At 39.0% G+C, this 242,167-nt stretch overlaps 4 long non-coding RNA genes across 5 annotated transcripts; 2 read left to right on the plus strand and 2 right to left on the minus strand.

The window, feature by feature from the left end:
* Nucleotides 1-5,494: 5,494 nt before the first annotated feature.
* LOC147581538 (uncharacterized) lies at nucleotides 5,495-234,537 on the minus strand. 2 transcript variants are annotated; one of them, XR_015250012.1, is made up of 7 exons: nucleotides 234,461-234,537; nucleotides 218,367-218,487; nucleotides 127,868-128,006; nucleotides 39,661-39,774; nucleotides 26,867-27,075; nucleotides 18,525-18,660; nucleotides 5,495-7,155 (listed from the first exon to the last, which is right to left on the minus strand). It is a non-coding gene; the product is annotated as an uncharacterized LOC147581538 (long non-coding RNA). The 2 variants fall into 2 exon arrangements; XR_015250011.1 differs by lacking the exon at nucleotides 39,661-39,774.
* LOC147581539 (uncharacterized) lies at nucleotides 60,679-93,415 on the minus strand. Its single transcript, XR_015250014.1, has 2 exons — nucleotides 92,532-93,415; nucleotides 60,679-61,342 (listed from the first exon to the last, which is right to left on the minus strand). It is a non-coding gene; the product is annotated as an uncharacterized LOC147581539 (long non-coding RNA).
* Nucleotides 96,952-105,360, plus strand: LOC147581540 (uncharacterized). The gene is made up of 4 exons (XR_015250010.1): nucleotides 96,952-97,001; nucleotides 101,273-101,395; nucleotides 101,834-102,043; nucleotides 105,123-105,360. It is a non-coding gene; the product is annotated as an uncharacterized LOC147581540 (long non-coding RNA).
* LOC147581541 (uncharacterized) lies at nucleotides 123,271-140,781 on the plus strand. The gene is made up of 3 exons (XR_015250013.1): nucleotides 123,271-123,455; nucleotides 136,210-136,344; nucleotides 139,964-140,781. It is a non-coding gene; the product is annotated as an uncharacterized LOC147581541 (long non-coding RNA).
* Nucleotides 234,538-242,167: the final 7,630 nt, after the last annotated feature.

Here is a 242,167-nt window from a genome sequence, read left to right on the forward strand (position 1 = left end):
TTTCTTTTTCCTCCATTTGATCACTGTTCCATTGGCCTCTGTTGCATTGCTTGCCAATCCATTAATTCTTTAATGTTTATCAGTCTTCTTCCCTGATACTGGGAAAGTCACATTCAACCGAAGAGCAGAGAATTCAGAAATGAAGAAGGAGTTTACACCTGCTTTATTCTGTTTGTACCGCTACTTGGTTGAGACATTCAATTCACAGAAATGTCATTCCAGTTGGATCACAACATAAATAATAGACATTTTTTCTTAAATGCTGGATAGACATTGAATTTTTTTTAAGTGGAACCTTTAAAATGTTACAATAGTGGAGCTGGATACATAAAATTCTTATTTAGAGACTCTCTTGAAAAGAAACCCTTTTAAATAATGAATAATAAATCCCAAACCAATCTATCTAACCAATCTACCAATGTACATTGAATTTTATTTAAATGGGATGGGAGTCTGGAAGACAGCCCTGTTTTTATTTCTAATATCTTTTTTTTTTAAAGTAACATTCAAACCATAGCGGAGTATGAATTAATGCCCATCCGTGGGATTTTTAAGAATGAAGGACAGAGCATGAAATAAATTGGCTACTTACCTTTCACGGGGCATCGCTGCTTTTGAAGAGAAAAAGTATCAATAGCATGGTAGACGTGGCTTACGTTTTCGCGCAGTCAGTGTGGTGCCCTGTCCTTTGTCCCTCACAACTAGCAGAGAAAGGCAGTCACTGAGAAAGATGGCTTTTATTATTTGGAACTGGCCCAGAGCTCAGAAATGGTGAGGAATTATGGGACGTATTTCATGATTGCTCAAACTGTGAAGGAACAACTTGTGTGTCATCATATCCATCTTTGGGGGAGTCTATAAAGTAGACTGAGTAACCTTTGAAACCTCTGAAAAAAATGTGGTGGCCCCTTCTATCCCACAATCTCTGAGAGAAGCCAGACCATCCACAGCAGTTTACAGCTAAAAGCTCAGCCCATGGGATGCGTCAGGCAGGAGCTGGCCCCACCTGACCTCTGGGATGGAGATGGGACACTGTGTCTCTAGTTCCTGTTTGGGACAATCAACATGTTGCAATGAGTCAGATCGTAGAACAAACACTGAGTCAAGGTTTTCTGTACTCCCGGCCAAGTGAGGCCACCACCAAGGCAGCAGGGCTGATCTGAAGCCTCACGTGCTGTGTGCAGCACCCTGGTGTTCAAAGCTGGAAGTCTTGCTGATGCGTGGTTGAGTCCACTATAATTTGTGCCCTGTTAATATTTTGGAAATCGCCCAGGGTAAGCACTCCTTGCCAAGGTCACAGGAGAATGCATGCTCAAAGTTAGAGTAACCTCTGAACTATCCAGTTCTGCTCATTCAAAAAGATACTTGAGGGGCACCTGGCTGGCTCGGTCAGAGAGCATGCAACTCTTATCTCGAGGCTGTACGTTTGAGCTGCACGTTGGGTGTAGAGATTACTTTAAAAAAAAAAAAGATATTTGGGGCGCCTGGGTGGCACAGTCGGTTGAGCGTCCGACTTCAGCCAGGTCACGATCTCGCGGTCCGTGAGTTCGAGCCCCGCGTCAGGCTCTGGGCTGATGGCTCAGAGCCTGGAGCCTGTTTCCAATTCTGTGTCTCCCTCTCTCTCTGCCCCTCCCCCGTTCATGCTCTGTCTCTCTCTATCCCAAAAATAAATAAACGTTGGAAAAAAAAAAAAAAAGATATTTGAGTGTTTTTAAATTAGACTTCAGAACTTCCACTTTATAATATATGTGTATATAGTTCTTAATTTACCTAAGCTCTCTAGAGTTGACTGACCCAGTTAATGAAGAGCAGTTATTTGGTTGGTGGGGAATTCATTTTTCTGCCTGGTATGTGTTAGCAAGTTGTGAACCTAACAAGGTGATCTTTCTGAAATGTGTGCTGGGTGGCTCATGTTTTTCTTGCTAAATCCAAAGTTGAACAGGGCCATATGTAAGATGAGAAGCTCCAAACAGGTCTTATAGAATGAAACGTCCCACCCCCTATCCATTGAAATCCAGTGAAATCTGGCTAAAATGCACCCCCCAGGAAGCCGATAAGGGGTGAAGAAATCTCTTGAGGAGTGTATATGGAAGAGTAGATAATATGTTGTGAACAAGTAGCAATGGGTGGTTTTAGCTCCATCTTGTTGCTGGAAATCAGGAAGGAGGGAGACAGTATGAGGTGGAGCCATTTTCGTCTCATCCATTCCCGTGCTTGTCACTTCAGATCTCCACCAGGTTGTCCCACAGAACCCAAGGCTATTTCCCTGATTTGCCACTAGAAACCCATACTAAAAGCATAGAAAAACTCCTGTTCCTTGAGTGAGAAACCTCCAACAGCCCAGCTATTCTCTCCCTTGAAATAAACTTTCCAACTCAATCACTGACCGATAATGATTGATTTTACTCTTATCCCACTTGCTTTTTCTGAGACGATAAGCCCTATGAGGCTGACTCTGAAACTCTCACAAAATCCTCTCATCCTTCAGTCTTAAAGGCCTAAATGAATTGAAGAAATGAGATGATCATGTGAGTAACCCAGATGATGGGATGGTGGTATGGGATGTATCATAGAACCCTAAAAGGGGGGGGGGGGGGAGGAAAAGATCAGATTAGTGGCCTGAGTGTTAATTTTGCTTTTCATAGTGTAGCTGGACAAAAAGCCCATGATAAGAAGGATGGCCTTCCAGGACTTTTCATGACCTGCTTAGCAAAATGGTCTGGAAATATAGTCTGGCCCCAGCAGGTACCTGTTAAAAAGATACCCCAGAGTCTGAAAATGCCAGAAATATGTTAAGTTCGTGACTCATCAGTAATGAACTGCAGAGACAATTAGCCAAATTCATCTAATTTGTTGAAATTCACAGCTCGGATTTTAATTTGCAAGTAGAGTATAGCTGCCGCTGTGCTGCCTTTCGGTGTCTGTGAAACCTTTAGCATAATCTCTTCTCTGTAATAATTTTGAAAGCACTGTGTTGAGACAAAAGGCCTGCCATTTCAGTGGGCGGTTGCATTCCATGCTCAATACCGTGCTCATAAAATAATGGAAGATCCAGGCAAACAAAAGGACCCTGCAGACCACTGGGAATAGCTTCACTCCATCTGAGAGTGACCACGTCAGGCCACATTGGGTTAAAATGCAGTGCAGACATTCAGTTAGGTTACTGGCAAGCGATGCTTGTGTGTTAGGACCTACACTGTCCACGCTACAAAATGACAAGTTCTCCAAGGCTCAGCCGTGACACCTCAGAAGAAGCATTCTTCTTTGAAAATGTACTCTCTTAGCATTGCTTTTGCCTTTCTCTGTAATTCTTTTGGAAGTTTCAGCACCACGCAAATAATCACTACGTAAGGGAAAAGGCAAGGCAAATTGTATTTTTTTCCTTACGTTAAATATAAAAAGGGAGATTCTTCATGTTCTAAGAAACCAAACTGTATTTTACTATCTTTGTTTCAGTCATTTTTTTATTTTTCACATTTAATTTTAAAGCCAGTATAGTTGACATGCAATGATATATTAGTTTCGGGTGTACATTACAGTGATTCTATAGAATCTATAGATTATTCTATACATTAGTAAGTGCTCATCATGTTAAGTGTAGTCTTGTACATGTACATCTGGGTGAAGGGGTTTTCAGTCATTTTGAACAATTCTCAAGATCTTGCTTGGTGTGACCCTTGAAGTTTCCCTCCATGTACAGACTTTTTATAATATAAATTTATAATATAAACTTTTTAGAATATAAAACTTTCTATAAATACAATATAATATAAAGAATTAAGGTTTTGATGGCTGCTAGCCACAAGATCATAAGATAATTTTTGCCTCTTTCTTACAGGGTACGTATATGTATGTTTTTGCATTTTGTTTGTTTGTGTTTGAGTGTGTAGGGTTTCATTTATATGACTTTATAGGTACACAAATATCCAGATCGGTATGACGTAAAATGTGTTCTCCACCCCTCTCAATCTGTTGCATATGCCCCTAGGTCAATTCGGCCACAAAACCACCAGGTTTTTAAAAAATATACTGGTTGCACCAACAGTGAGGAATAGGTGTTATAAATATAAGGTTTCCCTCGACGAGATTATCAGGTAATTTGTAAAATTAAAACGAGTGTCAGACCAAATTCTCACACACAGATCATCATTTACCAGCAAACAGGCAACCTAGCAATTCACAGAACCACAGAGTAAGGTACCAATGGTCCCAGCTTGCTCAGGATTGTCCTCGGTCCAGGAAGCATGGAACTCTTCAGTCCAAGAAACTCCTCAGTCCCAAGCAAGCCAGGACCTTCGGTCCTCCTAGATATCCTCTCTCCTTTTAGATGCCCTGACCACACCCTGAATGACCGATTTACTTGTGGCTGATGAAAGAATTCTGAAGCTAGATTCATCAAGCTTATAACTGACTCGTCTGGATGCAGGACAACTTGAGAATACAGGCTCAGGTGCCCTTTTCAAGGGTAAATTTAAAGAATCTGCAATATTCCTGTACCCTTTTTATGCAAATGTGGAGTGTCCCTAAACTATTTTAGCCTAACCATGAAGCTTGAAAACCATTCATTTCATCATGGAGAACTTATTTCTGGCACCTATTATGCTAGGTGATTAGTCATTACTTTAACCAAAGAAATCCATTTCTAATACTCAGTTGTTCTATTTCAAAAAACCTGTACTATTGATCACCAGAGCGGTTGTAGCTTCTGGTTTTCTGGTTACAAGTTTGCTGACTGCCGAGAGGGTGGATTAAAACTGACACTGTGCATTTATATGACACTGTATACGATCAAATATTTTAGGGTAAAGAACAGTTATCAAAATATCTCATGTGTCAAGAAAACTGAAGGAAACCTGTAGACTGAAAAACTTAGGAAAGCATGCTTTCTAAGAACAGGAAATCTGAAGAACACTTTGCTAATGACTTTTTCAGAACATCGAGGTTATCTCTGTAACAATATCAAACTTCAACAAAAAGAAAGTGAAGACCCTTTCCCTGGAAGTTATGTGATTAAAGTAAAATGCACACCATTCTAGTAAAAAGTCGACCTACTAGACAAAGTTTGGGGACCAGGACTTGAATTCGAGTCCTTTCCTTACCTCTTGGCAAGCTCTTTACCTTGGACAAGTTAACTTCAGTTTTTTTTGCGGGGCACGTATTTCTTTTGTCATAACAAGTAGTTGATCTATAAGTCTCTTCTAAAGTCGAGATTATAATTCTAAGCGTTTGGATTTTTCATTTGAACTTTGAAGGAGATCATGAGCTTCTCTCGTGTTTTGCCAGTGTTAAGTAGAAATTTGGCTGACCTTCCTGCTGTTAGCTCTTCAACCACCGTCTTTGATGTCATTGGAAATGGCAGATGATTTCTCTGAGACAGGAATATAGCTATGAACATAGGGGTGTTTTGCAGATGCCACACATCTTTAAGTTGTCTGAGTCCTTTTGACTCCTAGGAATAGTGAGCATATCTTGGCCATTGAAAGAACCTCATACAAACATTCTCAGTGTGTGTTTACTTCATATTCAAAGACAATGCCCTAAATAGTCATTCTCTAGGAATGCAGATCTTACAGCTTTGGCATTAAATTTCTCTAAATGGAATTTTCTGTACAGATAAAGCACAAAACACAGCAAGCTTTGACTCTGAGGACATTTCCTTTGATAAAACACCCTCAAAAAAGTCTATGGGAATAATATTATTTAGCCCCTTGTTTACACGAGAGCAATGATCTTTACAATGCAAGGTGAAGCTATCCAGACCAATTTTTTTTTTAAGAATGTTTCAGCTGATTTCTCAAACTGAGTGCTGCCTCATTCTGACATCTAAATCAAGTGTGGCTGCACACTTCAGGGCACAAATTAGAGAACTGGCACCAGACTACAGCAGTTAGACTGCCGGAGGATCGATACAGGCCATTTAAGCACCAGGGCCGACTATGTTTCATTTTTGACACTCAAGTTTATGCTTATTGAGTGGGGGAGCTTTAACTCCACAGCAGCAATAAACTCATTAGGAAGTGTCAGCTGGGATTATAGTGCACGTTAAATAAATACCACCGGTGCTAAGACACAGTCTTCATTAACTCTTTAGTCGAGTATCGGAATGTGAAAGCAGTCTAAACCGTTTTGGGTATGGCAGGCTTCGAGAACAATTTCTCTCTCTCATAGACTTGTCACGGTGCTTGAATTCCAATATTAGGAAAGAATGTCTCTGAATTTAGTAGACTTTTCTCTTCTCTAGAAACCTCTAACAAGATGATATGCCAACTAACACCTTTAAGAGGATTTGCTCGATGTGGTCTGAAAGCCAGCTCTTGGAATGAAAGTCTAATGAGGCATCTGGGAAACCTGCATTGGACAAACAGACCGACAGAAGGTTGTTTTAAAGAAGTATGATCTCTCCCTCAGAGCACATTCTTCAAAAGAGATGCTTTACCACAAGTTTTAAAGGCAATAGATTGATCTAACCCCTGGTAAGGCAATGATGAATGCAGTCAGAGGAAGCAAAAGGCTGGAGAGCAAATGCTGCAGAACTGCCCTGTGTGGATTGTACTTGTGTTCCTTCTGATCAACGGCTCAGCTCGGCCCCACCCCGGGTGCCCAGTCCCAGTCCTCACTTTTCCTGGCTACGTCTTTTTGACCCACAAGCGAAATGGGGTCCCTGCAGAGGAAAGAGGTTGTTGCCCGAGATGAGCCTTGCCTGACACATTACCTCCACGAGTACTGCTTATTTTCCCATCCACGATGTTCCAGAGGAGTCAACGGAGAGCCACCTATAGCCTTGACTTTAGCCTCTGGGCCAAAATAAGTACATCTCCCTCTTCTGAGTGGGAAATCTGTTAATCTTTGTTGGTTAACTTTTCATCAATAGCTCCAAAATGTGACCCAGATTATCTTTTGTGCTCTATCTTTGCCAGATGGAACTCTTCATCTGCCTCTTCCCAGCCAGTTGTCCTCTCCTGCGTGTTTCCTCAAACGTCCTGCCTGTCTTCTCAGAACTGTTGTTAATTATATCAAAATATATCTTACAACAGAGAACACTTATAAATATCGTTGGTCTTGTCGACTTCTTCATGTAGTTCGCGTAAAACGCCTTAGAATTCTGGCAGGATCTGCAGCTTGGGGGCCCTCTGTGTCTTTCTCTATCATGTTTTCCTAAGACAAATTAGAAAGCTGGGTCATTAGGACAAAAGCAAGTTGTTTCATTATCCAGATTTTATTTCTATAACCGAGTGATTACCAAGAATCTACTAGGGGCCTAGAGAATGTGCCTGCTGAGCTCTGGGCTTCAGCCTTACTACTGAAGAATAATTCAAAGCACCCTTCTGGTGATAGTGTGCATGAAAACTTTGAAATATTTAACTGTCTCCCATAATTAATTGACCTGGAACATATCCCTTGTTCAATAAAAAAGTACTGAATTCTAATGAAAAAAGAATGAAGCCACTTACTAAAATGTTAATACATGTGAAGCACTTGGAAGAGAGCTGGTCCCTAGTAAGCGCTTGGGGTGATTATTCTCCATCTGACCCCCGGCAACCCCCTGCCTCCCTTCTTCCTCCTGGTCCCTTTCCAGGAAAGAAAGGACGACATCACGCAGGTTCCCTTGCCTGCCAGCTTCAGTTTGGGGCCAGCCAATGGGAGGAAGTGTCCAGAAAGCAGAAGGTAGGAAGAGAGAGAGAGAATGGAGAATTTCTTTCCTGCCCTCCTCTGCTCACTTCTCTGGCAGTAACCCAGTCCCTCCATTATGAAACTCCACCTGGCGGCCCTTCCTTCGCTGCTGCAGTGACCCCGTTTGCTCCCCCTGTCTCTGCAGCCCAGAAAGGTTAATGTCTTCCCTCTGTTTCTGCTCCCTGAGTGCGTGAACATCCCATTTTTGTTTCCTTAACTCTGCCCAAATCTCTGTAAGTAGTCCCTTCATTAAAATCTACTCACTTAAAGCAGTGGTTCTCGGCTCTTACTGCACATTATCATCACCAAGGGAGCTTTTGAAAACTACAAATGCCTGGGCCCCTATCCCCAGAGATTGATGTAACAGGCCTGGGTTGGGGCCTGGGCGCTCGTGTTGTTTAAGACCTCTGCAGGTAATGAAGCCAGAGTTGAGAACCGCTTATTGAAACCATGTGAGTGAATTCTGTTTCCTGCCAAGACTTCAACAGATAAAGCACTCAGTGAATGTTACTGATTGTTATTACAACTACTAACACAACCCCCTTTACTTCTACTAGACTAATATTAATAGTTCTCCCCAATTTACAGACGAGGAAACCTATACACGGAGGTTAAGTAACATTCTGAAAATCACCTGATTTCTAAACGGCAGAGTTAGAATTCAGTTTATTTGGACCAAAAGCTCACGCTTGTTCCACTATGACTGTCAAGACCAGAGTTTCTCAAATTTTAAAGTGCATGTGAAACGCTTTGGGATCCTGTTAAGATGCCAAGACTATTGGCCCGAGGACCTCACTTTAAGCATCAAAGGTATAAACAACTATATGTCACCTTCTCCTTTCTTCAAACCTTCAAAAATTTCTCCCCTCTCCTTATAATGTTGACCTGATAACCTTGCTTCTTACTTCACTCAGAAAACAGAGGCATTCAAAAGACTCACATGACCACATCTACCCACTAATCCACATCTGCCCCCACCTACTCTGTCTGTCTACCTATAACCACAGATGGAAGACCTACGCTCCCATCCAAACTAATCCATCCTGTGCACCACATCTCAACGACTTTTGTTTACCCCAGGGACTCCTTTAGGAATCCTCTCTTCTTCATTGCATCATTTCCCCCCGCCTCTGTCCTGGATTTTTCCATCAGCATGGCATGTAAACATCATTATTTCTCTTAGGAAACAAGAAACTTATTTTGATTCCATTCCCCCCAATTTTTGTACGTATTTGCAAAGAAATTACACAGGCTCTCCACATCTGTGGTCACCAGCTATATTCTCATTCTTACACAGCCTATTCAAGGTCACCAATGAGACTCACATTGCTAAATCCAGTGGTCTGTTTCAGTCTCTACCTTACTAATTACACATTCCTGTACCTGTAGTAACTCTCGCCTTCTTGCTACAGGTTAGAACACCATGCTGTCTTGTTTTTTTCTTCTTTACTGGTTCCTCTTCTTATCTCTGACCTCTTTCGCATGCTCCAGGGCTCAGTCTTTTGTTCTCCGTCTACATTTATTCTTTTGGTGATGTCCTCCAGCAGTATGATTTTAATTACCATACATACCTAAAAATTATACCAAATCGGGGGGCCTGGGTGGCTCAGTAGATTAAGCGTTGGACTTTGGCTCAGGTCATGATCTCTCTGTGAATTCAAGCCCTGCATAGGGCTCTCTGTGGGCATCACAGAGTCCGTTTGGGATCCTCTCTGCCCCTCTCCGGCTTGCTCACATGCACTGTCTGTCTCTAAAATAAACATTAAAAGCAATTATACTGGGGTGCCTGAGTGGCTCGGTTGGTTAAGCGTCCGACTTTGGCTCAGGTCATGATCTCACGGTCCGTGGGTTCGAGCCCCGCGTCGGGCTCTGTCCTGACTGCTCAGAGCCTGGAGCCTGTTTCAGATTCTGTGTCTCCCTCTCTCTCTGCCCCTCCCCTGTTCATGCTCTGTCTCTCTGTGTCTCAAAAATAAGTAAACGTTAAAAAAAAAATAAAAAATAAATAAAACGATAAAAACAATTATACCAAAGTTATGCCTCCACTTGATCTTCCATCTGAAATCCACATGTATAAATATAGCTGCTATGTACCATCTCCATTAGGATATCTAATAGGCATTTCAAACATAACATGTCAAGACTGAAATTATGGTATTTCCCCCCCAAGTTTATTTCATCCACAATTTTCCCCATCTCAGTTGATATATCGCCGTCCTTCCAGTTGCTCAAGCCAAAAATCTTGATGTCATCCTTGACTCTTTCTTTCACATCTCACATCCAACATAACATGAAATCCTATTGATTCTTCAAAATGTATTCAGAGCTCTACATGTCTCACTACCACTATCACACTTTCCTGAGCCTCTTGCTTGGACTGTTGCAATAATCTCCTGAAACACCTCCTTGATTCCATACTTGCTTCCCGACATCCACAGTCTCTTTTAGCAAAGCAAATGGAGCGATTCTTTAAAAAAATTTTAATGTTATATATTGTTGAGAGAGAGAGAAAGAGTGAGCATGAGTGGGGGAGGCAGAGAGAGAGGGAGACACAGAATCTGAAGTAGACTCCAGGATCCGAGCTGTCAGCACAGAGCCTGACACGGGGCTTGAACCCACAAACCGTGAGATCGTGACCTGAGCTGAAGTCAGATGCTCAACTGACTGAGCCACCCAGGTTCCCCTAGAGTGATTCTTCTAAAATGCAAGTCAGTTCATATGGCTCCATTGCTTAATATCCTGTAAAAGACTTCATTTCATTCAGAGTATAAGCCAAAGTTCTTACTACAGTCAAAAAAGTCTGCTCCTTTCTGCCTCTCAGTCTTACTTCTCTGACATTAAATCCTGCCACTTCCTTGCTTGATCACTTCTCTCCAGATATATTGAGTTCCTTGATGCTGCTTGAACTTCCCACACATGCTCTTGCCTTCTTGCCCTTCTAGCCCTGCACTGGCTTTTTCTTCTCCCTAGAATGTTCTTCCTTGAAGACCCGTATGGATAACCCTCACACATCCGTCAAGCCTTTGCTCAAATGTCACCTTCTCAGTACGTTGCAATTCTGATCATTCTTTTAAAAATCCCAACTATCTTCTACTTACTACCTCTGTCTGGCTTTTCTGATTTCCATTATTCTGTTCATCCTGCCCCCCACCCCTGCCAATGTGCAGTCTCCTTATTTACTGTGCTGTTATTTATTGCCTAGAATCTAAGTTTCCAGGAGGAGAGGGGTTGTTGTCTTTTGTTTCTTAACCTTTTCTTAAGTACCTGAAAGAATGTCTGCCACATAGAGATACTCAAAAAGCTTTGTTGAATAAATGAATGAATAAAAGAATAGTTTGTTTTGTTACACATATAACATGGTAAATAATAGAATAAACTTTTGTTAGTCAAGAATCAAGTCTGCGTGTTCTAAAAGTGATAGTAAGACTCAGACACAATACACACACATACACATGCACACACACACACACACACAGGACAATGCCATCTCTTTCTAGACCTTTCTACTTATCTAAGTCCAAGGAAATGACTTCTGGCTATTCAGGAGTAAAACTTATTTATATGTGAGAGTCTCTTCCCTAAGCTTTGGCCTGCTCCAATATCTCAATCAAAGTGAACAGCTAGTATCTACTTTCCGTGCTCAACAGATTTGCCAACATTTTATAGTATGAAAAAAAATGTCTCACGGCATGGAATTTGGGCTATTGACAGACTGTGTAAGGGAATCTGGAGGACTTGGGGTAAAGTTCAGTGTTTTACTGCAAAGAGCCCCCGGGGCAATGTTCTCAAGAAGAATCAATAATTGGGAGGCCAACTATAACCTTGTTCTCCTCAAATATGAACCTGGTTACTTTATCAAGAAAACAGATGTTTATTGCTTTCAGGCAGAAAATAATAAGTCAGGCAGGTTTACAAGCCCTCTTTCCATCTTGAAAGCATTTCTGTCAGCTTCTTCATTCTAGAAGAAAATTACCTAATCAAGCCCTGAAAGGTAGATGATTAGTGGGTGTCACACTTGGCATCTCATTTCTTCTTCTCGGCCGAGGATATGAAGATGCTATTGACCTCCCACTTAGGGAAAAACATATTTTTGACAGCCGAGTTGTCTCAGGGCTTTTTCCTGGAACGAAGAAACCATGCAACTATATGCTAATGTAGAAGGCCAAGGGAACCTGGCATGAGGCTCTCAGGACAGCTCTAATCATGGTTTAGAAACAATGATCCAATAGCTGGCATTTATTATAAGGGAGAGAAGAACCTTATGTCCTCTCCTAAAAAGTAATTTGTAACAGGCTGAAGGAGTCACCCAGAAAATCTGTTTATCCTTTCTGATGATCTGAACGTTTTAAAACTAACTCCCATCTATACCTTTTGGGAAAATTCAGTAAGGAACAATGATGGTTATAAGAAATGGTCAGAGTCTCTGAGTCTAAATCCCAAGTTCAGAGAGCACTCAAACATGGGGGTGGGGGATTCCTTTGAATGCTCTAACTTTCAAGTTTTTTTTAATGTTTATTTATTTATTTGGAGAGAGAGAGAGAGAGAGAGAGAGAGAGAGAGACTGAGAAACGGGCAGAGAGGAGAATCTCAAGCAGGCTCCACACTGTCAATGCAGAGCCAAACATGAGTCTCGATCCCATTAGCCAAGAGATCATGACCTGAACCAAAATCAAGAGCTGGAGGCTTAACAGAATGAGCCACCCAGGTGCCCCACTTTCAAGCATTTCAATAACAATTTTCAAAATACATGAGGTGATGTGTGAGAAAGGGAAAGTTTGGAGATTTTGTTTACCTTTTGAGGTAGAGAACAGCCAGGACCAAAGGGGCCTGAAGAGTCTTTAGCCACACTGGGTTCATATGTTAGCCACAAGTGGAAGGCAAATCCAAGCATTGCTTGCAGATTGAGTCAATACATGTTTTACAGACATATGTAACAATATTTTTCATATGGGTGTCCCACTAAATGAGGTTAAGAAGAACCTTTCAAGCTAGTCTCAGGATTGCTTCAGAGTCGGCTGCTAATAGTCAAATATGCCATCTGGATCCACCAGCTGCAGTTTGTCAGCAAAGGGAGGACACTCACCCAGTGTCCCCCTTATGTGTTCTGCTTAATTCTCTGTTATTTCACGTGGGTGCATCGTACCTTCCCACAAGGTTGGTAACTACCAAAGGCAGGGAAAGTGTGGTGTTTGGAGGTCATCCACCAGGGTTTGGGTCCCAGTTCTTTGCTTAGTAGCTATAAAGCAAAGGACCAGTCATTGAATATCTATCTCCGAGCCTGGGTTGTTTACTCCATCTGAAAAGTGGAAAAGTAATCAAAACAATACCCCTAGCATAGGAAGAATGTAAGGATCCAGTGTTCAAGGTAATTTGTAAATAAATATTATTAGTTTCCCAAGTGTCATGTAACTCTGTGTGCCTCACAGCACAAGTCAATTATTTACAGTTGTTCACCCGATTTTTTTGGTCTTTGCTGAAACATCTCAGTCATTTTATCTTAAGAAATCAGGTTACCCAGTGGGGAGGGAGGAAGGTATGAGAAAATTAGATTTGCACCTCTACAGCACAGCCATTATTGTGCGTCTGTTGCCTCTGCTTATCTAAATGCTTTACATTCATGAGCGGGTCCTCCTTGTCATACACACACTCCCAAATAAGCTCATGAAATTCGTGGAGTTCATTTTTAATGTAATGTCCCCAGTTTGGGGCATCTGATATGCAGATTAGCCCACAGGTCTGCAGGACCCCTGGCACTTCCCCCTCCTCACTCTCTGCAGCTATGCAAATTGATGCCTACAGATAGCATGGAGCATGGACATTTCATTTGGTTAATTTCCTCTAGAGAAATTCACGTCTATGGATGTTTTAATGAGCTGTGGAATGATATTTCCATGGTCTTAACACCTTGGGCTTCAATTAAGTACACTTTTTTTCCCTTGGTTCTCAATTCTTGCTTTTAATGACCAAAATACTATTTGCCACCCACAGGAGTAGAGGCAAGAGAAAGTTAGAGACATTTGTGGAATGTCTAAATGACGGCTTTCAGGAAGTATAAATCCTCTTTATTGGGGAGATGTTGCCACTGTGAACAAAACAGTAGGCAAAATGTAAAACAAGAGGGAAATGATGTTAAAAATAGGAAAGAAATCAAATAACTTTCCCAGCAGCCATGACTAGAGAACCAACCAAAAATTGCCTAGGTCATGGAGGCAGGAGTTGGGCAGGTTAGATAGAAGGGTACATAGAAAGAGATGTTAATGAACAGAAGACCGGTAGTTGGGCTGCAGGCCAATATCTTTCTCTCTTATGAACACATTTCTTCTCAAGGTATCACATCTTTTAAATATATATTCCTTTTTTTTTTTTTTACACGTAGTACTGACTCAGGGAGGGCAGTAGTAGTTCTGAAGTTACAATTATTTGCTGAATTTTATTTAAAAATTGTTCCAGAAGACCAATATTGGTGATCACAACTCATTTTCAGTAATAATGAATATATTAACTGATCATGTAAGCACTTTTTTCTTTGGATAGTCCTATGGTCAGCCAGAACCTGTCATCAACTTGTACCATTCTGGGTCATCTGCCCCAGGGAAAAAAATGATCTTTTATAATTTAAAATCGGAAATTTGCTAGAGGAGAATGAATCAGGATTGGAACATATGAAATTTATAAAATAATACTACTAGTTTATATTTATATCGGGTTGTATTTCAGAGAAATGTAGACCTAATTTGACCTAATTCTCTTACAAAAAGTTGAATATAGTTAACATAAATACTTTTTTTATAGTTGAAGAAACTTGGTTGACAGTGGCCTGCCTAAACCTGTGACAGCACATCCTTTGCCTTGTAATAGTTGCCTTCACTTTTCTTATATAATAACTCGTCTTTTAATACGAGGTCTGTGGAAAGGAATAATAAAGCAGCTTTTTCTATTCCATTCTCCCACAGCAGGTCTCTTTCAGTGCACCTTTGATCTTACTACTGTCACTATCCTTCTCTTCTGTTTTTTTTTCCCTTCCCTATGTGAGGAAAAGGTTAGCGGGAAGGTAGTACAGCGTACTTTCTGTTTTTATTCATTATAGCCATGAGTAAAAGATATTTCTTGGACTTCCCAAATCTGGAAATAATGATACTTTTCAGGAAAATTAACACTACCAATATTGATTAGAGAGAATATAGAAAACCTAAATATATGAATAAATATGACTGAAATAGGAAAAAATTTAAGGTTATCCAAAATTACTGCAGTGTAGACTTAACATGGTGAAGTGTTTAAATCTTTGAAGGATAATTAACAAAATATGTAGACTGTCTCAAAATATAGTAAAAAAAAAAGTATGATCTCAAAATTTGACCAAGAAACAAGCAAAAGAATACTTTAAGCAAATCTCACCGAAGAACAGAGATGTAACTAAATAGAAGCAACCAGCACCAGCGAATTTTTAAACATTTATAAAACTAACTTTTATATGGACACGCAAGTTATGAAAGAGAAAAGGGATTTTTATTTATATAAATGTATTTCATGTTTGTCTGTATAAAGTTTATTATGTAGCCAATTCTTTATGGACAAGGTGGCTTTGATGAACAACACAATCTGAAATGGAGGGTCATGGGTTGCATAATGCAATCACCCAGCAAAGAATTGAAAACATCATGGTTCAAACGGGAAAACTACTTGCAAATGGATAAAAATTTTATACATTTTGGCTTAGGGTTCTTCGGCTAGACTAATCCGTAAGTCCGCAAAATGAAATAGAGGTATATTTTGTCTCAGTAGTCAACAAAATTTAGTGGTCAAGAGTCTTTAGTGCAATAATTGTTCATATTGTTTTTATGGGAATTGTCCACTTTGGCAAGAAACATTTTTTTAAGTAGGCTCCACATCCAATGTGGGGCTTGAACTCACTACCCAGAGATTAAGAGTCACATGCTCTACCAACTGAGCCAGCCAGGCATCCCATGGAAATTGTTCACTCTGGAAACCTTTCATTCATGACTTCATTTCAATGGTTGGAGGGCTTAGTGTCCATTCTATAGTGACCACTAGAGACATTGTAGCAGGGGTTTTCCTTAACACTGCTGCTCTCACACTGATTGGTGACATATCAGCCAACTTGCTTAAGAATGAAGTTAAAAACTGATACTGCTTTAAATACTTTTTTTTCCTTTAATGTGTTATCAAAGTTATTGGCTTGATAAGACATTAAAAAATTTCCCTGTTTTTTTTTTTTTTTTAAATTTCTGGAGGATTGTTTATCCCAGGATTAAATAAAATTAAACCTTAGAAGATTAAACTATAGAGCTTCTGAGCACATTTAATAAATGGGTGAATATACTCTTTGACTCTCTAACATGGGGACAGAGTATGGCATGTTTCTAAAGTTTAATTTATCATAGACTTCTTTCTTCAAGGAGGGCAATTGTTCTATAAAATACATTTCGGGAAACTCCATAAATATTTCAATTCAAGTTGAGAACAATAGAACATGTCAAGTATATCTATTTTTTAACATTATTTCTGAAGCGCTCATACAGCACAACAAAATAAGAAGTTTAATGGTTCAAATGTCGAAAAGTAGGCGGTAACCCCGTCATTTGGAAATTGTGTGATTTCCTCCTACAAAATGCAGAAGAATTAACTAAAACACTATTAAAATTGATCAAAGAAATGAGAAAGGACACTAACATAACGTATAACTTCTATAAAATGCTACAAAGTAAAATTGAAAACTTCTTTTCTGACGCCCAGATTAGCCATTTTTAAAAAAGAATAAAAATGCACAAATGAGTGAAATTTTGATTTGGTGAGGACGCTCGCTAAAATAATTTCATGAAGTGATTTTTCTGGTTTCCATATACCCATTTGGTGGACTCCATCATATCATGGACTTAAATCTGCCAAGTGCAACATTCCATTCCTTACGTTATTAAAAATCTCTCTTCTCTGGCTAAGAAGAAGCACTTCTTAGACTTCTTCAGTTTCATCACCAGCACTAGGAATGGTTTATTTCTCCCAGAAGAGCCATTTTTCACGAATATACTAAGGTTTTATCACTTAAGAACAGCTACTGCATCTGAGAGAAGAGAACAGGGCTAAGGTGAGCACAAGTGAAGAGAAGCTAGCTAGCTCCCCTCGGCACTATTGAGACTGGCTTCCACATATCAGGCTCTTTGTGTATACAATTCAAATTTATGCCACCATAGAACTGCAGATTACTCTGTGACATGAACCTCTGAGGTTGTTAATAAAGAATACAAACCATGATATTAAATCCCTGAATGCCAAAGTTTTATTGACCTACAGATAAATACAGTAATATTTATCATCCACTATGAAGATTAGGTTTATCATTTTCACAGAGCCCTAAAACATTTCAGTGTGGGTCAGCTAGGATTAACTCACTTTAGCTAAAAATATCTCACAGCATGGAGCTTATAGCCACCTAGTAAAAAGTGTGTATAATATCTGAAATTTGTGAGACTGTATACTCTAATAATGTAAGTGCATTCAGCAATCAATAATGCATGGGCATCTTCAAAATAATATTGTGTGGCAGATTATAGATCATCTAATATTAAATAATTCATCTGTTTAGTGCCTTTACATCATAAAGGTTATGAGTCCCATTTAACACATAAGGAAGCATAGGCACTAAGAGGTTAACTGGCCTTTCCAGGACCTCATGGGAAATTGTTGGTAGATAGAGAACGAAGGATCAAAAATCCATTGCCTCAAGACATTTCTTCTGCTCCTTGGATTTTGTTTTTCTACGATTAGAAAATTTCCTTATTTTAGCTCTTTGAATACTCTTGATATGCTATAAGATACTAAAGTGTAATCACACGCATAGGCATATAGCATAGGCAACATACATACATACACAAAAGAAGAATGCAGAAAATCATTTAGGGACAGTCTAAGTGACTTGAAATGATACATAATTATTATATGTAGAAAGAGAATTCTCCTTAGCCTTGGAAATTTTAACTGGGCTTCAAAATACTGAAATCATTTTCAAGCTCCAGTGTGTTTAACACCCATCTGCCTGGGAATATTGTTTTTGTTTTGTTTTATTTTATTTTATTTTATTTTATTTCATTTCATTTTATTTTATTTTAATCTTTCTACCTTCCTTTGTTTCTTTCTTTTCCTTCTACTACATCTTTATTTCTTTTTAATTTTTTTACCTGAATGTAGTTAACACACAATGTTACATTTGTTTTAGGTAGACAACATAGGGACTCATGTTCTCTCTATATTATGTTATGCTCACAAGTGTAACTACCATCTGTCACAGTACAATGCTATTACAATATCACTGACTATATGGGAATCTTCATTTTAAACAGTTGTCACCAGGTAATTCTAAGGCAATTATTCCATAGGCCACATTTTAAGGGACGTTGCAGGATAGCATAGGGTTTAAGAGTTCATGGGGGCTTCAGGTGAACCTAGGTTAAAAATCTCTTGCCGTGAATTGGATTCCTTCAGAACCAGACCATGAGTTGGATTTGATGTCCAGTTATTTGGGAGGCCATTCCAGAAGGAAAGAAATTAAGGCAATAGAACATGTTAATAACCAATCAGCCACTGTGAGCAATTAGTCCTCAGGCCCACTGATGACTGCTGGAGGACAACCATATCTCAAAGCTGCCCTACCCAAAAGCAAGAAAGCCTCGGTATGTGTCTACTAATTCCTGTCTGTCATTTGTTGAAGCTGCAGAAATAACTTTTACCCCCAGGTCCTCCCAGCCTGTCCTAAAGTGGGCTTAACATGTTCTGACGGCCATAAATATCTCTCAGTCAGAGTGATTTGCAAAAAAAGAAGCTATGTTTGAAGTACAAACCTGCAGGTGTGTCTGGGGACAATGAGACCTGAGAGGATAGCTGATGGGAAGCAAAGGCATCGGCTACAATCATTCTTGGTGCTTCTCGGATCTACTCATGTCCTTTGTTGAGTTCACTCGTGTTAGGAATGCATCACTGTTGTGGCCACACAAAGTTGATTAAGGAAAAAAAAGACATAGCAGGATGGTAAGTGGAGCCACCTGCAGTCCCTATGGCTTCAACGAGTCCCTATTTCATTAGTAATATTCATCCTTTTCCCCTATCATGTTTTCCAGGTCCTTTCAGCTGCTTTCGGTTGCCGGCAAGGTAACTCATTTCTGAGATTTCTAATCCCCCCATTTTTAAGATTTTTGCCAGGCTCAGTTGCTGCAACTACCCATTCATGGTTATGACTGGGCGTCGAGTACTAACAGGCACCCGCAGTGAATCTCCTGAGTGCCAGACTTTCTTTTCCTTGATGGCATTGTACAGCAGCAACAGTATGTCCTCATAGTAGTCAAATACTCCAGTTAAGATATCTACCGGCATGAGTAGCCCCAAATGACTAAGTAGTAGCAGTAGCCTTGGGGTTAGTGAACCCTACACTCTGTCCCCTGATATCAGCCTTCCATTCCAGGAATAGAACATATAATCCAACAGAGCCTGGTGTAGAGACAGAAAGCATAAATTTCCCAACGGGGTCTCTGAAAGTGATTGTAAGAATAGTTACTCCTACCCCAATTATTTTGTTCTTGATCCCATGGATTCTATCTACATAGACCATATAATGGCTATTTGTACATGGGTTTTACATATGTGGCTTTCATTTTGTTGAGGTAATTTCTTTCTTCCTAGTTTGTTGATAGAGTGTTTAATTTTGTCAAATACTTTTAATGCAGCAATTGAAATGATCATCTGATTTCCCCCCCTACATTCTGTTAATGTGATGTGTTACATTTATTGATTTTCACATATTGAACCATCCTTGCATTTCAGGAATCCCATTTGGTCATGGTACATAATCCTTTAAAAAAAATTTTTTTATGTTTATTTATTTTTGAGAGAGAGAGAGAGATGGACCACAAGCAAGGGAGACATAGAATCGAAGTAGGCTCCAGGCTCTGAGCTGTCAGTACAGAGCCCGACGTGAGGCTCGGGCTCACAAAGTGTGAGATCATGACTGAGCCGAAGTTGGACGCTTAACTGACTGAGCCATCCAGGTGCCCCAATCCTTTTAATGTGATGTTGAATTCACTTTGCCAGTATTTTGTTGTGGATTTTTGCATCAATATTCATCAGGGATATTGGTTTGTAGCCTTTTTATTGTAGTGTTTTAATTTTTGTATTAGAGTAATTTTGGCCTCATAAAATGAATTTGGAAGTGTTTTCTCCTCTTTACTTTTTTTTTTTTTATTTTTTTTCAACGTTTTTTATTTATTTTTGGGACAGAGAGAGACAGAGCATGAACGGTGGAGGGGCAGAGAGAGAGGGAGACACAGAATCGGAAACAGGCTCCAGGCTCTGAGCCATCAGCCCAGAGCCCGACGCGGGGCTCGAACTCACGGACCGCGAGATCGTGACCTGGCTGAAGTCGGACGCTCAACCGACTGCGCCACCCAGGCGCCCCATCCTCTTTAATTTTTTATACGAGTTTGAGAAGGATTGGTGTTATGTTTTAAAATTTTTGGTAGAATTCTCCACTGAAGCCATCTGGTCCTCATTTTTTCTTCATTGGGAAGTTTTTGAATACTGATTCAATCTTCTCACTAGTTGTGGCCCTGTTCATATTTTTTATTTCTTCATGAGCCAGTCTTTTCTCCTTAAGAGTATGCTGTTTAATTTCCACATGTACTTGAGTTTTGCAGTTTTCCATTTGCTATTGATTTCTAGTTACATTTCATTGTGATCAGAAAAGGAACTTTTTACGATTTCACTTTTACTAAATTTGTTATGATATGTTTTGTAGCCTAACATGTGACCTACCCTAGAGAATGTTCCATGTACATTTGAGAAGAGTATGTATTCTGTTGATGTTGAGTGAACTGTTCTATTTATATCTGTTATATCCCATTGGCCTATAGTGTTATTTACATCCTCTCTTTCCTTATTGATCTATCTAGTTACTCTGTCCATAATAGAAAATGGGGTATTGAAACCTCCACCATTATTGTTACTGTCTATTTCTTCCTTCAACTCTGGCGATGTTTGCTTCAGATGTTTGGATGTTCTGCTGTCAGATGCATATATATTTATAATTGTTAGATATTCCTAGTGAATTGACCTTTTTATGTTTTTATCCTTCTGTGGCTTTTATGAAGATTTTGACTTAAAGTCTATGTTTTCTCACATACATATACATATACATTCACATAGATGTATTTCTTATCCTTTTGCTTTCGGCCTATATGTGTCCTTAGGTCTAAAATGAGTCTCTTGCACGTAGTATTTAGTTGGGTCTTGTCCTTTTAAAATGTATTCAGTCACTTTCTATCTTTCAGTTGGGGAGTTTAATCTATTTACATTTAACCTATTTACATTTAAAGTAATTAATGATAGGGGCGCCTGGGTGGCGCAGTCGGTTAAGCGTCCGACTTCAGCCAGGTCACGATCTCGCGGTCCGTGAGTTCGAGCCCCGCGTCAGGCTCTGGGCTGATGGCTCGGAGCCTGGAGCCTGTTTCCGATGCTGTGTCTCCCTCTCTCTCTGCCCCTCCCCCGTTCATGCTCTGTCTCTCTCTGTCCCAAAAATAAATAAAAAACGTTGAAAAAAAATTAAAAAAAAAAAATAAAAAAATAAAGTAATTAATGATAGGGAAGGACTTACTATTACAATTTTGTTCATTGCTTTCTGTACGTCTTTTAGTTATTTTATCCCTCTTTTCCTTTCCTGCTGCTTTCATATTTTGTTGATTTTTTTTTTTAGGTTATATGCTTTGGTTCCTTTCTCATTTTCTTTTGTGTACCTTCTATGTGTATTGCCTATGTGGTTACTGTGAGGATTATACAAAACATCTTATAGTAATAATAATCCATTTTAAATTGAAAATGCCTTAATTGCAATCGTGTGCAAAATTTTACTCCTTTAATCTCCCCTGCTTTAAGTTATTGATGTCATAAATTATATTTTTTTATATTTTGTACTCACTTAGTTTTATAGTTATAGTCACCCTTAGGCTTTTATCTTTTAAAGTTTACTACCAGAATTAAAAGTGACTTATGCACCACCATTATAGTATTTCACAATTTTCTATTTATCTATGCATTTATTCTTACCAAACAGCTTTCTGTTTTTTCATGCTTTTGTGTTCTTGTTTAGCATCCTTTCATTTCAACCCAAAGGACTTTCTTTAGCAACTTGCAAGCCAGGTCAGTGGTATGAACTCCCTCAGCTTTTATCCAGAAGGCCTTTATTTCTTCATTTTTGAAAGACAGTTTGCTGTATATTGTATTCTTGGCTGGTAGTTAATTTTTTTTCAACACTTTAAATGTGTCATCCACTTCCCTTCTTGCCTATAATGTTTCTGCTAAGAAATCCATTGATAATCTTGTGGGAGCTTGTATGTGATGAGTTGCTTTTCTCTTGCTGCTTTCTAGATTCTCTCTTTGTCTTTGACTTTTAACAATTTGACCATAATATGTCTTGGTATGTGTCTCTTGAGATTTATCCTAGTTCAAGTTTTTTGAAGTCTCTTGAATTTGGATGTCTATTTCCTTCCTCAGATTGGGAAGTCTGTTGCCATTATTTCTTCAAATAAGAACTTACCCTTTTTTCTTCCTCCTCTTTATACAGAATTCTATAATACTTATATTGGTTCATTTGAAAGTCCCTTAGGTTTTCTTTACTTTGCATTCTTGTTTTCTTTTTGTTCCTCTGACTCCATAATTTCAAATGACCTATCTTAAAATTGTCTGTGGCACTGCAGGTCTCCTGGTGTTGCAGGAATCTGCTGAGCTCTCCTTAGTTGTCAGTGACCCCCAGGCTTCCAAACGAGGCCAGTTCTCCATTGGTGCTCTGAGTCAGATGAGACAGAAACCAGTCCCTCAGGCAGCCCCATGGAAAGCCAGAACTTCAGACATACAGTCCACACTTGCCTCACCTCCCATGGGAAAAGCTACAGGTTGAGCATTTTCTCCTCATTGCACAATGCTGCACTGACTGGGATTAGAGCTATTGTGGATAAAATGCAATGGCTTTTCTCATTTGTTTCAGTACAACTATTCTTGGTTTTGTGATTATTTTGGTAACTATTACTTTTTAATTGGTTTATCTGTTTTATAAAGGCTTGCTGTACTGTATATTACTAAGTCAGTATCTCTGTGGTAGAACAAAGTTTGGAGCTTCCTATTCCACCATCTCGCTTATTCAATTCTCTGAAGAGCTGTTTTTTAAACAGTGAATATTTCTCTTCCTCAAATGGCATGACCTCACTCTGGAACCTAAGGAGTCTGCATTGCAACCCAAGTTTTAATGCTTGGGATATATTCTACAATTCATCCTGGTCTGCTATGGAGACTTACAGCAACTTTGGATAGGCCAGGTCATATGATCCAAGTAGCAGGACCCGTGTGTCAGAACCAGAACATGATGCAGAGGCCTCCCTTGTTCTGGCCACCACCCCAAATTGGCAGATTTTCAAGTCAGTCTACAAATGTGTTGAGCAATATTCCCCACTATGTTCTCTCTGATATATGAAGAGTTTTATCAAGTATTGTGCTTATTTCTCAGTAGTAAGAAGTATAAAGCGAAATAACTTGTTTTCCTTTTTTTTTTTTTTTTTTTACCTTGGAGAGTGTATCCCAGAATGCCCTAGACTATTGGTTACCCAAAATTTTGAAGCTCCCTAAATATGTACAGAGTATTTCCCATTCTTTATCACTCTTGTATCCCACCAGATCTTATCCAGAATTCTTTTCACTTCCTATTCACCAGATTTAATTTTCATGATGTCATCACCATAAGATATCAGCATGATACTCTGCAGAATGTCAATATTATCAAGGATCCTTATGATTTTAATAAGACAGAGCGAGGAAAGTTAGCAAAATCCTAAAACAAGACTATGTATTTGTTTTGCAGTTTATTCTGGGTGAATGAAAAGACCTTTTTTTTTTTTATGGGCAATGAAAGAGTGCATATGCTATATCAGTAACTGTATGCCAAACTTCAGAGGTCTATTCTAGTAAAAATCCTACTCCTGACACATTGGCTGTGATTGAGGCTACCAATTGGTAAAGTTTATGTAGTCCATCATAATCTTCCATGTTTTGTCCTATTTTCACAAGGACCAAACTGGTCAATTAAATGAGGACGCGATGAGGACGACTGCCTCTGCATTCCTTAAGTCTTTGAGGGTGACACTAATTTCTACCATTTTATCCTCCTGAATTCAAAGCAAGTTTTTATTCTAATAGAAAGTGTTGCTTCTTAGGGCTGTCAGCATGCTTTTTTACTCATTCATAGACATTACAAGCTTGCCTTGAACCCATTTTGAGTATTAGTGAATTCCCATGCATTGGGAGTCCCCTGAAATTGTGTGCTCATGGCAAACACTATATACAATCAGTGAGAAAAACAATGGGGGTGTATGTCTCTTCTCTCTTCATTGTCCATCAAACTTTACTTACAAAACCCAAATTCAAAGAATTTCAAGAAGACTGACCATGCCAGGGCATTCAACCAAGCATGGAGCCCTTCTAAACATGGGGTTCTGGGAGACTGCAGAGGTTGTATGACCATGAGGTTGTCCCTGGCCACAACCTGACATAGTGGAGTTGTCAAGGGTGATTGCAGAACCTCATTTAATAGGAGGTCATACAAAATTTTCCCTAAGACCTAACCCGGTTTCCCTAAGAAGCATCACGTTACTAAAGAATATCTTTTTGCAAATTAGAAAATTCTTTAATACTTTTTTGTGCCTTTTTAAAAATAATTGCTCTGATTTAAATTCAAATGGCACGAAAATAATGTATTAGTTAATTTTGTTTGTTTATGGATATTTTGTATCTAGGAGTTTTACCAAACTTTTGGGCTGCAGCCAGATAAGAGCTATACTTGGGCTGACTCCCAGTTCCGAAGATTGTGGATCCAAGCCCAAAGTTTAAGGTCAAGGACTAGGGACTCTTTGGCTGCTTGGAACTATTAGAATAGAGAAAGAAAGGGCCCCAGTGACCTAAACATTGAAAAGCGAAATCTTAAAGCCCACTGATTTGTAGCACCTCATTTCCTACCACATTGAGCTCTCGCAAGGGGAATCCATTAGATTTTAGAATAGAAGGAAATCCATCACATGTATAAGTTCTTGCTTTTAAACTTCTGGTTAAATATGAAGGAGATAATGCTTGGTAGTCAAGGGTAAAGGGAAGATTAAATGATCTAGATCGGCCAAAGGGAATCTGGCCATAGAACTATGAACGCAGGGAGAATAGCAGATAATTATAAACTTGTGTGTTTTGTAAATGACTTTAGGTCTAATGCCAGGTCCATGAGTCTATGAGAGCCATACTGTCTTGTATTTTATTAGATTTTGCAACAGCAGTAATGGGTTGGATTATTTAGCCACCTTCCCTCATTTGACCTAAGACTATTAGGAAAATGACCATAACATTCCCAATATCTCTGGAAGACAAGAGAAAACTGTCACTCAACTATATGAAGGGTGAGACGACAGTTTAGGTAGATAAGAATGATTACACAGTAGGCAGAGATTTGGGCAATGAAAAAGCTAAAAGTAAATTCTAAGTTTCCTGCCCTCCAAACCATGCTCTCCATTCAAATACATTTTGGTCTGTATTTTAGGTGATTTTCTCTGTGGTCTTAAATGGGTTTTTACAAGGTCTGTGGAGTTTCTACATGCTGTTACATATGTTTTAGTAATGCTGATGTTAAGTTTTGCATGTGTTTTATTTTATTCCCCTAGTAGTCTTAAAAGTAGGACAAGAATTATTTAAAGGGGAAAAGAGATTATTATTTCAGTTTAAGAGTCTCAATGGAATGGGGAAAACTTGGAAAGTGTAAAGAGTTCTATATTCCTATTAAGTGTGATTCAAAGCCACCCTTGGTTTTACACTATCTCTATCTATAATTTTACTTCTCCCTAGCATTTTTTTCAGACGTGCACGGCAGCTAATCCTCATAAAGGAAAAGCCACACATGAAATTTAAACTCCAACACTTTCGCTAAAATTCCTGTAGGAAAACATCTTCTCCCTCTCCATGACTTTATGAAATTGACTGCATGGAATATAGTCAAATTTCTCCTTTCAATATTCACTTTTGGAGGGAATCCAAGCATTAACTAAGAAATGTATAGAAAATCAGGGGTGATTGGACATAGATTATCTGGAACATGCTTTTGTGGTCTTTAGAGTTAACACTTCATGGAGGGAAACATTATTAGGGCAAAAAAAAAAAAAAAACCCTAACAACATGCACATCAAATTTAGCTACTTATCTAGTCTAATAAATATCAGTGTATGAGAGCCATACGACATGTACATCTGTACTTGTAAAGAATTCCAAAGAAGCCCTGTGAACAGGGCCACATTTTAAGTTTTGTGCAAAAAGTCATCAGATATTAGAAGGCTTCCCGAGTTTTCTCCCCAAAATAGAAATTAAATAATAAGAATTTTATTTGTTTTATTTTTTCTTCAAATAGAAATAAAAAATAAGAATCTTACTTTCTTCCCAAATGAGAAATAGGAACAGGAATTTTCTCCCCAGATTATTTGTTAGTAGGAAGCAGAAGGGAAAGAGGAAGGCTTATGGACAAAACCCCTTTTTTGGTCTGAGTCATCAAACCCTGAAATGTTCACGTCAAAAAGCAAGACCAGTGGATTTCACACTGTCATACTTCAGCTCTCGGGTATCTCGGAGGCCATGGTGGAGAACAAAGGAAAGACCATGGTATGGAGCGACCAGCTCATGACTCCCATTTCAGATGCCTAGGTTTTCCTGTTCATCAGTCTTACCTGGGAATCTGCATAAACTAATGTGAGAAAAAAAGAATTCTGCTGCTGAGACAAAGTTTGAAAACTACTGATATAATAAATTCTTTCATTTTTTTAGGTAAATAACTTGAGACCAAGAGAGGGAATCATGACTTTATCATGTGGTTACTCATCATAGTACTATAGATAACTCTAGAAGTCTCAATGACCCACCAGCAATAGTATTTAGACCACATAAACTTGTGATGTATGAAAAGCTATAGTCCCATTTCATGTACTGCCTCCTCCTTCCTAATGTTCCATTTGCTTACATCCCCAGTAGGTTTCTAAAGCAGAGACTGCTAGTCACCTACCCAGGATCAAGTATCCCCCCTCTCCTTAATAACAGAACCCCGGTTTTATTGCCGAACATAACATACCCAGCTGAAGCACTGCATTTCCAAGCCTCTTTTGCAGTTAGAGGTGACTTTGACACTGAGTTTGGACTAGTGAGATGAAAGCAGAATTATGGTGTGGGACAGCTGAGAAGTCTCTTTAAAGGGAGTCAGCCCAGTGTAGACGTGGGCCTTTTTTTCCCTTCCTTCTTTCTTCTCTTGAGAGTCTGGGGTGTAAACTTGACAGCTGAAGCCTACAGTGGCAGAGCAGACACAAGAGGTACCTTGGTTTCAGATGATTTCTGGAGGCCTCCAGACCCGCCCTCTTTTATTTAGAAGAGTTAAATCTTTGTGTGTTTAAACCACTTAGTGACCTTCACACATACTTAACACCTTATCTATGCTGGTGCTTTCCAGAAAACAACTGGTCTTTCTTCTTATACCCATTATGAATAAAAAGTAATTACTTCTCTGTTTCATTCTCTCAGAGTCTGGGGCCTTTTAAGATTACTTAATAATATTTTCAATAATGACGGACAATTAAGATTTCTTCTTCCAGATAACATTTATCAGGGACATTCAGCACCTTTCTTTTTATTTTGTATTTATTATGTTCTTATTCAGTAAATATGGGCATGTCTTATCTAGTCACAACATTAATTGAAGTATGTAATTAGCAAGAATGCAACTTCCCTCCAAATAAGCAAAAGGGAATTTAAAAATAGAAAAGAAATTACATAAATGGAATTGTTCAGAGGAATCATTTGAATTACAAAAAAAATTTTTTTGAGTATAGTTGACTCACAATGTTACACTAGTTTCAGGTATACAACATAATGATTCAACTTCTGTATATATTATGTTATGCTCACCATGAGTGTAGCTACCATCTGTCACCATACAACGCTATTATGATACCACTGACTATATTTTCTATGCTATGCCTTTTATTCCTGTGACGTATTCATTCCATAACTGGAATATATTCATATTGGAATATATGGAATGTATTCCGTAACTGTATATCCCATTCCCCTTCACCCATTTTGCTTATCTCCCACCTGCCCTCTCTCTGGCAAAAATCAGTTTGTTGTCTATATTTATAGGTCTCTGCTTTTTATTTATTTACTCATTTGTTGTGGCTTTTTTTTTTATTCCACATATGAGTGAAATCATGGTATTTGTCTTCCTCAGTCTGACTTATTTCACTTAACATAATACCCTCTATGTCCATCCATGTTGTCACATATGGCAAGAGCCATCCTTTTTATGGCTACATAATATTCCTGTGTGTTTGTGTGTGTGTGTGTGTGTGTGTGTGTGTGTGTGTGTGTCTTCCTTATCCTTTCATCTACTGATGAACATTTAGGTTGCTTCCATTATCTTGGTTATTGTAAACAATGCTGCAATAAACATAGGGGTCCATCTATCTTTTTGAATTAGTGTTTTTGTTGCCTTTGAGCAAATACCAGTAGTAGAATTATTGGATCATATGGTATTTCTATTTTTAGTCTTTTGAGGAAACTCCATACTATTTTCTACAATGATTATACCAGTTTTCATTCCCACCAACAGTGGATGAAAGTTCCTTTTTCTCCACATCCTTGCCAACACTCTTGTTATTTCTTGTCTTTTCAATTTTAACCACATTTAGGATTTTGATTTATAGTTCAGAATTTTGAACAGAATGTAGGCTAAATAGAAAGATATTTTTATAGTAAGGGGATGTTTATTCTCCCCTTGGATTTTACCTCACAAACAGCCATTTGGTGAAAGTTCTTGGTTTTAAAATACAGGCTAGAGGAAAACCCAAGTGTTTTACTTTGAAATTATTAGAAACTTTGAAATTCTACCAAGTATTCAGGGTGGCTATTAAAAGTTATGTTTTCAGTGCTTTCAGCTACTATCTAAATTCTGAGAATAACTTGTACCTTCAAAACTTTAAATAAACATGTAGAAACTCTTAAAGACATAGGATCTGTCAATAAATACAACGCACACCAAAGACACTTCTGACTTTAGAATCAAGACACAGACGGTTAAAGCTAGATATACTTGTGAGAGTGTGCAGTGCAATTTCCTCATTTCTCCTTTGTGTTAGTGGGTAGAACAAAATGAGAACCTCAGTTTTCTGCTGACTACTTTATTTTTTCCCTTATCTTAGACTATCTGCTTTTAAGCGCAAGAAGGCTATGTTGGGCACATGCCAATAGAAAATAAAGGAAAAGGAAGAAACAGATTGGACTCTAGATCCTACACTGGCTTCAGACCTTTATGAATCTTCTGATATCCGTGGCCTTTCCTGCCTTACAAGTATTCTGAGGGTTTAGTCAGTCAATAAAAGAAGGAAGGGAAAGTATGTTCTCAGCTATTAGTAGTTAGTCCTTTCTGAGTCTTATTTCACAGGGAACTTATCATTTTCTGAAATAAAATAGATGACCCTTATAAGGTGAGAGAATGACTTCTAGGTACCATCTTGAAGATCATGTGTTCTTTTCTAGCCTAGGAAGGGTAAGTTTTCCCACAACTTTGCTAGTGGAGGCAGTGGTAGAGGTAGATATTACAATATTTAATATTTGTTTTCCCTTTTATACTCTAAGTCCCTTCAGGACAGAGAACTGACAAAATTTATCTTTGAGTACAAGGAAATATTAACCAGCACAGTGCCTGGCACCTACCTATTGTGTGTTTCCATCATGAAAATTGTGATGTTAATCCCTAGATAGGTTTTGACATTCATTTAATCAGTTTTGTGCTAGAGTTGAGTTCTTGGTTTATGTTGTGTGTTCTATTTACCTCAGGAGACCAAGAAAAAAAAATCCATTCACCTAAAACCCAACAGCTATTCCTACTGTGTCCCAGGTATGGAAGATAAAGACTAGGCCCTTCAAAGTTCCTACAGGCTAGTAAAAATGTACAGCATTTTCCACATGCACAAAATTCTGGAGGTAACCTTTATAAAGTTATTTGTATAAAGGATATCCTTATAAACACTAAGTTGTCTCATGAGAAGAAGCAAGGGGACCAACTTTCTTAGAACAGAGGGCTCAGATTGGAGCCATAATGAGAAATAAATTAGAACTGACAAAGGGCTCCATTTGAGGAAAGGCCTTAACTATCAGCATGAGAGTTTGACCCTGTTCTGCTTAGCAACACCGAGCCATGGAAGAATTTTTTATTTTTTTATTTTTTTATTTTTTTTATTTAAAAAAAAATTTTTTTAACGTTTATTTATTTTTGAGACAGAGAGAGACAGAGCATGAACGGGGGAGGGTCAGAGAGAGAGGGAGACACAGAATCTGAAACAGGGTCCAGGCTCTGAACAGTCAGCACAGAGCCCGACATGGGGCTCGAACTCACATACCGCGAGATCATGACCTGAGCCGAAGTCAGACGCTTAACCGACTGAGCCACCCAGGCGCCCCCATGGAAGACTTTTAAACATGGAAGTGACAAAATGAATGTTGTATTTCAGACACATCCTGGAGTGTATAATGGATAAGCAGCAGAAAGTCTCTATAGTCAGATAGACTAGGTAGTTGTTAATTTCTGTCATCAGGGCCTGCATTGAATTTAAAATTGAAAAACACAAATTCATTCATTCAGAAAATATTTATTAAGCACCTTATTTGGGCTGGACCTTAAGTTAAGAATTGAGGATACACCTATGTTTCTGCCTTGTAGAACATACATACCAGTAGAAAGTAGTGGTGTGTGAGTGTGTGTGTGTGTGTGTGTGTGTGTGTGTGTAAAAGAGAGAGCAGTATTTAATTGAAGAAATGGAGAATGACATAAGGAAAGCAAATTTGGTACAGAAGATGTAAACCTTATCAAAAACATGCTTAACCTCCCTCACCTGAAATCAGAGAAGCGGGTATTAAAACCATAATGAAATAACAGACTGGCAATATCTTTAATAGGTTGACAAATAGCAGATGTTAGTAAAGATATGAAATGATGGAAACTGGAATGCATATATGAGTATATGAGTATATATCAGTATGTATTGTATGAGTATAATATATGAGTATGAGTATATACGAGAATATATTAGTATAAACACCATCATGAACAATTTGACAATGTCTTATAAAGTTGAAAGTATACATTATTTAACAAAGATGAAATCCACCAACATATCTGTTGATAAAAGAATGGAAGAATAAATGAAATACTAATCACAAATGAAAACTAATGGACTGAAACTATATCTATCTATGTGCAGGAATCTTTATATATGATGTTGAGTGGAAAAAGCAAATTACAGAAAAATATGAGCAAAAAATCATTTATATGAAGTTTATAAACATACAAGTTAATAGTATATACTAATTTTACACAAAGAAATGCTTGAGGATAAAAAGCATGTAATTTAGGACAGAGATACTTTCAGAGGCCTGGGGAGATAAGATTGGGGGTAATACAGACAGACTTTAATTTTATGCATTATTTTTTATTTCTTATATTGGATAACAGACTAAGAATTCAGTGTATTTTTGTTCATTGTATTATATATTTTTCTTTATATCTTAAATGATTCCTAATAAACTTTAAAAAGCCTTACTCATAATATGATATGCACATCACAGACATCCTGCAGCAGCCTAATGGTAAGGGACTGGCTGGTAATATACTGGTTTTCAGGAAATTTCTGACAATGACAAATTTCTACAATGACAAATTTCCCTATTACTTAAGAATAATGACCATTGACTGGGCACTCTGAAATTTCCAGGGAATTAACTAGAGCTACCAAGCACTGTCCCTCTGGAAGATGATGCTTTCTTATGTAAGAATGTATTTGAGAAGTGTCTTAGAAATGGTCTATTTCTTTCTTTCTTTTTTCTAACATTTATTTATTTTTGACAGAGAGAGACAGAGCATGAATGGGACGGCCAGAGAGAGAAGGAGACACAGAATCCAAAACAGGCTCCAGGCTCTGAGCTGTCAGCACAAAGTCCGGCATAGGGCTTGAACCCGTGAACTGTAAGACCATGACCTGAGCTAAAGTTGGACACTTAACCGACTGAGCCACCCAAGAAACCCTGAAATGGTCTATTGCTTGACCACATCCATATAATTAAACATACCTAGGCAAAATATTGACTTTGATGATGCAAGCTAATGTTCTGCCTATAAACTGCCTATAAATTGCTAAGCCTATTTAAGGACTTAACATAGGTTCAATTTTCCTATTTCCTGACAAAATAACGATGATGGATGGGTCTGAGTCTTCCCTAGAGTGGCCCAGAGTCTCTGGAGATGGAGCTTTCACTATAAGGAATGTTCTTCCCTACCCCACTCCAAGGTCAATACAAAATCCAGCCTTGGATTTCGCATTAGGTGGCTCCTGGCTGCCTGTTTCAGGCTGTCAGTCTCCTCTTTGTATACAATATGGCTGAGTTGTCTTCTGGGTGGTGTCTCCCTCTAAAGACAGAGTCAGGTTTCTCATTAGTTTGCAAAATAGCTTACTGCACTAACTGTATTCTCAGCTGAAATTCCCAACACTGGATGAGTCACTCTGAAGATCCTGTTGAAGCCAGTTTGAGCAGCTTTCTCATGTTTACAGCACAGAAAAATCAAAAGCGTAACATTTGGAATATGACCTGCACTTTAGATGCATCCACTTGGACCGATGGGTACTTGACCAGCCGAGGGTTTATTGGACTGCTCTCTTCTTTTAATTATAAACTATTGAAATCCACCCAAGAGTTCTGACTGAAATCTGGTGACTGGAGTTATAATAAAATCAGAATTTCTGTGTTTTTCTGGGAGGGAGGCAAGGCGGGGATGTTAGAGCCACTCAATAAGCACTAAATAAATCATGTTCCCTTGCTCTGGTGCGAAGGGACCTAGCACTTCCTCTGCTAGGCCCAGCTGATCGACCTCTATAAAAATCTTAACAGGCACTTGCGTCCCAGCAGGAGCTGTACTGGGATGAAATCATGGAGTGCCTGAGGACAGCACCCCCCTCCCCATTCCCATGGCAACTGTCAATCTCATAGGAACAGAAAAGATGTCTTAGGTTTGGGATTTCTTTTGGAATGCTCTCTGGGATGGAAGTGCCTTATTAAATTTCAAAGATTCAAGACTCAGGGGAAAAGATCTGCTCTTCTATTGTAATGGTAGGGAAGTGTGCCATTTTCTTTTTATTGGGAAAAAAACCTTGGCCAGTTGATGGAAATTATAGGTTGGCATATTTGCTCAAAATAATACAGAGTTATTTACAGAAGTAGTACCGCTTGGTAATCGGGTGGCCTATCTCAGAAATTCAAGCATTCTCTGACATTGTAATAATGCAAGCAGAGGACGGATGTCTAATAATCAAAGATGATATAAGCAAACAAAACAAACAAACTACTGAACTAAATGAGGTCCTTGAGAACACTGAGATCATGTTAAACATAAAGCTTGAGTTGAATCTACTGGGATTCATGACTTATGAAAGTATCCCTTCATGCTTACAGATCTCTAAAAGGAATAAACTGAATATGTAGAAAATTTAGAGAACCAAAAGAAATAACATAGGGTAGGTAGAAATGCAGGGAACGTTGGACAGAGGTTCTGCGATATCTGGTTTTGTCTTTGTTACTAAGTGGCTGAGTAAACTTGGACTGGTCATTTGAACATTCTTTTTTCTTAATGTTTACTTACTTATTTTGAGCGAGAGAGAGAACGAGTGGCGAGGAGGGCAGAGAGCGCAAAAGAGAATCCAAAGCAGTCTCCATGCTCACCGTGAAGCCTGACCTGGGGCTCAATCTCACAAACCGTGAGATCATGACTGAGCCCAAGTCAAGGGTCACATGCTTAACCAACTGAACCACCCAGATGCCCTTGAACATTCTTAAGCCTAGGTTTCCTCATGTGGGTACAACGAGGAAACTGGACTAGAGGTTTTCAAATACCTGTCCTTACTCTCAGAACCTAGGACTTACATCCTTGACAGGACTGAGAGGAGAGAGCTACAGAGCCATGTCAGGAAGAGAAATTCAGCATTACTGATTTCTGAAGACAGGCCCCAACTAGAGAAGGTATCAGGTGGAAGGAAATGACAAAGTGATGAATTTCTCCTCTAAAAACAGAGAAACTTGATAACCACTCCAGAACTTTGACTCCTTGATGTACGCCTTTTCAAACAAAAAAAGAAACACTTAAATGCCAGTTAGTTCTATCTTCATGTATTTTCTCTTCTGTTGTATTCTTTAAATTTTTTTAACGTTTACTTACTTTTGAGAGACAGAGCGAGACAGCGCATGAACAGGGGAGGGGCAGACAGAGAGGGAGACACAGAATCCGAAGCAGGCTCCAGGCTCTGAGCTGTCAGCACAGAGCCCGACACTAGACCTGAACTCACAAACTGTGAGATCATGACCTGAGCTGAAGTCAGAAGCTTAATGGTATGAGCCACTCAGGTGCCCCTCTTCCACTTGAAGTTTCTTGAAAGAAACTTAATATTTTTCTAGAGAAGGATAAGGTATAGATCCATACATGAATAACCATCAGTGAAATCCTTTCCCATTTTTATTTTAGCCCATATAACACAGAACAGATCGGGACATGGCATTCTGAAAATAAGTCGTCCTCCGATTGATTCTGATAGTCTCTCCTTATGTCTTCATAGTCCAATATAACAACACAAGAGCAGAGAATTGCTGATACCAGTTAAGGAGGGGTTAGAAGGTCTGGTGTTGTGTGTAGGTGACTGAACCCTCCTTCAGAAGGGAGCTAAAAGTCACCTTTCATGCTTTACTCCAAAGAGCAGAGGACTGCGTCTGATCTCCTAGTCCATAGATCTAACAGAGGCATGCTCACTGAGTTTAATAACCTCTCCAGGAAGGAGCTGTAGTAAAAGAATAAAATGTTTCTGCCAATGCTACAATTTTCAATGTCACAAAATCCCAGAGGTCTTCGAGGTTCAGAAAGGGTCACATTCTAGTCAAATGGAATAAATATGAAATTGGCTTCATTTCATATCATGTAAACGTATGATAAGAAATTCAAAGATGAAATGTATGAAGCATATTGGATGAATGACAGTTTTATATTTCTAGTACATTTGATACATTTTGTCTTTATTGAACTTAGTACCACATGTGGTATCTGGACTGGAAAATTGAGCCAATTTGGTACTGTCATTTGTATTTTATAATTAGGAATGGCGTGTAATATATGGACATTTGTGCCTTTTGTTTAAGAGTCTATAATTTTGAGCCAAACAAAACCCTCAATTAGTACAGATTTAAGTCAGCAGCTTGTGAGCTAAGGAGGAAAAACTCAATGTCAAATGCCATTTCTTAATTTAACAAACATGAAATGTTTCTGCCCTGCAAGCTGTGGTCTCTGGGATTTCCTGGTGTTTATATTTCACCTCGGTAAATCCCCATACTCCACATGAAAATTAGCATTACCTTTAATATTTCCAATATGATAACCTTCTCTCTGCCAAATCCAATTAGCTTTAGAAATCTAAATTTCTTCTCACATAAAAATCTTTGAAGTAATAGGGAAAAACTTGTAAACGACTAAGCAACAAACACATACTGTTTGTCATTTATAATAAGTTTACTAGAGCAAATATTGTAGGAAAAATCTTTAAAATAATTTAACTCTTAAAAAACAAGTTTGTTGCCATACATTTTTTAGTTTAGGAAAGACTATATAGCTCAAAATCCTTTTCTTTTTCTTTATTTAGCGATGTGGCCTCACTGTATGTATTCATCTTTTTTTTTTTTTTCAACGTTTTTATTTATTTATGGGACAGACAGAGACAGAGCATGAACGGGGGAGGGGCAGAGAGAGAGGGAGACACAGAATCGGAAACAGGCTCCAGGCTCTGAGCCATCAGCCCAGAGCCCGACGCGGGGCTCGAACTCACGGACCGTGAGATCATGACCTGGCTGAAGTCGGACGCTTAACCGACTGCGCCACCCAGGCGCCCCTATGTATTCATCTTTAAGATGCTCTTCGTTCTTTTTCCTCTCTTCCACTTTTTAAACTTGCATTTTTCGCTTCCTACTGAGACTTTCGCTCTCCTCATCATTAGGAAATAGGAGAAATTTCATTCACTGAAGGTTGATCTCCAGCAAGGAGGAACAAAAAGAATGTTCTCCTCCATTCTCCTCCAGCAACGAGGAACAAAAAGAATGTTCCTCAAATTTCTGGAGAGATTAGAGAATGGGTTATTCTTCAATAATTGGAGATTCCTTTTATAGGTCATCAGAAAACAAGACAAAGCAAATAAACACTAACAATATTGCTAAGTGACCCAATCTAAGTTCCACAAACTTAGAAAGTTTCTTGTTTCTTTGTGTTTTAAGGAGCCCAGCCTCTCCAACATGCATATGCATACCTACCGTCCTTCAATCTCTCAATCTGTAAGCATCTAGTGCCTTATGCTCTCTTGTAAGCCTGAACAAAAACCTAAAATTGTATTTTGGATTCATGCAGGGTTGAAATGATAACACAAACCATTCACTATCTGGGAGTCAACTTGTATTTAATGTGGAGACAAGTTATATGTTAAAGGAATGACTTTTTCTAAGAAGATCTAATACACCCATGGGTAGGGTCATATGTCAAAGCATTGAGCCTTCTCGTTCCTTTCTCTGCCAATCTTAAAAGCCACCTATGCACGAGATCAACCACTTTTTTCTACCACAAAGACGTGGTAAACATTCAGAGAAGGTTCAAGGTCTGACCATTTACTCACAGTCATGCATTGATTCTACCAGGTAGGAAGGAGTGAGAAGTTGAAAAAAGTAGAATATTTGGAAGGGCAGGAAGAAGTCCCCTTGGCACAGTAGGATTCAACGACCCTTCCAATCAGTAGAGTAAAAACATCTAGTTTAGGTTGCAAACTACCATCCTCTGGAGTGTCTTCTGATGCTAGTAATGTGATTCTTTCATGGTTTGTAAAAAGGTACCCTAAAGTTAGTTTAGGAAAAAAGAGAATGGACTCTCCATCATCTACTTATCACATTCCGTTTCCACTTAGGGTTGGAAGCCCCTGGAGTGACCAGCCTGGAATGTGAGGACTCATATCAACAATTTCACAGGGTTAGTTAGCCACTACTACATTCTGTCTCCTTTGCCTTAACATTCCATCTCCTAATGGTTCCATTAATTGAGACTTAATGATTCTATTATAAATGACAAAGGATGGACACTTGTTGGGTTTTCTAAAAAGACTGAACAGGGAAGATCTGTTGATTCTTTGGCAATTCCTGGAGGAAACTACTTCCTGTACCTCAACCCACTGTCAAGGCCCAAGTAAATGGAGAGACATTTTAGGCCTGTCCTGATCTTAGTTAATCTGATGTGCTCTGTGGTCACTGCTGTGTAAATGGCCTGAGGTTTAGAGGCAGAGCTACCCCATAAACCCTGCTCTCAGAAGCAGATAACAAAGATACTGTCCTTTGTGGCTTCATATCAAGTGGGAAACCATGCCAGAGAGATCAGGCCAGGGGAGGCTGGCCACTGGGAAGAATAGAAAGAAGGAATGCTTGTCACTTGATCCCTCATGGAAAAGGGGCCAAGGACACAGGCTTTCCATCACTAAGAAGGCCAGTAAAAGACCACGTTGTTTTGGAGTGGTTAATCTCATGGAACAAGGAAATTTTCCAGCAGTCCAGGAGAAGAAGATGAAAGTATCACAGTGGAGTTTCCCAACATGACTGAGGTTTCTGTCAATGTAAACGGCATTCCTAGAATCCCCCCAGCACAGCTTCCGAATTTGACCTTTTGTGATTTGCAGCCTTAAAGCCACAAAACCAAACTACAGTCCTTATTATACTTTGGTGCAAGAGGTCAGGAGAATTTTTATCCTTAAGGCTAATTTGCTGGATTTTGCTGGCTTAGCATTATCCATAAACTATCTGGAAAACATTTTTGATCACTCTTAATTTATTGTAAAGGTCTGGGGCTAAACCAACAGAAACTGCTCTTTTGGGGATCATTTCATGCATTGGAGCCTGGAAAATTAAGAATCTGTTTAAATTAAAGTTAGTAAAACAAAGAGTCTAAAAGCAGTGGCTCTCAGGATCTTCCACGGTCTTATAATCTTCAGGCTGATGCAAAATTCAAATCATTATTGCATATTTAATGTGCAAGTGTGAATCTACACTTAAATCTTACCCAAACTTTTCAGAGAATTATCTGATGTTCACCAACCTACCCTTCAGGGTTCAGCCTCGTCCATCAAACCCTACTGTATAATCTTGCCACTCTAGCTCTTTTAAGTAGAAAAGGGTTTGGAAGCAGAGATTTGGTGCTCACAGAATTGTTCCAAGGATGAGCAGCATGGGCTTTAGGCTAAGCATCTAGGAGCACCTCTAACGACAACTCCTCACTGGCCCATCAGAGGAAAAATCGCTAACACATTCACAACACAGGCCCCCCCAGGGGAGTTACGAGGCACAATACCTATCTGCAGAGCTGGAATTCAGATCTTTGGCAGACATTGCTATCACCTCCTTAGCTGTCTTTCCATGCCCACAAAATTAGTGACTGGACACTGGAAGGTGGCTACAGAAAAACCCATCTCCACCAACTGGCTTCTAACCAAAAGAAATGTGGCAGCAATCTGAAGACTGCTATCGAACTTCTGCCTTCCAAATCTCAGGTAATTCCTCTCATTGAGGGAATCTAATGTGCATCCAGCACTCTGGTTTGAAAAGGGTCTTAAAAATGTAGTTTCTAACCTTGTACACTCTGTGGCACAGAAAAGCAACCTAGGAGTAATTTAGGACAGATGATGGTCATCAATTCAACACAGCAACCATAAGCATTACTATTTTTACTAATTACTAATTACTATTAATTAGTTTTGTTTCCTACTCTCACACTGTTTTAAAAAAACATTTGGGGGTGGGGTGGCGCCTGGGTAGCTCAGTGGGTTAAGCGTCTGACTTTAGCTCAGTCCATGATCCCACGGTTCATGGGTTTGAGCCCCGCATCAGGCTCTGTGCTAGTAGCTTGGAGCCTGGAACCTGCTTCAGTTTCTGTGTCTCCCTCTCCCTTTGCTACTACCCCTCTTGCGCTCTGTCTCTCTGTCTCTTTCTAAAAAATAAATAAACATGAAAAAAATTCTAAAAAGTATTTTGAGAATAAGGCCATATTTCCAACTTCTAAATGCCTTGACATACCTAGAAAAAAATTCATGTGCAGTAAATATTTATGGGTTTATTGCTTTGCCAAATAACCCTTTTTCCCCTTAAAAACATTCCTTTGAATGTGTTTGTTAAGATATTGAATGACTTTCCTTTCTTAATAAATGGAGTATTTTCCGCATACTTTATTTAATTTACTTTTTTGGTGTATGAGCCTCTTGCAGTAATGTGAGGTCATGAGTCTGAACATTTATGATCATTGTACAGAAAGGATGAGAGAAAGAGACAGTAGAAGGCAGACTATCTCCAGCGTGATGTGCACGGACTCCAAACCATGGTTATTTCAGGAAAGGCGCATTGATCTGAATTGTCTTGGCATGTTTCATCTTTCTACTAAAAGCTGAATGCATAAAAAAAATCTGAGTATTTCATTTGAATGAGTATAATGCTGGATAATCTAAACTTAAGTTCAACAGCCTGATATCCACATATTAAACTTCTATTTCAGTATTGATTATCTGTCTAGCAAGAATTTTCCCAAAATCTTTTCTTGCAGAGGTAAGTAGGTTGCCTACAGTGGCCATTGGAAGAAGTTCATGAACCAAAAAGTCCAAGTACTATAGAAAAATTATAGTGTTAAAAGTTTTAAATTGAGGAGTCTCAACGATCCTAATTGATGTTATCCTACCCTGAATCCTGGGGACATATAGTGACTTGCCTTGGGTTACATACCTGGTTAAGTGAAAAAAACCAGAACCATTAACCCGTGTCTTCTGATTAGCTCAGGGCTCTTTTCACCACACAGTGGATTATGTACCTATTTTTAACAGAATTGGATTTTTACTCCTAGTAAAAGAAGAAGGTTAAAGTCTACATTTATATACTAACCTTTGGGAGATTCAAGAATCTCCAAATCCATTGTCATATATGTGAAGAGGTTAGACTTTTTTTTCTTGGGATATTCCATACCCCACCCCATCCCCAAAACACACATTCCTATCTGGTTGAAGTGGTAATTTCAATATAGCAAAGGTGTGAGAGATAACAGAAAGGGGAACGCTCAAAGTCCCTTCAGCAGCAAAATTCTGTGAATTCTAGTGTGTTCACATAATGACACTCTCAACAAACAAGTACTTGTATCCACATAATGGATTTCTAGCATTCACTTTGACTTAAAAATCGGGATCCTTTTGGTGAATTCAGTTCAGTGCATGGTGACATGGACCCTCTAGAAGGGTTATCAGCACTGTCCACTCTGATGAGGGGACTGGGGAAATGAGTGTCTTAAATATCAAGCATTGGTAGTAAATATCAGGCTAGCATAACAAATCATTTTCTGGAATTGAAATATCATAGACTCAGCTCTTCTGGGAAGAAAGAATATACAGGAGATTTGGGGAGGGGCATGGGTGAAAGAGCCGACAAGTCAGTTAGTGGGAAACTTCCCAGGACCAGCCAAATGAGATCTTCTATTATCATCCTTCTAGTTCTTGGTGAGGCTTTTAATCTTATTTTCACTGAATTTAGTAATTATTCATATCTGCAAAGATAGTGTCCATACTGATCAATGAAACAAAGAACAATAATTAGATGATCCAATGACCTATAGAAAAGCAATTCCCCCCAAATGCCTTCTCTGCTCTCTCTCAGCATAATGTCTGAAATAATGAATGTTAGCAGCATAATAAGGTCCTTCCTTCTCTCTCAGGAGAAAATCTGATGGCAAATATACGTTGTAAACCACTGTGCTTACTAAACAGTATAAGTAAAAGTCATTAAGAAAATGCCAATTATTATGCCTTTATCAATTTAAGCTAATTTCCAGGGTTCAAAAGACTCGTAGTCCATAATGAAAAAAAATACTACCAATCTCTTTAAAAAAATTTTTTTTACAATGTTTTATTTTTGAGAGAGAGACAGAGCATGAGCAGAGGAGGGGCAGAGAGAGACACACACAAAGAAACCAAAGCAGGCTCCAGGCTCTGAGCTTTCAGCACAGAGCACCACATGAGGCTCGAAATCACAGACCACAAGATCATGACCTGAGCAGAAGATGGATGCTTAACCAACTGAGCCACCCAGGCACCCCTCTACCAATCTCTTTTTAAAAGACTTATTAAGCATGAGATCTTTACTGGTCGGTGTTAACTTCTACAGTTAAACACTCACAACCCCATCAGGAGAGAAATAAATGGTGGCTAGTTAGAAATATGATATTCATGGGATGGTACAAGAAGGAAAGTGGCCAACACCCATTAGCCAGGAAAGTTCCTGGGAAGGAGACCTTATCTACATCAATAAATAGTATGGAGGTGGGGAATATTGAGGATTTCCGCAAAGGAAAGGCTATTTTAAAAACACACTGTACCCTAAAAGTGGAATGCTATTTTCAACAACTTTCTGGGGAGGAGAAACAATTGTCCTGAAAAAACAGAAATTACATCATCGATTGAACTAATAGCAATTGAGCATTACTGTGTTAAGAACTTTACACAGAGTATTTCATCCAATCCTTACACCAAATCCAGGAGATCAGTACTGATAATAAAAAAATGCACTGCTTGCTTAATATTTATAATGTGCTGGGCATTACTCTAATTATTTTATATAAATTCACTCTTTGAACCCTCATAACAGCCCTGTGATGTAGGTAGTCATTTATCCCCATTTTATAGAGGAAAAAATGAACCACGGAGGCGTTAAACAACTTATCCAAAATATGCCACCAAGTAGAAGAGACAGGATTTGAGCCCTAATATATCTTTGGTGATTGGATTTTCCCCCTTTTTTCCCAAACATGGATATTTATCACATCTTCATGCATTCATCTATTTAACTGATATTTGTTGAAGGCCAGTTGGACAAGCACTGGAACTGGGAAAACCTCCGTGACCAAAACTGTCCCTGTACTTACGGAGTTGTCATTCTAGCTACATCTTACTGTGCCTCATCTGAGTAAAGACTGGAATGCAGGGGATGGGGCGGCGGGGAGGATGTTAATCATGTAGAAATATACGGAAACTGTCGTCAAGTGAAGAGACAGTTTTTACAGTCCTGGAGTAGAAGCCTGTGCTTCAGGAAGAAAATTCTGAGTGGAAGGGACAGCTTTAGCAAGTATGAGTGAAAAGGAGGACAGGGGTACCTGCATGGCTCAGTCGGTTAAGCATCCCACTTCCATTCAGGTCATGATCTCTCGGTTTGTGAATTCGAGCCCTGCATCAGGCTCTGAGCTGACAGCTCAGAGCCTAAAGCCTGCTTCGGATTCTGTGTCTCCCTCTCTCTCTGCCCCCACCCCCCCATTTGCACTCTGTCTCTCTCTCTAAAAAATAAAAAATAAACATTAAAGAAAAAAAGAAAAGGAGGACAGACAGCTGGAGTGGAGAAACAGGGCAGGGTGGTCACAGAGGCCAGATCATCTGAGCAAGCATGTCGGTTTCACTCTGAGTAAAACGGGAAGCCATTGCAGGGTTTTGAACAACAACAACAACAAAAAAATGACCTGATCATTTCCTAAAACAATCAGTCTGAGGGCAGCTGGGTGGCTCAGTTGGTTAAGCATCTGACTCTTGATCTTGGCTCAGGTCATGATCTCACAGTTTGTGGGGTCAAGCCCTACGTTGGGATCTATGCTGACAGTGGGGAGCCTGCTTGGGATTCTCTCTCTCCCCTCTCCCCTCCCCCCAAATTAATAAATAAATTTAAAAATAATTTTAAAAAATAGAGAAAAACAGTCAGTCTGCTGAATTGAGAACAGACTGTAGAGGGACAAGGGTAGAAGAAGCACGTTCTTGACAAACTGATATGGGAAAGGGTTGTGGCGGACTAGGGATGGGAGAGGAGGTCAGGAACTCAGCTTTGGATATCCTGACTCCAGGATGCTCCCTAGACTTCTTAGTGGAAGTGATGAGTAGGCAGTGGATAGGGCTTTGGGAGAGAGATCTCAGCTAAAGACATAGCATTTGGAGTTCGCAGCACATACCTGGAACTGAAAACCAAGTGGCTTGGGGAAATTAATAAGCTACTGGAGGGAAGGCCTGAGGACTAACTCTGGCCACTCCATCATCAGGAGGAAGAACCAGCAAGGGAAACTGAGAAGGAAAGAACAAAGCAGTGACGCAAGAAAAAATAAATGGGAGTTTGGTGCTCTGCAGGCCAGTAGAAAACATACGTCAAAGGGGATTTTTTTTCCTTTGTAACTAACCCCTTGGTAAACAGGTCTTACTCACTGTTCAGTTGCTTTTTATTCATAACTGATAGCTATCATTGCCATTATGGTTGCGCTCGCTCCTGAACCTGCAGCCAGCGTGGGGCTGGCTGGTGCAGGATGACTGAGGCTTGGCTGATTCAGCTCTGCTCCACACAGTCTCTCATGATCCATAGGGCTAGCACAGACTCGTTCCCATAGCAACAGGCAGGGATCCCAGAGAGAGCGAGCAAGTCACAGAGCAAGTCACAAGGTAAACCTCTATTCAAGGTATAGTAAGTAGAGTCTGTCTCTTGATGAGATAAACTACAAATCACATGGCAAAGGGCATGGATAGAGAGGACTGAACATTTGGGGGTAGTTTGCAATCCCTACTGCTTACCACTCTGAAGCCCCAGGCTCTGCAAGAAACTCCCTGCACAATCCCAGGAACCATACTGTGACGGTGATGCCCTCCCTGTCAAGACAGACTGCCTTCCGCATCTTCTGTGCCTTTCTAGATCCAAGCCTTTCTCTTAATTTTTTGTGAGACAGAGCATGTGCAGGGAAGGGGGAGGGAGAGGGAGACACAGAATCTGAAGCAGGTTCCAGGCTCTGAGCTGTCAGCACAGAGTCTAATGCAGCCCTCGAACTCACGAACTGCGAGATCATGACCTGAGCTGAAGTCAGACGCTCAACCAACTGAGCCACCCAGGCACCCCCTAAGCCTTTCTCTTAAGTCAGCTCAGCCTCCCTCACCTTCTTTTCAGACCATTCTTGTCGATACTCCCCTCTCCCTCCCTGAGCTCCTACAGCCCTTGAAACTAGAGGCCCAGAAAATATGTTAAAGAGACTAAGTGGGAGCCTGGCATACAGCAAGCACCCAGTGAGTGGTAGTGATTGCCATTATTCTTCTTTAACACATATAAATCATCTGAAAATGTCCTCTAATTATTTTCCAACAGTCATCTTATCAGTCTCCCTAAGTAGGCCATACTCTCCTCTAATTGAAGGGAAATGTCTTATACATCGTTGTGTCCTAACAGTGATCGGCACAGTGGGAGGCACATGGTAAGTACTCAGTAAAGCCTTGTTAATTGTTAAGGGTTGATTTAAAGTCTAAGGAGATTCTCATGATGTGGAGATTATCACGTAGTTAAAATGTCACGAAGCGACATTAATTCTGGACACGCTAAGAAAGACATGTATGGTAGAAGAGAATTCAATTATTAGCAAAAGGATTATTCTCTCTAAGGAAATTATCTATTTTCTCATCCTTTCACATCACTTTTACTGGCTCACTAGTTGGTATTAAAGGTGTGAAGTTAGGAGTTCAGGAAGCCTGATAAAAACAGGTATTAATCACTTTTAAGCATGCCTTATATTTTCAGCAAATACATTGTCACGTCCATTGGGTAGGGTACTCTTCTCTGGAACTTCAAAACGGATCCTCCCCTTGCTCGTAAGCTTGAAAGAAAAGGGTAAAATGCAGGCTCTCTCAAAATCGAGTGAGGGCCAGTGAAAGAAGAAAAAACCAACAGGCAACAGAAGGAAAATGTTAGCAAATAGGCTAAAAACTGCAGTAATCTTAGTGCCTGACTGATTTTTGTGTTCTATAGCTGTGTTTGAACCATAGACTACATTATCCTGGTATCCGCTGTCACAATTTAAGAGAAAAAAAATTAGTGGAGTATTACTTTGGGGTGGGTGGTAGGTTAGTAGAGGTCAAGTGAAGAATTTCCACAGACCCAGATTTTCTTAGTTCTTTGTGGTATTAAATTCTCCCTAAATAACATGACTGTCATGGATTTCAACATGCTCTTTTAAGAAATCAAATCAAATCAGTGTCAGATAGTCTCAACTGAATAAAGTCACAGTGAAACGTCTGCTATCTAGCAATCTAGTAACTTCTCCAAACATCACATTAAACTTGGTCTCAAAGTTACAAATATGTGGTTTATTAACTTTTTTGTGTGCAGTAGAATCTAAAATAAAATTAGAATGCCAAGTATAGAAGTTGAGACATTAGAGGCATCAAGGCATTTTTTATTTTTGCGCATTTCTACAGGTTTTGATTTTCTATATTTTTTAAAGTTCTGAACATCTAGTCATTCTGTAGACACACGATTGTGTTGACTGTTGCTGAACATGACAGTTGTGTTTTTGAGATTATAGAAGCGTTTAAATTGTACAGGAATACATCTGGAGACTGAAACTATGCAATGAAAAGAATGAATTCTAGTAGCTTACCATGAAATATGTATTTTGTGGCCAATTGATCAGTCCTCCTCATCCCCGTCCACTTTTCCCATGTTCTCCTGCCACACTTTGAACTCAGGAAGTATATCCTGATGCCAAGACAGGTTATATGTCCACATTCTGGGCTGCTTTTCCCATCTCCACCCTCTTCCTCTTCCAAATTATTCCTCTCACTACCAAATTAATCTCCGCCAAGTAACAGATGCATCATATTAGCCCCTTGCATAAAACCCTTCACTGGTTCAGTTAGACCTTGAGAATAAAATCCAAGAACCTTATCTTGGTACTCAAGATCTCCAAGTGCTATTTTCATAGCACAACTCAAATCCTCACAAAAACGACTTCCTCTGACCGATGGGACAGAAACCGGCATGCAGCTACCCAACAGCATTTTTCCTCCTCTTCCTTTTAATGGAAACCTAATTTTTCATAATGGCACTACATCCAGTGTAAACAAAAAAAAAAAGGAACCTTTCCCAATCTTGTAGTGATTTTGTTCTTGCCTATAAGAGGGTAAGTGCATGTTTCTTAATAGGTCACTGGGCAAAAATTTTTAAAAGGAGACAAACAGACATGTTTGCTTTTCCCCCAGTGTTCTTTTCCAAACAACCCTGTGCCAAGCCAGTTTGTACGTGAGCATTTGTGAACATTCTTAATTATTTTCTTAAGATATATCCATGAGGGGGAAATATTTCTTGAAGCATATCAAAATTCAAGTTAATTACCTTTCAAAAAAGTACCAATTTATACCTCCTCTTACATTGTATGACATCAATTCTACATAACTTTGCAAATGTTGGCTATTTTTATTTAATGTCTTTTCCAATTCTTGTCCTTTTTTAAAAGGTTTGACTGTGATCAAATTTATATTGTAAAAGTATCTCCAAACTTTAAAAATGTATTTTTTGCAATGTACTAGTCCTAATTACCAATCATGAAGTCCATCCCAAGTACCTAATTTGTCTTCACGAAGAAACCATAAAAATTCATTTATTTCCCTCATTTACCAGCAAATACTAAGTGACTACTAATTATTCTTCATTGTTGTGACAATACTTGTATTTTCCCTTCATTTGGGAAAAATATTTTTGCCATGCAGAATTATTCCACTCCTTTGTTGTCCCATTGTCTTCTGGCTTCTCCGTTTCTGTTAAGAAGTCAACTAAAATCTTACTGCTGCTTCCCTGATAATGTATCTTTATTTTCTGGCTGCTTTTACATTTTCCTTTTAGTCTTTGTTTCTCAGCTGTTTGACTATACTGTGTGGTTTTATCTGTATTAACTTGATATTCAGTGAGCTTCATAAATCTGTGATTTGATTTTTTAATCAGTGTTGGAAAAGCCGTGACTTATTTCTTCAAATTTTATTTCTGCACAACTTTCCCTCTTTTCTGTTAGAATTCCTAATACACATATATCTACACATAGAATTCCTACTACACAAGCTCTCTGATAGCATCCTATATGTCTCTTATGCTTTGTTCTCTTGTTGTAGTTAAAGTCTTTTTTCATTGTGTACTTCAATTTACATTTTTCTATTATCCTATCTTCCAGTTTACTGATCCTTGCTTCTGCTAAGTCTAGTCCATTATTATACCCATCCAGTGTGTTCTTAATTTTGGATATTATGTTCTCAGTTCTACAGTGTATATTTAGTTCTTTTTGGAGATCTTAAATGTCTTAACATATTTGTAATAGTATTTTTAAGATTTTGTCTACCAATTCTAAAATCTTGGTCATTTGTGGGTCTGCTTCTACTTGCTAATTATTCTTTTGAGCACGTGTCATATTTTCATGCTTCACATTTTCTTATTGTTGTTACTGTATGCCAAAAAATATGTATATAATAAAATTCTAAGTCCTAAAGATGATGTTCTTTTCCCTCAAAAAAATACATTTTTTCTTTTCAGAAGTTGATCAGTTATGCCAATCAGAATTTTAGCTGACTCAGAACCAGACTGCAAGTTTTCATTAATTTTAGTTTACTTTTGGTTTAAGAGAATGGCACCTATCTTGAAATTATTCCATACCCTTCCCTCAAGCAACACTTTGACTTCTAAACACTGTGAGAGCACAGGATTTTGCTCTGTCTTTCTAGCTCGGCCCCCACATTCTCTGATTCCCAATACTCAACAAAAATCCTCTAGGGGAAAACAGGCATGTGGTAAAAACTGGCTGTGTGTTTGAGACTTCTCTAGATTTCAATCTGTCATTTCCGTTTTTGCACAGCTGTTAAAAGCTGTGCTGGTTTCTCTTCTGTCTCCAAGAATCTATCTACTTTGGCAAGCGAAATTTTCTGTTCATACCCAGATATGGTTGCTTCAATTTGTCCCTGTGGGAAAGAGCACACTGGTGAATAGCTACCAATTTCTGCTCACCTAGAAAGAGCTTTTTCCTCTCTGGATTTAGTATTTTTGCCTAGTCTGCATGTGAAGCCCTCCAAATTATCCAGTTTTGTCTAGTTGTTTTCATGGGAGAAATGGTCCATCAGAAACTTTACATTCTAACTAGAAATGGAACTGCTTTCTTCCTTAATTTCGGGAGATTTCAGAAGGCATAGTTCACAAATGGCGGATAGTTCTAGAATAGATATTAAACTTCAGACATGACATGTTCTTGTCTACTAACATTGGAAAAAACACACTCGAGACTGATAAATATGGTTGTACTATCTCTGCCAATGTGCCCTTTTACACCTTGTGGCATGTAACTACAATGGCCGAAAATAAATTGGCCTAGTGTAATAGCTTCTAAAAAAGGGTGAATTTTGTTATAAATCAAAGGTAGGTGCAGCACAGATCATCATGACATGTTGTAATGGCCTCATATGTCCTCATTTAAGTCTGCATGAACTTGGCTGGGGCAAGGATATTATTAATAATCATTATTAGTTTTTAATGGTATCAATTCTTTTTTCCCTTAAATATTACATTTGAATAATGAAACTTGAAAGTTTTTGTTTACTAATATTTTGTAAAACTCCATGTAAAATAATCCCTATGTTTGTTCCACTAATTCAACTTGTACTTTTCCATTAGTATGGCATTTCCAAAGACCGTACCACAGGATGCCTATTTCCATTGATAATTCATAGGAAAGCATTCCTTAGATAAATGTGTCTGAGAAATACTACATACTGAATCTCCTTTTTTATATTTTCAGTGAACATTAGTATTTTAGGAGATCTGAAAAGTGTTTGCAGTAACGCTTTTTACTTGAACTTAGTACTTTACGCATTTTAAAGTAACATCTATTAATATACTTTGAATCTAGTGTTCTATGGAACATCCTTTGGAAAATGTTTTTCTAGGAGCACTTGGGTGGCTCAGTCAGTTAAGTGTCTGACTCTTGATTTCAGCTTAGGTCATGATCTCACATTTCGTGAGTTTGAGGCCCACATCTGGCTGACAGCTTGGGATTCTCTGTCTCCCTCTCTCTCTCTGCACCCCCCACACTTGCTCTCCATCTCTCTCTTGCAAAAACTAATAAATATTTTTTAAAAATTTTTAAAAAGGTAAATGTTTAAAAAAAAATGTAATGAAGTGGGGTGCCTGGGTGGCTCAGTCAGTTAAGTGTCTGACTTCAGCTCAGGTCATGATCTCACAGCTCATGTGTTTGAGTCCCCCGTCGGGCTCCATACTGACAGCTCGGAGTCTGGAGCTGCTTCGGATTCTGTCTCCGTCTCTCTTTGCCCCTCTCCCACTCACACACACTCTCTCTCTCTCTCAAATATAAACTTAAAAAATTGTTTTTAATAATAAAAGAAAATAATGTAATGAAGTTAATAAAGATAAGTCTACAAATTCTTCAACTTAATTGAGGGATAGATAGTTCTATTGTTATATATAATACAGCTTAGACATCTCTGTGTCTTTTGCAGAAATTTGAGATGTAACTCCACAGAATTTGGACTGTAACTGCATTCTTTATAAGACTTCTTGAGCATTTTTAAAGTTGATTTTGAATGGCAATGTAGTCCTCTTTTAAAGAACATATCAGTCTGCATGCCCTTTTATACATCTGAAATATCTATAGATATTAATTGGGTATTTCCTTAGGTTTTCTAATTCTATTGGCAAGACTTCTATGTCTGACAATATAATCTTAAATAGAAGCTGCTGCTTTAATTTCTGTGAAATTAGATGGACAAGTCTTGCTAGAGTTTATTTTTAGCTATTATAAATGTCAAAATTTATCCAGTCAAGAGAATCACTGGAGTGTTTCATTGTGGATTCCATACACAAGGATGATCCAATTCCCTGATGTCATCCGGGAAATTTCCAATTTTTAGAAACACAATACAACAATTATCACACCTGATGGTTGTTGATTCTGTTGGTGATACTTGAATCTCTGAGCACTACTGGTGGTGTTGACGTTTCTTCTGCCTGGATGTCTTCCCTTGAACATTCCTCTTGGTTAACTCCTATTCCTCCTTGAAGTTTTGATTTAAATGCTTCTTTTTCAGGAAGAATTTGTATGACTTCTCTCCCCAAAGCAACTCCAAATAGAAAACTAAACTTGTTCTTTTTCACAGCAGCCTGTTTTTTAATAATTGTATTTTTATTTGGGTTTGTAAATATCTAATATCTGTCTCTCCCGCTAGACCCTACAAGGGAGCATTATAAGGGCAGAGATTTTGTCTGTTTTTTTCCCCCACTGGAGTGTAATCAATAACAGTTTTGACACATAGCAGTTACTTGATAAATATCTGTTAAATGAACATTTAACATTCTTTCATGTGATCATACATTTTAGTCCCTAGCAGAAACATGTTTGAACTGAAAGGCCTTCCCTAGAGTATTGCCCAGTTCTGTGCAATCATCCTTTGTTTCAAGATAAAATGAAAGCTATTGATTGACTGTGAATCACAACAAGCAAATTTGTTGTCATAAAATTTTCCACAAAGTAGTAGTTTTAAATACAAAGATTGACTCTAATGTTAATGTGGTCACATTCAATTACACACAAAATATTTGAGAAACATTCGGACTTCTCTTATCCAATTTTCTTTCAACAGGATCATTTCGGTGTCATTGAAAAGTGTGTTGGTTAACAAGGAAACAGTCATGGTGATATAGATACAATTTGCATCGCCTTCTGTGCCCATAATTAGATTGATTGTCATGGGGTGGTCTTCGTACATTTAGATAAAACTACAAGAGCCTTTACCCGTAGAAAAGGATAGTACAGATTTTCAGTCAGGCTCATGTGTCCATTTGCCTTCTAAGAATTCATAATTATGCTGGTGGCTATTCAGTATAGCATGGCTTCAGTGATAGCAGGTGCTAAAACTTGCCTCGAGTGCTATAAAAAAAAATAGCACCAGTGAATCAGAAGAAATGCAACACTGCTAATTTGTTCTAGAAAGGTAATGGGGAAAAGGAGAAAAGAGAAGAGAAGAGAAGAGGAGAAGAGAGAAGGGAAGGGAAGGGGAAGGGGAAGGAAAGGAAAGGAAAGGAAAACAGAAAAGAAAAGAGAAGAAAAAAGAAAAGTAATGGCTGCTGGAGAAACACTTTCTCTAATGTTTTCCTCCTACGTCTTTCAGACATCCAAGGTTGAGAGTAGTTTTTTATTGGAGGCATTCTGGACAAAGCCACATCACATATGCCACTGAGGAAATGCCAAAAGTGGTGTTAGGATGTTGGAAGAGAGATTCTCTATCTGTTCTTCCTTCCTCCTTCTCTTAGTGGAACATACTGGATGGAAATGCTCAGTGCTGGAAAAATTCAGCCCAAAGATAAGGGATTTGTTCTTGTTTGACGAAAAAGGACTATCATGAGAGGGAAAAAAAAAAGTATTATATTTGTCATTGCCAGCAGAAAGAAGATGGTGCTAAGTAATGGTGGAAGAAGATTCTGAGCCGTCTCTTTTTTTTTTTTTTTTTTTTTTACTTCTTCCTGCTATCTGCATCTCATAAACACAGTTTATATAGGGGAAACTATTGAATACCCCATAAACCTCAAAATTACCTTTAGGATAAAATATCCTCATCAATTATTATTGTTATTATTATTATTAATACTTTTGTAGTGCACTATTTATAAAGCTAAGATAAAATGCAAGACAAACTTTTTTCTTAATGGCTTGGTTTCACCAGGCTTGAATTGACATAAATTGATTCATCTGAGATCAATTTAAAGAGCTAGACCTCTATAATGAATAATTAGTTAATCGTGCAATTTTTACAGCTGGAAGTTATATAATCAAATGTGTTCATTTTATGGATGAGGATTAAGTCCTTGGCTCTACTCTGAGAAGAGCAATAAAAGTTCTTGGCTGCTTTGACAGACAACTCAAATGACCTTTCATTACCTCCTGCATTAGATGCAAGCCTGGATAGAAATCTCATAAAGCCAAAAGTATTTCTGAAGTGACTTCTTGGACATTGGCATGCTTATTTCAGAAGCTGCAGTTCCTACTTCCTGAGTTGGCATTTTCTATGGATTATTTTATCTGATATTTGCATTTGAGTGATATTGCACCATCAAAGGCGGATAGTGTTTAAAATGCATTTAGAGCATCCTTATAAATAACATACGGATGTTATTTATAGTGCTTACTTTGTAGCCCCTTCAAATACTAAGATGATTCTTATTTGTATCCTTATTTTGGCTATTTTCTTTGGACGGTTCTCTTTAAAAACACAGAAGGTGAAATAGTAAAAAGAATATTCAGTAGAAAAGATGGAAGTTTATCAACATTTATTTAACACACATATTCTGTAAAACACTTCAGTGCATGCTTTTACATGCATTAAATTATCTTGTTTAGTTCTTTCAACAACTCTGTGATGTAGGTAATATTCCATTTTATAGATGAAATAAACAAAGACTACGTGATGAATAATGAACAAAACTAGATGATAAGGTAATGTGTAGTGACCACATTGTCAGTAAAATACAAAACAAACTTTTTCAGATCTGTCTGATTTCAGTGCTCCTTTTATTATATCATCTTTGAAGTCTGAACTATACTGAGTAAAAATAATGTGAAAATAGGACATGTAAAAAAAAGACATAAAAAGCAGCATCCTGAGTAGGGTCTGCGGGAGAATCAAGATGGAACTTAGAACCAAAGAGTAGGACCAAAAGTCTGGATGATATGTATGCTTTCCCTATTTATATGCTCAGAAAGTTCTCCATCCAGTTGGAGAAATAATTCTGTTTTTAACTGTGTGTGTGTGTGTGTGTGTGTGTGTGTGTGTGTGTGTATGAGTGTAGCTAGACTTTGAGAGTTAATGTCAACATCTAAGAACCAGCTCACTAATTAAACCTATTAACTACTGATGAGCCCAGTTACAGCTCTGGGAGAGAAGCTGATCCTTTGTTAACGAGTCCTCAAATAAAATCTGTTTCCTCAGTGGCTGAATATAACATAACCTTATACCATCACAAAAAATGTACAATGGGCTATTTTCTTCTACACAGGAAAACTACAATGCATCGAATGCATTGATTCCTGGATGGTTACTTAGAATAATAAACATATAATTAAAATCTAGTGGGCATATTTAGTTAGGATTACACTGGTTAACTATACTATTCGAATTACGCCTATTGTGCTCTATTTAGAAAGAACATAAAATCTTCTGCTTCTGGCTAACTGAAGTGAAAGGAACTAGGTTTATCGTCCTATCTGAAACAACTAAAAATTTGGACACATATTTGAAACAATAGTTTTCAGACATTGTCATCAGGCCACACAGGACAATAATCCATGAAAGAAGGGAAATGAAGAAGATACCTCAGTTTACTACCTGGATAGAGTTTCCAGGCTGTGGTGCAGGAGGAGAACCCAGGTGGAGCCAGTCTGGTGGGGTTAAGAGAGTTAGGGATCCAGAGAGGCTAAACCAGTGAGTAGTCACAGAACCAAGTATCACAGAGAGGTGCACAGAAGCCAAGTTCTGGAGATGTGCAGATGATCTCCCTCAGATCTTCTGCTGAACATCGCCCAGTGCATGTGTGTAAGGAAACTACCAAAGGGGAAGAAAGAAACACCTGAAAGGAGAAGAGGGAAAAATCTCTGGAACTTATTCAGGACCAGGAATAGTTTGTGTTCTCACTAGAAAAAAAAAGGAATAGCGGTGAAGCATTAAGTAAAACACTCAGAAGGGTAATATCTCAGTGGTGGAGCAGAGTTAGCCCTAGACTATAGGCTTCTCTGGTTCCACCTTCCAAACATTAAAAGCAAGCCTCAAAGAATCTACTACTTTCAAATAACGACATTCAAATAAAGCTCAAAAAATATTTGTAGAAACATAATCCAGCACAGTGTAAAATTCACAATGTCTGGCATCCAATCAAAAATTAGAGGCATACAAAAAGCAGAACAAAATGACCCATAATGAGGAAGAATATCAATAGAAACAGATTCTATTACATAAATGATAGAATTAGTTGAGAACATTAAAACAGTTCTATATCTTCAAGAAAGTAGTGGAATCCTGGAATAGGTTAAGTAGAGACCTGGAAAAATGTTTAAAAGACCTAAATAAAACTTCTATAAAGGAAAAATAGAATATCTAGGATAAAATAGGTTCTGTTGATAGAATTAATAGCAGACACTTCACTGCAGAAGAAAAGATTAATGGGTAAGAAGACATGGTAATAAAAACTATTGAGATGATAGAAAAAAGACTGAAAAAAATAAACAGAGCTTCAATGAGCTGTGTTACAATTTCTAGCAGCCTAATATGTGTGTTATTCTGACTGAGTTTTCATTGAATTAATTAAATTTTCCACTGCTGAGAAGAATGTTGATGCTAGATATAAATTAAGTTACACAAAAATAAATAATATGTTATCCCTTGGGGGAAAAATTATAGGCAGTTATCCAGGGCTGATATGCTTATTCCTTAGTGACAAGAACTCTGCCTCTTTTTATCTTGTATCTCTACCATACTGAGCTCCCATCCCCAAGATCTCCTCAAGGTCCCAGATGCCTGCTGGAACTTTAACAATTATACCCACATTCTGGCGATCAAGAAAGAGGGCACTTCTTGGAAATGGCACAAGCTTCTGTTTGTATCCAACTGGTAAGAACCTAACCAAATGTCTTTAGCTACAAGGGATGCTGGGAAACACAATATTTATTTTGGTTGGATATATATGTATTTTACTATATATATTGTATATATATTACTATATATATATAGTATATATATACACTATATATATATACACTATAATATATATATTACATATATACACTAAATATATATATATATAATATATATAATATATATAGTGTATATAGTGTGTTTGTATGTATATGTGTATATATATATATATATATATATATATATATATATATATATATATATTACTATGGTTCAAAGGGACAATAGACATTGGAGGAACAGTCCACTCTCTCTCCCAAACAGAGGAATGGAAATTTTTGTAGAAAGAAAAATATCAGACAAAAATTAGCATATATGAGTTCTGAGATGGGTAATGGACAATAAGGCTAAGAGGGGGACTTCTTTTCATACTTGAAAGAAAACCACCCTCTCTCCAAAGGATGCAACCCAAAGTCCCATTCATTGACTACTTTAAGGTCAAGGCCCAAGATCCTTGGTTTGTGCACAGTCCTTTCCTTCAGATTTGAATGTGACTTTGTGTTTTCATGATTTATGAACTAACTGGATAAATATATGTCTCATATGCATATGCCCAATATACAGCAAAGTATCAGGAACAGGGTGGGTGACCTCCAGAAAAACTCCCATTCTAAAAATGGAAGAATAGAAGCACAGCCATCACTGCTCAATGGCTGGACAAGTGTTGCTGGACAGGGCTGGGGAAAGCATCCTACTCTCTGTGGTACACAAAATTCCTTGATTAGATCCCGATTCTACTTCTTGCCAGGCATTTTCTCTTTGGTGTCTGCCTTCCCTCTATGGAAAGTTCTTCCTTGTCCTCTACACCCACATCTGAAGTGACCATAGGTGTATGTCTTTCTGGGGAGATTCCAACTCTCAACCTGATTTGTGTCGGTAAAATTTGAAATCTGTTATCCCAGACAGGACTGCCTATTTTCTGACACTTTTTTTCATTTTATGAGCATTAAAGTTATCCACTTTTATCAGTTTTAAGCTACTGTTATTTAAGACTTTTCAGTTCTAAACAGTCAAACTAAATACTTACTGAATTAATAGTATTTTTTGTTTAAGAGTGTGTTTTGGCTCATATTAATAGATATTCTGGGGCACGTGGCTGGCTCAGTCGAAGGGTCTGACTCCTGATTTTGGCTCAGGTCATGATCTCATGGTTCGTGGGACTGAGCCCTGCACTGGGCTCTGTAATGACAGCACAGAGACTGCTTGGGACTCACTCTCTCCCTCTCTCTCTGCCCCTCCCCAGCTCATGCTTTCTCTCTCAAAAGAAATAAATAAACAAGCATTAAAAAATAGATATTCTAACTTTTGATATTGCCTTGCAGTTTTTACTATTTTTCTGATATAACTTGTTCCATTTTTAAATTCTTTAAAAAAATTTTTTTTTAATGTTTAGTTTTGAGAGAGAGAGAAAGAGAGAGAGAGAGGGGAGAGAGAGAGAGAGAGAGAGAGAGAGAGAGAGAGAGAGTGTGTGTGTGTGTGTGTGTGTGTGTGTGTGTGTGTGTTAGCGGGGGAGGGGCAGAGAGAGGGAGACACAGAATCCAAAGCAGGCTCCAGGGTCTGAGCTATCAGCAAAGAACTCAACGCAGGGCTCAAACTCGTGAACCACAAGATCATGACCTGAGCTGAAGTTGGACGCTCAACCAACTGAGCCATCCAGGCGTCCCTCCATTTTTAAATTCTTAATGTGTAAGTATGACTTTTATAAATAGCACATAGCTGGATTTAAAAAAAAAATCCATTATGCTAATCTGTCTTTTAACTGATAAATTTAGATGTTCACATTTATTTCAGTAACTGTGGCATTTGGATTTTTTTTAACATCTTACCCAGTGTATTCTATTTACTCTGATTTTTCTGTATATTAACCCCCTCTTTTTCTATCTCCCATTGCCAATCTGGATAGGGCTAGTTGATCGAGGTAAAGTCTGTGTCTGTCACTTTAATCAAAGGTCCTAGCCCATGCCCCTAGGGTGCAAAGTGAAATGTCTTCTCCCTCTTGTACTTGAGACATCCATTGGCAATTCTCCTTATGGGACACCTGGGTGGCTCAGTCAGTTGAGCGACCTACTTTAGCTCAAGTCATGATCTCACGGTTCGTGAGTTCAAGTCCCACATTTGGCTCACTGCTGTCGGCGCAGAGCCTGCTTCATTCAGCTCCTCTGTCTCCCTCTCTCTCTGCCCCTTCCCTGCTTCTGCTCTCTCAAAAACAAAACAAAACAAAACAAAAAAAACATTTAAAGAAATTCTCCTTTGCATAGGGCCCTCCTCACATCCCGCTGGTCCACCATTTACTCCATCTCTTGCTGCTGTAGCCAGCTGCGCACAGGGGCAATGTGATAGCACCTTACCTCGTCTGCACTGCATGGCTCTCGTTCCCCACCCTGGCACTTCCATGACACCAGCCATGAGCCCACAGGCACAATCTGGGAGGAAGCGTGCCTGGGGCAGCATTTAGCCAACAGGGGATGCCAGCACATTACAAATGCTTACTTTTGTCCCTCAAGGGAAACTTATGGGCACATTCCACATGGCTCTCCATAAGGGTCCAGTGGAAGTGAGCTCCAGTTGCCCACAGCAAGAAAGCATCTCATAACTTTCTTTCCCTTATTCTCCTAAATCTCTTGTTTCTGTTTCATGGAATCACTTCTCAAAAAAAAAAAACAAAAACAAAAAAAAAACAAAAAAAAAAACCTACCTGCTCATAAGTCCTGGTTTGAGGCTCTGCTCTGTTTTCATGGGGATCCCACACTAAGACAACATTTCTTTTTTTTTTAATGTTTATTTATTTTTGAGACAGAGAGAGACAGAGCATGAACAGGAGAGGGTCAGAGAGAGAAGGAGACACAGAATCCAAAGCAGGCTCCAGGCTCTGAGCTGTCAGCACAGAGCCTGACGTGGGGCTCAAACTCAAAAACCGCAAGATCATGACCTGAGCCGAAGTCGGAAGCTCAACCGACTGAGCCACCCAGATGCCCCATTTCTTTTTTGAAATAATGTTTAAAACTTTATCTTTCCTACTGACTTTGTCTAGGCATACCATATTTTAACAGTAGAGTTCTGTAACTCTCAAAATCAAATATAATACTCCAGACTTTCATCTCACCAAGAACACACAAAAGGATGGGACTATTGTTTCTGGTAGTTTGGACAAAACTCTGCTACTTTGTCATCCATTAAAGTTTACCTTGGTCAACATTCCCAAATATTTCTCACATATTCTGCCACAAATTAAAATCTAATTGATCCTTCACCTTTTCCATTACTTTTTATGAAATAAACCTTTTATTTTAGAATAGTATAGACTTACAGAAAAATTGCAATGACAGTATAAGAGTTCTCATATTAGTACAGTACACTTGTCACAACTAATGAATTAATATTGGCACACTGTTATTAACTAAGCAGTTATTAACTAAAGTTTGTGCTTTATTCAAATTTCCTTCATTTTTCCCAAAGGTCCTTTTTCTGTTGCAGGATCCCATCCAAGATACTACATCACATTTAATTATCGTCTCTCCTTAGACTCCTCCTGGCTCTGACAGTTTCTCAGATCTTCCTTGTTTTTGATGCTCTTAAAAGTGTTGAAGAGTTCTGATTAGGTGTTCTGTAGAATGCCCATAAGGATTTGTCAGATGGTCTTGTGATTAGCCTGGGGTTATGTGTTCTGTGGACAAAGACCATCGAGGTAAACTGCCATCCGCATCACACATATTAAGAATACATACGTACTGGGGCGCCTGGGTGGCTCAGTGGGTAAGGCTCTTCTTGATATCGGCTCAGGTCATGATCTTGTGGTGGCGAGATAGAGCCCCACATCGGACTCCGTGGTGAGTGTAGAGTCTGCTTGGGATTCTCTCTCTCTCCCTCTGTCCCTCCTACTCTCTCTCTCTCTCTCAAAATAAATAAAGGAATGAATGACTAAATAAACAAACAAACAAGAATACATACTATCAACATGACATATCACTATTGACTTATCACTTGGTTACCTGGCTGATCAGATTTCTCCTACACAGTTACCTTTTATTTCTTCCTTTTCATACTATACTCTTGAATGAAGCACTGGGCACAGCCTATACTTAAGGAGTAAAGAGTTATACTTTACCCTGAAGGTAGAGTATCTAAATATTTGGAATTCTTCTATACAGGAGATTTCTCTTCCCTCAGAGTGATTTATTCAATCATTTATTTATATAAATGTGGACTTGTGTATATTTATTTTATAAATATTTTATATTTATATTATTTTATATTTGAGTTTATATAGTACTATTTTATATTTGGGTTATAATCCAATACTATTTATTTATCATGTTGCTCATATTGGTCCAGCTTTGCCATTGTGAGCTTTCTCTGTTAGCTCCAGTGTCCCTTTGACATATATCCATCATTGCAGGTTTTTTTAAAAAAAAACATTGTTTAATTTTCTCATACTATAACCAACTGCTTTTTAATATCAAATGCACGGTTTTGCAGTCATTTTCATTCCCATTAACTTCTGTTCCCTTGGCATTTGTCCACAACTCTAATATGCTGAAATAATTTTCCTTTTTCTTCTTTCAATTTTTACCTTAATTATCTCTCCACATTTTGGTTCATCACAAAACTTGATATCTTCTCTGTGTTCACTCAAATACTCTACATAAGACAAAATTAAGGCCAGAGTCCTGTAGCCTCCTACTAAAGATCTCTCTCTCTCTCTCTCTCTCCCTCTCCCTCTATCTCTGTGTATGTATACACACACACACACACACACACACACACACACACACACCCTCCTCCCCCGATCCCCAGCCTGACCCCAAAGTCTTAATTAGAACTCTTTTGGTGCCTTGTTCATTCAGATGAAAATGGACTTTATAATATTATCTTCCAGCTCACATTTCATCCTCTTATCCACAAGAACAAATAAAAGAACAGGAAGTCTAACAGGAGAGTTTCATGTGAAGAATAATAATTACGAGGCGGTTCACTGTTCAGAAGTGAAAGGAGAATGGAGTTCAACAGGAGGAGAGGCTCTGGAATTTTATCTTTCCTAGGAAGGAAACAGTTATCAAGTTTGCAGGACAAAAAGTGAGGAATGAAAGATGAATTAGTGTTACCTCTAATTCTCCACAGACACTGCATAACATCGAACCAGAAGAGAAATGGCACATAAACATTTCAAGGTCACATTAGTTTCCATGAAGGTAAGAGGGAGAGAAGACAAGAGTCACGCTGGGAAGCGGCACGTAGCAGGAAAACCAACCACAGCGGAGACAAGAGTGTACTGCAAGCCCTTAGCATCAAAGAAACCTCCAGCGACTTCAGTTTCAACTTCCACTTGTTGCCAGCTTCCTGATGCTTCTCAACCAACCATTTCATGAAGAGAAAACAGCACTTCTTGAAAGGGAACTCATACTCCTGGCTTAGACACTATCAAGAAAAAAGATTGCAGGGACTTCTGAGATTTTGGAAGTGCTTCTCACGGTGAAGCCAGCAAATTGAGTTCATGACGTGAGGCTTCCCCACAATAATTTCCCAGAATTCATGTTCAAGCCTGATCCCTCTTCAAGGGCATTCATTCAACATGCTCAGGGGATAATAGCTACCATCCATGGAACCCCTACTATGTAGCAGCTCTTACGTTTTCCTCAATTTTCATAACAACTCTACTGAAGACATGTGAGTCTTTCCGTTTCCAGATTTGGAACCGAGCATCAGAAATCTGAGTAGCCTATGCATGATGTTAAGTGAACAGCACTCAGATCCTTCTGGAAGCAAAGTCCCTGTTTGGATCCACTACTGCATGGCTTTGCCACAACCCAGCAACTCTCTGGTGCCCTCAAAGACATTGAACAACTGTTCACATAGGATAGGAGACTTTATGTCAGAAACTGAGGTGTTTACCTGTCTGAATCCAGGGGACTATACACATGAGACATTGAGCCTTATAACTCAGTGTTTGGCTTCAGATACAGTAGGTTTGGATAAAGTGGCTTTTTCCTCTTGCTGCTGTATGTGAGCTTGACTCCATCATCCTTGCTTACGCTGTCAGAACTTTTGGAGACATTGCTGTATAAATAGGCTATTGAGAATCATAATCTTTCACCTGACTCCTCAAAAGAATATTTAGAGCTAGGATTTTGATCAAAAGAAATGACTTAAGAGGAGACTGATACCAACTCATAGAAGTGGAGACCTAAAATTAACTTTTTTGCCAACAGCAAAGAACATTTATTTAATCTTGCAGTAGGCCAGAAAACCTCAAGTTCATTCTCAGGGCAGCATTATTCTTCCTTTTTGCCCCTGCCTCCTTCATAAGCTATACTTATATCCTCAAAGGTCTAGGTGATATTTCATTCTTTCATCGATAACCAGCTAATTTATAGTTATTGAAAAAAGTTAACAGCCAGCATATCACATCAGATTTTATTCCCCCTAAATTGGCTCAGGGGAGATTTTGTGTGTTCCTGTCCCCTGCACCTGCCAGAGAATACTCACTGACCAGGAATACTTTGAGGTCCTGGCTGATTAACATTCTGGAAGAAAACTTGAGAAGGCTGCTGTTCCTGAAAATTTTTCATTAGCACATTCTTCTTAGAAGATAGCATTCTTCAGTCTGCAGTCTGATTCTTCTCCGGTCTCAGCAGTCTCCTGGCATAAGGCCACTGTAAACTGGAACGTCTCTTGTTTTCTCAACCTCAGTTAAAGTTGACAGGTTTAATTGTTATTGCTTCACTAAGTGCATGACCATATTTATTGCCATTTGATGCAAGATGTGCATCTTGCCACTCAGGAAAATTCTTTTAATCTGGGCTAGATTGTTGGCTTAGTGATCTTCAGTCCTAAGGGATGACATCACAGCTCACCTTGGAAAGCAAGAATATCAAAGTTTGCAAAGGAGACACTAAGGAATCTTAGAAATCCCATGGAACAAACTAAACTGGACTCTCAAAGTGTGAGAACAGGTGGCATCAGTCTATGGAACTATTTCAGTTACACATATGTCCCAGAGTCTAGATGTCATTTAAAAATATTATAAGAGAGGCACACCTGGGTGGCTCAGCCAGTTAAGTGACCGACTCTTCATTTGGGCTCAGGCCATGATATCACAGTTCGTGCATTCAAGCCCTGCATCGGGCTCTGAGCTGACAGCACAAAGACTGCTTAAGGTTCTCTCTCTCCCCTTCTCTCTCTGCCCCTCCCCCACTCACTCCCTGTCTCTCTCTCTTTCTCTCTCTCTCTCTCTCTCTCTCAGAATACATAAATAAACTTAATACACACACACACACACACACACACACACACACACATATATATATATAATAAGAGAAAAAAAGGATATAGTCATTGAAGCCCCGAGACCAAATGATGCCTGATTTGTGACATCGACCCACTTGGGAATTCCTTACCTAGTCCCTAGGAAGATATAATCACTTCTCTCTCTGTGTGGGGGTTTGAGTAACTGGTTTTGTAAAGGCAATAACAGAGGAGGTCCCCTTGTGACCTCATATACCTCTATCTTCTGGAGAAAAGCCAACTGGAGGCAGGGCTAGCAATGCAAGTGATTACCAACACCTTTTCTGGATCAGTGTGCATCGTGTAGGTTTGGATCCTGCCCCTGTCATCATCACATTGCAAGGCAGAAGCTCAGCTATTGTCATTTTTGTGTCATGTCCTGGCAATTAGATTCAGTGACGCATTGTTCGAACTCAAAGAATTCAAACCCACTTCTAGAATCAGACAATTCCAATCTTGGTTTATTTCTCTTCTTCTATCTTTTGTGATTCATAGTAGTCCCCCTTTTAAACTTTGCTCCATTGTCCATAACTCTAGGAAGCAAATCTCCCCTCTTTGTTAAGGCCTCTTTCCAAACTATCTTCTGCTCATTGTTGCCCAAAATTACACTCTGTGATAACTAGCTATTGGGAAGAAATTTAGGATTTCTGCAGCCATTTGGAAAAGAACTGGGATTCTTGTCCTATGGTGAGGGGCATGGCCAGGGCCATGTGGGGCTTCTAAAGTGAGGGGCCCAGGGCAGGGGTTTCTTGTCCAGATCGTAGAAAGGAAGGTTGTATCTCATCCACAGCTTAGAGAAAACACTAGCCTGCTGCTGAATTCCTCATTAACTGTGATGTATTTAACCAAGATTTATATAAAACTATTCTGGTATCTCTTCCACAATCACTGGATATGTTTGCATTCTGAATTGGGTAATTACTAGGAACATATATATCTCTGTCTGTTTTGGTGAGCTTACAAGTAGGAAGGAAGGTTTGAGTTCTGTTAATCTGTGGGTCTGGGCTCCTGCAGTTGCACTGGGTATGAAATCATATGTTTGGTAAGGGCCATGTGGAAGTCTGACCCCCAGTGGCTATTATCAACTGATGCATGTCTTCAGAAAGTGGATGTGGCAAGGGTACAAAGCAAACAATAGAATCGCATCTTGAAGTTGTACAGCCATATATGTCATTGCTTGGTTTTCTGGAACACTTTTCATTAGGAAAAACAGACATTTCACAGATAGAAGAAGTGTCAATAAACACATTGAGTCAGTTTCCAGAAACACACAAATAGAGTGTTCATACAGAGAAATCCGTTTGGGAATAATTTCCAGTTTTATAGCTACAACATATCTACAAGTTGTCACTTTGGCTTTGTTATCTCCAAAAATACGGTCTCAAATTTTTCATATAATTTTTCAAATGGTAGCCTCATTTTGACGTTATTCTCCATTTTTTTTAAGTTTTTATTGTAAATGGACTATAGATTCACAGAAAGTTGCCAAAATATCAGAGGCACCATGTACTTTTTATCCAATTTCTCCCAATGGTGATGTCTTACATTAACTATAGTACAATATCAAAGCTAGGAAAATAACATTGTTGTAATTCACATACCTTATTCAGATCTCACCAGGTTTACCTGTACGTGTGTGTGTGTGTGTGTGTGTGTGTGTGTGTGTAGTTCTATGCATTTCAATCACATGTGTACATTCATGTAGCCACCACCACGATCATGATAGAGAACTGTTCCATCACTAAAAAAGATCTCCCTTGCATTACTCTTTTATAATCATATCCACCCTCCCCCACTCCGCTCCTGTCTAATGCCTGGCAATCACTGATCTATTCTCGATCTCTGTAATTTTATCATTTTGAGAATATTATATAAATGGAATCACACAGTAAGTGACCTTTTGAGATTGGCTTTTTTCCCTCAGCACAATTCCCTTGAGATCTATACATGCTGTGGTGTGTTAACAGTTCATTCCCTTTTATTGCTGAGTAGTATTCCATGCTATGAATATGCCACAGTTTGTTTAACTGTTGTTACATGGAGGGACATCTGGGTTGTTTGCAGTTTTTCACTGTTACCTATAAAGCTGCTATGAACATTTATGAATAAGCCATTGTGTGGATATCGTTTTCATTTCTCTGAGACAAATACCCAGGAGTGTGATTGTTCATGTCTGTTTCATTTTCGAGAAACTCAAACTACTTTCCAGAGTGGCTGTACAATTTCACATTCCCACCAGGAATGTATGAGAGACCCACTTTCTCTGCACCCTTGCCAGCATTGGGTATTGTCACTATTTTCCATTTTAGCTACTCCAATAGGGGTATAGTCGTCCCCACTTTTCAATGACATGAAGTATCATTTGGTTCTTGCCGTTAAAACAGCTGCACCAAGAGAAAAACATGGTTAACTCTATGAATAATCACACGGTTTTGTGGTTTATGTCCTTATTTCCATGTGATTCAACAACTTCGCTAAAACCTATGAAGATAAAAGTCCAAGGATGATGTGAACGCTCAAAATACAGCAAATTTTGACTGGGCTGGTTGGGTTCCTTATTAAAATCATTTTTGTCTGGCAAAGTAAGAAAATCTCCCAATTACTAGATTAATTGTGTCGAGTCAGAGAGTGATTATACTGAACAACGTTTCTGGCAGCTACCTAGAAATTAAACATACCACACCCTTACTTTTGTGTTTGCTTCTTGGGTACATTAACATTCAAATAATCCAATGTACCTTTTCTTGGTATGTTTGGCAAAAGAAGGGAGGGGTCTGTCCACTTCTCCCTGGGGACCTAGTCATGCAGCTTATACTCCCTGCCCTCCTATTATTACGTATCACCTCATCATTACTTCACTTCCTGGGTCAGAGGTGCTTGAGGTGCCTTAGTCCGGATCCCAGCCTCTGTCTTCCTCCCAAATGGAGCTCAATGGATCAGCTCCCTGCGTTGTTTCAGGTTAGAGGTGAAGAGCATTACTCTTCTTGAATCTGTTTTGCTGTCACATCAGACCCCTGAGAACAGGATAGGCTTTACATTCTGTGCTTAATAATTCCCTTCAAATATAGGGGGTTCAACTGAAACCCCTTGAGCCCTATTTTAGTTTTTATGTATTTCAGTTATGAAAGAAGAGTGATCTGGGTAACATGAATGCCACACAAGCCAGGTAGTTGTAATAGAGAGGCGCCATAAGTTTACTCAGACTCGGAGAGTAAATTGGGAAGAAAAAAGGAACACAGACCTCAACCATTTGAAACTATCCCCTTTATAAAAGTGTTCAAATCAAAGAGAACTCTGAATCATAAAGGCCTAGATTTATAGTCCATAATTTGCAAGAAGGAAGAAAAAAGTCATAGAGGGAATCTAGAGTGAAGAAAACAAAACCCCATCATCTTCTCCCTAATTTGGCATATGTTCACTTTTAGCCTACCCCAAAGCCCTATTGTTTGAGGACAAACCTGCAGAAAAACCGCTTTTTTTCCAGAAACCATATAGGTGAAATGTCCTGATGGAGACCAAGCCCAGGTGGCTGTGTCCTTCTGTCCTGCCAGCCTAATGGAGATGGGAAAAGGGAACTTTCTAAATATTCCTTGAATCTAGGAAGCTTGCAGTTCATTGATGCCTCTTAGTAAATATTAATGACTAACCATGGAAATATTTTCCCTCCTAGTCAGTTTGAACATTTGTCTTCCTTTTTCAGCATAGGGCAGGAAGCCGTCTCCAGAACTGTCACGAGTCTCACATCTCAGGTCCACAGTTGTGTGTGGCCTGTGTTTTTTGCCCAACTTTTATCAAAGAACAAAGTTCAAAGGACATCAGAATCTACATTTCAAACAGTCTCACAGGGAGACAAAACAGATCCAGTTTTAATGAGAGAGAACAATGGGGAAAAATTCCAATGAATAACGTTCAGTCTTTTCTCTAGGACTACTTGTGAATTAACAGGAGCATCCTTAGAACTCGCTTTTCTTTCTCTTCTCTCGGCCATCATCAAGCCCTCATTTGTATTGCTGTAGGATCTAAAGGCCTCTGGTTCCTTTCCCCATCTTACTGTCACTTCATCGGTTAAGAATAATTCATATTTTGGGGGTACCTGGGTGGTTCAGTTGGTTAAGCCTCTGACTCTTGATCTTGGCTCAGGTCTCGATCTCACATTTCATGAGTTTGAGTCTTATGTTGGGCTCTGTACTGACAGAGCTGGAGCCTGCTTGGAATTCTCTCTCCTCCCCCCTACCCCCGTCCCTTCCCCATTCACTCTCTCTCAAAATAAATAAATAAATAAATTTAAAAAAGAGAGAATAGTTCACATTTTTGTCCAAGATTCTCACAGAAATATACAGTAAATGGGTTTTGTTTCGAGGTCTGTTTATGCCTTGTTTATCATTCATCCCATTCTGGGGCCTCTATTGTTTAAAACCTTACACTATATGCAGATGACTTAAGATCATTCTAATAACTTAATAATAATACAGCAGGGTCACTAAATTATACTAATCACATCCTTTGTTTAGAGAAAAGCATTATTCATGTCTCTACTTCCAGAGGAGGGATTATCTCAAAATCATACTCCTCCCTAATACCCACTAAATTGAAGATTCTAATCACTTCCTTAGTTGCTAAATATTCTTAGTTACTAATAAACTTAGATTGATACATGAGGAATAAGAAACTGTATATAAATATATAGAGATATATTTTAATGGAGAATTCTTCTCCACTATCTATGCTTCCTGCTCCTCCATACTATAAGCATTGACCTCATTTCTACTTCTCAATAAACTCTATTTTCTGTTTGTTGTAGTCTTGCACTGAAATGTAGTAAAAAGTACTTTCTTTTTTTTTTTTTTTTTTTAATGTTTGTGTTTGAGAAAGAGAGAGAGCGCAAGCCAGGGAGGTGCAGAGAGAGGGAGACACAGAATCAGAAGCGGACTCCAGGCTCTGAGCTGTCAGCACAGAGCCCGACGCGGGGCTCGAACTCACAAACTGCGAGATCATGACCTGAGCTGAAGTCAGATGGTTAACTGACTGAACTACTCAGGTGCCCCTTAAAAAGTACTTTTAAGGGGCGCCTGGGTGGCGCAGTCGGTTAAGCGTCCGACTTCAGCCAGGTCACGATCTCGCGGTCCGGGAGTTCAAGCCCCGCGTCGGGCTCTGGGCTGATGGCTCAGAGCCTGGAACCTGTTTCCAATTCTGTGTCTCCCTCTCTTTCTGCCCCTCCCCCGTTCATGCTCTGTCTCTCTCTATCCCAAAAATAAATAAACGTTGAAAAAAAAAAAAAAGTACTTTTAAGGGCATGTTACCCAAGGAGTGGCTTCAGATCATCAGGAAGTTGAAAGGAGATGCTCTTTTCTTCATTGAGTCCAGATCAATCCCCGTCTTACTTTTTCCACATGTTCACCATTTCTTGGCTACTCTATTTTCTTGTAGTCTTTGTATTACCTCATGGCTCCATTTTCTTGTCTCAGCCTAGATTCTACAGACCACCTCTCCAGTGCCTTTCCTTAGTCCTTCCTCTGAACCTGCCCAGCAGATCTGCAACTCTGAACAGTTTGGCCACCTGCCTTCTCTGCCTTATACCCAGACTGTTGATCCTTGCTACGGCAAGCTCACAAAACCAAAGGGATCAGAGCAATACTCTCTCAACTGTGGCTGTACATTCGAAGCACCTAGGGAGCTTTCAAAAATGCTTCTGCCCAGAACAATCAGTATCTCTTGGGTGAAACACTGGGAATAAGCATTTTTTTTCAACGTTTTTATTTATTTTTGGGACAGAGAGAGACAGAGCATGAATAGGGGAGGGGCAGAGAGAGAGGGAGACACAGAATCGGAAACAGGCTCCAGGCTCTGAGCCATCAGCCCAGAGCCCGACGCGGGGCTCGAACTCCCGGACCGCGAGATCGTGACCTGGCTGAAGTCGGACGCTTAACCGACTGCGCCACCCAGGCGCCCCTAAGAGTTCTCTATTTTATCACATCATATGTACTTCTCAAACTATTCCAAGCATGGTTTCCACCTCAAATATGATTACATATTTTGGCTGAGTCAATAATGAACTCTTCTTTGTTAAATCCAAAAGACATTTTCTATTCTTATCTTTCTTGAGGTCTCTGTAGCATTTGTTTCTTCTCATTACTCAGTTTTGTGATTCCCTCTTTCCCCTTAGCTTCTTGACACATTTCCTTAATGGACTCTTCTGTTCTGATCCTTGGGTACCTCCTTTTCGTTCTCGACACATTTTCCTTTTATAGGTTAATTAAACCCCATGGCTCCAATTGCTGCTTACATACTGATGACTCCCATAGGTCACCTATGCATCCCAAAGCATCTCTCCTGAACTCTGCAAAAGCGCTATTTGGAGGCCTCACAAGGATTTCAAATTCTTAGCTACAGTGCAGTCTATCCTCTTTACCAAAGTCTACTCTTTCTCTATTACTATTCTTAGTGAACACAGCTGGCCACTATGAAGCTGAAAAAGTAAGAAAAAGAGTCTTCTAATTCCACCTTGTTAATGTCCCTAGAATGTGATCCTGGTGCTTAATGTTCCACTGCCATGGTTCAGACTCTTCTCATTTCTTGCCTAGATTACAAGTAGAGCATCAAGGTAGATTTCCAACTTCTAGTCTGGTCCCTATCTAATTGTTTTTCCATATTCCTTTCTCTCTCCTCCTGGATCTGAAGATGCTCATTTGGGTTTTACTGGGCAGAAACACAAAAGGGGCAAAATACTAAAGGATACACAGAAGAGTTTGAAGTGATGATCCATAGGTCTTACTAGATTGCAAAAAAAATAGAAACAAAAGGTCATACACAGATTGCAAGAACAGAGCATGGTCCATGTAATAGAGATCTTGAAGGCGAAGAATCAGTAAAGGAGTGAATGACACAGTCAGAAGGGGAATTAAATGAAACGCTTTCCTTTCACTTTTTAGAAAGATTTAATTCCTCCTTTCATTAAAGCATCCCTGGATAGAGTTTTTAAAACTTTCCAGCACAAACCTGCAAAGGAAGTAGATAATGAAGTCTGTAGAGAATGGTCTTGGTAGTAATTGGATCAGTTCTTATGGTATGAGAACGAGGACCAATGAGAGGAAACTGGATCCTTTCTTATGACTCTGTGTCGAGCACAGATTAAGCAGAAGAAATCCCACAATTGTTTTCCAAAATATAGTTTTATATTCCTCGTGTGAATATATTTATGGAGAGACAATCCTGAACTTCTGGCAAGTATTTGCCTTTCAAAACATCTTAGCTTTAAAAAAAGTGATTGGAGTCTCCAATCTTTACAAGTACACATGAAGTGGTAAAAACCCATGGCAACTTCTTTAGTAAAAATTGAAAATCCAAGCATATGTGCAAAATCCCTCACAATCTGGGGTTGGCCTACCTTTCTAGTTTCATCCTCACCCAGCTCCTTTACTGCCTAACGTCCAGTGAGACTGGATTGTATTTAATTCCCCCAGACAATACATTGTTTTCTCACCCATCTCAGTGTCTTTGCCTTTGTTGCCATCTTAACTTTGTGTTCAGCTGTTGTGCCAGGTAAGTGTTAGGAACATAGTAGATGTTGATTAAATGCTAGAAATAAAAGACAACAATTTGGGTAAAAACATTGCATGTAGAAGGATGCCATCGGTAATCAGTGTGGTGGGTTTTTGGTTTATCAGTGAACAAACTTAGATTTATTAAAATGAAATAGTGAGCCAGCCAAGAGGCATTTCCATAGCCTTGGATTGGCTGGTGTTAATAAGTTACTAGACAAGTCTGATGCAGTGACTATATGGATGCTAATGGAGCCACAGCGGTAGCTAGCGCAAGCATGCAAGGTCACAGAGTGCATGTTCACCAACCCCCCCTGATTCACAGCTGGGCTCAGAGGCCCAGGTTCCATCACAGGGCAGCGTCTATCAGTGTCACCATCTAAATAGAGATTTTACTTCTTCTTATATTCTGACCTTGGTATTAAATCTCCATATTCTCTGGGAACTGCAAATGCCAATGAAATATCCTCTGTTGCAAAATCCGTTACAAATGTATGGTCCTAGGTAAAGAGAGATATGGAATTGCTGGGTCATTGGTTTTATAGATAAGACCTAACGGTTTTGAAAAATTATATGAATGTACATTGCAGCTGCACTTATGAGCTTACATCCTCATCAACACCTGTTAATTCTGCCTGATAAATGGCCTTGGGTACTTCCATTAGTGTTCATCTAGTAATGAATTATTTCATTTTTGTTTGACTAAAAACATTTTTATTTCATCTTTCTTTTAAAAAAATTTTTATCAAGGTAAACTTATATATAGGTTGTAAATTGCACAGGCCTTTAATGATTCATGATCATCACTATAGCTCTCCATATATTTAAGACATTAATTTTTCTCATCATGGTTGATAATTTTCAGCAAACAAAGCTTGCAAGATTTTGTTAGACTTATACCTAAGTAGTCCTTGTTTTAATGTTACTCAAATTTCAATTTTTGATTTTGTATGGGTTCATTGTATCTTTTAAATTACTAAACTCGTTTATTACTTTTCACATCTTTTATGTGGATTCCTTGGTTTTTCCACATAGAAGATCATACTGTCTGTGATTCAAGACAGTTTTACTTTATCTTTTCCAATCAGGATGTCTCTTTTTTTTTCTTGCCTAATTGCACTGGTTAAGACTTGCAATATAGTGGTTGAGCAAAGAGTAAGAATGAACATCCATGCCTTGTACCCTACCCTCCAGATAAAGCATTTGGCTTTTCATCATCACATATGATGTTACCTGTAGCATTTTTTATATGTGTTTATCTGCTTGAGGATGTTCTATTCCTAGCTGGCTGAGAATTTTTATCAGCATGCTACACGACAATAGATAAGTGAAGTTCTTCAGGCTTATGAAAAATTGTATGAGTTAAAAATTTGGACCCATAAAAAGAAAAGATTCAGGAATTCAGTAAAAATTTAGATAATTATGTAAGACATTTTCTTTTTTACTCTTTCTGAATTATTGGAAGCACAATTGATTTTTAAAGAAAAAATATTATTATGGTGTGTATCAATATGCAGTAGGAAAGTATATGATAACAATAGTACAAAGGTTTGGAGGGATAGAATAGGAAGAATACTATTATAAATTCCCTGCCCCATAATGAGCTGATATAAGATCAATTTATACAACATCAATTTATGGCAGACTCCAATAAATTAATACACAATCCCCTCTGCTTAATTAATATTAACTAATACACAGTCTTAACTAATAAATAATTTTTTCTTTAATTTATTTCTGTACACCTTGGACATACTTCTTTCTTTGTCTTTCCAACACACAAAGCTGGTTGCTGCCCAAGGCCTTAGAACTCTCTGCCGTGAACATCATTCCTTCCCATTTTAGAGTGTCTAGCTTCTTCCTGTCATTCAGATATCAGTTATACGTCACTCCTCAGGGATGACTTTTTTCCATACTCAGTCTACACAGCTCTGTTTATGTTTATTTTACATCTAAAATTTTCTTAAACTTTATTTTGCTTATTGTCCCCCTAGCACCATATTTGTTTGTTCCTTCCCCACCACTATTCACTTCCCTTTGCACCCCTAACCCTACTTAGCACAATGCTTATACTTTATAATCCCTGAAAGTCTTCATTTCATGAAATCAGGTGTATGCATTGGGGCAGAACCAACTTGCAGCATAGTGTCTAAAGACATCACTAGAATCTAAAATCAAACTTTTCTGCTGTCAGAGTATATTTTCGGATGGAGAAGTTGCTGTGATTCTTTATTCTCTCCCCTGGTTACCAGTATGCTCACTTATCAAGTCAAGATTTGTTGGTTTTTAATCTCTTTTTCATTTAATTACTTTTGATGGAATGTTAACAGTTACTCAAATGATCAAAACCTGTGCATCAAGAAATGCAAAGAGAAGGAAAAGAGCCAAATAAATTTTTGAAGCTTTAAGTAACTTAGAATTGATAGTAACCCAAAAATAGAATCTGAGAAAAGATGTTAATTTCTCCTGGATTTCAGCGAAAGAACGTTCTCCTTTGCAAATATAACCTGTACTTTCACACAGTGCTGATCTTTCCTGAATTTCCTATGATGACCCCAATAGCGATAATCTCCCCTATTCTCAAGTCATGTGTACTAATTTGTTTTTTTTTTTTTTCAGGCAATGTGGCCATCATACCTTTCAGCATTTTCCCATACTATTTCTTATATCTAAATTACTTCCTGGGGCGCCTGGGTGGCGCAGTCGGTTGGGCGTCCGACTTCAGCCAGGTCACGATCTCGCGGTCCGGGAGTTCGAGCCCCGCGTCGGGCTCTGGGCTGATGGCTCAGAGCCTGGAGCCTGTTTCCGATTCTGTGTCTCCCTCTCTCTGCCCCTCCCCTGTTCATGCTCTGTCTCTCTCTGTCCCAAAAATAAATAAACGTTGAAAAAAAAATTTTTTTAAATAATAATAAATAAATAAATAAATTACTTCCTGCTACTATCCACCAAATAAATTGCCCCTTCTTTTCACTTTCCTTCAGATCCTGACTACTTTATTTCCAGATAACTTTCACCAATATTTATAGAGCACTTAATCTGTGCCAGGCTTCATACCTAGTTATGTACAAACATTAGTTCATTAAAAAGCTTTATGAACATCTGTGTGATTGGTTTCTTAGTCTCTTTAATAAATAAAAAAAACTTGAAGGAATTTTATGTTCCAAAGGCTACACATCTGATGAATGACGGAACTGGGATTCAGAGTCAGATCTGTCTGACTTCAGAATCTGAAGTTGTAACCACTAAGTGGTGCTGTCTCATTTGTATGTATGTATGTATGTATGTATGTATGTATGTACGTATGTATTCCCTACTCCAGGACCCATTTGAACTGCATTCTATGTGTCTTTATTCTAAATACTTCCATTGTGTTGAGATTTAAGTGTTTCATTTTCAAAATTTATTGTGGCTTCTCCTCCTTCACTTTATTTTTATGTTGCTTAGTCATATACATATACACATGTATGTATATATATATGTGATTGTATCTTTGCATCTACACTTTTCTCTTTGCCTTGCTCTACTTGAAAATAAGTCTCAGAACTCCAAGAGTTTCAGTTGGAAAGCAGAGTTTCTACACCACTGTGGATACTCTTTGCAAGTCCCAGAGTTCTCCAGAATGTTGGATTTTCTTAGGTATTGTTCCAGATAAGACTAATCAGTAAGAAACAGAGGCCTCAGATAAGGCTATTTGGAATGTGGTGGAAAGCCTGGGTATATCCATAGATTTCTCCAGAATCTCGAGAAACTTAATTCCTCTCCTATTCATCTCTTACTTTTTAGCAAAAGATATCCAGTTGATTCTTTCTTGAGAGTATACATGGCCTGGGGACAATCCGTTCAAAACTTTCTGGACTACATGCCAACTTGTGTGTAATCCAGCTCAAGCATGGTATCTACCAAAGGTGAATCATTAAGCCTGGAATAACCAGCAGAAGAACTGAATTCTTTTCTTGGCTACTCTTAAAAATAACTCACTGTATCACAGGCAATTCTCATCAGGACCCTTGATTCAGAACCCTATTTTGAAAAAGTAGATAAATTTTGGCAATTAAATGATTTTACATTATAATGTAATCCAAAATCTAGGAGAGATATGCATTCTGATGTGTCAGTAATGGTGACTCTAACCTATGTTCTCTTTTTTGTTTGTTTGTTTTGTTTTTTGTTTGTTTTTAATATGAAATTTATTGTCAAATTGGTTTCCATAAAACACCCAGTGCTCATCCCAACAGGTGCCCTCCTCAATGCCCATCACCCACTTTCCCTTCCCTCCCACCCCTCCATCAACCCTCAGTTTATTCTCAGTTTTTAAGAGTCTCTTATGGTTTCTTTAAAGGATACTTTCAAATAATTGCCCCAGTCATCCACTAATTGTGACATTTGTCAGTCATGGAAAAGTTGCTGTGTATGTGGACTTAGACCACCCACTGTCTGAGTCACAAGGCTGCTTGTATTTGTTTTGTTGCAAACAAATTTCTGTAGCCAGCCTGGACGTTGGCCAAGGAGGCACCGTCTGGTGGCTGCTGTATATAAAATTCTTGCCTTTTTGATGAGAAGAGGAGTTTTCTTTATCTTGTTCTTCCCATTGTAGTACTGACAGGGGTCAGAGGGGATGGACAGTTTGTGGGTTGAAAACTACAAAAGGCTGTCCTCCAACACAAGCGTCTTCCCTCTGCCAAGCAGACCTCCATGGGGATGTTGTTAGGCCATCCAAGGTTCAACTCTACTGACATGGGACTGGAAACTGGACAAGAAATGGAAATGCACTGTGACTTCCTCTGTCCTCTCCTGCTCCTTGAGCCAAATAGCAAATCAAGCTTTGGTTTCAGGGAAGAAAATGAGACTGAAGCAAATAGGAGGCATTAGTGTTTCTTCGTTCCCATCCCCCACCCCTGCTCACTTTCACACTCACTGTCTTAGCTACATGGAACATCTGTGTCCAGGTTACCCGACAGATCTTGGGAATAGCACCTTTGGATCCACCTTCTGGGGACCCTTCTGAAATGTTCTCACAGAGTCATGTCATTTGTTTTCAACAAAATGTTTCTCCTTCCTAATTCAATTCTCCCTTCTGTTTGCTATTGGAACCAGGGACAGTGATAATTTTGTTGGAAACTGAATCAATTGCAAAGCACTGGGAATGAGTATGGTTTAAAACTTCAGGTTTGGTTTCTTGGAATTCTAGACCAAGTCTCTCTCCCAGTTGCTCACAGGAAATTTTGACTGATGTCATTGGAAATTGTATGTGTGTGTGTACATGTGTGTGTAATTTAGGTCACAGTGAGGCCTTAAGAATCCAGTATAAAACTCTTGTTTCAGATTATATCTAGTGACTACATCACTCTTCATGCCCAGCTAATATTTGTAGCTATGTGATGCTGATGAGACAGGCAACCATTCCTAGCTTTCTCAGTTTGAGATCACCATTGAAAAACTGCCTCCTGAGGTGCCTGGGTGGCTCAGTCAAGTGTCTGACTTCAGCTCAGGTTATGATCTCACAGTTCATGAGTTCAAGCTCCACATCAGGCTCCATGACGATAGTGCAGAGCCTGCTAGGGATTCTCTCTCTGCCCCTCACCTACTCACGCTCGCTCTCTCAAAATAAATAAACTTTAAAAAAATCAAAAGAAAAGCTGTCTCTTTACGAAGGAAATCAGAGAGGTTTTTCTTCAGCTCAACGTTTTACAGCCGTAGACTTTTCCAAAATACTCCTTCACACGATGAAGGATGAATATTTAGATCATCACAACTGACAATTGATATAACTCAGAGAAATTATTTATTCATAACTTACAGTTTTTCACTTTAAATTTTAAGGGAAATTGATTGGCATTGCCTTCATCTAAAAAGGCAAAAAACCTTTAGCATATTAAAAAAACAAACAAACAAAAACAGCTCTTGAGGTGTTAAAATAGAAAGAATACAGGGAGAAAGCCAAACCATGTGAAGAGCACAATTCTACATAGATGCTTTGAGTATTCCAGTACAAGGGCATCTTTTTGGTACTGCATGTATGGAGGTTGTCTACAGGCAACCTTGCAAACAAACAGCGAGCCATTCTTTACTTCATTTCCTTTCATTTAACCAGACTTACAATTGATTTTTCTTTATTCCAACCAAACTCTAGTATTTAATGACATGAGTGTATATGAAGCTCCATGTCTTCTCAACTCTTCCCAAATCTCTTTTTACAACCTGTCATTTTCCTTGTCTTCTTTCAATACAACCGTGGTAAATTGTCCAAGGACTATCATCAAGGATGTGATGAGAGATTCATTTTCAAAGAGTGAAAATTAATATGTTCTATCTCTGTCCTATGCTCGAGTTCTTTTTCTTTTTTTCCCTTCTCTTATTTGTCTGTCTTCCTTGGACAAAATCAATCTATTTTCTTTTCTTTGAGGTCTTTACTGAACTCCTATATGGTATTTGGCCAGCTCCCTATGACTTTCCTATTCCCATCCAGACAAGATACAGAATATTTCCAAAGCTGTGGCTCTAGTCTTTTTCTAATCCTTGAAGCGCAATAGGAAGCATAGGACTGACACTCTAAGTAAACAACTGCTCTCATTGGATTAAGAGATCTAATTGGACAGTGTTGGATCCTTAGCTTTCCATAAACCTTCCTCAATCCCAGTGGCTCTTTTTGTAGTTTCTGAAATGTTGGTTACTAGAGCCCCCCCACCCAAGAGAAATAAAAATAAAAACAAAATTCAAGAAGCCTGAACAACCTTACAGTTTTCAACCAGCCGTAAACCCCAGGGTCTTGATTTCTGCTTTTATTCTGGCATTATTTGGCTCTTGTTCTAAAATAAAACTCTAGTAGTGTAACTAACTCAGTCTTAACTCTTTTGTTTAAAAAATAATAATAATTTCCTTTCTCTCTGTGGCCCATAACCTCCCCAGCTCCCAACATAAACAAAAGTTGGAACTTTCTCACTGGTCCCTGCCTCAGTGGACTCTGTCCCATATGTTCCCTCTCTCATTTTAGAAGATATTGATACCCCCCTGTGGTATCTCAGTGTCAGCTCACTGTAGGTAAGTAGAGATGAACCCAGAGGGGAAATGTAAGGAGTTTCCAGTGTCAAGTTACTTCTCTGATAGTTTTCTTCCTAACATTACCAACTTTATCTCAGAAGGTAGTAGTTCATCAATTCTGGGCTTTGAAAAAGGGACCCTTCATGACTGAAGTGATTTTTCTCTGCCTTGCTTATAGCACTTAGAAGAGCACCTGGCACTTAGTATGTTCTCAATAAATACCCTGTGAATGAATAAATATAATCCTTAGGTATCCATTTATGAACTGCAGAATTGTTTTTAGTTAAAAACAAAGTGCAGTGTTGCCTGGGTGGCTCAGTCGGTTGAGTGTCCGACTTCGGCTCAGGTCATGATCTCACAGCTCATGAGTTCGAGCCCCGCGTTGGGCTCTGTGCTGACAGCTCAGAGCCTGGAGCCTGTTTTGGATTCTGTGTCTCCCTCTCTCTCTGCCCCTAACCTACTCTCATTCTGTCTCTGTCTTTCTCAAAAATAAATAAACATTAAAAAAAATTTAAAAACAAAGTTCAGAATTGTTAAGTCAAAAGGCATTATAATTATAAAGTAGCAAACACAATGCATCCTGGTATCTAAGACCATTGCTTATAAAACTAGACTTCTAACTTCAGTATCATTCTCTCACAGGTTATCATTCTCACTGGAGGGCAGTTGTCTGAAAAACCTCTAGGCCACGCTCATATCGAACTTCTGAAACTGAGTCCACGACGATGTCTGGTAGGGCAAGAGCAGGCATGGTAACAAATCCCAAGTCAAGATAGCCAGCTGGTTTCCCAGTAAACCAATGGACGGTCTTTCCAAAGTTGTAGTAACTTCTGGCAGAAATCTCATATCACTAAAGATTCTTGTTTCATTGGAAGATAATAGATTTTTCCTTAATTAATTATAGGCAATGGTCTTCGATACCAGGATGCAGTGTGTCTGCTACTTTGTTATACAATGAACCAGACATGTGCTTCATCTTAAAAGAGATGGACGAGATTCAGAATGAGTGTGGCAGTTAAAAAAGTACCTTTACAGAATCAAGACCTATAAATATAGAGAGCAACCTGGTGGTTCTGGCGGGGAGGGAATGGGAAGATGAGCAAAGTGAGTGAAGGGGAGAGGTAGATACAGGCTTCCACTCATGGAATGAATAAATCGCCGGACTAAAAGGCACAGTATAGAGAATATAGTCAATGATATCATAAAGTGTGGTATGGTGACAGATGGCAGCTAATGGGGAGCACAGCATGATGTGTAGAGAAGTTGAATCACTACGTTGTACACCTGAAACTAATGTAACATTGTGTGTCAACTCTACTCAAATACAAAAAAATTTTAAGGTACCTTTATGTCTTAGACCTGCATATTTGACTGTTCCTGGGCTTCAAATATAAGAATGCTACAGTCATATCACATAAAGAGACACAAAGTATCAGTGAGTTAGGACTCTTCTTCCAGAATTGGCAATTTTAATCTGGGAGAATAAAATATCACTGGAGAAACCCTAAATATCCAATAGGTTAATAAATTAGTAAATCGTAAAATAACAACTTATTTAATAATTCACATTACTTAAAATAGTGATTAAAATTTTAAATAGCATAAGAAAGGGCTTACAGTAAACGGTCAAGTAGAACCCAAATTAGATATACATATAGTCACAATTATAGTTCAAAAATAAAAAACAGGAGTGCCTGGGTGGCTCTGTCGGTTAAGCTCCGGTTAAGTTGATTTTGGCTTAGGTCATGGTCTCATGGTTCCTGAGTTCAAGCCCTGCATCATGGAACTCTGCATTGACAGTTCCTTGGGATTCTCTCCCTCTCCCTCTCTCTCTCTGCCCTTCCCCAACTTGCACACCTGCATGTTCTCTCTCTCTCTCTCTCTCGCTTTCTGTCTCTCAAAATAAATAATTAAAAAAAAATTGAAGTAAGATTAACAGGAAATACATTTAAAAAGTTAACATAATAAGATTATGGGTAGCTTTTTTCTTTTTCTTTATATTTTGTAATTTTGGTAACAGATACATGTAATTATAAGGGAGGAAAAATAAGCTTTTATTTCAATTGTCAAAAATAAATGAGTAAACATGTAAAAATCCCTTAAAAAAATGCAAAACAGCACATCATCATCAGATTACTGGGAAATATTTGCAAATGTAAAAAGTTGATTATCACTTAACTGCATTATGAAAAGCAATTAACAATTCAATAACAAATGGGTTGCTTTATGATGATTCTATAGCAAAATGAATTTGAAATACACCTTCCAGTAATCAAATGAATACAACTGCAAAAAATTGCTCATATTCTCTTTGCTTGTTTCTCTCATATGAGCCAGTTATTTATGTGCTGTTTTTGGCCATAACTGTATAAACCAATTAATAATTTCAGTGCATCTATTTACTATGCTAACCACACACCTCCCCTACAAATACTTCCCTGGTCTGAATTAAGACAATATCTATTAGAAAAATAGTTCCAATAACATGGCTCACTGGCCCTGGACTAATTATTGTGATTATAAGCTATTAACTGAAATCAATGCTATTGGCCACATGCTAGCTAAGTTACAGAGTGTCTAAATTTTTTGCTTTCTTTTTGCATCTATTTTTTCAAAAGAAAAGAATATATTATTATAGTTTATATTTTCAGACTAACTAAATATATTCTTTTCCACAAATTTCCTTTTGTTAAACAATTTTTTTAAAATCTCTATCCTTGTTTCCTATTCTGTGTCATTCCTTCCATTCACTCATTTCCCACAGGCATTTTTTAAAGTAAACTTATTGTTTTGGAACAATTTTAGGTTACAGAAAAAATGCAAAGGTAATACAGAGAGTTTCCATATATGACACAGCCAGTTTATTATTGACATTTTACTTCAGTATGTTATATTAGTTACAGGTAATGAACTCATACTGATACATTATTATTATTAACTAAAGTCCATAATTACATTTTCTTAGTTCTTTCCTTAAGGAAAGGAGACAGTAATAATGTAAATGACTAACATTTACATGGCTTTTATGAGCAGACACTGCTACAAATGTGACATGCATACTAATGCACTTTATCCTAGTATAGACTTAAATCCATAAGGTCAAGAAGCTGGAAGAACTCCAAACAGGATAAACCAACGAAATCCATACCAGGACACATGATAATTAAACTTCTGAAAACTAAAAGCAGAGAAAATAATCTGAAAAGCAACCAAAGAAAACTGACATCTTACTTATTGGGAAAAATAACTTGAAAGGCAGCAGATTTCACTTCAGATAGTACTCATATATCTCCATTTCATAGGTGAATAAACTGAGGTACTTAAACATTCAGTAACTTTGTGAAGAAGCCAGGTTGTTTGATTCCAAGGTATGTGCTCTTACCTCACACTTAATGAAGCTATAATTAGGCAACCACTACTTTAAAGATTCACATACATTCAAGCCCAGTTCACCAGAACACCAAGTTGTATAGCTCTGTGGAACCACACCCCAGTTAATAATAAAATGTGATTCTATCTGGAATGTTTTCCATACATATATGTGCTTCTTGGGACTCTCCCTGAAGTTTCAGAGAAATTGAGAACTGTTGGAAGATTCAAATGTTCTAGATCCTACAGAGACTCAACTTAGAAATAGTAACTACATACATAACTATTTATAAACTTAAGAATGAACATAACAAGAACCATGCAGTACCTATAAAATGAAAATAAAATACCTACAGCTAAAAGAAATAAAAGATTTAAAGACGTCCGCTTCAAGGAATATGAGGTAGATGTACTTTTCCCTGTTCTTCCTTCTAATTACAACTAAAATTCCTGGGCACTATATACAAAACAAGCATAGGAAGACTCTGAAAGATAGAAATAAGGCAGATAGACTCGGGAATATCAGGGCCTGAGAAATGAGATGAGTTACATTAGTGGGATGTTTTTTTTGTTGTTGTTGGTTTTTATTTATTTGTTATCTCTTATATCCCACTTTTGGTGCTAAGGAAGCTGGCAACCTGGGAATGCAAACTGTACAGACAAAAAAATCCTTCTGCAAAAAGTCTGCTATCTACAGCCAAAGGAACAGGATAGGGGCAGCCTAGAAAGAGAAACTTTTTAGATAATCTATTCCATCCAAACACAAAAACAATAAAAAAAAAAAAAGTGGCCCCCACCCATGTCAGTAAAGAGTAAGTAGAAAGTCAAGACTTCCTCTCCAAGAGGTTTCAACAAGGTGTCCCAACACCTTTACAGTAGTGTCACAGAAGAAAGTATGACTTTTGTTGCTTTCATTCCCATAGACAAGTAAAGAAGCCTTACTTTCCGTGTTAGGGGAGATCACCTGGGAAGTCTGGACTTCAAAACCGACCCAGCATTAATGAGGCATTCCTTCCCTTCCTTAGTGAGTGGTGTTAGAAGAAGCTTAGTGAAGAGTCAAGACATTCACCATCTCCCTTTAGTTACGAGGCCACTGTCACCATGCTGCCAGTGGGACAATGGGAAGAGCTGGACTTGAAGCCTGCCCAGCAATACAAGGATCCCCCTACCTTACATGCAAACAAGACTGAGTAGGGAGCCTGGACTTCTATTTCCACCTCAGAGTAATAAGTTGGTGCCTCACTTTCCACTTTCAAAGAGATATTACATAAAGCCAGCTAAAATAGAGGCTTACATAAAACCAGCCTCATGATCCAAAAGGTCCAGGGTTAAATAAAAAATTACTAGTCATACGATGAATGAGAAAGAGCTCAAAACAAATGAAAAAAGGCAATCATTAGACACCAACACTAAGATAGCAAACATGTTAGGATCTGACAAAGATTTGAAAGAAGCCATGAGTAAAAATGCCGTAATGGCAATTATGATGACGCCTGAAACAAATGAAAAAATACAAAGTCTTGGAAAAGAAACAAGAGATATAAAGAAGAACCAAATAGAAAATTTAGAACTGAAAGCTATAGCTGAAATGCAGATTTCAGTAGAGGGGCTCACCAGCAGAACAGAAGCCACAGAGGAAAGAACTAATGGATAGGAAGATAGAGCAATAGAAATTATCCAACCTGAACAACAGAGTGAAAATAGACTGGACAAACTGAAAAGTACCTCATATTTGTGGAATTATGATAAAAGATCTAATTTGTGGCATTGGATTGCTGGAAAGCAAAGAGAAAGGGTGTGCATGGGGGGGGGGGGGTTGAAAACGTATTCAAAGAAATAATGACTGAAACTCCTCACATTTTGCAAGAGACCTAAAACCACATATTCAAGAAACTTGATGAATCCCAAGTAGGATAAACCAAAGAAATTCTCACATAGATGCCGCATAATTAAACTCCTGAACACTAAAGAAAAATGTACACTCTCTATAGTGGAAAAACAACTTGAATGGTAGCAGATTTCTCATCAGAAACCATTGGGATCACAAGGAAGCAGCATGATATGTTTTAAGTGCTGAAGGAAATCAACTGTCATTACAGAATCCTACACCCAGGGAAAATATCCTTCAGGAATAAAGGACATTCAAAGGTGAAATAAAATTAAGAATTTGCCACCAGTGTACCTACCCTGAAAGAAGGGTTAAATGAAGTTCTCTGAACACAAAGGAAATGACAATAGGAGGGATCTTGGAATTTCAGTAAAGAAGAAAGAACATGGTTAGAAAACTCTGAGTAAATACAATAAGTTTAATTTCTCTTGAGTTTTCTAAATCATAACTGATGTTTAAAGCAAAAATGATAACACTGTTGTGATTCTAAGTGTATCTAGAGGGAAGATTGAAGACACGTATATTAAAAATGAGAGAGGGTAAAGGAAAATGAGACAGTAGGTAAAATGACACACCAGTAGACTATGATTAATTATATACATATAATGTGATAATTAAAGCAAGCGGTGAAAGACAAAACAGGCAGGGTGAATTAAAAACATGACACGCTATATGCTGTTTACAAAGAATTCATTTCAAAAACAATGATATAGTCAGGTTCAAAGTAAAAAGAAGGAAAAAATAAACGATGAGAACAATTTTAAAAAAGCATGAAAGGCTATGCTAATATTAAAGTAAACCTCAGAACAAAGACAATTGCCAGAGACAGAGATCAGGGATAAACATTATATGATGAGAATATTGTTGATTCACCCAGAAGATGTAGCAATCATAAGTGAGTATGCAGACAACAACAGAGTTGGAAAATACGTGACGCAAAACCGATAGATCTGAAAAGAGAAATAGACAAATCCACTGATTATAGTTGGAGAATTCATTATCATCACTCAACAATCGATAGAGGACAGAAAACCCAGTAAAAATATGGAGGAACTCAACAATAACATGAGACAACAGGAGCTAATTAATATTTATTGAACATTGTACCCAACAACAGCAGAATATACATCCTTTTCAAGTACTCATAGAACATATAGCAAAATAGGCCTTGGACCATAAAAAACAAACCTCAACACACTTAGGAGAATTGCAATACTACAAACGTGTTCTCCAACTACCAAAGAACCAGACTAGAAATCAGTAACAAAATAATGGGAACATCTCCAAATGCTTGAAAAGTGAACAGCAGATGTTTATGCAATCCATGGGCCAAAGAGGAAGTCTCAAAATAAATATAAAGAGTACATGGAACTGAATGAAAATGAAAACACATCAAAATTTGTAAGACACATCTAAATCAGAACCAACAGGGAAATTTATAGCCCAAATGCATACATTAGAAAAGAGGAGATGTCTCATATCAATAATCTAAACTCCCACCTCAAGAACCAAAAAGAAGGGAAATTAAAACCAAAGAAAGATGGTAAGAGCAGATCTCAGTGAAATTGAAACCAGAAATAAAACACTGAATGAAACAAAGATCTGGTTCTTTGAAAAGATCAATAAATTGACAAACCTTGAAAAAGTCTGTCAAAGAAAAAACAAAGACTTACCAACACCAAAATTGAAATAAGGGTTGTCACTATTAATACTGCAGACATCAAGAGGATAATAAGGGAATTTGACAACTTGGACAAAAAAACAAACAAAACAAAAATTACTACAACTCTCCTGATCCAAAATATATCATTTGAACAGCCTTATAAGTATGTATTTTAAAAACTGAATTCACTGTTTAAAAATTCCTAAAAAGGATATCTCCAAGCTCAAATGGTTTCTTCGAGAATTCTACAAAATATATAAAGATTTAACAAGCAATTCTATACAAACTCTGAAAAAATAGAAAAGAACACTTCCAATTCATTTTGTGAAACTGGTATTAACATGATGCCAAAATTTATAAATTGATAAAATATAAATCTCTATATATTAGAAAATCAAGTTAAAAGATAAATAAAAATTACAGGGGCATCTGGGTGGCTCAGTCAGTTAAGCATCTGACTTCGGCTCGGGTCATGATCTCACGGTTCGTGCTGACAGCTCAGAGCCTGGATCCTGCTTCACATTCTGTGTCTCCCTCACTCTCTGCCCCTCCCCCACTTACACTCTGTCTCTCTCTCAAAAATAAAATTAAAAACAACATTAAAAAAATTTACAAAATGTAAATAAAAATTACAAAAATATTTGGGGCAAAAAACAGTGTATAGAGAAACAAAGCTACGGCCCAATATCACTTATGAATATAGACACACAAAAATCTTTAATAAAATACTAGCATCTACAATTCAGCAACAAATAAGAATTATATACCACATCCAAGTGAGATTTATTCCAGGGATGTAAGACTGATTCAATATAAAAAAATGAATCCAGGTAATCTGTAATATTAATAGCTAAAGAAGAAATATCACATGATCATCTTAATGAAGAAAAGGCATTTGACATGATTCAATACTCATTCCTGATGAAAATTCTCATAAAAATAGGAATAAAGGCAACCTTCCTCAACTTGATAAAGAGCACCTACAAAAAACTTTAGCTAAAATTATCCTTACTGGTAGAAGGACCGAATGGTTTCCTTTTGAGCTTGAGAAAAGGCAGATGACAGCACTCCCCATTCTGATTCAATACAGTGCTGGAAATTGTCCCCAGGGCAACAAGGCAAGAAAAGGAAATAAAAGACATACAGGCAGAGAAATAAACTGCATGATTGTATACCTAGAAATTTTTTTTTAAACCTTTATTTATTGGGGCGCCTGGGTGGCGCAGTCGGTTAAGCGTCCGACTTCAGCCAGGTCACGATCTCGCGGTCCGTGAGTTCGAGCCCCGCGTCAGGCTCTGGGCTGATGGCTCAGAGCCTGGAGCCTGTTTCCAATTCTGTGTCTCCCTCTCTCTCTGCCCCTCCCCCGTTCATGCTCTGTCTCTCTCTATCCCAAAAATAAATAAACGTTGAAAAAAAAAAAAAAAAATTTTAAACCTTTATTTATTATTGAAAGACAGAGAGAGACAGAGCGTGAGCAGGGGAGGGGCAGAAAGAGAAGGAGACACAGAATCCAAAGCAGGCTCCAGGCTGAGCTGCCAGCACAGAGCCCAATGAGGGGCTGAAACTCACGAACTGCGAGATCATGACCTGAGCCGAAGTCGGACGCTTAACCCACTGAGCCACCCAGGCGCCCCTAGAAAGTGTTTTTTTAAAGAACAAGCTATTAACACACAGACCTTGAATAAATCTTCAGCATATATGCTGCATGAAAAAAGCTCATCCCCAAAGGTTACCTACCAAATAATTCCATTAATAAAACATTCTTTTTTTGAGAGAGAGAGAGAGATCACACACACACACGCGTAAGCGAGCAGAGAAGGAGCAAAGGGAGAGAGGAGGAGAGAGAGAATCTCAACAGGCTACACACCCAACCCAGGGAGGAGTCCCCTGCAGGGCTTGATCTCATGACTGTGAGGTCAGGACCAAAATCAAGAGTCAGAGGTTCAACAGGTGCCCCTAATAAAACATTCTTAAAATGATGAAATTGTAGAAACGAACAACAGATTAGTGATTGTCAGGGGTGGGAAGGGTATGAGTGGGACAGAGGAGCTACGGATGTAAAAGGGCAACCTGAGGGAGGTCTCTGGTGATGAAAATGTTCTGCATTTTGACTGTGTCAATGTCAACATCCTGTTTGTCGTATTGTTTTGCAAGATGTTACCATTGGTAAAAACTGGGTAGATGGTGCATAGTATTTCTCTACATTATTTCTTACAACTGAATGTGTATCTATAATTACTGCAAGGTTAAAAAGTTTATTTTTTTTTTAAAAGATAAAAATGGGGGCGCCTGGGTGGCGCAGTCGGTTAAGCGTCCGACTTCAGCCAGGTCACGATCTCGCGGTCCGGGAGTTCGAGCCCCGCGTCAGGCCCTGGGCTGATGGCTCAGAGCCTGGAGCCTGTTTCCGATTCTGTGTCTCCCTCTCTCTCTGCCCCTCCCCCGTTCATGCTCTGTCTCTCTCTGTCCTAAAAATAAATAAACGTTGGAAAAAAAAAAAATTAAAAAAAAAAAAAGATAAAAATGTAGTTACACAGCACACTACTGGCTAGAAGACCAAATTTTGCTAAGGATTATTTTTGTCCTAATTAATGAGCAGACTTTGTACAAGATAAATCACAATCAGCTAAAATTTAAATTATAAATTTATAAAATATAAAACCTCTTACATTAAAAAAATAGAAAATTAAAAGATAAACAGGGGTGCCTGTCTAGCTCACATGTGACTTTTGATCTGTCATGAGCTCAAGACCCGCGGTTGTGTATAGAGCTTACTTAAATAAATAAGTAAGTAAATAAATACATAAATAAATACATACATAAATAAATAAATAAATAAATAAATAAATAAATAAAAATTATAGGGGCACCTGGGTGGCTTAGTCAGTTAAGCATCCAACTTCACCTCAGGTCACGATCTCACTGTTCATGGGTTTGAGCCTCGCATCAGGCTTGCTGCTGTCACTGTGGAGCCTGCTTCGGATCCTCTGTCCCCCTCTCTCTGCCCCTCCCCTGCTTACACTCTCTCCCTCAAAAATAAAGAAACTTTTTTTTTAATTACAAAAGCCTTATTCAAATAAATAAATACTCTAAACTAGCAATAGAGAGAGGCACCAAAAAAAATGGACAGTTTACAAAAGGGGAAATATGCATGATCAGTAAATAATATTATACAATGTTTACAATCCTTAGTTATCAAAGAAACATGAAATAAAACAATATTACACATGCCTCAAGTGTCTAGCAGAGCACTGACCAAACTGTGAACCTTCCTACCCCACCTGGAATTCAATTTGCTAGATCATTTTTCCTCAGTAATCTAAATGAATTCATAACAATTCTCTCTGAATACATCCATTAGAATAATTTACAAGATACTGTACTTCCCTTGACTTCTTGGCCTAGAATATCCTAATTTGTCTTCTTGGCCTTCCTTAGAATAACATTAGGATGTTAGCTGGATATTTTTTAATTCCCAAGTCTCTCCCCCAGAGGGAGAACGATGGAGTCTAGGAAAAGGGCCTATAATCCAGATCTCAGAGGTGCAGGTGTTTATAAGAAATGATACCTCCATTAGGCACATCCCACACACCTCTCCCAGAACTGGGTGTGACACCCTCAGAAGCCTTGTTACTGTCGGTATGCTTAGCCACAGGCCAGTATGCACAATGATACATACGTTTTAGGTTTCCAAATTTTGAATGTACTTTATGGTTTTGTTTTTCTCCTAAGATATATCTCTCCATTTGTCTTAGTCAGTTTATGCTGCTGTAACAGAACACCATAGGCTTGATGGCTTTAAAGAACAAACATTTATTTCTCACAGTTCTGGAGGCTGGGAAGTGTAAGATCAAGGTGCTAGCCAATTTGGTGTCTGGTGAGAGCCTTCTTCCTGATCTACAGATGACCACCTTCGTGCTATATCCTTACATAGAGGAGAGAGAAATCATCTCTCGTCTCTTCTTATAAGGGCAGTAATTTGTTCATGTGAGCTCCACCCTTGTGATCTAATTACTTCCCAAAAGTCCCTTATTCCATCACATTGGGAAATAGTAATTCAACATGTGAATTTGAGGGAGACACAAAGATACTGTACGTAGCACTTTTAGATCAAGTTATGACCTGATTGCACAAAGTTTCTCCTCTTAGTCTATGAAAGACTTGAAAAAAGAGAAGGAATTAGACTTTTGGTCTGAGGTTGGGAAGTAAACAGCCTGACCCTAACACTTACAGGGTAAGAGAATAGATGGAGACACTTAAATACTGTGAGCTTTGAGGCATTCAAATTCAAGCCAAGCAATCCTGGCCCACAAGGCATGACTGATCTCCCCATCAGTGGCCAGTCTTCGGTTACGGTTCTTTGGGTTTAGAGGTAGGCACATAAGCTTTGCAAACTGCTCTTTGGAAGTAGGACATGGTAAAGAGCCTACACAGGTCCAGAAAGTGTCTGGACAAAGAATTCCGAGGTTCCAGTAACCAAAGCATAATCTAGAAGGGAAAGGTATGGTCTCTACATGAACAAGTCTTTTTTGGCCCCAAGAATGCCCCATCAGGAGGAGCTCAGCTAGAGAGCATAAGGGAGTTTTCAGAAGCCCAGAGCCCAGGGAAAGGATGCTTCTTGCCAGATCTAGGAGTAATTTTCCACACAAGTGGAAAATTTTATAATTCAGTCTGTTGACTAATAATTCAAAAATGAACAAGCAATTTGATTGGTTTCATTCCCAGCCACTCACCCAAAATGATCTTAATGAGTCATTGTCCATACTTCATCTTTATCTTCTCACAACTTAGGCATTATTGGGAAAAGTGAGATAGACCTGGAAGATTTGGTGAGTGTTCTTTTTCTTTCTTTTATATTTGCATGGGGTGGGGGTGGGGAAGGTACACAGATCAGAGGTTCAGAGGTGGAATATGTCTCTGCTTATGTTCTCTGTTGCAATATGATGGAATGCAAACACATATCACTGCTAAGATGGTAACCAAGGTATTCCTCTTTTATTTATGCCCCATCTCTATCCTAAAAGTATGAGACAGAATTATTATTCATTACAATTCACTGTGAATTGTAAGCTTTTGTCATCATACAATGTGCTTTCACATATGGCATTTTATTTCATTCCAATATAATAGATTGCATTTGAGAATAACTCTTTTGGTTCAGTAATAATAAACAACTTCACATATTCATTGGATAAATATATGCTAAATGCTTTTTATGCATCAGGTACTATGTAACATGTTGGAACTATAATAGTGAATGTTTGTGTTCTCACTAAATTTATAATCTAGTGGGGAAAACAGACAAAAAGAAGGAAAAAATAATTATCAAATTTTAATAAGTAGCTTTTATGTGGATAAAACACAAGAGACTGAAATGCAGAATATACAGTGGCATGGGGGGAACTATTTCAGGTCTTTGTTTAAATAAAGATCCCTAAAATTTTTAGGGAAGCCTTTTCTGACCACTCTACCAAAAGTAGCAATCATTCTATTCATCTTCTCCCCTTTGTTTTCTCATACACACACACTCACACATACATTTGCTTACTTATTTTGTTTTTCTCTCTCTCTTCTCATATGTAAGTTCTGTGAGGACAGGAACTGTTAACCTTTTTACTGTGATCGTTGTTTTTCTTTCTCTTCTAGGACTAGAATAGTGCCTGATACAGAGTAGGTGCTCAGTAAATACTTATGGAATGGATGAGTGAATGAACGAATGAATGAATGAATGAATGAATGAATGAGCTAGTCAGGAAGACACTTTCCAAAAAGCAAATATATAAACTGAGACCTAACAATGGATCCAATCATGCAAGGGCTAGGTGGGGTGGGAGGAGACCTTTCCAGGTAGAGGAAACAGCAGCTGCAAAGACCCTGAGACAGGAAAGAGGTTAACATTTAAGGAACAGAAGGAAGGCCCATGTGCTGGAAGCATGTGTTAGGAAGTGGCTGGAACCGAGTTTACAGGCCAAGGTAAACATTGGGTTTCACTGTAAACACGTGGGGAAGAGATATAAGCAAGGAAGCTTAAACATAACCACTGTTGCTCCTGTTTAAAGTATCTATTGGAGGATGACAAAAGTGTGACCAGAGAGACCAGTAATGAGACTAATAGATATTAGCCTGTATCTATTGTGCACTTACTCTTATCAGGCACTGGTCCAAGTGCTTTATGTATCATTTTATTTAAGTAAAATTTTAGCTTGATTGATTGATAGATTCTCTCAATATTTTTCAAATTATTTTTCTCAAGCTTTATTTTTCCATATTATAATCTACTTCAGTATAATATCAGATACAGCAAGAAAAAAAAAGTCGTTATTTTAAGGTTACTATGTTAGCATTTAATGGAGCTCCAAAGAGAACACCACAATTTTCATGTATTTTCCTTCTGAAAATTTTGAGAAATGTTCTCATAGATATTTAAGAAATACAACTGATTCTTAAGCATTTGAAAATGGTGTTTGGAGGAGAATAGTAATCCAGCAATGTGTGGGATCATCTAGGTTAGGGGATATTCTAAAGTGGGAATTTAGCTGGGAAATGGATAGGTAATCCAGATATTAGGCAACAAAGCCTGTACTAAATTGACTCCAGTGAGAAATAGGCAAAGAAGATAAATACAAGAAAAACCACAAGAAAATAAAATGGAAACAATTTGATTGAATAGGGGGAAAGCAGGAAAGGGAAGAATTAAAGATGTCTTCAAGGTTCTGAGAAAGAGGGATGTGTGCACTGTACGTACGTAGCACTGTTGATACCCTGCCCAGATCCCCTTCATGGACCCACTGCATCTATCCCCCAACTGCTGTAGATATTGTGGATTAGGACTCACAGTTACGCTCTTGCCTGGACATGTGCCCTCAAGAATCGTCCTCAGCCGACTGGAGCTGCCCTTCCCCCAGCTGCCAGGGGGGTTATGTCCCCCCTCTCCAAGGACTGATGTGGGATATGCCCGCAAGGGGAGACAACTTAAGAAGCTATTCATTCCCCTTAAGCCATTCCCTCTAAGATCAGGCTGAGGCTGGTTTTCAGCTGAAACCACGTCTTTGCTTAGCTTCTGTCCTTGCCTCATCTGTTTCCCTCACTTCGTTACACGTTTCTCCCGAGAGCACTTCCTCAAGAAGTCACTTACTCCAGAATCCCTGTCTTAAGCTCTGCTTCTATGGATACTGACCCCAAGATAGAAGAGTACGGAAGAACTGGAGGAACGGACAGAAAAAGGGAACTTAAGAGAAGGGTGTTCATTTGGATTTGTTTGATAAATACTATCAATCCTTACCAACATAGTCTTAGTTCTCTTGGATGCACCTTTCACACATGCTCACAGCTAGTGGAGATAACTGTGAGATACTGAAGAAGTAAGGCATCTTACAAGTACATCTGATCAAAAATTGACTTTATGATATCACTTCTTTGACTAGAGATCCAAATGCCCATTGGATGAGTCCTAAGTGCCTTTTATTGAGTGACCCAAATTTTGAAATCTAAGTACTTTTCAGATAGAGAATGGAGAACCCATGAACACCTAGGGATCAGCAAAACATCCCCAACAATTTTTCAAGCATTTTATTTTTGGCAAAACTCAATTTAACTCATTTTGCAAGCACTCTTCCCTCCAGTTTTTAAACCCATGGGTATTTCAAAGGAAATTTAATCCATATGTTTCTGATTCATTTACATTTTAAGTCATAAAAATGTTATTTTTATAAGAGCTGTTTGATATCCAAGAAACTTTCTGAGCCTTTTAAAAAATCTCTTTAAAGTCTTGTTGGTCGGAGCCAGGGAGCAGACATGATGTGTGATGCACCACCCGAAAATGTGATCCAGACAGACTCAACCATAGACTGACCTCAGAACAATGCTTGCCACATCCAGCCAAAAAAATAATGGCAACGAGATGATCAAGAAAGTTGGTCTGGACACCAGAGAGTCCTTGAGAAACACAAGAGAAGCCGATGGAAAATGACAGCAAAGATTAAAGTAGGATTCATTAGCGTGTCACTGATGTGTTTGGGCATATAAGGACCAGACTTGCATGCATTACAACAAGCTATTGTTCCTGGCAGCTTTCAGGAAGATCTGCAGACTTCTAGAGGACAAAGTCTCCTATCACCACCCAAATATTTGATGTGAAGAAAAGCGTGCCTTTCTCAGTATCGTATATTATAGTAAAACATCAAAATAACATTCAAAGGACTTTTAATTAATTTATTGCATATGTGTACAGAGTACTAGGCAGTGATTAAAAGGATGATGTAAATATGTGTTTAATGATACAGAAAGATGTGACACATTGCTAATTGAGAATTATGGTGAGAAAACTGTCCATGATATTGGGACCACATTTTTGGTTAAGAAAAACCAAATATAAAAAACATGTTTTTATATATGCATATCAAAATACTAAAAAGTAATTGTGGTTAGGATAATTGACAGGGCTGGATGCCTTTCTTTGCTCAGCTACGTTCTTGCTTTTAACTTTTCCACAATATGCATTGTGTAAGTTAACAACAACAACAATAACAACCACCACCACAACAACAAACTACTTTTGTCTGCACTTTACAAATTGCGCAGAATAGTATTCCTATAATGTTGTGGGAGAGTGATGCTCTTCTCTTTCTCCTCATTTCTTCTGCTCAGGAACAATAGCGCATGGGGTCCAAGCCGGAGGGGGTGCTACATCAAGCACTAGATGATCAAATCGTCTGAGATTGCTGGAATGCAGTTGTTCATCTGGAATGGCTGAATCTATGGTGACCATGCTTTCTGAACCCCAAATTGGTCACACGATCTAATGTGCGGGGGGCATACGACAGGATAGATTATTTTAAATCAGAACCGCTCTCAAAATTGTAGGACATATGGTCGTTCTGGCTACAAGGCACGTTGCTTCAGAAAGGAAGAAAAATTCGAAGAGGCAATCTATGGAGCGCTCTGAAGGAAAAAATAATGGCTGGTAATTTATAAAACTGCGGTTGTTCATACCGAACATCCCCTGAACAAGGAGAACTCTTTTGATTCCCCCTCATGTAGACGTAGACAGCATTTGAAATCCAAAGGACTATTACTTTCACATCTGTTGGCATCTATCTAGTTGCTGTCTGAAGTACTCCCTGCACAAAATGTGCACAACTGCCGATATTAATTATCTCATAAATTCTCTCGAAACCTGTAAAATCAATGCTCTCCCCTGGAGAGCCACTCTCCCTAATGTCATTAGCACCCCATTTCCTCTCCCCTTGGCTACCATCCCCACCAACCTCAGGACTGGTTCTGAGTCACAGGCCATTTTACTTTCGGTTCAGCTGGGCTCCTAACACCCTCTTTGATCATCAAGACAGGGCAAAGGAAAGCAGAAACATCATTTTCTGAGGCCCTATTAGTAGAGAAAAGTTAGATAAATGATCCTTAATGCTTTCATTACAAAAAAAGAAAGTGATTCTAATTCTAATCAAATGGAATAGGGTAAGGGGAGAATTCAATTAATTATCATGTAAAATTAAGTTATTTCAAAACCCTGGAAAGACTTTCTGTTTTAACATTCTGTGATGATTTTATTTAAATATATCGTACTCTCACCTTCTGAAATGACTGAATTAATTTTAAGTAGGCATTAACTTTGAAGCCAAAAATGATGAAATGTTTAGCCAACTGTCCTGTCATGGTTAATCATGCCCTCCTACCAAACACTTTCTGTTCAACTCACAAGAATATAAACTCTCAGTTCCAGGTACTAGGGGACAATTCTCAGATGCTGGCAAATCTCTCTTCCAATAAACAGCTTTTTTTTTAAAAAAGTTTGCCAGGACCCTAACTGATGGATAAATGTCATGTAGGGGCAAGGTCCTCTCCAGATGAGACCCACATAAATGAACTTCAAAAGTCCTTCATCCCATAGCAAAGCAATGGGATGCTCTACTGATCCCTTGGTTTAAGAAAAGGTATATGTATGTATGTGTGTGTGTGTGTGAGAGAGAGAGAGAGAGAGAGAGAGAGAGAGAGACAGAGACAGAGACAGAGACAGAGAGAGGAGAGAGAGAAGAGAGAGAAATTGATTTGGTCTTTGATATGTTCATCCCCAGTGTTCTGGTGTCATTGTTCCATGGGTTTTGGATAAAAATATCACCAAAGAAGGGGAACCCAACATTAGACTTCATATGAAATATTACTAGAGAGCATAGGTACCTAATGAAAAATTATCTAATATTAACCACTCGTTCATTCACTCACTCGTTAATTCATTCAATAACTAACTTGAGGGGCGCCTGGGTGGCGCAGTCGGTTGAGCGTCCGACTTCAGCCAGGTCACGATCTCGCGGTCTGTGAGTTCGAGCCCCACGTCAGGCTCTGGGCTGATGGCTCAGAGCCTGGAGCCTGTTTCTGATTCTGTGTCTCCCTGTCTCTCTGCCCCTCCCCCGTTCATGCTCTGTCTCTCTCTGTCCCAAAAAAAAAAAAAACCAAATAAACGTTGAAAAAAAAAATAACTAACTTGAGAACCCACTAAATGGCAGCCATTAGGTATTGAGAATGCAGAGATAAGTGAGGCAGAATCCCTGCATTCGAAGAATTAATACTCCAGCTGCTGGACAAATCAACCAATTAAAAAATGCAGAGTGACATATGTGGAACTTGAGAAACGTAACAGAAGACCATGGGGGAAGGGAAGGGAGACAAACTAGTTACAAACAGAGAGGGAGGGAGGCAAACCATAAGAGACTCTTAAATACAGAGAACAAACTGAGGGTTGATGGGGGCGGGGCGAAGGACAGGGGAAAACAGGTGAGGGGCATTGAGGAGGGCACTTGCTGCGATGAGCACTCGGTGTTGTATGTAAACGATGAACCATGGGAATCTACCCCCAAAACCAAGAGCACACTATATACACTGTATGTTAGGCAACTTAACAATAAATTATATTAAATAAATAAATACATAAATAAATACATAAAAATAAATTAAAAAGTGCAGAGTGAGCTGTACAAGACAATGAAAATTGTATATGGTACTAAGAGAAGAAAGGTAATATTCTCAGAAAAGTTGGCATGTGAGATACATTTTAGAGAATAATTAGGAGTCACTCAAACCAAGAGTAGGGGGAAAATGGAAAATCTGTGTGAATGCAGGAAAAAAAAATGGAGGGATGAATTTTTGGTACATCTTGGTCAATGACTTATCACATCCCTACCAATTAAGGCTGGTAGGCTAGATCCCTCTTTCCCCAAAAAAACATAAGAGCTAAGCTATGGTAAAGACAACGTTTGAAAACAATCAATTGGAAAAATACATTTGGGGGTCACGTGGGTGGCTCAGTTGGATGAGCATCCAGCTCTCGATTTCAGCTCAGGTCATGATCCCAGTGTCATGAGATCCAGTCCCACATGGGGCTCTGCACTGAGCATGGAGTCTGCTTAAGATCCTCTCTCTATCTCCCTGCCCCTCTCCCTTGCTCATGTTCTCTCTCTCTAAAAAAGAAAGAAAGAAAAATACATTTTGGTTTACTTAAAGAATCAATGTTCCTCATTCTAAGAAAACAAATCTTGTTCTATCAAAAGTACAATGACATTTTATTCTATTGCTGCAACTGAATCTTTAAGCTCAGTCTTCTGGAAAGCAAACAAGAAATTGTACAATGTTTGAGGATACTGTATTATATTTTTAGACATAGAAGTTTACGCGTTTGAAAAGCATGGACTTAGTTTGGAATCCCAGCTTCCCCACATAACAGCTGTGTGACTGAGCAAATTAACTTTTCTGATACTCAGTTTCCTCATCTGCTTTATTAGTGGCAAATATTTCTTCCTTATTTAATTTCTCCCCTATTTAATACAGCTGTTGGGAGAATTAAACACTGTACGTAAAAGTCCTGATACAGTATCTGGCACTTGGTGCATGTTAATTCTGTTCCCTTCCCCTTTTCTCAGGAATGGGGGTTCTGAACAGGGGAAATAAGATAGTCATAACTGTCCATGTTCCGGCAACACTGATATTTGCCTAGTTGGCCTCATGTAAGTCAGCCAGGCTTGACTCAGTCTGACCATGTTCCCTTTCACTAGCTGGAAAAAAAAAATAATACTTAGTTATGAATCTTGGATGCCAAAAGAGAGCTAGCACTCACCATTTCATTTACACAATGGAGAGACACCTGCAGCATAGTTTGTAGAACAGAATAGAATTGTTATAAAAAATATCTCCCATGGCAGCAAAGACACTTATAGTTAATGAGCTAATAAATATTGTCAAGTGACCTTTCTCTTGCCAAGTCTTAAATCGTAAAGAGAGGGGGAAGGGAAGGATTAGAACTGCGTATTTGCTACAGAGTTCAAATTCTGGGCTTCTTCTAGCTAACTTTTATTACTATTGACCATATTTTAGGCTTGTCAGGCCACTAATTCTCCATATTGCTGGACACTGCAAGTTCCTTTTAGGCCAGTGTCTGGCAGAAAGCAAAATATTCTTTCTCATCTCAGTAATGGCCCTTGGCCTGTTTGCTTCTCCTTTTGCTGCCAGAGTAGAGGAGGGAGATTGGCCTTCTGTGCTGCAAAATTAGCCATTTTGGTCTCATTTCTCTCCAGAAATTCTTATGGACACTTGTTCTCAATATTCCCTTAAAAATACATAGACTTAGAGTTTCGAATCCTGATACGTCATTCTAAATACCTAGGCTATTTCAATTCCTTTTATTTTCGTTTTAGTACCACAGTTTTATTTATGTGTGTTAAATACATACACATAGCAAATAGCATCACATATCCTTTGGTAATATTAAAGAACATATATGAAGCAAGTTAGTGAGTGCTTCTGACAGAGCAGAGGAGAAAGATAGGTGAGTGGAGATAGAAAGGGGGAAAATGAATTTCTTTATGTAGGTTGGAAATGACCAAAGGCAATGAGCTGATAGGTATGATTAAGTCAACTCCCTGCACCTGAAGTCCAAAATAATAAGTAATGTTTTGAACGCTATTGAGAGAGAATGCTGAATAAGGCAACCATCACATGTTATATGACCAACTGACTGAATATAGGTATTCTACAGAGGAACCTTATTTCTTTGTGTAATACTATTTTATATCAGGCATGCATAGAGATTTCAGTGTTTTCATTTAGAACCAGTACTGACTGATTATGGAGATGGCCAATTCCTGGCATATGAAATTAGTAACAAGATGTAGTTAATCATTTCACACAAGACTAATGTGGACCAACCATCCTTTCTCACCAATTCTTTTTAATCTGATATCACAACTCACCCTTCTTCAATTTCTAAAGACAGCCAGTGTGGTAGTTTAAAAAGATATTCCCTTGGGGCGCCTGGGTGGCGCAGTCGGTTAAGCGTCCGACTTCAACCAGGTCACGATCTCGCGGTCCGTGAGTTCGAGCCCCGCATCAGGCTCTGGGCTGATGGCTCAGAGCCTGGAGCCTGTTTCCGATTCTGTGTCTCCCTCTCTCTCTGCCCCTCCCCCGTTCATGCTCTGTCTCTCTCTGTCCCAAAAATAAATAAACGTTGAAAAAAAAAAATTTTTTTAAAAAGATATTCCCAAAATTTTCCTTCAAGAAGTAGAACCTAATTCCCCTCACCTTGAATATGGGCTGATTTTAGTGATTTCCAATTAACAGAATGTGGTGAAATGATGGTGTTAGACTTCCAAGATTAAGTCACAAAAGGCATTGCGACCTCTTTTTGTTCTCTCTCTTGGACTACTTTCTACTTTGGGGAAAATCAGTGCCATGTTGTGAGTATTCTGAAGTAACCCTATGTAGAGACCCCCTGCCACACAGCTAGGAATGTAGACCTCCTGCCAACAGCCATTGAGGCAACCATCTTGGAAGTGGCTTCTTCAGCCCCAATCAAGCCTTCAGATGATCTCAGTCCTGACTGATTCTGTGTCTTTCCCCTCCTGATAGACCAAGATCCAAAGTTCCCTAGCTAAGCTCCTCCTGAATTTCTTACATACAGAAACTGTGAGATAATATACTCTTGTATTAAGCCATGAAGTTTTTGGCTAATATGTTATGTGGCAAACAATAACTAATGAAGATAGATTGATTATAAAACGTGGTCCTTTAGCTTTTGCGAGGCATACGAGTTCTTTGGCTGTCAGACATTATTTTGATTCCTTTCATGCTTGCTTATGGATTGCAGAATCAGTTTGCTTTGAACACTTTCATTTTTCCCAAAGAAATGGTGAGTTTTCCTTTATTCTTCTTAGAGTTATTTCAGTGCCTATCTTTGACACATAGCAGAAAGAGCATTGTATTTGTGGGTTCCAGCCTTCAGATAGATATCTGTGAAAAGGTGTTACCCCAAAGCAGAATGTGATCCCTGAATATGCCCACTCTTCTTCCCTTGTCTGTCTTCATTCTCCTCCCCACTTGGGACCTCCTTTGAGCTCTCCCTCTCAACTGTCAAGTCCTCCCCATGAAAGAAAGACTAGCTGGGTGCTTTACCTGTGGGATGGTTGGGTTGAGGGCCAGAAACAAGGCAAGAGTAGTCTTTCCTAAGCCTGGAGAAAATGAATTGTCACTTCTAGCATGGAAAAATGAAGACTAGTCAAGGAGGGCCTGGTCCACAAGCAAAACAGGAACAGAAACCTGCCTTCTATCTGAGATATAAGCTTAAGATTTAGCTAATGGGGAAACAGCAGTAAGAACTCTGGTGGCATCAGGATGTCCTGAGTTTCCAATGGCCTCTTTCTTGAAAAGATCCTGTTTCTTCTCTTGTCTTTGGTGAGATCACAGACCCCTTACTTTCCCCCTACCTCAGTCCCTCCTCCTCCACTGGTAGATCTCCACATTTTGGAATGCCTTGGGTTTCATCTTGGACCTTCTTTTTCTATGCAGCCATCTTGAAATAAATCTCTATGGCAACGATCCCAGACCGACGTCTTTGGACCCTCCTCTGGATTCTAGATACATCCTTCATATCTCTAGTTGCTTGTCTAAGAAGCAACACACCCCGCAACAATTCCCACCTCACAATAAATTACTGTTTGTTTCATCAACTACCCAAACCCCAGATCTGGAAGTTATCCTTCATCCTCTCTTTCTCCTAAACTCCCACATTAACTCAGTAGCAACTCCTCTTCGAACTTACTTCCAGATGTAACATTTTCTCTCACTTGGCCTGCTTCCTCTCTTCCTCTCAATGGTCCATTTCCTACATAACTAACCCTAAGCATAAACAATGATTCAAATGATACCTTGTGATTATTTTTGACCATCGTGAGAACAAAATACAAACCTCTCACCCTGCTTTAGGAAGCCCTCCATAATCCATAATCTTTATGAAGCCATACACTCCCTCCTTCCAAATGCACCACCTCCCTTCTGTTCCTCAGACACATCAGACACCTTCCTCCCTTCAGACTTTCACACTTGCTATGACCTGTGCTTGAATTCTCTGCTTCCTGATCATTGCATGTCTGGTTCCTTCTTGACATTCAGTCCTCAATTTTAATACAACCTCCTCAGCTCGGTCATTCCCAGCCAACTTTCTTTTTCTTTCTTTTTTTTTTTTTAATGTGTATTTACTTACATTGGGGGTGGAGGGGCAGAGAGAGAGGGAGACAGAGAGGATCCCAAGCAGGATCCCCACTGTCAGTGCAGAGCCCTGACACAGAGCTGAAACCCAAGAACTGTGTTTTCAACCTGCACCGAAATCAAGAGTCGGACACTTGACTGACTGAGCCACCCAGGCGCCCCTCACAGTCAGCGTTCTAAAATGGCCGGCCAGCCTCTCACCATGTCACCAAATTCCTGCTGTTTGTGTAGCTCCATCAAAAGCATCTTGATTCTTTTCCTGCTTGTTTTATTTTTTGTAATTTTTGTCTTCTTTCATTTGTATGTGGCCTTCACCTCGAACAGTTCTTGGCACAAAGTAAGGGCTCAGTTAATATTCACAAAATACATTAATGAGTGATGGACTGTTCCTAACATGAGCCTCGATAATATTCCCCAACTGTCCCCACTACTAATGCTTTGGTGAAATTCCTTGATGGTTGGCAATCAGCAGCTTGGTAATGAGCAAGGGTTTCTGTCTGATGTGGGGTTTTTTTCCCCTGAGAAAAACACAGTGCCTCATTTCCTGGAGGGCCTGGTGATAGGGCTGACACAGGAGGCTGCCACATGGTATACTGGTATGCACCTGCCTGGAGAACAGAGCTTATATCACCCATTGGAAGAAACAGGGAAGTTATGAAAAGTGACTGGCTGCAGAGGACTTGACATTTTGCCTCAAAGCTCTACGAGGAAACAAAGGCAGAACTGTTGAAAAAACGCACATATTAATCGGCACATCATATACCTCCCCTAAGTAACATTAATTTGAAAGGAAGGAAAAAAATCTCCCAAGATTTTTTTTAGAGCTGAACACCGGGTACTTTTGCTTTGTGAGGCGCAGCAGGTCAGATTCCCACTACGTGTGCCAGCCAAAACCCTTGCGTGTGGTGCATCCGTACCAATACCTCAAGGTTAAGTTAACAGCCACAGCAGAAGAGATAAACAAGCATGTTTCTTATTTACAGTTATGTTTACACTTTTAGCTTCCAGGCAACTTAATTATTTGATTTTAATGCACACGTCCCTGTTAGGAGTTATCAGCACCTGACAAAACGGACTCAGCCTAATGTCCTGGTTTTAAAGCACAGCATGTCAAGCAAAAAGAATGATACAAATATTTCAGTCTGTTTTCTTTAAACATATGAGAACAAGGTTCCAGAGAGCTTACATCACTTCTCCGAAGTTCTGTTAAGTCCACAGCTGAGACAAAGTAGAACACATGTTATAGAAATGTAAACACACTTTAACTTACCCCTTAACATATTAAAAGTGAAGCCCTAAATTCAAGCCAGTAATTTTGAAATTAGGAACATTCAATTCAATTAATGGAGGGGCTTTCTCCACCTCATGTATCAGCTCCTTTTGTGGCCGAGAGTTTGGTTTATATATATACACATATAGATATGTGTATATATATATATATGTATATATATATATATATGTATACACACACATATCTATATGTGTATATATCGCATATATATCGTCGCCTGCCTTTTTCTGTGAACTTGATTTTAAATTTAATAGTCACTAAATTACAATGTTAGCTAAGCTGTTTTTTTCTCCTATGCCTTAGTTTTCAATCTGAGAAAGAGTTGATGATGACTGTAAAACATTTAACAGACATAAGATCACACGCAGTGATATTTTAATGCAAAGCTTTTCCAGGGACTGGCAAAAGTTACAAACGGTAAACTATTCCAATGGCTTAAATAACTTCCACCCATGTTTTTTGTAGCCCAGCTCTCTAAGGAACACTGACATTACGTACCAAAACTATGAGCTATCAAGACGATATAAAAAATGCCAAGTTGCTTTACGCAGAGGTGTTTTAACTAGGGAGATGGCTGGAGAGATCAAAGGCTAAATATAAAGTCAATTTTTAAGTGCTATCCATACATTAAAGAACTTTAATTGCTTAGCCTACTTTTTAAAGGTTGTCAGTGTTTAACAGTAGTTTCTTTGCCCAGGAGAAAAGGAAAGGAGGGGAGAGGAAGGGATAGAAGGTGAAACAGAAGAAAACAGTAAAAAAACAAAAAACAAAAAACCACAAAGATTAGCTAGCCTTTTTTGCTCACCCAAGCAATTAAAGAGACATCTTAAGAGAATGCAAAATAAAGACATCGGCTCTTGAAGCTGAGGTGACCGTGATATCTGGCTTCCAGAAGCTGGACATTAATATCACCACTGTCGGTGGCAATACCAGAGTTTCTATAAGCGGGTTAGTAGCAATTGTCCTGCTGGAAGCAGCAGCCTGGAGCTTGTCTTGCAGCCCCATCTGCACAGCAAGCACAATACTTTTACCTTAGATTGTATCGTTCTTTGGGTGGCCTTGGGACATTGATAAAAATCAGAGGGATGAAAGTGTCTCTTGCACACAGGCACCTCACCTTTCACCCCTGCCAATGCCGTGTCAGTACACGTGTACCCCTTACATACTTTTCAGAATGGAGAGACAATGAGTGCAGAAGCCAACGAGATGAAGTCACGCTCCTCTCTTATTAGAACTGGAAAGGATTTAAGAAATCAAGACTGCAATCAGAAGGTCACACAAGGAGCTGAACAAAATGTTGATAATTACTGAATCTGGGTGACTGAGAGGCGGAGGTTTTACGACGGCATTCTCACTAACTTATGTAGATTTGAAAACGTTCGTAATGGGGGCGCCTGGGTGGCGCAGTCGGTTAAGCGTCCGACTTCAGCCAGGTCACCATCTCGCGGTCCGTGAGTTCGAGCCCCGCGTCAGGCTCTGGGCTGATGGCTCAGAGCCTGGAGCCTGTTTCCGATTCTGTGTCTCCCTCTCTCTGCCCCTCCCCTGTTCATGCTCTGTCTCTCTCTGTCCCAAAAATAAATGAACGTTGAAAAAAAAAATTAAAAAAACCATTCGTAATGAAAAATGAAGGAGAGAGAAGGAGGTGGAAAAGGTGACAGAAGGAGGGAAGGAAGGTGAGTAAGCCAAGACTCGCCTTCTGACCCTACCTTTCACCCACGTCTCTCTCTTCTGCAGAAATTGTCCCACCAATGACCTCAGCTCTTGGGAACCAAGGAGCTCCTTCAGACAGGGTTGGCAATGAGGGCCTGGATCTATCCAAAGGTAGACAATCAGCTGTGAAGTCAGAACGCCCCATGCTTCGGTCCTCCGTCGATCTTCCCTGTGCCACTAGAAAGAAAAACCCAGCACGTCTGCCTCCCACCTACACAGCTTCATCACAGACAAGTAGATGGGGGCTTATTTTATGGGTTCTATTTGCAATCATTGTATAGACACTTTTATATTTTGAAAATTCTTCACTACTCAGCAGGTCCAGAAGTGCATGTCAGCTCTTCATATGCCAAATGAACAACCTGCCTCTTCGGGTGCCAAGTTCAGAAAGAATTTAGAAGGAAAATTAAGGGAGCTTGACTTAATGAGTAGGGGAGTTAGCTCTTCATGACAAATGGAAATTAGTAGACCGACCTACTCATATTCCACCCCACGTGTTGTTTTTCTCTCTGCCACTAAGCACTTCTCTGGCCATACATAGGCTGGAAAACTACTGGGAATGTTGATGAGGTCCCTGGGAAGTAATTTTGTATAAGGTCCAATCAACTCACCAGAAGGGTCCTAAGGACCTGCTACATGCCACGAACTATGCTATGTGCTGGAAATAAGATATAAACGATGCCGAGAAGGTCAAAGTCAAGTGGATACGGTTAAGAAAGGAATCACCAATGAAAATACACTGATACATGTATCCCTAGGTGTTTACACAGAGAAATCACATGAAGACAGAAAAGGCTAAGAAAAGGACATGGCATTATGAATTGAGGGATGGGGGGGGGGGGTTGGGCACCTGCTGATAGTGTGAAAAGGGAGAGCACTGCAGGAAGAAGGAACAGAATGTACCAAGTCTCAGACCACCTGCAGTGTGGAGCATGCACACGCAACTCACTGGGGGAAACAGTCTTTGAGCAAAATTATTATGTACCTTCTGTATTCATAAGCTAGGTGCGAGGGGCAGATATCAATAGGAACTGAAAGTGGTCCCTGCAATGTCTGCTCGGGATGGCCGGTGAGGGTCTCTCCTGGACCCAGGCTGGGGGTCAGGAGGCAGAAAGGGCTCGTCTCAGGCTCTGGGCAAGAGTATCTCACACTCAGGGAAGTTAAAGCTCCTCAGGGTGGGGATTTAGGAGCAGAAGGAACAAGTAAAGGCAAGATAAGCCTTAGGAAAAAATTGCAGCAAAGTCTAGCTCTGGTGGCCCTTTCTTTGTTCATTTCTTTGGATCCTCCTAGATCCCTTCTTTCCTCAAATCCGCTTCTTGACCACCCTCCCCGCCCCCACAAACACACACACTCACCAAAGACCTCGTGGACAACTTTAGTCCTAGATTGCCTTTCCCAGAAATGACCCTTACTCCAGAACTCAGTCCCTTCTCCCCAAAGTGTGCCGTCCCTTCAACTCCAGGGACCTCAATCTCATGCTAAAAGGAAAATGAGCAAAGTGAATAGTAGGATTTGAATGATTAAGATCCTCTCAAATCTCTCTGGGGACTAGTCTTTTCCTGTTTAAATAGCACTGTTTAACTCAAATTATACATGGTATTTCAGGCAGTGTGGAAGGGGTGTTCTAGGGAGGGACTTGTTTCCGTGGTCCTTGGAGCCCACACCGCCCACTCCAAGCTCCAAGTGTAAACTTGGCGTCGGGGGAAAGAAAGAAAAAGAGGAAACAGCTCTCCCACCTGAGCGAGGAGTCAGCCTCTCTATTCTCTGTCCTGGATCTATTCCGCCAGTTTATGAGGAGCCCGGGGCTGCCCTGGGCTAAGCTGTGTCTCTCCGTGAAGGCCAAGAGCCTGTGCAAGACGGGAGAGAGCCGCCCGGCAGCAGGGGAAACACGGCTCTGGGACCCGGGTCTGCCCCGACCAGTTCTCGGCCCCTGCAGCCCAGGGGTGAGTGCCATTCAGCCAGGCACTCACATAAGCCCAGTGCCTTCCATAAGGGGCTTCGTAACCGCCCCCCTCCATTCCCCCGCTCCTAAACCTCACTTAATCACCTAGTTCCTTCCCCAGGTGACCATGTGTTCCACATGTTCAGGGGAACCTGATCCAAACTCTAGCATCCCCTCTGCTGCCCACCGGGCACAGCTCCTGCCCTCTTGTGATTTTTTTTTTAATGTTTATTTATTTTTAAGAGAGAGAGAGAGAGCACCAGCAGAGGAGGGACAGGGAGAGAGGGAGACTGAGGATCCGAAGCAGGCTGTGTGCTGTGAGCACAGCCCGAAGCGGGACTCGAACCCACAAACCGTGAGATCACCACCCGAGCTGAAATCAAGAGTCTGACACCTAACCGGCCGAGCCACCCAGGCACCCCGGTCTCTGTGATTCTTGTAGACATTTGATCAGGACTTCCTGGCACGCCTTGGATCCTCAGGCCCCTGTCGGTGCTGCAAGGAATCCTGTCTCTTCCGGGATGCAGCCCTAACAAAGCCATCTCTGGCTCAAATCCACCCCAGCTGGGCCTCCCCTGAGCAGAGAATTTTTCTTTTGGAAACTGCATTGCCAGGTTTTCCTCGGAGCCGGGGGTTCAACATCCACTGATGAGGCTGGCCTGGATCCTCGGTGGCTGTTCCGTGGCTCCTGCCGCCTGGGTGAGGCATCGCTGGGGTCGGGCTCCAGCAGCTGGGTGTGGAATAACCCCCAGCCTCACCACCACAAGAGGCAGCTGTGACCAAAAAGCCTGCCAAACTGGAGGGATCGGGAGTCTGGAATGTTTTCACCTCTTTGTTTCTCTAGTTTCAGGAAAAGAGACACAAGTAATCTCGAGGGGGGAAGGGAATCTTATCGGCTGGAGAGAACTCAAGGAAACCTCAGCTGTTTCGCAGGCTCACTCGTTTATTTGCTATGCAGTCACCCTGATAGCCCCCACTGGGCTCCCTTCCCTTCCCTGTAAACAACTGGCGCTAATTAAACTCGTTCTCTTGGATGAAGGTATATAACCTTGGAGAGTCCATAAAAAATGGCTTCACTCTTAAGACTTCAAAAAGCGCGTGGTCCCTTTGTCAGGCCCTAGACAAGGTTAATTTATGTCGTCGCTATCTTACTCTGAAGGACTCTAGTTACTTCACATCTGTTCTCTGTCTAATCTTTGTAGGAACATTGCGGTGGTCTTGGCAGCTCAATGCATCCAGTGGTCTCTTAACCGTTTCCTGCCCAAAATGTCCAGGCGTTCAGATTTGATTTTCTCTCCCCCCTTGCCCCCATAAAAGCTTTCAATTTCCTCTCAGCCGGTGTCCTGACTGCTTCATGTTCTCTGACTCCAGCACGGAGGGACTGTCCTGCTCCCCAGACTGGCTGACTTCAAGTACAGACTGGGAAGCCCCGCAGGAGGAGAAGGCAATCCATATTGCATTTTCAAAATGGAGAGAAAAGATGACATGAGACGGGAAATTATGCAAGAAAACATGGATGGTAGAGAAGACTGTTTTTCAATCTGTGGTTGCAATTAGAATTTTTTTTAGAATTGTTTTAAATTAATTAGAATAAAAATATCAGAGTATATTACATTAAGGCATTCTTTGGTAAAAACATTTGCTTTAGGGGTGGGTGTGTGTGTGTGTGTGTGTGTGTGTGTTCTGGGTCGGAATTCAAAATTCACTCCTTCCTGTGGGTGCCTGGGTGGCTCAGTCAGTTAAGCATCCGACTTCGGCTCACATCATGATCTCATGGTTCGTGAGTTCGAGCCCCATGTCAGCCTCTGTGCTGACAGCTCGGAGCCTGGAGCCTGCTTCAGATTCTGTGTCTCCCTCTGTCTGCCCCTCCCTCACTCACACTCTGTTTCTGTCTCTCTCTCCCTCAAATATAAATAAACATTAAAAAAAATTAAATTCACTCCTTCCTATAAGTTGTAGTCAAAATAGTTTGAAAGGCTGGTGTGGCACCTTTGGAGCTGTCTTAGCTCTACAACATTACTGTCCTCCACCAAGGTGACTATGAACCAATCCGTTATCTTCTCCAAGTCTTTTTTCTCCTCTTCAAATGGGGAATAATAGTAGGCACCCTACTGACCTCACAGGGTGGTTGAGAGGCCCTCATAAAATAAAATGTTATGAGCTCTAGACCAAAGTTCTATGCCACTCAAAATCTGCTCCACAGACTGGAAGGGGCTCCACAAAAGATTCTAGGTATGGTACTGGATGGAAACCTGGGGCTTGGGCTTGGCTTCAGTGCCTCACACATTGTTTAATTTATTCAAAGTATTTATGGGATGCTTGCAGTGCATTGAGGACTATTTTAAACTTTTCTTTTTTTTTTTTTTTTTTTTTTTTAGAGACAGTAAGAGAGCGTGCATGTGAGCAGGGGAGGGGCAGAAGCAGAGAGAGAGAAAGAGAGAGTCTCAAGCAGGCTCCATGCCCAGCACAGAGCCCACTGCAGGGCTCTCTCACGACTGTGAGATCATGACCTGAGCCAAAATCAAGAGTCAAAGGCTTAACCAGCTGAGCCAGCCAGGCACCCTGGGAACTATTTTAGTGTCAGGGGATAAACAGTCCAAGTCTTTGCCTTCACAGGCTTGTGTTCTAGTGTGGGTTGAGCCAAATAAAAATAACAATAATAATAAAGAAATAAAGAAGAAGAAATAAAAAGATAGTGTATGATTTGATGTTAAATTGTGTGGGGAAAAGTAAAATGGTCTACTAGTAGGCCAGTGCATTTGTTACTAAGATTATCTAAGACCCACTGCAAGTTTTTTTTAGCAAGTTTTGGTGGCCAAAAATGTTGGAAAATCTCTGTGCAGTGGTGTTACTTTGAAGTAATGTGCTATGTAAGACACCCAAAGACCCTTTTGTGAATGATACCTTCTCATGCTCTCCCCTGAGAGCTTTCTGGGGTGAACAACCTGGGACATCTCTCAGTTACATCACCATCAGTTTTAATAAAACTAGGCTCTAAAGTAACAGGAAGGTCTTCATGTCTAGAAGAGAAGTAAACACATGGAATTTGTTATCTGAACTAGTTGTAAAGCCAAAACACAGACAAGTTCAAGACAGGTTTAGATAAATACCTAGGCAGTAAATGCTTAATGGCATTCAACATTTTCCAAAGACCTTGTGCTAAGGAATCCTAAGAGCCTGTGGGTGCTCTTGGCTCCTTTGTGCCAAGCCATGTATTTACTAATCATTATCATCAATACCGGGTTAACTACTGCCTTATGACTTAAGTCCCAGGCCTCAAGCTTTTATGATAATTTTTAGCAGCAAGGGCCAAATCAGCAGACCACAGATGTTGAGCATTGACTGTGAAGCAGTAAAACAGCCAGGGGACTGGGGCTGAGAAACCTGGATGTTCATTCTAGCTTCCAGTTTTAACAAGTCAGTTCATATTTCTGAGACTCATGTTCTCCTTTGCACAAATATTTAGTCTTGATGAACTTTGAGGCCCCACTCAGTGTAGGAAAAACAAAACTAAAAAAAAAAAAAAAAAAAAAAATCCCAACGTGAGACTGTCATGAGATCCTATCCTTATCTGGGGAGAAACCAACATGCTGTGGCCATGATGCTTTTATGAGGTAATGATATGCTTGTGAATAAGCCATGCTCAAAGATCTGACCCTCACTCTTACACACTCAATGCCTTAAATTTGTCAGCACGATGGCAAGTGAAACTGCTTCTCAAAGGGAGTGCGTACACATTAACCCAACTAGCCAAAATTTATATGTAAGCGAGAAATTCAAATTTTTACTAAACAAACAAACAAAACAAAGCATTTCTTTTTCTGGTCCTATGGTCTAGAGCAAGGTCAATAAGCAATGACTTGTGGGCCAGCTCTGACACCTGTTTTTGTAAGTAAAGGCTGTATTGGGAGTACAGCCACGGCCATTGGTTTTCACATCATCTGTGGTTGCTTTTGCACCACAGCAGCAGAACTGTGTAGTTGCAACAGAGACACTATGGCCTGCAAAGCCTCAAGTATCTGCAATCTTGCCGCTTACAGAAAAAGTTTACCAAACCCTGGATGCGAATATTTTTGTCAATACAACTAATATATTCTCTCCTTAAAGAACTAAACTAAACCACAGTGAGAAGTTGGCTTAGTGAGCACAAGCACAGAATAAGTGGGCTTCCTTGCGTGATATTAAGGAGTAAATTGTCAGCTAAGAAAGAATAAGACACAGTTACCTACTAGAGGGGGCATCTGGCCAAGGGAACCATAATAATAAAAACCACTGGACAAGTTTGTCCTTTGGGCTATGTTTGAATGGACACTGCCCATATTTGCCTCTTTCTGTCTTTTGTTATTGTGCCTCCATTGCTGAAGCATCCCCATCAGACCAATATTTTATGTAGCATGAACAAAATGGGCTGTATTTTCTCCCTCAGTGAGCCCAACTCCACACAGTGACACATCTGAATGAAACCCAGACATGGCTCCAAAGCCATGGAGGGTAATATAGCTACGACCTCAAGGTGCTCTCGAATGGTGGTAAAGGGTGGCTACTCTTGGCAACATGGCAAACGTCTGAAAATCATCTTTAGCTCTCTCACCAATGGTACACTTCAAAATCATTCTCCTTCTTTAAAATTCTACTGTATGTATGTGGTTTCCATCTTAAAGGTCTCCTCATCACACTGACAGGCTGCCTTTCTCATTTTGCATTTTATTTCTCTGTATATTGTCATGCATTTTCTTATATACATTAACTTAATTTCCTCTAGCTATGTTATTCGTGGCTCACCAATATTCCATGGTGAAGCAAGAAGAGAAAAGAAAAGAAGAAAAGGGAGAGAAGGAGGGAGGTGTGGAAGGAAAAAAGAAACAGAAGAAATTTCCTAATTTCTAAGCCTTATCCCTGCCATATTTCAATATGTAAATTGTTATGTGTCAAATTGTACCTTCCTCAAAAAAAGGTATGTTGAAGTCCTAATTACCAGTGTCTGGGAATGTCACCTTATTTCAAAACAGAGTGGTTGTGGACATAATTAGTGAAGATGAGGTCATATTGGAGTTGGGTGGGCCCCTAATCCAATATGGCCAGCATCCTTATAAGAAGAGGAGAGACAGACAAGATGAGTGTTGTGTGATGACAGAGGCAGAGCCTGGGGGGTGCAGCTACAATCCAACCAATGCCAAAGATTGTTGGCAAACACCAGAAGCTAGAGAGAGCCAAGGAAGGACTCCCCTACAGGTTTCAGAGCCGGCGTGGCTCTACTGAAATCTTGATTTTACACTTCTGGCTTCCAAGGCTATAAGAGAACACATATCCATTGTTTTCAGCCATCTGGTTTGTGGTATTTTGTTACAGCAGCCCCAGCAAACTAATACATAGATATATTGAATCAAGTTTTGTAGTTCAGTGAAAGACTGAGCACCTCTAATAAATTTCAGGGCACTGATTTTATAGCTGAACCCATTTCTCTTTTTCCAGTTGTGTAGAGCTCCTCAGGTTTGGCCCCATTTATTACACGTGGGAGGGCAGACATTTTGCTGTAAGAATCATTTATCTCCTGTCTTCCTCAACAAATGTTTTTTAGAAAACTTTTGCACAAACACTGTGTCTTTTGCAAAAGTACGTTTACTAAAAAGATGAGGGCAAGTACCTTAGACATTTCTAACACACACAGAGTTCTCTCTTCCATGGGCGTGCAGTGGGTTGAGAGACCAAAACATTTGCCCTTCCCCCAAGGCTCTTCTTTTCTATGACTGTGATTTACTGCACTCCCCATTAATCTTAGTATCTGAAACCAGCCCAAATGCTCCTCCTCCAAATCAGACACAACCCACGTAGATCAACATCCTGTACAAACCATGGCAACTCATGCAGGTTCTGTCTCAGTCACTGGTAAACAGCAGTGCTGATGATGACAGGACTCTTTGGCTTTTCAAGCCATAAACTTAGCTCAAGAATTTTGATTCATAGCTGGATACAAAATACAGTGTGAACGTTGATTAGCAGGTGGTCCCATCAGGTAGATGAATTGCTTACACTTTCTCCATAGTTATTCACAGTTCATTTTCCCTTCAGAATTTTTTGGTAAAAGCTTGGAGCTCTAACGTGTTTGGGTTTTAGATTCTGGAAGGAATGCAGTGGAATTTTTTGGCACTCTCTCTTGAGTGATTTATGTACTGCTCCCATTGGATAATTTGTTTTACGCATGTGTGACAGGGCTGGTGCTGGACTTCTGCTTTGGAAACGTTTGTTTCAAATTTGCATGTGGCGGCCTTTCTGGACCTTGCAGCTTTACATGTGCATGAAGAAATCCTTCCCCGGGAGACATTTACACTGCGTCCTGAGGGAAAATATCCTGAGATCTTTCTGCTTTTTTCAGTGGGACGAATCGTTAAGAAGCAAGGAGTAGAAACATTGATTTTAAGATTGGCAGGGAAAATACCCAGCTAAAATAACTTGGAAATATGTTGGAATTTCTTTCGGGAACATGATGTATAGAGGAACGATAATTAAAACAAGAGTCCCTGAGGCCTCCAGTAAGCCTCAAAGCAGCAAGCTCTGCTAAGGCGTCTGGTTAGAGTCTCTCTTTGATGATGGTAGATGACTAGTGACTCTTCCACTTCTGAGAAGGAGCATTGCCCTCGTTAAGCACAACAGGGATGGCAAACAAATCATCTCCATCGCCCTGAAGGTAGTAGTGTTGAAGTCTCAGCCCTCTTGAAATAACTCCTGTCAGGCCATCCTCTAGGACAGTGGCAAACTAGCTAGATTCATAAAGATGAGCATCACTCACGATGTCCTAGAACTGAGAATAGGAAGATGGTAGAGATATTTTGCTGGGACGTAGACAAGCTATTGCCTCTATTCCATGTGCCAGCCCTGTCAGTGCATAAGATGATGTAGTCTCAATCTTTCATCATGAGTTGGGAACCAGGCAGGGTGAAGGGTCAAGGTTACCTTGCAATATTCAGAATACTGGTGCTTATAGGAGTCACGTCTGGCAACATGGTTTGTCAGCAGGAACCTTGGATTCACACAGAAGAATGAGCCTGACTCATTGATATCTTTCTTAATTAGGGTAACAAATGATTTTGTAGTGGTCAGTCACCATGCTTGGTGCCATGAAAGAGAAACAATACCCAGATCCACCTTAATAAAGGCAAAGATTAATCCGGGTGTTCTGCAAAAGGGCATGTGTCAATTAAGGTCCATGAAGCAGACAGATGACGCATTAAAAAGAGTTTGACCGAAGAGTTGAATGAAGAAACAAGGCTAAGGGAGGCATCAGCGGATGTTGAAACGCTAGGGGAAAGTGCCGGCATAAACCTGTCACCACTTGAGCCTGAAAAGACACAGGGAAGGAGCGGCATTGCTGGAGCCTAGAGAGTTAAAGCAATGGAGCAATGGAAAGGGCACAAGTCTTTTTCCCACAGACAGTGAAGGCACTGCCAGACTGCTGTAGATTGGGAGAAGTCTTCTGCAGGCGCCATTTGTTAGCCCAAACTCAGGGAAGCCCTGGGCCAGGGTGCCCCAGAGATGCCATCTGTAGCAGGCACGCTCCTTAGGCAGAGAGCAGAACAGAGAAGAGTAGGTTTGGATCTGGGCATGAGGAGGAGGCAAACAAAAAGTAATTTTTGGCACGGGCACCTAAAAATGAAATAAGCCTCTCCTTTGTATAAGGTTGTAACCAAAGCTTATCGAGGGGTGAATCACTTTCGTTCTGTATAGGGTCACTTATGTGATTCCCTCCCTTCACCACCCCTCCCCCATCACATATGCTACTCTATTATCTTTGTAAATGTAGGGCAAATAGGATTTTTTTTTTTTTTTTTGCTAGGAAGAGGGGAGAATGATATGGAAACTTACTGTTGCCAAAAATATCTTGGACACCAAGTAAACCTTGGTAGGAGAATGTTGGTTTCCAGAGAGGACATGGACAAAAGGACTGGATGCCTCCCAAAGGGGAGCTAACCAAGAGGACAGGAGGTAACTGGGCTGGTGACAAAGGCTGAAAACAGTACTTCCTGGAGGTTTCTCTACAAGAGCTGATTTCTGTACCATGAGTAGCTGATATAGAAGACTTTCCAGATCTAGCTGATTAGAGCCAGCAATATGCTTGATGAACAATGGCTGGGTGTGGGAATGTGAATCAGAAAGTCTTGCTCTTGGCACCTAATGCAAGGCCCTGCTGGGACCTAGACTAGCAAGGGTATCCCAGCGACAATGGACAAACACTCATCAAACTGGCATAACCTGTCTCCAGCTACAAGCACAAGTGGAATCAAGAAATAACAGCCATTGTGAGCTGACCAGACTCTGGTTCTCCCTCCACTACATGTGCACCCAAAGCTGGAGAAGAGGCCCATTGTCTCAGCTCTAAAAAGCCTACAAGATTTACACAGAGAAGAACACAAGAAGGTCAACAAATGTGTATTGGGTGCCAGAGGATTTGGAGGTGGGAGAGTGTTGTGGATGGTCACGGAAGACTCATGGAGGTTGGGACTGGAGCTGAGCCCAACAGGATGAAGGCTCTTCAGGGAGGCAGAGGGAAATGTTAGGAGAAAGTCACATTCCAAGCAAAGGTTCCCTCGGTGGGAATGCATAAGACATGCTGGGAAGATGGTGAGTAACTCATCTGTCTGGAGAAGAGTGCGCTGAGCACGCCTGAGCTGGAAGAGGTGATGAAAGCAGTATTTAAAGAAAATCATTCTGGCCGTAGGGTGCCAGATGGATTGCACTGGGGAGCAACTGGAGGTATGGACACAAGTTAGGAAAACTATTCTAGTTAGGAAATAGTTCAGGCATGAAGTGATGGGGGCTCAGGCTACAGTTAAGACAGTGGGAATGGCAGGACAGGGCAGACTCAAGAGGCATTAGTCAGGGATGATTAACAGGCCTTGGTGACTAACTGGAAGTAGAGGGGGGAGCTGAGGAGAGGAGGAACCAATGATGAACATGAGGTCTGCAGCCTTAGTGACTCAGAAAATGATGGTGTTATAAAGAGATAATGGCAAATTAGCCAGGAGTGGGGCACAAGGCTAATAATTCAATGAAATAACTATAATGAACTTAAGATTTTAGTAAATTATTTGGGATGATATTCATTGGAGATATTCTTCTGCAGAAAACACTTCACATAGGCTCAAAAGCTCATGAAATGTCACTATTGTCCACCATTTCCCCAAATCTAAAACCCAAGAATCATCTTCATCAATTCTTTTTCCATTATTCCCCAAATCAGTCTTCAAATTCTATTAATTTTACTTTTATTAAATCTGCCTACTTTCTCCAATCCCATACTCTTTACCTCAGTTTAGACCACAATCATTTTTCACCTAGATTTCGGCAATTATTTCCCAAACCGCGTCCTGTCCCTCCAGTCACTTTCCACAAAGAAGCCAGAATGTTCTTTCTAAATAAAAAAATCTGATCCTGCCACCTGCTGATGACACACCTCTGGTGGTTCCCTTGGGAGAGAGCCTTCAAAAAACAATAATCTTACAGCTGGCACCTATTTCATTCCTTGCCCTCATCTCTCATCATCTCATGTCTCACATTCTATGTCCCAACCATATTGAGTTACTTACATTTCTTGAATGTGCCATGCTCTCTCTCACTTCCAACCTTGCACATGATGGCCCCCTCTGTTTAAAATATCTTGCTTCTTTCACATTGCATCATTCTTGACATTACATGTCAAAATATCCCTGCTTCAGGTAGCCTTTGCTGACTTCATAAGGCCGATCTAGGTAACTCTTTTTTGTTTCCTCAATATTTTATTCATCTCTCTACAACAGCTTATATCACTGTGTAGAGTTCATTCCTTATTTACTTATCTGACTCCCATTCTAGATCTATGTGCCTATCTACAAGAAAACATTTGTTTAATGAATGAATGAATAAAGCAAAAGAAACATGGTTCTGTTGGTATTTAAATCAATTCAACAAACTGGCATGAAGTACCTACTATTTGCCATGTGCTATGCTGGAGGTTGAAAATACAATGGAGAATACACTTCTCTAAACAAGAAATGCACAATCTACTATTTTAGAGTCAGTGAGAAGTTAGAAAATACATTGCACAATGAGTGTTTACTAATACTGAAATCAAACACTGAAATGGAAAAAGCCCATACTTTAAACTCAGGCTGAGGTTCAAATTTGTTCTCCAGTTTTCATATGGCCTTGAACAAAATGCTGGCCTGTTAAGCCCCAGTCCTTTTATCTATAATGAGGCTATAAATCCTATTTTAGATCTTATTGTGATTAAATAGCAACTCCTGGGGCACCTGGATGGCTCAGTCAGTTGAGTGTGGGACTCTTGATTTTGGCTCAGGTCATGATCCCAAGGTGGCTGGATCGAGCCCTGTGTCAGGCTCTATGCTGAGCATGGAGCTTGCTTGGGATTCTCTCTCTCTCTCTCTCTCTCTCTCTCTCTCTCCCTCCTGCCCTCCCTCCCTCTGCCCCTCTCCCCCACTTGCCCTCTCTGTCTCTAAAATAAAAAATATTCAAAAATTTTTAAAAATGTTTAAATAACAACATCTGGGCATCATACAGTAGATGTTCAATAAATGTTACTCCCTGCCCATTCTATGTATTACTATTGTATTTGTGCTTTCATGTATTTGAAACTTAAGGCATCTTTGGATATATCTTATTAAAATATAATAATGAGCAAGGTGTGGGGATTTAGGCAGAATTTAATCCCTGAAAGGGGTTCAGATTTTTCCTGAGGACTTTTGTTAGGAAAGAAGGAAAAGGTCTCTGAGATAGGGGGTAACACTGTTGGAGAAGACAGAAGGGTCCAGAAATTGAGACAAGGATACTGAGACTGTTTCTCCAGCTTTGCAATGGACATGCAGAGGAAGGAGAACTGGGGTTTGACCAGCATGACATTGGCCTACCCACTTGAAAACCACTTATAGCTCAAAAGTCCAATACTGTTCCATTCACAGCTCCAACACGTTTTCTCCTTCCACCCAGTCCAAAAGGACATCAGTGTGACTCTCTCCATCAGTCACAGCAACAGCAGAACAAGGGCTGAAGTTGCAGCCTTGCCTCCAGCCAACTATCTACCTTCACAGTATCTTTTTTTTTTTCTTTTTCTCATCCATCAGCTAGTTTTCTGCCACTCAATGATTGGCAATTTGAGATCTGGGCTAAATTACACCGGGGCAGGGTTTTAACATAGTGTTGGATTGTATCCTATGAGTGACACTAGCAAAAGTTGGCTACAAAATAATAAAATGACAATGGGGGGAAAAAACAGATGAAACCAAAATTACAGCAAAAGTAAATGAAGACAGAAAGGAAGAATGTTGGACTGTATTTGTAGATTACATGAAAATCCCAAAGAATCTATATAACAACTAGTAGAATTAATATGTAAATTTAGCAAGTATACAAACTCGAAGTATACAAAATTAATACCCAAAACTTAATTGTCTTCTATATGCTAGAAGTAAATAATTGGCAAGTTAAATTTAAAAAATTCTACTTGCAAGAGTACCTAAAAACAATAACAAAAAAATACTTAAGAATATATTTAACAAAAGACATGAGAACTCTTCATTGAAAACTACAAAATATTGCTGAAAGAAATTAAGGAAGGATCACAAAAGTGGAGAAATAAACCATGTTTGTAAATTTTTATTTATTTATTTATTTTTTTTTTAATTTTTTTTTTCAACGTTTATTTATTTTTTTGGGACAGAGAGAGACAGAGCATGAATGGGGGAGGGGCAGAGAGAGAGGGAGACACAGAATCGGAAACAGGCTCCAGGCTCTGAGCCATCAGCCCAGAGCCTGACGCGGGGCTCGAACTCACGGACCGTGAGATTATGACCTGGCTGAAGTCGGACGCTTAACCGACTGTGCCACCCAGGCGCCCCCATGTTTGTAAATTTATTGGAAGATTCCAATTCATGGTTTGTTGGAATTCATAAGTTCATTGAAAGATTCCATTATTAAAATATCAATTCTACCCAAATCGATTTATAGATTCAAAGCAATCCCCATCAAAATTACATCAGGCATTTTCACTGAAAATGACAAGCTGGTTCTAAATTTTATTTGGAAATTTGATGGCTCTAGAACAGACGAAACAATTTTGAAGAAGATGGAACTCGATAGTGTAAGTAGAACTTATACCATCTACAAAAATCAAGATGGTATAATATTGAGATAAGGATAAACACAAGGAACAATGAAGTAGAATAGAGTCCACAAAAACCATGAGCTATATAAAAGAAAACATCAATAAATTAGACTTTATCGAGATAAAAATTTTGCTCTCTGAAAGACATAGCTGGGAAAATGAAAAGACAATCAAAAGAATGGGGAAAATGTTCCCAAGGAACCTGTATTCAGACTATGTAAATAACTCTTACAACTCAATAATTAGAAGAAAAGCAACCCAATGAAAAATGGGTAAAAGATTTGAATAGACACTTCACTAATGACAGTATACAAATAGCCCAAAAAGATTTAAAACGCGTTGGTCATCAGGGAAATGGAAATTAAAACTCCAGTGAGGTACCATCAGACATCCATCAGAGTGACTAATTAAAAAGATTGACAATACCAAATGCTAGTGAGGATGTTGAGCAACTAGAACTCTTATACATCCCTGGTGGGAATGGAATATCGTTCAATAACTTCGAAAAAAGTTTCGTAATTTCTTAAAAAGTTAAACATATGACCCAGACATTCCACTCCCAAGTATTTATACAAAAGAAGTGAAAACATATGTCCACACAAAGACTTGTATGCAAATATTTATAGCAGTTTTATGCACAATAACCAAAAATTGAAACAATCCAGATGTTCACCAACAGGTGATGGATAAACAAAAAGAGATGCATTTATACAATGGGATATTAGTCAACAATAAAAAGAAACAAACTACTAATATACATAACAAAATGAATGAATGTCAAAACCATTATGTTGAGTGTATGACACCAGACCTAAGAGTATGATTCTATTTATATAAAAGCCTAAAAAAAAAAAAAAAAAAAAAAAAGCTGTGACATAAAAAAATAGCTCAGTGTTGAATGGGTCCAAAGGTGGAAGGGGAAGGATGGACAGAAAAGGAACAAGAAGAAATTTTGGAGGGTGATAGAAATATTCTCTACCTTGACCAGGCAGTGGCTTCACAGGTATATGCACTGGGTTGTGTGCTTTAATGAATGCAGTATTGTACATAAATGATATTTCAGTAAAGTTGATTTTATTTTTTTATTATTATTATTTTTAATTTCCTTAATGTTTATTCCTTTTTGAGCGACAGAGTGCAAGCAGGGGTGGGGCAGAGAAAGAGGGAAACACAGAATCCGAAGCAGGCTCCAGGCTCTGAGCTGTCAGTACAGAGCCCGACGCGGCCTCGAACTCACAAACTATGAGATCGTGACCTGAGCCAAAGTCAGATGCTTAACTGACTGAGCCACCCAGGCGCCCCAGTAAAGTTGATTTTAAAACAAAGGAAGGCTAGCCCAATACTCTATCCCTTCATATAAATACATCTCCTCATGTAACTACTGAAAACTCGAATTTTCAAAATAACATCATTTCCCTCACCAGCCTCATATAACGAGGGACCTGTTCCATGTCAGTTTCCCTTCCCTTCCTCTCATAAGCCCACACTCCACTCCATATGCCATTCTATTCATAAAATAAAAGCATGAAGGTCCCTCTCAACAAATGCAATATCTTCAGGCTCTCCTGCAAGAACAAAACCAACACAAACAACATGTGCATGTGGTATCCTTTTCCCCAAACATCCATCTATACGGGGAGCTACATAGGGAGGCAAGTGATGTAGTTACAGGTGATAACTAATGCTTGGAAAGGCAGGAATAAAGAATGGTAGAAATGTAATCATTAATCTGTGGTCATACATAAATCAGGCCACTTCGGGGTGAACTATTGAGGAGGAAGATAACCATTTTCAATCAGCTGAATCAACGCTCGGTTATGTGGCTTCACAGGCATCCCTCACACCCTCACAGCTAGATCATCTGCTACATGGAAGGCCAGCTAAATGTTTGTTTCCTTCAGTCTAGTGAGTATTTTCTTCTGGTGGGGAATCCTCAAAGCTGCAATTATTTAGCCTGATCCATTAATTTGCTATGATCCCAAAGCTAGTCACAGTAATTCCTCCTGATCCCAAGAAGGTATGTCTAGCATCTAGAAAAGCTTTCTGGTATTGTTCACATACCCAGTCCTATTACTCTGACCAGCTGATGATTGGTATTTATGTAGGGTCTGAGCTATGCTACTTTTAGGTGTCAACAGTTTTTGCTGACTCAGAGAAGCATCCCTGCAGTTGAAGTGGGGGCCTTGTTAACCCCTGTCTCCCACTGAAGCCCAGCTGGTATTGCTTCTCAGCTAGGGCATTGGAATCCTGAAATTTTGTTGAATATGATCATAACATATTTAATTCCTACCAGTTGCCCTCTGGTCAGAAAACATAATTAAAGGGTCTGCAGATGGTCTGGCAAGGTTTCCAGAAGCAGTAGAAACCAACAGCTGACTGCACAGCTATATGAAACTAAAAACTGTTTCAAGATATGTACCATATGCACACATATGAATTCCTTAGGGAACATGGTGAGCTCTTTGCATTACACGGGTATTAGATGCTGTGGGAAATGACTAAGGGACAATTAGAGAAATACATTAAAAAGGAAAAGAGAGAAACACAAATCAAAATCTTAACCTAGGATAGTTAGTTCCCAGACTTAGTAGGATATACTTTGGATAAAACAAAACAAAAAACAACAAATGCAAGACATAAAACTCAAAGAGGACTATTCAGGGAGAATGAGTAAAAATGGCGAGAGCTCTTTTCCAGAATCCCTAGGACGTATTAGATATCTTCTTTTAAATTAGAAACAGATAAAATTAGCCTTTTTACGATAGTCAATAGCCTTTATTAAAATAGGAAGTCCAGCATTATCATTTTCATTTTATGAGTTTTATAGAATTTCATATTAGAGTAGGAGCAGGGAGAATGATCCTTATACCCGTTAAAGAAATTAGTGATAAGAGGTTAGACCAGAGGAGAAATGAAGGATCAAAGAGAATCTTTGAAAAGACAGCGAAATATTTGAATACATTCATGGACTGTGACAACAACAATTGAGATGCATTGGGGTAGATGATCTTTAATGTCCCTTCACAAAGGGTTGCTTCATATGTTTTCTTGAACAGATTTAAGGTGTTCTGTAAAGGATGCCAAGGAAACCTGTCTACTGGCTGTTTGGCCAAAACTTCATTTAAAAAAATTCAGAGATGAGTCCTGTACAATTTTAGACTCTGTTTGTCTTCAGTCTCTCCAACACAGATCAAAACTGAAGATCTTCCCACTGGTTTTCTGAATACTGGGGCAAAGTAGTGTTCGGTCTGAATGCACATGGTTAGGATTTTTTAGGCTCAGCTTTCTTCCTGGGTTTACGACCCGTTAGGGAACCTCTCCTTTTAGTTGCATAAGCCAAGGTGACCCTCTAATGAACCAGGGTTTGCACAAGCCTAGTTTTTACACACTTTCAATGATCTCTGTCCTAGGGTCAGAGAAGGATTGCTCTTGTTCTGAGTTAGCCTGACACTGATAGCAGATATGGAAAGGCCTTCCCTTGGCATCCCAGGCAACGCTGGGGTTTTAGAGTACTCATTGATCATGCTCTGACCTTCTCTGAGTTCAGAAACAAATCAGTAAGAGACATGAGAGGGGTCAAGATGGGACCACTGAGAGTGGCAAAGAATGGTTCCCTTAGCTAAGGAATTGTCAGTGCAAGTTCTCCTTTGGTTGAGGTTTGATTCCAAAAGACATTTCTCTAAGTGAAAGTTAATATTAAACTAGAGTTCTGAGAGTGAACTAAAACTTTTAAACACTGTAACCTGAAGCTGTCTCTCTAGGGCAACAGAGTTGAAATCCATACCCTAGCCCAAGATCTTTGACTTAAACCATTTTAAAGGACCAACATCACACTTTTTAATACTCCCTGTTATCATTAGTTCCACTCAAAATCACATTTCCTACAGGTTCTTTGCACATTGTTAAATATTCAAAAAAATATAGACACGTTTTTCTTTTTTCAAAGTTGCATTTTATTATTACTTTTTTATTTTAGAGAGAGAATGTGCACATGAGTGGAGGAGAGGAGCAGAGGGAGAAGGGGGGAGTGGAGAGAGAGAATTGTAAGCAGGCTCCAGACTCAACGCAGAGTCTGACACAGAACTCAATCCCACCACCCTGGGATCATGACCTGAGCCAAAATCAAGAGCCCAACGCTAAACTGACTAAGTTACTCAGGCTCCCCAATGTGATTTTCTTAAGTGAGCACATTTTTCAAGGGTCTTGGGTCTCACTTCAGGTTATATAATAAGTGGGTGTGGAGCAGTAGAAGAATGACATAGCATTCATAGGTCGCTTTAAAGAATGAATGCCTTAGAGTTTGTTCCCACCTTTTCTTCTTGAATTTTGGTATCTGGCTCTTTTTTGCAGTGACACTTCCAATCTTGTGTCTCAAGTTACAGTTCTATTTCTGCTCCTATGTCAGTATCTGACACATAAATGGCACTCAGTAAAGGATGGTTGAATAAATTATTATTGAACAAATGATTATTGAATAAATGAGTTTCCAACCCTAAAACAACAAATTAAATACTTTCTTTTTAAATTTATTTTATTTTATTTTATTTTACTTTTGTAATTTACATCCAAATTAGTTAGCATATAGTGCAACAACAATTTCAGGAGTAGATTCCTTAATGCCCCTTACCCATTTGGCCCACCCCCCTCCCACAACCCCTCCAGTAACCTTCTGTTTGTTCTCCATGTTTAAGAGTCTCTTCTGTTTTGTCCCCCTCCCTGTTTTTATATTATTTTTGTTTCCCTTCCCTTATGTTCATCTGTTTTGTCTCTTAAAGTCCTCATATGAGTGAAGTCATATGATATTTGTCTTTCTCTGACTAATTTCGCTTAGCATAATACCCTCTAGTTCCATCCACATAGTTGCAAATGGCAAGATTTCATTCTTTTTGATTGCCAAGTAACACTCCATTGTGTGTGTGTGTGTGTGTGTGTGTGTGTGTGTGTGTGTGTGTGTATATATACATACATACATATACACACATCATCTTCTTTATCCATTCATCCATCGGTGGACATTTGGGCTCTTTCCATACTTTGGCTATTGATAGTGCTGCTATAAACATTGGGGTGCATGTGTCCCTTTGAAACAGCACACCTGTATCCCTTGGATAAATGCCTAGTAGTGCAATTGCTGGGTCATAGGGTAGTTCTATTTTTAGTTTTTGAGGAACCTCCATACTGTTTTCCAGAGTGACTGCACCAGCTTGCATTCCCACAAATTAAATACTTTGTATGTCCAAGTTGCTGTGAAATAGAAAGATGAAAACCCTCACACCTGGTAGGAGAACCTTTGGGCAGTGTTTTTTTCATTGGACTAATTTTTCACGTTTAAATGCTTTCTTTTTTCCAGAAATACCTGGACTTCATTGTTGACTTTTCTTTAGAGTGTTCTCAGGCAGGTTTCTTCCAAAGTCCAAGCCTTTTCTCAAATAGTCACTACAAACTCTTATGCATACCTCAGAACCTTTTTAAGGAACTTGTGCACAGCTCAAGATTTGAAGACTGTTCAGTTTTACTTACTCCATTTTACTTAGTTGCTATTCAATTTTACTTAGTTACAACTCAAATTTATTTAGTTAGGTCGAGAAAGTTAAATAGCTACTTGTTCTCTCAGTAAAAATAAAACAAAAACAAAAACTCCATAGACTCCCCCCACCCCCATCTTTACTCTCGGGAAGTGATAAAGCAGTGTGAAATTAGAGAACCCATGACAAATGGGATATCGGATCAGGTAGTGCTTAACTACTAAGTACCCAGGATTTTTTTTTTTCACTGTTCTATCATATCACCCAAAGAAGGAAGAGAACTTTGAATGCTCTTCCTGTGAATAATTAATGATTGATTTGCTATGCTTGGAATGTGTAATGGAGTGAATTCCAGAGAATGTGCCTATCCTTGGTGGTGGGCAAGAGAAAATGCACGGATCTTTCTCAAGAAAATAGCTCTGATTGGATATTTTGCTAATGACGTGAGTACCGTCATAGGTTTAAATCCTGCTCTGAAATTCAACCCAAAGTAACAACTCTATTTTAATAGATAGGCAAAGATACAGACTAAGAAAATACTACCTTATCAAGTGTGTATTCATAAAAACAACATATCTGCCTCTGCAGGAGTAGTCTTTGGCAATAATTCTCATTCTCTCTCTGATGTTCATTAGATTATATGAACTTGGATGAATCAATAGACTGTAAAATAACTCAAAAAGCTGTTTTCAAGATTAAATAAATTCAAAGATGTCAGACATTTAGCATTGTGTCTGGAATAGCAAAGCTGTTCCTTAATTGATGGTTTTCTTTCTTTTCTCTCTTCTCCATATGTAGCATTTTAAACATATTTTGTACACCACTTGGAATTCTATATAAGCTTTGGGAAATAGACTTTAATATGGACGCTTTAGGAGCACTATGAAAGAATTTACCCCAGTTATAAACCCCATTTACATGGTTAACAAGAGCGTATCACGTTGTGTAAAAACCAGGGCCAATGTTCTTTTGTAGGTCTTGAGGCTAGTTAAGTATTCTCTGCACTGAAACACATTGCTCCGTTTCATGTGATCAGTGATCAGAGGTTACAACAAGTATGTAGAGCACTTTAAGAATCTTGAGAAGTCATGGGCACCAAAAGAAATTATTGTCTGTATTACCTTCCTTCAAATAGTGCACTTAGAATGAAAGTACATCTGGATGGATTCCAACAAGGGGGAAAAAAAACCTGTGAAATGAGGATTCTGTCAACTTGTCTAGGAATTTTGTGTGTATACTAAATGGAACTTTGTGCCATATACTTGGCACGAAAAACTGAAGTGTATAATGGAAAAAAGAAAAAGGATTCTTCAGACTTTTTTTTTTCCCTGGGAAGAAAGGGATGCAATTGTGTACTTTCAAAGTTCTAATCACGCTGGTTAAATGATAACATTTTTAAAGGGCTATGTTGGGACCAATGTGGATGTCTCTGGTTTTGGTCAAGACTTATGTACAAGATCATTTAAAAGAACTGCTTCCTAATATTGTGACGTATTCCCCAGTCCTTCAAACCGGTCCACAAGCCAAGAATCCATCCATGTGTTGATGACATTCAAAGGAAAGGAATACCCTAGATGTGATGGTTGGAGATGACACTCAGTAGCCTCCATATTTATTTCTAACCTTCATTACTTACATCCTGCCTCCCACCAAGAAGAGTAAAAAGGCCTGAAATTTGCATCCCAGCCTCCCTTTGGGCTAGTGCATGGGCCTGTGACCCAATTCTGGCCAGTGATTTTGAAGAAGTACTTTGGGGGTAGAAATCACCAGGAAAGATTTTTCCTCTGTTTAAAAAGATATGTACAACGCAAAACTGCTCTTTCTTTTTTACTCTGAAGTGAAGACATAATGGAGATATGTAATGTAATGTGAAGACATAATTACAAATGGAGATGCACCAGCCACTTTATAATCAGAGAAACAAACCTGAAAGGGAAGGCCAACACACCCAGGATGACATCCCAGCAGAAGAATGACAGGAACACTGGGTCCTTGATCACCTCATTTTCGTTCTGGACCTCTTGTTAAGTAAATCCATAAATATCTTTATCACTTGTACTATTTAATTGAGGTATGCTTTACTTGTGGCCTAAAGCACAATTGATATACTAGTTCTTGCCAGAGGATGAAAAAGTATTCCAATCAAGGCTGATAAAGCTTTAAAAAAGAATAAAAGACTCTCTGTGTGATACGACTAAAAATCTACTGAAACAGATACCCCTCCCACTTTACATTCTTCATCCAAAATTCCCACTAATAGAGACTTGATGATATACATTCACTACACAAATTTTGACTTCCTTTTATGCATAGCACTTGTCCGATAAATGTAAATACTAAAACGTATTCATCATTTATCTGAAATTCAAATTGAATCGAATGTCCTGTGTTTGTATTTGTGAATCTGGCAACATGTGCCATGCCCTATGGCAGGCTCTCCATAATTCAAAGAATGCATCTCCTTCAGAGCCTTTAGCTGATTCTAATGTGTGATCTGGGTAGAAGTCCACTGCCTTAGAAACTCTCTCTTTCGGGGCGCCTGGGTGGCTCAGTCGGTTGAGCGTCCGACTTCAGCTCAGGTCATGATCTCACGGTCCGTGAGTTCAAGCCCCGCGTCGGGCTCTGTGCTGACCGCTCAGAGCCTGGAGCCTGTTTCAGATTCTGTGTCTCCCTCTCTCTCTGACCCTCCCCTGTTCATGCTCTGTCTCTCTCTGTCTCAAAAATGAATAAAACTTTAAAAAAAAAAAAAAAAAGAAACTCTCTCTTTCAACTCTACATTCTACACACCAAGAATCTGAAGCCTGAAGAGATCCTGGGATTTCCCCAAAGGCACAAAGCTGCGCACAGGCAAAGGTGGAAATGGGACCTACATTTCAGGATTTTTGCTAGTACCCCTTTTTTTTCAGTTGCCTTTTCACTCCTGCTCCTAAAGTCTCTTGGTTTTAAAATGAACTGGGGAACTAACGAACTAACGCTGTTTGACTCAGTAGAGGGAAGGAAGCTTATCATATAAAAGGTTTAATTTCCTTTGATGAGGAAGAGGAATGCATCTTAGTCACTTTCTTACACAGAAGAGCATTTTGGATAAGAAAACAAAGAATTGTGGAGAAAGAAAATCCTGTTCAAATCCATAGAAATACTTTCTTAAAAAGAAAATTTGCCAAATATTCTTTCATATAGGTGATATACATGTTTGCATATATATAGATATATCTCATATGTATATATACATGTCATGCATACATTTATATGTCAGATATATATACAGCTTATTACATGGAGCTCATATAGGTGATATGTAATTCAAAGTTACACAATGGCTTGCTGTATTTTGCAGCTATCACTGCAGAAATCTTCCCTCTGTTTCTTCACAGGTATCCTTGCTAACATTTTGATCAAAACTGCTAAGTCCCTAGCTTCTGTAAACAATGAGCTTTACTTGGAATTTATTTAAAGATTATTATGGTGACTTGCCCATGGAAGAGCCATTATTTTTTTTTTCCAATGGGCAACACAGAATTTAAAGCTCTTTGGATAAACTGCTGTGTATCACATTTCCAATTCCTAGACCTTCAGAACAGAAGGCTCAAAGTTTTGTCTAGAAACTTTTCCTTTTTAGCTAATCCAATTCTTTCATTTTGCACTGTTAGTCCAAATGATGCGATTCTGTCACTAGAGAAGACAGAGGCCAAATTAAGTCAATTCTCTGTAGAAGATCTTAATCTAGCATACATTGCTTATCAATCTGCCTTTCTCGTGTTTCTTGGAAGTCAAATCCGATTATCCCAAATGCAAATAATAAGGCAAATTTCACTTTATTAAAAAATCATCCCAAACACATTCTTACAGTATCAGACTTAATTTAAAAAAAAAAAAATACATGAAATTTCAGAATAGGATAGGTTCAGATGATTTTTGGAATTCCTTATAAGGGAATGTGACCCCAAATCTCAGTTCTTTAGGTCAAAGCATCCTCAACCACTACATCCAATTATGATGCACTTAGACTTTGAGGTCTATCAAGTTAACCATCCAAGTGGTTCCATCTGTTTTCATGGAACGTCCAGATAGGAGAGAAGCACAGAGTACCATATCACAAATAACAACTTTCTATTTCAAGTGACTCTACCACAGCCAGGGAGTCATGAAAACCAAAAGAAGCTCCTATTGGAAATAAAGAAATAATTTTTTTTAAAAGATTGAGCACATCAGCTTCAACCTTTCCAATTATTTATTCAGCATTTTAAGTGATTCTTCTCTGCTCCACTTCCAAGCTACCTACATTTTGGTCTCTTTCTAAAATTCAAACCTATTCTCCACAGATAAAACTTGTCACCTCTGAGAAGAGTCAACATTTATTTTATTGCATACATTCTGTTATGCTTGTCGATTTTTCTATGAATCACATTACCTTTTAGTCTCACCTGTGAGAATATTATTCCATAAGAATTTCTGTAATTGAAATGTTAAACTTACACCCTCGAGACTTCTACCTGCAGGATGGTGGATCCTGTCTCACCTGTCTGGACATGTTGTACTGAGCTGAGGTCACACTTACGCAAATGACATTCCAAACATTCTTCTCCCACTAAATTAAAAGGGGCAGTTCAAGCTTCTCTCTCTCCCATTGGTTAGGGATTCTGACACAGGGACTCAGAAAGCTCGGCAGTCCTAAAATGGAGCTATTGTTAGCCACATGACCTGTGTGAGGGCATGAATCCTTCTCTCCTACCTCCTGCCCCACTGCCCCTTAGTCAGCACTAATCACGATTCAACACTTGAAAACTAGGCAACTGACTGAAAATGTTCTACTTGAACTTTGATTGATTTCAGAAGGGTGGCATGTCTTAAAATGTTGACCATTTACTGATTAACTGAGAAGACAGAATTCCCCCAAACTGTAGCTAGTCTGAAGCTAAAATCTTAACACAGAAAAACTGAATAAGGAAACATACTCTCGTAAGATCCCTGCCATCTATAAACTTTTCTATTAGATCTTGGCTGTAGATAAATGCAATTACTATACATTATGTCTTTCAGGAATTTCTTCTTCCCCAAGACTCCTTGCCATTGGTAATTGGTTCCTTCCTTATCAGACATGTCCCTATATCAAAATCATAAAATAATTGCAGATGAAAGGTCTATTGTTTCAGAGTTGTAAAGCCATCCCTTTCATACCTATTAGGCAATCTTCTCAAGCATGTGATAATAACAATAAAGTATGACTGAGGACAAGACATGAGCTGTGCTTACAGCCAATGGTATAAGTGTGTCTAATGGAGATAGTATTTCCATCCATGATTCCAAACGGCACCCATATACCACTCTCTTTTACTCTGAACAGTATGAGCTGCCAGCTTGGAGGTATTCTTTCTTTCTCAAAAGAGTAGGAAAATAAAAGTGTTTTGTTCTTTAATACACTATAGGAGTGAATAAAGGTATACTGGAGGTGGTGGGGATGTGTGGAGAGGATAAATCAAAGTATAGAGAAAACAGTAGAATAAAACAGAAAAGCCAGTGTTTGTTTAGAATGGGTAAATGCTACTCTCAGAGGCCCGAGGTAAAAGTCCCAGCTGCACATTCAGTTACTTTCTGTCACAAGAATTAATAAGAATGAACATAAGAATTAATAATCATCATAATATTTGTTATAATTACTATCTAAATTCCATCGATCTAAGTGTTCTATTGTCAAAAGCAAGCCCAAATTGATGACAGAATAAGTATCCTTCTCTGAGTTAAACCTAAAATTATTTTGGCATTGTCAAACTACTCAGCTTCCTTTCAAATCCATGTTTAATCCAAAAAAAAAAAAAAAAAGTAAAAGAAAAAAAAAAATCCATGTTTAATCCTGTCATTGATATACTTATCTAAGCTCTTTTGGAATCCACTTATCTCACAAAGAGTTCAGGTAATTCAATTGAGAACAAAGATATGTTTAGCTTTTTTGATAAAAATTTCTCACTGATATTTTGTTGTTCTCAGAGTGTATGTATACTGTCCATTTGCCATAGCTGAATTATTTTCCTTACAGAGATGATTAGTTTCAAGTGAGAGCTAAACATTGTCTCTAGATAGCTTTATGTTGCTGCTACCTTTAGTTTATATTCAAACAAAAGGAACAAATAACTTTCCTAAAGATAGTGCTACTATCACTAACTTCCATTTACTAATATCTTTCCTTAACTAATTAGTATTTAACTGGTGAATAAATACCTAGTTAAAACAATTACAATAGGCTCATAATGCCATCTAGTGGACAATCTTCAAAATATCGTCCCATGGGCCATTTTCTTTCTATCCTTCAAAATGTCATCATTATTCTTGAAGAAGTAATCCAAACTACTAGCTAAGAATTATTGGTTAGTATCGCTGAACCCTCAGACAGAGCCATGATAGCATTTCCAACACTGGTGAAGTCTTAGGGAAAATTAACTTACCATCTTGTGTGCCTCCGCTCCTTATCTGTCCAATGGATGGAGCCAATGCCACTGGGAAAAAGGAGAGTTGCCCCAGTAGTAATTCAATGTACTGAGTTCATCCTCAGTAACAGCATCTTAGGTAGCTCCTGCTTCCCATCTGGAAGATAAAAGCATAATCTCTGTTGGCTTGAATATAAATTATATATATAACTTTTTTATATAAAAATTTTACAATTTCATCTAATCTTAACAGCTACTTTGTGAATATGGGGGAATGTACTCATATTACACTTGAAGGAATTAAAGTTATTGAAAAGTGGGGCGCTTGGGTGGCTCAGTCAGTTAAGGTTCTGATTCTTGATTTGGCTCAGGTCATGATCTCATGGTTTGTGGGTTCAAGCCCCATCAGGCTCTGTGCTGGCAGTGCAGAGCCTGCTTGGGACTCTTTCTCTCTCTCCCTCTCTCTCTGCCCCTCCCCTGCTCATGATCTCTCTCTCTCTCTCTCTCTCTCTCTCAAAATAGATAAATAAACATTTAAAAAATTGTAAATAAAGTTAATGAAAAGTAAGTAACTTGACCAGAGTCAAATACCTACAGAAAGCTCAAATTCAATCACAGATTTTCAAAATCTCAATGACTCTTTCAATAAGCCAGCAGTATATTAGAAGAGTGGCTTTTTATGACAAAGGAGACCTTTTCTCAGAAATGAAGGTTAAATACATGCTTATCTATTAACATGATTGATTCACAACTTTAGCAGATACAAAAGGAAAAATATGTGGTTATCTCAACAGATGCTTAAAAAGCATTTGATCAAATCCAACTCACATTCTCAATGATAACAGAAGTCTTAAAAGGTAGGAAGAGAATGCTTCCATAGCTTGATAAAGATTACATATAAGAATCCTACCATTATCGTCATATTTAATGGTGAAACATCATAATTCTTTCCAATTACATTCAGTAGTAAGGCTAGTGTTTCTGCTATTATTGCTTTAATCCATCAATGTACTTGAAGCCTGAGGCTATGCCATAAGACAAGATAAAGATATAATATATTGGTTGTTTGCCATGAAAACCCAAAAGAATTTTAAAAAATCAGAATTTATAAAATAGTTATGAAACAGTGCCAAATGCAAGGTAAACATAAAGTAATAACCTTCCTATACAATTAGAAAATGTAATAGGAAAAAAAAAATGACACGTATAACAGGAAAATAAAAACACACAGAAAGCAAATAAAACAAAGTGAACAAACTGAAAATACTTAGAGTAAACCAAATGAGAAATGTGCAAGGTTTATATAAATAGGAGTTGATTTTATTGAACGCTTTTTTAGCATCTATTGATATGATTATATATTTTTTTTAATTTTGGATTTGCTTATGCAAATGTAGGGAAGTTTTATGACTATATACAATTTTGAAATGGAATACCATATAAATTTTACAAGAAACAGACTGAGAAAAGTATTTGCAACTATTTAGTTCAAATATAATTTCTTCAAAGAAGCCACCTTTTATATCCCTATCTTCATGATATTTCTTCATTATTCCCTATTAATTATTATTCTCATTATTCAGAATCTTACTTTGGAATAATACGTTAATTACTGTGATTATTCTGTTAATTTTTCAGTCAATCTCTCCTCCTTTAGGAAAATATGAGTTCCATGAAAACATGAATCCTGTTTTTCTCACCAAGCACATATTTTAGAAAATAACGGGCTCAATAAGTGTTCGTTAAGTGAATAAATGAAAATAAATCTATGTAGAACAATTACAATTAAGAAGAAAAAATAAAGAACTCCACAAGCATATGAAAAGACTATGAACATGTAATTCCTAGAAGAAGGATATCAACCAATAAACCCATGAAAAATTTTTGTCTCAATATAAGAGAAATAACATTTTTAGATCTCTTCATTTCTTTCCTGGCATCTCATGATCCCAGAAAAGGGACTGGTTAGGCAAATGACAATGTTGTAGAAAGGAAGTGAATTACCATGTAAAGAAAACAGTCAGATAAGAAGAGAAATGGAATGGAATGCCCATTTTTGCCATTCCCATGTGGTAAGGCAGGAGTAGACTAGACAGGAGGAAGCAAGCCCCAGAAAAGTATGTTATACTGAAATCCTATTGAAATCCCAGAAGTCATAATGCTAGTTTAGCTGAAAAGTAGAACTAAAGCAGAAGAGCTTTTGTGTCCCATACACAATTTGGAAATCTATATATGGTGGTAATAAGGGCAGGTCAAGTGTAATGAGGAATATTTTCTCACAAGGCAATATTGCTTGATCATATCAGAGTTCAAATAGTTACAGAGATAGAGACAGAGACAGAGACAGAGAAACAGAGCACCAGAGTTACAACACTGAATTACCCTCTGATCCCATGAGACTAGGAAATCTTACAGATGTGCTGACATAGTTGTAAAAGGTTGTTGATAAGGCATGTTGGAGATCTTGATGGTATGGGTTGGAGTTGTTGTGGCCAGAAGGGAGTTCTGGGTTACAAGGCAACAACCCAGGGCAGGGATCTCTTGGGGGATCTCAGAAAACCTCGGGAATATTGATTAAGTTCCAGGCAGAGCTGTGGTGGGGCTGAATTATCTGTGAAGAAGTACAGACCATGACAAAATCAAGAAAACAGACTACATGCATTCATGAGTTGCCAAATTCATCCTCAGTCCATGAGTCAGAGTAGTCAGTCCTAAGCAGAGATCAATGAGAATTTAGAAGATAATGCAAGGGTCCAAAGACCTTTCTCTCCACTACTGTGAGGTTGGGTAAGCCTATCTCTGTAGCTTTTATTTACGGAAAACTATCTTTCGTCAGAGAAGGGGAAAGAGGAAAAATAGCCCTGCTAGAGACTTAACATTTTAATTTCCCAGATAACTGTTACCTAAAATTAGAATGTCTTCAACCAGAAAATACATTAATTTGCAAATTTGAGTTAGGTTTCTCATAAGGAACATAAAATATGTTATAGAAAATAAAGGAGTATAAAGAGAAGTGACATTATTATATTATATTTCACCCAGCAGATTGGCAAAGATGAAAAAGATTGTTATTATTTGTTGTTGGTTAAAGTGCAAAGAAACAGGTAATCTAAAATACTCAGTTGGAAGTAATGTACATTGCAAAGTGTTTCTGAGGGCAGTTTGACACTATTGACCCCAATTTAAATAATATACCCCACATCTAGCAATTCCATTTCTGGATATCAAATTCAATTATTAGAAAATCTACATCAGAAAATCTACATTAGAAAATCTACAAATTAAGATTAGAAAATCTTAAATTGAATTAGATAATAAGAATAACTTATTGGCACAATCAAGGACAAGTCCACAGATAGTTCAGGCTTCAGGCAGGGTACAATCAAGACTCTAAAATTGTTTCCTTCCAAGTACCAGCTTTCTATTTGTTCTGGTGTTCCTAATCTTCAAAAAATGGCTACAAGCAGAAACCAGGATTACCAGCTTCTTCATTTACATCCAGGGGAGAGAAAGTGTTTCTCCATTCAAAAAGGAACAAAAAAAAAATTTTTTTTTAAGTTTATTTTGAGAGAGACAAAGATAGCACAAATGGGGGAGGGTCAGAAGGGGAGATAGAGAATCCCAAGAAGGCTCAACGCTGCCAGCATGGAGCCTGATGCAGGGTTCGAACTCATGAAACTATGAGATCATGATCTGAGCCGAAACCAAGAGTCAGATGCTTAACTGACTGACCCATTCAGGTGCCCCAAAAAGGAATAAAATTCTTGACCCTACTCCACTTGGACCATTTTAGGCTACATAGGTGTCTCAGTAGCAATCACTTAGCATAAGAAAAGGAGGATCCTGATAGGCTAAGCCAAATTAAAACTCACCCAAAGGGTTAGAAGTAGAGTCAACCCTACCAATAATACATGGCTGCTATAAAAAGTACATTTGAATATGTACCTACATGTGAATAGTGGGATGCTATTTTGAGATATTAAGCTATTTCCCCCCATTGTTTCTGTACCCCACTGACCTTCTCCCTGCCTAGGCTGCTAGGGCATCTCATCTTCACTGCCACAAGGGAGGAACGATGTGACAGAGCACAGGCTAAAAGAGTGAAATCTTCTTGGCTTTTGAGTTCAGAAGATTTGGTGGAACATGATTAGCTAGAGAAATATTCCTCCTGAAGTGGGAGAATAGAAGTATCAGAGAAACGAGGTAACCAGGTTACATATTCGTTGAGACAAGAACCTTTCGCCACATCAGAGCTGAAGGAGAGAGGAGAACAGAAATGATAGACACTCTAGCAATAACTGAGGAATTCAAGAGCAGAGTAATCCTGGTCTACTTTCTACAGACCTTCCCAAGTAGTTCCCAAGGCAAGTCCACTGAGCTCCCCCTGATTCAAGAGGGTGCTGGAAATGCTTGGGTGGTAAAGGGCCTTAAGGAACTCCACCTGAGTTCCTGCTGCATCCCAAGGGATGCTCAGGAATTGTGGAATGATTTTAAATCTGCTTTTGAGGAATGCAGGAGTACCTAAGACAGACCCAGATCTGGAGAGGCCTAGCTGTCAGTAACAGTAATCCTTATAAATAAGGATTAGATGGAGCATGGATATCTTTGGATGGAGGTCCTTATAGGTCCCCATAATGTAGTACCTGGGATCCTCTGTGGAACCTACATACACCTCAAGAAAAGGTGTCAAGAAAATGTGGAATTAAAAAAGAATGTTTCTGCCATCCTAAAAACCATGACCCATTAAGTTCAGTTATAGAAAAAAAAATGTATGGGGCACTTGGATGGCTCAGTCGGTTGAGCGTCCGACTTCGGCTCAGATAATAATCTCACAGTTCCTGAGTTCGAGCCCCGCAACGGGCTCTGTGCTGACAGCTCAGAGCCTGGAGCCCGCTTCAGATTCTGTGTCCCCCTCTTTCTCTGCCCCACCCCTGCTTGTGCTCTGTCTCTGTCTTTCAAAAATGAATAAACATCAAAAAAATTTTTAAAAAAATGGACACTTCATGGAGTAAGACTCACACCTGCTACTTATGCATGTGAATGAACATGCAAATGATCGGATAAAGTTCTGGACAGATAAATGAACAAAGGTTTACAGAGGCAGGGATGTCTCATATAATTGTACCATTCACATAGATATTTTGATTCTGTATTATTCTATATTAATGAGAAATAGTATAATATAGATGTTAAGAGTTCCAGCTCTGGGGACAGTTTGGGCAAGTTCCTTAACTTCTTTGTACCCTGGTTTCCTAAGCAAAATGCAAATAATAATATTATCTATCTCATGGAATTATTATAAGTATTAAATACATGTAAAGCTCTTTCTTAAATACTTAACATATAACAAGTACTCAACAATGTTTTTATTATTTTGCATTTTGATGAAAATGTATTTGTATGTTACTTGTATCAATTTTTAAATGATCTTATAATAAAACCAAAAAGAAAATTAACGACCCAAAGTAGAATATTGAAGATACCAATGCAAAGTAATACACAAATGGTATCAAATATATAGCTGGCCCTTATGTTAAGAGGACAAGAATGTGTCAATGAGGATACTTAGATTTGCTGTGATTAGAGAGAATTTCAGAAGGGTATAGAATTTGGATTGAGTCTTGAAGATTAGGTAGGATTTGGATTCGGGTGAAACATGTTTTATTGTTAAAATTATGTGGCTGGTGAAGAAAGAGGTCCAAATGTCAAAGTTGTGTTTGGGAGATGGATGTCAATTGTTTGTAGTGAATGTTTTTAGATACTAGCTTGAGTTTACTGTTGGAAGAGTAGATTCTGCTAGATCACTCACTGAAAGTATATATCCAGAAGATTAGATAGATGATAGATACATACATACATACATACATACATACATATATACATAGATACACAGGTATTCTGGAGGTGATGCGTGAGCCACTGATGGTCTTTGAGCAGGGTTTACCAAGAATAATCAGCAGTTGGGGCACCTGGGTGGCTCAGTCACTTAAGCATCTGACTTTAGCGCAGGTCATGATCTTGCAGTTCATGAGTTCAAGCCCCACGCTGGGTTCTGTGCTGACAGCTCAGAGCCTGGAACCTGCTACAGATTCTGTGTCTCCCTCTCTCTCTGACCCTCCCCCACTTACACTCTGTCTCTCGCTCAAGAATAAATAAACACTAAAAAAAAAATTTTTTTTTAAAGAATGATCAGCAGCGAAGCAGCAATGGCTCAGAAGTGAGCAGACATGGGTCTAGAAGGAACTTTATCAAGCTTGAAGACGAATCACATGGTTTCTATTAACATAAGAATAAAAGCAAAGGCAGAAGTCCATTTTCTTCAGAAAAAAACAACAAAAAAATTAAATCTCTACGGACTCTCCATGCCCAGGATCTCTGTGCCAATGTCTGTTTGTGGGTGGGCTCTTCTTGTAAGGGCTCCTGATGGCTTCCGTCTTTGTCTGTGTTCTCTCTCTCCCTCAAGACAGGGACTGTGTCTACTGTTGACAGGTCACCATTTCACTTAACGTCCTGCCCAAACTGGACACACAATAACTCTGAAGGCCTTACTGACTTAAAACCCAGTGAAATAATGTGGGGATTTGAAATGTAGTTTTACCTTAGTAGATCTTTTACCCTGGGTCTCACGCCTTTTGATTTTATCCAGGTTCCCAGGACCTTGTTTTCATTTGCTATCAGAGGTGATAACCTCACTGTTAGTTCTTCTGTATTTACTCCAAAGTATAACTGAAAAGCTGAACAATAACCTATAGGAAGAAGGGATGCAACAAATCTCACAGATGGCTGGGCTCACAAATTGAAATTGTATTCAGAAAGGGAATATTTGAGTATAATTGTCTGTTCCTTGGGAAGAACAGTAAGGACTCATATAAACTCACTTTGCATGGTTATTTTTGGAAAACATAAACCAAGCCAAGTGGATACTGTGCAATTGCTTTAGTATTTAATATTGTATTTAATATGATCTAAAAAAAATTTTTTTAGTGTCTTATTTATTCTTGAGAGAGACAGAGACAGAGCACAGGGGAGGGGCAGAGAGAGGGAGACACAGAATCTGAAGCAGGTTTCAGGCTCTGAGCTGTCAGCACAGAGCCCGACAGGCGGGACTCAAACTCATGAGCCTGTGAGACCATGAACTGAGCTGAAGCCAGACGCTTAACCAACTGAGCCACCCAGGCACCCCTATTTAATATGATTTTAGTACATTAATAATGCTCGTTTAGGGGCGCCTGGGTGGCGCAGTCGGTTAAGCGTCCGACTTCAGCCAGGTCACGATCTCGCGGTCCGTGAGTTCGAGCCCCGCGTCGGGCTCTGGGCTAATGGCTCGGAGCCTGGAGCCTGTTTCCGATTCTGTGTCTCCCTCTCTCTCTGCCCCTCCCCCGTTCATGCTCTGTCTCTCTCTGTCCCCAAAATAAATAAATGTTGAAAAAAAAAATTTAAAAAAAAAATAATGCTCGTTTATTAAAAAGTTTTGAAAAGACAACCAAGAAAAAGAAACCATAATATTAGTAACCATAATACAACCATTATTAACATATTGTTATATATCCTTTCAGAATTTTTATGCATAATTTTGCAAAAAGAAAAGTATACATAACTTATACTATTTATATTCTCCTCTTTAGACTACTTTTGCCACTTCAAATAGGTGAAGACCTTTCAAATATTATTATTCTTTAAAATTGCAGTGTATGGGCACCTGGGTGGCTCAGTTGGTTGAGCATCCAACTTCGGCTCAGGTCATGATCTCACGGTTCATGAGTTCAAGCCCCGCGTCGGGCTCTGTGCTGACAGCTCAGAGCCTGGAACCTGCTTTGGATTCTGTGTCTCCCTCTCTCTCTGCCCCCCCCCCCCCCCGGTTTACACCTTGTCTCTGTCTCTGTCTCTCTCTAAAAAATAAAATAAACATTAGAAAAAAACTTAAAAAAATAAATAATAACTGCAGTGTAATTTATTATCCCTCTAAATAAATCTTTCTGGCAAATACACAATTATTCCTAATTTTTCATTTGTAGGCAAAATATACATTGAACATTTTTTTGTGTGAAGGTGTTCACACTTGTTAAAATATATGCCTGAGGTAGATACTTCAAAATCAGAATTACTGAATCCATGGCATACATATTTTATAGCTTATACCTAGAAAGGTTATACCAATTAGCAGTGCCAACAACACTATGTGAGAGTCATTTTGTTGATGTCAGGGCTGCTCTATGCAGAATTTATGGATATTCCTACACGCTGCCTTCACAATGTCTAGTCAACTGGGACTCTGGAATAAGCCAGTGATTTTTTACTCTTGCAGATGAAACGCAACCACCTATGAATTTCCTCTCTTCTTCCTTCCATCCTTAATACAGACAACTTCAACAAACTCCCAGGCTACTTAGGATCCCTAACTGAAGTTTTGAGCCGTGGCAGAAGATGGCTTCCAAAGATGGCCGCCAGCAATTCCTCCCCTCATTCTGCGCATGTGCCACACCTACCATACAAAGGTAGAATCTACTTCCCCTGCTCTTGTATCTGGGGTAACTTTGTGACTTGCTTTGACCAGTAGAATGTGGTAGAAGTAGCACTGTGAGTTCTAGGTCTTGGCTTTAGAGGCCTGGCAGTTTGTACCCGCCCTCTTGGAACTGGGAGTCACCATACAGAGAGACTTGGCTATCCTGAAGGAGAAAGGGGAGATTGCAGCCTTCTAGACATCTCAGTGTTCCCTACCAAGACGTGTGTGCAAAGCTTTCTTGGATATTCCAGTGCCAACCAAGCTCTCATCTGAAATCAGCCTCATGGGTGATCCCAGCAGACACCATATAGATCAGAAAAACAATCTAACTGAGCATATAACCAAGCATGGAATTGTGGGAAATGAGAAAATATTGTTATTTCAAATCATTAAGTCTTGGGGTGGTTGTTACATGGCAATAGGTAATTGAAACACCGGTTATCAGTAGTTTTAAAAGCTATAGATTTGACTTGCATGCATAGCTGTGGAAAAGATTACTATACTCCTACTTTAATGTCTATTGCTAATTATCTTCTTAGTAATAGACCCCCTGCTTTTTAGCGGTTTATATGGCTATCCAGAATAAAAAGTATATTCCCCAGTCTTCCTTGTGTCCAGTGTGACAATGTGACTAAGTTCTAGCCAAGAAACATAAGCAGAATTATCATGTGGGACTTCTAAAGAAGTTTCTGAAGTATCTTTAAAGGGAGGGGTACATTCTTCTCTCTTCCCTGCTTCAATATTTTTTTTTCCTGCTTGCTGGAATACTAAAATAATGACTGAGGCTCAAGCACCATGTGAGACCCTAAGGCACATAAAAATGCTGTAAAGCAAAAAATAAAAAAATAATTTGGCCCTTGATGATACTGGAGCAGCCATGAAAGGCCTGGACTGACTGCATTCTGACTTTTATTGGAGAGCGAAACAAACTTCTACTTTTTTTCAATCTACTGGGTCTTGTCGTGTTTTTGTTGTTGTTGTTGCTGCTGCTGTTTAATCCATTCAGTCATTCTTTATCTTTTGGTGGGCATTTAATCTATTTACATTTAGAGTAATTACTGATAGGGAAGGATATACAATTGCCATTTTGTTTTCTCTTAGTCCTGTTCTTTTTTTTTCTGCTATTCCTTCTCCTAGTATCTTCTGTGTTTTGTTAAATTTTTGTATTGATTTGCTTTGATTCTCTTCTCTTTTTTTCTTTTATGTAGCTTCTATAGAGGGTGTGTATGTGTGTGTGTGTGGGGGGGGGGTGTATATGGTTACCCTGGGGTTTATTTTAAGCTAATTATCGCTTAAATTCAATCACAAAGACTATACATTTTAACACTCCCCCCCCCACACACACACACTTTGTTATCATTGTCATAATTTATATTTTCTGATTCTCACTAGGGAACTGTCCTTGAGCTATTGCTGAATTGCGTTTGTGGGAGGGTCTGGGGCTGCCTACTTAGCCATCTTGTTGATGTTACTTCAAGCCAGTTCTCATCTTTATTCAAATATTTATCATTTATTTTCTCTTAACCCTATTGTAATATGACTATAGTTTTCTTGGAGTGTTCTGATATTTAATATAGCACAATAGGATTTTTTTAGGCAGCACTTTAGCCATTAAATTTGCTGCAAATGCACCTAAATGTATACACTTAAAAGAACTGGAAGTCAAGAAAAGTACTAAAGGAGGGGCGCCTGGGTGGATCAGTCAGTTAAGCATCCCACTTCCCCTCAGGTCATGATCTCGCAGTTCATGAGTTTGAGCCCTGCGTCGGGCTCTGTGCTGACAGCTCAGAGCCTGGAGTCCGCTTCAGATTCTGTGTCTCCCTCTCTCTCCACCCCTCCCCTACTTGTGCGCACTCGCACTCTGTCTCTCTCTTTCTTTCTCCTCGCTCAAGAATAAATAAACATTAAAAAAAAAAAAAAGATAAGAAAAGTACTAAAGGAAGTCTATCTGTCCATAATATAAATTAAGGAGTCTTGACAACTGACCAAGGCTTGAAAAAGTCCTCCTTGGGTTCTTCAGGGTCTTAGCCCATGGTGTTCTGATTCATATTTAATGATCAGCTCTCCAAGCTTGGGGAAACAATTCCTAAGGGTGTTTGCTAATTCCTATTGCATAAATAGTCCCACCTAGGTTGACTCAAACTACTAACGTGTTGTCACTGAACAGGAGTTGGGAAGGTCTGTGAAGGTTTGTACACAACTTGTTCTCAAGGAATCCCCTCAGTACACTTCAATCCCACTACCCTCTTTTTTTTTTCCTTTTACTCTCTGATTCAGCCAGTTAGAAATGTATTTCTTTGTGCAAATGTTTGCTCTTAATAGTAAGTTATTACTTACGCTTTTATGTGTGTTTATACATGCATTTATCTTTCTGTTTATTGAAAACAATGGACAAAACCTTTTTTTTTTTTTTTAATTTTTTTTTTTCAACATTTATTTATTTTTGGGACAGAGAGAGACAGAGCATGAACGGGCGAGGGGCAGAGAGAGAGGGAGACACAGAATCGGAAACAGGCTCCAGGCTCTGAGCCATCAGCCCAGAGCCTGACGCGGGGCTCGAACTCACGGACCGCGAGATCGTGACCTGGCTGAAGTCGGACGCTTAACCGACTGCGCCACCCAGGTGCCCCTGGACAAAACCTTTTAAAGAACACATGATGTCTTGCAAAGCCAAACTTATATATTAATGTGCATCTAACCTATGTTTCTCTCAATGTTTATTTAGACAGGTATGGGCATGTTAGATAGGAAATAATAAAAGGTTTTGACGGGATATTGGGGTATAAAAGGATACATTCCTTAGAAAATATTTATCAATACCCATCAGCATATACTAATCCATTGGCTCAAAGGAGAACAAGAGGAGGAATTCACCTACATTCATTTTAGGTGAAATTAGTATAAACAGAAAGGTAAGGCACTGAGAAAATGTTTCTACTGTTCTCTGGTCTCCATGTATATAATTAATAGATATTTGAGAATGATCTGTGTCTTTATTTCTCCTTCTTCTCCTCCTCACAGTGCTGCTGTAAAACTCAGCAGGTATTTAAAAAAAAAAACAAAACACAACAACTCAGCAGGTATAGCTAAGTGGATAAACATTATTTTATATTAAAATTAATTTGTAATTTTAAATACAAGAGGAAAGGCAAAATAAAAAGTGAAATGCTAGAGATTATCCCATTTTATGTAAAATATGAGACTGCAATTAATTTTTGTGTTTGCCACTAGCCACATCAAATTATACACTAGGTTGGTGGTTAAGGGACGAGGGCTAATATATTCCCATTTCTCTCCTGTTAGAGGTACTTCCATGGAAAATTTTTAAAAGCACTGCCGTGGTAAAACATTGCCCTCCTGCAATTGCTCCGTTCTGCTTTTAAGGACTACTCCACTGCAGATGCCCAGAGGGACGGTGGGTCTCTCTTAGTGTTTGCTTTCTTTGAAGTTTCTCTCAGTCCCTTTGTTCTGTTTGATTTTCTGTAGCTGAATCCTTTGGTGATTTCTGGGGGATTTCCCCTGGAGTCATTTTGTAGAAATAAAAGTGTCCTGTAGAGGATTTGTTCTTCCTTTGCCTGTTTTAATATCTCCTAGCATCTTTCCTGTTTTAGGACAAGAAAGCATCAATTCAAAGAGGTCAACTGATGTGTTCAAGGTTACAGACCCAAATCAGTAGCTCAGTGTGACAAGAGAGCAGGACCCTGAATATCCAGAGAAAGAGTTTGCCGTCATCTTATCACTGAACTTGGGGTGGGGTCCCGGTCTCAGGTGGGGAAATGAGTGACTATGATGAGACCGTGTATTTTAACATGTTTGGGCCTCTGTCTCCTCATGTGTAAAATGGGAAGGATGTGGACCCATTGCTTTGCAACCTGCAGTGGTATTTCAGTGACCTCAGAGACGAGGGAAGAAGGGGTTCTAGGCTCTTTACTCCCAATTCAACCACAGTTGGGAAAATGTCTGTATTACTTTTAACTGTGATGTGCATTGAGGTCATGAAAATATGAAAAGAATAATTGCATATATATACATGCATACATGTGTATGTGTATATGTGTGTGTATACCTGTGTGCATGCACGTATATATATATATATACATATACGTACATATATAAATACACACACACACACACACACACACACACACATATGCAGTCAAATGCTCTACCCCCTGAGCTATACCCCCATCACACACATATATACTGTACTGTACCATTACATTTCTTAAATTTGATACATTTATCAATAAAATTATGAAACTTGCTTGCATTTGTTTTTAGGAGGACTTTAAATCCCCCCAATAATAGTTACTTTGATGACCATGGTAGTATAATTCAATACTAGATGTGAAAGACAACAAAATGCTGGCATGTCAGTTATATCGGAAAAATGTCATTATTAATCTATACGTGTGCATCATCACTAAAACCTGAAAAAGCAGTGATACGGAATTTTTAATAAATGACCCAAGGAAAGTCCTCACCAGAATTTTCCCCTTCATTTAAGTCAAAGTGTCCCAATCACGGCAATCAGTGAGTTCTAGACTCCTCCATTCCTTTTAAGCCCTTTTCAGACCTCGTGGCTGGAAGTACTTCATGCAACTGAAGAGAATCTAGTCCACGTTAGAGCTCAGCTCTAGTGAGAAGGAGCAAGGTCTATAGAGCTCCTCAAAAGCTTCTCCAAGAGCTAGGCAACACAAGGAACATTTTTTAAAACTTTATTACATAGATTGTTTTCTTTTCTTTCTCTTTGCAAATGTTTTTCTGGATTAAAAAAACAAATAAAAAAAACATTCACTTGTTTCTCTACTGGATTGTATTCAGTTTTAATCCTTGAGACCAACTGTCCCCATATACCAAAAAAAAAAAAAAAAAAAAGGTAAATCTTAACAAAAGCTTATATTGCTTTCTGCACTTAAGTTAGTTTATGACAAATTAAAATGAACGTTTCTTTCTCTACTTGGAATTTTTCATCTACTACGTAGATCATTTGTAGATCTGTCTCTGGAATCTTCTTCCCCTTCACTAATGACATTTTATATGCCAGACAATTCACATTACTGTAAACAACAGGGATGAATCTCTACTCCATCCATCTCTTAATTATTGTGTTTTGCCTATTTAAATTATTCCTGTTACGTATGATACGTGTCAAAAGAAATTTTTTAGGTCTGGGGAAAAAATTAATGGTTAATATTATTGCAAGTATGATCTGCAAATTTTCTACATTAGTTTCAAGAAAAGAGGTCATCAAAACACTATTTGCAAAGATTCAAAAGACAAGTACTGCACAGTGTGCTCATATTACTAAAAACATCATCACTCGTACAAACTATACCATAGGACAATGGCTAGGACATTATGGTGTGATTTCATCAATAATTAATACTACAGTACTCTTGCTGAGATACAAAGTTAATTTGGAGAAGCCTGGAATCACAGATCTCATATCTAGAAATGAGCTTCAAGCCACTGAAACAACGGCTTGTTATTACAACTAATTTTATAGTTGAGGACGCTGAAGCCCGCACAGGCAACTTTGGAGGTCATACAGAAATTTACTGGTAGATCTGGGGCAATGATCCAGGGATATGTTTTTGCTTAAAAGTATTCAATCGGAAGAAAGGACATAATTACATTACTTCCCAGCATTGTTGTGAGGATCATTGAAGTTAAGTTGACCCTTGAACAGCATGAGGGTTTGGGGCATTGACCCCTGTGCAGTTGAAAATCCGCATGTAGGGGCACTTGGGTGCCTTAGTCAGTTAAGCTTCTGACTCTTGGTTTTGGCTCAGGTCATGATCTCACAGGTTGTGAGTTCAAGCCTCACACTGGACTCCATAATGACAGCAGAGCCTGCTTGAGATTCTCTCTCTTTCCCTCTCTCTCTGCCCCAACCCTTCTGTCTCTCACTCTCTCTCAAAAATATATAAATAAACTTAAAAAAAAAAGAATATCCACATACAACTTTTGAACTCTCCCCCAAATTTAACTACTAATAGCCTACTGTGGACTGGAAGCCTTGTCATTAACATAAACAATTAACACATATTTATATGTTACATGTGTTATATACTGCATTCTTACAATTTAAAGTAAGCTACCCAAAAGAAAATGTTATTAAGAAAATCATTAGAAAGAGAAAATACATTTACAACACTGAGCCGTATTTATATATTAAAAAAAAAAATCTGCGTGTAAGTGCACCTGCGCAGATCAATTCTGTGTTGTTCAAGGGTCGATGTAATTGTGTGAAAGCACTCTACAAATATAGTGACTGCAGTGTAACTAGCAGAATACTAATATATGTTCTGGTATCTAAAACGGAGCTGCTGTTAATGAGCTCTGCAAGAAACCAGAATGTTGTGGTGCCCCTATTAGGGAGCACTTACTTTACTTCTTACCAAGATTAAAAATGACTGATACGGATATCCCCTTGGTTCCTCGGATTGCCTTAAAAACAGGAAATTGGTTCTTGCAAATCAATACTTACTCTAGCTCTAACTATAACTTTAACAGCTGTTTCATCTATCTTAAATAGAGCTAGCTATACCACTGAAATCTGAGCATACTCCATGTGACTGACAGTTTTTTCCTAAAGCTATAACTGAGCATGTTGGATAAAGGTTAATTGCTAACTGCGGAGTGCTAATGATACCATATTGATGAAATTACGGGATCACTGATAGAGAAACGGCTCCTAAAGCAGTGGAAGCTAGAGGGAAACTCTAAATAATAGTTATTGATTTGTTTCTCTGAAAGCTACTAAGTAGCACAAACTACTCAGAAGAATAAAAATTATCCACAGAGTTTCCATTCTTTTATAATGCATTTCTTTGCTTCCAATTTTCGACCTGCCAATAGCCAATTACAATTTTAATAATTATGTGGCTCAAAATAAATACTTTATACCTTGGAGAAAGAAATACTACAAATTACTTTATTCTCTTTTATTGAGTTTCATCTCTTCTGTTGAGTGTGTTGTAAAGCATAATAATCAGGCAGTAGCTCTTAAACCTATGGCTTTCGGACAAATGAAGCACCAAAAGAGCAGTGGATTGAAAGTACTCAAAAATAGTTAACTTCAGAAAATGCCTCATGACCCTTTATTCCCAGCCTAGGCTCTGCTCTTGCCTGAATACGGCCCTAGAATTTATTTCCATGGTTTGTCCTAAATTTCAGTAAATCAGCTGCCTCCCCAGAGGGTGCTCCCCTCCCACATCATTTTCACTGTTGTTAGCATATGTTGACAGAGTTCTCAAAATGGACTCTGTTGGATTTTATATGCATGTGGTATTTAATTGTCGACCTTAAGAACTTGGTATTACCTCCTTTTGAGAGTAGAAAAAACTGGAAATCAGGAGGTTAATAAGGTCCCTTAAGCTCATAGAGTTGTCAGTGTCAGAGCCGGAAGTGGACTTCTCCATCCATTCAGGATATACAGGGCTGCAGTATGGGAAATTCCTGCTTTCCATCTGTCCATCTCCTTCTCCAGGGATCCCAGACTTCTCAGAGCAAGACAGTCATTTTCCTATGAAACTTGTTTCATCCAACAGCGAGATTCCTACCAAGTTCTCTATGTGCTTTTATTTTTTGATAATTTTTTAAATGTTTATTTATTTTTGAGAGGGAGAGAGCATGCGCGCACGCGTGCGCACACACACACACACACACACACACACACACACACGTGGGGGAAGGGCAGAGAAAGAGGGAGACAGAGGACTCCAAGCAGGCTCCACACTGACAGCACAAAGCCCAACGTGGGGCTCGAACCCAGGAATTGTGAGATAATGACCTTAGCCGAAGTCAGACACCTAACTGACTGAGCCACCCGAGCACCCCTCTGTGTGCATTTAGTACATATTTTAATCTACCCAATAATTTCAGTGGTATAAATTTAGATCACATATTATCTAAGATTGCTCATTTACACCTAGAAATATGCTAAAGGATGATGGAGAAAAGAGCAATGATTTTTTAGGATCAAAAAAGAAGAAATAGTTGTGATTTAAGAGAATCAAAGCGTTCTTCACAAAGGAGGTGAGGTTTAAACCTCGGATATATGTATCCAAAGGATCCAAATCTTTTCTATCGTCTAACTCACTCCCGAGCTCCAGAATTGAAAGATTTTTAAAAAAAAAAAGTTTGTAGGGAAACAAAAAGGGTGCCTGGGTGGCTCAGTTGGTCAAATGTCCGACTTCAGCTCAGGTCATGATCTCACTGTTCGTGGGCTCGAACCCCACGTTGGGCTCTGTGCTGACAGCTCAGAGCCTGGAGCCTGCTTCGGATTCTGTGTTTCCCTCTCTCTCCGCCCTTCCCCTACTCACGTTCTGTCTCTCTCTTTCTCAAAAATAAATAAACATTAAAAAAAATTTTTTAAAAACCCACCAAAATGATCTGAACATTCCAAACAAACAAACCAAAAAAGTCTACGTCAAATTAATTAAAAGGTCACTGTAAAAAGGAGCCAAATTTCCTCAATTTATTTTTGATCTGAGACTTCAGTGGTCTAGAAGAACAGAGATGTGGTCTGTGGCAATGACTGGAGCAGAAAGAGTAGAAAACAAAAGTCAGAGTTCTCAAGGTGAAGGTATCTTATAACGTAGAGCTTCACCCAAATGAAATTAGACAATAGGTAACTAAGTCTACACACGCACAGTCACATACAAACACTTTAGCGAACTAACGGTTTCTCAGGGTCTCCCCTGTTCTCCTCAGTCATTGTGGCACCAGTGAGCAGAACACAAACACTGCAGGCATGGAAACACAGAATTCCCGCACTAGGTGGGGCTTTATGTTTAATCTAGTTTAACGCCATTCTCGTATGTGACAAAGGACACGAAGGCCCAGTGACTTCACCCACTCAGTGCTCCTTCACCTTGTTCTCCATCACCTTCTGTCCTCTTGTAGTTCAGGACAGGAAACTGAAACCATGTCTTCCCTTTCTCCTGCAAGACGTCATCTAAGCAAGGTGAGCAGGAGATCATTTTTGTACCATGGGTCAATTTTATTCACCTTCATATTGCCACTTTTATAGCCGATGCTTCACCGAAAAACACGCGTCTCGCAAAATGATCTCTGCCTGTAGACTGAGAAACCTGGCTGGTGAGTTTCCATAGAAACCATTTCTGAAAACGAAAAATATGACTTAAAGTATGGCTGTCAGACTGCATGTATCCTCCTACTTCTCACAGGGCTGCCGGGCCCTCCAGGCACTACTGTAAATGCCCTTTTCCTGGGGTCTCAGGTGCCAGTTATCATCATCCTCAGCTTGCTCCTCCTTCTACCACATCCCAGGTCCTTCAGAAGGAAATTACAAGGGGTGTGATCAGAAGAGATTTGAGACTCCTTCTCCCGCCCAGCAATGCAGAAGCCCCATGTGAGTGCCACCATTAGCTTTATCTTATTTTGCTGAATTTAGAGGCTGGACTTTCACTGACTTTTATATTCTTCTCCACTTAAAGAAACCTCTCACTAACTAAGACTTTATTGGTTCCAAAGGCGGCGTCCTGGCCCGGCTGAGCATACCTGGCTACTTTGGGTCACCACCGTGCTTCCCCTGAGTCATTTCTTAGAGAATGGCCTCTGGGAACAGCTGAGGTACTTATTAGAAGAGCAAATATCAGGCCTACCAAATCAAACTTTGCATTTTTTCCACGTTCCTTGGGTGATTCTAATGCGGCCCAAACTTTGAGACCCTCTGCTCCAAAGATAGCAAGTGCAGAAGTGGGCCAAGCTTTGTGGGTCAAGCCTCTCTTCTGAATCTGTGGTCAGCGTCAACTGGGAGCTCCTTAGAAATGCAGAATCTTCTGTCCCCACCCAAAACCTACTAAATTAGAATCTGCATTTTAACAGGACCCCCGGGCGATTCTCTGCATGATAAAAATTGAGAAGCACTGCTGTAAGAAATTTTTGCCTGAAAAGTTAGGTAATGAAGATCAAATTCATTTCTCTTGCTTGAATCACTTGGATAATTGCCACTATCTTCCTTGCCTTTGTAAGAGAGAGCTTTAGGCAAAAGCTATCTTTGATTAGAGGATTTCAAGAGATGCCAGGTTCCCTAGGGCTGCCCAAGGAGCTTCTGTTTTAAGGCAAATTCTCGAGTGAGCTGACAAAGAAGATGGCCTCTGGCCATTGCAGATAGCAGCTGCAGGAAAGAGAGTTTGCCTGCAGAAAGGCCAAGCACTAACTCCTTACTGAAAATCCTTGACTCTGGTTGAAGGTTGACGAGGTAAAACTCTATTCTGTGTTTATTTTCCTGTTTAATTCATTGAAAATCTTGGGTAGATTCTGAGTATTAATCCCAATTAAGAGTCATGAATGGATCTAAGGTAGATCTAGATCCTGTTGTGCAACACAGCATGCCCAGGCTTGGGTGTTCTCCTGTTAAGAAGCAATTTCACATCCTTCCGTGAAATCAGTCAGTAACCACCTTGGCCAACTTCATTTCCTTTGACTCTTCCTATTTTCTATCGTATGGTGGAGATAACTGGACTTTGGATCATATATCCTGTCTTATTTACTGGTTTCATTGAGAGGACCTGAGCAAATAATTTAACTTCTGTAGGTCTTTTGTTTTTTGTTGTGAGGGCGATAATAACTAACTATCAGGATTGATGATTGATTCATTGATCGATGGATTGATTTTAAGGAGAAAGGGAAAATCTTTCTGAAGTCACATTTTAAAGCTCCAAGGTGTTTCATAAATGTGATTTTTTTTAAATGCCCAATTGATGAGCTTCGAGTCATAGCTCACAGATTTCTATTTTTCAAATATTCCTGGACTTTCTGCTTTTCCCCTTCCTGTGATCCACTAATATCAAATTTGGACCTTAGGCTAGCTAGCACCTGTGGTGCCCCTCCAGACCCCACTCCTGCCGTCCTTTATCTTGCATCTTCCAAGCGGACTTCTGAAACACAACACCGCTTGTGCCAATGCAGTCACCGACAGGGCGTTTTGCACATGAGATCCTTTGGGATGCTAAATCAGATATCGCCCTGAAGTCTAGACACATTCCAGGGAGCCTGCACTTTCATTATTTATGCATGGGTCTGCCAGTTAGTCACCCAAGCTTCTGAAGATAAAAGCTTGCTTTTCCATCCCCTTTAGGTGGCATAGATGAACAAACAAACAGGCAGGATCTCATTTTGATTTTCATGAAAAACAAACAAACAAACAAACAAACAAACAAACAAAAAAACAATATGAGATCTACAGGGTAGGGATGTTTGAACCATTATGTAAACCTAGAAACAACTTGCCCCCAAATCACCAGCTAATAAATAATAAATGTGGAGTAAACCCAAATCAAGCTCTGACCATGATCCCTGAATATCTTACAGCCTGAATGAGAGCCAGGTGAGTTGTCGAGCAGAAAGTGGAGTAGAAAGAGGGACCCCTACCCCTCAGTATCAACTCTTTCCAAATGTTCTCTCTCTTTCTTCCTCCCTCCTTCTCTGCCTTCCCCCTCCCCCACTCCTTCTCCCAGTCTCCCCTCACCTGGCTCCCAGAATGCTATTTTTATATTTTCAGTTTTGTACTTAACACACTTTGTAATCTCTTCTGATGGATCTTTTCTGGTATCTTAGCTCCTGGAGGGAAGGTAACATAGCCTCTTTATAACTCGTAGCTCCAGAACCTTACAATATCTGGCACTTAGTTTCATGCAATCCATGTTTGCTGAACGAATTTCAAGAGTTCATGTGTAGGCACTGAAAATAGAACAAAGACACTATACGTGATGTTCTTCATTGTACTCTCGTACAGGAATCCACTGTCAAGGTGGACCTGCTGCATTAACATCAGATACCACCCCAAGTCCTTAGAAAGGGCATCCTGTCATCTAGACAAATCACGGAAGCTAAGACTGCAGATGAACCCAGACTACCTGGATTTGAACCCTGGCTCCACTAGCTAAGTGTCCGTGAACAAGTTACCTTGCCTCTCTGTGCCTGAGTTTCCTTAGGTATAAAATGAGAAGAAATGATATTACTTCTTGGGATGAGGAGGATTAAGTGATCTCATATTTATACAGCAATTAAGCATACTAATACATATTTATTAATATCACTAGAGTCACCATTTCTCATTTCATTTTGGCATTAGGGCCAACAACTTTCAAACTGGTCCATTTTTAATATTAATATTATATGTAAGATAATACCAAATTTTATCTCTGTTCTTTCCCCATTGTCATCAAATGATGCCAAATCAGCAAATAATTTTGTCTATGTACCCATACATCATACAAATTTTTTTTTTTATTTATTTTCAAGAGAGACAGAGACAGCATAGAGGAGGAGGGGCAGAGAGAGAGGGAGAGAAAGAGAATCCCAAGCAGGCTCCACACTGTCAGCACAGAGCCTGACATGTGACTCAAACCCACAAATGATGAGATCCTGACCTACGCTGAAACCAAGAGCTGTATGCTCAACCAACTGAGCCACCCAGGCACCCCCAACTGTTTATTTAGCACCTACTATTTGCCTGACACTATTCTGGACTCTAGTATTACACTTTCTAATACAGTGTGTGACTATATCAATTTACATTTTAAATTAATTAAAAGTAAATTGTTGGGAAAATGATAAAGTTTTACACCATAAGATGGCCCACGGGAGTAAACAAGCTCTGGTCTCTAACTTGGAGACCCCTCTTCTGGGTTCTTCTTGCCCTGTTTGCCACGCGCGTGAAAACCTGCCACAGATATGGAAGCTGACAACTATAAATTACCCTTCCCCCCTTCATTCGGGGCTCAGATCTTTGGAGAAACGGTCTCCTCTGAGCCCGCCAGTGTTAAATAAATCTCGGATCCACCAAGATCTCCGAGTGCCGCTTGGTTTTTCCGCCTGGTTCTGTAACAAAATAAATTTTAAAATTCAGTTCTTCAGTTGCACTGGCCACATTTTAAGTACTCAATCACTACCTGTGGCTAGTGGCTACAATATTGGACAGTACAAATACAAAAAACTTCCTTCAGGGCAGAACATTCTTTACATAGAATGTCACTACAGAAATAGAAGTAGAAGCTAACATTCTACTAGGGGAGATAGATAAGAGATAAATACACAATAATTACTAATTAGTGTTTTTCTATGAAGAAACACATTATGTTCAGTTACTGAAACGTAGTGTTAGAAAAATTAATCCTGATACAAAATTCCTGAATGAACTGCTATGTAATTCTATTAAAATTATAACTAGTTCAGGGGCGCCTGGATGGCTCAGTCTGTTAAATGTCTGACGCTTGATTTCCGCTCAAGTCACGATCTCGCCGTGCATGAATTTAAGCCTGGCACCGGGCTTTGTGCTGACAGCATGGAGCCTGCTTAGGATTCTCTCTTTCCCTCTCTCCTACTTGTGTATGCATGCTCTAAATAAGTAAATAAATAAATAAATAAATAATCATAACTGCTTTACCAATTATAAAAGTAAAATATATTTATTGTAGAAAATTTAAAAAACACAGAAAATTATAAAAAAGAGAATACACATAATAGCATTTCATGAAAGATCCAGACACATATGTACTCTGGCTTTTTAATGTCCTATTTCTAGATCAAGCATTTTATCATGTTAGTCTTCAAAATACTATTTTCGCTGTCTATGTAATAGTCCAAGGTGAGTGTACTGTTATTTATTTTATCACTGCCTCATTGGAATTCAAGTTGTTTTAAATTCTTTTATTCTAATATCTAAATGGGGGTGCCTAGGTGGCTCAGTTGGTTGGGCGGCCGACTTCAGCTCAGGCCATGATCTCCCAGTCTGTGAGTTCGAGCCCCACATCGGGCTCTGTGCTGGCAGCTCAGAGCCTGGAGCCTGCTTCCGATTCTGTGTCTCCCTCTCTCTCTCTGCCCCTCCCCTGCTTGCTCTCTGTCTCTTTCTCAAATAATAAACATTTAAAAAAATTTAATATCTAAATTAACATTCACATATATAACTTCTTGTCTGCCTTTTTATTATTTCCTCATCACAAATCCTTAAGATACCATTTCTAGAACCAAGTTATTAAACATTTTTAGACTTTTAACTCATACTGAGAAAAAACATTTCAATTCTAGTGTAAGCTCTGCATTTGGAAGAATGCCTGACATACAATGAATGCTCAACAAATATTTGATAAATAAAAGGGTGAATTAATGAAATATTTGACTAATACTGATAAGCAATAGCCTCATTCTTTTTCCTGCAGATGGAAGTTATTCCTCCCAATCATTTGAAGATAACCTGGAGCTAGAAGAAAAATTTGGCATTAGTATTGATTTTTCTGATGGTAGCATACTCTTTATCTGGGGAATTCCCACAGCATAGTGGCTTCCTGAATGAAGCCTCTAACAAAGCCCATGATTCTGTATTTTCCACATCCACATCCATCCCACAGATTCAATGCTTTTTGCTAGTTGGATTTTTTTTTTTAATGGTGACTTTACCCATTAGTTAGTAAGTGGTTAAAATCCATATCCCCCTCTTAGTATCTACCTGGTCTCTTCTGTCCTTTTTCTTCTATATTAATTTTGAGCACACATGATAAAAAGGATAGTTGAAGGTCTGTGGCATGAGGCATAAGAAATAAAAAAAAATGTTTCCTGCTTCTCAATATTTTATCATTAAATCATAATGATACAAATTATATTTGGGAGGAAAGGAATAAGTCTATGTATACATAGGCAAATAAACCTGTTTCCCTTAAATATCTGTAGAGGTGGCCACGTGCGTTCATTACACCTGCTGCTCCCCAACGGTATCCACATACCCTGTTCACAATGAACCACATGCCATTGCCCAGATGGGTTCTTCTCTCCTGTTTTCCTCTTTAGGGCGCATACAATTCCATAATCCTGGTATGTCCTGGCCAGCTTTGAGCTTTGCCTGGCAAACACTTGTCCTTCAAATTTCACTGGCAACGTTACCTCCTCTGTCAAGTTGTCCTGATTTATTTATGTTGAATTAGGCCCTTATGTCTCTTCCTTACCATAACACTGTGCAAATTTACTTGATAATGTTTAAAACATTGTTTTCAATAACTTCTTTTTCTGACCTTTTCATTTTTTTTAACAAAACCAATAAGCTTTATTTTATAGGGAGAGAACATTGTACCTCATAAACAATTATGTATAGTCTTTTTAAAATTTATTTATTTGAATTCAAGTTAGTTAACATACAGCTACTGGTTTCAGGAGGAGAACCCAGTGCTTCATCACTTACATATAACACCCGGTGCTCATCCCAACAGGTGCCCTCCTTAATGCCCGTCCCCACCATGCACCTCCCCTCCAGCAACCCGCAGTCTGTTCTCTGTATTTAGGAGTCTCTAATGGTTTGCCTCCCTCTCTGTTTTTATCTTATTTATCCTTCCCTTTCCCCATGTTCATCTGTTCTGTTTCTTAAATTCCACATACGAGTGAAATCATATGATATTTGTCTTCCTCTGACTTAATTTTGCTTAGCAGAACACACTCTAGTTCCAATAATGTTGTTGCAAATGGTAAGATTTCTTTTTTTTTTTTTTTTTGATTGCCGGGTAGTATTCCATTGTGTGTGTGTATGTGTGTGTGTGTGTGTGTGTATATATATATATACCACATTTTCTTTACCCATTCATCAGTGGATGGACATTTGGGCCTTTTCCATAATGTGTCTGTTGTTGATAATGCTGCTATAAACATTGCAGTGCATGTGCCTCTTCAAATCACCATTTTTGTATCCTTTGGATAAATACCTAGTAGTGCATTTGCTGGGTCATAGGGTAGTTCTATTTTTCATTTTTTTTTTTTTTTTTTTTTAATTTTTCAACGTTTATTTATTTTTGGGACAGAGAGAGACAGAGCATGAATGGGGGAGGGGCAGAGAGAGAGGGAGACACAGAATCGGAAACAGGCTCCAGGCTCTGAGCCATCAGCCCAGAGCCCGACGCGGGGCTCGAACTCACGGACCGTGAGATCGTGACCTGGCTGAAGTCGGACGCTTAACCGACTGCGCCACCCAGGCGCCCCTCTATTTTTCATTTTTTGAGGAACCTCCACCCTGTTTGCCAGAGTGGCTGCAGCAGTTTGCATTCCCACCAAAAGTGCAGAAGGGTTTCCCTTTCTCTGCATCCTCACCAACATCTGTTGTTTCCTGAATTGTTAATTTATGCCATTCTGACTGGTGTGAGGTGGTATCTCATTGTGGTTTTGATTTGTATTTCCCTGATGATGAGTGATGTTGAGCCTCTTTTCATGTTTGCTAGCCATCTGGATGCCTTCTTTGAAGAAATTTCTATTCATGTCTTCTGCCCATTTCTTCACTGGATTATTTGTTTTTTGGGTGTTGAGTTTAATTAGTTCTTTATAGACTTTGGATACTAACTCTTTATCTGATATGTCATCTGCAAATATCTTCTCCCATTCCATCAGTTGCCTTTTACTTTCGTTGATTGTTTCCTTCGCTGTGCAGAAACTTTTTATCTAGATGAGGGCCCAAAAGTTCATTTTTGCTTTTATTTTCCTTGCTTCCAGAAACACGTCAAGTAAGAAGTTGCTGTGGCTGTTCTCTCCTGTACGATTTTGATGGTTTCCTATCTCACTTTTAGGTCTTTCATCCATTTTGAATTTATTTCTGTGTATGGTGTAAGAAAGTAGTCCAATTTCATTCTTCTGCTTATTGCCGTCCAGCTTTCCCAGTGCCATTTGCTGAAGAGACTGTCTTTTTTCCATTTGATATATTTTCCACTTTGTCAAAGATTAGTTGGCCATACATTTGTGGGTCCATTTCTGGGTTCTCTATTCTGTTCCACTGACCTATGTGTCTATTTTTGTGCCGGTACCATATTGTCTTGACGATTACAGCTTTGTAATACAGCTTACGGTCCAGAATTGTGATGCCTTCAGCTTTGGTTTTCTTCTTCAACGTTACTTTGGCCTTGGGGGGGGGGGGTTGGGGGGGGTGGGAGGTGTCTTTTGTGGCTCCATACAAATTTTATATTTTTTTAATTTTTTGTAAAAAAATTTTTTTAATGGTTTTATTTATTTTACAGAGAGAGAGAGAGGGAGAGAGAGAGACCGAGCAAGTAGGAGAGGGCAGAGAGAGAGAGAGAGAGGGAGACACAGAATCTGAAGCAGGCTCCAGGCTCCAAGCTGTCAGCACAGAGCCCAGCACAGGGCTCAAACTTACAAGCTGTGAGATCATGACCTGTGCCGAAGTCAGACACTCAACCAACTGAGCCACCCAGGTATCCCTAAAAAAAAATTTTTAACGTTTACTTATTTTTGAGAGAGAGAAAGAGTGTGAGCAGGGGAGGGGCAGAGAGAGAGAGGGAGACACAGAATCCAAGGCAGGCTCCAGGCTCTGAGCTGTCAGTACAAATAAAGTAAGGAAACAGGCATCCAATTCCAAGAGGTACAGAGAACTCCCTTCAAAATCAATAAAAACAGGTCAATACCATGGCATATCATAGTGAAACTGGCAAAATATAAAGATAAAAAGAGAATTCTGAAAGCAGCTAGGGACAAAAGGTCCTTAACCTACAAGGGTAGACACGTAAGGTTAGTAGCAGACCTGTCCACTGAAACTTGGCAGGCCAGAAGCAAGTGGTAGGAAATATTCAATGTGCTGAATAGGAAGAATATGCAGCCAAGAATCATTTATCCAGCAAGGCTCTCATTCCCAGATTAGGGAAGTTCTTAGCTATAATTTGCTCAAATAAACCTGCCCCTTTCTTGTTCTTCTTCTTCCAGGACTCCTATGATACAGATACTGTTTCATTTCATAGAAGCACTTAATTCTCTAATTTTCCCCTCATGATCTAGTAATTTTTTCCCTCTTTTTTTCAGCTTCATTATTTTCCATAGGTTTATCTTCTATTTCACCTATTCTCTCCTCTGCTTCTTCAATCCTTACTGTAACTGTAGCCAGTTTATTTTGCATCTCAGTTATAGCATTTTTTAAATTCTTTGGAACTATTTCTTAGGTTTTTTATCTCTGCAGCAAGGCTTTCTCTGGTGTCTCCTATGCTTTTTCAAGCCCAGCTAGTAGTCTTATGACTGTTATTCTCAATTCTTGTTCAGATATATGGTTTTTATGTGTTTTGAGCAATCTTCTGGCTGTGATTTCTTCTTGACCTTTCTTTTGGGAAGAATTCCTCTATCTTGTCATTTTGGCTAAGTCTCTGTCTTTTGCATGTTTTAAAAGCTTGTTGTTTCCTGCACCTGACAGCACCAGGGTCCAGGGCCTGGCATTCCAAGAAGTGTTTCTGGTGTGTGCTGTGTGCCCTCTGCTGTTGTGTTTTGGCTGCTCTATCCCACTGGTCAGTCCTCTGCAGAGCTCTTCCCTGCTTGCAGTGGGGAGTGTTTGGACTTTTAACTGGTTGTGCTTTGATTTGTTTGTTGAAATAACCCTGGATAAAAAGGGGAGGGGAGCCTGATCCCATAAAAAAAAAAAAAGAAAAGGAAAGGGAACAAAAAAAGAGAGAATCAAAACACTATAAGGCTGATTCCACAGAGAAAGAAAGGGGGAAAAAAGAAAAAAGAAAGCAGAAGAAAAAAGAAGGAAAAAGAAGTTAAAAAAAGCCTGATCAATGGGGTGCCTGGGTGGCTCAGTCGGTTGAGCGTCTGGCTTCGGTTCAGGTCACGATCTCACCATTCGTGAGTTCAAGCCCCACATCGGGCTCTGTGCTGACAGCTCAGAGCCTGGAGCCGGCTTCGGCTTCTGTGTCCCCCTCTCTCTCCACCCCACCCCTGCTTGTGCTCTGTCTCTGTCTTTCAAAAATGAATAAACATAAAAAAAAATTTTTTTAAATAATAAAGAAATGCCTTATCAAAAAAGAGAGAGAGAGAAAAGGAAATGACAAGAAAGAAAGAAAGAAAGAAAGAAAGAAAGAAAGAAAGAGAAAGAAACTATGAGACTGATTCCAAAAGAATAAAAGAAGGAGTTAAAAAAGAAAAAAAGAGTTGTCTTTTGGTGTCTGGGAGTGCTGGCTGTGCTGGACTGGAGGAGAGGTTGGCTACATTGTCTCAGAGTCAGTCTTTCCGCAGTGAATAAGCAGTTGCCAGGCATGAGGGGCGGGGTATGGTGTAAGCTTGTCCTGCCTCCACTGGGGGCCATTGTATGCTCTCTGAAGTCCCACCATGTTGGTGCTGGGGGGAGAATGGTGCCACCTCACTCTCATTCCCAGACTGGGGATCTCAACCACTGCTGTTCATGTAGCCCTCACAAAATAGCGAAGGCCATCAGTTAACTCTCCACCACAACTCTCCTGTGTTTTTTCTTTGGTGCATGGCTGGAATTCCAAACCTGAAGTCTTAAGGACTCAGCACAGTATGGATCCTCTCCCCTCCTCCAGAGTAGAGCCTCTTCACCCCGCTTATGAAAGGCCTTTGGCTGCCACCTGCAGGGTCTTTTGTCCTTGGAGAGGCAATAAACCCCTTTACGAAAGTACTCCAGGAAGGAGAATGTTCTTTTTCAGTGTGCCCCAGAGATCTCTACACAATGCTATGCACTCTGGGGCCAGCTCCTTCCTCCCCAGGAGCATGGGCCACAGCTCCACTCTGGACAAAGTGATGCATTTCTGAAACCTCAGAGTTTGAGCTCCAAACGCTGTTTGCAAAAAAGAACTGGGACACTCAATACTTCTTACTTCCCAATCCATGGTCCAGAGAGGTTTTCCTCTTGTGCTAACTCAAGGCCAATGCTGCATTATCTCAACACCTCTCTCTTTCTTTCCCTTTCGTCTCTCCACAGAAAGGGTTCCCTCCCCTCCAGGGTGCCACCATTTTTCTCTCCCCCAATTCACATCCACATACCTTGCACCTACCAAGATGTCTCCCTCCAACTTTGGAGATCCTTCTGCTGCTCTGCAGTTCGATTCCCGGAGTGTTCCAAGTAATCTGACCTTAATACAGCTGTGTTTTAGGGACATGGAAAGCCCAGGGTGCCCCTATTCCTCTGCCTTCTTAACTCTTCCCCTACCTTTTAATTTTTAATTATACATTCATAGGAATGTTCAAAGGTAGTGTGGAGGAGCTCCTTGTAACCTTCATCCAGTTTCTCCCAATGGTTACATCTTATATAATTATGGTATAATATCAACAAAGGAAATTGACATTGATACAACGTCTATGCTATTTTATCACATCTTGTAGACTCATGAAACCATCACCTAGTCAGATTACATATCAATTCTAGTACCACAATGATCTCCTTCATGCTACCCATTTGCATAGTCACACCCACCCACCACCCCTACCATCCTGAAGCCATGGCAACCACTAATTTCCTGTTCATCACTGTAAATTTTCATTTTGAAAATGTTATATAAATGGAATTATACAGTATGTGACCTTTCAAGATAAGCTTTTTTCCCCACTCAGCATAATGGTTTTGAAATATCATTGGTATACCAGGGTTTGTGTCTGCCATTTTGCTTTTTAATTTCCTGTTTATCTGTGGTTTTGCTTGTTTGTTTCAGTTTTCATTTATTTTTTTCCTGAATTCATAAAGGTTACTTGTAAATTTTTTGAGTTCCATTTTGGTTTACCTAGAGTGTTTTTAGGTATATACCTTTGTATAGGTTTTTTGTAATTGCTTTAGGTACTATATTATATTTACATTAATCACAATCTACCACTGTCAACATTTTGCCATCAAATGATGTATAGAAATCTTACCCCTCTTTACATTGCTTACCCTCTCCCATTCATAATATAACTGTCTAAAACATTTCCTCTACATACATTGAGAACCACATCATATAGTGTTATAAATTTTGTTTTAGCCATGAAATACAATCCAGAAAACTAAAGAGCAGAAAAGCCTACTATATTTACCCTCAGTTTTACTCTTTCTATTGTGCTTTCTTCCTTCCAACTTTTCTTCTTTTTCATTTCCCTTCTGTTTCCAGAACTTCCTGAAGCCATTATTTCAGGGTAGATCTGCTGGCAACAAATTCTTTTAGTTTTCCTTCTGAGAATGTCTTGATTTCCCCTTTATTCCCCAAGGTTATTTCCACTGGTTGCAGAGCTCTGGGCTGACAGTTCTTCTCTTTCAGCCTTTGAAAAACATTGTGCCACTTTCTTCTGGCCTCCATGTTTCTAAGGTGTTATTTTTCTCTGCTTGTTTTCAAGAGTTTTCTTTGTCTTTAGCTTTCAGAAGTTTGATTATGCTGTGTCTTGGCATGAATTTCTTTGGGTTCATCCTGTATGGGTTTTTCCCAGCTTCTTGAATCTGTAGGTTTATATCTTTCACCAAATTTGGAAATTTTTCAGCCATTCTTTATTTTTTCAAGCCTGCACTCTTCCTCCTCTTTCTGGCAAATGAACATGAGATATTTTGTTAGATTCCCCTACATTTCTCAAGCTGTGTCTTTTTTTTTTTTTTTTTCCTTCCGCTCTATTTTCTCTCTGTCATTCAGACTGGGTAATTTCTATTTTTCTGTATTCAAATTTGCTGAAACATTCCTTTGTCCTTTTCATTTTGCTTTGGAGCTCATCAATTGAGTTTTTAAGTTGTAGCATTTCCATTTCTTATTTATTATATATTCAACTTCTTTGCCGAGATTATATTTTTTTCCAATTGCACTCATAAATGCTCATTAAAGCATTTTTATCATGGCCACTTTAGAATCCTTGTCAGATAATTATAGTGTCTGTGTCATCTTGGTGTTAGCATCCGTTAATTGTCTTTACTTATTCAAGTTGAGATTTCCAAGGGTTTTTTTTTTTTTTTTTTTTTTGGTAAGATGAGCTTTTTTATTTGAAACTTAGATATTTGGGGAATTGTGTTGTAATACAACATAATGCCAGACCTCCTACTAATCCCTCTGTAAGAATTCTTAATCTATCCTAAAAGATAAGAACTCTTTTTGTGTAAAAATCATAAACATAATACCATCATTACAGGTTAATGATATAAACTTTCCTTTATATTCCTTAAAATCCTGTTAATATTTACATTTATATAATTGTCTTAAACATTCTTTTTAAGTATTTGACTCAGGATTTAAGTAAGATCCATATGTTTCAAGTAATCAAAGTATCTATTTTAGTTTATTAATTGCCCCTCCATCTTTCTCCCCTTCCTTGTAATGTTTTGTTGAAAAAAAAAAACACAATCTGCTAGTTGCATCCATACTATACATCCATAGGATCCTTTAAAACAATCTTCTTTCTGTGTCTTATGTAAATTGATAGATCTAGAGATTTGACCAGATTCAAGTACAATGTTTTTATAAGCTGATAAAGCTATAAACTGATTTACTATCTGACATTCGTTCTGAATAGGTAAGGCAGCAAAAATGCTTGGCTCTATCTATTTATTACTAGTTTCAGAGTTATCATTTGGATATCATTTAGCAAAGGTGGTCAATGGGGCCAATGGGTTTTATTGATTGATTGATTGATTGATTGATATCACATGAACTCATTTAACGTAATGTGTTTTAATTCATCGTGATTGTTATCTTTATTGGTAACTAAACTGTCCCATCTTTGGGTGGTGGGAACCTATCCAAGTTGGCTTCTATGTCACTTTGACATGATACATGTAGTCATTGATAATTTTTTGGCTTTCTCTTATGGCAAGATATTCTAGGTTCATATTGTGCATTTCCAGCCTCAGACCTGAAATCTGAATTTTCCCACAGAGTTTGGATATTTTTTTAGCAGAAAATGATATTTAGAAACTACTGCTTAGGCACAAGGAGTTCACTGCTAGTAGTTTGTCATGATTTCCAGGCCTTTTCAAGATACCAGATAGAAAATATGTTATTTTTCTTAAAAGTACATCATGATTTCACACTTTCAGTCAAATTCAAGATTGCATCTGTATTTTTCTCCCATACTGAAAATCTTGGTTCACTAACTTAAACGTTTATTCAGTGTATCCCGCATCACATTCACAGAAATGTTAGAAAATACGACCACTACCACTAACAATATGTTTACCTAAAACAGTGTAAGATTTTGGGAGGGAGAGTTGGAGGGGCAGGTTTTTGTGTTTTATTTTTGTACCAAGCTACATATTGTTTTCCCTCTAGGGATGTACAAATGACTTGTTTTAAAGCTTCGTGAGTTATTCTATGTAGTTATGCCACCAATAGGCTGTACGTTTAAACTTAGCTCTTTTATTTCACTTTTGATTTTTTAGGACTTGGTTTTTTATTTAATTTTGACTTTTAATTATAAAATATTTAATGGATTGTCAATCAAAGGTATATTCATAGATATCTAACTTCAATATCTACCCCTTCCATACTTTTTCCTTTATAGGTAACAATTTTTTTAAAAAGCACAGGTTATAGGGGCGCCTGGGTGGCTCAGTCAGTTGGGTGTCCAACTTCAGCTTAGGTCATGATCTCATGGCTGGTGAGTTTGAGCCCCATGTCGGGCTCTGTGCTGACAGCTCAAAGCCTGGAGCCTGCTTCAGATTCTGTGTCTCCCTCTCTCTCTCTGCCCCTCTCCCACTCGTGTTCTGTCTCTCTCGCTCTCTCTCTCTCAAAAATAAATAAACATTAAAAAAAATTTAAAAAGCATAGGTTATGCATTTAAAAAAATATAAACAAATATTCATATAACCTCCTTCTTAGTCAATTGCTTGCCTCTTATATACATTTTCTCCACTCTGCCTTTTCACTTATTATGTTGGATATATTAAGATATAGAGATATTCCTCACTCCCTTTTCTAGCTGTGTAGTACTCTGTTGAGTATATGTATTATGGTTTATATTCAACAAGGCCAATCTATAGCCTTGTTTGTATAATCTTTTTTTGTACTTTTTGCCAGTATAGCTTTGGGCTAGAGTGTGCAAAGGAAAATTCATATGTAAATTTGCTAGACATCACCAACTACTCTCCATGAGTGGTGTAACAATTTGTAATCTCTACAGAAATGTATTAAAGTACTTGTTAACCCAGAATTTCATCAAATGCATTGTTGAATATGTAGATTTTAGTCAATCTAATGGTTGAGATATTGTATCTCAACATAGATTTAACTTGTGTATCCTTTAATCTGAGCAAGTTTACGCATTTTTAAAATTTTGGCTAAGAGCCATTTGCATTTATTTTTTAGTGAACTATCTATGCTCTGCTTGTTTTTCTGTCAGGTTGGCTTTTCTAAACTGTTTTCAATAGTGTTTTATATATTGGGGTTATTGAACTATTTTATGTAAAATAAGCTACAAAATTCTTCTTCATAACAAGTATTTATTGAACATTTACTGCATCAGGACTTTTTGTGTGACAAGTTACAACAGCAACAAAAAAGTACCATGTACTGATTCTTAAAAAGGTAGGAAATATATAACTGAAAAGTCCAGAAGTAGAACTGGCTTCAGATAAGACTCAGGCTGTGGGTCTTTCATATATGGCCTTTATGATGTTGAGGTATGTTCCTACCGTCCTTACCTTCTTGAGGGTTGCTGGAGGGGAAGTGGGTGGGGGGATGGGAAAATTGGGAGATGGGCATTAAAGAGGGCACTTGCTGGACGAGAACTGGGTGTTACATGTAAGAGATGCATCACTGGGTTCTACTCCTGAAACCAACGCTACACTGTATGTTAACTAACTTGAATTTAAATAAATAAAAACAAAAATAAACAAACAAGAAAGACAGGACTCAGGCCATGGGCTCACACAAAAACGAGTTGATGTCACAAAGACTAGTTCCCCTCTCTCCCTTCATGCTCTCCTAATAATAGCAAAGTGGCTGCAGCAGTTCCAGCCTTCACATCCTCACAGGGCCCCATGCAAGACAAGTGTAGTGCATCTCCTGGTAGTTCCAAGAGGAAATAAAATTTCCGCCTGCCAAATCCTAGCAAATTTCTCCCTGGTTTTCTTTAGCTTGGATTGACTTACATGCCCATTCATGGCCACTTGCCCTGACAAGGGAAATAGGATACTGAAAAGATAAATCATGAGCATCTACCCCTGGAGCAAAAGGGTGGTTGGGACTCCTTCTCACCCAAATAATATGGCTGAGAGGGGGTTAGGGGTGGTTTCCCAAAGACCGTTTGGAGCCCTCCTTTTAAATGGGGAATGAATAGTAAATGGCCAAAAAGGAATAATTCCATTTAGGCTAGGAGGTGTTGAGCACAGTACCAAGCTCTGAGGAACAAAGCTAAAACAGCCCTTCTAGCCTCTTTAGCTACACCCATTAACAAATTTACCTTACCTGAGGACTCTCCTCCCCGTGGATGTCTCAAGCTTGTTTTCACATTCTTTACATTTACTTCCATTCTTTACATTTACGATTCTAACATCTCACTATCTCCAAAAACAAATTTAAACAAAGGAATATGCAATGTGTTCTCAAAAAGCGTGGGGACTGGAGTAAGAATCCAGCTTTGAGTTTTCAACATGAGTAATTACATGAACTTGATCAAGCACATAACTTCTCAAAACCTCAGTGTCTTCACCAGAAAAGGAAACAATGACTATCATCATCATTATTATTACAGATAACATTAAAAGGCCCTTGCTATGTGCCAGGCTCTGTTTTAAGTACTTAAAATGTCCTAATTCATTTAGGCCTCACAGCAACCCTTTCAACAAGAACTATTAATAGATCCACTGTATATGTGAGGAAACTTGCCCAAGGCCTCCTAGCTTATAAGCAGCAGGGCCGAGATCTGAACCAGGCACTCTGGCTCCAATTAAATTGTATAAACAGGTAAAAGTTCTTAGCATAGAGAAATTGCTTTATATATGTTACTCTCCCTGAATCTAAATAATAATTTTACTTCACAGGATCGGTGTAAAGCTCAAATTTGATAAAGTCTGTAGAAGTGTTTCATAAAAGGTAATTTGCCGTACAAATATAATAGATTATAATTCTTCCTATCATGTTTCCTTTTTTCCTAAATCTTTCCAGACCTTTGGTTAATGTCTCATATAGATATTCTGTAGGGATATTCAGTCGGTCTCATATTTAACTAGAGCTTCTGTATCTCCAATTAACATAGCTTGTCTTTTGTAAACCTTTTTTCATGTTAAATCCTTTAGAATCCCCTTCTTAATTCTTCCTTAATGCTCATTTCTACTCTTGCTGTCGACCTTTTCTCTGAGGAGGCAGGCATTCCCAGATTTTATGATAAGTAGCACATCCTGGCCATATTTGCTGTATTCCATTACTTTATTAAGATGGTATATGTCAGTTTCAGACCTGGGTTAATAGTTTCAGGAAACTTCTTTCCTTTTTTTTTTTTCCTTCTAGAAATGGTATAATCTTCCAATGCTTCTGCAAGTCTCTAAGTTGTTGTATAGGGCTTTAGTTTCCTTTTGTAGGTATGATTTGGGGTGGTTTTACAATTTTCTTTAGCATGGTTATTAAGAATTAGTTCAACAAATATTTATTTAATTCATGCTACATGACAAATGCTATACAAGATGCTGAGTTTAACAGATTAGTTTCATAAACTTCTCAAAATTATCAGTAGTAACTTTTACGGTTACTACTGAGCTGTCAGTCCTTGCAAAAGAAACTTGAGTTGGTAAGTCTCCTGCATCTTTTTTCTTTTCTTCATTTTAGAGACCAGACTTTGAAGAGTTTGTGTGTCTGTGCGAATGCAGGCTGCAACTTAATATTATAAAACATTTCGGGGCACCTGAATGGCTCTGTCGGTTAAGCTTCCAACTTCTGGTTTAAGCTCAGGTCATAATCTCATGGTTCATGAGATTGAGCCCCACATCAGGCTCTGCACTGACAGTACAGAGCCTGGTTAGGATTCTCTCTCTCTCTCTCTCTCTCTCTGCACCTACCTCTCTCTCTTTCTCTCAAAATAAATAAATAAACATTAGAAAATATTATAAAACATTAGAAGAATTCCAGCTAAAAAAAAGGCATTGTAATCAATAATCAAAACAGGTATTTACTCATATGAGATTGATTTTATTGAAGAGCTTAGTAAAAAGTTTAAAATATGAAAAAAAGAGCTAAAAAAAAGTTTAAAATATGTACATTGAGTAGTTTAAGGAAATAAACAAAAGCATAACTGCCATCTTAAAAAAAATTTTTTTTAATGTTTATTTATTTTCAGAGAGATAGAGACAGAGAGTGAGCAGGGGAGAGGCAGAGAGAGGGAGACACAGAATCCAAAGCAGACTCCAGGCTCTGAGCTGTCAGCACAGAGCCTGAGGAGGGGCTTGAACCCATGAGCTATGAGATCATGACCTGAGCCGAAGTTGGACGCTTAACTGACTGAGCCACTCAGGCACCACCATAATTGCCATCTTGAAAAGAACATAACATTTTGAAACAGAGATAGAAATGAAGCAAAATCATGTGAATCAATTGATTTCAACAATAAGTTAAATAATTTAAACATCAAACTTATAGTAATCATTGAAAATTTAAAATTGCAGGGGCACCTGGGTGGCTCAGTCGGTTGAGCATCCGACTTTGGCTCAGGTCACGATCTCACAGTTTGTGGGTTCAAGCCCCGCATCAGGCTCTGTGCTGACTGCTTGCTCAGAGCCTGGAGACTGCTTCAGATTCTGCCTCCTTCTCTCTCTGCCCCTCCCCTGCTCACGCTTTGTCTCACTCTGTTTCTCAAAAATAGATAAAATGTAAAAAAAAAAAAATTTTTTTTTTAAAAAGAAAATTTAAAATTGCAAAAGATGGGATAAATGCTAGGTTGGATTCCATAAAAGAGATAATTGGTGAATTCGGAAAATACCTCTGAGATGCCGATCCAGAATGCAGTATAGAAAGTAAAGAGAAAAAAATACTGAGACGAGACACAAAGGAAAGACTGAACGCCCAATATCTAATGCTTAATAGAAACTGCAGAGGGAGAGAATGAAAGGAATGGAGATAGGCTACATTTGAAGAATTAATTGGCAAAAAACATTCCAGAATATTGATTAGAAGAATCAAGCAGGAAATAAAAATAAATTAAAATATAATAAAAAATAGATTCACACCTGATCACCTAGTAAAAATGCATAACATCAAGAATAAAGAGAAAGCATAAAAACCAGGGGCACTTGGGTGGCTCAGTCGGTTAAGCATTTGACTCTTGATTTAGGCTCAGGTTCGGCTCAGGTTGATATCATGGTTCATGGGTTCAAGCCCCAGGTCAAGCTCTGTGCTGACAGCTTGGAGCCTGCTTGGGATGCTCTCTCTCTCTCTCTCTCAAAGTAAACAAATAAAATATATATTTTATATAATATATATATATTTATATTATATATATGTTTATATATATATATATTTATATATATATAAAACAGCAAAGAAAAGCATGGCTACAATGATAGCAAACGTCTCATCAACAACAAAGGCCAGAAAACAACAGAGTGGAATCACCCAACTGCTGCATGAGAATAACTGCCAATCTAGAATTTTATATTCAGTCTCAATGTTCTTTAATATATAGAGCAAAATCTCATGCAAAAAAAAAAAAAAAAAAACCCAGAAAAACTATATACTGACATTTTGGCTTTTTCAGTAGATACCACATTCATATGATAACAAATTCCCAGTGTATACAGGGTTTACCACAAGTAGTCTTCTTGTCACCCCTGTTCATTTGGTTCCTTCCCAAGACACCAGTGTTTCCAGCTTCTTGTTTTCCAAGGACAGATTTATGATGAGTGCATATGTATGTTTAGAAAGAGATTTTCTACAGATGGTCAGAGCACACTATATGTCCTTTTCTACACTTTGTTTTTCCCAAGCATACATGACCTGAGCATGGATAGGAGGTGATATTTTACACTCAGTTTTTCTTTCAACGAGTCCTACATATAGGAGAGACTAAAAAATTGGAAAGTACCTAACCTAAATGACCCTGAAAGTTACTTCAACTTCTGCTCACCTCCCAACTAACTGGTCTCCCATGCACAGCTCCTTATGTTCAAGTAAACTACTCCAGAGGTTAAAAAATAACTATCAGGGTAGTCCCTAGGTGATGTTATAATAATAGATAATTATAACTTATCCATTTTATACGGTCATTTTTAAATCAACAAATCATCTTTTTTTGACACAGTTGTTAACCTAACAGAAAAATCTCTAGTGATTGGCAATATTCAGAGGCTAAATTTTCTAAAGAAGAGTTGAAAAACTACAGGGAGTGGGGGAATGTTAATTTTTTTCGTATGAGAGTTGGAAAACCATGTTATCTTCCACTATAAAAGGGAAAGGGTCTTGGTTTCAGAAATGGAGCTCATTCCTTTTTCCAAAAAATCTCAGAAGCTGGAGACACATGGCTGGCAATGTAGCCACAGCAAACTAGTGCACTGAGTATCTCAGGGTGTTGTTTTGTCATTTCGTTTTCTGAGGGCTTTTGCCCTTCTTTTCCCACCTGTACAGAACCTCAAAGGGCCAATTTACTATGGGATACACATTGCTTACCTTAGCTGAGGACTTCCAGTTAATTTGAGGGAGAATTTTTGTGGGAACCCAGAGGCCCTGCGAACTCAAATATCTGTGAGATTCCTTCTTTTTGACACAAACTCAACCATTTCTGTTGGCTATATGTGTCCGTCGGGCTTTCTGAATAAAAGGTTCTTAACATTGCTGATTCTTACTGATAAAACTCTGGAAAATAAGCCTACTGAGAGTTTTGTCTGCCAATAGTGTCCTATTCTTCCCTAGTTAGTCATATCTAGAAACTGAGTTGGCCAAGTTGGTTCTGGAAAATTTGGAGTATCTCTTAGTTAAAGAAATAGATTTCCCCCCACTGTTTGCAAAGGAATGTCTAAAATTCTAAAGAAGAAAAACAAAAAGGCATCTCTATGTATGGTGGGCTTTAAGTAAGCAACAACAAATCAGTAATGGTCTCTAAAACCTAGGTGGTCTCCAAGGACCTGGAGATGGCAAATTGTTTGAATCTCCCATGCCAGCCCCTATTAGTTAGCAGTGACTCCCTGGAGTGCTGTGCTAAAAATAACCGTGGAGCTTCACGCATGTTCCATGGAAAACAGTGTGAGTATTCATAAGCAATGTCTGCCATGAGCAGAGAAAGAGGAATCGTGGCTTGTATGTCATGAAGTTACCATTCCCATGCGTAGGGTTCAATTTTAGCAATAATTGCTGAAGAAACTCACTACGCTGGAAACTTCACATCTGAAACTATGACTATAGTAGCTCCAAATAAATATATACCAATAAAAATGAGGAGAAAATTTGCTCATTTTAATAGGTAGTATTTATAAGGTGACATTCCTGTAATGATTTTTTTAATGAATATTGTTGTTCTTAATTGATGACTGATTAATTAAAAAATGAGCTTTTTAAGCCCAAACCAACAATGTCAGGGCTGGTGTGGCTGACTGCTGATCATCCTTCAAAGCCTGTTTCTCCTTCCATAGTAGAAATTTAGCACAGCATGGCCCAGCTCAACTATACTTTTCATAGCCTCCCTTGTGACTAGTTGTGGTAATATGACTAATTCCATTTCTTTCCAGTGGAATGTGAATGAACATTATATGTGCAAATTCTGTATCACTTGCTTCAAAGGCAATTGTTTGCCCCCACTTCTGCTGTTTCTCCTTCACGTGGGCTGGAATGTCAACATGACAGTGATGTTGCTTCAACTCTACAGTCAAGAGCAATTGGGGCACCTGGGTGGCTCAGTCGGTTGAGCATCCGACTTCGGCTCGGGTCATGATCTCGCAGTCCCTGGGTTTGAGCCCAGCATCAGGCTATGTGCTGACAGCTCAGAGCCTGGAGCCTGCTTCAGATTCTAATTCTCTCTCTCTCTCTCTCTCTCTCTCTCTCTCTGGCCCTCTCCCACTCATGCTCTGTCTCTCTCTGTCAAAAATAAACATTAAAAAAAAAAAAGAGCAATACCCAGAAGGTGTTAGTTAATTAACATAATTAATTAATATAAATGGAACAGGCACAGATCCCTGAATGAGTGCATAGAGAAGAGCTGCCCTACCATTCTGGACCATTTCCTCCTGGGCTGTTATTTTAGAGTGAAATAAAATTCTATTTTGCTTAAGCCTCTATGTTTTGGGGTCTCTTTATTATAAGAGCTTTAGCCCAAAGTTAACTTGAGTGGCAATCAACAGCCAATAGGGTGTGTATGCAAATGGTCAAGCAGATGGTAACAGAGATGTCTAGTATACCTAGCAAGGTCCCCCTGTGGCCCCTGGGGCCCAGGAGCAAGATGCAAAGTCCTGTCTGGTCTTAAGGGATAAAAAGGACTTGCATCTGAAATAATGTTAAACACAAGTCAAGTAACTAACTCAGAACCTTGAGGAAAGAAGATGAGAAATGGAACCAATTACTTGCTCAGAGTAGGAGAAGCAGGGAGGCTGACTTGGGGCTGCCTAAATCATTTTTAAAATTCTTCCCTACTTAAAATATGCACTGGTCTCAGAGATTGGGCACGGATAAAGCTACACGTGGGAGTTAAGATATCTCAACTGCAAAGGTTGCAGGATCTTGTGTCAGGGAGTCAAGCATGGTACTATGTACATTCTTCTGGAATTTCCACTTTTGTCCATATCCTTAAATCCTCTGTCTTAACTTCTCAGCCCACCACTACTGGGACTGCCCTCTGACCTCTAGTTCAAATATCCTTTCCAGTCCCAGGACCTTTTGAGCCAACATGGACCCAAAGTTAATCAACCCAAAGTTTCTTCAGACGGTCCCGTAAGTTAACTTTCCCTTAGCTTCTACCTTAATTTCAGTTAGAAACTCTCTATAAAAGAATTTCCATTGAAAAAATATTTTTAGGGGCTCCTGGGTGGCCCAGTCGGTTAAGCGTCTGACTTCAGCCCAGGTCGTGATCTCACAGTTCGTGAGTCTGAGACCACATCAGGCTCGGTGCTGACAGTGCAGAGCTCACTTTGGATCCTCTGTCTCCCTTGCTCTCTGCCCCTCTCCTGCTCTCTCTCTGTCTCTCAAAAGTAAATAAACACTGTCGGGGCCCCTGGGTGGCTCAGTTGGTTGAATGTCTGACTTCAGCTCAGGTCATGATCTCATGGTTCATGAATTCATGCCCTGCATCAGGCTCTGTGCTGACAGCTCAGAGCCTGGAACCTGCTTCACATTCTGTGTCTCCCTCTCTTTTTGCCCCTCGCCCACTCACACTCTGTCTCTCTCTCTCTCAAAAATAAATAAAAAACATTTAAAAATTTTTAAATAAATCAACATTTTTTAAAAAAGAAAAATGTCTTTAAGCATTTATTTCATTGCAAACATGCTTCTTCTATCCCGTTTTATTTCTCTCAATGACATCATACATTCCAGAGTCTTCCTTCTTTTTTTCCCCTGACCCTATTATTCCACTTCAAAAATAACCTCTCAAGCAATTCTCTCTGACCCTATTTAGATCAGACTTTATAAGAACTCTTAACTTTTCTCCCTGGCTCAAGTCCCTCCGTAGTCTAGCTTATTTTATACCTACCAGATAATTCTTCATAAAATACAGATCTGGTCCTACTACTGCTAATCACCCCTCCCCCCCACCCTCCCACAAAACCTCACATAACTGCCCATTGATTTCAGAAGTATAGAGTCAAAAGTTTAAAACCTGGATTTCAAGGCCTCCAAAGACCTTTCTAGCTTTGGTTCCCATCATTTACTCACAAGATGGACACAAAGGGCAGTGTCAGGCAGTCTCCTGACTTCAGACTCCAAACAAGGGAGAAAAGAATTAGGTTGACTTCATTTTCTGGCCTTCCGGAGAGCTCACTGTAGCCTTAATATTTTACCAGGAAGTTCTTCTATTGTTAGATACGAAATTATAAGAAATAATGGCAGAGACTTCTGCCTTGTATTATATTAGTAAACGTGCCCAAAGCCTATGAAGAAATTTGATACTTGCAATAATATTCTCCATTACTGCACAGAGTTATTTTCCTAAGGCTTTATAGCAGGGAGTCTTTGATTGGATATTTTCAGTGTCACAGGGTGTTATGATATTACTCTGCCATGTTGGCTGTATCATATACTGTTTTCAGGCTCCTCTTTCTATCACTTCTCTTATCTTTATGGCTCCTAATCTTTGTAACCAGTCTCCATCAATGAAATCAAGCTGCAGAAAATAAACTACAGATAAAGCTCACTGATGTGATAATGGGGTTTTCACTGTTTCCCTTGAATTTTCTTTTTCAATAATTCTTGCTGCCAGAAATTTCCTTTTGATCCTTAAGTCGGAAAATCCTTTGATGTGAATGGCAACTTATGACATTAAAATATAAACAGTAGCAACTTATTAGCACCTAATTCTTCCTTTGGATTTTACTGCCTTTCACATATCAGTAATTTTTATCTTGCAATTACTCTTTGTACTTATGTAGTTAAGGTGTATTCTTTGTTCTATTATTTGTTCTTATGAATAACTTATTTCACCTGTTTGAAGGCTCATTACGTTTTTCTTCCCGCCATACTATCAAGAACACACTATAAATTGAATCCAAAATGTATGCAGGAGGACAATGCTTGTTCCTTTTTATTAAGTTTGATCTTAAATTTTCCATCTACTCTCACTTCCTATGTCACCTGTATTCCCTTAGATGGCTAAGGATTGAGATAAGCAATAGAATTGCTAAGGTTGTGTGTTTACAAAAGCCTTCCTCGGCTGAAGTGGGCCGTTGCTTGATGTCAGGCACAGCCGAGGGAACTACACCTGTCAGGTTATCTCACCTCCAATATCACCAATTCCGAGTCCTCTCTAGCAATCCCGTGTGAAGGCCCTCGATTCACTTCAAATCCACTAAATCCCTCATCAAACTTTCTGTTCTCTTCCATTATATATCTGTTCTACCTCTTAGCCTCTCTATTCTTATTAATATCACCCTAAACTCCGATCTCCAGAGAATAAAAGTGCTCCTTAGACTGGCATTCAAACCCATCTCCAATCTGGTCACACCTGCATTTGCAACCTCATTTCCCACTCTGCCCCTTATATACCATGCACTCCAGTCAAACCAAACCATTTATTTTTCTCCCTTCACATCTATTTCTTAGTTCTAGTCTCTTGCTACACCTTTAGAAAGTAATGATGTTGTCTTTCCCCCATTTTTATATGTCTAAATCTTATTCATTCTTAAAATGTGAGTTCAAATGCCTCATGAAAAATAATGTGTCCTGTAATCCTAAAAGTATTCTCTGTCCTCCAAACTCCCATGGCGTTTTATCTGTGTTTCCTACATGCATGCCTCTTTCTTCTTTAACTTTGGGTGATTTTATGAAAGTACCTTATATCTCTTACCTGACTGCAACTTCTTGTGGACCTGATCCACTTCCTTATAAAGTCATCTTTTTTTTTTTTTTTTTTTTTTTTTTTTTTTTTTTTATGATGCACGATTTCTGACAAGTGCCTTACACAGAGAAGGGAAGTGTTTTCATACATTTTCTTAATTACTTCATGTCATGACGCTATAAGGTCATATTATTTGGGGTAAGGAAATTATCATCAGAGAAGTAACTTGCCCTTAAATGCTTTAATAGATACTTAACTATACTGAATAATGACAGAGCAAATAGGTCACCTCACATGAGGTTTAGAGGGATTTTATACTGAAGGAAAGATGTGCCTCATCAGCCAAGTGTTCACAGACACAACTGAGAAAAGGGTCTGAGAAAAGGGAACTGCTTCCATGAAGTGGGGAAATGAAGTCACCATGCTTGCCTATCACTTGCTCCTGTGAGGAGACAAGTGTCACAAAAACACCTACTGTGTCAGTGGGGACTGGTAGAGGCGTAAGTTTACATTTGCAACCATGCTTCCAGGAATGGTTAGATACCATTCTTTTCAGCCATGGTCTTCTGGGGAAGCACGAACGGCCAGTACAAAAAAGAGGCAAACTCCGTTTTTCTGGAAAAATGGATGAATCTTCCTACAATGACTTAGGAACCTTCCTGATGATTGCAGGGGGTGAATTTACTGATGATGAGGATGGAATTCAACTTGACGAATGGGAAGCTGATGTTTACCATCACACGTGGCTTTCTGTGCACATATGCCAAACAGGGAAGTTTCCCCACTTTTACCTTCAAAAAAAAAAAAAAAAAAAAAGAGTTGCCTACCGTGACGGAAGAAGAGAAGGGGGCTGTTACCTAGCAAAGGAAAATACTGTCTTCCTAGCTACCCCAGTGAGGAGTGTGGCTGAGAGGATGGCCCAACTGGTCCTGGTCCTTGGGCTGGAGATTTGTCGCAGCTACAAGAGATCTGTGAATTTGTTTGGTTTGATCCTATCATTTTACCACCGGAGAAGCTAAGATAAATTGATGTACCCAAGATTATAAGGAACACAGGCTCCAATGTTGCCTCCAAGAATATAAAGTGGAGGAAAGCTGAAGAAGCTGCTATGTTAACTCTAAGAGGAACAGCAGGAAATCAGCCAAGCTCAAACCCAATGTCAGGGATCCTTAACATGTCTTCTAAGGAAAACAGCATGAATTTTGACCTGAGAAATATAATAAATTTTCTGGTTCTGCCATTTACTAGCTGTGTATACTTAAGCAAAGAAGCTTCCTCATTTGTGGAATGTGAGTTTTATAATTATTTCCTTTACAGGGTTGTAATGAGGATTGCAAGAGACAAAATATTTAGATAAAGTCTGGCACATAGTAAACAATCATTAAGTGTTGGTTCTATGTTCAGTAAGTTTAACACTGAAATTCAAAAAATAAAATTAGGGAATTAAAAGGGAAAAGTAAAGCCAAGAAATGTCTATTTCAATCAGTAGAGGCCTGTAAAGACAATCTGAATCATATTTAGTCTCTTGGACAAGTAACAGAGGATATAAGGAATTAATATAATGTAATTTTTCATTAAGTGTTTAAGACATATGGACAATCCAAGCCTGGACGTTTTCCCTTTGCCCAGAAAACATTCTAGCCACAATAAAACTTGGAGCATGATCAATCTAATATCTTCAATAGAGTTTCTGGTGTGTGCATACTTTCACATAACTTCGTCTGAAGGGCTCTCCGTGGAGTCTCTCACCACCTTCCCTAATGGGCAGCAGCTGCCTGGAAGCAATCCTTCCATATTACTCACCTTATCAGGCCACAGTAAAACATCTTTCTTCATTCTACCCTGGGAAGACTATCTGTTCTTCTTGCTATTTGTAATGTTGACAGTCCCTTGTAGGGTAGTTTTTCCTACACCAGGTGGTTCTGCCTTTTTAGCGTTTTTCACCGAATAGCTAATTCCTTTTTCAGTCTATTTGAACTTTGGTTTGTTTCTTTATGAACACCACATTAGGATTTTCTACTCTCTCCTGGACTCCTAGTTGGCAGCAATAATGAGAAACAGCTGTCCACCCTGGGAATTGGCATGAAGATACTGGTGTCATCATCATGGTTCAAAGCTTGTCATACCCACCCAGATCAACCCTCTCCTTATGTTGTTTTTTGCAGTTGGATTTCTGATTCAAAGTCCAATTTTGTACTGACAGGTACCATTGTTTTTTTTTTGTTTTTTTTGTTTTTTTTTTTTTTGCTGCTGCTCTCCCATTGTATATCCTTTATAAGATATAGAGGAAAAGAGGTAAATGATGTGGGCCTGACCTCCATAGTTTTATAATTTCTAGAAACTTCACCTTCCATCATATCTATTGACCAATTGATCTATCTATGGATATAGCTATGCCTCTTTCCAATTCCTCAAGTTCCAGAATGATTATAATAAATCTCTGAGCCAATCTGATACACAAATAATGCTAGAAGAAAAATTTGGAAGAAGTGGCAGAGGTGATTATAAAGAGATGTGAATATCTGATGTCTTTATGGCTCTAACTTAAGATTTTTTTTTGAGATATTCACTACCCACTATGGGAATTTATTTTTTTTTAATTTTTTTTTTAACGTTTATTTATTTTTGAGACAGAGAGAGACAGAGCATGAACAGGGGAGGGGCAGAGAGAGAGGGAGACACAGAATCTGAAACAGGCTCCAGGCTCTGAGCTGTCAGCCCAGAGCCCGATGCGGGGCTCGAACTCACGGACCATGAGATCATGACCTGAGCCGAAGTCAGACGCTTAACCGACCAAGCCACCCAGGCACCCCCCCAACTACTGGAATTTAAAGTAGAGATGATAATAGGGGCTTCTGGGTGGCTCAGTCATTTAAGCATTTGACTCTTGGTTTCCACTCAGATCATGAGCTCATGGTTTTGTGAGTTCAAGCCCCACATGGGGCTCTGTGCAGATGGCGTGGAACCTGCTTGGGATTTTCTCTCTCTCCCTCTCTCTCTGCCTCTCCCCCACTCATGCTGCCTCTGTCCCTCTCAAAAATAAACTTAAAAAAAATTTTAAAGTAGAGATGATAATGATCAACGTGTTGACTCATGGACCTTTTGTCTTCTCTGTAAATTGGAGGTTGAAGTACAGATCTTCCTCGACTTCAGTGGGTTTACATCTTAATACACCCATCATAAGGTAAAGATATCATAAGCCAAAAATGTATTTAATATACCTAATCCACCAGAGACCATAATTTAGTCTAGCCTATCTTAAATGTGTTCAGAACACTTACATTAGCCTACAGAGGGGTGAAACCATCTACCACAAAGCATATTTATAATAAAGTGTTAAATATCTCATGTAACGTATGACTACTGTACTGAAAGTGAAAAACAGAATTGTGAGTGCACAGTTGTTGTAGAACTATTGGCTGTTTGCCCACATGCTCTGGGACTGGAGGCAGCTGCTATCCAGCATCACCAGAGTCATCGTGCATATCACTATCCCAAGAAAAGATCCAAACTCAAAATTCTAAGCACAGTTTCTGCTGAATGCATATTGCTTTTGCACCGTTATAAAGCTAAAATGTTATAAGTTGAGAAACCATCATAAGTCAGGGACTGCCTGTATAATAAAATGAAATCATTTAGTGGACTCAAAGTTATAAATCCTGGTTTCAAGTTCTGGATATGCTTCTATGTGACCTTGAATTAACACACAAATATATACACACATGTTTTATTTGTGTGTGTGTGTGTGTGTGTGTGTGTGTGTGTGTATAATACACAAACAAATTTAAGAAAGATATTTTAGATATAAATTGGAATAATTTAAGAAATTCACATGTGAGAAATCACAAGTAATGCAATAAAGGCAAAAGTAATAAAAAAATTTAAATACTATTAAAAGAGTTGGATAGCGGCCCTTGGGTGGCTCAGTCAGTTGAGCATCTGACTCTTGATTTCAACTCAGGTTATGGTATCAGGGTCATGGAATTGAGCCCTGCGTCAGGCTCCATGCTAAAGATGGAGCCTGCTTAAGATTCTCTCTCTCTCTCTCTCTCTCTCTCTCTGCCCTTCTCTCCCACTCACACTCCCTCTCTTTCTCTCTCAAATATTAAAAAATAAATAAAAATTTAAAATTAAAATAAAATAAAATAGTTGAACCGTTGTATGTGTGGAGAGACTACCTAGCTAGTCACCAAGTCCAATTTCTCCTCTTCTTGCACTCAAAGACAGACTGTATCTCCCACCTTCCTGCAGTTAGATTCGCTGTGTGACTGAGTTGAGGTCAATAGACTGTGAATGGAGGGGAGGTGCTGCACTTCCAGGCTTGACCCATAAAAACATATTCACGAATCCTTTATTCTCATATCCCTCCCAGTGAGGACAGCCAACTTGGAAACCACATGTTGCAGATCCAGGAAGCCTGAGTCCTAGCAACAACGCCTATGAGATACTACCTGTCACAGCACTGTTCAGAGCGACATGGACAAGAAATATACTTCTTATTGGATTAAGCCTAAAATTTTGAGATGTATCTATTAAAGCAGTGAAAGTGACAGACGGTAGACTCAAGGGGCAGGTTGCTGAGCTGCTGGAAGTGAAATTAGTCTCTTTTTAATTGGGAAGAGCCCAATGCTGACAGTTAACTATGAAAACAGGGTCTGTATGAGGCCCAGTCAATAACTGGTCAAAACATAATCTGGTCAAATTAGCAGTGCCAGCAGGAACAAATTTTGAAGTCCTTAAAGGAGACTTCTGCCAATCCTGCCAATTAAAGTTTTCTGAACCACAGGCAAATATCTCAGAGAGTCCTGCTTATCCCTTTCCAAAATGTTTGCTCATCGATATGTCCACTGTGGAAATATATTCCTGTGAATTCCAAATTAGATGAAATTTGAATACCTGGAACTATCAAGAATAGCAGGTCTCACACAGTCTCCTTTGATTTGGACTCAATTTTTATTTATATTTCTGTGAAGCCTTAATTAATCATGGAACTGAAATCATATACAGCTACTGGTCATCCTTTTGATTTACATTCTAAAACCATTGATAATAAATTGAAAAAACTCCAAGACAAAAATTGTAAAAATAATGTCCAGTTTAAATGGTATTCACGTGGCAGCTAGTGGTCATAAGTCTAAACAGAAACCTGAGATGAGAAAATAGTCTCCTCCAAAATAAACTCTTCCAGATCTGGTTCCCTGTGTCGCAACACTGTAAAATGCTATTTCATATTTTCCACCTCATTATAGCCAAATGTGAGGCCCAAAGAACTTGTATTCAGTAAATTCTTAGGAAGTTATTTGTTTTATTACAAATTCAGCAGCTGGGGGTGGAGCTCTTTTCTTCCTCTGTCTAAACTCTTGTATGTTTTAATAACTCATACATCATTCCCCATGCCAGATTATTAAAGATTTGAGTCTCTGGCAGGGACAAGCCCATAAAGATTATAGCTAAGTTAAGGGAAAGACCAGAGACACAACCTAGTGCTTCTGGTACGGCTGTCTGGTTATTGCACAGACCCTACTACCTAATGTTGCTGAAATATCACACTACCCACAGGCATAAAGTAACAGCAATGAAACCCAATTAATAAGATCAGAGAAAACTGAGGCATACCAAATATGTAATTAGTAGCATAACTAATAACACCCAGGTCTCACTTGTTTACTCAAAAACTAGTCCAATTGGAGAATCTGAAATTATTCTAACCATACCTTATTATTACCGCCATACATATTCTGTCTGCTAAAGTCACAACTCCAGTAAGGACATTGGCAATGAGACCTGTCCCGACATTGGACATCTCTCTGCATCACACCCAGCCCCATACACACAGAGTCGATATGTATTTTAGAGTTCATTGGATTCCTAAGGTTAAATGTGAGGCATATATTATTTAGTGTTTTTATGTTTCCTAAATAAGTTACTGTGCATCTATATAAAAAAAATCATTTCATTTTACTCCCTAAGAATCATTTTCGTAACAAGTGCCCCAAACTGGGAAATGTTTTTTCCCCATCAAGGTAAAAAGGAGCATTCATTTTTGACTCAGATTACAACAGGCCCAAACTTTACACTGAACAAATTCTGGATAACAAGTAACTTTTACTTTTTGATCAAGGCAATGCTTATTTCAAATAGCACCCCTAAAAGAAAAAAAAAAAGACAGTATGTGCTGTAAGAAAGCATACAAAAAAGACCCTCCCTCATCTTTTTAAACTCAAAAAAAAAAAAAAAAACTGGCCACATAATCAGATCTCCAAACAATACATGATATATGCACAACGTTCATCTCTAAAACAATTTTTTTGGTAAATTTAACAAATCATCTCTTGCCAACGTCCCCATTTGTGATTCAAGTTTTCTAAAAAGAAGTTCAGGTTAGAATAAAGACATCTTACTGAATTACATGATTAAGTGATTAAAACGATCTTATATCTGAATCAAATAATGTTTTCCATTTGCAGAGCTGATCGAGACAGTCTGCTACTTCATGTCAGTTCTTCACAGATTTAAAATTTTTGTGGCCATAGTGGATATACATTTACATGATCACAGGATCTCTTTCCTGCAGAACTCCTCTAATTTGTAAGAGTTCTTCATTTTGCTAGATACAAATTGTTTTAAATGAATGTATGATAAAAAGAAAACTCTATTCTAAGTCTTATTATCCTTTCAAATATTTTCTATGTTAATACCACAGGTTAAATTCAATGTTCATACAACATCTATTATTCCACATGTAATCTACTTCTGATTAAGATAGAGAAAGTTGTGAAAGAGTATTGTTTCCATGGTAAATACTCCTTTGCAGCTCCCCATTTATCTGCAACCTAGAATTCAGGTTGAGGTCCACCCAAGAGAAACTTGGCTGGTCTGTGTTAAACAGAATCTCACTAGGATCTCTTGTCAACTCTGAATTCACAAATGACCAAGCTGAGGACCATGTTCTTGCAACTATGGCATGGTCTTCTACTCCCAGACATGGATCCTGACTATGGCATTACCATTGTCCTTTTATTCCTGACAATTCTCTGCCTACTCCCTCTTCCTCTGAGTCCCTTTTCTCAGTATGGTTCAACTTCCAGCATATAGGCCAAGAGAACCAATCAAGGCACAGAAATTGGTAGGTATTTGTGCCTTTAGGACCTGTATATACCCAGCTCAGGTACAATGCTTTCTGAGATTTCCTCACCAAATCCCACTTGTTTTTATGAGTAACATCAACAAGTCCACTGGAACATTTCCACTAACTGAGCACTGGAGACAGATCCATATCTTCCATGTAGTTCTTCCCAACTCAGTACCCTGAAGTCAATTCTCAAACCTGAGGGACATGATCAGCACTAGTCTTTTGATGGGAACATATTACATCTTTTACCAACTAGGCTAGCCTTGCTTTATCAAATGGAAATGGAAAATGAACATTATAAGAGTGGAGGTGCTTACAGTTGAGCATCCCTTAAAATGGTCCCCAAAAGAAATAGGATAATTCGTATCAGAACTAACTCATTCAAGTCTGCATTACATGAGGATATGCTCTGTGACACATACATGGATGAATAATTACAGCCAAAGGTATATGATCTTATGGAAAGTGCTTCCCTTGGGCCCTATGGAGATGGCACCATTGAGCGAAATGGATTTTTATAGAACTTTTAAAATTATGTTACAATATGCCTGCACTTGTTTTTACTACTGTGTAACAGATTATTGTACATTTAGTGGCTTAAAACAGGACCGATTTATTATGTCACAGTTCTGAAGGTCAAAATCTATACAGCATGACTAGGCTTTCTGCTCAGGATTTTACAAGGCATAATCAAGATGTTGGCTGCCTATGTTTTCATCTGGAACTATGGATTCTCGTCAAGGTTTTTTTTTTTTTTAATTTTTAAATTTTTATTTTTGAGAGAGAGAGAGACAGACAGAGTGTGAGTGGGGGAGGGGCAGAGAGAGAGGGAGACACAGAATCTGAAGCAGGCTCCAGGCTCTGAGCTGTCAACACAGAGCCTGACGTGGGGCTCAAACCTCATGACCTGAGCTGAAGTCAGACACTTAACTGACTGAGCCACCCAGGCACCCCTCTTCAAGCTTATTCATGTTGTTGGCAGAGTACATTTCCTGTGGTTGTAAGACTAAAGTCTCTATTTCCTCATTGGCTATTAGCTGGGATCAGTCTCAGCCCTTGGAGACTGCCCCCCATCTTACAACAAGCAATGGACCCCCTCTTCAAAGCCAGTAATGGACCCTCTCCCCAGTGTTACATTTCTCTCATTCTTTGAATTTCTTCTCCTCATCCCTTTTAAGAGCTCACCTGATTACAACAGGCCCATAGAGGATGATCTCCTATTTTACAGTCAATAGGTATGGGACCTTAATTACATCCACAAAATCCTTTTGCAGCGGTACCCAGAGTAACGTTTGAATAACTGGGAAAGTGTGTATACACCAGGAATCTTGGAGGCTATCTTAGAATTCTGCCCACCACAGTAGCCGAATGCATATTTTCAAATAATATTTTCCTAGAGGAAATTGCTCAACACAAATATTTCCTATACTACCTTCCTGTATACTTATAATATTAGTTTTTTATTGCTATATTACGAATTCCCCAAAACTGGTGACTTACACATTACAAATACATTATCTTATAGTTCTGTAGGTCAAAAGTCTGACACAGTTCTTGCTGGGATAAAACCGAGATAATGCAGGGCTATGTTCCTTTCTGGAGGCCTTTTCCAGCTTTTAGAGGCTGCCCACCTCCCTTCACTCATGGTCCTCTTCCCCCATCTTCTATGTTAATAACAGTAGGCTGAGTCCTTCTCATACCACCTTCTCTCTGGTCGTCTGACCCAAAGAAATGTTCTCTACTTTTCAGCACTCAAGTGATTAGGTTGGGGCTACGTGAATAATCCAAAATAATTTCCCCATCTCAAGATCCTTCACTTAATCACATTGGCAAAATCCCTTTGCCATGTAAAGCAACACTCACAAATTCCAAGAATTACAGCATGAATGCCTTTGGAGGTCACTAATCTGTCTACCTTATCTACCTTTTTAAAATAGAGGACTGTGGATTAGGTTTGTCACTCAAATCATATCTCAAGAGACTGTAGAACTATGGCTTAGAGAGCATGTGATATACATACCTAATGGACAGTATTTCCTGGAAGAGTGGATATTGAGTATTACATAATAACATGCGTCACATGTCACTATAGACCAACAGCCAAGAATACAAACTCCCAATTATAAGACAAATAGGTTCTGAGGATAATGTATAGCATGAGGATTATAATTAATACTACTACATTATATACTGGGAAGTTACTAAGAGAGTAGCTATTACATGTTCTCACCACAAAAAAATAAATAGTAATTATGTGACACAGTGGAGATGTTAGCTGATGCTATGGTGGTAGTCATTTCACAATATGTAAGTATATTAAATCAACCTGTTGTGCAAGGTCAACTTACACAATGTTATATGTCAGCTCATTCCTTCAAAAAAGCTGCAAAAAAGACAAAAGTTGTCCTTAAGAGGAAGAAAAAAAAAAAGTCAACAACATGTGCAAATAAAATTGGGACCTCCAGTTTTTCCCAAAACATGTGCTGTGAGAATCAAATTACTATAGTCATTTATAGTTGTTACACAAAGAATCACAAGCACATACATTTGGGAAATGTCAAGTTAAAATTAAACCGATTCCTTCTCAGAGTCCTGAATATGCTAATGTGCGTTGTAAATCTACAAGAGAGCAACATGTATTCTTATTATATATATAAAAAAATGTTTTTAATTTTTTTTTAGTGTTTATTTATTTTTGAGGGAGAGAGAGAGAGAGAGAGACAGAGCATGAGAGAAGGTGGGCAGAGAGACAGGGAGACACAGAATCTGAAGCAGGCTCCAGGCTCTGAGCTGTCAGCACAGAGCCCGACGTGGGGCTCGAACTCACAACCGTGAGATCATGACCTAAGCTGAAGTCAGACGCTTAACCAACTGAGCCACCCAGGCACCTCCCCCCGCCACCCAAAAAAAAAAAAATGTTTTTAAAGGGCTTATAAAACTTTAGGAACTGATAGTGTCCATTCACTGTGCTGCAGCCATAGTTTTCAACTGGCTCTTCCTTCGTTGCGTCTCTTCTTTTTTCTGTCCTTCCTTCCTTGTTTCTTATCCTACTGTCTTACTTCCTACCTTTATTCTTTCTCTTCTCTTTTAACCTACAGTCATCCCTTCATGTAAATGTGACTTCAAATGCCTGGAGTTGCAAAAAAGACTTGGTCTGGAAAATGGGTGGAGGGCATTGAGGAGGGCACATGTTGGGATGAGCACTGGATGCTGTATGTAAGCAGTGAATCACGGCAATCTACTCTCGAAGCCAACAGCACACTATAATGGACAGTATAAACTGTCCATTAGCTAACTTGACAATAAATTATATTTAAAAAGTTAGAAAAACAGCTGTTGTTAAAAAAAAGCAAATGGGGAAAGCAATATGAGTAAGTTACAGAGAGAATGGTGCTTTTATTGAATCTTGATATTTTGATTGTGCTTCCCTGATTTATTGAACACCATTAGACTAAAAAATTCCTGAACAAAGGATTAGGGATTTATTTCTTTTGTTTTACCTCCTGTTCTTTTTATGTTCATTATCTTTCCAAGTTTGTCATCCATTCACTCCCAGTTATTCTTTGGAGGGGACTCAAGAATCCAAATAAATATACCACTAAGCTATAATAAGGTTTCTTTACATACTATCACCAGGCAATAAGCAATTCTGATTTATTGAATATTCCAATATAGTATAATCCTAACCATGTACACTAACATTTGCTTTTCAGTTTAGTAGTTTGTAGTACACTATAAAATTTATCACACAATTCCTACATGACTAAAGACATGTTTGCTGTTTTTGAAACAAAATATCATGATATAATAAAATTCAAATGCATGTTTATGGGATGAGGACAGGCGTAAGGCTATTTGACACTATGCTGAATATATTCACCAAAATACTGTGTTTTCCCATTTGGCCCAAGTGTTCCTCTTCCCATCCTATTTTCTGTTCTGTCACACCATCTGCTTTTGAAGCTATCCACTCTGCTTTGATTACTCTTATTTCATCAGCCCTATTTTAAATATCATCAGAATCTATTTATTTACTAGACTTTTCCCCTTTCCCTACCCACAAATTTAACTCTCTTATGGTTTAATAAAAAACCCTCAATTAATATTCTTTTAATCTACCAGCGTATTGTCCTCTTTTCTTTACAGCTTGCTATCTGAGAAACCTTACTACATGCTTTACACATTTTATTTCATGTAACCCACATAATAATCCTATGGTGAAGAATCTATCATTAGACTCAGTGGAATACTGCAACTCACAGAACTTCATAATAGATGGTGGTGGAATTCAAACGCAGATATAGCGGACTCCAAAGCCAATATGTAGCTTCTCAATGGATACCAATGGCTTCCTAATTGTTAAATACAGCAGCTATTCCTTTACCCTCTTCTTTCAGGAGCAATTTGGATTGTTGATCACACTCTTTTTGAAGCAATGTTGTACTGTAAGATTTATTCTCTGCTGACTAGCCCTAAAGTGCTGGTCCTAACATACATTGTTTTTCTTTTAATCTTAGAGAAAGTATAATTTGGGGTAGTGTGAGAGATTTTATGAATGCTATAATATAACAGGGTTTAAGAATTTTTACAATATTTCATTGCCTGGTCTCCTTCTGTAATTCTTTGGGAAACTGACAGCAATTATTAGTCCTTTGCCAAAACTAGCAATGAATTCCAGCCACTTGTATTGAGCAGTCCAATGGTTCATCTTCCGGCTTTCCTTCTATTCTAAATCATGCCAAATCTTTATTTAATTAATAGGCCCAAAAGACACAAGTTTGTTAGATTAAGTTGTGCTGATATACATGGTAATTCCTAAAACAAATGATATTTTCTGCATTGAAATTTTCTGATTGAACTTCCTGAAAGTCACCTTTTCAAACCACACTTTATTGACAGATTACAACCAATTCTCTTTCCCTAACATACAGTTCTATCTAAAATGCTTCTACTACAAACTGAGGGTTGATGGGGGGTGGGAGGGAGGGGAGGGTGGGTGATGGGTATTGAGGAGGGTACCTTTTGGGATGAGCACTGGGTGTTGTATGGAAACCAATTTGACAATAAATTTCATATATTGAAAAAATAAATAAATAAAATCTAATTTGTCTGTTAAAAAAAAAAAATAAATAAATAAAATGCTTCTACTTAACTACCCTCCAACCCAGCAATAGCACTTCTAGGAATTTATCCAAAGGATACAGGAGGGCTGATTCATAGGGGCACATGTACCCCAATGTTTATAGCAGCACTTTCAACAATAGCCAAATTATGGAAAGAGCCTAAATGTCCATCAACTGATGAATGAAGAAGATGTGGTTTATATATACAATGGAACACTACTTGGCAATGAGAAAAAATGAAATCCTGCCGTTCGCAGCAACGTGGATGGAACTGAATGTATTATGCTAAGTGAAATAGGTCAGTCAGAGTTTTCACTCATATGTGGATCTTGAGAAACTTAACAGAAGACCATGGGGGAAAGGAAGGAGGAAAAATAGTTCAGAGAGGGAGGGAGGCAAACCATAAGAGACTCTTAAATACAGAGAACAAACTGAGGGGTGGGGGCATTGAGGAGGGCACTTGTTAGGATGAACACTGGGTGTTGTATGTAAGCGATGAATCATGGGAATCTACCCCAAAACCAAGAGCACACCATATACAATGTATGTTAGCCAACTTGACGATAAATTATATTAAAATAAAGAAATAAATTTTAAAAATGCTTTTACCTGGGGGCGCCTGGGTGGCGCAGTCGGTTAAGCGTCCGACTTCAGCCAGGTCACGATCTCGCGGTCCGTGGGTTCGAGCCCTGCGTCGGGCTCTGGGCTGATGGCTCAGAGCCTGGAGCCTGTTTCCGATTCTGTGTCTCCCTCTCTCTCTGCCCCTCCCCCGTTCATGCTCTGTCTCTCTCTGTCCCAAAAATAAATAAACATTGAAAAAAAAATTAAAAAAAAAATGCTTTTACCTGAAGGTAAGAATTTGTGTGTGTGTTTCTTTGATTATTAATCTTTCTGATAAGAATTCAGTTCTTGTACATAATGGTAAAATACCACTTACAATAAGTTTAATTTAAAACCTATTAGCTAAAAACATGTTTTCTGGCAGGTAACATTTTCTCAAAAAGAAGATAATCTCTTATTTAATTACTTGCAAAAATGGTTATTCACATACTTCCTAATGAGAATTTTAACAGCAGTTAACTGACAACTCACCGAAGGAAAACAGATCCAATTTTAGTAATAATTATCCAAGAAGAAGAAACATTAAAAACAGGTTTTGAGTCTAATATATGCCCAGAGTTTCATCTTTTTTTAGGTGTCCTAATTAAGTGGAAGAAATATTGATCAATGGCACATAAGCGGAAGAGGAAAAGGAGCATAAACTAATGGTCATATGAACTTGAACTTGGGTTTAAATCCCACCTCTGATACATAGTAACCACTTGACCTTGGGCTATAACCTATAAAACTAGTAGTAGTAGTAATATCCTACAAGACTATCAGGTTGATGCTATTATATGTGAGCTTAATTCACAGTACCTTTTTAACCACAGCTATTATTGGTAAAAAGAATAAAGCAGCTGCTTAGTTTGTAAGAAAAAATACAAAGGTATTCTCTTTGGTGATAGGAACTTATTGTGAGAGAAAGTAGAAATCATCTCAGCAACCTATGTAGTCACTCTGGACTCTGCTATATTTAAGATTGGGATGTGTATCAGGCCTCATGCAAAGCTAAAATTATAGCTCAGTCTTTTTTTTCAATTTTCTTAATGTTCATTTAATTATTTTTTTTTTAATTTTTTAATGTTTATCTATTTTGAGGGAGAGAGAGACAGAGTGCAAGCAGGGGAGGAGCAGAGAGAGAGGGAGACACAGAATCTGAAGCAGGCCGAGGCTCTGAGCTGTCAGCACAGAGCCTGACACAGGGCTCGAACCTACAAACTGTGAGATCATGACCTGAGCTGAAGTCGGACGCCCAACCGACTGAGCCATCCAGGTGACCCTCATTTAATTATTTTTGAGAGAGAGAGAGGCAGGGAGAGAGGGAGACAGAGAAACCCAAGCAGGCTCTGCACTGATAGTGCAGAGAGGCTATCAGTGCAGAGCCCAACGCAGGGCTCAAACCCACGAACCGTGAGATTATGACCTGAGAAGAAACCAAGAATCCGACGCTTAACAAACTGAGCCACTCAGGTGCTCCAATAGCTCGGTCTTTTAAGACACAACCTGAGTTCCAGGAGTCCTCCTGTTTTGTGAGCATCTATGCTTTCCAAGAGGAAAGATCTGAATTAGTTACTATCCGGTATGAAGCACAACCTGGGGTCAAAGTTCTTGACAAGCAACACCTTTATTTTCTACCTGAGCATGAAAACTCATCCTTGGCCTAGTCCGTCAAAACCAGAGAATGACATAGCTTCACTGATTAATCATCATACACACTGTACAATGGCAATTTTAGGCAGAAAGAAGGGGAGAATGCTATTTGCCCCAGCGAAAGGATGTTGGCATGGGCAGCATACAAATCTTCATGAAAATATCTCTAGTACAAAAGTCCCACTGGAAAATTTACAAATGTAACTACAAAGTCTAGGAATTGACTGTAATCAGTTCACATGGGTTCTGTCTTCCTGCACAGTGGCCTAAAAGTCTAAGACGTAAGCTGGGGCAATCACAGGGCTCAGATCATTTGTTTGCCTTCTCTTAGGGACCACTGCTTCCTGCGGCCTGATGTCCAATGTCTGAATACCATTGTTTCACATATTTTGTCTTTCTTTTTTAAAGGATAGTCAAGAAGATAAATGTGGTCCTTGTTACTCCATGCTATCTAAAAGCAGAGCTCAGCCCTGTATATTTGATCAATATGTTTTGAAAAATATAAAATCCCAAAAGTATGGGGGGGGGGGGTGGGGAAAGGAGGCCTGAGTGGATGTTGAAATTCCCAAAGGAGGTTAAATTTTAGATAAACTTGTCTTAGACAAATTGGTTCAAGGCAAAACAATCTGTTTCATTTAAGCTATTATTTTTCTATCTGAAAATGATGGTAGCATCCCAAGAAGTGGTCAAGGGCTAACTGGAACTTCAGTCACACCATGAAAAATAGCAGCCCACCTCCATGGTCAACCGAATGCTTCATTTTTCCAGGTCCTTCTCAGACAGGGCCCAAGAAAGATGGATTGTAGGTGTCAGTTTAATGGCAAGCCTCTTCGAATCTTTTTTTACCAAACATGTAGATTAGACCACAGGACAGAAAGGAGAGAGGAGAGGGTACTAATAACCCGAAGAAATTCACTGAAGTGACAGAATTCCATACAAGTAAAAGCTCTGTAAACTCTGTCATTGACCTCAGAGACACAAATCTAGACAAAGTCTACCTCGACAGAAGAGCCTACAGAAACTCTACTGACATTTAGTTTCTAGAGGCAAAATACTAGTAATCTTCAACCTGCTAGAGGGTAAAAAGAAGTGTCCACAGGTCACAGAGCCATCGTTTCATTTCTTCCCACGGGACAAACTGTTCTGCACAGGAGCCATAGCCTTCACTATGATCCCGTGCTCCCAGTCACTATCAGACCCTGTGCTACATGCTGGAGATACAATTACAACCGAGACATTCCTCACATATTTTTTGTTTCTCCTCAACCCCATGGGGAGAATGAGCCTGCCAAGCCTGCCTGATAAAACTAATTCCTAGAGCTTATTGAGAAGAAATTAAGTCCTATGAAATTCAGGTAATTTTTTTCTTTTTTTTTTTTTGAGTCTTGCTTGAAAGAATAAAAGGCTACTGAAAGTTTAAGTATTACCCTGCAACTGCCCACCCCAACCAGTTTCAACCAGTCAACTTGGAAATGTTCAGTACCTATTACTGGACAGCTGCCCATCCCCTGTACTTATTCCTGGTGACCAGTGGTGAGGGTACTTCCTCAAAGGCGGTTTGCTGAGCTTTCTCATCTAATGCCTTCCTTATCCACATCCTTTTTGCCCTACTCTTAAGGAAACTTCACATCTTTGTGTCACTGTATCTCTTGCCCTAAATAGAAAACTGTCATATTTGGGTCACCTGGGTGGCTCAGTTGGTTAAGCATCTGACTCTTGATTTTGGCTCAGGTCATAATCTCATGGTTCATAGATTCAAGCCCACGTCGGGCTCTGCACGGACAGCAGAGCCTGCTTGGGATTCTCTCTCTCCCTCTCTCTCTCCCCCTCCCCCACTGTGCTCACTCTCTCTCCCTCTCAAAATAAATAAGTAAACTTTAAAAAAAGAAAATCGTCACATTTATTTTAGCTTTAGTTTTTTATTTGTATTAGAATTACAACTTTATTGTTTTCAATTATTTTATATAGCAAATATCACTCCACTTACATTTTGGGTTAAATGAGCACAGTAGGTTACTCCTGTGCCCTGAGTCGATGGTAAAACCTATCCTAAGTTTCCAAACCATAATTCACAAATGAACAGAAGCCAAGTTGAGGATGTACTGTGATGTTATGTTCCTATATACAACCTTCCTTATATATTTCATATGTGCTTGCCCTGTGTGTCTCATGAATATGTGGAAGGATGCAATACGGTCAGGTCAAGAAGGGAACACACAGGCATGCCTGAAAGAATGAATGCTTTCTAAAGGAACCTTGTACACTTAAATTCTAAAACTTTGAGCAAAATAATTCAGAGAGCCTCCAAATGAATGGCCTCCTTCAATGAAACAAATTATAAACTGCCTAAGGTTATAGAAGTGAAATGCTCTAGAAAAAAGATCTTCAGGTGAGAGGAATTACAATTTAAATAAGCCCTGAGTTTCTCACCTCAGGTTATTTTCCCTTTTGAGCTGTGCTGTTTCACAGTGTAGTCACTAGACACCTGTGGCTGTTTAAGTTAAATAAAATACAAAATTTAGTTCCTCAGGCAAGCTAGTCGCATTTCAAATGCTTAATAGCCAGTGGTTAGCTGCTACCCATATCACACAGAACAGATAAGGCATGTTTCCATTGTCAGGGAAAGTTGTTGGACAGCACTGCTCTAGAATTCTTATTGGATTACCAACTTCCATGAGTTCACCAAGTGTCTAGAAGGGACAAAAATACTTTTACTTAGCAGAGACAAGAAAATGATATCAAGAGAATGTCATTCAATAATAAAGGAAAAGTGAAAAATTATTCTAGACAGTAACAAAGGACTGAAAATAGTCACATTCAGAGTAGAGGTTTCTGATATCCCAAGTAAAAAAAACAAAACAAAAACAAAAAAACTTCACAGATCTTGACTTCCATTCCTACTCTGAAGATTGAGTCCCATCTTCCTGGGCCCCTCAAAGCTAATTTATAGCAAAACTTTTCTTCTTACTCCTACATAACCACAGGTTAATTTCTTACAGCCTCTGCATTTTTCCTGAAATATCACAGACAACTGACAAAAAAGCCTTACAAGTCAGTTTTAAGTTTATCTACCTGTAGTGCATGACCTAATCCTCAGTTTTATTTGAATGTTATCCACTGAGGTTATTAAAGCTCTAACCTAGTGATCCTTAATCTTATTTCAGCCTTAACACAAACAAGGAAAAGCACGCCCTTCTAGTAAGAAAGAATCATCACAAAGATGACTCTCAACCCAGGGGGATGGGACCACCAAACCTTTATAAAGAAAGTTGTTGTATATTTCCAGAAATCCACCTGAGTAATTCTGATATGCTTGTCTGAGAGGGGAAGTACCCAACTTCATTAAGAATGACTATTACAGGGGCACCTGGGTGGCTCATTCGGTTAAGCGTCCGACTCTTGGTTGCAGCTGAGGTCATGATCTCACGGTTTGTACCCATGTTGGGCTCTGCACTGACAGCACGGAGCCTGCTTGGGATTCTCTCTCTCCCCCCACCCGCCCCTCCTTTGCTCATGCTCTCTCTCTCTCTCTCTCTCTCTCAAAATGAATAAATAAACTTTAAAAAAAAGAATGACTATTGCAAAGTTTCTCGTAACAGAACTCTGGCAAGTTCTGATCCTTCGCACCATTCCTAGATTATCAGTTTTTCCCTACAATACTGTGTAAGCATATTCATATAAAAGTCCTATACTTGCTTACAAGAAATTAGTCTTATACATTAATAGCTCCATGTATAATAACAAAATCACCATAGAATAAGTAATTTTCTTTTAAAGTAAAAATCATTTCAATACTCATATACGGATAAATAAGAAGATGTCTTTCACATATCTCTGGTCTTTCTGAATCCCTTCCTGCAATGATTTTGCAACGACCCGCAATTTTATACTACACTGAATGCCAAGCATAAGTCAATGGATGGCAAGGGGCCAAATGAGGTAAAGAAAAACCACAAAGACTAGAAGACACGCTAGTGGTAGATGAGTGTATCTTGGTAAGCCCGAGGAGAATCATGTGAAATTGTTCCTGCTACATCGAGCCAGCTGTAATGAGAACATTCCCTTATCAAACAGGACATGTGTTGGCACCAATATGAAGAAAGTGATGGTATACTCTACTGTAAATGAATAACATTAACAAAGTGTTAACTGACGGAATATCATTAACAGTGTTCACTGTGTTTTATACATGTCACTGAAGGAACACACATGACATATTCATGTCCTTTGAAGTTTACTACTGACAAGGTGGTAGTAAATCTTTATATCACCTTTTTTCCCGTATATTAATTAACAGGAATTAACGAGGACACCATGCCAAAGAATTGAATATGGGCCAAAGCTAAAAAAAAAAAAAGTCCTTTTCAAAGCTTCTGTCGAGACATTTATGTAGCTAAAGGTGACAATAGGAATTCCCAAATTTCTCTGTCTAGAAGATCAAGGAAACAGAGCTCTAGCCCCATGTCTAGCCACCACCTGCAGACAGAAGATGGGCACTGAGATTCTTCTGTGTGAGAATATGACGCACTGTCTCCAAAGTGGAGATAACGGGTAGGGGAATCTATACTGAGTATGCTGTGTTTAGAAAATGTGTCTCTTCATCTCTTCATTATTGTGGAGTTAGGCTGAATTGTTTCAAGAATTAGTGTTTGCCTTTAGGAGATGTGTATGATTGATTTCATTTACCTAACATTCCAGGAGTAACAAAATTGTGACGGAGAGTAGATCGAAGGTTGCCAAGGATTAGGTTCGGGGGAGAGTGCGACTGCAAAGTGGGAGCACAAGGGAGTTTCTCTGGGGCGATGGAAGTTTGGTATCCCAATTGTGTATACACACAAGATTTTGTAGAACCGTATATAAAAAACTGCATATAAGAACTAGTGAAATACAAATAAGGTTTGCAGTTTTGCAAATAGTTTATACCAATGTTCTAGTTTTGATAATTATGCTGTGGTTTTGTAAGTTATGGTCACTGAGAGAAGATGGGTGAAAGATATACGGGAACTCTATTTTTGCGACTTCTACGTGAGGCTGAAATTACTTCCAAAACAATTTTTCTTAGGAAGGTATAAAAAAAAAAAAAACCTAAACCAAGAGTATATAAATATGTATATAGGAATTTCTTGCAAATTTTCTGTCAGTTTTAAGTTATATGAAAATTTACAAGTTAACAAAAAGGGTGTTGGGTCGCTTATATAATCTCCAGAGAACCAGGCGCTGGGGCCACGCAGCCAGGCTTTCTGCCCAAATGAACGCCACAGCACTGGTCTAAGACATCGCTGCTCCTGTCACCAAACACAGCACTGCATCTCCCTGGAGCCACAGACAGCAGACACATACTCTTGCTGCAAGCACAGTGGCATGGTTGTCTCCAGCAGTTGCCTCCACAGATCCCAAAAGAGCTTCTGAAGGGCGCTGACTTCGTCGCAGAAGTAGTTTCGGACTCAGTCTGTCTATCCGATGGATGGCGCCCAGGCCATGTGATAAAGCCCTAGCTGCAAAGGGTCACGAGAATGTCTGATACACTTTCAGAGTAAAAAGCAAGCTCTGCCTCAAAAGGTGGGGTGGTTTCTCCAACACTGCAATGAGGGTCCAAGACTGGGTCATCAAAAAGAATGACAAAGACCTACTACAAATAGTAAATGGAAGCACGGCTTTTCCACATCATTCTCCTGCTAAGGCCGGGTGAGCCATAGTCTTAACGCTACTGAGAAGTTAATTCAGGGTAACTAATGATGCCAGAAGCATAGGGTACATACAGCAGCAGGCAAAGCTCTCTCAACAGGAATAACTCAGGGTTGAATGCGGGACTAATCTCTTTTCTTTACCAAAACAACTTGAGAAGACTGTTGATTCTTAAGGGGAAGGGAGCTAACACTTGGGTGTTTTTTGGCTTTATAAATGTGTGTCAGACAGGCTGAAGACGAAATTTATTTTCTCACCCTCAAGGTAACACAAACAAAATTTTCAGATCTCTAGCGCAGAGTCAGACTTACCTCAATATTTTTTTTTTCTTTTCTGCCGCTTGGATAATTGGTAGCAAGCATACTCATGAAATGATAAGAAATGAGATGGCCAGAAATGAAGATGTGAGGGAGAAAAGGAAAAAGAAAAGTTTAAGAGGCTAAGACGTAAAGGGGTAAGAAATAATACTGATAATGGTAGAACGGAGGCAAAATCATTGAAGGGATAGGGTCTGTTTTACAAGTACAAATGGCCCATATGAAAACTATTCAGACTTAATAACACAGAAATGAAAAAACAGGAGTCTAAGTCCCACTGAGTTTCATGAGAATCATGTACACTTTCAGTCACCATTGATCCCTAATACACGTATGACCTCACTTAGTGCAAACCGTCTAATACTGGCGTATTCAACAATGACTACGTTGTCATTGATCTTTCCAGGATAAATAACTTGAAGAGCCACTGTTCTTAATTATTTCATGCAAATAAGTGAACTTCACCAAAATGATGATTAGTCACCATTGGCATGCATTGTCAAATAATTAATATTGTGCCACAACTTGTCTCCTCTTTCTGAGACCAAAGGTAGTACCCCATTGTGAAACTGCGGGGACTTTTGACATTCAGAGAAAATATGTTTCCATCCTGAGAACATAATTAAATAATATACAAATCAACTTTCAAATTCATTTAATGTAATAGTGATATCTACATATATTTTGTCTTTTGTTTTGAAATCTCTCAAGAATATTTGCCATAGGCATTTGTTTCTTTGATTTAAAAAAAATAAGTTCTGTTATTGCTAGTGGATCATAAAGTGAAAAAAACCATTACTTAAATTATAGAACTATCAGGCAACACATAAATTTTAGGATATGCAAGATACTTTGATTACTATTTTTTAAATTTTTTTCAATTTTTATTTCTTTTTTTTTAAGTTCATTCATTTCGAGAGAGACAGAGATAGAGTCACATAACCTTGTGATTATTTAACTTTTGGAAAAAATTATGTTTTTCAATTGTCATAAATATCAAGTTTCTGTGCAGCCTGAGTACAAAATCGGGAGATTTTTAACAAGAAGCTTGACGTGTTACTGAGGGAAGGCTCATGGCTAAATAGAGGCCAGGTGGCCAGCCCACAAAAGCAGTTGGAATTAAATTTTGTGGTCCACCACACTCTGCAAGGCATTGTGGGGTCTCCCAACTGACCACTGGAAGCAAAGCCATGGTCCACGGTGTTGGATGATGGGATTAAGGAACTAATTCAGTGAGTGAGCTGCCTTCCCTGGAGGGGAGGCAGGTCCTTAAAATCCAAACTTCCAAGCCTAGAAGCAAGAACTAACTTGAGTCTAATGCAGAAGGTGAAAGGACATGGCAACGGAATGCTCTAAAAAACCTCTAGAGTTTCTCAGGTATTCTTAGAGATATGTCTAGAAATATTCAGCCACCAGTTTGGAGTCCTGGTGACCAAGCTCCCCAGCAAGGACTAGGACATTAGCCAATAGAGTTCAGGTTCAAGGTTAAACCCCTGTTCCAGTGATAAACTGGTACTGGGAACCAATAATGGTAATTAGGTCCGAATATCAGCAGCCCAGAGACATGAATGCAGTGCAAGAAAGCAGAACTGAGTAAGAAATGATTTGGATCTCAGATGGGCACACATAAGGCTTATCCAAAACATGCCAGGTATAAAATTCTAGATATTAATATGCCAACAGGCCTGGTTCTTATTGATTCGTGAACTGACTGATTGTCATGGCTAGTAAAAAAGGCAGGCATTTGTGACCTAGTATTCTAGTCATTCACATTACAAGAGCATTTAACAAATATTTTAAAATATGAAAAAAGAAAATAAATATCTCATAATTCTACAATACAAAGACGAGACAAGTACTATTAAACTTTATTTTTTAGTATGTTTAATGTTCTACATGCACACATACACATATACCATTATTTCAAAATAAGAGTCTCTATTATACACTCTGTGAAATGATCACATTATTGTAATTGCTTAGTTGTTTGTCTTCTCTGTCAAACAGGCAGAGGCAGTATCTTACTTGCCGTCATTGTCTTTCTATCCAGCGTAACACCTGGCACAGGAAGCCAGACATTATATGATAATGCATACTTCTGTGGTTTTTTAAATAAATATGCCAAACTGACCTTGTGACAGGTGTACCACACGCAATTATGAGGGTTCATTTCCCTTCATTCTTAACAAAACTGCATCTTTTCACTTTTCAAGAATCTTTGCCATTTTGATGGGATGAATTTGCCTCTCAATTTTCTATATTGGCATTTCTAAGCTATGGAGCTTGAATAATTTTCATATGGGTCATCAGTATTTGCTAAATAAACACTACCCTTTCAATGATTTTGCCTCAATTCTGCCACCACTAATATTCATTGCCTCTTGAAAACTGAGTTAACAGTTTTATTTGTCCCTTGTTCAGCCTCCCCTAAAACTAATGAGACTTTCCAGGAAGTACCATTGAAGAGGAATCCTTCCTGCCCCTGGATGTTAAAGCAACATCTTGGAGAGGAAAATCATAGGTACCGGTGACAAACAGATTTGAATTCGAATGCTGGCTTCTCTACTGATTCATTTGAGTGACCTTAAACAAGACAATCAACCCCTATGAACTTCAAGTTCCTCATTTAGGAGAAATAATGCCAATGTGTCTTGCATAGTTGCTACAAAGACCAAATGATATAAAAATATGTAAAAGCACTATATAAATATAGGTTATGTTACTCTGGCTACTACTTTCCTTGAGGATAAATATTACATCCATCGTCTGTTTTGAGACAAATTGGCAAAGACAGCTTTCTTGTCAAGGCTAAAAATAAAACACAACAGAGACTTGGTGTTGCCCAGGAGAGTGTATATGGCTATTGAAGTTTGCACTTTCTAAGGAAGCTAATAAAACTAAATAAGAACTTATTCCACTGACACCTTAATGTCATTCTCTGTAGTAACCCAATTTGCTCTACTTGTCTCTCTACAGAAGTGGAAATTTGTGCTCCAAAGAGAAGCACAAGCAGCTTCCTCTCAGGGGTTATTTGAATGGCGCGGGCGCGGGGGGGGGGCAGCACTGACTGACATGAAGGCGCCTAGAGCTGAGAGAACGACTGGGAAGGAATCCTAAATGAGCTAGGACAATTGCCAGCCTGGCTTTCCTGTTTAATAATTTTAGACAGCAAACAAAGAAACTTAAAAAAGGCTCTTGGATCCAGTCTTCCTCTATAGGCTTTACACAGTCTAGACCAGAGCTGCTAACAATCATTCTTACCCTTGGCTTCCTTACCATTTGGGGAAGTCTCAATTGTCTCAAACAGTGGTGCATAGTTCCTCCAAATGGCTAAATGCAGGTTATGTTTATTTCACATTCACTTTAAAATACTTAAATATATTCCTTACAATAATTTTGGAGGAAATAAGAGTATTCTGAAATCACGTTGTGGTACATATTCCTCCTTAAACGAGATGGGGGAAATCACTCCAAATAAAGTCTATAATAGAATGGGGAGGAACCACCTAGCTCCCTGTTTCCAAATTATGGTCCTCAGATTCTTAGAATCTTATCAACTATTTTAAATGTTTCAAAAAGGAGAGTGGAGATTTTATATTTACATGCCATTACACTTCTCCCAAAGATCTTAGCAGAACCTTTCTGTCCATATCATATCAGTTACTCCACTTTGACCAAAGACAATCAACCCCTCTGTTTGGCAGGCATAGTTAGTTATTGCAAAAATGAATAGTTATGATTTTATAAACAAAAAGGTTGGTAAACAAATGACTTAAAATGAGTTCTTGCTGGCTAACGTGTTGGGGAAACAATCTAGATCACTGACCTAATGTTACAGATGAGACTCAATATTACACATTGGGTTGGTGCAGCCCACGATTGGCACTTAGATATACTGGCTCCTAATCCAACGCTTGTCGCTCCAATCCAAAATCAGTATTTGCATGGAGTTGGAAAGGGCCTACCTAAATAATAGCAATAATTAAAGAAGACCCTGGGTCTTTATTTATACATTCAATAGCCAGTTCCTGGCCTTACTATGTGCATGCTGTGGCCATGCTTGCCTTCGTTGGGGGATACAAAGGTGAGTGAGACAAATTCCTTGCCCTTAAAGAATTTAAAGCCCAAAGGAAATAATGTATTTGCATAAATAAGGAGTGCAAAGAATAAAATGGTAGTGTCTGTCAAAAAGATAAAGATGCTGCACTATCAAGGTTAAAGAAAATATGCGAATTAGACCATCTGGGTTTCGGGTCAAAAAATGCGTTAACATATTAAAAGGCATGTTCCATTCAAAATGCCCAGCTATACCAAATATTGGTCCCTGTTCACCCTTGAATGCAAATCCTTCTCTTTCTATCCTTTTAATTCCTGACATAAAAATCTTGTATATCCTTAAAGTTCAGTTTCAAATATCAGCTGCTCTATGTGTTTTTCGTAATCATCTTGGTTATAAGCAACCTCTACAAACTCATGGAGCACTGAGCATTCCCACCTCATACACGGCACATTATTATCTAAAGTCTCCTATTGCAGTTATTCATTTATAGGTATTTTGGTCCTGCCCACCTTTCTGACTTCATATCTTAGAACTTTATCATATTCTCTCTACATTGAGCCCAAAATAACTAAACACTTTGAATTTCACAAGTATCTTATTTCCCATTTTCTTGCCTTTGTTCCTAATGTTCTTTCTTTCTAGAATGCCTTTCCTCCCCTTCACTTTCTCAGCATCGTTTCCTCCAGCAAACCCTTCCTAAGATCCTACACAATTCCCCAATTTCCCTACCATGTCAGATGGGGTCTGACAGGAGGCAGAGCTGGCTGGTTGGTTGCACAAGGGCCAGGAACCCAGAGACAGATTTCCTCTTACCATTGCCACCATGAGTGAAAGGGAGGACAGGAGGTCATGCACCACAGGTAAATTCTGGAGTCAAAACGGAAATAAGTAGATAATGGGATGATCATTATAGAGGAGCAGGCAGAAAGGAGAAACCAAGAAACAGAGCTGAAGTGGGTGGTATAGAAAACTAGTAAGCCCAAGAGGAGGAATAGCAAAGTAAGCAAATGGTAAGTACCATGAGGTAAGAGCTTAAAGAACCCCTAGAAATCGTTTTCCAGTTTTCAGAATGAACAGTGTGCTTAAGTAGGAGAACTAAATGGTATGTGCCCTTTTTATATCCTTCTTCCAGGTTCTAGATGAGGATAACATAATCCTATAGCAATCTTTGGAATTCTAGAGTTTCTCCCAGAGATTCTTGGATCACAACTCTTTTATCAGCATTGGCTAACTTTTGTGGCATGACACATACCAGCAGGGAAAATAGCTGGAAGAAAGTTGTTGCTGCTGTGACCAAGGAGGTATGGGGTTGCCCAGGGGTGTCCATGCAGTAAGTGGGAATAAGCAAAGTTTGTAGTTTTGAAGTAGGTGAGCAATGGAGTTTTGGTGACAAATGGAGGTTCTTCACAAAAATGACTTTAAGTCATCAAATTAGAAGGATTAGATTTCTATGATGCACAGTGGAAATGACATCAGCATTTCTTATTGAAAAATCTAGAAAATCAAGTAAAATCCTTCTTTTTAAGTAGCTCAGCTCAAGCAAGGTAAATATCTTTCCAGTATCAGAAAACCAAGACATTATATTCAGACTAAGTATCCTTCGATGCTATGCAAAACCAAAGGTTAAAGACAAGGCAGGAAGATATTTAAATTCCAATCTGTAATTCATAATTAATTTGTAGAGAAAAGTGGCATTATTAGAAATGCTTCTAAAAATTTATCTGCTTAAAGAAGGTGGCTACATGGTATAAATGAGAGTGAACAGGAAATTATTCCAGGTTCAAATGCTTCCCAAGGCTGCCTCAGCCATTTTCAAGTTGTATTGGTTTTCTGTCAAATAAAACTAATGTGTGTTCATAAAAAGAATGACCTGCTTACTTGGTTACTGTTGTTAAATTCAACAGCATTAATAAAAGAGCTTGTGTGTGTAGACTAAAACTCTGCTATTTCAATCAGCTAAGTTCAATCTACTCATTAATTCCCTCAACATCTGTTGAGAATTCACCATGAGCCATGTCCTTACAACCAGCATGCATAAATTCAGACGAATAGTTATTACATTTGTCTTAAGCTTTGTTGAGTGGGATTCAATGGAAGGCTGACAAACAGACTCAACTTAGGTGGGACACAATTCAAGAATTAATTCATTCAACAATACATTCACCAAATATGTACTGAGAACCTACCATGGGCCAGGCATTGTATTAACTAACAGGGATACATCAGTGGATACAATAGGCCTGATCCCTACTTCAGTGGCATTTACATCTGAATGTGGGGGTGTGAGGGTGGGGGGAGTGAGACAGAAATAAAGTAAAAAGAAAACCAAATGAATAAATGCAAACTGTGATAAGTGAGATAAAACCAAAAAAACCCACACAGGTGTCTGTGAAATCATAAGAGGGGCAACTAGCCTAGAGGGAGTGGTCAAGAAAATTTGCCCTGCAGAAGTACCCCTTCAACTGAGTCCTGAGAATGAAACAGAACCTGAGGGAGAGATCTGGATATGGCGAAAATGAATACTTCTGGCAGGTAGAAATATGGCCAGTCACTGGCAGAGAAAGCAGTCTTGAGATTTATCATGAACAGAGAGAGGGACAGAGATCAGAAGTTTAGGGCTTGGTTATCAGACAGGAATCCAGCTACCGAAACTCTAAGCCAGGACAGAAGGCCAATTCTGGTTACAGATTGTGAGCTTTTGCTTGATCAGAAACTTGAAATAATGAAAAAACTCTGGTCTTCCTCTAAAGACAGCTTCCCAGGATAGGCCTTCCTTGACATTAAAGAGACCAATTCTATTAACAGTTTGATGCCCTCTATCTGAAATCCTGTCCTCAACCACCCAGAGGTTTTGAGAGCCCAAGTTGGCCAGGAGCATTACATCCCCTCTGCAGACGTGAAGCACGCCTGGAGAATTCAAGTCCTTTGCAGGCTGGGAAAAGCTGGTCTTCCAGTAGCATGGTCCCTTTTCCACTGGTCTTTCCTTGGAGCCCACCATTAACTTTCTCCTTTTCCCTCTAGGATCTTGGGCAGAGGTTCTGACAATAGGGCACTCAGTACAGTCTTGTCAGACTAAAGAAAAAGAAAGCTCTGCAGGCTGACATTGCAAAACTCTAAAGCAGCACAAATACGACAAGCCCATAAAATGGCATATCAAGTACCTGAATATTTCAATAAGGGTTATTTTAAAGCATTCTGCACAAACAAATGGGTGACACTGGATGTGTTTATATGAGAAGAAGGAGAAATTTACTGTATTTAAATATGCAACTTTTGGCTTAACTAAGCACCGGAGCACATTCTCTCATGCTATATTTAGGCAGTGGGTTTCCATGTTTAAGGAATTATGAATTATTGAAAAGTACTTTGCAAAAATTTGGCAGCAATCCCTGAGCCACAGTCTGAATCAGATTTTGAAAGTTCTAATATTTCTTCAGTGTAAGTGAAAGAGTGCTCAAGAGATCAGGACACTAAATGAAGATTTTGTAATTAAATAATCAAGCCTCGTGAAATATGGAAGGAATATCAGATTAGAAGTGAAAAGACATGTATTCTTTTTCCAACTTTATCACATCGAAGACATAAAACCTTGGGTAGCAATTAATCCACTGAATCTCATTTTTCTCCTTTATAAAGTGGAGAAAACAATGTCTACTCTTCCCAGACTGTTGGCCAGGATAATTATAAGAAATGAATGTGAGAGAGGGAGAGAGAAAAAGATAGAGAGAATACATAGAAGCTGTAATGCATCAAAAATGTAGAGGATGATAACAGGGGTGCTATGAAGAGAGTATCAAAGACATAGTTCCTTTAATTTAATATTTTTAACTTCAGAGACAGTAACCCCGTCACACTGCTCTTCAGCTGATTTCAGGTGTACCCTCTGGGCATGGCAGTGCCTAAAGCAAATTACTTCTCTTGTAAACTCTTTCTTGAGTTCCACAAAAGTCTGCTTTTCTGGTAATCTCTCTGTTCCTTTCTTGACCCGTGTAAATCCATCTTTAATTCCAGAGTTTGACTTGAAATGTTTTCTGCTGGACCTGAGAATTCTACCTTCACTTCCAACTTCCTGGTGCAGGGACTTTCTGTCACTCTAGGTATCTGGACAAGTTCTGGGAAGCAGGTAGTTCCTTCCCAACATAACAACTTTCTCCCAGTTCTACCACCAAGGAAGTCTGCGCTTGTCTCTTGGCCTCGGTGTTTCCCAAGTTAGAGGTCAGACCTACTCCACTCTTCCTCTCAGCCATCTGGGGAGTGAAGTGGGGTGTCACACGTAAGGTCCATGGGTGGCTGCCTGCAAGTCTCCTTCACCAGTTGAGAGACATGCTGTATAGCCTTAATTTTCTTTAGAGAGACCTTCTCCTCCAAAAAATCTTCCCTCATCATTTTGTAGTCCCAAACTAAGTCAAAGGGATTCAGCTGTTGAAGAACTGGGACTTGAAATCTCCACTGTTAAACACAGCATGTATGTATTTGTTTTCCATTCCCTTTTGTATCTGATTTTATGTCACTGCTGTCTCATTCCAATATCCTATCTCAGATGAAAAAGACCATCCAAGATTTATCTCTGCATTAGATATACCATCATGGCACTATGACATTTAGATTTATATTCTTGTTCCATATTCATGATTGTTTTCCATATGAGCACTCAAATAGTGCTATCAATGGTCATTGTCAACCTGATTTTAAAGACAAGAAACTGTGATTGGCTGAAGATCACACGTCTCACATCGGTCACAGAGGTAACTGTGTCCTTGATTATGTCTCACTGTTCATGTCCTAAATATAAAAATATCTGATCAGTTTAAAAGACACTAGATAGGACCGAATTCCAAGACTATAATTTTGAAGAAAATGGTTGTTTTTTCATTAAATTCCCTTTTCCCTCTCTCCCCAACACTCCTCACATATGCATGCACTGATTTCATCAATTCCACTTTTAAAATCAGTCAAATCTGGTCCAGAAACAAAACAATGAATTGAACCTGAATCAAATCAAGCCTCTACATCTAACTTCCAAATTACAAGAAATACAGGGAACTGAAGACATGTTACAGGAACTTACTGAGATGCAATCAACAAAACCAGTGTGGGATTCACAGGACAAAAGACCTGGTTTTTTCAACAAGGATAACAAAAAGCAAGGATAAAAACAGACAGATTGAGATGAACCTACAGAGTGAAAGAGATTTGAAGAAGTATGTCAAACGATTGCAAGATACGATTGCAAGATAAAGTCAAACGATTGCAAGACTTTATTTACAGCCTGATTCAAGCAAATAGACTGTAAAAAAAAAAGTGAGACAATTAGAAAAATTTGAACACTGCTTGATATTTGGTAACATTAAGAAAATATTAATATCTGAAGGGTGATCATTTTTCTTGTGATTATATTTTTAAAAGCAGCCTTATCCTTTAAAGATTTCTACTGATATATTGATGGGTATAATTACACAATGTTTGCTATTTGCTTCCTAATTATACGGCAATAGGGTGGAAATGGTAGGGTTAGAGAAAAAATGGCCATGATCTGATCATTGTGGAAGCTGGATGCTTATACAAGAGTGTTTATTATACTATTGCTCATATTTTTAGACATTTGAAATTTTCCACATCAAAATGTTTTTGAAAGCCAGCGTAATAATTTACTAACCAGAGGACTAAATAAACATTCAGCATTTCAGCTGTCTGTGATGATGTAATGTAGACCTGGGTTGAACACAATATTTGATTTATTCTTTCCCTTATTTACCAAGAGCATAAAAACAGAAAGACCCACAGGTGTAATGCTAATGGAAGCCTTGCAGGATCTACACGCCACAGAAGGTATTTGCTTTGTGCTACACTACAAAGTGAGTGGAGAAGAGGCATACCACTGTCCTTTGATTTGAACAAGGGAGCTTACTTTCTTCTCTGTAAGAGGGACAAAGAAAAACGCAGCATAAAGATCCACCCTTGCTTTGAAGTATGATGGCTTTGCTCTTGCTCTTCTGATCCCTGTGAGGAAAGGTGAGGGATCCTCCACACTAAGGGAAGATAAACTATTCCTAGAATTTATTAGAATGCCGTCTAAACAATTGAAATAGGAAGGGATATGAAGGGAACCTCCACAGTTTCTGTAATACTTTGTGTCTTTTAAAAAGCCTGGTAGGTCATGAAGGGAAAGAAATGAAGAGTATCAACATTCCCTTCCTTCTCCTTCTCTCCAACCAGCTCTTAGCAGCTACCACTTGTCTAAGTCCAACCACACAACATTAAGCATTTGGGCTTTTTTTTTTTTTTTTTTTTTTTTTTTTTGTTACTCTGGGTCCAAGAATTACTGCATGCCTCTGGCTGAGGTAGAAGACTGAGATTTTAGAGGAGGGTTCCTCTGAAACTCTGTGCAATTTTTGGTTGGTATATGGTGTATTGTTGGTATATAATCTATTACTTCTTATGTTTGGGAATCTACTACTTTGACACACAGTAATCCAGTTTTTAAAAATTGTGGTGACATATACATCATTTACCAGTTCAACCATTTTTGAGTATACAATTTAGTGGCATTAAATGCATTAACATTTTTGTGTAACCATCACCCAGTCATCTGTTTTTATCCTAGGCACTAATGGGACGTTTCTAAGAGGAAACTGTAAAGAGGAAGGAATAAAAAGGAAGTTATAATATATTTGACACAATAAATCTTCCCCTTGTCAGTATATGTTTTTAAAAACATCTATCGCTAACATATTTCCATCTATAAAATGTTATATGTCCACTAAAATTGTCTGGAAACAAATGGTCTGGAATTTACAAAAATTATGACAGACCTGGTACCTGAAGCTTGTTTGCAAGTGAATGTCTTTCTATAAGGCTACCTTTCAAACATGGCCCATATGTGTTTTGTCTACTAATATAAAAGCATGAATCTATTTTTATACAATAATAAAAAATAGCTAAGAAGAAAAAAGTCTGATAGGATAAAACTTTAGTATTGGTATTGTTACATTTTTCTCCATTTTCCTTTTATGTTTTAATACTTTATTATAAAACAACATGTAGGGCTTCCTGAATTTGGCTTTACATGTAGCTTGAGAAGTAGAACCAATAAATAGCATTGGTATAATTTTGCACTTGGAAGCCAGGGACAGACTTTGACATGTATTGTGATTGACAATACCATGGAGAAGCTTCTTTCTCTCTCCTCTTACACTACCCATAGCACTGGATAGGCCCAAAAAAACACCAAAGATGTAATCAGATGAGTAAGTGTCATGTCTTAAAATGCAAACACTTGTGGAGAGTTAAGATATTTACTGCCACTCAGCTCTGTATAAGGAGATGTATTCTTTCTATGGCCAAGCTCATTCATTCCAAACATGAGGGCCATTGACTCTTTGGGGGCCACAAAAGTCAATTTTCCATAAATCTGTGTCTACACTAAGCCTTGAATGTACAGTGAATAAATAGTATGTCTCAAAAACATATGTGCTACCCTATTTCAAATATATATAGATAGATAACATTGAGATGGACAAAATGTGAATTTGTTTAAAACCCAATGGAATCCAAAATGTCTTTGGTCATCATATATTTTTTTCTCTTTTTTTTTAATGTTTATTTATTTTTTTGAGAGAGAGGGACAGAATGCAAGTGAGGGAGGAGCAGAGAGGGAGACACAGAATCCGAAGCAGGATCCAGGCCCCAATCTGTCAGCACAGAGCCCAATGTGGGGCTCAAACTCACGAACCACAAGATCATGACTTGAGCCAAAGTTGGACGCTCAACCAACTGAGCCACTAAGGCACCCCAGTCATCATATATTTTCTTAATTGATGAATTAAGAAAAGTATAAAGCCCTTCATGAAGGATGTCAAAATTTGGAAATTCCTTCTAATCATCTGGGAAGGTTGCACCTCACTCCTTTTACTGGTTGCATAATGTTCCATGATACGGATATACTGCATTTTAATCAGCCACTTCCATATCGGTAAGCTTTCTCTTTGGCCATTTGACCAAAGTTCCCTTGGCCAGTGCAAACAATGGTACAATAAACATCCCCCAGTACATGACCTTACAAATGGGCAATTTTTGTTTTCCTTGAGGTAGATTCTCAGGAGTGGAATTTCTGAGTTAAAGGGGAAGTGCATTTTAGGTTTTAATAGATGTTGCTCTGTTGCCTTTTAGAAAGATAGTGAAGCTCGAAAGTCCCACACACAGTGTGTATAAGAGAACCCTTTTCCCCACATCCCTACCAGCAGTGGGTTTTATAGCTCTTTTTAATGTTGTCAATCCAATAGATATAAAGTCATATTTCATCTTTATTTTCATTTGAATTTCTTTTACTGAACATGAATTCGAGCATCTTTTCATTATGTTTGTTGACCACTGGGATTTTGTTTTCTTGTGATTTTTTTTTTTTAATTCTAATCTTCTCTGCATTTTTCTATTGAACTGTTTGTCTTTTTCTTGTCACTCTATAAGAAGTCTCCACATTACACAATTGTCCCGTGTCTGACGTTGCTCACTCCTACCTCTCAACTCACTCTCTGTCATATTAATCTTTTCTTTTCTCCACAGTAATTACCACTGTTTGAAATTATTTTGTTAGCTGTTTGTTTCTTGTCTGTCTCTCTCAACATAAATCTCATGAAAACAGAAAATGTCTCCTTTGCTCTTCTGTATCCTTTGTCGATGACAGAGCATAACACAGGATAGGCCCTCAACAATATTTGTTGGCAAAACAAATAAATGAATGGTGGCCAAAGAGTTATTCATAGATTCATACAACATAATGCTTGATTCAAGGTACTATGGAATTGAGAGAAGAGTAAAATGAATTGTGAATTAGAAGATAGGTGGTGATTAGGTGGTAGAAATCTTACATGTTAGGTGAAGGAATTTTCACATTTTTTTACAGGAAATGTGGAGTCATCAAAAGCTTTTCAGCACGGGGGTGACACAATGAAATTTATGATATAGGAAGAACACTCTGGTGGCAATGCCATGAATTAATTATAAGGGGAAGAGAAGTTTTATTAGTAATGGTCCTTCTCACAGCTCTAAAATAACTTGTGCCAAACCAGTCCAAGTGTATTTTATGGACAGCATCTTTAATAGAACTAGCAGAGTCAGCACACATTTCCCAAATCAGATGACAGAACAGACACTCTAAATTTTATCCATTATCTTTTGCTGCCCCAATTCTTTATGCTAAAGGATAAAAATCATATGAGTTGCATTAATTTCCTCAATAAAGTGGATGCTTAAATTGATTGAGAGTTATGTTCATTTTCTGCCAAATTATATCAGCCTCCTCTCATAATCCAAAATTTCTGAAAATGTTTCTGAGGAATTTTGTGTGCCAAGTACTGTGCTTGACCTATACTTAAAGTGTGTTTAAGACTCAGTAGTTAGACTGGTATTAGGAAATACCATCACCTGGTCTTAGCCTGTCACCTTCCCTAGCAAGGGTCAATGTATATGCATGGTAAAGTTTTACCTGTATTAAGCCAAGACAAGGGGAGATATTTGTCTTCTTCTTTTGTTAGTTTAATAAATCTCAGAGAATACTCTTTGGCGTGAATTTTCCAATCTGAACTGGATATTGATCAACTAAAGTGGTTATTTGGCACATCTCCCTTTGGACAGGTGGTAGTTTTATCTTCAAGCATCATTTGATTCTCCTTGCATGATTAAAGAATGGCTCCTCTGATGAGGTGAACCACACTTTATTGACAGACTATAATATAGTTAAAAGGACATGGCTTTGGCATCAGATATAACTAAATTCAAATCTCCACTGTGCTACTTACTAGTTGAGCAATATTCATTCAGTAAATGTTTGGGAACTATTTTATACCGATTATTGGTCTAGACTCTAGAGCTTGAAAAACTCTGACTGTAAGGAGCCAGCAGTTTAGCAGGAGGGATAGACAAGGAAATCAACCTTGTATAATAGAGGAAGGAACTAGGAACAAAAAGATAATCAGAGAGGGCAGGTGAAAGAAAAGACACTCAGACCAAGGCAACATAAGGAACAAAAGTATAAATGCATGCCTAGGAATGATATGCTTGGTGACTCAAAACACTGAACTATGGCATATTAAATATAAAACTCTGTGAGAACAAACGACTTGTTTGTTTTCACCACTGTAATTCCTGGCACCCAGGGCAGAGCCTGATACATACTTGCAGCACAATAAATATTCAGTGAAAAAATAAATCCCCGTGGGGCACCTGCGTGGCTCAGTCGGTTGAGCATCTGACTTTGGCTTAGATCATGATCTCATGGCTCCTGCGTTTGAGCCCCGTGTCAAGCTCTGTGCTGACAGCTCTGAGCCTGCAGCCTGCTTCAGATTCTGTGTCTCCCTCTCTCTCTCTGCCCCTCTCCTGCTCATGCTCTGTCTCTCTCTCAAAATAAATAAACATTAAATTAAAAAAAATTTTTAACATATATATAATTTTTAAATATATATTTATATATACAAATTTTAAATATTATATATATATGGTATATGTATATACCATATATATGGTAAAAGATGTGTTGGAAAGTGGTGAGAGATAAAGGTAGAGAAACAGGCACCAGGCAGATTATGGTTGGGGTTGTATTCCAAGATGAGAAATGCTAATTTTTATTCTATACCCAAGTATTTTCCAAACTTGGTTAAGAATTAGAGTCATCTGGACTAACAGACACATGAAAAAAAAATGCTCAACATCACTCATCATCAGAGAAATACAAATTAAAACCACAATGAGATACCACCTTACACCTATCAGAATGGTTGATATTAACAACTCAGGCAACAACAGATGTTGGCGAGGATGCGGAGAAAGAGGATCTCTTTTGCACTGCTGTTGGGAATGCAAACTGGTGCAGCCACTCTGGAAAACAGTATGGAGGTTCCTCAAAAAATTAAAAATAGAATTACCCTATGACCCAGCAACTGCACTATTGGTATTTATCCAAGGGATACAGGTATGCTGTTTCAAAGGGGTACATGTACCCCAATGTTTATAGCAGCACTATCAACAATAGCCAAAGTATGGAAAGAGCCCAAATGTCCATCGATGGATGAATGGATAAAGAAGATGTGGTATATATATGCAATGGAGTATTACTCGGGAATCAAAAAGAATGAAATCTTGCCATTTGCCGCTACGTGGATGGAACTAGAGGGTATTATGCTAAACGAAATTAGTCAGAGAAAGACAAATATCATATGACTTCACTCATATGAGGACTTTAAGACACAGAACAGATGAACACAAGAGAAGGGAAGCAAAAATAATATAAAAACAGGGAGGGGGACAAAACATAAGAGAGACTCTTAAATATGGAGACCAAACTAAGGGTTGCTGGAGGGGCTGTGGGGGGGGGGGAAGGGCTAAATGGGTAAAGGGCAATAAGGAAGAAATTTGTTGGGATGAGCACTGGGTGTTATACACAGGAGATGAATCACTGGAATATACTCCGAAATAATTATTGTACTATATGCTAACTAACTTGGATGTAAATTAAAAAAAAAAAAAAAAAAGCATTAGTCATCTAAATTCTGGATCACCTGGTAAAAATACAGATTCCAGTCCTCTTCTCATAACCAAACCTAAGTCTCTAGAAAAGAGGTCAGGAAATCTGTATTGTAGCTAGTACTGATGTGATTCTACTGATTATGTGTTTGAGGACACTGAGTAAGGCAAAAGAGTATGAGGGTCTGATCCAAGACTACAGGATTAATAGAGGAAATGAGTAAACAAATATATCATATGCTGATTAGGTTGACTTGTCAAAACCCAGTGATCATTCGAGAACAGTAATGAGAGAGGCATCTAAGTTTCCAATTTGGGTCCCTGGATTAAGTTGTTGTCAAGAAATAGAGTAAAGAATGCCAGAAGAAAAACTGGTTTGGAAGAAAAGATAATAATTTTAGACAAGTTAAATTTGAAGTGCTTGTTGTAAAACTGGGGGTAAGGTCCATAAGGTATGAGATAAATGGAACTGGATCTTAGGAGAAAAATCTGAGCTTAAGTTATACAATGGGAGAGATCAGTTTTTAAAAGATGTAATGTCATCATCTGTTCAGATTGTCCCAATAATTCATGCTATGAAATCTTGCCATATGGCATGGCTCCAATGGTGTCCTGGCAAATGTATCAACTGGCTTTCAAGGGTGGGGGGTGGGGAAGCCCTAATTTGTAGCATTTGTCAATTTTTCATGTTGTGAAAACCCCCACCATGGAAGTTTTCAAGCTAGCAAACACATCACTGAATATGAGATTGGGAAGGCATGTGCACAATTGGTTCTCATCAGTGAGTAGAAATGGATTTCAGCACACAATTGCATAGTCCCCTTTGCCCCCTCCCCCAGAAATGCACCCTAATGAGTCCTTACTCTAGTAAAAAAAAAAAAAAATTCCATGCTAGCAATAAACAGAATACAATAAGAAGTCAAGCTCAGTACATTCAAGTAAAGTGATTTCTTCCCAAACATCCCATCTGTTCTTCACAACCTTTCCTAGGTTGCCACACTCTGCTCAGTGCCAGCTGGCACTCCCAAACAGCTGGGTAAAATCATTACTCATTGTCCAGATGTGTCATAATTCAGTCAGATCTGGCTCCTCTCTAACTCTATGGCACCTCCAACCTTCATCAGAGGAATTAGCTTAGGTGACCATTCTAGATCCACTGATTTAGGGCTCAAGTTCCAGGATTGTTGGATTCCAACGGCTAGCTACTGGTTAGGCTTACAACTCCTAGGTTCCCCTCACCTGCCTCACTCACTTTCCCATCACTATTTGGCTGAGAAAGTTCCACATCATTCATTTCCCTCCTACCAAGCCCTTTGGTAAAGAAGCCTTTGTAATCACTTCCTGAAGGTGGAGGGGGGTAGATTGAGATGAGACAAAAGTTCAATAACTGGCTCTGCTTGTAATTAGTTCATGCTTTATAAAGAGACTGCAATTCTCTCTGATGTTATCTGACAGGCAGGCAGAATATGTCTGATGTTTACCAAAATCTCATATCACAGTATCTCCAAACTGCTTGTCTTTAGGACACAGCTAACAGATTATCTTTGCTTGGGTGCTTGTTGTGTGATATACTGTAATTTTCTTTCAGCATTTTAGAGATAGAATTCCTTTTTTTTAAAATTTTTTTTTTTCAACGTTTTTTATTTATTTTTGGGACAGAGAGAGACAGAGCATGAACGGGGGAGGGGCAGAGAGAGAGGGAGACACAGAATCGGAAACAGGCTCCAGGCTCCGAGCCATCAGCCCAGAGCCCGACGCGGGGCTCGAACTCAACGGACCGCGAGATCGTGACCTGGCTGAAGTCAGACGCTTAACTGACTGCGCCACCCAGGCACCCCAGAATTCCTTTTTTTTAAATCTCAGGTGTATCATTTCTTTTAAGACATCAGCTGACAGACTATTGATTCTTTTAAAGCGTCATTTCTTTTGGTAGCTACTTTTAAGGCTTTCTCTTTGTGATTATTTCAGCAGCCTTATTGTGATGCGTCTCTGTGTGGTTTTCTTGGTATTTATCATATGGTGGTTCAAAGTACTTCTTGAATCTATGGCTTGACTTTTTGCATCAGTTTTGGGAAATTCTCAGCTATTATCTTTTCAAGTATTGCTTCTTTTTATCCCTTTCTTTTTCTCCTCCTGCACGTGACTCCAGTTATACTTGTGTCAGACTGTTTTACTGTCCCACATATTACTTATGCACTTTTTGTAATTTTCATGGTTTTTTCTCTATGTTTTAGTCTGGATACTTTCCTTCTGACCTTTCTTCCAGTTAATTAACTCACTCTTCAGCCCTCTCTAATCTGATATTAAACTCGTCTATTAAGTCCTTGGCTTCTATTATTGTATTTTGCAATTTTGTAACATCAGTTTATTTTATTTTTTATTAATTCCTGTTATCTGCTGAAATTCTCCACTTTGACATCTATATTCATGAACATCCATATCAGATAATTCTAATAATTATAAGTCTGTTCATATTGTATGCTTTGATTTTAGTCATATCTTGGTTTCCTAAGTAATTTTTTATTGAATGCACATTATTGGTCACATTTTATTGAATGGCATTATGTCTTAAAAAAAACTGTTATCTTCTTCCCAAGAGGATTTATGTTCACTTTGGGCAAAAAGTTAGAGTAGCACCAGCCCATCTTGATCTGATCAGGAATTAAACATACTCAAAGCTGGATTTCAGACGTTGAAAAGTCTTACCTAATTTGGGTTCTCTATTACTCCTAAGATGTAGCCATTTGGGAGCTTTGACTAAAAGCTTAATATGTTTACAAGAGCTCGGAATCCTATATATTGTCCTCCTAGCACTATGAGACTGCAAAAAGTAACTGCTTGGCTTCATAGCCTCTCAGCCTTCGACCTCTCATGAAAAGACAGATACTTTGGTGTGAAAAAGCAATATGGAATATCAGATTCACTATTCTGTGTTTCTCTTCACTCTGGGGTCTTGAGTCATCAAATCCTTATATTGAAACTCCAATATATGTATGTCTCTCTGCCCTATGAAACTGAGGAAAGTTCTAATCAACTTCCTTGCCTTTAGGTACAACTTCCTGAGCTTCATAGCTTTTTCTGCCATGCAGTTTATGAATCAACAAATAAGAGGGATAATGGCACGAAATTTTGGACTTGCCTCAGTATATTCTCTTCTCTCTGAGAAATTAGCCACTCAAGTCCTTGATTTATTAATAGCTCTTCGGTGCCTTCAAATTGATTTTCTGCTCTGCTTTATCCAGGTTTTTTTTTTTATGTTTATTTATTTAATTTGAGAGGGAGAGAACACAAGCAGGGGAGGGGAAGAAAGAGGGGGAGAGAGAGAATCCCATGCAGGCTCTGTGCTGTCAGCTCAGAGCCCAATGCAGGGCTTGAACTCACAAATCGTGAGATCGTGACCTGAGCTAAAATCAAGAGTCTGACACTTAACCGACTGAGCCACCTAGGTGCCCCTTATCCAGGTTTTCTAGTTGTTCTCTGAAGAAGGTTGTTTGGCTATAAGGTAGTTCATCATAAGCAGAAATCCAAGATAGTGAAAAGTAGCGTGAAAACAAAGGACTTGCTCTTTCACATGAAATGAGGTATGAGAGTTGAATTAACGATTTGGCCTGAGCTACAAGAAGGACTGTGTTACAGGTTATGGGTTTGGAAAGAGCACATGAGAAGAAGGGTTGGCAGGGGACTATCAGGAGTAAATTTTGAGATGGTAGCTAAAAAAAATTAAGAGTGGATATCCAAGAAGGATTTTGGAGTATGAGTCTGGAGTTCAGAGAAGAGGTATAGCCTGGAGATATAGATTTGGAAATCATGAGCATATGGATGGCATTTAAAACCAAGAAAGTAGGTGAGGTCACCAAATGTATGAGTGTTGATAGAAAAGAAAAAAGATCTAAAGAGTAAGTCTGGGGAATACTAACATTTATGTAGGTGTCAGGGAGATGAGAAGAAACCAGCAAAGGAAAATAAGAACTTAAAACAAGAGAGATTAAAGAAAACCCAGGTGAGCGAGATGTCCTGGAATCCAAATAGAGAAGCTATTCCAAGGAAAGGATAATAAATAGTATGTCAAATACTACTGAAAAACCAAATCAGATGACTGAAAAGTAACCTTTGGATCAACAACATGAAGTCATTGCTGACATTATGGGAGTCATTGGAAAGGTGGGAGTAAAAGTCTAATTACAATAAAATCAAGATAAAAACGGTGACAACGGGATATTAATTCTTGCTTTCTATTTTATTGGACTTTCCAAAATAATCTCATCTAAAATTCATCTTATTTCTTAGAACAGATTACATGATCGTGTATTCGCAAGGCACTGATTCTTTAAGCATACCTCCTTCAATGTCATCTTCAATACCTGTTCATGGCTGAAGACATGTTTTGCTCTAAAATAGTTAACAGTCACATGTATGATGTAAAGATTTTCTATGGTTTCCAAATTCCCCAAGCTATTATCTGGGCCCTTGGGCAATACTGAACAGTAATGAAAAGAAAGTTACTTCCAGAACACGTACTACAACAAATACTTGTCCCATGAGGCTCTTCAACAGTTGCCTCTGCTTTCTCAATTCTAGACTTGCCCACACACAAATAACTCTTTTGAACTTTGGGGAAAAGATGGAATGTCCTTGAACCTAACAATTCTGACACATGCATCATACTCTTCCCTTCTTCCTCTAGATAATATTTATTTTCTGAAATAAACAAAAATGAGGAGTGGTAAACTCACTGATTTCTTTTCACGTTCACCCTTCAAATATCCACCACTAAGATAAGCCCCTAGAAGACCATGAAAATTTATCCTCCTTCTAAACGTCTGACTCAATATTTTATATATTCAGGGTTCAAGGTTATTCTGGAGATCAGAATGAGAAACTGCCTTCATTCCATCTCTAACAACAAAGATGCCATTTTATGTGATTACTCCCTATCATACTTTCCATTAATTGTCTCCACAATAGATGATGTGGTATATTGCTCAGGATATGCTAACCACTGGAACAAACATACCCCAAGTCACTGAATGTTATCAAGTATTTTCTTGCTTAAATAAATTCCAAGGTGGACATTCCTGGTCAGGTGGTTCTCCTGGGCAGCTTTTCTCCAAGCAGCATCTCAGAAACCCAGGCTGCTTCCATCTTGTGGCTTTAAGGTACCCTCGACATCTTTAGTCAACAGATAAAGGGAAAAGAGAAAGGTTTGCACATAGAGTTTTGTGGCCAGTCCTGGAAATAACATGCATCACTTCCACAACATACCATTGCCCAAATGCTGGTCACGTGATTTTAAACTAAGTTCAAGGGAAATGGAGAAACACATTTTTTCTTGTGTACTCAAGAAAAGGAAATATGACTGCTGAGCATTTAGTCAGTCTCTACTATAGACTTCCTTCTGGCCATTAAATTCTTATCATACTCTTCCTTTTATCTGCAAAGTACACTCACCCCCTCGCTAATAGGAACAACCCAAAGTCACACTCCATCATTACGTCTAGTTTAGAGTTCAGGATCTCCAGACGATACACAGTCCTTCCAGCAGGACTAGTTATGGCTCCCCATGCTCTGGTAACCTGTGAATTAAAAGATAAGCTTTCTGTCCACCACCACCACACACACATACACACACACACAGCCAATATGCAATGTTGGAACTGAGGCACTGTAACAGTAATAAACACCCCCATTTACAAAAGGAACAAATGGAAAAGCCTAGAAGTCAAGTCCTTTGGGTAGAAAATGTGAAGGACCTGAAATGGTGGTAGGAAAAGATGTTTGGTAAGGTTTTTCTCATGTTTTCTAAGTGGAATGTCCCTTCCCTGTCCATCCTCTGTGGCTCTGGCTCCATCCTTTGTGAGCTTCACCTTGTCCGTTATTCTCTTCGGCCACATGTGAAGGGGGAGAGAGGGCATGCCATTTGGGAACACTGGAAGTCAGCCTAAAGTTTATGGAAATGTGGAGCTCCAATGGTTGTTCGAAGTCTGAAATGGCCAAAACTGATGCTTTTGTTTGTTTAGTTTGTGGTTTACTTGGAAATATAAATTTCTCAAAAGCTTAATAGTCTTCTGATCAATTTGCTTCCCAGCAGTTGTATGTGCCAGAAACCACCTTCAAAGATTTCCCCTAGACATAATTCTCAAATACGTTTTATCTCTCTGCTTTTTGCCACCATTCTGATCTCTCTCAATTTAATAATAGGCTATCTTGAGACTGTAACTTTTGAATGGAGAATATCCATCCTTAAACTGATCTTTTTTGTGAATCACTTGATTCACCTGAAAATATTTACTGAGCTGCAAGTGTTCAAAATTTGTTTTTTTCTTTTAAATTCCATTTCCCACAGTTCAGATTCTACAAACAGCGGACTTTTCAACTTTGCAGAACTGCATTTCCAGACTCTCTCTATTCCCTTTCATTTATGCTTACAAACTTAGACATTTCTTTCTCAAGCTTTTTCTTGGCCAAACACAGCCAATAAAAACCCCACACCACTAGAGTTATGTTTCTCATTCCTTCTCCTGGAGTTCAATTCCAATAGGCCATGTTCTACCTTCCAAGCATTCATAGGGAAAAGTTTTACAAAATGTCTTACCACTGCATAATAAGATTACCATTTTTCCAGCTGCCAATTTCAGTTTCCTTACTGACCATGGCCAATTGCTAAGCCAATAACATATATTTCAAATTTTTGTTATGAAAGAACACCACTTCAACATATAAACATTTGTATTTGAATAGGTTAACTGCTATAGCAAATGCCCCAAAATCTTACTGGCTTAATGTAATAAAAATATTTTTAAGTCCACTGTGAGTACTCTTGGTTGGGTGGTTCTCTTGAGTGGTTATCCTGCAAACTGATTTAGTAATCAAGTGCTTCTATCTCATGGCTTTGCCATTTTACAAGTTCAAGGTAATCCTGGAATAATCTGGCCAGTAGATTGGGGAGGTAAGAGTAATGTAACCAGAGGATTTATGACCATGCCTAAAAATTATATACATAAATTCTGTACACATTTATTTTTCCAGAACTCTGTCACGTAGCCCCAACACAGCATCCAAGAATTCTGGAAAATAACGTCTTACCATGTGCCCAGGAAGAGGTAACAGGATTGGTGAGCATGTAGCCAGCTTTGAAGCATACGTAGCTAAAACCACAGATTAGTCCAATATTGGCAAGCAAGGATTATCCAATTCTAAAATATACGGCAGAGACATACAGAAAACTCAGCCCAAACCCTGAAAATGTATTTAATTAATATATTAGCTAAATGCATTGAGAATAGAGGCACATGGGTGGCTCAGTAGGGTAAGCATCTGACTCTTGATTTCGTCTCAGGTCATGATCTTACGGTTGTGAGATGGAGCGTGGCACAGAACCTACTTAAGATTCTGTTTCTCTCTCTCCTTCTGCCCTTTCCCCACTCGCTCACATGTGCTCTCTCTCTCCCAAAAAAAGAAAGGAAGAAAGAAAGAAAGAAAGAAAGAAAGAAAGAAAGAGAAAAGAGGGGCGCCTGGGTGGCGCAGTCGGTTAGGCGTCCGACTTCAGCCAGGTCACGATCTCGCGGTCCGTGAGTTCGAGCCCCGCGTCGGGCTCTGGGCTGTTGGCTCAGAGCCTGGAGCCTGTTTCCGATTCTGTGTCTCCCTCTCTCTCTGACCCTCCCCCGTTCATGCTCTGTCTCTCTCTGTCCCAAAAATAAATAAACGTTGGAAAAAAAAAAAAATTAAAAAAAAATAATAAAAAAAAAAAAAAAGAAAGAGAAAAGAAAAGAAAAAGAAAAGGAAAGGAAAGGAAAGAGAAAGAAAAGAAAAGAAAAGAAAAGAAAAGAAAAGAAAAGAAAAGAAAAAGAAATGCATTGAGAATGTACTATTTTCCAGGAATTCTTCCAATTCTTTTATACTTAATCACTGGTTCTTAAAATAATCCTGTCAGATGGTTATATTATTATACACATTGCATAGATGAAGAAACTGAGGCACAAATGGATTAGGCCTCACAGCTAATAAGTGGCAGGAGCAGAATTTGACTCAAGCAGCCTGGTTCTAAAGCACAGAATCATCCATTATAATATTCAGCCCTTTCTGATTTATTCATGAACTTCTCAGTTAGTAAGTTTAATACACTATTGACTAATAGCATATTGTCTCTTCTCCTCTCTGACCTAGAGAGCTATTTTCAGCCTTGTCTGTCCATTTGTTTGCACTGATTCTCTAGGACCTAGTCTTTTTTTTTGAAGGTCTATTTATTTATTTTTTAAAGTGCAGGGGGCGGGGAGGAAGAGAGAGAGTGGAAGAGGTGCAGAGAGAGAGGGAGATAGAGAATCTGAAGCAGGCTCTGCGCTGTCAGCTCAGAGCCTGATGTGGGGCTCAAACTCATGAACTGTGAGATCATGACCTGAGCTGAAGTTGGACGCTTAACGAACTGAGCCACTCAGGTGCCTGTAGGACCTAGTCTTAATGCATTTCTGTACTGTCCTACAACTGTGTTGTGGAAATTTTGGGAATAGAGGTTATCATCAAGTCTATAGAGTGAAAAAGGAAGAGGATAAAGGGAAAATACAAGCAGCACATTCATTTACAGGGTAGTAAGGAGAAAAATCCAGCCCACACTTAACATTCATCAGGCCTAGGACAAGAATACAAACAAAGGCCCACATTCCATGTCTAATACTTAAAAGTTATGAATTAAGCCAACACAGTGGTAAATGAAACACACTTCATCCTTCTACCTTGAAAAATATATTATCATAACATTCTGGAATGCTAAATTGAATTTAGAATTTTTGGACTCAGAATTCCATGCTAGAATATGGTGCTTTGGAAAGGAGATGGAGCCTGTGCCCCACCTTCTTTCTTTTCTCATCCTTGGATCTATCCTATACTACAAGAAACTGCTTGAGCACACAGTTGGGTCCCCTAGCATGCACATTTGAGCTTTGTCCATATCACTGTAGCAAATACTCACCCCTGTGTCCATCAAAAGGATGATCCAGGAATAGAAGTCTGGATGGGAAGTCAGCCTGTGATAGTTAAATAGAAAACTCCTGGGTCCCGAGTATCCAGACTAGGTAGAGGTGGTAGAGGTGGAACATAGATTCCGAGTGAGCACATCCCTTTGGCCTGAGTGAACCTTCACACTATGGTGAAGGGTATACCATAGAAGGGCCAGAGCAAGACTCTGAAGAGTAGGACTGAAATCCCTGATTTTCCCTCTGACCACAAAAAAGTAATATGGATTTGATTTATTTTCCTGCTTCTGGCAGAGGCTTGAATTACAAATAATGTTAAAGAAGTTCTTTAGGCATAGGAAAATGATACCAGATGATAACTTAGAACTACACTAAGGAGTGTAGCACCTGGGTGGCTCAATCAGTTAAGCATCCAACTCTTGATTTTGGCTCAGCTCATGATCTGATGGTTTGTGAGTTCAAGCCTCACATCAGGCTCTATGCTGATGGTGCAGAGCCTGCTTGGGATTCTCTCTCTCTCCCTCTCTGTCCCTCCCTTGCCTGTGTGCTCTCTCTCTCTCTCTCTCTCTCAAAATAAATAAAATAAACATTAAAAAAAGAACTACACAAAGAAATGAATAATACCAGAAATAATAAATATGTGGGAAAATATAAAATATATTTTTCTCATATTTAGTTCCTTAAAATAGAATTGACTATTTAAAGATATACAATGAAAACATTAATCTACAAAAAGCTAGAGTGGTTATTTTAATATCAGACAAAGATTTCAAAACAAAAAAATATTTTCAGGAATAAAGAGAAATATTTCATAATACTAAAGGCACTAATTTACCCAGAGGACATAATAATCCTAAACTTAATGCACATACTAACAGAGCTTCAAAATACATAAAACAAAGTTGGCAGGACTGAAAAAGAAAAACAAACAAATTCACAATAATAGAATTGAAAAGGGAAATAAACAAAATCAGTATCACAGTAGCAGTTCGCAATGCTCTTCTATCAATACTGATAAACAAGTGGATGAAAAATTTAAAGGGACTAAAATTACACAAAGTATGTTCTCTGATTATAACAGAATTAAACTAAAAATGACAGGCAAACAGCATTTAGAAAGAATTTTAGCATTAAATGTTTATATTAGAAAAGAATGTGTGTCAAACAATCTAAGATTCCATTTTTTAAAAACTAGAAAAAGACAGTTCAGTGAAACAGAATAGTTGCCAGAAATAAACCCACAAATTTTTGGTCAATTGATTTTTGACAAAGGGCCAAAGTAGTTCAATTTGGAAAGGACAGAATTTTCACCAGATGGAGCTAGAACAATTGGATATATGTGCATCTATATCTATATCTATATCTATATCTGTATCTATGTCTATCTATATATTTCTATATCTATATCTATATCTATATCTATGTCTATCTATATCTTTCTATCTACCTATAACTATATCTATATCTATATCTATATCTATATCTATATCTATATCTGTATCTATATCTATATATCTCATGATCCTCAACTCCCATTGAAATAAACCATACACCTAAATGTTAGATCTAAGACTACAAAACTTCTAGAAGAAAATGTAAGAGAAAATCTTGTATCTGGAATATTTACAAACTCTTACAAATCAATAAAATAAAGAAAACAACCACTTTTTTAAACGGGCAAAAGATTTGAACAGAAACACTGTCAAAGAAGAATGACACGTGCACATAAGAGGGTGCTCAACTTCATTAATCATCAGGGAAATGCTAAGTAAAACCACAAAGAGTTTCCACAACACATTCACTAGATCAAAAAGGCTGAGTACTGGCAAGAAATGTGGGGAGATGGGAGCTCTCATAGATTGCTCACAAACACAAGACGATATCAACCACTTTGGGAAACTGTTTATCATTTTCTTACAAACATCCACTCACCATATGATTCAAGTATCTTTTTGAAGATATTTACTTACCTACTTTCAGATGTTTACTCCAGAAGAATAAAAAACATGTCCACACAAGGACAAGTGTTTACAGCATTTGTTCATAATAGCTCAAAACTGGAAACAACATAAATGTCCACTGCTTGGCATTTGAATAAAAATAACCTTATGCTACTCAGCTATAGAATATAACAAACAACTGATGGGAAACAATATAGACGAATCTCAAAACCACTATGCTAAGTGAAAGAAGCCAGATACAATCTTTTGCCTAAATACTGTATAGTTTCCATTTATATACAATTTAAAAAGATAAAACTATGACAGAAAGTTTAATTGTTGCCAAGGACCAAGAGAAGGGGGAAAAGATTGATTCCAAAGAGGCACAAGGACATTTTGGGCATGATGGAAATGTTCTATATCATGATCATGGTGGTGGTCACACGTCTCTATATATATTATCAAACCTTATCAAATTGTACTCTGATCATTAATGAATGTTATTGTACATATATTATATCTTAATATAACTGATATTTTTAAATGTGCAGATGAAGCCCAGGGAAAAGATCCCTCTTGCCTAAGGGCCAGCAATGAAAATAGTCTAAGGGCAAGTCTAGGGCAATTGCCTCAAGTCTAAGGGCAGCAGTGAAAATAAAAACTAGTAAAAGAAGCTAAAAATGTATAATTTGTAAGGTGAATAGAGACCCTGATCACTGTGTTCATAAAAGCCTAGGAATAACAACCGCCATTACATATCAATAACATCTAACATTGAATGAGGGTTTCTGTTTCGTATTTGTTTTTGAGATGGTCAGTCAAGCAGAGCCACAAGAAGAGACAGAGGAGAGGCTCAGGAAAACAGAGTTTGTAATACTCACAGGTCCTAGAGACAGGAGACAGAGCACACCACCCAGCACCATTATGGAGAAACTCCAGAGTAGTCAGGAGGCAGCAGACAAGAAGTGGAGAGCACTTAGGCCATGGCCTCCATTGGGGTTTCTGCAGGAAAGGTGAAGAATGGTAAATAGTTTAGGACTGGCCAATTTAAATCATTGTAATGGGCTTGGGGCAATAGGGGTGGTCTCTACTTATCTAGTACCTGGCTCTGGGATAATTAAGGGAGAGGAATATTGCCTCCTGTGTGCAGGGACCAGATGCAGGAGGTGTGGCTCTGGGTTGGTTTATATATCAAGGCCATGCTCTTTACTAGGCCCTCGGTGACCTGTAAGAATTGGTTAGCCCAAGGGAGAAGCAGTCTCTCCCCAACCAGGAAGGTTTTATTATTAAGATGTCAAAACAGGACACCATGCAGAAATAAAATACATACATATTTTCTATACCATGAACACTCTTCAACTTCTTGAATTAACTCTTTTAATCTTGATAACAACCATGATAGTGAGTCAAGTTCTTTAATGAGGGCACGGGCAGCAAGATGAAGACCACAGTGGCCTACGGTTTTGGGCTAATGCAGGTGTTTAGCTATTGGAAGGGTACAGATTGCTGTCCATTAAGAATGAACTAGGAGTAGTGAAGAAGCAAAAACAAAGACTTTCTAGCAGACAAAGGCTGCTCCTTCAGAGATGTTGGCTATGAAGAAACCCAGTGATACAGAATTGCAATCAAAGATTTGTTTCTTTAGGTTCTGAAGGTACTGAGATCTTTTTAAAAAGAAATTTTAATGTTTATTTTTGATAGAGAGAGAGAGAGAGAGAGAGAGAGAGAATGACAGAGCATGAGCAGGGGAGGGACAGAGAGAGAGGGAGACACAGAATCTGAAGCAGGCTCCAGGCTCTGGTTGTCAGCACAGAGCCCGACATGGGGCTCAAACCCAGGAACCGTGAGATCATGACCTAAGCCAAAGTCAGACACTTAACCAACAGAGCCACCCAGGTGCCCCTAGGTTCTGAGATTTTTAACATGTTTATACAATAAGAGAAGGAAGCTGGGAAGATACAGATATTGAAAATATAGGTGGGGGCGCCTGGGTGGCGCAGTCGGTTGAGCGTCCGACTTCAGCCAGGTCACGATCTCGCGGTCCGTGAGTTCGAGCCCCGCGTCGGGCTCTGGGCTGATGGCTCAGAGCCTGGAGCCTGTTTCCGATTCTGTGTCTCCCTCTCTCTCTGCCCCTCCCCCGTTCATGCTCTGTCTCTCTCTGTCCCAAAAATAAATAAACGTTGAAAAAAAAAATTAAAAAAAATTAAAAAAAATTAAAAAAGAAAATATAGGTGGTTTGGGGGATATTTGATGAAAAAGGATACCTTAACCTATTTCTTGATCTGCAAAAAATAGTAAGCATAATCCTAACTGCAAAAATTTTGAAGATGAAATGCAATAAACTATGGCACATTTCACATATATTTCATCATAAAGCATTGTTCAATAAATGACCATTTTATTTATTCCACCTCTTTTTCTTTTAATATCACACCACTACATGCTCCTTGAAGTTCAAACCAGCTGCAAAATGTAAACTGGCTATAACTTTGCCTCTTCAAGTTTTTCTATGAATCCTTTTAAAAACAGTAGGGGCTGGGGGAGCCAGAGAACTTTCAAGTAAGTTCTTGAGAACCTGATAGGTGTCAATGGCCACATCCAGATGCTGAATAGGAAATGAAGGATGGGAACAAATGCAATGCTTTTTGGGAATAAAGAGAAAGAGAGGAAAAGAAACTGAAATAAGAGAACACCACATTAAGCCCAAGGAAGAGAATTTATTGAGTTTGCTATTGGAAGAGAATAACCGATACTTTCATCTCAGATGATTATGACATTAAACTAAACAGGCAAAATGTTGTAAGCATCCCTGATTGCCTTCCATAAGTGGCATTAGCGATGTAAATCAACAAAGCAGATGAACTAGGTGGGATTAACTGAACTATAAAAATGAGGGTAAGAGTGAATATTGGATTTTTATTTTTAAATTTAAATTACAGTAATAGCCTCAGGGACATATAAAAGAAAAGCAGTCAGGAAATGTCAAAGATAAAAATGTTAATTAGAACAGGTGGTTTGTTCTTAAAGTAGGCTGCAGCGCTGTCTCTTTCTTGACATTTGGAAACCTGAAATTCTTCTCTACCATTCACCCTTGACTAATATACGCCTTTGTTTAAAGAACAAAATCAGTTAAGGTAATGTTTATTTTTTAGAGTTTAAAGATTATGTCCTCTCTGGGGGTAGGCATCATGGAATCCAGCTCTGTAATTCAACCAAAGGTAAAATCTGTAAAAATATTTGCTTAAAATCCCCTGGGGAATATTCCATATCCCTCAGAGTAATATGCTGGAAGTCACTTTATTGCTCCCTGTATTAGCTGTATTAGCATTGATGTGAGAAAGGGAGCTAGAGTTGCTAGTATGGGAACGTGTGTCATGCAGCACAGAGAGGGCACATCTCACAGAATGCAGGTCTGTGCATGGGTCCCACGCATAAGCAACATGGACTTACATGCCCCTCGCACATGGAAAGCATGCATACACAGGTGTGTGCATGTCTGTGTGCAGTGTGTGCATAAACATGTTTGGAAGATCTAGTGAAAATACAAATTCTAGCTGCACCCATCTCAGTCCCCCTCTCTGTTCAACTTTATTAAGGGGCACACGGGTGGCTGGGTTGGTTAAGTGTCTGACTTCGGCTCAGGTCATGATCTCACAGCCCATGAGTTCAAGTCCCATGTCGGGCTCTGCGCTGACAGCTCGGAGCCTGGAGCCTGCTTCTGATTCTGTGTCTCCCTCTCTCTCTGCCCCTCCCCCACTCACACTCTGTCTCTCTCTCTCTATCTCAAAAATAAATAAACATTAAAAGAATTTTTTTAAAAAAAGGTCTAGTGGTGATACCAGGAGTATGCATTTTTAACTATCACCTCCAAGTAATTTTTATGCAAGGGGTCTGAGGACCATACTTACAAAAACACTATCATAGAGCAATTTTCAAGTTACTCACAATGAGGAAAAGAATGATATTGTATGAGTACCTTTATCTAAGCTACTAAGCAGAGTAAGGTAACCTAAGTGATCTGATTTCTGGGCCTCTGGGTTCCTTGAGGTGACACAGTCATTCTGTAATTAGAGGTCATGTGAAATAGCCTCTTTCTCTACAGAAGTAATGTGTTGATTTAAATTCACATTCAGAGTAAAGATACCAACACCTGCATAGTTGGCACTTCCTATTTCTCGTGTGCTAGAGATAGATGTAAAGCTATTGAACACAGCCCTCCAAAGGGCTTGGCATCGACGTTTCTTGATCTGTTTCATCACTAGTGACCTTCACCTCCACTACACTTTATTATTCCACTCCCGTGACCACATCCTACACAGTTTAGCTTCACCAAGCATGCTGAAACTCTGAAATCTTCCAATTACATATCCCCACGGTGACCACAAAGCTCTGTCCTTCCACTCTGGGCTTCACTGGGACCTCTGCTCCATGACTTATTTTTCTTTGCCTCATTAGACTCCTCCTGCCTTCACTTCTTTTCTTTTTCATTTTGGATTTCATCATTTCAAAATCTTTGTTTGACACCAAAGCTATTACCTCTCTAGCTTTCATACTTCAAAAACACAGACCCTCAACCAACCCAACTGAGCATTTTGTCAGTGCTAACACTGGGATATTGGCCTCAGTTAGAGACATTTGAAAAACAATGCCGACAGTGGCTACAATAAGTTCATGATTTATAAATGTCAGCTGGGTTCTCATACTTCTCCAAAAGCCTTCTTTGTTTTCTTAGTGCACACTCTTTCCCATTGTGCACTGTAGCTATTTCCCATCTTTGCCACTCTCTTCAAACTTCTTGACCCCTCACTCTCAGGGTGACTATTCACCTCCTATTTCATAGAGAAAATAGAACACACCAGACAAGAACCACTAAACTTTCTATTCCCAAACAACACATATGCCTACACCTGGTCCTGTTTTAAAAGGATTAAATATCCCTTTTTCTGTCCCCAGAGAATCCATCATTGTGTTCTATATGCCTTTTACTTCCATTATTTTGCAAAGTATTATCTGTGAAACACCAGCATTATTATCATCTTGGGGGCTTGACAAGATACAGGAGCCTCCATCTAGACCTTGGAATCAGCATCTCTAGATTTGGCATCAAAGAATTATGCATTTTTTAAATTTTTAGGTGATGTCTCTCTCAAATAGGAGAATGACTGACCTCTAGCCTCATCAGAGACCTACAATATTTATTTCCCCTCATCCCTAGGTCTTCAGTATCTCCCATCAGTACTGAAATTGGCATAGTTCTCTCATAAATTTTGGCTGCCTGCCTTCCCCCAAGCACTGGGACTCTTATTTTTCTCTTCTGTTTCACAGACATGTTTCTTGAAACATTTGCTTACTTTCCACACTTTCTAAACTAACATTCTCTTTTCAATCAGCTGCCCCCACTACCAACCAACATTCCTACTTGAACTATGTTGAAAGTCACTAATCACCATATTGCTGAATCCAGGAAGTGTGTTTCTGTCCCTATCTTACTTGAGCTGTTGGTAGCATTTGGTTCAAAGGACTGCCTTCCCTGGACTTCCCTGACATGATAGCCAATTCTTCTCTGCCCATCTCTTAAATTAGAATGATACACACACACACACACACACACACACACATATTTCTGGGGAAATTCCATCCATTTCTATTGTCTCTAAATGTCATATATAATCTGATGAATATAAAATCTTTATTCTAAGTCATATTTCTCTCTTGAGCTGCAATTCTACATTTCTACCTCACTCCCACACATTCACCAAGTCTATTCCTGTTCTGTTCTCTACCTGAATCACACCTGAGTATCACTTTTGACTCCTATTCCTCCATCACCTCCACATCTGATGAATCACCAAGTCCTATTTATTCTATCTCCTAATCTTTCTCAGATCTATTCATTTGTTCCCCTACATCTCACCCTGCTCTTCTCTTCCCTTCCTTTCCTGAATAATCAGTACAAAAGCCATTAGGTGGGGCCAAGGAAGGTATGCAACAACATCAACATGTGGGTGGGCGGGCATGGAAGAAAGCTGCAGTGGCCCAAGGTGCCAGAGCAGGAGTGAGATGAGAACAACAGGGAGCTTTCAGCATGGAAAGAGAGAAAACTAGATTGAACCCCTGACATGTTGGATTAGGAACCGGAGGTACACAGGTGTGGATTTAGGATTTTTAATATATACAGATATATGAAGAAATAAATATGAATGTAATACACACACATATAGGCATGTGTTTATGTCTAAACTTTAGTACTATTGACTACGAGGATCTTGGGGCATGATGTAGATGGTTATATCATGGTCATGTAGAAAAATGTCTTTGTTTGTAGTAAATATACCCTAAAGTGTTCAAGGATGGTGGAACATTAAATAAGCAACTTATTCTCAAATAGTTAAGGAGAGAAAAAATCATTTGTACTATATTTGGAACTTTTCTGTAAGCTTAAGATTGCTTCTAGATAAACATAAAGCAAATTAAAACAATAAAAATAAAGCAAATTAAAACAACAATGAGATGATGCTACACACCTACTACAATGTCTAAAATCTAGAGGATCATACATTTCAAAAAACCTATCCTTTTTATGTTAGTAATTAATAGATCTAACAGACAGAAAATCAATAACGATACAGTTGAACTGAATAGCAACACTGATCAACTAAATCTGACATTTTTTAAATACGTCACAAACAATATCAGGATACACATTCTTCTCAAGTTTGCATGGAGCATTTGCCCAGGTAGACCACATACTGGGCTATAAAAATACACCTTAACAAATCTAAAAGAACAGATATCATACAAATTGTGCACTCAGACCACAGTGGAATTAAACTAGAAATCAATGACAGGGAGACAACTGGAAAACCCAAAATATTTGGGAATTTAACAACATGGCTTTAAGTAACACATAGGTCAAAGAAAAAGCTTCAGGAACAATCTTAAAATTTTTTTTAACTAGCTGAAAATGAAAGTAAAATGTCAAAATCTGTGGAATGCAGCAAAAGCAGTGCTTAGAGGACAGTGTATATAGCATTTAATGCATATGGTAGAAAAGAAGACAAATCTAAACTCAATAATCTAAGCTTCTGTGTGGGAAACTGGAACAAGAAAAGCATATTAAATCCAAATTAAATAGAATAAGAGAAATAATAAAAATAGAGCAAACACCAATGAGGTTGAAAGCAAAAAATTAACAGAGAAAATCAATGAAATCAAAAGCTATGTCTTTGTGAAAAGATCAACAAAATGGATAAATCTCTAATGAGACTAACAATGAATAAAAGATAGAAGACACAAGTTACTATTATTAAAAATGAAAAGGGGGCCATCACTACAGATCCCATGGGCATTAGAAGGATAATAAAAGAGGTACTTGGCTGGCTCAGTCCATGGAGCATGCAACTCTTGATTTCAGGATCATGAATTTGAGACCCATGTTGGGCATAGAGCTTACTTTAAAATAAAAAAAGGTGGGGGGTCACGTGTGTGGCTTAGTCGGTTAAGTGGATGACTCTTGATTTTGGCTCAGGTTGTGATCTCACGGTTCTCAGGTTGCGATCGAGCCCTGAGACAGGCTGTGCACTAAAAGCACATAGTCTGCTTGAGATTCTCTCTCTCCCTCTCTCTCAGCCTCTACCCACTTGTGCTCTCTCTCTCTCAAAATAAATAAATAAACCTAAAACAATTATAAAGGGGGTGCCTGGGTGGCTCAGTTAGTTAAAGCATCTGACTTTGGCTCAGGTCATGATCTCACAGTTCATGGGTTTGAGCCCCACGTCAGGCTCTGTGCTGACAGCTCAGAGCCTGGAGCCTACTTCGGATTCTGTGTTTCCCTCTCTCTCTGCTTCTCCCCCATTCATGCTTTATCTCTCTCTGTCTCTCAAAAATAAATAAAAGTTAAAAAAATAAAAAAAAATTTAAAGAATATTATATACAGCTGTATTCCCATAAATTTGATAACCTAGATGAAATGCACCAAGTCTTTGAAAGGTACAGTCTGTCAAAACTCACACAAGGAGAAATAGATAAACTCAATAGGCCTCCATTAGAGAAACTGAATCAATAATTAATAACCTCCCAAAACAGAAAACACCAGGCCCAGATGGTTTCACTGTTGAATTCTACCAAAGAAGAATTTAAAGAAGAAAATAATAGGCTGTCTTCAATCTGTTCCAGAAAATAGAAGCAGAGGGAATAAAATTACTCCAATACCAAAAGTAGACAAAGACAATACAAACAAGGAAAATTATAGACCAACATCTCTCATGAACATAGATGCAAAACTCCTCAAGAAAATATTAGCAAATCGAAAACAACATTGCATAAAAAGAGTATACACCATGACCAAGTGGGATTTATCCTAGATATGCAAGTCTGGTTTAGCATTTGAAAAACAATTAATGTGATCCATCATCCCATTAACAGGTTAAAAAAGAAAAACCATATCACATGATGGTATCAATAGATACTGAAAAAGTATTTGGCAAAACCCAATACTCATTCATGACAAAACTTTCTGCAAACTATGAAAAGAGTATTTCCTCAACTTAATTAAAAAAAATTTTTTTTGACAAAAACCCTACAGCTAACGTCTACTTGATGGTTCATATACAGAAGTCAATTGCTTTCCTATATGTCAGTAATGAATAAATAGAATTTGAAATTAAAAACACAACACCATTTACATCAGCACTCCCAAAAATAAAATACTTCGGCATAAATTTAACAAAATATATATAAGATCTCTATGAGAAAAACTATAAAACTCTGATGAAGGATACAAAGATCTAAAGAAATGAAGAGAGAAGATGGTGGAGTAGTAGGAGAACCCTAGACTTACCTTGCCCCTTAAACACAACTACATTAACATCAAATCATTTTGAACACCTAGGAAATCGAGCTGAGGATTAAGAGAAAAATCTGCACGATTAAAAGAAAAGAACGTGGCAAGTATGGGGTGCAAAGACATGAAGTAGGGGAAAGAAAAGCTGCGGTGCCATGGAGAGGAGGGAGCCCTTTTTGTGGACAAAGGAGAGAGAGAAAAAGAGAGGGGGAGACAGAGCCATGTGCTGGGTTCACACAAGAAAAACTCTTCCCCAAAACCAGTGACTGGGGAATCGAGAGGAAGTGACTATCACAAGTTTTTATAAACAGTGGAACTCAAATTCTGAGGTTTGAGAAGTCCGTGCCATTGGCCGGAGTCAATCAGGGTTGACAGTGGCAATCCCAGGAAGAAGAGTGGAGGCCTGGAAGCCTTCACAGCATCGTGAAGGGATCCCCTGGGTCACCCTGGGAAAGAATGTTCCCCTTCCTGGAGCACGTTTGTAAGAGGGTCTATTGCCTCTTCAAGAACAAAAGAGTCAGTGTGAGCCACTGAGCAGCCATTCATCAGCAAAGGACAGAAGCACGTACAGAGGGCATCTAACCTGCTCACTGCTTTTCCCTGTGCTTCACCATAAACTCCAAGCACCTGCACAGCCATGCGACTGCTTTTCTGGGACAAAATAGCACCAGACACAATGAGGCAAGGCTCTCCTCTGGAGGAGGGAAGTGGGTCCAAGCCATGCCGGGTCCTTTAGGATTTAGAGTTTTGAATCCCAGCCAAGCACCAGAGATAAAACACAGGAGAACTGTGGTATCAGGCATGGTAATAGCCTGAGCACAGACAGGGGGAGAGCAAGGATCTGACAGAAGCCTGGGACACAAGAAGGGAGATTGTTTGCTTTTCTGTGAGGGCTTCCTGAACAGCAGCACATGTGAGCTCCCCTCTCTGGAGACAAGAGAGTGGGGTGATGCCATCTTCCCCCACCCACCAGCAGGGTCAGACTTCAGTGCACAACACAGCACCCCCAGTGGAGGCTGGAGCTGCTTTCGCCAAGCCCCGCACCCTTGAGCCCCACATCCTTGAGTAAAGGTGTGGGGGACCACTTATCATGCAAATGGACATCAAAAGAAAGCTGGAGCAGCCATACTTATATCAGAGAAACTAGATTTTAAACCAAATACTGTAATAAGAGATAAAGAAGGGCACTATACCCTAATAAAGAGGACTATCTAACAAGATATAACAATTATAAATATTTATGCCCCCAATATGAGGACACCCAAATATATAAAACAATTAATAAAAAAACATAACTTATTGACAACAATACAATGATAATAGAAGACTTTAACACCCTACTTACACCGATGGACAGATCATCTAAGCAGGAGATCAATAAGGAAACAATGGCTTTGAAAGACACACTGTACCAGCTGGAATTAACAGATATATTCAGTGCATTTTTTTCCCAAAGCAGCAGAAAACACATTCTTTTTGAGCGCACATGGAACATTTTCTGGAATAGATCACATACTGGGTCACAAATCAGGTCTCAACCAATATAAAAAGACTGAGATCATACCATGTATATTTTCAGACCACAATACTATGAAACTTGAAGTCAATCACAAGAAAAAATTTGAAAAGACCACAAATACATGGAGGTTAAAGAACACCCTACTCAAGAATGAATGGGTTAACCAGGAAATTAAAGAAGAAATAAAAAAAAAAAAAAAAACATGGAAGGATATGAAAATGCAAACACGACAGTCCAAAACCTTTGGGATACAGCAAAAGCAGTCATAAGAGGGATGTATATAGCAATACAAGCCTTCATCAAAAAGCAAGAAAAGTCTCAAATACACAACTTAACTTTATACCTAAAGGGGCTGGAAAAAGGTCAGCAAATAAAGCCTAAAGCTAGCATAAGAAGGGAAACAATAAAGATTAGAGCAGAAATAAACAATATAGGGGGGAACAAAAACAGTAAACAGATCAATGAAACTTGGAGCTGGTTCTTTGAAAGAATTAATGAAACTGATAAACCCCTAGCCAGATTTATCAAAAAGAAAAGAGAAAGGACCCAAATAAACAAAATTACAAATGAAAGAGGAGAGATCAAAACCAACACTGTAGAAATGCTAACAATTACAAGAGAATATTATAAGCAATTATATGCTAACAAATTGAGCAATCTGGAAGAAATGGATAAATTCCTAGAAACATACAAACTACCCAAACTGAAATGGGAAGAAATAGAAAATTCGAACAGGCCCATAACCAGCAAAGAAATTGAATCAGTAATCAAAATCTCCAAACAAACAAGAGTCTAGGGCCAGACGGCTTCCCAGGAGAATTCTACCAAACATTTAAAGAAGAGTTAATACCTATTTTTCTGAAACTGTCCCAAAAAATAGAAATGGAAGGATAACTTCCAAATTTATTGTATGAGGCCAGCATTACCTTGATTCCAAAACCAGACAAAGACCCCACTAAAAAGGAGAACTATAAACCAATATCCCTGATGAATATGGATGCAGAAATTCTCAACAAGATACTAGCAATCAAATCCAACAGTACATTCAAAGAATTATTCACCACGATCAAGTGGGATTTATTCTTGGACTGCAGGGGTGGTTCAATACCTTTAAATTAATCAATGTGGTATACCACATTAATAAAAGAAAGGATAAGAACCATATGATCCTGTCAATAGATGCAGAAAAAAAGCATTTGACAAAATACAGCATCCATTCTTGATAAAAACCCTCAATAAGGTAGGGATAGATGGAACATACCCCAACATCATGAAGGCAATATACGAAAGACCCACAGCTAATGTTATCCTCAATGGGGAAAAACAGAACTTTTCCCCTAAAGTCAGGAACAAGATAAGGATTCTACTTCTCACCATTGCTATTTAGCATAGTACTGGAAGTCTTTGCCTCAGCAATCTGACAACAAAACTAAATAAAAGGCCTCCAAATAGGCAAGGAAGAAGTCAAAATTTCACTCTGAGAAGACATGATACTCTATGTAGAAAACCCAAAAGACTCCACCAAAAAATTGCTAGAACTGATACATTAATTCAGCAACATCACAGGATATAAAATCAATGTACAAAAATCTGTTGCATTTCTACACACTAACAGTGAAGCAACAGAAAGAAATCAAGGAATCAATCCCATTTACAATTGCATCAAAACCCATAAGATACCTAGGAATAAACCTAAGCAAAGAGGTGAAAGATCTGTACTCTGGGGGTGCCTGGGTGGCTCAGTGGTTAGGTATCGGATTCTTGATTTCAACTCAGGTCATGACCACAGGGTCATGGGATCGAGTCCTGCATCAGGTTGAGCACAGAGCCTGCTTGAGATCCTCTCTTTCCGTCTTCCTCTGCCCCTCCCCTGTGCTGTGCATTCATGCTTTCTCTCTCTCACTCTCAAAAAAAAAGAAAAAGAAAAAAAGAAAAAAAAAAGATCTGTACTCTGAAACACTTATGAAAGAAATTGAAGAAGACACAAAGAAATAGAAAAATATTCCATGTTCATGGATTAGAAGAACACTGTTAAAATGTCTGTACTACCAGAAGCAATCTACACACTCAAATCCCTATCAAAATAACACCCATGTTCTTCACAGAGCAGAACAAACAATTCTAAAATTTATATAGAACCAGGAAAGACCCCAAATAGCCAAAGTAATGTTGAAAAAGAAAACCAAATTTGAAGAAATCACAGTTCCAGACTTCAAACTGTATTACAAAGATGTAATCACTAAGACAGTATGGTACTGGCACAAAAACAGACACACAGATCAATGGAACAGAATAGAGAACCCAGAAATAGACCTCCAACTAAATGGTCAATTAATCTTCAACAAAGCAGGAAAGAATATCCAATGGATAAAAGACAGTCACTTTAACAAATGGTGTTGGGAAAACTGGACAGTGACATGTAGAAGAATGAAACTAGACTACTTTTGTACACCACACACAAAAATAAATTCAAAATGGATGAAAAACCTAAATGTGAAACAGGAAACTATCAAAATCCTAGAGGAGAAAAATAAGCAGCAACCTCTTTGACCTCAGCTGTAGCAACTGCTTACTAGACATGTCTCCGGAGGCAAAAGAAACAAAAGCAAAAATGAACTATTGGGACTTCATCAAGATAAAAGCTTCTGCACAGCAAAGGAAACAATCAACAAAACTAAAAGGTAACTGATGGAATTGGAGAAGATACCTGCAAATGACATATTAAAGGGCTAGTATCCAAATTTGATAAAGAACTTATCAAACTCAACACCCAGAAAATTAATAATCCAGTTAAGAAATGGGCAGAAGACACGAAAGACACTTCTCCAAAGAAGACACACAAATGACTAACAGACACATGAAAAAATGCTCAACATCACGCATCATCAAGGAAATACAAACCAAAACCACAATGAGATACCAGCTCACACCTGTCAGAATGGCTAAAAATTAACAATTCAGGGAACAACAAGTGTTGGCAAGGATAAGAGAAAATAGAACTTCTCCTCTCACGCTGTTGGTGGGAATGCAAGCTGGTGCAGCCACTCTGGAAAACAGTATGGAGTTTCATCAAAACTTTTAAAGTAGAACTACCCTACAATACAGCAATTGCACTATTAGATATTTACCCAAAGGATAAAAAATACTGATTCGAAGAGGCACATGCATGCCCCATGTTTATAGCAGCACTATCAACAATAGCCAAAGTATGGAAAGAGCCCAAATGTCCATCACTGATGAATGGATACAGAAGATGTCATACATAAATACAATGGAATATTATTCCGTCATCAAAAAGAATGACATCTTGCCATTTGCGACGTGGATGGAAGTAGAATGTATTCTGCTAAGCAAAATGAGTCAGTTGAGAAAGACGAATACCGTATGATTTCACTTACATGTGGAATTTAAGAAAAAAAACACAGATGGGTGGTTCAGTCTGTTAAGCATTTGACTTTGGCTCAGGTTATGATGTCATGGTTTGTGAGTTTGACCTCTGCATTGGGCTCTGTGCTGTCAGCCTGGAGCCTGCTTTGGATCCTCTGTCTCCCTCTCTCTCTACCCCTTCCCATGCTTGTGCTCGTTCTCTCTCTCAAAAATAAACACTTTTTAAAAAGATAGCATATCTTTAAAAAAAAAAAAGGAAAGAAAGAAAACAGAAGAACATAGTGGAAGGGAGGCAAAATAAAATAAGATAAAAACAGAGAGGGAGGCAAACCACAAAAGACTCTTTTTTTAAGTTTATTTTTTTACTTTGAAAGAATGTGAGTGGGGGAGGGGCAGAGAGAGAGGAAGAGAGAGAGAGAATCCAAAGCATCTCCACACTGTCAGTGCAGAGCTCGATGTAGGGCTTGAACCCAGGAACTGTAAGATTATGACCCGAGACGAGATCAAGACTCAGATATTTAACCAACTGAACCACCCAGGTGCCCCAAATTACAAGAGACTCTTAAAGACAGAGAACAAATTGACGGTTGATGGAGGTGACGTGGGTGATGGGCATTAAGGAGGGCACTTGTTAGGATATATTATATGTAAGTGAGGAATCACTAAATTCTACTCCTGAAACCAATATTACACTGTATGTTAACTAATTTGAATTTAGATAAAAATTTGGAAGAAAAAAAATAAAGAAATGAAGAGATAGTTCATGTTTGTGGATAGGAAAACTAAATATTCTCGAGATACCAGTTCTTCCCAAGTTGGTCTGTAGATTCGATGCAATATCAGTGAAAATCCCAGAAAGTTATTTTGTGGATATTGACAAACTGACTGAAGTTTGTATAGAAAGTCAAAAGACCCAGATTAGCCAACACCATATTGAAGGAAAAGAACAAAGTCAGAGGACTGACATTACCCAACTTATCGCAAAACTACAGTAGTCAAGACAGTATGACGTTGGTGAAAGAACAGACAAAAGTATCAGTGAAACGGAAGAGAGAGTCCAGAAATACGCCTGCACAATATAGTCAACAAGGAGCAAATGCAATTCAATACAAAAAGAATTGCCTTTTTAACCAATAGTGCCGAAACGACTGGACATCCATACACAAGAAAATTAATATAGACAAGCCCTTATATCTTTCATAAAAAATTAACTGGAAGTGGGTACATGACCTAAATGTAAAACACAAAACTGTGAAACGCCTAGAATGTAGGAGAAAATCTCGTTGACTTTGGGTCTGATGATGACCTTTTACATACAGCACCAAAAGCATAACCCATTAAAGAAAAAAATGACAAGCTGGACTTCATTAAAATAAAAAAAAAAAAAAACCTGCTCTGCAAAAGACACTATCGGGAGAATGAAGACACAATCTACAGTCTGGGAAAGAACCTTTGTAAAACACACATCTAGTGAAGTACTAGAACCCACAATAGAAAGAATTTTTAAAATGACAATAAAAAAAACAACCTCATTTTAACATGGGCAAAGTATATGAACAGATATCTCACCAAAGAAGAGCCACAGATGTTAAATAAGCATATGAAAAGATTTTCAATATCATATATCATTAGGAAATTTCAAACTGACACAATGAAATACTACCACGCACCTATTAGAATGACTAAACTCCAAGACACTGAGAGCACCAAATGCTGGCAAAGATTTGGAGGAACAAGGACTCTTATTCATTGCTGGTGGAAATGCAAAATGGTATAGCCACTTTGGATGACAGTTTGCTAGTCTCTTACAAAATTAAACATACGATACAATCCGGCAATCACACTACTTGTATTTACTCAAAAGAACTGAGAACTTATGTCACACAAATACCCACACATGTATATTTATAGCCACTCTATTCATAATTGCAAAAATTAGAAGTAACCAAGATGTCCTTCAGTATGTGAATACATAAACTGTGGTACATCCATACAATGCAATGTTCAGTGATTTAAAAAATAAAAAAGGCACTATCAAGCTATAAAAAGACACGGGGGAACCTTAAGTGCACGCTGCTATGTGAAAGAAGCCAGCTGAAAAAGTTGTATGTGCTGTGTGAGTCCAACTGTATTACATTCTGGAAAGGCAGACTGTAAGACAATATACAGATCATTGGCTTCCACAGTTTTAGGGGGAAGAGGGATGAGTAGGTGGAGCACAGGGGATATTTAGGGCAGTGAAGCTATTCTGTATAATACTTCACTGGTAAATGCATGATATTATGCATCTGTCAAAACCCATAGAACCGTACGACACGAAGAAAAAACCCTAATGCAAACAACAGAATTTAGGTAATAGTCATTTATCAATAAGCTTATCCGTTGTAACAAATGTATGTACCACACTAAGGGTAAGATGTTAAGAAAAAGGGAAACTGTATGCACATGAAGGGGGGGTGGGGGGCAGGGAGAGCTGGTGTATGGAACTCTGGACCATCTTTTTGTAAACCTAAAACTGTTTTCAAAAATAAAGTCTATTTAAAAGATAATGATTAATAAATAAGATAGAGTCTATTAAAAACATATCTCCACTTTCCTCAACGTAATTTCCGTATTTTTATTCAAACTACGTTCATCTTTTGCTTCTTGCCCGCCTTCAAATCTCATTCAGCAAAAGGAAGTTCATTCAGCAGCAAAAGGAAGATTTTTTTTTTTTTTAATTTTATTTTGAAGTAATCTCTGCACCCAACGTGGGGCTCGAACTCACAGCCCCAAGATCAAGAGTCAGTCACAGGCTCCTCAGACTGAGCCAGCTAAGCGCCCCAACAAAGATTCTTTTTGATAAAAACAGTCGTCTTCTCTTTAGCTTTAAATACTTCTGCCGTTCCCCACCTCCTTCAGAGAACAATTCTGAACCCTTCACATGAGCCCCCAAGCCCGCCATGGCCTGCTCTCTGTGCTCCCCTCTCAGCTCTTGCCCACAAAACCTACCCAGGGGAAGGGCTGCTGAGCTGCCCGCAGCTTCCCAAGTGCACCCAGTCTCCACTCCACTGCCCTCCCTCCTCCCCCACCCTCTGCTCAGAAGAGACCTACTTCTCCTCTGCTCTCGCCTGAAATATCTTTTCCTCCAGGAAGCCATACCAGTTCGAACCAAAATGGGCCCTGACAACCTTCAAGTTTAGAAACAGACTTTTATGGATTTCTAATCGATACGTCTGATAACTCACCTTATGACATCTTGGTAAGAGCCTCAAAAATGCATCCCAGACTCGATTTCAGCTTTAACGGATGAAAGGAAAACATCTGAGGAAAAAAAAAACAAAAAAACAAAAAACCACCACTCAGCCATATGTGTGTGATCAGCTTTCCAAGTGCAAATGTATCTGGGCTGGATATCAGCCTGGATCCCGGTGAGGACTCCCAGGCTCCGATCCCATGTCATAACCAAAACAAAGTTACAGTGACCCCCGGGAAAGTTGACAGGTCATCACAGCTGTTCTGGTGTGGATTCGGGCAGATTACTCTAGGTGATAGTGACTATTACTATACAAATAGCTCTGGAGTATTAAACAGGCATTAAAAAATAATCCAGCCGCACATAAAGAGTCACTGAGGCCTGGGAGGGTGAAGGGAAGAGTCAAAGCTAAGGTTAAGGTTTAAATTAAGAACACGCTTGGCCCTCAAGAGTTCAAGCAGGAGAAGAGGCAAACATTTTATCAAACACTGGAGGCTAAAGCAGGAAGAAGAGATGGACATACTTTTTCTGAACAAAATTCATTAAAGCGGCCGGCACGTCTGCTGGAGGTGATGATACCTGCATCACCTCTAAGTCGCTGGGCCTGCCTTTGTCAAAAACTTGTAGATGGCAGGCTCAGATGTTAATTCTTTGAAACCCGAGTTGAGAGGCAGAGATCCAGACGAGAAATGGAAACGGGGAAGTGGTAACTGAAGAATGTCAGGCAATGTAGGCAACTAGAGAAGGTGATAATAGTCCTCCTCCTCAGTCTCCCCAGGCATGCAGCATGGCCTGAAGCTCCATCAAGTGCAGGGGGGTGGGGGGTCGTGCTGACCTCATTGTACAAGAGACCATACCCACCTGGCCACTCCTACTGATGCCTGGACACAGTCATCTGTCCCCTGCTTTGGACCCTCCAATACCTTTTCTGTACCCTCTCTGTAGCACTGATTCACTCATTCATTTATTCTTTCATTCATCATTCTTTCAATAATATAGGGACCAGGCACTATAGATACAGTGATAAACAGAACAGACAACATCCTCGATCTCATTAAGCGAACATTCTAGCTAGAGAGATAGACAAAAATAGACAAACAGACACGTACAAAATACTACCAGGGAGTAGTAAGTACTGTGAAGGAAAACAAACCTAGGGTAAGAGAACAGAGGGTGCTGTTTTAGATACAGTGGCTCAGAAAAGCCTCCTAGGAATAATACGACCATATGTTATTTTCATATGGCAATTCTATTTTTAAATTTTGTTGAGAAGCCGCCATGCCATTTCCACAGCAACTGCACACCATTTTACATTGCTGGAGTTTTGAAGGATCATTCTGGCCGCTGAGTAGAAAATAGATCGTAGGGAGGCAGGAATGGAATCAGGGAACCCAGTGAGGGGCCATTACAGTATTGCAGGCAGTCAGTAAAATGTTGACTAGAATGCCTTGCTGGCCAAGGGGCTTAGAAAACTAACGATGGCACCAATCATGTTGCTGCTGGGCTTGGTATTAGACCATCAACAGGACTACAGTGAGCTCTGGGCATGAGTGGCTGATTCAGTTCACACTCTGCTCAGTCAACAGTCTCCATGGGAACACTGCTGAATTGGCTGGAGACTGAGGTATGACTGAAACCACAACAACATCTCACACGCGAATACCCAGCAAAAGAAAGTGGGAAGCAAGGCAGACACCTCCTTTTGGAAACTGATTTGCAAAGGAAGACAGGAAACTAAGAGCCCTGGAAATGCATCACTAGTTACAGATTCGGCTCTTCCTTTTGCCGTTAACTGTAACTTCAAGGCCAGACTAAAGAATGCAGTTTGTTCTCTTTAAGAAGAAAACTGTCACTTCTTATTTGTGTTTAGGTACAGGAGCCTGGAAGGATTTGGAGATAGACAGAACTGTGATTTCTCAACCTCACGGTTGTTTCTAACAATGTTCAGTTATTTTATTTCTGAGGGAAACCTGCATACATTTCCCTCAGTAGATCTAAATACTCAACAAGATTGTTTGGTTAATGATGATATTTAACGAATGGCTTCCGTTTCACCTTTTCAGACTATGATCCACAAATCCTTCCCGAGACCTAAAGAGTTCTTGAACTTTTAAAATGACAGGTATTTCATTTAAAATTACTGACCTAAAACACTTTAGATAATAAGAGGAGGTTATTTATTTTAATACAGTGATCTATTTTAGTCTAAGAGTACAATACGGGCAGTTAGAGGAGTTAAGCCTTGATGAAAAATAAGACCAGTCTAATACCCTGCCAACCAATTAACAGCTTTTCATTTGCAGAGAGTTAATATTCCATACCTCTAGAAGAGTCTTCGAACCAAAACCACAAAATCTTATCACTGGTTGTCTACTGAAATTCACTCTCCTGTTGGATTGTACATAATCCCAGAGGCTCAGTTGAGAGAGGGTGGATGAGGAACTCTCTCAAAAAGGTTACCAATGCATAAATGCATAGATTGAGTGGCTGGGAAAAAACTGGGGAGGACCTATAAGGTTTTTGGAAGCATTTCCTCACCAAAGTACTTGGTTTTTTACCATAAAATATTGATTGGGGGAAAACTGGGGAGGACCTATAAGGTTTTTGGAAGCATTTCCTCATCAAAGTACTTGTTTTTTATCATAAAATATTTCCTAACACATTCATATGTTTCCAGACTTGTCGATATAACAATTGCAATAATCATTTGTGTTTCATTGTTTAGTTTACAGAAATTTCCTTACACATCCTCTTGTTTAAAATGGAAAAGACCGGGGCGCCTGGGTGGCGCAGTCGGTTGGGCGTCCGACTTCGGCCAGGTCACGATCTCGTGGTCCGTGGGTTCGAGCCCCGCGTCGGGCTCTGGGCTGATGGCTCAGAGCCTGGAGCCTGTTTCCGATTCTGTGTCTCCCTCTCTCTCTGCCCCTCCCCCGTTCATGCTCTGTCTCTCTCTGTCCCAAAAGTGAATGGACGTTGAAAAAAAAATAAAATTAAATTAAATAAATAAATAAATAAATAAAATGGAAAAGACCTCTATGAGGTAGGTGGCCCCATTTTCTAGTGTTAAAAATTTAGGTGTCTTACTTAAATCGCACACCTTTTTTTTTTTTAATGTTTATTTATTTTAGAGACAGCGAGACAGAAAGTGAGTGGGGGAGGGGAAGAGAGAGAGGGAGACACAGAATCCCAAGCAGGCTCCAGGCTCTGAGCTGTCAGCACACAGCCCAACACAAGGCCCACAAGATCATGACCTGAGCTGAAGTCGGACGCTAAACCAACTGAGCCACCCAGGCACCCCAAATGGCACACCTTTTTATCTTAAACATTTGGGGCAACAAGTTATCTCAGAAGATACTTGTGTAAATGATTTTGTTTCAGTTTTAGGGACATGGAGAGGAGGATTTTTTTCTTTTAATGAAGACAGTATTTTTATTCAAAGAAAAAGAATCTTAAGAGTGTGCATGTTACAACTTGACAATGCGGTGCTTACGCATGCTTTGTGGCTCGAAGGAAAGGCAGCATAGTATAATGGTTTATGCTCAAGCTCAGGTATTAATGGCCCTGGCTGCTGCTCCTGATTCTCCTTGTGACCTCAGGGAAGCTCAATAACTGAAGCCTGAGTTTTACTAGCAGGCAATGTGGAAAAAATAGTAGCGCCTCCCTCTCAGGGAGGCTATGGGAACTACTGAATATAATATGGCACATATAATATGGCACCCAGTGGCTGGCACACAGTAGGTACCCCATGAGAAGTGGCCCTTGCGAGGACTCCTGTTCATACCCCAGAACTCCTAAAAGCTAGTGGGATGTGAGGTGACACAGTCCAAATGGAGCCGCCAACTCTGAGCTCAGGGGGTCTACTTACTGCCACATGATAGGCATGAGGGGCTTAGAATTCAGAACAGGGCTATGGCAAGGAAGCAGGTTGGCACAGATCGGGGAAATACAGGAAACAGATTTTTCTCTTCCTGGCCTCGTAAAGACTGCTGCTGGCAAACACCTTCTTGAACTCATGGAGCACGCCCCCCCTGACTGCATCTCTCTGGCTCACCATTAGTGAGATCGTTTTTGAGAAGCAAGTATTTACTCTTTATCCATTCCATTGCCTAACCTATTTTTAGGACTCAAGAACTCTTTGGGGGGTTTTTTAATCAAATTTTATTTTATCATTTTTTAAAATCACTTCTCCTATCCTAAAAGCAAGGTATAACTCGTGGCTTATCTTTAATTCTAAGAATTTCAAGTTCATCTTACTCTAAAACTTTGATATCTTTTGATGTTTTATATATACTAGTGGCACTAGAATAGAAGCTGTTTCAGGAACCCACTAAATGTTGATTGAATAAATGAATGCGAGGCATATAAAGCTGTAGGAAAGTTTAAAATGACCAGCTAAGGAATATATGCTGGCCCATGCACTTGAAATGTCTGCTTACGAGGTGTCCATAATGATAAAGTTGTACCGTTAAGAAGAGTGAAAGTGGCCCCACAGCGGGTGTGACCTTAGGACTTTTACATATACCCCACCACGCAGAAGTATTTTCTACCTCTCTTTCTCTTGCACCTTCCCCACCCCCCTCCTCCACTCCCACAGATATCACTGAGAGAGTATACTCGTATCAGGAAAACCAGCGACCTGCCAAAGTAATTTTGTTAGGGGAGACTTTCAGGGGTTCTCAAATAGTGCCCTTGTTTGCAAAACTTCTGAACGAATTAAGAAGTAAGACAAAGGAGAATGGCAGATGGCAGGCCAAAATGTTACATGTACTACTTACTGGTTGTACAGATATCACTAATTGCCCCCAAAATTTGCTCTTTTTCTTTGGGATCACATTTCCCAGGCACCCTTACAGCTAGATCACATTACCCGCATGGCTCTGTTCTCTACAACGGAATGTGAATGGATGTGATGTCCCTACTTGCAGCCCAGGCTCATACGACTTCCCATTCATGCTCCTTCATTCTCTTTGCCCTTCTCGTGGGCAAGTATGGAGATACTCGGGGAGATTCTAGAAGGCACATGTTGAGGAGAGCAGAACCAGAACGACTGCATGAAGAAGTGCCATCCCACCGACCTGAATACCAGCCATGTGCTGTTAGGAGACAAAGAAATAAACCACTTGTCCTTTGGTCACTAAACGTTTGATGTCTTCTATTACTGTAGCTGAACTTACCTTAGCTAATGAGAAACTGACTTTAAAGACTGTGTCTTTTATCCACGCACAAGTAAATTCGAGCATCAAGCAATCTTTTCCACCCTGAACCTCTGACCAGGGTTTTCCCCATGATCTTCCAACCCCTGCCCCACATGCTGGCAGGAGCCCAGCAGAAATCCTGCCCCAGTGATCCTCACTGGAATTACAAGTAATTCCTCTCTGGATAGCTGCTTCTGGAAAACACTTTTGAATGGTTACTTATAGAAGAATAGAAGGAATAGGATCGGGGAATGGAGATAAAAGGGAACAAACAAGTAAAACAAGAAGGAGTGGGGGAATAAGCTCTTTCATATTAGCCTGGACTCTAATCCTGATCCATTCCCACCTCTACTTCTGCTCCACGGACTCAATTTTGGCATCTTGTCCACACGCTCCCCAGCATCCAATCTTGGCTTGCCCTGGAATGATCTTTCCTTTTCCATCTCAGCCCACGCAGCTGGGAATTCTGCAGCAGCATAAGTCTGCCAAAAACAATAGCCTTCCTAAATGTCCAACAACAAGGGAATTGGTCTATAAATTATGAAGCATCCAGTCAATGGAGTATTATTCAATCATTAAACATGATAAACAGAAAGCCTTTGGAAGAACATGGAAAATGGCCCTGAAATAAATGTCACTGAAGTTTTCCTCTCCTGAAAGCAGGCCCTGCAATTGCATATGCAATATGGCAACAACATTAAAAAATTGTCCATATGGGAATAAAGCTATGGATTTTTTTTAAATATATGAAATTTATTGTCAAACTGGTTTCCATACAACACCCAGTGCTCATCCCAAAAGATGCCCTCTTCAATACCCATCACCCATCCTCCCCTCCCTCCCACTCCCCAACAGCCCTCAGTTTGTTCTCATATTTTAAGAGTCTCTTATGAATAAAGCTATGGATTAAACTTGAAGAAAGAAAAGCAATTGTTGGGTTAGAATAGTGGGATTCAACTATTTTTTTTTATTGTTTAATTACAGCTATTCTATGTCTAAATGATAAGATGTTCAGCCTTTGCCATCCTACTAGGAGAGGAGAGGAGAGGAGAGGAGAGGAGAGGAGAGGAGAGGAGAGGAGAGGAGAGGAGAGTCCTCCCACCTCTCCTTGCCTTCAGTGGGAATCACTGCAGTGGAGAACAGAGGGTAGCCAGGCAGACGCTGCAGGAGGCGCCTAACTCCGGACACCCCATGCTCTGCACCGATTCGGAGTCTGAGCACAAGTCCTGCCGTTGCTTCCATATGTCCTTGCTTTATTTTTAAATGTTTTAAGATTGGAAGCATTTTGCATTCTGATGGTGGTGTTGTCTCCCTTGGTAACTCAGACACCCAAATAGAAATACGGTCAGACTCCCTCCCTTCTGATGAGCCCAGTTAATGTGACATTGTTTTATAGGAGTAATGGGAAATCGATGTCCTTAGATCATCTGAACGGATTAACATAACCCTGTTGACAAAACTTGTGAATGTGGGATTTGCATGCCTGTCATAGTTCAAGAAGGTAATGGGGTCACCTTTTAACTGTTTCTGTCACCTTCTTGAAATGTACACAGAGAATGCCTACGTGAAAAGCATTCAGGGGTGCCCGGGTGGCTCAGTTGGTTAAGCATCCAACTCTTGATCTCGGCTCACAGTTTGTGAGATCGAGCCCTATGTGGGGCTCTACAATGACAGCTCGGAGTCTGCTTGGGATTCTCTCTCTCTTTCTCTCTCTCTCTGTCTCTCTCTCTCTCTCCCTCCCTCTGTCTTCCCTTCCTCTCTCTTTCAAAATAAATAAATAAATAAATAAATAAATAAGCATTCAGTACCAGTAGGATGCAAATTAATGCACATTGCACATGTTTCTTACTTCAAAATCTCTCAAAAAGCTTAATAGTTTATCACCACCCTCCCCATCTCTATTCCAGTGGCTCTGTCCTCTCAGGTAAGGGGAAAAGGCAATGTATCATTGTCATTCATGCACCAAGCCCTTATCTTGGCTTCCCTAATGTGAAGTCTGTGAGAGGAACCTTCCTGGGAGACGAACTCCTGGCTCCAGGCTTTGCAGAATGCCCATGCAGTTAATGTAACTTCAGACAAGGCACTAAGACAAAGGATCGAGAAACCCATGCTGGGAGCATGTTAGGGCAGAAGAATAGAGAGTGACAGCTGAACAAACCGTAGGTATTCTTGCTCAGGGGGATGAAGACTGAAAAAACTGTAATCAGCCACTGGACGAGATTAATGAATTTTTGCCTGGGGAATCTGACCCTAAAACTCATTTCTCAGTTCAGTGGGGGAAGGAACAAATCCTGGGCAGCTAACAGATGTACGGAACGTGCTGTGTGCAGTGCCCACCAAAGAGAGGACTGCCCAGGACAGCAGTCTTCCCTGTGATCTCACACCCAGCGTCTGCTCAAGGCTGGCTAGAGCTGGTCCAGGCACCAGAAAACCACTTAACCCCTTTTCCAATCTCTTATCACTGCCAGCCCTCTTTTCTGATCTTGTCTTGTGTTGCCTATAGT

The sequence above is a fragment of the Puma concolor genome, chromosome B1, assembly GCF_028749965.1.
Source record: "Puma concolor isolate L17-30 chromosome B1, mPumCon1.1.hap2, whole genome shotgun sequence".
Classification (NCBI taxonomy): domain Eukaryota; kingdom Metazoa; phylum Chordata; class Mammalia; order Carnivora; family Felidae; genus Puma; species Puma concolor.